The sequence below is a fragment of the Schistocerca piceifrons genome, chromosome 2 (genome assembly GCF_021461385.2).
Source record: "Schistocerca piceifrons isolate TAMUIC-IGC-003096 chromosome 2, iqSchPice1.1, whole genome shotgun sequence".
Taxonomy (NCBI): Eukaryota; Metazoa; Arthropoda; class Insecta; order Orthoptera; family Acrididae; genus Schistocerca; species Schistocerca piceifrons.
This window is the reverse complement of record NC_060139.1, coordinates 745,982,484-746,270,841: the sequence shown is the minus strand read 5'-3', so window position 1 is coordinate 746,270,841 and position 288,358 is coordinate 745,982,484. Positions and strand designations below refer to the sequence as shown.

General features: G+C 42.6%; 2 pseudogenes; both read left to right on the top strand.

The window, feature by feature from the left end:
• Positions 1–263,859: 263,859 nt before the first annotated feature.
• Positions 263,860–263,977, top strand: LOC124778324 (annotated as a pseudogene).
• An 8,844-nt stretch (positions 263,978–272,821) lies between these two features.
• LOC124778323 lies at positions 272,822–272,939 on the top strand (annotated as a pseudogene).
• The last annotated feature ends 15,419 nt before the right edge of the window (positions 272,940–288,358 follow it).

Genomic DNA, 288,358 nt, shown 5'->3' with positions numbered 1-288,358 from the left:
AGTGTCCCCCTTGATGCTGTCAGTGAGGAGTAGGCTATGCGTCAGCACCATGTTTCACTCACTCCCTTCTCTGATCACCGTCATCGTCAGCATAATAATTTTCAACAAGTCTCCAAGTCTCTAGGAACAATGATACGAGCGTTCTTCCAGTCGTGAAATTCCTCGACGGCAGAAATCTGCTCTTTGGTCATGGAACCATTCAAGAATCGCTATGTGAACGTCCTCAACGTTGGAAAAATCTCATCTCCGTCCATCTCACTCCCCCCTCCCCATGTTCTTTTAGCCTGCCTAAAAGATGGCAGCTACATAGTGCAAGATGTGGACCTTATGACAGTTCACCTAGCACATCTGTATGGCCATGATCAAATTGTTGGCATCACTTCACTACACGCAGTACAACTGTGTCTGCGGGAAACCAGGAACATGTACTCTCTGGACAATGCGCTGCTCTTGTAGTGCAATGGTCGTGGCATGGAACAACAGGTGCAACTTACTTTCTGAAGTCCGTATGTAAGTCTTTCATAGAGGTCTTACGAATATTAGACGTTAGGAGTTGCCTACCGAGGAACACTAACAGTCATACGTCCTCGCCACTATGAAAGGAAGCGACAAAAATTGACATAAAATATCGTCGACCATGTACTACGTGGTTATAATTAAAGTGCACCTACTCATGGAATTCCGGTATAGGCTATAATTATACACTGATGCGCCAAAGAAAGTGGTGTAGTCATGCGTATTCAAATACAGAGATATGTAAACAAGCAGAAAACGGTGCTGCAGTTGGCAACGCCTATATAAGACAACCAGTGTCTGGCGCAGTTGTTGGATCGGTTACTATTGTTACAAAGGCGCGTTATCAATACTTAAGTGAGTTTGAACGTGGTGTTTTTGTCGGCGCACGAGCGATTGGACACAGCATCTCCGAGGTAGCGATGAAGTGGCGGTTTTGCCGCACGACCATTTCACGAGTGTACCGTGAATATCAGGAATTCGGTAAAACATCAAATCTCCTACATCGCTAAGGCCGGAAAAAGATCCTGCAAGGACGGGACCAACGACGACTGAAAAGAATGGTTCAACGTGACGGAAGTGTAACCCTTCCGCAGATTGCTGCAGATTTCAGTGCTGGGCCAACAAGTGTCAGCGTGCGAACCATTCAAGGAAACATCGTCGAGCAGAAGGCCCACGTGTACCCTTGGCGACTGCACGACAAAGTTTTATGCTCGCCTGGGCCGGCAACACCGACATTGGACTGTTGATGACTGGAAACATGTTGCCTGGTCGGACGAGTCTCGTTTCAAATTGTATCGAGCGGATGGACGTGTACGAGTATGGAGATAACCTCATGAATCCATGGACCCTGCATGTGAGCAGGGGACTGTTCAAGCTGGTGGAGGCTCTGTAATGGTGCGGGGCGTGTGCAGTTAGAGTTATGTGGGACCTCTGATACGTCTAGAAACGATTCTGACAAGTGACACGAACGTAAGCATCTTGTCTGATCACCTGCATTTATTCATGTCTATAGTGCACTCCGACGGACTTGGGCAATTCCTGCAGGACAATGCGACACCCCACACGTCCAGAATTGCTACAAACTGGTTTCAGGAACACCGTTCTTAGTTTAAACACTTCCATTGGCCACCAAACTCCGCACCAGCCATGAACATTGAGCATATCTGGGATGTCTTGTAACGTGCTGTTCACAAGAGGTCTTCACCCCCTCGTACTGTTGCGGATGTATGGATAGCCCTGCAGGATTCATGTTATCAGTTCCTCTTCAGTACTACTTCAGACATTTGTCGCGTCCATGCCACATCGTGATGCGGCACTTCAGCGTCCTCGCGCTGGCCCTACACGATATTAGGCAGATGTACCAGTTCTTTTTGTCTTTTCAGTTTAGTATGGCAGCGAAACTTGGTATATATGCTGATCTGTTAATGCTGACCCGATTGACGTTGGAAAAAATTCCAGTTTTGGACACTAGGTGCAAATCTGTATCCTATTTGTATGACGGTATGTATGACACCCACGTTGGCATTTGACAAGTTGTAACGTGAGTGAACAGTATGGCTATCGAGAAGCGACAGTGCGCTGTTAGCGAACTGTTTTGTTGAACGGCAGCAATTACAGTGATAGACAGAGAGTATCGCCGATTGAAAGGTATGAGGAAATGATCAATGTCTTTAAGTGGTTTAAAGTTGATGATGATGGAATTCGGAAACACAGATGAGCTTGGTGTGGCAATGGAAGAGAAAGGCGTCCTATTCCGGTGGAAGTTATTGACGAGGTTGCTGTTGATGTAACTCATCAGCTCGTGAACCGTGTAATGCCAGTGTTCGTGCGGTGTCACGAGATTTGTCCATCCCTTGGTCTGCTATACGGAAAGTCTCGCGGTCTATTTTGCACTGGTACCGGTACAAGATCCAGACGGGAAAACAATAATCCGTAGCAACGATCTGAAATTGGTCTTCGATTTCTGGCACCGATCGATGACATGTGGTCGGGCTAAATTTTGTGAAGTGATAAGGCACATGTTACACAACAGGGTGCAGTGAATACACAGAACCGTCGAATTACGGGTACTGTTAATCTGTGTGTCGTACTCGAAGAGCCACTGCACTCGTCGTATGTGACAGAGTGGTGCGGATTCATAAGTACCTTTATTCTAGGTCCATTATCTTTGAAGAGAATACGCCCAGAGGATCTGTCAGCTGTACCGTGACGTATGCTCTCTATGGAGGGCTCCTTTACAGCATGTGGTTCCTGCTTTGGAAGAACGCAAGTGTGTGGAAAACACAGTTTTGATGGAAGATGGGCCAACACCTCATGTCGCTCACCCATTATAAGAGCTGCTTAATACAATCACCTATGAACGCATTATCTCCAGAGATTTTCCAGATACATGGTCTACAAGATCACCTGATCTGAATCCTTGTGATTTTGGGCTGTTGGATGTCTAAAAGAAAGTGTTGGACACCTTCAGTCTCTGCCTAATCTGACAGCTATCATACAGAAATACACTGCTGCGATTCCAACAAAACTGCTGCAAGTAATTGTTGATCACATCGTTTTACGGATACAGCGCCTCCTGTGCACATACTGAACGGATTGTATAAAAAGAGGTTAATAACACAATCAACGTCATGCCTTCCTCACTTGTTTGACCTTTTCTGCTCATGCCCCGTTCCTAATCCATCACACATGGTAAAAAAATTTTATGCGCCTTTTTCGCATTCACAGCGCCAGATTTGCATCTGGTGGCCAAAAGTGGAACTAATTTTTTCCAGCGTAAATCAGTTCCGCAGTATGCATCAGCATATCTACCAAGTACCACCCACAGTGGACCTCCTTGATTAGTTGCACATTAATTTTAACTACCCTGTACACATTCAGCTTTACTGTATGGTTAAATGATGATGGCGTCCTCTTGGGTAAAGTATTCCGGAGGTAAAATAGTCCCCCATTCGGATCTCCGGGCGGGGACTACTCAAGAAGACGTCGTTGTCAGGAGAAAGAAAACTGGCGTTCTACGGATCGGAGCGTGGAATGTCAGATCCCTTAATCGGGCAGGTAGGTTAGAAAATTTAAAAAGGGAAATGGATAGGTTAAAGTTAGATATAGTGGAAATTAGTGAAATTCGTGGCAGGAGGAACAAGACTTTTGGTCAGGTGAATACAGGGTTATAAATACAAAATCAACTAGGGGTAATGCAGGCGTAGGTTTAATAATGAATAAAAAAATAGGAGTGCGGGTAAGCTACTGCCAACAGCATAGTGAACGCATTAATGTGGCCAAGATAGACACGAAGCCAATGCCTGCTACAGTAGTACAAGTTTATATGCCAACTAGCTCTGCAGATGATGAAGAAATTGATGAAATGTATGATGACATAAAAGAAATTATTCAGGTAGTGAAGGGAGACGAAAATTTAATAGTCATGGGTGACTGGAATTCGAGAGTAGGAAAAGGGAGAGAAGGAAACATAGTGGGTGAATATGGATTGGGGGAGAGAAATGAAAGAGGAAGCCGTCTGGTAGAATTTTGCACAGAGCATTACTTAATCATAGCCAACACTTGGTTCAAGAATCATAAAAGGAGGTTGTATACATGGAAGAATCCTGGAGATACTAGAAGGTATCAGATAGGTTATATAATGGTACAACAGAGATTTAGGAACCAGGTTTTAAATTGTAAGACATTTCCAGGGGCAGACGTGGACTCTGACCACAATCTATTGGTTATGAACTGCAGACTAAAACTGAAGAAACTGCAAAAAGGTGGGAATTTAAGGAGATGGGACCTGTATAAACTGACTGAACCAGAGGTTGTACAGAGTGTCAGGGAGAGTATAAGGGAAAAATTGACAGGAATGGGGGAAAGAAATACAGTAGAAGAAGAATGGGTAGCTCTGAGAGATGAAGTAGTGAAGGCAGCAGAGGATCAAGTAGGTAAAAAGACGGGGGCTAGTAGAAAGCCTTGGGTAACAGAAGAATTATTGAATTTAATTGATGAAAGGAGAAAAGATAAGAACGCAGTAAATGAAGCAGGCAAAAGGGAATACAAACAAAAAATGAGATCGACAGGAAGTGCAAAATGGCTAAGCAGGGATGGCTAGAGGACAAATGTAGGGATGTAGAGGCTTATCTCACTAGGGGTAAGATAGATACTGACTACAGGAAAATTAAAGAGAACTTTGGAGAAAAGAGATCCACTTGTATGAATATCAAGAGCTCAGATGGAAACCCAGTCCTAAGCAAAGAAGGGACAATATTATGGAAATGGAAGAGGATGTAGATGAAGATGAAATGGGAGATACGATACTGCGTGAAGAGTTTGACAGAGCACTGAAAGACCTGAGTCGAAACAAGGCCCCCGGAGTAGACAACATTCCATTGGAACTACTGACGGCCTTGGGAGAGCCAGTCCTGACAAAACTCTACCATTTGGTGAGCAAGATGTATGAGACAGGCGAAATACCCTCAGATTTCAAGAAGAATATAATAATTCCAATCCCAAAGAAAGCAGGTGTTGACAGATGTGAAAACTACCGAACTATCTGTTTAATAAGTCACAGCTGCAAAATACTAACGTGAATTCTCTACAGACGAATGGAAAAACGTAGAAGCCGACCTCGGAGAAGTTTGGATTCCGCAGAAATGTTGGAACATGTGAGGCAATACTGACCCTACGACTTATCTTAGAAAATAGAGTAAGGAAAGGCAAACCTACATTTCTAGCATTTGTGGACTTAGAGAAAGCTTTTGACAATGTTGACTGGAATACTCTCTTTCAAATTCTAAAGGTGGCAGGGGTAAAATACAGGGAGCGAAAGGCTATTTACAATTTGTACAGAAACCAGGTGGCAGTTATAAGAGTCGAGGGACATGAAAGGGAAGCAGTGGTTGGGAAAGGAGTGAGACAGGGTTGTAGCCTCTCCCCGATGTTGTTCAATCTGTATATTGAGCAAGCAGTGAAGGAAACAAAAGAAAAATTAGGAGTAGGTATTAAAATTCATGGAGAAGAAATAAAAACTTTGAGGTTCGCCAATGACATTGTAATTCTGTCAGAGACAGCCAAGGACTTGGAAGAGCAGCTGAACGGTATGGACAGTGTCTTGAAAGGAGGATATAAGATGAACATCAACAAAAGCAAAACGAGGATAATGGAATGTAGTCGAATTAAGTCGGGTGATGCTGAGGGAATTAGATTAGGAAATGAGACACTTAAAGTAGTAAAGGAGTTTTGCTATTTGGGAGCAAAATAACTGATGATGGTCGAAGTAGTTTGTGGCACAACTTGACAAGAAGAAGGTACCGGTTGGTAGGACATGTTCTGAGGCATCAAGGGATCACAAATTTAGCATTGGAGGGCAGCGTGGAGGGTAAAAATCGTAGAGGGAGACCAAGAGATGAATACACTAAACAGATTCAGAAGGATGTAGGTTGCAGTAAGTACTGGGACATGAAGAAGCTTGCACAGGATAGAGTGGCATGGAGAGCTGCATCAAACCAGTCTCAGGACTGAAGAGAACAACAACAACAACAGCATTACATCGGTTTGCAGAGTACAATCGTAGATATAGGTGAAATTGTAGAAAAATCAATTATAAGAAAGCTTTAAGCAAAATGGGTGGCGCATTTTGTAACAGCACAGTGTCTTTGATACGTATACTCTATGGGTTATCATGTGCTGCCATTGACCTTACCTTCCACACATGTGTGCAAAACTTAAAGATGAAAGTAACCTTCTCGTGAGTTGTCACTGCCAAATACCATAGCTCGATGAAACTGACCACACATAGAGAGAAGTGATACAGTATAGTACAAAGGCAACTGAAAGAAATGCCCATGACACGAACAGGGAAGACACTTTTATTCAAAGACACTAATTACACTGAAGACACTGTCCCTGAATATTACAAAATGGGACAGGCGATTCTTTACAGGATGTGTGATCACCACGGGCGCCAGTGTATAGTTCCAGCATAGTCCCATGCTTGCCACAATGTTGGTGAGAAATTCTTGTGATCGGACGTTCGATTCCTTCACCAACGTGGTTGCCAACTGCTGGATGGTCATTACTGCAAATGGGGTGCTGCAGTACGTCTTCTCAACCAATCCTACAACGTTCTTGATGGATTTAAGTCGGTGGATTTGTAGGCCAGTCCATTCGCCGAATATCCTCTCGTTCCAACAGCTCCTCCCCACCAACACTGTTTGATGTGGTCGTGCATTATCATCCATAAAAATGGAGACAGGGCCAAATGGTCCCCTGAAAAGATGTAAATAGGAAAGGATCATAATGTTACAGTAATGTTGGTTGGCGAGTGTACGATATTCAATAATCTGGAGGTTAGTATGACCATGCAACATTATGCCTCCCACGCAACAATACCTGTACCACCAAAACGATCACTTCCCCCCTGTTCCTGGGTGCTTTGCATGTTCATACCCTTCCTCATATGAAAGAATCGCTATCTAGACTGAATCACCTCTCTGCAAGGAGAGGACACGATCCGACTCCTCACTAGTCCAGTTCCTGTCTCTTGGCACCATTGCGAATGGTGCAGCTGTTGAACGGTTGTCAACAAAATACAACAAACTGGACTTAGTGCAATGGCACCGCTCCTATGCAGTCGCTGTGTGCTTTTTTCAGCATGAGACTGCGTGCCTTTAAGCCCTGTTTAATGTGGTTACAATTACACTCTGTATTTGATGTGGGTCCCTTCTTGCCTATAGCACAATCTAGCTGTCATCTGCTGCTGTAATTGACAGTGATCGACCATCTTCTCTCCTTCTGGCAGCCGTGTGACTGGTTCGGTATGCTCACCATGGATGGGAAACAATTATATGAAATTACATGAGCAAGGCCACACTCCTGGGCTACACTCGTCATACTTCGTCGTCCTTTCAGTTTCCCAACGTGTGAAGGCATCCAAATGATTTGTCTGGGTCTTGTTGTAATGAAAACCAGTACCACAGTGCACCGTCATTGTTCGCTAATTGACACACCCTGTCTTTTCCCGTTCCTCCAACTGCCAGGTGTGGCGGGGACATCCCCATTCGGCGCTGTTGTCACGGTGACCGCACGGCATTTGACATCCAGCTGTCTATGGGCGACTGGGAGACGTCTGGCAACATGTTCCCGCACTTTCGTTCGTTTCCTACGAGTCGTCACTTTATTTATTTCGTCCGTAAGTTTTGCAGAGCAGTGCAGTATGTTTTTGTTCTTACGCATCCTTTCTGGAGGCTAGGGAATTTTCGGGTCGTCGTCGTGCCGAAACTGCTTGCAGCATGGAGCTAGCATTGGTTGTGGACTTACAAGTTGAGGTCGGGTGCGGTAACGTCTGGACACAGACTCACGGGAAATGGACACGTGACAGCTAAGAGTTTGGACTGTTATATTGTGGGGTATATTATTTGACAAACCAGTATAAAGGTTAACTGTAGATTAACTGGAGAATATTTTGCACTGAGGAGAAGTAAATGTACGGGTCTCGATGTCAAGTTACGCATTCATATGACTGCTGTAGTTTATGTCTTAGTAGTTGTTTCAAGTGGAACCAAGTATAAACCATCAGCAATGTTATATCTAAATAATTTTGGCACTTTTCACAAATTATAATCTGCTTACGATCCCTTTTTGAAAAAGTTAATGCCTGTGTACAATGGAAGTTTTGTTAATGTTTGTATTATTTAATCTGACAGCTCTTCTGAACTGAAGTTAACTGCAAATAGAAGTTACACAGTTTCTGCAACATGCGAACAACCTAGATTTCATCAAATATGTTGGAGAGTCGTTCCTCTGTCTGGATAATTTTGTTCTTCATTATCATCTCCTCATATGGTCTTTCCACTGCTAATTAACCCATTCATTCCTCACCAAAATCGATCTAATCACTCTTAATCCACCTGTCCATATGTCCTGCCGTCCATCTATCTTGCCTCTCCTGTTGAGTCTCTGCCGCTTTCTGCCCACATCTGTATCCTTCTGGTGTATACAGGGTGAAGAAAACATGCTGCACTTAGAGAACGGCATGCGATTCCTCATCCAGATTCGAGCCAAAGACTTGTCTAGCAAAATCATCTGGTGCATTTTGAAAACACGTGTATGAAAACAATACTCTTACATCGTGCAGTGTTTTACAGTACACAGAGGAACGTTTATCACCCCGCACTACCGTACCAGTCGTCATAGCTCACTGACTAGACCGCTGGGAAATCGAACTCACATCCACCCATGAACTACGGTTCCTTTTTTATCGTTTAGACGCCTGTACCCTAGTTCTCGTCGTTTATAGGCAGGACATCATATTGTCACATGACAATAGCCTATCACATGACAACGGGATCCATTAAACTGGATGCATGTGTCCATCAACCGGGCAGTGCACAACTATACCTGGTTCTGTCAAGTTCATGCAGGGCGGCTTCCTGATGGTGTGCGCAAATGAATAAGTCGATGTGCCTTTAGTGCTGGATGCATCTGATAAACAAGCTGCTGCTGCTGCTCGTGTGTATACTGCATGCCTCAAGAGCGTCACAGCGACAACGTTTTTCTTCACCTTGAGCAACGTCTTCGGAAAACCAGCAATTCGTCCAAAGTAATGGACAGACGTCATCAAAGGACTAGACTATCTCCACAAACAGAGGACGCGATTCTTTAAAACGCTCGCCATTCACATCGGCTAAGTACTCGTGAGATTGCAAGGCAGATCAACATACACTATGTGATCAAAAGTATCCGGACACCCCGAGAAGATACGTCTTTCATATTAGGTCCCTCCCGCCTACTGCCACGTACTCCATATCAGCGACCTCAGTAGACATTAGACATCGTAAGAGAGCAGAATGTGGAGCTCCGTGGAACTCACGGACTTCGAAAGTGACCAGGTGACTGTATGTCACATGTGTCACACGTCTGTACGCGAGATTTCCACACTCCTAAACGTACCTAGGTCCACTGTTTCCGATGTAAGTGGAAACGTGAAGGGACACGTACAGCACAAAGTGTACAGGCCGACCTCGTCTGTTGACTGACAGAGGCCGACAACAGTTGAAGAGCGTCGTAATGTGCAATAGGCAGATATCTATCCAAACCATCACACAGGAATTCCAAACTGCATCAGGATCCACTGCAAGTACGTGACAGTTTGGCAGGAGGTGAGAAACGTGGATTTCATTCCGAATGGATGCTCATAAGCAACACATCACGCCGGTAAAAGCCAAATGACGCCTCGCTTGGTGTAAGGAGCGTAAACATTGGACGACTGGACAGTGGACAAAAGTTGTGTGGCGTGACGAATCACGATTTATCCGATGGCGGGGTGTGGGTATGGCGAATGCCCGGTGAACGTCATCTGCCAGCGTGTGTAGTGCCAACAGTAAAATTCGGAGGTGGTGATGTCATGGTACGTCGGGTTTTTTTTTTTTCGGAGGGGGCGTGTACCTCTTATTGTTTTGCGTGGCACTATCACAACACAGACCTACATTGTTGATGTAAGCAACTGGGGGCCGTACTGCACAATAACCCTGGGTTCGGTGTGGGGCGGCGGTGGGGTGAGTGTGGTGGACTGCTGTGGCCTGTTGCGGGGTTGTGAACTCCTGAGGGCTACGGCGGGTACGAAGCCTCTCCGTCGTTTCTCTGTCACCAGTTCCATACAATACAGTCCCTCTACTTATTTATAATTAGATTCGTACTGAACCAACCTTAAGAAGTTGTTTCCCGTGAATATATGTGTTATGATTTGTGAATTATTAAAAAGGCATATAAAAAAACGTTGCTGCGTCATTCTACTTGTTCATTAGCCTCGGCACTGTTCAGCTTTCAGTTACTCTACGTCTACATCTAAATGACTACTCTGCAATTAATTGCATTCTAGAGGTTTCATAGAACGACTTTCAGGCTTTTGCTTGGCTGTCTCATTCTCGAATAGCACGTGGGAAAAAAATCTTCCTGTACAAGCTGTGAGTTCTCTCACGTTAATAGTTTCTCTGTATGTAGGTGGAAGTGCACAAAATATTTTCGCAATCACAGGAGAAAGCTGAGGATTGATTTCCGTAAGAAGACATCTCCGCGACGAAAATCGCTTATCATGTCCGTGACAACTTTCTTCTATTTCGCTACAATACAAAACGAGTTTCTCTTCTTCGAATTTTTTCGGTAACCTCCGTCAACCCTATCCGATAAGGATCCAATATCCTGGTGCAATACTCCAGATGAAGACGGTATGTGTAGTGTAGGGAGTCTCGTTAGATTTGTTGCATCATCTAAGTGTTCCGCTAATAAAACGCAGTATTTGGTGCGCCTTTCTCACAACATTTTGTATGTGATGATGCAAGTTTAATTGTTCATAATTGGAATCCCTAGGTATTTAGCTGAGCAGATATATAGAATTTGTATGATTTATTGTTTAACCGGAATTCAACGGATTTTTTAATAATTATTTGGGGGAGCCGACACTTTTCCCTTTTCATTGTTTGGGGCAATTGGAAATTTTCGCACGATGCAGATAACGTGTGTTAATCGTTTTATAACTTGTATTAACGTCCTGACGAGTTTATTAGATGAGAAACGACATCATCATCATCTGCAAAGTTTAGGAGAGCTGTTGTCATCTACATCATTAAACGGATAACACGGTGCACGTTTTAGATTGTCATGATTTACTCATTAAGAGGTACAACACAAATTTAACACAGTACGTCAATTATTAAAAGTTAGAAACTATGTATATGACTTGAGGTAACGTCATTCACGGAGCGCCAGTTACCCACACTACATTTATTCAGTATTTCAGAATGAGAACACATGACTTCCAGCAAACTTTAAACGTAACTTCAGACGTAAGCGTAGACTTCCGGAGCTTTTGTCACAGTCGATAAAATTCTTCTGGGCGTGTGGCCTTATTGTCAATGCGTAAAATTCTTCGACTGAGAGAGCAGAAATGCCCTACGGAAGGCCGTTTATACCAGTGGCCGAAATGACGAAGAATTTTACTCATTGACAACGCGGTCACATGAAGACAAAAATTTTATTGACTATGATTGCAATCCTTTTCTTATTTACATGCTTAACAGCAAATATTTTATAAATTAACTCCTTTGTGAAGTAATCAGATGTTTGAAGATGTTTTATACATAGGAGTTTGATTCTTTAAAGAGACGGTGTGGTGACTATACTGGTCGTCCCCGAAATCTAAATGAGAAGACATTTGTAGCAGAAAAGTCTATCTGTCCACATAAGATGTTCTGGCAGCTGCAGACGGATCCCCCAAAGCTTCCGAAACTGAGGGATGGAATCTGCTCGCTTATCAAGGTTGCACAAATTGTATTGACTTAAAAAGAACTATGTGGAGAAACCAGAATGAAAAATGCTCCTGTCGTTTCACAAAAAAGGTAAACATGTACTGGGCAGAATTAGGGATGTAAAAGAAGGGAACTGTCTTTTTTGAAGGGAACTATCTTTTCGACTGGTAGATTCAAAGACATTTAAAACAAAACATATCGACATATTCGCTCTTTTTTACAAGTTAACCCTACTTCCCTAGCGCAATGAGCTCTCTTGGACCTACTCACTGTTACACGCATGGTTGCGGAAGTGTGTTTCTAGGGAGTGGAATGTATCTACAGTAGGAAGTATCAGAGTTCGGGTGCATCTACAATAGGAAGTATCTCAGAGTGGGGGTGCGTGCATTGTAAGCTTTAACGACACCTAGTGTCGTACTGCACGACATGACAAATGTCATGATGGATGATTTTAAGGTATGTGTCATGTTATATGACACGACCTCTCGTATCATGTTACTTTACTTGCAACGATGCATTATATTGCATGACATGGGTACTGATACTAACAAGGAAATCATTGTGAATATATCATGATGTTTAGATATAATGTCCTTAAAGCTGTCAGGTAAGTTGAAAAGCTACTTCCCTTCTTTTACATCTTTAACTCTGCCCAGGACACATTTGCCTTTTTGCATCCTACAGTAGGAACACTTTCAATCTGTTTCCCAACTTTTACTGTGCCATACATTTGACATTGGATCGACATAACTTGGCAACGAACGTGGATTCGTATTGACTCGGGCGACGACTGATGTGTTACAGGTTTTTTTATTGTCTCTCGAATCATGTAGCTTATATTGTGGCAGCGGATAAAGCATGCACAGAAGAATAGGACGATCATTAATTACATGTATTTGTCTACCTTCTTACAAAATTTGAACCTATTCGAACAAGTTTGAAACATAGAAGTGGTGCACATGAAAAATTCTAAAAAACGTGTTTTTTGCGCGTAAAATCCGAATGAAGCTTGATTTTTGAAAGTGAGTTTTCAATTTTAATGCAAGAATGCAATTTTTATTTATTTGATTAACTCTAAACCTTTTCCGCGCATTCATTTCAATTAAGAACGAAGTTTACTTGGTACGAGTCGTACATTTAGCTCGACTTTAAATCATCGTATCTCGACAACGGATAAAGATTACTGGATAAAAAATTTCGTTTTGACTTTAACTATTTATCTGCCTTCGTGCAAAGTTTGAACCTATTCGTATAAGTTTAAAGTACAGAAGAGGCGCGCTTCATAAACCTGCCAGGAAAATATAAAATCCAAACGATGAAAGATTTTTTCAAACTGTTAAAACTCGATGTTGCGATAAACCGCTGGACCAAATTTGAAACATCAGTCTCGCTCCAGTCCGGAGTTATTTAAGGGTGATTGCTTTCTCAAGCAAAATCCGAACGAAGGTGACTGTTTTTGCATGTAAAATTCAAACGGTGCACATACAACTGGTGCCATTAGCTGAGTATTAGTTTCCGCCCAATTTACATCTTTTGCGAAAGGAATTAATGGGTTCAAACATTTTGCCTGGGCGCCAGCTCCGGTTCGTCGTTCAAACCTTAGTTAATAGCTACAGTAAGGCAGATGTTCGAATGGCTATATGAATGGGGGATTGTATGAGCTAAACCAAAAACTTTTTACCCCTTATTCCAAGCTCAAATAGGAACCGAGCACCAAGACCGCCCCCAGACCGCGATTCCACACATGGCCTTTTCAGACCGACAACTGCATTTTCATCTTAAAACTAAAAGCAGTCTTTCACCGCCTGGGCCGGCCGAAGTGGCCGAGCAGTTCTAGGCGCTACAGTCTGGAACCGCGCGACCGCTACGGTCGCAGCTTCGAATCCTGCCTCGGGCATGGATGTGTGTGACGTCCTTAGGTTAGTTAGGTTTAAGTAGTTCTAAGTTCTAGGGGACTGATGACCTCAGATGTTAAGTCCCATAGTGCTCAGAGCCATTTGAACCATTTCACCGCCTGAAGAAGTCACTTCCAACACACCCTCGTACATATGCTAAAGCTATATGGTAGCTAAACCTCAATTATTAGTGTAGTTCACTGAGAGTAGCAGAGCTTGCCCTGCAGAGAGAACATCAGAGCTGCGTAATGATCGTAGAAGACGGGCTGCTTCACTTCTGCGATAGCAGGTTGACCTTGCCCCATGTTACAAGCTATTACTCATTGTATTCCCCTCTGCCGCATGCCACTCAAATGAGCTGAGCCAGTGCTGCGAGCAGTTCATTGTCAGCCATAGTTGAGATCGGGGTTGGTTGGTTTGTGGTATTGAAGGGACCAGACTGCTACGGTCATTGGTCTTGAGATCGGGACTCTGTAGCTGTGGCGCGAAGGTAATACATAACGTGTAACCATCTTTCATATGTATCCTGCTTATCTTAAGTTGAATCCGGTTAAGAGAGTGGTTATTCCAGATTTATATTACGTATCAGGTTATGCAGGACTACGGAGCCAAACATGCTTTGGTATGGAATGATTCAGTACATAATTAACAAAATCCTGATTAGAAAATTATAAACAAGAGAAGCTAAAGAAATAATAAATCACAAAATACACTACTACTACTACTACTACCACTACTACGTGATCAGGCACAGTGGACCGCACGCAAGCTTCCTCCTCCACTGTATTTTGTCCATTTCTGCTATCCGCCGTCCGTTCACATCTATTGACACTTGGTTTAATTCTTCATGGAGTCCATCCCTCCAGCGCTTCTTGGGTCTCCCTGGCAGTCTCTTTCCCGTAGGTGTGAAATCCAGGAGCTTTCGAGGCCATCTGTGATCCTCCATCGGGGGCCACATGGCCGGCCCACTGCATTCGTTTGGCTTTGACAGTTCCTGCTATGTTGGGCAGCTGGTATAGTTCCACAAGCTCTTGGTTGTATCTGATCCTCCATTCCCCGGTATCTGCATCCAGAACCGGACCGAAGATCTTCCGAAGCACTTTTCTCTCAAAAACAAGAAGCTTATGGAAGTCCTGTTTCCAGATAGTCCATGTCTGACAGCCATATAGAACAACAGGCTGGATCAGAGTTTTGTACAGTCGAATCTTGAACTGTCTGGAGAGATATCTGGGCCGAAGCAGTTGTGCTAGGCTGTGGTAAGATAGGTTTCCTGCTTGTATTCTGGCATTGATCTCTGCTTCACATGACGAGTTCTCAGTGAAAAGTGCCCCTAGGTATTTGAATTCTTTCACTCTCTTGTAGGACTGGTCCCCAACCTGCAATAATTGTAGATGGTCAGCAGTCTGACAATGACCACGCGTCATAACGAGGTACTCTGTCTTGGCTTCGTTTGACACTAAGACACAATAAAGAATTATCCCAATGGGACGGAAACTGTTAGGTGTAATGCACATGTGCACATAATGTCATAAAAACTGGATCATTTATTGAAGTGAAAAAGCTTCACAAATTGAGTAAGTCAATACCGCGTTGGCCCATCTCTGGCCCTTATGCAAACAGTTACTCGGCTTGGCATTGATTGATGCAGTTGTTTTATGTCCTTCTGAGGGATACAGTGCCAAATTCTGTCCAGTTGGCGCATTAGATCGTCAAAATCCCGAGCTAGTTGCAGGGCCCTACTCATAATGCTACAAATGTTCTCGATTGGGGAGAGACCTTGATGGCCACGCTGGGATTAGGCAAGCAGTCCTAGGGGCTCAGTTCGAAGTGGTACACATCGCTGAAGGTAATTCTATTCCAGTGAATGAAATTCCAGGCTGAAGAAGTGTCTTGAGACGCTCTGGACGGCCATGAGATACCAACGTGACTGTCGCCCGCCATACGGCCCAACAACCAGAAATGATAGTCGGGGTACCATTTTTTTATAGCAGCACCTCTTTTGTTGTCATCCGCGGCACCCTTAAAGCACAATGGTGCGTCGGCGATATTCTCCGCTCCGTTTGTTGCTCTTCTTGGCAAGCCAACCTAGGCTAACGTTCCAGCAAGGTAATGATTGCCCGCACACTGCCACAGTGCTTGCCAAACCGTAACTTGGCCAGCAAGGTCACCGGATCTCTCCCTAATTCAGAACGTTTGGAGTATTATGGAAGGGGCCTCCAACCAGCTCGGTGGTGGTGGTGGTGTGTTGGGGCTTATGGGCGCTCAACATCGAGGTCGTCAGCGCCCTGACACACATTAAAAGGAACGAATGTGGACAGACCTAAGAAAACTAAAGCACACACTCAAAGAATGCAGGAAAAGAAGAAAAATGCTACATAAGAAAGTAAAACCTAAGGAAAGGGGAAACACAGCAACAAGAATGTCACAGGAAATTGTTATTGGCTGGCCACTTATAAAATATGGGCGAGCTTGTCACACAGTGAGCAAATTAAAATCCTCTCCCTAAAATCTTTGTAAAAACATTTGACAGGGCACAGAACTTAAAAACTTTAACTACATTCGTCCGAGTGTTGCCTAAAAGAGATGGCAGGTCCGCTGGCAAGTCAGCCGCGACCCGCTGGTCAGAAAATAAAACGCAATCCAATAAAACGTGGCGCACAGTGACCTGGACGCCGCAAGCACCACAAATTGGAGGGTCCTCTCGCCGGAGCAGGAAGCCGTGCGTCATAGGGCTGTGGCCTATTCGAAGCCGAGTGAGGAGAACCTCGTCCCGTCGATTGGGCTAAAAGGAAGTACACCACACACGCGTTGTGGGCTTGACTATACGGAGCTTATTGTCAGTCACTTCCAGCCACTCATCCTCCCACCGACGCATGACCCGTGAGCTCAACAGCGAGGTGAGTGCGTGCAAGGGGATAGCACACTGAGATACTTGTGGGGCGAGACACGCCTCCTTGGCTGCGAGATCTGCCCTTTCGTTCCCAGCAATGCCAACATGCCCTGGAACCCAGCAGAAAGCTACAACCTTCCCCAGTCGCTGTAGTCGGAGGAGGGCATCCTGGATAGTCTGGACAATTTTGTCTGCCGGATACAAACGTTGCAATGAGTGAAGGGCACTGAGTGAATTGGAACAGACAAGAAATTTAGGAGAGGAAGAATGTCTAACGTGCTCCAGTGCCCGCAATATCGCAAACAATTCTGCATCAAAGACAGTAAAAGTCTGAGGCAATCGGACCTTGAGGACACGATATGGAAAAACAACTGAGCAACCAACAGAATCCCCTTGTTTCGACCCATCCGTAAAAACAGTTACATAGTCGTGGTGCTCAGATAAGATGGCAGAAAATGCTGCATTAAAAACGGTGGCAGGAGTGCAATCTCTCTTGTACTGCAATAAATCTAAAATCACTCCGGGCCTCTTCAGTAACCAGGGTGGCAGGCGGTTAAAACCTTGGATTTGGGGTTGTACAGACTCCACACCGAGGGACTCTAGTACACGTTGCACACGGATCCCAAACGGCAACGTAGCCCGGGGACGGCGGGAAAAAAGGCGGTCCAGAGGTGGATGGGCAACAAGACGTTGAGCAGGCGAGCTGGGAGCTGCAAGAAACTTACAAGCCTGGCGCACCAGCAGGAGCTGCCGCCGGATGGTAAGTGGCGGTTCGCCAGCATCAGCACAGAGGCTGGGTACGGGACTGGTCCGATAAGCACCCGTGGCCAGTCGGATCCCAGCATGGTGAACAGCATCAAGGTTCCGCAAATAAGATGGCCTCGCTGACCCATATACTGTGCACCCATAGTCCAGCCGTGAACGCACTTGGCACGTGGCTTTCAAGTCACGTAGGTGTGGCAGCCATGACAACCTAGAGTCAAAAATTAGGCCCGGAAACCGCACTGTGTCTCTAAAATGTAGGACAGTATCCCCCATATGCAAGGCAGGCAAAGTAAAAAGATGAAAAAAGATGACGAGAACGATTAAAATGAACACAAACACACTTATCGGCAGAAAACCGAAAACCCGTCTTTGCAGCCCACTCCTCTAACCGCCGCACTGTTAGCTGCAACTGACGGCTCATGGTTGCAACACTGGTGGAGGAACAGAAAACAGCAAAGTCGTCCACAAATAAGGAGCACTGTACTGGACTCCTCACTATAGACGTTATACTGTTGATGGCTATGGCAAAGAGGGTAACGCTTAAAACACTGCCCTGGGGGACACCGTTCTCTTGCTCAAAGCGATCAGGCAGTGTGTTACCAACGCGGGTCCGAAAAAACCGCTGAGACAGGAAAGACCGAATGAAAATCGGGAGGCGGCCATGAAAGCCCCATTGATGCATTTGTGCAAGAATACAGGGTCTCCAAGTAGTATCATATGCCTTACTGATATAAAGAAGATACCGATACAATGATGCTGACGGAGAAAAGCCTGCTGAATAGCCGCCTCTAGGAGGGTCAGGTTGTCGACCGTGGACCGAAATTTTCGGAATCCACACTGAAAGCGGCTAAGGAGCTGTCTGGTCTCTAACAGCCAGACCAGACGCCGGTTAACCATCCGTTCCAGGGTCTTTCCGACACAGCTTGTCACGGCGATACTACGATAACTACCGGGACATGTGCGGTCCTTTCCTGGTTTGAGGAGAGGGATGAGGATTGCCTCCCTCCACGAGGTGGGGAACACTCCTGTCTGCCATATGAGATTAAAACATTTGAGGAGGATTTCCTTTGACGCCGCTTAAGCATGGAGTACCGGATGCGGTCGTAACCTGGTGCAGTGTCAGAAGTCTCAGTAAGTGCCGATTCAAGTTCCCACATGGAGAAAGGGGAATTGTATGCCTCAGAACCGTTCGACCGAAAGTCCAAGGTCGCTCTTTCGACAGTCGCACGGTAGCGACGAAACGCTGGATCCTGATTTGCAGTGGCAGTACTTTGTGCAGAATGCTCTGCCAGCGTCTGAGCAATGGCTCTGGGTGTCGTTTGGAGGCATCCCTGGTTCAGGACAGCAGCTATTGGTAAACGGCTATGTTTACCGGAAATCCTCCGGATGGCTTCCCATACTCTTGTGGAACAAGTGGAACGGTTGATGGAGTCCAGGAACTCCTGTCATGACTTTTTCTGGCTCTCTTGAATGACACGGCGTGCCCTAGCTCTCGCGATTCGAAAGGCGGTAAGACTGACCGCTGTTGGGCGGCATTTAAATCGGCGAAGAGCCGCACGCCTGTCCCGGATGGCTGAACGGCACTCTTCTGTCCACCAAGGCACAAGGCGCCGCTTAAGAGTGCCAGAAGACTGTGGTATGGACAGGTCAGCAGCATGATGGACCACAAGCGTGATGTGGTCCACCCATTCCTGTACGTTATTGTGGCGGTCAAAGACAGCCAACCGAGTGAACAGTGGCCAGTTAGCCCTGCCAATCATCCACGATGGTGGCCGCTGCTCCAGCAGTACACCATCCAGGAGATGGATGCGGATAGGGAAGTGATTGCTGGAATGAAGGTCGACACTGACCTCCCAGTGAACAGAGTCGGTGAGGGTTGGAGAGCAGAAAGATAGGTCAATGGCTGAGAATGATCCTGTAGCAGTAGAGAAATGAGTCGGAGTACCTGTGTTGAGGATGCACAACACTTGAGATGTTAGGAGGCTCTCCAAAATTCAACCTCGAGCGCAAAGAGAAGTGGAGCCCCACAGGACATGATGGGCATTGAAGTCTCCCAGGAGGAGAAATGGACGGGGGAGTTGGTCGATAAGATCTGTGAGAGCGTCTAAGGTCATTGCATCCAGAGGGGGTAAATAAAGGGAGCAAACAGTAAGCCTCCGAGGTGAATGAATTTCAACTGCAACTGCTTGCAGGTCAGTATCCAGGGGGAGAGCAGAGGAGTGGTGGTCATTATTGACAAACACACCGACTCCGCCTTTGGCCCTTTCTCCAGTCAGATCATCTTTGCGATATGACGTATAGCCCCTTAGTACAGGAGCATCAGATGGTTTTAAATGCGTTTCCTGTAAACACAAGCACAGGGGGAGTTGCCGTGCTAGGAGGTTCAGTTCCTCCACATGTGCCCGGAATCCATTCATGTTCCACTGTGTAATGGGAGCCATCTATCAGGGTGGGAGTACCTTCATTCTCACTTTCTGTCGGGGAGGAGAGCCCACAACAGGTGGAGGCTCAGTTTTGGGGCGAGATGATTGCCCCAGTCTGACATCAACCTCCATCGCCTCAGAAGAGGAGTCGAGAGAGACGTCAGAGAGAATAACATCCACATCAGGAGACCGTATAACTGCAGTCTCCTTTAGTGGGCGAATCTTCACCTTTGTCTTTGGCTTCGATGTTCTGGCCTGAGGTGGCATTGGGGCCAAAACTTCAGAAGCAGTAGGGGGTGTAGCAGCGCTGGGCAGTGCACAGGACTAGACCCGGGAAGGGGCAGGAAGTTCCATGATGTCAGCTACCACGGCCTGGTCAGAAGGCCGGGGGGGAGCAGCAGGCTTCACAGGAACGGCAGCACCACACGTACATTGACAAGCGCAGTTGCTAGTGCTGACAGTAGCAACCTCCGTTTGTGTAGCGGCATCGGTTTTCAAGACTGGTTGTTTGAGAACGGAAGAAAAGGAAGCAGCGAACGTGGGTGGCTGCATGGACTTGTAAATTTTCTTCGCCTCACTATACGGGATGCGTTTTGTAGTTTTTAGTTCCCGGATCTTCCGTTCCTCAAGGAAAACTCTGCATTCCCTACTCCACACAGGGTGATCCCGAGAGCAGTTGACACACTTGGGAGGAGAGGAGCAACTAACTCCCTCATGGGCGGCTTTACCACAATTCCCGCAAGTGGCTTCCCCTCTACAGCCGAGAGTAGTGTGTCCAAAGTGTTGGCATTTATAAAGCACCGCATGGGGTTGGGGTAATAAGTCCGTACACTGAGACGTAGGAAACCTGCCTTCACATGCTCTGGCAATTTGGTGCTGTTAAATGTAAGGATAAATGAGTCAGTCTTTATGAGAGCACCATCCACCCGTTTCATAATGTGTAGCACGTCGACAATTCCTTCCCGGGACCATTCAGCCTTCAGTTCGTCTTGGGGAATGTCAACGAGATCTCTGCAAGTCACAACACCCTTGCTGTAGTTCAAGGTGTTGTGAAATTCAGTCTCTATCGCAAACTCCCCAAGAAATTGTGCCTTCTGAAGGTTCTGGACTTGCTGGAAGCTAGATGTTTCAACCAACAAGATGCCATTTCGCAAGCGCTTTACAGATTTTAATGTGCCAGCAATACCTTCTAAGCCCTTCTGTATATAAAATGGCGAAACTTTTTCAAAACTCCCATCTTTTCTTTTAATTATGAAAAACACATTCTGCGAAGCAGCATGCGTTCTGTTACTACTACCTGAATCAGGAGGACTGGCTACACGAGCCCTCTTGCTGGATTGGGTGTTAGAACCCACCAGCGGTCCACCCTTTCCGCTGGCAGGAGAAGAATAAAAGTTCGAGGGTTCCATCTCGCTCCCACGAGCAGCTAGGGAACTAGAAGTCCACCTAGACAGAGCCCCGCGGGCCTAGGTAAGCCTTATACAACTGGGGCGCGGCAGGTGCCCCAGAGGTTGCCCGCTTGCGACTGTTCCACCCCAACAGCCCTGCATCTTATAGGCGCGCAGCACACCGAAAGATTGAGGGGTTTTTATAGAGGTTTAGTTTCCTCGCATTCCAGGCGGTCAAGCCAAGATTACCATTCCCCGCAGCACACAACGTTCCACCGCCACGCCATGCGGTGGTCGCTGAAGTATGTCCGGGGGTTACGGTGACAGGAGACTGGCGGCGCTGACCAGTCCCCAGCTCAGGACCCTGGGGTCGCCAAGCCCGTACTCAGCAAATGAATGCTGAGCCCCTGGGGGGAACCAGCTCGGGATTTTGACGATCTAAGGTGCCATTTGGATATAATTCGCCACGATATCCCTCAGAAAGACATACAATAACTGCATCAATCAAATTCAATCCGAATAAATGCTTGCATAAGGGGCTGCGCTATTGACTTGTTGAATTTGTGAAGTTCTTTCTCTTGAATAAGCCATTGAATTTTTTTCTGAAATTGTAGTTGTTTGGTTGTCTGTACATGTGCATCACATGTGCCTATTTCCGTTCCAGCTTTTCCATAAGTCATTTAGACAGTGATATCCAAGACAAGATCGTCTTAATGAAGCCTGCAGTTTCCTCTGAACGAGTAAATTTTGTCAGCAGCAAATCTCCTGGTGGAGTATATGTACAGGATGACAGAATTCCGAGGTACCTGATCAACTGCTTACACGAATTTCGCCAACCGACTCCTCAGATCTGCCTGACCACCTTTTTCTGGGCTAAGAATGTGAACCCCTAGGATGTAATAGAGCTAAAGGATTTTGGTGTGGTGCAACGTCATGTATACTGAACATAGACTTAGTAGTCCTTAAACAGCAAGCTAAAGTCTAACTAGCACATTAATCAGCAAGGAGTCCAAGGAAGATGCAACAGTCGTCACGTGTAGTGAAGGAACAGCGAAGTAACAGCGAGGGATTAAGCACATGAATCTGCCTCTGCTCCGCTGTATGGGCCTACGTAGACCGCCATGAAGACTACTGGTGTACACGACGTGGGGCCAGGGGATTTATCGCCACCTGGCGCGTCACTCTCGAATAACCGAGTGCAGTAGAGCGCCGCCTGTGGTGAGAATTACTAACGCTATCATATGCCTCACTATCTACGTTTACATCTACGAGATTACTCTGCCATTCACAATAAAGTGCCACCCTCAAGCTGTCTCCCTACCATTCCACTCTCCAAAGGCACGCGGGAAAAAGGAGCACTTAAATTTTTCTGTGCGAACCCTGATTTCTCTTATTTTATCGTGATGATCATTTCTACGTATGTAGGTGGCTGCCAACAGAATGTTTTCGCAATCTGAGGAGAAAACTGGTGATTGAAATTTCATGAGAAGATCCCGTCGCAACGAAAAACGCCTTTGTTCTAATGATTCCCACTCCAATTCACGTATCATGTCACTGGCACTATCTCCCCTATTTCGCGATAATACAAAGCGAGACGCCCTTCTTTGTACTTTTTCGATATCATCCGTCAGTCCCATCTGATGCGGATCCCACACCGCACAGCAATACTCCAGAATAGGGCGGACAATAGTGGTGGAAGCAGTCTCTTTATTAGACCTGTTGCACCTTCCAAGTGTTCTGCCAGTGAATCGCAGTCTTTGGTTGGCTCTACCCACAACGTTATCTATGTGGTCGTTCCAATTTACGTTATTTGTAATTGTAATTCCTAAGTATTTAGTTCAATTTACAACCTTCAGATTTGTGTGACTTATCGCGTAATCGAAATTTAGCTGATTTCTTTTAGTACTCATGTGAATAACTTCACACTTTACCTTATTCAGGGTCAACTGACACTTTTCGCACCATACAGATATCTAAAACATTTTGCAAGTGGTTTTGATCATCTGATAACTTTACAAGACGGTAAATGACAGCATCATCTGCAAACAATCTAAGACGGCTACTCAGATTGTCTCGTATGTCGTTAATATAGACCATGAACAATAGAGGGCCATAACACTTCCTTGGGGAACGCCGCATATTACTTCTGTTTTACTCGATGACTTTCCGTCTATTACTACGAACTGTGACCTTTCTGACAGGAGATCACGAATCCAGTCGCACAACTGAGGCGATACTCGGTAGGCACGCAGTTTGGTTAGAAGACGCTTGTGAGGAACGGTGTCGAAAGCCTTCTGGAAATCTAAAAATATGGAATCAATTTGACATCTCCTGTCGATAGCACTTATTACTTCATGAGTATAAATAACTAGTTGTGTTTCACAAGAACGATATTTTCTGAATACGTGCTGACTATGTGTCAATAAATCGTTTTCTTCAAGGTACTTCATAATGTTCGAATACAGTATATGTTCCAGAACCCTACTGCAAATCGACGTTAGTGATATAGATCTGTAATTCAGTGGATTACTCCTACTTCCTTTTTTGGGTATTGGTGTGACCTGAGCAATTTTCCACTCTTTAGGTTCGGATCTTTCTGTGAGCGAGCGGTTGTATATAATTGCTAAATATGGAGCTATTTTATCAGCATACTCTGCGAGGAGCCCGACTGGTATACAATCTGAACCGGAGGCGTTGCCTTTATTGATTCAAGCTGCTTTGTTACACCGAGTATATCTACTTCTATGTTTCTCATTTTGGCATTAAGCACATCATCACATCCATTTCACCCCCTAAGATGCCACTTGGGAACATGATCGGCCCAACTTGTGCCGGCTGCAACACGGGGGTGCCGCCCAAATGCCGTGAGTTGTGAAGGAGATGCGGAACTGAGGAGAAACAGGTGAGACTCAAAGCGTGTCGGTGGCGTGGCTACGAACAGTGAAGTGTCGAAGCTGTAGTCCAAGTGACTAGTGGACGGATCTCCAGAGTCAGCACAGGCTTCAACTGCTCAGTGTGTAAGGTGGTCGTGTCATTTTGATTTTTATGTGTCATCGATGTGCACGTCAGAGAGAGCAAATTACGTTACTGTTACACAATCTTTGGTCTTTTCGTGGCACAATCGTTGCGTCTGCGCAGTCTGATACATCCTTATCTGAAGATTGATGATGATGTTTGGTTCGTAGGGTGCTCAACTGTCCAGCCAAAAAGCCCCAGTTTTTACAGAGTCCAATTTATTTACCCAATCCAATCTAGCCACTGTCACGAATGATGATGAAACGATGAGGACAACACAAACGCTCAGTCCCCGGGCAGAGAAAATCCCCACCCCGGCTGGGAATCGAACCCTGGACCCCGTAGTTCAGAGGCAGCAACGCTCGCCACTAGACCGCGAGCTGCAGACCTTAGTTGAAGTGTGATAGGTGATGGACATATTCAGTAGTGCCGTGTTGACTTGTGATTGTACTTGTTAGATGAAGGATTTATTGTAAAGGACAGCGAGGATGAATATGATGTATCTACTGGAAAGGAAAGAGAATATAAATTCTGAGTAACGTTATTATTTCTGAAGAGAAGAAATATGAGAGAAGAGTAGCACTGCGCAGCTGAGAATCATTATTGTCAGCTGAGAGAAACACCACACCACTTCTGTGAGTCATGCATTAATATATTAATTGATTAAGCTGTTTGATTTGTATAGGAATTTGAGCGGACGATTTGGATGGGATTCGGCTAATGAAAAGGGGACATACAATTCAAGGTTTATTTCCCCAAAACAATTAATTAATTGTTATAAATTACACTGTGGCTTACAAATTACAGTGACACAAACAAATCAAGCTGCTTACAATATGAGGTAACGAAAATGTTATATGCCACAGGTCAACAGAGAAACTTATTTGTGTCGTTTGAATCACTGCCAAACAAAACTGTTTACAATTTGATACATTAACAAATAATAATTGTTCATTAAACTACATACTTTCACCTAATTAAGTTAAATTTTATAATATGAAGCACAAATGTACAATTTACAATTAAATTTTCAGTCGAAGTTACTTCTTCCTATACCTTCTTTAAAAGAGTGATGAAATTTCCAAAAGGTATCTCAATTAAAAGTGCCCTAAAATCCTTATAACAACACACGTACATGACTAGCTCAAATAATAAATATATGTACGGCAAAGCCCAAGATTTGCTTCCTTACAGAAAGTTTGCTGATTTCAACAGTGCAGACCACATTCAAACTCTAGCCAAAAGGGGCCGCTTGCCGGTCAAAACATGTTACGACTGCGGGAGCGGGCAAACTTACATAGGTAATAAAAGAACACAGGCCACCTAGCAATCTTACCAAAATCAGTTTACACGAAGGAGGAAGAGGGGGTGAGGGACATAATAAATACCATACGCAAGTGCACTTGCCAAACCTACTACTAAAAATACAGTATAAAAGGATCTCAATTAATGACAAAATCCGGGATAGGCCCGGCAATATTGCACCTGAGCGCTAGTAGCCAAAATAAGGTTGACAGATACCAAGGTCTGACATAATCTTAGGGCTAACTGGCACAACAAATAAATAAGAGGAAATGAACAAGCAAATGGCAATGCCAAGGCTAAAATCAATGCTAGCACCTTGGATATCGTCTTAGGCTTAATTGATACTACAAATAAATAAAAGTAAAAGAACAGGCAAATGACAATGCCCAGCAATTTAAATAGAAATAAGTAAGCACAAGGCTAAAAGCAATTGCTAGCAACTTAACAAGCACACATAAAAATATCAGACTGCTGCCACATCACAAAACGGAACAGGCGCGCGCGCAGTCCCCAGCAAGCCAGAAAACCAATGACACACACTCCAGCAACCGAGCCAGCCTGACCACAGTAATTTCAACTCAGAATCAGGGCGCGTGAGCACACCGGGTCCACCCAAAACACACACTGCCCAATAATTCCCACCAACAGATACGGCTGCCCCCCGGGCGGGAAAATGGGGGCGGCGACCGGGTACACACCAGCAGAAAACTCGACACCTAGACTCCGGCCAAAACAGAATCACGCAGAAAATATAAACAACAGCTGAAGTAAGGTGAAACGAACCCCACCATGCAGACCGGACAAAGCAAACACACAGAAAGCCTGCCCTGCAGTCCTTACAACTCCTGGGTGCGGAAACCCAAGCGATATTGTGGCACCCGTTTCAGAAGCGGAGAACCTCGAGCGATCGCGTGCGGGGATCCATCAGTTGTCCACTACAGCACATCACCAACACGCCACACTGACCAACGGCCAAATCAACGAGGCCCGCCGACAACGAGACCACACCTCCGTGCCGGGGAGGAAGGCAAAATACCACCAGCTCGGTGCGAATCCAACTGCCGAGCCGAGCGCGCGCGGTCCCCCGCGAAAAACGCTCCAGAGGGCAGCAGCCGCCTCAGCGCCTGCGCAGGCAGAACCAGACGGAAACAGAAATATAAGTCGCTATCGATAGTGCCGGATACGCAACGCGCCAGAGAAATGGCACAGAATTCTCTCTTAACGTTGTACCCTCTTTAAAACATTGTTCACTTTGTTAAGTAGGCCTATATTATGTGTGAAGATGACGCCAAGTATTACCCTGTCTTTTTGAATACATACTTCGTTCTAAAATCGTTGTCTTGGCTATCATTTTACAGGAATAGTGACTCTCCCCATCCCACTGTTTGTCACTGTGCATTACCACAAGCAACAGCTAGAATGTGTGTTTAGAAATAGAAATGTAGCTTAGCCGCTGCCTGCTTGCTGTTGTGCTTTCGAGACATCTGCAACAATGTTGTCAAGACGCGAGGTAAGTGGAAATTTTGATTATGGCCAGATAGCTGTTTTATTTCAGTTGCGTATTTAAAGACAAGTGCATTCGTATCATTATACTTCAGTTCCAATTGGGTTCTGTTTAGTCAAAGTTTAGCATACGAGTTTAAGCTGGATAACAGTTTGTGGAGACATAGTTTTTGGTGATGTGTAGATTCTATAGAGTGGTAGATAAAGTTGGGCTAAATTTCAGACAGATACAAATATAGTGAGGAGGTTACAAGTGTAGGACTGGTTATAGGAGTACTGGTAGGAGCAAAATAGGTTCTGCTGCTCAGAATGAGCCGGTGGTGGTAGAAGACGAGGCACCCGCGATCCTTGTCGAGGATTACAACGTCTGCGAGGTCCCAAAAGGTGCAGGCTGCGCTGCAGCAGGTTTTGATGGTGCCGCCTTTGGCGGCCGTCTGCGTCCACTTAACGAGAGGTGACGTCCCTTTCCATCAGAGACTATTGCGGACATCCACCTATGGTGTTAGCCGCATGTTCGAGCCGCGCAGTGATGCCCGTGTCGGATTGATACAGTGATGGTCCTCGCTCAGTCAGTTTTTTCGTCCCCTCAGTGCTTGCTCCTTTGGAGGGGGCTTACTCCGCCACTCACTTGGTGCGGTGCTGCTTCTTTCACCCCGTCTTTGAACCCCATTTTAGTACTTTCTTTTCTTTAATGATTCTCTGGTATACAGGTATAGCGGATATTCATGTTTCCTAGAAACCATATGTAATGGGCACTCAAATGAGAACGAGATGGATGGAAAACAAGTAAGAAAACCGTTTATTATTTCAAAAGTATTCGCCCCAACTGTTAATACATTTGAAACTTCCTGGCAGATTAAAACTGTGTGCCCGACCGAGACTCCAACTCGGGACCTTTCTTTCAGGAGTGCTAGTTCTGCAAGGTTCGCAGAAGAACTTCTGTAAAGTTTGGAAGGTAGGAGACGAGATACTGGCAGAAGTAAAACTGTGAGTACCGGGCGTGACTCGTGCTTCGGTAGCTCAGATGGTAGAGCACCTGCCCGCGAAAGGCATAGGTCCCTAGTTCGAGTCTCGGTCGGGCACACAGTTTTAATCTGCCAAGAAGTTTCATATCAGCGCACACTCCGCTGCAGAGTGAAAATCTCATTCTGTTAATACATTTGTCTCATAGTGAGACAAGACGTTCATTGATTTCATGGAAGGATGTTCGCAATTGCCTACAGAACCACGATTGTACTTAGACGTGCATGTCTTCGCCCGAAGCAAATGACGGCCACAAATCTCTTTCTCCAGAGCTCCAAAAATATAGAAATCTCAGAATGGGCTACTGATGAGGTCTAACTAAGATAGCGGACGCACACAGCAAAACTTCTAACTTATGTCGCCCCCTTTCGTCTCTGCTGGTTTCTCATCATTTTTTATTTAATCCCTACAGCTAGTTAGCCAGTTTATTGATTTATTGATATCAACACGAATACACAGTTAAGTGAAAGGTATATATTTCTGTAATTCACTTTTGTGACGAAAGTACAAAACATAAAAAACACACAGTCGGAAGCTTGCAACAAATATGCGATTCGTTTTTCATTGTTCCATTGCCGAACAACTCAAAACGTTAACAAACAACACGGGCAAAATACTCCCTGTAGACAGAGCCAGTTCGAGAACATTTTTTCCACACAAGCGGCATTTCATTTTGCGCCTCCATTCCCTCCGTCCCTCATACTTGTGCTCTTGGTAATACATTTAAAACCAAATCTGAATGTAGTGAGAATGGAAACTGATTGTTTTCGCTACTAATTATAATACACCCCGAGCCCAAATATTACACTAGGAGCGCCTCTGGCACCCCTCTCAGCTTGGCGCCTAAGCGACCACTTGTCTCTTAGGCCTCTAATCGGCCCTGTGTGTAGACCTCCGTTGCGTTCGGTCACTTGTCATAACGAGAGTTGCTCCATCTAGCAGCCGACAAAACTACACAAGCGTCACCGTATCTGGGAGCGGTGTGTCTCGTGGACCTGTTGCGCAGTATAGTACAATCCGAATCTCCCCGTAATTCCTCCGCACCCCTCCCATTGTAGTGTCCACCCATCCTTTCCATTCTCCTCCTCCTTCTCCTTCTCCTTCTCGTCCTCCTTTTCCTCTTTCCATTTCGCCCTCCTTCTTCCGTCTTCTTTTGCCCTTCATCTTTTTAACCCAACACGAAACCGCACCCCTAGAGAAATGGCGCCCAGCCATGCACCCCAGCTGCCACACCCTAGCCACTGGTTTATTGTTAAAAATATTTTAGTATGTTACTTCCCTGAACTTCAATTGTATCGTATTGTATGCCAGCGGAAAGCTGAATGGTACTTCCGCAGAACTGCCAAACTCTTTGTTGTGAGAAGTCAACTGTGTATCATCGTTGGTACCGGTGGTCCAAGCAAGATGCAAATGTCCATCGTTCTGAACCGGTATGACACCGAGAAACACATTCACGCCTAGCCGGCCGCATCAAGACGAAGAAAGATCAAGATTCGAACTTCTCGTCGACGATGATACTTGAAGAGACGGAATACAAATTCGGATTAGGGAAGTATGAGGAAGGAAACTGGCTGTACTTTTTCAAGAGAACCATTGAGCCGCTCGTCTCAAGCAGCTCACGAAATAACTATCTGGATATCCGGACGAGGGTCTGAAATGCCGTCCTCCTGAAAATAACTCTAGTGTCTTACCACTGGACCGTCTTGCGCGTTACAGCCGCATTATACGAGTAACCTTGGCAGCTCGTATAGGACCATTCAGACTGTCTACTGGAACCTGAGTTACAACCAAGGATTCCTTTCGCCATGGATTCTTCCCGTATCTCGTCGTGGCAGTACGCCTCCCATGATAACAGATGCGAATCCAGGGTTCGTTAATGGCGAGGACAGATTTTTTACTGTCTATCCATATCACAAATGTTCCCCCACTGTGTAAATATTACCTGACGTCAAACACACTTTTAACGCACCACTGATGCCTACGATTTTAATACTAATAAAAACCATTTTAATAATATCAACAATAAAATACATAAAATGTTATAATATTATAATAATTGTTTTGCGCTAGTACCACGTATTGAGTTGGTGCATAAGTTCGCGCTGTTTTTCCCAATACGATTTTATTTTATTAGTTTAGAATACACCACATTACACTTAATATAATACAATACAGTACACAATAACAAGAGCGATACACTACTCAACGAAGTAATCACCATCTTTGTCAACGACCGCCTACCAGTTTTCAGGTAAGAGTTATATGCCTCTGATCTAGAACTGTTGTAGTTTCGAGTTGAGGGAACCTCTAAGCTAGTTGCTAAGGAAAGCTTCATCATGACACATTTGTCGGTCAGTGTTGCTAGGCAGAGACCCAAAAGGATAAGCAGAAGGGGGCTAAGTCTGGTGAATATGGAGGGTGAGGAAGTGGTACCCAACCACGTTCAGCAACCACATCTGTGGTGATTCTGGCCGTATCCAGGTGTGCAGTCTCGTGGAGGAACAGCTCAGGGTTACCAGATATTCTGGTGTCATTAGCAACAGCGAGTCGTGTTAGTAGTACGCGCAGCAGCTTCCATTGTTTCATTTCTTGGTAACAATTCATGATGAAGAATCCCAGTTCGCGTCCACCAAACGCACATTAGTCTACGGTGTTTTGAGGGTGTGCATCATCATTCGCAAAGTGTGTTGCTGTTTTCGCTGAGTTGAACCATTTTTTTCCCTCTTCTTGAAGTTCACATACATCCACCACTTCTCGTCTCCTGCAACAACGTTCACACGGAATTTCTTATGCCTACGACAAGACAGACAGTAACGGGCCAAGGAAGACTAACTTACGGTTATTCGCTGATCTTTGTTGATGTCGCGTAACACATGTGGTAGATATGCAACCAATGTTTGCACCTTACGTAATGAATGCAAATGGCACACAATGATTTTATACCTCCATTCCATAATTTGTGCCAGTTCCCACATTATTTGTTGAGGATGTATTCGGTTTTCATAAAAAAGAGAGAAGATCTTCCTGAACGTGGTTCATCACAAATCGGATTTTCCTTCTCGGAAACTAGGAAACGATTTCTGTGTTGTCCTCTCAGTTAATTATTCCCTACCATAATTTATTCTCGTACTACTGCAGCATTAGATCTTCGATTAAGCAAGAGGAGTAAAACTGGCTCTAAGTGTTCATTTTTCTGTAATGTTCTGTACGGATTAGCCTTTAAAACGGCCAAAACGAGCTGTTAACAACATTCAAACTCCTGTTGGCAACAGTCAATCTCCAAATTGAAGAGGAACAATTGAATGACGAAAAACGAAGTCTTTTCAATACAGTGAGATTAACTCAATGAAGAGTGGCACCGCCTTATGCATCGAATCCATACATCGCTTTAGCATAACACCGAAGAAATACTGCAATTAATTTAAGAACTATAACAGAAAAAAATTCTCACAGCTTTGGAAACGTCATTATTTACGCACTACAACACCGAAGTATGCATTCACCATTGGCAGTATTTCATTTAGCACTTCGACTGTGAACACAGATCTGAACACCATTGATATGCGAGCTAATGTGTGATGGAATCGGCGGTTCCTGCCAGTTGGTTCCACCTACCGTCGGGAAGTCAGCCTTTCTGCAAATTATTTTTCTTCCCTTATTGAAGCTGCATTCCCTTACTGAACATCCTGTGGTTTGTCGCTCCTGCTTGTGGACATGCAAATCGTGTCGGATTTGTTGTTGATAGCAGTTACGGCCATTGGCGTCCGCAAGTAGAAGCAAGCCCCCACCACATGGAATCTAGATACAAGTTTTCTTCATAACAGAATTCTTATGCATTTCTAGCACACTGCTAAAATGCAGCTTTAATTCTGTTGAGTCCGACAGGGAGTACTGTGACTTTAGCAATCACTATACGGGGTATTCGTGAATATACGGGGTGTTCAGGAACGGTCTGAAAAGCTTTTGAGGGCTCTGCGGTGTTGGTTCTCCTGGGAAGTAATAGTTAAAGAAAAAAATTCGATATGCCGCACCGTTTCCGAGTTATTTAGCACTGAAGTTAGGCAGTCAGACTGTTGCGCCCGCAAATTCAAGCGCCACGCCAAATACAATTAGTGTCAGCTTTTCTCATAGCGTAGATGACACCGCGGGCTCGATCCTTACTACTGGCTAATGTCCAATTTTTGTATCGCTCGCTTGTTCGGTTCTAGGATACCAGACGAAGTACACATTTTGCGACATTGTCTCTGGAAGGCTGCTTGAATTTCCGCGCGAATGACCCGATTGGCTAACTGCAGTACTAAGTAACACGTAAACGGAACAACATACCGGCTTTTTCTTAACAATTTTTTCTCAGATCAACCTTCCCTGCAACACCCCTACAAGCTTATCAGACTGTCTCTGAACACCCTGTATATCTACTAGAAGAAGGTATAGATGGCAGCAGTATAGTCCCCCATCCGTTCTCCAGTTCAGTAAGGGCAACTACACCAGTTTACCGCTGTTTGTGGATGAAGAAGACCCCGTAATGGCTTTCTTACTGTGGGTACAGTTTGACACGGCAGAGCTACTGTAGTGCTCTCTGAAGAACACGGCCACGTTGTGCTGTGAGTATATACATTCATACCCATTCTAAATGCATCAGTGGAAAAAAAGATAATATCGATTTCCACGGTAGAAAAGGGGAGGGAAGTGTGTAATTTTAAGGTCGAAATGACGTTCTCTCTAGAGACTGGGACTTTATCGAACTCTACAGGATGTAACACAGCACCAAGAGCCAGGAACTCTGCAATCCAGTTGGCCTAACTGCACAATACTGTGACAAAACTGAAGAGACGATAATTGCCTTGGTTCAGTCCTAGGCTGTTAAAAACCCGATTCTACCGGCCAATTTGAGGGTAGCTTTGAGAGATTGCTATCTCCCAGTTTAACAGTAGTAGTAGTTATAGTAGTAGTAGTTTTATTCACCGGTAGATCGCTTTTTGCAGGGGTACAGGACATTTCAATGCATTTACAAGTTCAGACCAACTTAAAATAAGCTAATTCGTGCACACATACATTTACAGGCTTCTAGTTAGAGACAATCATTAGATTTACTCCTGGTATACAATACTTTTTTACAAATAACTTATTAAATAATGCAATGCCACACTGTCCACTTATATCTTACTATCAATCACTGCACACACTATACGCACATTGTTTCATAACACTTCACTCATTACACACAAACACACACAACTGGCTCTTGGTTACGACTTCCCCAGGCAGCCCAAAAACGTAGCTTTCAGAACGTATTTTATTCAGTTATAGTTGTGCCAGTCACCATCCTTCGATAAGCATCATAAAGTGTCATTTTTTGTTGTTGTCCATTTTCTTTCTTTGATATCCAACAGGAGTTCACAAATGTACTGAATTTTCATATTTCTAATCCCTAATTTGAGTGTCTGCCTAATATTATTGGAATATAATAAATTTTTGTGTGTGTTTTCTGTTTTTCATAACTCACTGATTACTCTGGATGTATTCATCAGATCATCTTGTTTCAGATTCTTGAATAAAATAGACAGCATCCATATTCATATTTAAATTCATCTCAAAAGATTGCATACACTACTGAAATATGCATACCGTTTAAGTATCAAAACTACTGAGAGGATAATTATCAATCGTTTGCGATCCAATTAGTTTTGTATACTTCCTGTCAAAATGAGTACTTGGGGAACAACACGTTTTCAAACTCACTGAATCAATGATATAAAAAAAAGCAGTTTTAGAACTTTGCCCCATGTTGCATGTATTTCTGCGGACGCCTACGATCACGGTCAGCACAAAATTTGCGCTTTTACAGTGTTACAGGTCAGACTGAAAACCTAGCCAGGTGAGCAGCTGCAAAGTATTCAGTGTTAAATTTGCAGTAGCTGGACAAAAATACGGAAACACTACAAACGCAACGCATTAAAATGTATAATACGCTGTAGGAACCCCATTGGCATTCGAAACAGCTTCCAGTCGTCTCGGAATGGATAAATACTGGACCTATATGGTTTTCAATGGAAGTTTATACCATTCTTCTTGTAAAATAGTGGCAAGTTCTAGGTAACAGTGATGGAGGTGGATAGCGATCACCGAGGCTCAATAATGGTAGTTAGGGGAGATGCGACGATTCTTCCTCGTACTTGCAAAACCAGTATTGGACGATATGAGCTATGTGAAAAAGAGACCCCTCGTCTTGGTACACAGCATCACCTTTGGGGAACAAATATTGCACCGTGGGATGGGGCAGAAAGCCAAAATGATCGCACAATTCTTGACAATAATGCGACCCTACAGAGTAGTCATGCGGCCCATGTAATAACACGATGTGGCTGCTCAAATCACCACAGAACCCCCGCCATTTTTCACTCTTGGGATGTAAACTCTGCCAGAAGCTGGAAATTGAAACAAGACTCATTCGATCAAATGACTTCCTTCGGCCCGTCCATAGGCCATGTTTTACGGTTTTGTACCACATTTTCTCGTTACTGTTATTGTTTGCAGTTTCATCTCGTCCTGCAATTCCCTGCTTATTGAGCTCCCTTCTTATCGTTTTGGTGCTCGCAGGGTTCGCGAGTGCGACATCCAATTCTGTAATGACTTTCGCACCTCTCGTGCTTTTATTTTTCGTCACAATCTTCTTCAGCTGTCGTTTCTCACTATCACTCAACACGCACTCCCATCCGCGTAGTAGCATAGCGGATAATGTTTTCTTGCGTTCCCTGCATGTGGCATAAATGTTCGATATGGTGTCATTTGAAACGTCGAACACTTTTCTCCCTTGCTAATGGAAATACCCACCATACGAGAACCAGCTATATGGTCACAGTCGAATTCACTTACTTCCGTCCTAATGCACTCAGATCTAAGCACAGAACACTTTTCTGACCACGTCTGACAGCTGAAACGTATTGAGGACATTAAACGGGTGATGTTCATTGTCATAACAATAGCGGTAACTGCAGGCTTGGATAGCATCTACATTCATATTGAACCATGCATTTCAGGCGGTGTTTTCATATTTTTGTTTAACCTGTGTAGCTTGTAATTTATAGAATTTCTTGCCATTCTCGACACTTAGTTTTCAAGATACTGTTTTCTCCGAAAGTTAGCTGTGAAATTAGGAAGCAGACTGAATGTGTGTGAAAACGTAAACTTCTCCACTGAAACGTGTCATTTTCGGTCATGACCCTAACCTCTTCCCCCTGCATCACAGATCCACGCCTGGATGATATAGAAAACGTGGTGCAACTTTGCTTGACCCAAGTCGCATTAACAGTTACATTCCTTAGTCAGTTGCCACAACAAGAGCAAGCACTGTTGTATCACATCTCTCAAGATGACATCTAACACATTTATGATCGTCTCTACGCCCGATTTCAGGACAGCACAGCAAACATAGCAAACTATACATGACAGTATAATTGTTGTCTAAGATTCTGTTCATGGGTGTATGACAGTTTGATTTCTTTTAAGTGTAGAACATGTTAAGAAGTGGATAAAACTTCAATGTTTTAAGATGTTAATTTTGATTTTCCACCCACCACTGTAGGAAGCAAAGGAATCCTGCTACCATGGAAACAGAATGAAGTGTGACACACGAAGCAAGAAGGTTCTAAGGCGCGGACTAGAACAACCAAAGAGAAGATTACTCGCCAGCAACCTACAAGTTTGAAAACAAACTTCTGAGAATGAACGTCTGGAACACAGTACTCACGGACTATGAGAAAACAGGAAAGGGAGAGAATGAAAGGGTTAGAACTGTGTCGTTGCTGAAGGATGCTGAACACATTTGGACTGATAACGTACTAAATGTGGATGTTACAAGAATTGCCTAGGAGAGGAGTATGTGTGAAACTGCGAACTAGAAGAAGGAAGGCATGTGTTAAGACATCAGAGAAAAGCTGCCGTGGTACTATAGCGTGCTACAAAACAAAACAAAAAAAAAAAGAAAAAAACCAAAAAAAAGGGGGGGGAGGGGAAGACAGAGGTTGGAACATATTTAGTTAGGGGCAGTCAAACGAAAAAGAGGACTGATGGAAAAAAATGTAAACTGTTTATTATTTCGCCCGCCATAACTGTTACTATTTATCCCATTGTGAAAAAAATTGGCCAGTGGCTTCACGAAAAAATGTCTGTTGTTACCTATGGAACCACAATTATACCCAGGCGTGCATCTCACAGTCAAACGGAAACCAGCGGCCACGAATGTCTTTCGGAAACATGTGGATCCGCTCATTTCCATATTTTTGGAGCCCGGAAGCAAGAAATTCGTGGCCGTCGATTTGCATCGGAGGAAGAGGTTCACGCTTGAGTATAATCATGATCCGTAGGCACCCGAAAGCATTTTTCCAAGAAGGCATAACCGTCTTGTCTCGTAGTCGGAAAATGTATTATCAGTTATGACGATTACCTTTTAAGTAATAGACCAAGCAGCCGAGGAGATTGAGCGCAAGAGCTACGCTGATACGAAGAGATTGTCAGAGGGGTTAGGAAATCGTCGCGGGTCACACCAGAACAATGAGAAGACTCTCGATAAAACATTAATTAATTAAAATATAACTAAAACTATAGAACATCTCCAATGCGTGTTGTTTTGATATTGCATGTGACTTGGTAGTCAAGGAAGGCAGGGTTCGGTTATGATTGTGGACAGAGCCGTTATCAGTTACTGTTGGTTGCCTTTACAGTTACACACAATTCATTTTAAACCAGTGTTTCCAGGCTCAACAATAAATAAAAAATACCACACGTTATCAATGAAGGAATAAACAACTGTGTAAATAATAGTGTTTTCAGTGAGTTACAATTTAGCAAATCACCATTAAATACAGATACAACAGATAATGTTTTAAAAGCAAGCCACTGTGATCTGGGCAGAAGGCCTTACAAGCCAGGAATGGCAATAAATTAAGAATTGTTTAAAACTCGCTTCAACTTACAAATTACAGGTACCGAAATATTAAAGGCAAGTCGCCACAAACACAGCAGACATCAGACGCCTGGAATGGCAGTAAATAAGGTTTTCAGGCTTACTGCGTAAATAAAAATACCAAATTATAATTTTAAGGCTTGCGACAACAATCACGGTTGAAGGCCTTACACGCCAAGAATGGCGAAAAATTAAGAATTGTTTAAGTACTCGCTGCAATTTACAACTTACAGGTATTGAAATATTAAGGTAAGTTGCCACAAAGGCATCAGATGGCAGTAAATAAGGTTTTCAGGCTTACTGCTAAAATACAAATACCAAATTAGAATTTTAAGGGAAATAACCACAATCACAGCTGAAGGCCTTACACGCCAGGAACGGCAATAATATAAAAAAAAATTGAAACCTGGTGTAAAACAGCAAATACAATAGCAAAAGTTAATAAAAAAAAAAGCAATTGATCCAGACGGTGCTCCAGGAATCAAACTCTGAGAAGGTCCACAACCAAAACTTTCGCGAGCGGTGTAATAAGCAGCCAAGAGTTGCACTCACTTCACAAGACGGTAACCGAGATTAGTGGCAGTCTATCGAATGACTAATGATAATCTTGCTGAAGCTACCTGACGTCCGATAAACCAAATGCAACGATGGAACATTACGCCAAAGCCGGGACCGGCGGTCTGAACTACGTTCAGAATACTGTGTTTAGAGCGCCCAGAACGAGAAAGGAATCACTACCACCAGAGTAGAAGAATCACCAACCGGCCTACTGTCAAAACTACACGCCTTACCGGACAGCAGCGGAAAGGGGAGGAAATGTACGCTGCTGTTACATACACTGACCCCCCATGGAAGGTAACTGGAGCGTTAGCGACCTCTAGGCATGAAAAATTACCGCTGGTTGAACTTAACAAATTGTAACAAGTAAATAGTAATAAGAAGTCGAGGAAAGCTAATCAGATCCGACTTCCTGAAGCACTCGACGACACTACGTGCAGCAACACGAACCCAAGTCACTGGAGAATGGCGAGATATCACAGTGGTGGAGGTTTCTCTCCTTGGATTGAAATGCACTCATCTTAAATCTTGCTGGATCCGGTTTACGGCGAGGTCGCATACCCTCGCGACCACAGCCCCTCCACCTGGCAGTCCATGCGTGCCGCCAGCGGTCCCAGCGTGACAGCGCACTGTGCGGACCTGGCTTCTCCTCAGTCCCCAACCGAACTCGCACACGCACACGACCCAGAAAAACAACGACGTCGCCCAAAGATAGGGCAACAGTTACTACATATCGATAACCACCGCTGCTGCCACTGGCGGACAACAACGCTTGCGAAACCGAGTGGTGCCAGTCAACACGAGAAGAAGACAAACAACCACAACCTGCCAACTAAACAATACGTCTGGCCTCCAACAGAGGGCGGAAACCTACAAGCAGCACCAACGCGAGCCGCAGCACGGCTGACTGCATATGATTTTTATTGTCTTCAAGTAATTTTAGGTTCATAGTGTGGAACAGATTACCTCGAAGAGTTCCCGCTAGTCTGTGAATCAAAGTAGCGTGGCACATCTCGATGAATGAGAACCGCGCAGTGTCGAGCTGCTGTGCGGCGGGCCCGGGAGCGGCGCGGCTGCGTCTAATTTTCCGCTGCCCGCAGTGGGTGGCGGCGCGCAGAGGCCGTAGCCAGCAAGCTGCGTCGGTCCAGCAACTCGCAGTTTGCCGCAAACGAGAAACCGCAGATAACATCCCTGCCTAAATTAGTAGTTAATTAAAATCTGTCGTTAAGTAAACAGGGGTCAGAAAATGTAAATTAGAAATGAAATGGAGTCGCGGCCGGCCACGCACTGTGGCAGGCTTTTAATTTCGCGACGCTTGCGGAGGCCATTCTGCCCGCGCAAGGACAAGGGCGGCCGCGCACCGCCGCGGGCTGCTGCTGTACGCCAGCGGTCCGTCCCCAGCCTCGGGGTAATTACCCCCTTGGAGGTAAAATGAATCTTTATTAGGGGTAAAAACAAGAAGTGGTAGATTAAGATTTACTAGCGACTCTGAGGCGAAAAGAATGGGCACGATCTTTTCTTTCTGACTTAAAAATACTTCTTTTAGCAAAAATTCTAGATTTTTGTCGTTATTAACAACTGCACTACTGGCCATTAAAATTGCTACACCAGGAATAAATGCACATGATAAACGGGTATTCATTGGACAAATATATTATACTAGAACTGACATGTGATTACATTTTCACGCAATTTGGGTGCATACCTCCTGAGAAATCAGTACCCAGAACAACCACCTCTGGCCGTAATAACGGCCTTGATACGCCAGGGCATTGAGTCAAACAGAGCTTGGATGGCGTGTACAGGTACAGCTGCCTATGCAGCTTCAACACGATACCACAGTTCATCAGGAGTAGTGACTGGCGTATTGTGACGAGCCAGTTGCTCGGCCACCATTGACCAGACGTTTTCAGTTGGTGAGAGATCCGGAGAATGTGTTGGCCTGGGCAGCAGTCGAACATTTTCTGTATCCAGAAAGGCCCGTACAGGACCTGCAACATGCGGTCGTGCATTATCCAGCTGAAATGTAGGGTTTCGCAGGGATCGAATGAAGGGTAGAGCCACGGCTCGTAACACATCTGAAATGTAACGTCCACTGTTCAAAGTGCCGTCAGTGTGAACAAGAGGTGACCGAGACGTGTAACCAATGGCACCCCATACCATCACGCCGGGTGAAACGCCAATATGGCGATAACGAATACACGCTTCCAATGTGCGTTCACCGCGATGCGTCCATCATGATGCTGTAAACAGAACCTGGATTCATCCGAAAAAATGACATTTTGCCATTCGTGCACCCAGGTTCGCAGGCGCTCCTGTCTGTGATGCAGCGTCAAGAGTAACCGCAGCCATGGTCTCCGAGCTGATAGTCCATGCTGCTGCAAACGTCGTCGAACTGTTCGTGCAGATGGTTGTTGTCTTGCAAACGTGCCCATCTGTTGACTCAGGGATCGAGACGTGGCTGCACGATCCGTTACAGCCATGCGGGTAATCTCGACTGCTAGTGATACGAGGCCGTTGGGATCCAGCACTTCGTTCCGTATTACCCTCCTGAACCCACCGATTCCATATTCTGCTAACAGTCATTGGATCTCGACCAACACGAGCAGCAATGTCGCGATACGATAAACCGCAATCGCCATATTCTACAATCCGACCTTTATCAAAGTCGGAAACGTGATGGTACGCATTTCCCCTCCTTACACGAGGCATCACAACAACGTTTCACCAGGCAACGCCGGTCAACTGCTGTTTGTATATGAGAAATCTGTTGGAAACGTTCCTCATGTCAGCACGTTGTAGGTGTCACCACCGGCGCCAACCTTGTGTGAATGCTCTGAAAAGCTAATCATTTGTATATCACAGCATCTTCTTCCTGTCGGTTAAATTTCGCGTCCGTCTGTAGGACGTCATACTCGTGGTGTAGCAATTTTAATGGTCAGTAGTGTATAAGAAGTTTCTTAATGATAGGAGGCGAAATGATGATTACTATCAATTATTTTTCTTCGAAGATGCAATAAAAGCTCGTAAAATAACTCTAAAATGGAGTGCAAATGTGGGCCGTCCCCAAAAAGTCACAAAAAAATATTTTAAATTGTTTTAAACGGTGGACAGTCTACCAGAGCAATGAAGATCAAATCAAAAATAGTTTACAGAAAACACAATCGTAATGGCTCTTTCAGTCCTGGCGCAAACTAAGTGTGTTCACATGTGGCACGTAACACATTTAACCCACACTTCTCCGCGAGGGTCTTGAGAGAACTTTCCCTCGCAAAATATGCATCGCTCGAGTCTGGTGTTGACCCATGGTTGGCATCCAGGTCATGATCGCTGTCCGCTAGGGACGGTCGTCGGAGTGTTACGAAGAATCGGATCGTTTCGGGATTTGAATTTTCCTCTTGGGAAGGCTTTCACTCTTCCCATTACTGCCCTTTAGCCGACGTGGAACGCTGGAAAACTCAACGACCTCTTAGTGACAGAACTTTCGTCAAGTGACTTTGTCAGCTGATCCTCGCATGGCGTCCCATTCATCAGGCTCACACTTGCTAATCTGGGTTCCACAGTGGTGGTTCTCTTCTTAATATTGGGTGTAGGAGAGATGTCGAACGGAGAAACGTCATTTTGTGGTGTTTAAACGGGCTCCTGTATTTACACCAACCCCAAGGAAGGTGGCTACTGTCACATGTAGCCTAAGATCATGGCTGACTGAAGACGTGTCTCGGGAGTAACTTAGGAGTCAGATTTCCTGATATCACTGTGAAATTGCTTCAAACAACAAGGACATGAAAAGGAAGCGATTTCAAGCACCTGCCGAAGGCTGGTAGTCCGCACAGTAACGGACACCACATCCAAACTACTTGGAACAAAGGCTCCACTAGCTTCTGTTCTCAACAATCGGCACTTTTCACAGGCGTGGACGCCAGTCTGCAGCCTACACCGTATCCCTTGCAGAGAGGTACCCATATTTACACCTGTGCTCGATTTTACACTTCCTTTGCTAAGTGGTCTTTAAAAATTGATCTCTCTTAACTACCATTTCGTAGGAATCCAGTACACTGCTAGCCACCAAAAATGCAACACCACGAAGGCAATATCATACAAACATTGAACTGCAAGAAGCGCGCTGCCTCGTTGCATATGCGAATGACTAGCATTTCCGCGCAGTTACTCGACGTATGTACCAACAACGGCATCAACATTTTGTATGTAAGTTGGTTTCTTGATGATATTACCGACTTTCAGGGATTATACAGAAGGAAGGGTAAATGTATCTATTTAAGCTAAGGTACCCCGATCGGCAAAAACAATTATCGAAATTTAGAAGCAAAAATCGTTCTGGTTCAAAATGGTTCAAATGGCTCTGAGCACTATGCGACTTAACTTCTGAGGTCACCAGTCGCTTAGAACTTCGAACTAATTAAACCTAACTAACCTAAGGTCATCACACACATCCATGCCCGAGGCAGGATTTGAACCTGCGACCGTAGCGGTCGCTCGGCTCCAGACTGTACCGCCTAGAACCGCACGGCCACTTCGGCCGGCAATCGTTCTGGTAATTCTGTCCGTGAGATATGTATCGGTACTGTTTAGGGGAGGCAACTTTCAGAGATGGTAGTATGGACCAAACCAAGAAAAAAAGGTCCCGTAAACAAGGATTCTAAGATGCATACCTTAAGAGCCATGGGCACTTGTTCAGCAGAAAAGATGTGCTTCACAGAATCGAAGACGAACACGTGCAAAGCTCTTCAGGTAACAATTTTAGAGCCCATGTAAACTGGACTTTTTTTCCTTGTTGTGGTCCACGCTACCACCTCTGGAAGCTGCCTGCCCTGCAGTCTTAGCAAGAACAGTATCGGTACATGTATTCCACGGTCAGAGCTATCAGATACATTTTCGTTTGTAACATTCGATTGTGCCGTTTCCGGGGCAGGCTATCTTACCTCAAATTTAATTATTTACTCCTGTCCATCATCCCTGGAAGTTTATAACAGACATGGAATCACCTTGTATAAGAAAATATTACAGAGTGGGTATAACATTGATGAAGTCTCATTTAAATATTGTTTTTCTGTGAGGTAATGTTAGGCATCGTGTTAGGAGAAGAAACGTTTAGAAGCAAGTGCGGGAAGTCTACAACGGCAAGATCGTGGACATTGAGACCGCGGTTCCTCAATAAGTGATATTGCTGATAGAAGTGATAGGCATTCCGCTGGTGCTACACGAGTCTGGAATCTATGAGCTGGGGAGTGCCATACTCAACCCCGTGCAGAGTATCAACAGCCTCGCGCCAAGAGCGCATGATAGGACGGGCATTTTGGTCACTCATGTCACGTCACGTACATCGGTCCAAGAAACGGGCTTCTTTGCAGTGTGACCTGTATCCTTAAGTACTTTGCTGCAACGTCTGATCCACCATGGACTGGCCAAAGTTTTCCCCTGACCCTGTAGCAGAATGGCGCGCTGACAGGGGTGCCACCAAGGAAAATACTGGCACAGGAGTGGTGCCACTCGTGTTTTCAGACCCGCACCGGTTATGTATACGGCATCACGGCGGGCGTAACAGTCCGTGGAGCCTCGGAGGACAAAAAATGTTGCCAGAATCCATTTCTCATCGTGACGCGGGCTAAGCTAGGGTGTGGTGATATGGAATGCCACTGAGTACACGTCATGATCGCCTTTAGTTCGCGAAGGCGATAATTTAAACGGTAGCTGTTAGATTTCTGACATGAGGAGACCGTGACGTGCACTGGCTTCGCAGTCCCAGTGACGTCATCTTTCATCAAGATAATGCAAGACCGCATGGTACAGAGCGTATTCGACTGTTGCTCCGCACAGCACGTTCTCCACATCTCCTACCAGCTGAAAACATTTGGGCATGTGTCGCCAAGAAACTGACGCGACACCATTTGCCAGCCACTACGATTGACGAATTCTGGCACGGATTATAAGCAGCATGGCACGACGTACACATTTATCCAAGCTCAATTGCACTCAGTGCCCAGCCGGGTGAAAGCCATTGCTACTGCAAGCGGCAGCAACTCTGTGTGCTGAATTTCGCACCCTTTATATCCCCAAATAACCTAGATATCTGATCATGTATTCTTCATACTATAATATAGACCCAAAACTAGTAAAATTTACTTACCTGCTGGCCTTCTTACGGGTGCATCTTTAATGGTCAGCAGTGTACTTATTTATTTATTTATTGTATGGTTCTTAAGCATCATACTACATGTAATACACTTGTAATTTACAGACAGACATCTACATTTTTAATATAATCAATTGCTTCGTTTGGTGAGGTCAGGAAACCGTCGAAAGTGTCACGATATGCACTGTTGGGACATTCTGTAACAATATGGTGAACGACCTGCCTGGCTTCTCACAAACATTTTGGAGATGGAGCATTACTCAATCTACGATGGAAGTCCGTGCTTCTGGCATGATTGGTGCGTATCCTGTGTTTCCATGTCCTGCGCTATTGGCCAAAGATAGCGGGTTTGTTTCTTATTCTGGTAATGCGGAGGGCAAGACTGTGTACACTCTCGTTACCATTAGGCTGTTAAGTTGTAGTGACGTGCTATTTTCATCGATGATTTTCTTGATCAAATAATACACTTATTTTCTATTACTTCTTCATCTTGGTTGTATTTTGCTTGAAATTCAGCAAAGAATATCCTCTGTTCATATTCCATTCATTCTCCCGTCTGCTTACCGTATCTGTCTACGTCCTTTTCATTATTGTCATATTTACGTCTTCCCTATATTGTTCCCTAATCACTTTGTTCGTTTCCCTCTGCCTCCTAGGAATCACGAACATGCACCACCCCAGTGATCACTGAACAGCTCTTAGATTTTGAGTAATATCCATTACAGTCCACATTTCAGTACTATTAGTTAAAGTTGTTATTATGCATGGACTGTAAATTTTCAGTTTCACGCTTATTTTCGTATCTCTTGCCGTAAATCCAGTCGTACTTTTCATCAAATGTCATCGCTAGTAAATTATTTTAGCAACTGTTTTCCTGATTTATTAAAAATCGGCAAATGCTAGGATGTAAGACCATTTTGAATGATGGAAGGAATATTTTCAAAGAGTGAAATTCCAACCAAAGTCAAATTTAAGTTGAATGTCTTCGACTTGGATTCCGTGAAGAAAATACATTATAAACAGATTTTGATAAAAACAGAATTCTCATTCCTTTGGCGAATGTTCGATGGGTAGTGATCGTTGCTACCACTTTAATTTACCACTACTTATAGATGTGAAAGTAGACAGTCGGTTATGGTGGCAATAAAATGAAAAGCGAGGATCTTAAGGAGACTCCAGCCTGATGTAGCTGAGTTATTGGACACCAAGCCTAATATACGTATAAAAGCCTGCTAGAAATAGGCAGTGGAAACTGGGGTGTAAGTCCATGTGAATGAATTTTAGAGGAGAGAAATTTCATAAACTGAGATATAATGATTCAAACACCACTGTCCTCTTGTTGAAAGCTTGCTTTATTTTGATTAGAACATGCCTAAGAGAGTAACTGTTCAAACTAATACTTGACTGGCCGCTCATACCGAAGTTGGACTGACCAGCACGACCGGTTCGAGAATATTTTTCGCAATGAACGACATATAATTTGGCGCCCACCCGACCCCCTGCCACCTTTACAAGTAAGTTGTCATTCTCTGGGCTCTTGTTATAACTTAAATAATAAATCAAAATCTATTTATCATTGATTGGGTTGTCATTTCTTTTAAAATAAGTGCTTTATAGACTTTCCTCTGTAACAGAAATAGCCTCCGAATGTGAGGGCGACAAATGGAAAACATCTTTTAACAGGTAGAAGGGTACAGCAATTTGTATCGCGTAACGTAGGGAAGCAGTACTCCATTTCTTAATGATGAAGTCCGCCCCCGGTAGCTGAGTGGTCAGCGCGACGGACTGTCAATCCTAAGGGCTCGGGTTCGATTTCCGGCTGGATCGGAGATTTTCTCCGCTCAGAGACTGGGTGTTGTGAGATCCTACTCATCATCATTTCATCCCCATCGACGCGCAAGTCGCCGAAGTGGCGTCAAATCGAAAGACTTGCACCAGGCGAGCGGTCTGCCCGACGGGAGGCCCTCGTCACACGCCATTATTATTATTTATCTTAATGATGAAGTACTTGGATGAGATCTGCACACAGTTAGATGGGAACTTGACAGAAAAATTTACATTTGCTGTCGGTCGACTACCGCGTGGTCTTCAGGGTCTGTCGCGGTGTTTCCTTTTTGCGTGTCAAATACATTTCACTAACTAGGACCACATTTCACAGTGACGGCTGGTAGCCACACATTCGCAATGATGCCGCAAACGTCTCGGTTGTGGTGCCATATTTACTGAAACGTTTTTGCATCTACGAGTGTTATACTTTTACACATGTTAGCTTCCGCTATTAATTACTCATATTTTTCACTCTACATAGGCTGGTGTACAAAACTTGAGGATCCAGCAGTTGTCGCCGGCCGAAGTGGCCGTGCAGTTAAAGGCGCTGCAGTCTGGAACCGCAAGACCGCTACGGTCGCAGGTTCGAATCCTGCCTCGGGCATGGATATTTGTGATGTCCTTAGGTTAGTTAGGTTTAACTAGTTCTAAGTTCTAGGGGACTAATGACCTCAGCAGTTGAGTCCCATAGTGCTCAGAGCCATTTGAACCATTTTTTTTTTCCAGCAGTTGTCAACAGCGCTGGTGGAAGAATGGAAGCCTTACCACAAGGACTCTTTGTCAACCACGTGACCAGCATTGGGACACGTTGCAGAGCATGCACTGCCGTCCGTGTTGCTCACCCACACTTTTAAGAGTCATGTACCTCCTTTTGTAATGCAGGGGTCCATCGCGGATCGCGTTGGCTTTGGTGTAATTATTGTCTTTGAATAGATGTGTCATTTCTGTTCATCTCACCTCACACTTGTTTCAGTTAGCGTCTGTACCACATTGTAGCAGTTCTTTCTGGGTGTTGGCCAAGTTTCATCGAGCTATGTTACTTGTCAGTGACGCAGTATGTCAAAGTTACTTTCTTCCTCAAGTTTGAAACGCGTATGTACTCGGTAGCAGCGATGGCGGGGCATGACAGAATCTCTGACCAGAGAGTTGTTTATCGTTGCTAGTCTGCGCTCGACCGCGCGAGAGTTCAGTGCAGTTCAGTTCAGTTGCGAGAAAGTTGTTGTACGTAGCGAGTCGCGAGAGCATGTAGTTCGTTCGTGCTAGTAGCGCGCGAGAGACAGTCGCAGTTGTGTGTGAGGAGTCGGCGGGCGTAGACATGGGGCTCAGGTCAAGGTTCAGGACGAGGTGTATTTTTAAATAAGGTAATGAAGCAGCATTGCGCTCATCTGATAATGTAATGTATCTTAACAGTAATTAATTTGTTCAAGAATCGCCCCAATAATAATTTTGTTCTGAAAGCAATTTTTTAAGAAAATAATCATTACAATTGAAACAATACTTCCTATGCTTCTCCTGCCAGAATCAAGTTATCAGATTTGCACAGGGCGTAAGTTCAGTGCAGATGACCTTATAAAATTTATCAGGTTGATCATAATGTTAATTTTGTGGGGACTTAATATTTTTGCACATTGTTATTATCATTGAGTTTTACTACTGTGGGAAGCTAACATATGGGTCTATTTGCAATTGTTATTCAATTCTTTTCATTCTCATATTTTTGTGGGAAGGTTACACTTGGTTCTATTCCCATTAACATTTTGATTATTGTCTTTTCAAAATTCTCTGGCGAAATTACACTATTGTCATTTTACTAAATTCTCCGGGGAAGTTACACTTGGCGACATCCGGTCCAGGATCGTATTTCTTCGAGAATCTCCTGAGAAGTAGTCAGATAATTGCTCTTATTTACTTAATGTAATTAGCATTTGGCGCAACGCTTTTACTAATTTTATGACTTTCTTTCCTCAGATCATCGGCATTTCGTTGCTCTGTTATATTTGTGTTTGTTGCTTTTTGCATTGTGCTTATTTCATGTGTGAATAATTGTGACTATAGTAAAAATGCCGCGAAAGACTGTGAATAGTGTATCGCGAGGTATTATGAATGAAATTACCGACTTAAACAACGTGACCCATAGTAATTGTGACACGCAGTGTAATGATGACAATCCTGCGTTCACTGACAATCAATGCATTCCAGCCACTAATGATGATTTTTATCTTACTGATGAACAAACGAACTCAGTTGTCTCCTCTATTAATTTGACGACAATTGATGTCGCGGGGGGCTCTATTGTAATGAGCGCTGCCCAGCTTATCACACCCGGTTTGGAAAATTCAAATAACGTACAGACAAATTTCTCTAATGAAAATGGACAGTGTACTGAAAGTACGACGGATCCATTTAATTCCGAAATAGTGACCGACAGTGTACATTCGACTGGCAAACCTTTTTGTAAATCTCAGAATAACCAAATGGTTACAGAAAGCGAGACAATTCCAGATCCACCATTAAACAGCACGGAGAATAGAGCCGGTAATTTTGGCTTGGATCAAGTTATGGGATTTTTACGACAAATGGATGAAAAACAGAATGAAAAACAAGACAGTCTTAAAGAAGATCTCAAACAACTTAGTGAACAGAACAAACAGTTAAATGAAAAATTAGACAACAATTCCAGGCAGCTTAGTGAACAAATTAGAGCCGTTGCCGTGCAGTGCCATGACACTAAGGAACAGTTACGCGAGGAAATTGAGGCTTGTTCAAAGAAAAGTAGCGAAGAAATTAGATCTGTTGCGCAAGAATTAAGGGATATGCAAACAGCTGTAACAGAAACACTTAGAGAGGAAATTATCAGAGTCGCTAAACAATGCTCTGAAAAAGCTACACAATTACGCGACGAGTTTAAAGCAATGACAGCAGAACTTTCGCGGACAATGGATGCAAAGATAGACGCGAAATTCGACCAACAGAACACTCAGATTGACGAACATTTTAGTCTTCACATACAAAACAGTGATACGCGTTTCCGCAAATTTATTCAGGATCAAAATAAAGTAAAACGTCAAGTCATGGAAAAAATCACAGCTCAGAGACAAGAAGACAAACGTAAAATGTTTGCGAAGGCAAAGACATACGTAGACAACAATATTGCTACAGTGTCCAATGAAATTAATACCATCAAACAGTCGAACGCGGAATTACGTGATGAAATTTCCGATCTTAAATCGAAAACAGACACATACACAACAGATTTTCAAACAGTGACCGACAGACTCGAACAATTAGAACTAACACAGGATTCCGATGACATCAAAGCTGACGTTAAAAAATTGAACGAGACCACACGTAAATTACAAAAACAGATTAATGCTTCTGACAGTAAAAACGATGATCAGGCAAAAATACTGACTGAAAAATATGATGAACTGGCCAGTCGTATTGATGTTATTGAAAGTAATAATGAGAGCAAATCAGACGATACTGCACCGATTTCATTTAATCAATCACCAGAATTTCAAAATTTACAGCAGACAATTAATGAGATAGATTCATCTAATAAAACATTGTGTAGAAAATTGTCAAGTTTACAGCAAGAAGTAACAGAGATGAAAAATATTTCGGTTAATAACACATCACAGCAGACGCCACTTTTCGAACATGTGTCAGACTCACGCAGCGCATATAATTTGAGTAATCTACAGAGAGTACGGGACTTAGATTCCGAACAGACACAGACAAATAGATTCTCTTACAGTCATGAACCTGCTCCAACATACAGAGACGATGATTTTGATTACAAACATTTTCTATCAGTGACAAAATTTAAAGTGTTTAAAAATGACAGAACACAGATTCATCCGCTAGATTGGATACAACAATTTAGCTTTGCTTTTCCACTGACTTGGCCCGTAACGCACAAACTTGAATTTATTTGCAGTTTTTTGGAAGGCGAACCGGCAACTCGTATGAGACCGATCGCAAGGCAATGCTACTCGGTAGAAGAATTTCAGAATGCTTTTCTGTCAGCATACTGGTCGAAGACGACACAGTGCGGAATTAAAGATCAGCTAATTAGTTTACCGAATTATGAGAACACAAATTTTTCCACTGTCACGCAATTTTTTGAGCACATGGTCCAACAAAATCAGTATTTAAGTGAACCTTATAGTGATCTGCACTTATACAATTATGCATTTCTAAATTACCACGGTCATTAAGAGTGTCACTTCTAACGGGTCAGCAGAAGGAAAACATTTCAGTATTCAGAGATCTGTTGCAGCTTTTAGAAGTGCAGCAAACAGATTATTCCTTCGTAAACAAAAACTTTTCGTATAATAACCAGGGTCAACAAACATGCAGCAATTATGATCAGACACGTAATTTCAATAGGAAAGGTAACAGACGCTTTAGGAACGACAACCACCAGAACTTTAATAGCAGACAAAATTTTGATTATGAATATCGCCAAAATTTTCAGCAACAGGAACCACATTTTAGTAACAATAGAGGTTTTTCACAACAACAGCAACAAAACCAGCTGGTTAGCATACCTAACCAACAATGTAATACACAAGGTCAACCTAACTTTAATGTTTCGCCGCGTGAACATATAGTCCCAACTGCAACAAATAGTAACGCACGCCGGCAAGGAAACAATTACGTGCAGAAAACACAATACTTCAATTCCTATCGCAATGCATCGTATAGGAATGACTATCACGACAGACGTAAAAACGATGAGCACAATTATCAGCGTACATATAATAACAGTTGGTCTTACGAACAGCAAAATCATCCGCAAGAACATATTCTCATGAATGAACCCGACAGTAGGTATCATCCAGAGCGTAATACGTCTGGAAGAAGTAATAGAACAGTTCAAATAGTAGAAATGCCACAACATCCTCCTGAAAATAGTAACACGTCAGATAGAATCTGACTAGATACTGTACAGGCCGCATCTTCCAGTAACACAAGCACTACCTTTGACACGCAAAATGCTGTTCACGAAAATGTTATTACTTTTGACGACATCAGAGACACTCTTTTACAGGAAAGACCAGTTGTTCAGAAAACCATTTCACATCCTGTCATCGAAATTAAAATTGGTTCATCGAAATTTTCAGCAGTAATCGATTCTTGATCACCTATGTCAGTTATAAATGAAGAAACTTTCAACGAATGTAACAAAGAGAATACATATCCTACATTACCTTTAGGCGAAACGAAAGTAAAAGGAGCAGTATCGAGTAAAGGAGTAGACGTTAAATTACAGACGCATTTATCATTTTGTATTGCAGGTCATACTTTTCACTCAAATTTTTGGATTGTTCCTTTATTGACAACAGACGTTATTCTAGGTACAAATTTTCTGGTACAACACGATGCAGTTATTGATTTTCAAAATTCCTATTTAATGCTAAAGGATGAAAATGTACAATTGGCTTTAGAATTTCAGCACTCTTTATCTGCGGAAGAACAAACAATTAATCGTACAGAGGTCATTTCTGCATCACGTAACATAGACCATAATTCCACATTGTTCACGGATACGTACGTACATAACTATAACACTCCAGACGAAGCTAACTACGATGTAATGCAGATGATTTCTGACAAAGTTAAACAAAGCAGTGCAAATACAGACGACGAACGCAAGCACCTATATAAAATTCTTTTACAGCAAGCTCCAGTTTTTGACAACATTCCTGGTACTATGTCCGGTTTTATGTAGGAATTTCAAGTCAAACAGCACGACACATTTAAAGCCAAATTATCCCATTCCGTATATTCATAGAGAACAGGTTAAGAAAGAATTGCAAGATATGCTCGACCAAGGAATTATTGAACCGGCAGTTAGTCCGTACATAAACCCGCTGCATATTGTTAAGAAAAAAGACGGCTCACTTCGCCTCGTACTTGATTCACGTCACATTAATGACATTATTATTAATGAAATAGATCGACCACAGACACTAGAGGAACTTCTACAAAAATTTCATGGTACTGCTATTTATTCTACATTAGATTTGAAATCGGAATTTTGGCAAATTCAACTTCATCCGAATTGCAGAAAATATACAGCTTTTCTCTGTTTTGGCGACTGTTATCAATTTTGTACATTACCATTCGGCTTAACTATTTCTTCTGCAGCTTTTATTCGCGGTTTGAACATAATACTTCCGACAGAACCTAAGGACAATTACGACGTACGTAGACGACATTCTTATCGCAGAAGCTAACTGGACTGAACACAATCTGATTCTAGAACAACTGTTGCAAACTTTTCGTGCACGAGGACTCACAGTTAATCTCAGTAAATCGCATTTTGGTAAAACTTCTATAAAATTTCTTGGACATGTAATTTCAGCAGAAGGCATTGCGCCTGATCCGGAAAAACTTCAAGCTCTACATGACATTACTGTTCCTACGACGAAGAAACAGCTACGCAGTTTTTTGGGCTTAATTAACTTTTTTCGTAAATTTATTCATCACTCTGCTTTAGACACACCTAGATTATGCCAATTAACAGGTAAAAACAGTATTTGGTCCTGGGATAAGCAAGCACACTCTGAATTTGTGAACCTGAAAGAAGCCTTGTTGAATGCTCCACTTTTATCGCACCCAGATCTTAACAGAAATTTTTCCATTGCCACCGACAGTTCCAACACAGCTTTAGGCGTACATATTTTTCAGGAAATTGAAGAAGATGGTTGTACAGTAATTAAAAACATCGCATTTGCAAGTCGCATCCTGTCACCTGCTAAACGAAATTATTCTGTTACAGAACTGGAAACGTTATGTGTTGTTTGGGCTTTTACGAGATTTCGACATTTTCTTTATGGAAGACACACTACCGTTTACACAGACCACAGAGCGATACAGTTTTTACTTTCCGCAAAATTTACACACGACAGATTAAGCAGATGGAAACTTTATTTACAAGAATTTAATTTTACAATTGTTCACATTCCCGACACACAAAATGTTATAGCAGACGCACTATCTCGTTCTCTCAGGAACAATCAGCAAGACATCGCAACCAACTTCTGCAAAGCAAATTTCAGCGTCATGTACATTCAGCAAGTTGCATTTGAAAATTTTATGTCGTCGTCATTACAGGACATAGCACAAGAGCAGAATAAAGACAATGTGTGGAAAGAAATTAAACACCTTTGGCAAGATAAGAATAATGTTACGATTAGAAACCATTACACTGTACGCAATGACACTCTATTTCGCCGCTCTCATCCTGACAGCAACAATTGGTTATTATGCATTTCTGACGAACTGGTTAACAAATTAATCTGGTACACTCATTTAAGTTACGCACATTACGGAGCCAGAAAATGTTTTCTTATACTGAGACAGAACTGTTATTTTACCAACATGGAGAAACGTATACGACGAGTTTTAGCGCCATGTAAAATTTGCCAGAAAGCTAACTCAGACACCACTTCACATATTCCTCCATTATATCCCATTGTACCTGTTAAATTAAGACATATGGTCGCAGTAGATATTTTTGGTCCGATTCCCAGAACTAATAGAGGTTTTTGCTACATCTTTGTCGCTGTTGAACTCACTTCAAAATTTGTTACCTTTACTCCGTTACGCAAAGCTACTGCTAAAACCGTTTCGAAGGCATTTGTAAAGCATTTTCTATTTCATGTAGGGCATGTGATGAAAGTAATTTCTGACAATGGATCACAATTTCGTTCTGCTATATGGACACGCATGTTACGAGCTAGAAACATTTCTCCAATCTATATATCCAAGTACCATGCTTCTTCGAACCCTTGTGAACGATTAATGAAAGAAATTGGTAAACTGTGTAGAATATGCTGCCACAAAAAACATATTGATTGGGACACACACATATTCTCATTCCAAGATGTAATTAATTCCATTCCAAATGAATCCACTATGCTATCTCCGTATGTTATACTGAAAAACGTTGAACCACCAAACAAAATTACAGAATTAATAAGTTTTCCTACATCTCGCCGATTACGACACCACGAAATAATTGACATTGGGCTGAACAACATCAAACGCGCCGCAGAGCGCCGGAGAAGATAGCAAAAACAGGTTTGTACACGCCGAGACTTTCACATTGGACAGAAGATATTAGTACGTACACACTATTTATCCAGCAGAATAAAAGGTAAGTGCAGTAAATTTGAACTTCTATACGCAGGTCCATATCGGATTCGCAGCATTCCTCACCCCAATGTTGTACACGTCGAAACTCTAAGAACCAAAAAAAGTAAAGGCAACCACCATGTGTCTAACATTAAACCCTTTGTTGAGTGAAGACACTTTATGATTTAACATGCTATGATGCCATTTACACATTTTATGACTATTTCTGCAATTATATTCACATGACTACCTATTGATGATTATCGTATTTTTTCTTGGCAAGTGCCCGGCAAGGTAAGGTTAGCAGGTCGCTCTTCTTGTCGTTACACATCAGACCGTGCGTATTTTTTCAGATAAACTTACGTATCTTAGGAATAATTATGCAATTTTGCCTAGTGACATATTAATTTTATTAAATTCTCTCTCCATTAAAGTCTTTAATTCTCGCCTCTATTAACTACACAACATACAAGGTGAACACAAAGAAGGTTATAATTCTTGTCATCATTTTTTTTATGTATGTACGATTGTTTCATGTTTGTTGGTATGCACTTTGAAATGGTTAAGATGTAGCAAACACCAGTTGACTTTGACATTTTTTGCCCTATGATATCTCAACATCGTGACTGTTTTACATTTTTTTTTTTTTTTTTTTTTTTTTTTGCTGCTGCATTGTGATATTCTGTGTACATTTTTGCCTTTGAACACTGTCTATGCTTTTGACATATTGCGTTTTCTGTCATGTTATGCTGTATGCTTAATGATGCTACCATAAACCAGTCATTATTTAGTGAGTATATGATGTAAACGCAAGACATTAATCTTTGTTCATCATTTTCAGAAAGAAATAACGTGTAAAGGAAATAAATTAAACAGAAATGGGAATTTAACCTACGGAATAGACGAAAGAAGATACAAAAACCTTATGGGGAAGAGTAAATGGATCAGAATTAACAAGCATTAACAAGAATATACTATACATCGTAGAATAGCAGTCTTAACTAATTTTTTCTTTCAGAATATGAAGCGATTGATGCAGTCTGTCAGACAGAAGTGCGCATCTTAGTTTTAGTGATAGAATACGCTAGAGATAAGGAATAGTTATGTAATGAGTAATGAAGTGAATTTTTTGCAGATGGTAATGAATGCTGATGAATAATGATGAAGAATATGCCACTATGAATAATGAAGTTTTTCTTTACAGGCGATGATAATAATGGAGTTATGATAATATGGATAATGAAGTGATGGATAACGAAGTTTTTTCTTTACAGATGAGGATGATGTTGGAGTTTATGTATTTATGCTATGTAGTTATTTAAGTATGTGTTGTAGTTTGTTTTGACAGTATGTTTTATATCGTATGGTATGATGACTGAAGGTTTTGGAAAGGACAGCTAGAGAACAAATATTTTAATACTCATTTCACTACCTGTTAATTCGAAGTTCACTACTTTTCAGCATAAAATGCGTTTCTTCTTTCAGCTTAATAATCGATTTTTCTTATATATTTTTGCAGGAGAAATTATTTATGAAATTTATGTGCTATAAGCAGTTGTTCATTAAATCTATGTCATTTATGAATGTGATTACATATACTCTACTTGTTTCATAACGTTGCTACAGCTGACTCATGACAAATGACGTTACACATTTTCATTTACAGGAACAACCCAGAAGCCTTTTTTTTTCTTTTTCTTGCTTTCCCCTATAATTACCCAAAGCAATGTATTGCTAACAAAAAAAAATGTATTACTAGTCCTAAATAATTCTACCCGTTTAAGAGAGTTCTGAATAATACTGATCAGCTCTGAATAGTATGTCAATTGAATACATAAATACTATGTGCATAATTTCAGTGAATAATACCTTTATTCTACTGTTCTCTGTAAAATGTTCTCTGTAAAGCGAATGACTTCTGATGATTTGTAATTAAGCAACGAATTTCAATGATATCTGTAAAACGAATGACTTCTGATGATTTGTAATTAAGCAACGAATTTCAATGTTATCTGTAAAACGAATGACTTCTGATGATTTGTAATTAAGCAACGAATTTCAATGTTATCTGTAAAACGAATGACTTCTGATGATTTGTAATTAAGCAACGAATTTCAATGTTATCTGTAAAACGAATGACTTCTGATGATTTGTAATTAAGCAACGAATTTCAATGTTATCTGTAAAACGAATGACTTCTGATGATTTGTAATTAAGCAACGAATTTCAATGTTATCTGTAAAACGAATGATTTCTATGATTTATAATTAGGCAATGAGTGCCAATGTTGTCAGTAAAACGCCAAGCAAAGAACATTATTCTGTAATACTACATACATGGTACAGAAATGTTCAATGACTGGGCAATGAATGCCGCAAACTACTAATGTAATTTTCAGTGAAGATTAGTATGTGACTTAATGTCCTTCACCTTCTGGCCTAACTACCCTGAATTACTGCAATATCCATTTGTCCTGTATATCCTCATGATCATGGAGCACTATATTTGGTTTGTGCACTAATTCCATGTTGGTGTGCCTTGTAAGAGCGTGGTGTTGACACGACATGCTGTCCACCACCCGTGAGCGATGGAGACGTTATTATGGTCCCTCTGTTTGGTGTACCTGATGTACTGCCAAAATGATAACATGGAATATTACTACGACATTTCAGTGTCTTGGCTACGCTGATAAACACTTCTGGGAAAAGAACTTGAGATTGTTTCACTTGGTCTTGTACTTCTGTGAAAAGATATGGACTTTCAGTGTAGCTGCGTGCAACCTAAGTGCTACAACCATGACGCAATCCTTCCTATTCCTTTCCTAATTCTTGTAAAATGAAAGAGTCATATACAGTGCGTGTGCATTTCCTTTCATTTGTTAATAAGATCAGTTGTCCTGAAATTACTAAAGACTTCTATAGTGCATGTGGACTTTATTACACTCCTTGATTTGTTTGTTTGTTGTAGAAAAATACTAGAGAGTATTACAGTATGTGTGCACTTTTGCCATTTGTTAATATGTTTTGTACTTAACTTCAGTGAGTGTACACTTTATGCCATTTGTACTCATTACGTATACATTTGTGATTTCCTGATATGTTCACTACTTCAGTGCGTGTGCACTTTTATCATTTGTCAATATGATTTGTACTCATTAGGTTTATTTGTTGTAAAAATATTAGAGAGTTTTACAGTGCGTGTGCACTTTATGCCATTTGTATCCATTACGTATACATTTTGATTTGCTGATATGTTCTGAACTGCAGTGCATGTGCACTTATGTCACTTGTCAACATGATTTTTTTGTTGTGAAGATGCTAAAGAGTTTTTCAGTGTGTGCACTTATGTCATATGTTCTGTACTCATTGTCATTGTCTGAAATGTTCTGTACTTGGTGCATGTGCACCACATTTAATTCATGTTCTACATCTGAATATTCTGTGAATCGTAAAAGTTAATTAGTTACAAAAAATTTGTTGCTCATGGCAAGTCCAAATGACTCACCATCGCTGCCAAATTTTTGCCCTTCCAGTGGAGGGTTATGAAACGCGTATGTACTCGGTAGCAGCGATGGCGAGGCATGACAGAATCTCTGGCCAGAGTGTTGTTTATCGTTGCTAGTCTGCGCTCGACCGCGCGAGAGTTCAGTGCAGTTCAGTTCAGTTGCGAGAAAGTTGTTGTACGTAGCGAGTCGCGAGAGCATGTAGTTCGTTCGTGCTAGTAGCGCGCGAGAGACAGTCGCAGTTGTGTGTGAGGAGTCGGCGGGCGTAGACATGGGGCTCTGGTCAAGGTTCAGGACGAGGTGTATTTTTAAATAAGGTAATGAAGCAGCATTGCGCTCATCTGATAATGTAATGTATCTTAACAGTAATTAATTTGTTCAAGAATCGCCCCAATAATAATTTTGTTCTGAAAGAATTTTTTTAAGAAAATAATCATTACAATTGAAACAATACTTCCTATGCTTTTCCTGCCAGAATCAATTTATCAGATTTGCACAGGGCGTAAGTTCAGTGCAGATGACCTTATAAAATTTATCAGGTTGATCATAATGTTAATTTTGTGGGGACTTAATATTTTTGCACATTGTTATTATCATTGAGTTTTACTACTGTGGGAAGCTAACATATGGGTCTATTTGCAATTGTTATTCAATTCTTCTCATTTTCATATTTTTGTGGGAAGGTTACACTTGGTTCTATTCCCATTAACATTTTGATTATTGTCTTTTCAAAATTCTCTGGCGAAATTACACTATTGTCATTTTACTAAATTCTCCGGGGAAGTTACAAGTTTAGTACACCATTATAGGTAGAGTAAAAAATAATTAGTAACGGAAGATGACAAGGGTAAGTAGAAGATAACACTCTTAGAAGCAAAACCGTTCCAGTAAACACGGTGCCACAAACGAGCCGTTTGCGGCATCATTGTGACTGCGTGGCTACCAGCCGCCACTGTGAAACACTACCTTAGTCAGTATAAAGGTATTTGAAATGAAAAACGGAAATCCGGCGATCAGTCCCTGAAGACCACGCGATAGTCGACTGACAGCAAATGTAAATTTTTCTGTCAAGTCCCCACCTAAGTGGGCGCAAATTTCACCCAAGGACTTCCTGAACAAGAAATGCAATACTGCTTTCCCACTTTACTTGATACAATTTACTGTACCCTTGTGCCTGTTAAAACATGTGTTCTACCTGTCTCCCTCTCATTCGGAGACATATTTATGTTACAGAGAAAATCCTATGTAGCACTTATTTTAAAATAAATAACAACCCACTCAGTGACAACTAGATTTTGATTTATTTTTAAATTTCATAAGCAGGAGCCCAAGGAAAGTCAATACATTTGTCAGCGTGCCCAGGCATTCTGGCAGACGCCAAATCGTATGTGGTTAGTTGGGAAAAACATTCTCGAATTAGCCCTTCCGGTTAGTAAAATTTTCACACTAATATTGGTACTGTTAATAAGGAACTGTTAATGAGTCACTATGTATGAGGTATAGGTAATTTTCGACGTCATCATGTGCCGTTGTGCTCCGACATCGCAGTGGAAACAAACACCTTTGGTCCGTCAAGCGTTCGGTCCGTAATCGGGCGTCATACGTTCATCTGTTGTTGTCGGATCGAGTTTCTCCTTCCGCTGTTGGTACTTACCTTGTAGTCTATGTGTGTTTCCACTCCGATGTCATCTGATGACTGGCAGACAATGGATCGGATCGATATAATTACGGATCCCATGTAGACGTGAGAGGTGGCATGAGCCCCCTCTCATATTTCTATCTTACGATTTTCCTCTCTAATTGCATGCAGTGAAAAGTCGCTATTCCTTCACACGCGGACTTCCCACGCAGCGTCTCTCGTCACCCGGGTGGTCCGGTGACAGGCGGGCTCCGCTGATCTGGAAAGGGTGTGAGGAAGTCGAGTGAATGCTTTGCAGACGCCGACATTGTCAAAAGACACGCCCGGAGGGGTCTGAAGTAGCGGCTGGGCTAGAGGTTCCGTTACTTCGCAGAATCTTAGCGAAAACACTTTCTGGCAGGCTACCAGCGAGGCGTGGGAATGACTTGTGTACCCAGGCAGTTATGGCGGGAAAATTCCCGCGCTTTCTGCAAAATAGTAACTGTGATTGGCTTGCTCAGGGCATAGCTCCGTGACGTAGCAAAATCAGCGCAGAAATTGGCGCCAAGAATCTCCATTGGTGGAATGGTAGTGCTCCGGCAATGGAGTGGAATTTTCCGCCGGTTTTCGAGTTGCTGATTGGAACGTTTAACCACGGCCACTGTCGTGGGGGTGGGAATGTTGTGTGTTCGGCCTGTATGGGTGCTCTAGGTAGTCGGCTCTCGCCTTTCGGTCGAGGACGTCGAAGCAACCAGCCATCGCCTCCGGTACGCCAGATCGTGTTCTGGCAGTTAAGAAGACAGTTTGGTAATGCATGTCTGCAGCACCAGCAGATAGGGATTTTCCTAGGTGATAATCAGAGCTCATCAGAGCGTGCCTGTTCTCCTTTTTCTAACTTTGTTCTTTCTTGAGTAGGAGAAATTAATGTTGGGTTAGCTGTGTGTCTCTCTTAAGATTTGAGTGGCAAGGAATTGGCTCCACATACCACTTCATCATAAACCTCACAATCTAGTTTAGGGACAACTTCACCTTCACAGCGTTTGTTTGAGTATCCAATTTGAGCCAGTTTGATGTATTATAAATGTTTCATGCGTTTTTGTTTATTATTTTGTGTTTAGTGTTAATAAATCATATTGTTATTTTGGACAGAACTTTCATTCTGTTAATCAGTAGAGCAACCCATCATTTCTCACTACGTTAATGAAACCTTCCTTTATTTAACTTATTTATCAAATTAAATTATTGCAGGTGCCAAACTCTTTTCTACTCCACTTGCAGGGTTGATTACAGTCAGTTTGCGTATATTTTTTAATCCATGTGCAACAGCAAAAGTCGGAGTTAGAATAGTGGGGGCTTAGAGCATCATTTACATATGTAGATTCTAGAAGAATTTAGTGTTAAATACACTGTTTGCCCCGGCACCTCGCAGATGTAGCCTAAAGCGTCTTTTAGAATATGTAATGAAATTTAACACCTGCAGCCGTCGTTTTGATATTATACTGCTAACAGTTTCCGTGACTCAAGACACCACCTTCAGGCCTTTAATTGATGCCAATTGTACACACAATTCCATCGACCAACACAATACATTGCTTCCGTAGAATGCTGTAAAACATACACAACATAGTTTTTGATGTTGCTGAACTAGTCATACAATATTTTTTAAATGAAGAGACCGCAATTTAACTTTTGTATTGTTTATTTAAAGGCAACCCAGGTTTCGGCCTTTTATGCAATTTTCAAGCATTTGATTTTGTGTCTATAACATACACTGATAAGCCAAAGAAATTGGTACACCTGCCTAATATCGTGTAGGGCCCCCGCGAGCTCGCAAATTGATACCATGAATCCTGCAGGGCTGTCCGTAAATCCACAACAGTACTAGGGGGTGGAAATCTCACCTGAACAGCACGTTGCAATACATCCCAAGTATGCTCAGTAATGTTCATGTCTGGAGAGTTTGGTGGCCAGGGGAAGTGATGAAACTCAAAAGAGTGTTCCTGGAGTCACTCTGTAGCAATTCTGGACGTGTGGGGTGTCGTATTATCCTGCTGGAATTGCCAAAGTCAGTCGGAATGCATAATGGACATGAACGATTGCAGGTGATCAGACAAAATGCTTGCTTGCGTAAGTGTCACCTGCCAGAATCGTATCTAAACGTGTCAGGGGTCTCATATCACTCCAACTGCACACGCCCCACGCCATTGTAGAACCTCCACCAGTTTGAACAGTCCACTGCTGACATGCAGGGTCCATGGATTCATGAGGTTGTCTCCATACCTGTACACGTCCATCGGCTCGATACAATTTGAAACGAGGGTCGTCCGACCAGGCAATATGTTTGCAGTCGTCAACACTCCATTGTCGGTGTTGACAGCCCCAGGCTAGGCGTAAAGCTTTTTGTCGTGCAGTCATCAATGGTACACGAAGGCCTTCGGCTCCGAAAGCCCATATCGATGATGTTTCATTGAATGGTTCGCACCCTGACACTTGTTGATGGCCGAGCATTGAAATCTGCAGCAATTTGTGGAAGGGTTGCACTTCAGTCACGATGTTGTTGGTCGTTGGTCCCGTTCTTGCAGGATCTGTTTCCGGCCACAGCGATGTCGGAGGTTTGATGTTTTAGCGGATTCCTGATATTCACGGTACACTCGTGAAAAATCTGGACTACTTCATCGATACCTCGGAGATGCTGTGTCCCATCGCTCGTGCGCCAACTCTGACACCACGTTCAACCTCACATTAATCTTGATAACCTGTAGTGTAGCAGCAGTAACCGATCTAACAACTGCGCCAGACAATTGTTGTCTTATATAGGCGTTGCCGATCACAGCGCCGTATTCTGCTTGTTTACGTATCTCTGTATTTGCATACGCTGCCTATACCAGTTTCTTTGGCGCTTCAGTGTATATTGCCTTTATGAGCTTGTGTTAAGTGTCCTATATTGAAGCGTCCTATATTGAAGCGTCCTATATTGAAGATATAAACTCAAATACCTAAAAATGGCATAAAAGGCCGAAACATGAATAGTACTTAAGTAAACAATAAAACAGTCAAATGGCGGTGTGTTTCTTTTAAAAAAATTCTCAACATAGCTTTTACGGTGTTGTAAGGAGCCAGATCATAGTTGTTGGCCATTGATGGTATCGTGTTTACGATTGGAGTTCACCCCTTCAGCGTCAGTTAACGTATGAAGATCGTGTATTGAGTCACGGAAACTGGCTCCAATATAATACATCAAAACGACGGTTGTAGAGGTTTCATTTCATTACTTAAGTGAATGGCTGAAGTCATACAAAAACTTAAAATGAGATCCAGATCCAGTGCCGTGTCCCGCACTCTCCTCTACTCTCAAAACGGGAGCCTTTCATCTTTAATTCAGGAAAAAATCGGAAGTCGCGAGGAGCCGTGCTTGGGAGTAAGGAAGTTGCTGAACAACTGGAATTTAATTTGTCGCCAGTAAGAACTGGATTCGTTCTACTGGTTGATACGGAGTGCAGTTGTAGTAGAACTGCTTCGTTTGCACCATTCAGAGGTCTGGTCTGTTGCGCCGATGTGCTTCACGGATATGCCTCTGAACGCCGTCATAGAACTCGTTTTACACGATTGCTCTATCGACCTCGTATTCGCGAAGATGTTGGGTCAAATCCTCGTCTGGCAAACCAAATTTTAGTTTTCCCTGGACGCCCTGCCACATGAGAAAGGGGTTCCCAGACAGTGGTATGCATATCACTGGCGGTACGCAAGTATGTTTCAGGTGTTACACGTACAAGTAAACAAAACACTTACTAACACGACTAAAATTACTGCCTTACTTTCCTTTATTTTTAAAGTAAAATAATAGTGAGAAAACTTGCTACAGTGAAGCATTGGTTCCCAAGGATATGCCCGGGAATCTTCGTACTGATTTGACAGACACTGTAAACGTTGTAAACTTCATCACGGCATGGGCTCTAAACTCACGGTTATTAACGCTGTTTTGTGAAGATATGGGAGGTAAAATTAGAAGTTTGTTTCTTCTTACTGAAGCAAGATTAATTTCTTTCGGCAAGATTTTAAACCGAATATTTGAATTGAGGTCCGAGGTGTTCATGTGTCTCAGTGACAAAAACAATGACATGAAGTTTTGACTGATGATCACTTTTTATCTAGATTGGTATATTTACCTGATATTTTTGACAGGCTTCACATTTTGAGTCTAGGCGTAAAAGGACAAGGCACAACAGCATTCCCATCAGGTAACAATATACAATCTTTCGACAGAAAGTTGATTCTTTTTAGTTCACAGGTGATGAACTTTTTCGCATTCACTATTCTTGCATCATTTTTGGAAGACCATGAACTAGCTCCCATGGAAAATTTGCTTCTAGACATCATCACACATTTAGAGGTCCTTCATAAAAGTTCTGAAAAGTACTTTCCCCAAGGTTATACTAAATATGACTGTATAAGAAGTAATCAAGAAAGAAACTTTCATTGACATGATTTCTTTCTGGATTGGGAGAAAAGCCGAATACCCTTCTCTTTTCAAACAAGCGATCCTATTTTTGGCACCATTTTTTAGTATTTACAGTTGTGAAAGTGGATTTTTTAGTTGTTGTGCATCAAAAATATATACAGAAACAGATTTCGTATTGAAGATTTGAGAATTAACTTAAGCTCAATCCAGACGGACTTTGAAGCTCTGATTAAAGATAAACAGCAAGATACTTTCAACTGAAATATGTAGATGTTCTGTCATCAAACTCTAAATTTGAAAACAGAGCAAGTACTGATTCCGAAGCATGATTCACCGGCTATGTTTGATTCTAATTTTTTCACTCTGATTTACTGTACTCCATGTTCAATTTATGAAAGGGGGCTGTCCTAATTGACATGACGATTTTCAAGAAGTTTTGGCCATAAATCTGATGAAGCCACGAATTGGATAAATGTGCTCAACCATTGTAGTATCGATATAATTACATTCTTTGTAAGCCTATGTTTGAGACTAGAGATATTAGTCAGAGTAAGTCGCAGAGTGACTGCGTATGTGTATGTATGGCAATGTACTTAGCTTAAAAAGAATGAGAGCTGACCTGCTGCGTAGCAGAGGCAGCATTACTTAAAAAGGGATTGTGTAATAGTATGTTTTGAGGAAATACGTTGAGTAAATGAGATTATATTAATGCAAGAATGATAAAAGCGAACCTTTAAGGTAATCCATTTTTTATGCTTGTAACAGTGTAGTTTCTTATTGTTAGAATTTTACGTATGGTTGAAGTTTGCTCTAGAAATTTTATAACGCAGCATATGGTCTTGTCATTGTTGAAACAAGTGTCAATGAAGGCAGTTGTACACAGGAGAGTTATTAAGAAATATTTTGCTAACTCGTCTCGGTCCCAGCCGCTGTGGCCGAGCGGTTCTAGGCGCTTCAGACTGGAACCGCGCGACCGTTACGGTCGCAGGTTCGAATCCTGCCTCGGGTATGGATGTGTGTGATGTCCTTAGGTTAGTTGGGTTTAAGTAGTTCTAAGTTCTAGGGGACTGATGACCTCAGATGTTAAGTCCCACAGTGTTCAGAGCCATTTGAACCATTTTTTCGTCTAGGTGTGAGACCTTTAGGAAACGTGTAATGTTGTCATGGCTTACTGAAGCATAGTTAAACATGGAGTCTTTGTTCTCATTTATCAGTCCTTAAGATCAGCTCCCCATTTCCATTTTTACTTTCATGACTGCTTGCGCACTCGCATTGCACACCGCGAGTTGTGTGCTGACAAGCATTTTATGAAAATTGGTAAGATACCGTCTTGCACTGCACATCCCAAATACGGCAAATGAAATATTACTAGTAGCAAACAGTTGCACAGCAGAAGAGCAATCCGTGCGCCCAGAAAGGCCAACAAATTCAATTACCCTCAAAGTTCGCGTCCACTTTGGGACACAGTGATTGTCAGCAGTGACTTATTTGAAATTTTTGCGCCTCTGAGCACACCATAATATATGCACCCTTCCAAAAATATGTTTTTAATAATAACCATGTAGTTTTTAAATCACAATCAATGTGCTCTAAGTTGAGAATAAAAAAATCACATAAAAACCTGAAATGTTTAGAAGTAATATGATGGAGTAAGCATAACTCACCACTAAGCAATGTATGCGTCTAGCTTTGATAGCGACAAACTCGTTAATCGTATCTGCGTAGATGAGACTGTCATCAGTCAGCACGTCAGCTTCGATGTGAAGACTTGACAAGGCGTTCAATCTCCCCTCAACCATGGTAGAACGCAGGTATAATTTCAGCCTTGTAAGAGCCGAAAACAAGCGTTCTGCTGAACAGTTTGTGGGTGCCGTACATGTAAACTTTCTAAGAGCAATGTCTATATTCGGAAACATGGAGTGTAACCGGTCCTTTAGTAGAAATTTACTCGTTTCGACTGGTACAGCACCAGTCTCATAAGATTTCAAAAGTACTGTGAAATGTACACACTCACTTGGGAAGGAAAATTTTAAATCAGTTTCCTATAAAGCTTGGAGTTTTGCTGCGCACTGGGAAATAACGTCTGGTGAACAATTCTGAAGTTTACTGAAAACTATGAAGGAGTCCAACAGTGTTCTTATCTTTCCTTCCTCCTCACGAATTCAGCGTACAAGATGTCGAGTACTGCGAAAAATGTTTCGACTGTAAATTTCTCCCTACCAGTCAGAAGAACTTCTGCTGTATCTGCGTCATCATCAACATGAAGTTTTGCGTTTCCTTGGTCTTCTACAGGTGCATTCGTAGTCAGCGTTAGCGATAAGCTCCTTGGATTTGTTTTCATAATAGTCGAACATGCCACGAATAGAGCAAATAAGCCTTACAACAGATTTATATAATTCATACACTATTTCCGTATCAATATTTGCACTTTGCAGTTTCACATTTACACGATTAAATATCTGGATTATGTACTTTCAGATTATCATCAAAATTACTGTTTCTAGCCTACTGAATTGATTCAGTTAAGCTGAAGCCTCATTTCGCGCAAATGGTTTCTCATAGATGTTACTGATAACATGTGTGACGGAATTGATAACGCTCTCCCAATTTTCATATAGACCTCTCAAGCTGATCAACATGTTTGTGATAAAATTTAACTCATTTGCTTCCAGGTTTCATGAAAGAAAGATATTGATCCCAGCGTTGCGGAGAACCAGACAAAATTAAATATTTTACGCTAAACTGAAAAGTGAACATGCTTCCTGACAACAGTCTGCAGCACTAGTGGCGACTAAATTCGAAGTATGTGCCGCAGAAGGCACATAATGCGCTTTCGGATTTCATCCTTTACTGCGTGCCTGCAAACCAGTGTAGGCTCTTGACAAGTTGCTTGTATTGTCATGTGACTGGCCTCTGCAGTCAGCAACATCGATGGAATTTGTAGACAGGACTTTTACGTAGTGCATCCTCAGCTACGTTTTCGGAGTTGGGTCCCTGGTTTGGTAAAAACAGAAGGAAACGTTCAACAGGCTCGCCGTTCTCATTTACATGTCTTAATACGAAAGATAACTGATTAATATGTGAAATATCCGTAGTAGAATCTACTATTATAGCAGCTCTATCGTTTCATCACAGATTGTTCAAGATAGATAACTTTTGTGTCCCTGCAACGTATTTCCATGGTGTTCAGTGTGCTACGCGAGAAAAGGTATCGAACTCGGCTATAAGTTCAAGAGACATCACAAACTGATCGTTATGTAATGAATAGAAATTTTCAACGTGTCCACAACATTTTAGCTTCTTCACTATTGCAAAGACCTATTCCAACACATTTCGCCACTACAAGTTTTCCGTCCCAGCATATGAGTCGAAATAGTTTCCTACCGTTCCAATTGATTTCTCCTTGTTAAAAGCATAACTCAATTTCACGTTCAAATGAATTTTCATGATGAGATAAAATGTTAGAAATAATTCTACAATCTGAAAACCAAGCGTAGCAACCGCGGTCTTACTTCCGAGCAATTTACATGGAGCGCAAAAAATGGCACCGGTGCTACAGTAGTATTCTAAGTAATCACGCAAAGTTTATTTACCATTTAAAATTCACGCTAAAATAAATTTTTGTTCAGATATCTGATTTTACCGCCTATTGAGTTTCGTGAATTAGAAAAAATCACCGTTATAATAATGATTACTGCCACGGTGCAAAAGAATGTCGATTGTCTAATTCCTTAATAAACTATTCCGCAGCATCACCCCATCGAGGTTATTTCTTTATGTAATATCTGATTCGACACTTAGGTTTTTGTGAGACTCGAATTCAGGAACAATTTCTTTTTCTTCATTTTTAAGTGTTCTTTCGTTCACAGTTACTTCTTTCACAGCAGCTGTAGCGCTAGACCTACCGTCAGTACTACTTGGACTTTGAGTCGAACCAGCAACTTTTTTGTGAAAAATTTGTCTCTTTCGCCTAGCGTTTTTAGAACATTAACTACTCGCTTTTCCTTCACTAATTTCCGAATTCCGCCCCACTTAATTTTGCACGTTGGTTTTTGTCACTCATTCGTTTTAAAGGCACTTAAACGAAATTGTCAATCAACACCAAAACAAAAGAAAATAAGTTTGCAATTAAAAAGTATCCTGTTCAAAGCTTTTTCCTTTAAACACGACATTGATCAACTGACTAGCTTTGATTACATGACGCAAGTCTGCTATTATATAAAATCGTGAAGACAATAACGACAATGCAGAATGATTTAATTTCATTTAAGCCTCTTCCTGTGCTCTCACAGAACATAACATACAAGCCGATTGCATTCTCGGAATAATAACGTTTCAAATCTAGTATTATGGATTGTTGCCATGATGGCTTACTTTAAAATATTATTGAACAATTTCATAAACACGATTCCAGACGGAAAGTGAGTGTTCAAATTTCTATTCAGTCACCAATTAAACTTCTAATATTTCAAACCCTGTACTGCCGATTGTCGTTTTTGCAGCTTGTTTAAACTACCAAGTTGTTTCGCAATTTTTTTGTTATCTGTAAGATCAGTTATTTTAAAACGTAGAATGTTAAAATAAATACAGTGCAAAAAAATTCGCCCTCTAAAGCATTCGTCCCTAGGCCCGTTCTTAATGGGACTGTATGTAAATCCTTTTCTGATCGCCAGAGCGTATTTGTGAAAATAATATCGTATCAGTTCAGAGGCTTAATTCCAGTAGATTTCAATAAAGTGCTATATTGTGAATTTTCAAGCAGTTTTAACAGAAAGTCAAATGCGTTAAATTTTATGTTCATTTGCTGTGTAATTACAGTAACAGTTCTGATACAGTGATTGTTTTCAGACTAAAGATAAAGATTAGCAATATTCAGGACCAACATTTGTATCTGAATCATTTTGTGTTGCTGTCATATGGCATACGTAAATTTCATTGAAAACATATTGCTTTCTCGCAGACGAACTATTTGATGTACCGGCTAGTGTGGATTTCGCATCGTGTAGCGTGAACTCCACTTACTTCCGCTCAAAATTTAACTTTCACATAGTTCTGTTGCCCTGCACCGAAAGTTACATATTTCTATGTCAAAATAAGTTTTACACATTTTTAAGATACCAACTTGACACTTACGAACACGAGCATTAAAACATTATATAAGAAACTTTCATTTATTACTCTCTTGCACAATTGGTGTACATTATTTGTGATGTAAAAAATGGTTCAAATGGCTCTGAGCACTATGGGACCTAACATCTGAGGTCATCAGTCCCCTAGAACTTAGAACTACTTAAACCTAACTAACCTAAGGACATCACACACATCGATGCCCGAGGCAGGATTTGAACCTGCGACCGTAGCGGTCGCGCGGTTCGAGACTGAAGCGCCTAGAACCGCTCGTGCACACCGGCCGGCTGTGATGTAAAAGTTTAATAAATATTTTAAATGTCATTCCTCTTTTACTGGCTGAACATTTGCGCAAACCGTCTTAATTTAATTTCATATTATTTGCTACAAATAAGTACCACATGTGAACATCAACAGCTCTGTAAAATATTGCTACCACGAAACATTATTACTTGTGTAAGTCACATTTCTATCATACATAGTAGTGGAGACTGTGGTCGTGTGTGTGTGTGTGTGTGTGTGTGTGTGTGTGTGTGAGAGAGAGAGAGAGAGAGAGAGAGAGAGAGAGAGAGAGAGAGATGCGTTTGCGTGTGTGCATATATGTACGTTGTCTAATTTTGACAAATGCCTTGTTGATCGAAAGCCAATTGTGTGACTGACTTTTTGTTATGCCTTTCCGAGACTCGGCATGTCAACTATATGGTGAGTAGCAACTATCCTTTTCATTACATTGACACACACTAGCTGATCGATAAATCTCAATAATCGCTTATCTTTTGTCAGCACTGATAAAGTTGGCAAAATTATTCCCCCCCGTACCGTTCCTCGCCCCTGTGGCAATCGTCGCTCAACCTTCCCCTTCGCCTTCCACCCACACTCCCCTAACCCCACCCGATGGTTCGTTAGAAAGTGAACAAGCTATGGTGGTACGCACAAATTACCAAAAATGTCAAGTAGCGCACAGTGACGAAGTCTGGGAACCCCAGGCGTAAGGCATTCCCCGCGCGGTTCCTATCATAAGTGCACGGCTGATTTCCCTCCCCCTCTTTGAGCAATCCGAGATTGTGCTCCGTTTTTAAGGATCCCCCCATCGACATAACGTTATATCCCAGTCTTCCTTCCTACCTCTTCTAGCAGGAAATCTGTCAGGTAATTTCACTCTTCGCTTCATAATACAAGTATCTCGTATGCTTCAGATGAGATGAACAAGATGTTTCTCCGATGAGGCAGATTGACACGAAGTGTGAATATTTTTGCCAATGACGAGAACGTAGAAACATCTGGTATCATTGCTGCGTTTCGTCAATAGCAAACAATTAGTCTACCGTAACAATAAATGTGCCAGTCTGTATTTCACTTACGAAACTGGAGGTCGAAATTTTGTTGGAGTACGCTTACACTTCACAAAAAAAAAAGCGTTCGACATGACAGAACCCACGATATCCTGATTCCCTAATGACAAGCAGTCTTAATATACAAAACTCTGTTCAAAATGCTATTACATGGTCTGTTTACAGCTTATGTCAAACTAAATATTTCGCCCAGAGGTGCACGAAGCTACTATCATGATTCATGACATACTTGTTAATTGTCTTGTGTCGTTACGCATAGCGCAAAATTTATTGCATGTAGTTTACTGCTGCAGAAATTGAGTTTCGCATTTTACCTGCAGTAAGAGAACTGCGTGTTAGCTTATCTTTGTATAAGTAATGTTTTAAATACACCGACATCGTATTTTTCGCTATCAGATTTTCAGAAATCGTACAAAAAATGACGAGTTTTTCTTGGATTTTTAATGCATTTGCGGTGAAAATAAGTATCACTTCACGTAAACTATAACCGAAAAACGATTAAATACGATACACGACCTTCAGAATTATAGAATCACAATTTTGAGTCTGTTCGATGAGTTCAACATCAGCCAGTCACTGTAGAGATAACTTCCAATAACCATTAACAACTCAGACTCTAATAACTGATACTGTATCGCAAAATGTATGTTTGGCCATCTCTTCTCCCACAGATCTTGGCTTTGCACGTTTAACGGTAACGAAAACAACTCTCGATGTCGCCCCCATTGATTAGATTAATAAGACACTGCAGCTATGTTAAATACATCAGGTGCATGTAGCAATGACTCTCGCCGTTGTATTTATGCATTACATAAAAATATTCCTTCATCTTACGATAAGAAATCTGAAGAAACTTCTACGATAACATACATTATCTTCACCTCCATATCTTCACCCCCGTATCTTTATCTTCATATCTTCCCTTTCAGGAAATAGGCCTGGCATGACGCCTGTTCTGTCTTCATAAGTCAGCCTTTACATGTGAAGGCACAAAATGAAACTGGCCTGGAAAATATTTACAATGAGACTGACACGGGCCTGACCCTTGTTCATGAACATCACAGAGGATGCTGGAAATGTCACCGTTGACGCTGATGCAGCCTTGTGGTCGATTTATCAAACTGTGAGACACGTGTAGCAGCTCTGCCTAAGGAAAACAGCAATAGCGTTTTCAGTGTATTGCTGTAGCTTTCACAGAGTGTGAGGATTATTTCAGTACACCTGCCTCGCAGGTAAAAATCGCAGGAAGAGAAATCAGGCTATAGAGATATCCAGGAGATTGCACAGCTTCTGTTGCTTCTCCTCTCCTCACCGAACGCACTCGTTACAGGCTTGTCGAGCCGGTGTGCACTGTTGCTCTGTCTACATCTACATCTACATCTACATCTATACTCCGCGAGCCACCTTACGGTGTGTGGCGGAGGGTACTTATTGTACCACTATCTGATCCCCCCTTCCCTGTTCCATTCACGAATTGTGCGTGGGAAGAACGACTGCTTGTAAGTCTCCGTATTTGCTCTAATTTCTCGGATCTTTTCGTTGTGATCATTACGCGAGATATATGTGGGCGGTAGTAATATGTTGCCCATCTCTTCCCGGAATGTGCTCTCTCGTAATTTCGATAATAAACCTCTCCGTATTGCGTAACGCCTTTCTTGAAGTGTCCGCCACTGGAGCTTGTTCAGCATCTCCGTAACGCTCTCGCGCTGACTAAATGTCCCCATGACGAATCGCGCTGCTTTTCGCTGGATCATGTCTATCTCTTCTATTAATCCAACCTGGTAAGGGTCCCATACTGATGAGCAATACTCAAGAATCGGACGAACAAGCGTTTTGTAAGCTACTTCTTTCGTCGATGAGTCACATTTTCTTAGAATTCTTCCTATGAATCTCAACCTGGCGCCTGCTTTTCCCACTATTTGTTTTATGTGATCATTCCACTTCAGATCGCTCCGGATAGTAACTCCTAAGTATTTTACGGTCGTTACCGCTTCCAATGATTTACCACCTATGGCATAATCGTACTGGAATGGATTTCTGCCCCTATGTATGCGCATTATATTACATTTATCTACGTTTAGGGAAAGCTGCCAGCTGTCGCACCATGCATTAATCCTCTGCAGGTCCTCCTGGAGTACGTACGAGTCTTCTGATGTTGCTACTTTCTTGTAGACAACCGTGTCATCTGCAAATAGCCTCACGGAGCTACCGATGTTGTCAACTAAGTCATTTATGTATATTGTAAACAATAAAGGTCCTATCACGCTTCCCTGCGGTACTCCCGAAATTACCTCTACATCTGCAGATTTTGAACCGTTAAGAATGACATGTTGTGTTCTTTCTTCTAGGAAATCCTGAATCCAATCACAAACCTGGTCCGATATTCCGTAAGCTCGTATTTTTTTCACTAAACGTAAGTGCGGAACCGTATCAAATGCCTCCCTGAAGTCCAGGAATACGGCATCAATCTGCTCGCCAGTGTCTACGGCACTGTGAATTTCTTGGGCAAATAGGGCGAGCTGAGTTTCACATGATCTCTGTTTGCGGAATCCATGTTGGTTATGATGAAGGAGATTTGTATTATCTAAGAACGTCATAATACGAGAACACAAAACATGTTCCATTATTCTACAACAGATTGACGTAAGCGAAATAGGCCTATAATTATTCGCATCTGATTTATGACCCTTCTTGAAAATGGGAACGACCTACGCTTTCTTCCAGTCGCTAGGTACTTTACGTCCTTCCAGCGATCTACGATAAATTGCTGATAGAAAGGGGGCAAGTTCTTTAGCATAATCACTGTAGAATCTTAAGGGTATCTCGTCTGGTCCGGATGCTTTTCCGCTTGCTGGAAACAGCCGTGCGTCCTTCAGTTGATCCACATATGGTTGGTTGGTTGGTTTTTGGGGGAGGAGACCAGACAGCGAGGTCATCGGTCTCATCAGATTAGGGGCGGATGGGGAAGGAAGTCGGCCGTGCTCTTTGAAAGGAACCATCCCGGCATTTGCCTGGAGCGATTTAGGGAAATCACGGAAAACCTAAATCAGGATGGCCGGACGCGGGATTGAACCGTCGTCCTCCCGAATGCGAGTCCAGTGTGGATCCACATACGAATCAATCAGTTTATGGCCATATCGGTTAGCATTAACAGTTTGGTGAAACAGTCCTGTTACGACGCGGACACCGGACGCTAAACACCAAACTTCAGATCTTGCAACGGCTCTTCAGTTTACTGTGAGCATTTTCTGATCCATAATGGCGCACGTTTGAGCCAGGACTCAACTGAAGAAATGAAAACTGAGAATTTAGAAGTGTTTATTCCACTCCACTCAGAAACTGCCGGCAGAAATTAACATGCGAAAGTTCGTCTAGACGCTTTAACTCATGCACAACAGTAAATTTATGCAGGTACAACTCCGTTTTGGTAACGTTTCGACACAACGATCTCTGATTTCCTACTTGTAAGATGAAGAGCGTTGAGATTTCGTCGGACTTTTGTTCCAGGCTTTCCTTCATGCTCTAACTCTTCCGAACGGTTTTCATTCGCTACAGAGCCAGTTTCGCGCCATTTTGTCACTAAGTTTCGCATTGCAGACATTGCTGGAGGTTTCGTCAAAACACTTCAAGCCTTAAACTCTTGCGCAGTTAACGCCCACTTTACAACACTCGACAACGAATATGAGGTTTCATCGTGAGCATTCATCGTGGATGCACCGTGTTGCATTCAGTTAGTCACTGAACATACCTGCTCTGTATACTCCTCTCTTTTGCTCAAACGCAGTGACACAGCAAAGTACTGGCTGCAGAGCATGCTGGAAATACGTATGTGCAAGCATGATTCAACAACCGACTGGTGCATCCGAAACACGGTTTCCGGGATTTTCGGTTGCAGTCAGTTCAGCGTCAGTCTTGTAAATATTTTGTAAATTGAAGGTGGACGGGGGACAAAAGAAAAAAACGAAAAGGAAGGAACTGATGATACCAGCGGCATCGGGGCTTTTATGCGGAATCAGCTTTCGATGAGTGAAAATGTGTGCCACATTTGGACTCGATCCTGGAATCTTCTGATTACTAGGCACTGCACCATCCGGACACACTGTTTATCGCATATGGGTGACCATCTCCCAGCAAGCTCAGAAAGAACAGATACCACGCATTCATATAATTATAAATATTTCCTCGGCCAATTTTATTTTGCCTAGCTTCTTCATATCTTCCTACACTTATTTTCCCAAGTGATACATGTTTCACACTTTTAGTGTTAATCGCAATACTGATAACCTCTATATTTGTCTATTACGTAATTTACTAGTTCAACTTTTAACTCTTTTCTAGTATCTTCATTTATTATTATGTATACTCGCCGGCTGGATTAAAACTACACTGATGGGAAAAAATTCCGACAGCAAGGAGTAGACGTCTGAGATAAACGAAAGTTGGTAGGCATGTTACTATTGTAAATGACGTCTATTCAAATTTCGGTCCAGTCGCATAAAAGCGGCGTTAATAGCGCCACTGTAAGGATGCAAATCAGATTTGCTTTAAATACACGCTCTAAAGGCCTTAAACGTTAGTTACCTTTGACATAGGACGTAGTGAGTTGATGTTAGTGAAGAATGCCTGAAAGACGCGTAAGGCACCATTATAAGCAACTTACAGAGTTTGAACGAGACTGTGTAATAGGGCTATAAGGAGCTGGATGTTCCTTTCACGATACTGCAGATACACTTGGCATAAATGAAAACACTTTATGAGACTGCTGGAAGCGGGGGTCACGGGAAGGTACGGTCGCAAGAAGACCGGGTTCGGACGGCCACCTAGCACTACCGAGAGGGAACACAATCGTGTTTGGTGTATGGTTGTGGCGTATCATTCTGTGCATGCAGCAGCAGTTGGCACCACCGTGACACAGCGAACTATTATAATTTGGCTATTTCAAGGACAGTTCAGAGCATGACGCCCTGTGGCGTGCGTTTCAGTGACTCCAAACCACCACCATTTGCGACTTTAGCGGTGTCAACCGACAGCTCATTAGAGGACGGAGTGGAGCGCTGTTGTGTGTTCTCATGAAAGTCGGTTCTGCTTCGGAGGCAGTAATGGCCGCGTGATGTCTAAGAGGAGGCCAGGTGAGCGCCTGCAACCAGCCTGTCTGCAGCCTGGCTGCACTGGACCCACATCTGGAGTCGTCGTCGTCTGGGGTGCGATTTCGTATGACAGCAGGAGCACCCTCGTGGTTACACTATGCACCCTGACTGAGTTTGAACGTCAGTCTAGTGATTCGACCTGTTGTGCTGCCATTCACGAGCAGCATTCCAGGGAGCCTTTCCAACGGGATAACACTCGTCCATATGCCACTGTCGTAACCCAAAATGCTCGATCACCAGATGTGTCTCCAGTCGAGTATACATGGACCATCATCGGACGACAACTCTAGCCTCATCCACAAACAGCATTAACCGTCACTGTATTGACCGATTAAGTGTAACAGACATGGCATCCATCCCGAAGACAGTGACATGATGCATTCACGTCTGCATGTTTGCAGTCAACATTCTGACGGTTATACGGATTATTAATGTACCAGCGTGGCTTGTCTCGCACTTACATCAACCTGTGAACTTGTAACGTTAACCACTGTATGTAACCTAAGTAAATATATTCTCAAAATTTCATTGCTCTTCATTAATTATTTCTTAGTGCTAGGATTTTTATTTCTTCCACTGGATATTGATGTATTATACTATTTATTTGTCCAACTTATAAATCTGTTCTAATATCTTTATTTATTTATTAGAATTTGATCGACTCAGGACTACGTGAGCAGCTGATTTTGAGCTCAAATTTCTTTACTTTTTTGTGGCTTCACTATACTTATCCAGTCTTGCTCTCTGTTGTTCTCTTTTTTCTTCTGACCATGTCTTTCACCTCTTCTTTTAGTTTTCTTCTGGAAACTCTTGACTCTTTAAGCCTTTTCCCTGAATTCATGTCTGTCTTCTATGTTTTTGTTTGTTATTCCTAACCCTGTACATGTTTCTTAATTTCTGTAATCAATGAAATTAGGGTTTTTGTTTTCGTAGCAAAGAAGTTGAATATTTTTTGTCAGTATCTTGCTATCCATTCTGTTTGAGAGACCATAAAATGCAGACCTCCGCTTTCTCATTGTACCTACTACACTCATGCTCATAAATTAAGGATAATTGCAGAATGTGGTGCCACACAACGTGGCACTACACAAACCTGGAGCTAATAGCATAGGCACGTAGGGAACGCACACGACACAGTATTGGTGATGTGCGCATGTACCCCGAGACCAATATGGGATATGATCACCATGCACATGTACACAGGCCGCACAACGGGTTGGCATACTCTGGATCAGATGATCGAGCAGCTGCTGGGGTATAGCCTCCCATTCTTGCACAAATGCCTGTCGGAGCTCCTGACGTGCGTAGGGGTTTGAAGACGTGCAGCGATACGTCGACCGAGAGCATCCCAGACGTGCTTGATGGGGTTTACGTCTGGAGAACAGGCAGCCCACTCCATTCGCCTGATATCGTCTGTTTCAAGGTGGGGCCGTGCATTATCGTCCATCAAGAGGAAGGTGGGACCCACTGCACCCCTGAAAAGGCGGACATACTGGTGCAAAATGACGTCCCGATACACCTGATCTGTTACAGTTCCTCTGTCAAAGACATGCAGGGGGGTACGTGCACCAATTATAATCCCACCCCACACTATCAAACCATGAACTCCATACAGGTCCCTTTCAAGGACGGTAAGGAGTTGGTATCTGGTTCCTGGTTCACGCCAGACGAAAACCCGGCGAGAATCACTGATCAGACTATACCTGGACTCGTCCGTGAACATAACCTGGAACCACTGTTCCAGTGACCATGTACTGTGTTCTTTAGACCAGGCTTTAGGGGCTCTTCTGTGAACAGGGGTCAGTGGAATGCACCTTGCAGATCTCTGGGCGAATGAACCATGTCTGTTCAGTCGTCTGTAGACTGTGTGTCTGGAGACGACTGTTCCAGTGGCTGCGGTAAGGTCCCGAGCAAAGCTACCTGCAGTGCTCCATGGCCGTCTGCGGGCACTGATGGTGAGATATCGGTCTTCTTGTGGTGTTGTACACTGTGGACGTCCCGTTCTGTATCGCCTGGACACGTTTCCTGTCCACTGGAATCGTTGCCATAATCTTAAGATCACACTTTGTGGCACACAGAGGGCCCGTGCTACGACCTGCTGTGTTTGACCAACCTCCAGTCGCCCTAGTAATCTACCCCTCATATCATCATCAATATGTGTTCTTTGAGCCATTTTCAACACACAGTCACCGTTAACACGTCTGAAAACATCTGCACACTTACTCACTGCACCGTACTCTGACATGCACCAACACATCTCTGTGTATGTGGACTGCTGCCAGCGCCAACTTGCGGCGATCGCAGGTCAAATGCACCGCATAGTCATACCCCGAGATGATTTAAGCCCGCAAACCACCCACCAGAGCGTTGTTTCACCATGTATCAGCACTATCCTTAATTTATGAGCATGACTGTAAATTCTCATTCTCAGTTTAGTCATGCAGCCCCTTATTGCTTCTCAACTTCCGAATTCCATTTTCATATTTTGATCCTAGTTTTTTCGAATTGTTCCTCTTTCTTTCTTCTCTAATTTATTTAACTGTTTGCCTGCATTTAAGGCGAGGCATTCTAAGGCATAAAGCTACCAGGTTTGTAATGTCTTAATTTTGTATTAATAGATATGAATATTTTGGTGTGTGTGATCTTTCTTAAGTGGTATGCCATTTCCATTTTTTCTGGTTGTATTTGTGTTGGCTGGTTTATTTCTCCTAACATTTAAATTCTGAAACTTTATTTATCAATGTACAAGGGTGATTTAAATTAAAACCTTAAAAGTTCCATGTTGTTGTTGTTGTGGTCTTCAGTCCTGAGACTGGTTTGATGCAGCTCTCCATGCTACTCTATCCTGTGCAAGCTTCTTCATCTCCCAGTACCTACTGCAACCTACATCCTTCTGAATCTGCTTAGTGTATTCATCTCTTGGTCTCCCTCTACGATTTTTACCCTCCACCCTGCCCTCCAATGCTAAATTTGTGATCCCTTGATGCCTCAGAACATGTCCTACCAACCGATCCCTTCTTCTAGTCAAGTTGTGCCACAAACTTCTCATCTCCCCAATCCTATTCAACACCTCCTCATTAGTTACGTGATCTACCCACCTTATCTTCAGCATTCTTCTGTAGCACCACATTTCGAAAGCTTCTATTCTCTTCTTGTCCAAACTAGTTATCGTCCATGTTTCACTTCCATACGTGGCTACACTCCATACAAATACTTTCAGAAACGACTTCCTGACACTTAAATCTATACTCGATGTTAACAAATTTCTCTTCTTCAGAAACGATTTCCTTGCCATTGCCAGTCTACATTTTATATCCTCTCTACTTCGACCATCATCAGTTATTTTACTCCCTAAATAGCAAAACTCCTTTACTACTTTAAGTGTCTCATTTCCTAATCTAATCCCCTCAGCATCACCCGATTTAATTTGATTACATTCCATTATCCTCGTTTTGCTTTTGTTGATGTTCATCTTATATCCTCCTTTCAAGACACTGTCCATTCCGTTCAACTGCTCTTCCAAGTCCTTTGCTGTCTCTGACAGAATTACAATGTCATCGGCGAACCTCAAAGTTTTTACTTCTTCTCCATGAATTTTAATACCTACTCCGAATTTTTCTTTTGTTTCCTTTACTGCTTGCTCAATATACAGATTGAATAACATCGGGGAGAGGCTACAACCCTGTCTCACTCCTTTCCCAACCACTGCTTCCCTTTCATGCCCCTCGACTCTTATAACGGCCATCTGGTTTCTGTACAAATTGTAAATAGCCTTTCGCTCCCTGTATTTTACCCCTGCCACCTTCAGAATTTGAAAGAGAGCATTCCAGTTAACGTTGTCAAAAGCTTTCTCTAAGTCTACAAATGCTAGAAACGTAGGTTTGCCTTTTCTTAATCTTTCTTCTAAGATAAGTCGTAAGGTTAGTATTGCCTCACGTGTTCCAACATTTCTACGGAATCCAAACTGATCTTCCCCGAGATCCGCTTCTACCAGTTTTTCCATTCGCCTATAAAGAATTCGCGTTAGTATTTTGCAGCTGTGACTTATTAAACTGATAGTTCGGTAATTTTCACATCTGTCAACACCTGATTTCTTTGGTATTGGAATTATTATATTCTTCTTGAAGTCTGTGGGTATTTCGCCTGTCTCATACATCTTGCTCACCAGATGGTAGAGTTTTGTCATGACTGGCTCTCCCAAGGCCATCAGTAGTTCTAATGGAATGTTGTCTACTCCCGGGGCCTTGTTTCGGCTCAGGTCTTTCAGTGCTCTGTCAAACTCTTCACGCAGTATCTTATCTCCCATTTCATCTTCATCTACATCCTCTTCCATTTCCATAATATTGTCCTCAAGTACATCGCCCTTGTATAAACACTCTATATACTCCTTCCACCTTTCTGCCTTCCCTTCTTTGCTTAGAACTGGGTTGCCATCTGAACTCTTGATATTCATACAAGTGGTTCTCTTCTCTCCAAAGGTCTCTTTAATTTTCCTGTAGGCAGTATCTATCTTACCCCTAGTGAGACAAGCCTCTACATCCTTACATTTGTCCTCTAGCCATCCCTGCTTAGCCATTTTGCACTTTCTGTTGATCTCATTTTTGAGATGTTTGTATTCCCTTTTGCCTGCTTCATTTACTGCATTTTTATATTTTCTCCTTTCATCAATTAAATTCAATATTTCTTCTGGTACCCAAGGATTTCTATTAGCCCTCGTCTTTTTACCTACTTGATCCTCTGCTGCCTTCACTACTTCATCCCTCAGAGCTACCCATTCTTCTTCTTCTGTATTTCTTTCCCCCATTCCTGTGAATTGTTCCCTTATGCTCTCCCTGAAACTCTCTACAACCTCTGGTTCTTTCAGTTTATCCAGGTCCCATCTCCTTAAATTCCCACCTTTTTGCAGTTTCTTCAGTTTCAATCTGCAGTTCATAACCAATAGATTGTGGTCAGAATCCACATCTGCCCCTGGAAATGTCTTACAATTTAAAACCTGGTTCCTAAATCTCTGTCTTACCATTATATAATCTATCTGATACCTATTAGTATCTCCAGGATTCTTCCAGGTATACAACCTTCTTTTATGATTCTTGAACCAAGTGTTAGCTATGACTAAGTTATGCTCTGTGCAAAATTCTACAAGGCAGCTTCCTCTTTCATTTCTTCCCCCCAATCCATATTCACCTACTATGTTTCCTTCTCTCCCTTTTCCTACTGACGAATTCCAGTCACCCATGACTATTAAATTTTCGTCTCCCTTCACTACCTGAATAATTTCTTTTATCTCGTCATACGTTTCATCAATTTCCTCATCATCTGCAGAGCTAGTTGGCATATAAACTTGTACTACTGTAGTAGGCATGGGCTTTGTGTCTATTTTGGCCACAATAATGCGTTCACTATGCTGTTTGTAGTAGCTAACCCGCATTCCTATTTTTTTATTCATTATTAAACCTACTCCTGCATTACCCCTATTTGATTTTGTATTTATAACTCTGTAATCACCTGACCAAAAGTCTTGTTCCTCCTGCCACCGAACTTCACTAATTCCCACTATATCTAACTTTAACCTATCCATTTCCCTTTTTAAATTTTCTAACCGACCTGTCCGATTAAGGGATCTGACATTCCACGCTCCGATCCGTAGAATGCCAGTTTTATTTCTCCTGATAACGACGTCCTCTTGAGTAGTCCCCGCCCGGAGATCCGAATGGGGGACTATAAAATTTCGAAAAGTAGAGTAACAGAGTTGATCGATGGCAATAGTCCTGTTCAGGTTCAGAGCAGGTTGCAGAGTGATGCTACAACGCAGAGAAGGCAACAACGTCCATAACAAGATGGCCGCCATGCTGTCAACACGCACTGCGATTGAGCAGCGATCTGGGTTGCGTTTTTTGGTAGTGAAGGTGTCAAACCAAACTAAATTCGGTGCAACTTCTGTGGAGGATGCTCCGCGACTGGGGTAGGCTCACTGCACAGTGATGGACGAAAACATTGTGTTAGTGGAGGAGCTTGTAAAGGAGAACAGATATGCAACTCTGAAAGAAATAGACACAAGCTTGAAGATTAGTATTGTTTCAGTGCAAAATATTGTTCGTAATGTACTGCACTTAATGGAAGTGTCTGCGAGACAGGTATCACATCAGTTGACTGCCGGATTAAAAGATCGTCACGTTAATGCCTGTGAGGAACTTTTGCATCATTTCCACGTTGACGGCGACGCATTGCTGGAAAAAATTGTTTCAGGTGATGGCACTTGGGTCCCCTATCACCAACCAGAAACGAAAAGGTCAAGCAAGGAATGGCGCCACAGCTCATCACCGAAACTAAAAAAATTCCACATTCAATAGTCTGCTGGAAAAATCATGCTCATTCTCTTCTGGGACGCACCTGAAGTAATTTTGGAGCATTACATGGATAGGGGAGTGACAGTAGTCAGTACTTCTTAATCAGACATGCTGACAGTTCAACTTCACACTGCAATCAGGAGTGAACAACAAGGACTTCTGACTTCAGGAGTATTGCTACAGCAAGTCAATGCCCAACCGTATACAACCCACAAGACAGTTGACCCCACTCAAGAAAATAAATTCGAATGTCTGGTACATACTCCCTATTCACCAGACCTCCCTCCAAGTGACTCCAAGTGCACTCAAAGAAACAAACGGAGGTAGGCACTTCAGAAGGGACGAAGAAGTGAAAACCGCGTTGCAGGAATGGCTAACGACACAACCAAAAGAATTCTTTTATCGTGGTATCCATGCACTTCTGAAGTGGTAGAATACATGCACTGTATCAGGGAGACTTCGTCGAAAAACAGCATGCAAGTTTTTTTTCACTGTTAGAATTAGAAATATTGTTGTACTTTTAAGATTTTTGTTTGAATAACCCTTGTATTTTGGTGCCATTTTAACATTGGTGATATTTTTTTCAAACCAAATTTGCAATCTATTTTTTATGCTTCATTTGTATTTAACTTAGTCCACCCTTTCACATCTCTTAGGAAAGTCATTTCAGACGCTTAACCTTATTTCTATGTCATTTGATAGGGGCCCAGGTCTAACTTTCACTATGAAGTTTAACAGTCGTTTCTTCTTTAACCTTCTTTTTGAAAGCTCTTTTTAGTGTGATATAAATACTGGAATTTTCCAAGGATTTTTTACTTACATCTTGCTCTTCTATATAACGTATTTCATTTCAGGACAATTAAAACTTTTTTCTTCGCCTATTATCTTACCATGATGACGTGCAAAGGGTAAAATTAAGAAAATACACAGCCCCATCATGTGGGACAACTAGAAGGCGCACTCTCACAATCAGAAAAGCACATTGCCTTAGCATCTGTTTCTTCTGAACTATTATTTGCCCTCTGTTTAGAGAGTGAAGATATTTTTCCCTCACTAAATTAGAGACAGCCACTGTGAGGGGGTAGGGTGCCCTCCTGCCGCCACGACGAATCCAACAGTTGGCAGGTCAAGTGAAAGATCTTGTACTGGTAGAGGGCATGACAGTTAAGCACAAAAGATCCACATTCGATCATGGTCAGATATTTACATATCCGATGAGTATCCAATGTCCTTCAGACGCTGGGCTTTTCGCAAGCCGCGGTGTCAAGCAAGATTATATCATTAAGTACTTCCACTGTTACTGCCCTGGTCGACCTCCGTGGGCGATAGCGTGTTACAACAGAGGGCGCCATAGTCCCACTCTCTCAAACATCATTAAATCCTCAACGAAGTTAAGCACCCGACTAAAATTCATAACCAACGAAAGAGAAGTAATAGTTAACGCTGAAACATATAAAATGCGCATTGTAGTTTTTTTTAATTAAACGTATTACTTCTAATAATCTTTTTTAAGTTTGCTTTGGTGTTTGCCAATGCACACTGTAAGCCATGTTTCAACTCCACTCGGTTCCTCCCTCTTTCTTTTTAATCGCTGCAATAGTAGGAAATCTCCTTTCATTCTTTCTGGTTGTGGCGAACAGTATCAGTAATCTTACGGATTTCTTCCATAGTAATATATACTCGCCATGAATCTCCCACCAAACCAAGGCTTAACTTCGACACGAACGCACCGTAACGGCGCTCTACACAGAGGATTTTTTTTTTATTATTATTTGTAACCCGCTGAAGCCAAGTCTACACCGAACATTTGAAACAATACACGCGTATTAAATAATAACGTAACTATAATTTGCTGCTGCGCCGGTACCAGTGACCGCTACAATCCGTGACCAATGTTATGTGATGGGTAGTGGCGTGGTCCGAGGCACTGTGGTTTAGCTTAAATGTTGTGGTTTTATTGTTTTGACTGTAGGAGATTATGTTTAAAAATCTGCATCTCATAACAATATTTCATAAAAAATTATTTCTGATTGCAAGTTACATCACAAGTTTTCAAAAATTGAAAGTTGCGTCTTTGTGGCTGGGGTGGTGGGTGGAAGGTTGTATGCTTGAAGAGGTGCGTTCCGGCACCTAAATTTTTAGAAATTGAGCCCTGCGCCGAACCGTTAGCAGTACTGTCAGTGTGTTGTCTTCACAGATTCCAAGAATTTTTACTTTGGTATCTGAAAAAATATTCAGTGAATCATTGAAAATGGTCTTTGAACTTAAAAGTATGTAGAATGCATTTCGCAATGAAGAAAAATGTTTCTAATATAATATATTACTGATAACAAGCAGCAATTACACGGCTGGATAGGCAGCAAAAGGAATTAACGCATGAGTGAAAATGGCTTCAAGTGCTTTTAGCATGCTTCATAGCTTTTTCACAACTAAGCTTCTCAGGCATCTGAATCGGGGTGTTTATGATTAGTGTATGTTACAGTTCTGGTTAATAGCACTTCTGATGCGCCATTCGCGCGATTGCGTTTAACTGTATTAGCTGCAGTGTTATTATAGAATCAAATAAGAATGACTTTTGACCTCTGCTTATTTATTTAACTTTTATAACAAGCAGTTTAACGCCGACGGTAATGTCGACTCGCTCAAGTTCATTGATGTAAGAAAATATCTGGCCAGCGTCTCCTAAACATAGCTTTGTTCTTTTTTTCTAATTCAGAGATGACTTTCACGTAACAATTCTTGCAAGAGCTGTTACTTAACTGCTGCTCCCCCGTAGCTAAATAATTTCTGTGGTCTTCGTTCAATGATAGGGACTATTAAAATAAACTGATATTCCTTCGGTACTGGTGTCCCGTCATAGCGCAAGTATCCGAACGACAAGAGAACGTTATTTGCTATCTTCTCAGAAAACAACAAAAAAAAACAGTAACGCAACTTTAATAATTCTCTTCAGTGCAACGATTATGATGTCTAGCTTACAGAACAAGCCGACCTTCATTCATTTTCGACTGTTATCTTAAAAATAGGATTAGGCCGTACCAGTATTTGCAGTTCAGGAAGGTAAAATGGTCAAAATCTCACGATAAAAATCACTAAAGTGTAATTATATTTATTCCAAATCCTAGTTTACTTATTTTTATGACAGAACAGAACTGACTACTAGTGTTAGTATTTATGCCTATGCAGCAAAATCGCTGTAAAGCAAGCAATACAAAGAATACAAAATGCTTTCTTCACTAGCTGTCATTACGTTTGAAACTTCCGAAACAAACAAAAATGAAAAAAATATAAGCTTTTCCACTTCTTGCGTTCACTGTATCTAAACTAAATCACACACTGGATTGAGAAAATACCTTTCTTGTCAAATACAACTAGCTCTTTATTCGCACGAAGTAAAGAGTATTTTCGATGGGGAATCTCAGATTGATTCCATATATCTAGATTTTCAGAAGACTTTTGACGCCATTTCTCAGAACAGACTTCTAATCTAATTGCGTGCCTGTGCAGTGTCGCTTCAGTTGCGGGGATGGATTCGTGATTTCCTGTCACAGGACGGACGTAGTAATCGATGCAAAATCATCAAGGAAGTGTTGTAGACAGTCTGCTGCCCCTAATCTATACAAATGATTTAGGAGACGATCTGAGCAGCCCTCTTAAATTGTCTGCAGATGATGCCGTCATTTACCGTATAATAAGGTCATCAGAAGCCCAAAACCAACTGTAAAATGATTTAGAAATCATTTGTGTGGCTGAAGACAGAACAAGAAGAAACTGCATGATGCGAAAAGTGACAATCGTCTCTGAATAAGAAAAGGCGTGACGTTATCCACGTGAATAGAAAAGAAATCTTGATTCGATTACACGACAAATCACACAAATTTAGAGGCCGTTCAAATCATCTAAAGGCCTTCTTTGGTTTCACGATTACGACCAACTTAAACTGGAACACTCACATAGCTAATCTTGTGGGGAAGGCACAGCAAAGCCAGTGTTTTATCGGCAGAACGCTTAGAAGATGCAACTGACATATCAGAGATACTGCCTACACTGCGCTTGTCCGTCTTCTATTCGAGTATTGCTGCGCGATATGGGAGTCTTACCACACAGGACTGCCGTAGGATGTCGTAAAACCTCGTTTTGTATTATCGTGAAATAGGGGAAAGAGTGTCAGGGATATGATTAAGCGAGTTGGGGGTGGCAACAATCAAAACAAAGGTGTTCTTCGTTGCGGCGAGATCCTTTCACGAAACTTCAATCACAAATTTTCTCCGCTGAATGTGAGAAGATTTTATTGTTGCCAACCTACATAGAGAAATCAGAGCTCATACAGAAAGATTTAAGTGTTCATTTTTTCAATGCGCTGTTAGAGAGTGGAACGGTAGAGAAAGAGTCTGAAGGTGGTTCGGGGAAACCCCTGCCAGGCACTTAAGTGTAAATTACAGATGTAAATGTAGATATCCATAAATAATCGGATTACTTCAAATTCTGTGTCAAGGAAGGAAGCAATATCTTTTTAGATGCATTTTCTGCCTCTCAAGCCAACTTTAAAACTTGTCAAACGACGGGAATCTGTCATCCGCGTCAAAACGACTGTTTCGTACGTCTGAACATGAACTCTCGATAGACTAAGAACTACCTAGTACGCCTACAGTACTGACAAAGGTTAAAAGTCGTCCATGTTCCACCCTTAATCGTAAGTGGCGACGTGTATCTTTGCGTATTCATTCAGTTAATACCACTGATTTCATCTCTGTGCTGAATTTCGTCCGCCACAGCGGTTAACTACATGGCTCACAGATGGCTTTGTCCACCAACCGCAAACAGGGCTTCAACCGCAAATGCCACGGACGCTACAGCCAGTATGCTGCGGTTACCAAAATAGATATATTTGTTCTGCGAACATACAAATATTTTTAAGTACAGATATAAATTTTCAGTAACGCATCATCCATTCCCTAGGTCAGTAGTTTTTCATCGCACAAATATCCTTAGAATTACCGCCACAGTACGTTGGGCATTCATTGACCACAATGAAGGTAAGAATCGTAACAGACCCTAAACAATCGTCATACAGTGAGAAAGACTTTTAATACGGAAACCATAAAAACTGAAGGCTATTTGGCAAAGAAATTCGTGATGCTAATGGATTTTTCTAGTGGTGCAAGAAAAAAAGCGAGGCATAGAAAAAACTGGTGTGGGAGGCGTAGTTACGACTGTAATTAAAATGAAACTAATGTGGGCGAGTCATGTACTCCGGCGAATGTGTGGTCTATGGACCAAGGTGTTGCTTTGGTGGCTTCCAAGAAGTAGGAAAAGATCAAGAGGACGACATAAAGGAAGTAAACATTAGAAAACAAGCAGAAGCAATATGCATAGCATCACTCTGGACCACAAAGCACGGATATCAAAAGGCTGATAATGATGATCTAATAAATATTATCATTATCATTAGTATCATTATTATCATTATTAAAAGTCATTCCATTCCCAAACTTTGTGGCACTGGTACAGAAACCGTGGTAATGTTATAGACGCGTAGATGCAATAAAGATGGATTTATTGGTTCTTCATTTGCGACGTCTGTACTGAAAGGCATTTTCAGACAATCTAGGAAAATTATACAACCCAGCTCAAATATAATGGCCAGCCATATACAAAGATTCTTAAACAACGAAAAATTCTTCAGCGCTACAACATAAAAGTTAGAGGTCCTGAATTGCGTCTGGTGGGTGGGGGAGAATGCTAACTAAGGAGTGTCCTAGCTCCCATAGTATGAAACATACAGTAAAATTCAATACTTACCAAAGTATGGGTAAAAAAAAGCATCTCATGAAATGAAGAGTCAAAAGCATAAAATTACACCCAGGAAATAATGGAACAAGTACATGTATGACGCTAAAATACGGAACTATGCCGATGGTCGCAATCTGTATGTATATGAGATTACCAATGGCCATAAAAGAGAAAAAGACAAAAGCCTACCTTTTGAAGGTTTACAGTAATGTGGTAACACACCACAAGCCAATAATGGTAACAAAAGAACTCTCGTATGGTAAGATCAAATGTGACTTTTTTAAAAACACAGATTCTGTCAACAGTATAAAAAATCATACAGAAAAGAAAAAGAAATACTGCTAAAATATACAAACAATGACTTTATCCGACAGGAAGAACCAAACTGTCTGCACGCCGAAAGAGCTAAGACACACACATTATTTGACTTACCCTATGGAGACGACGCCCCTTAAACACAAAATAGGGCCTGGTTACATCTGTCATATATGCACAACCTTACGTGTTAGCACAGCTGTGACTAGACGAACACTAACGCCTTCGGTCTCGTAGTACCGGGAAGTTCGCCAGGTGGTGTGTAAATAATCGGGAAGAGCGCACAGTGTCTGAACTAATCTGAATTCATAAACTCATTTGTAGATGCGTACCATAGCATACAAAAACAACTGATTTTTCGCTTAAAAGCCTCTGATATTTGAAGTGAATATGCTTCGAAATTTCGAATTCCTCAAGCAAATTTAATTTTCGCACTCTGTTTTCTATAAGCAAATTAAGATTTCTCAAACAAGGGGACTGAAGGCATGTTCAGCGAAGGGGAGATGTTTTTTTTAATTTACCCTTTTTTCGTTAGCAAATATTTGCTGCATCTAACAGTACATGAAACCACCGTCAGTCCGATATATTCGGCCGGACCTTCTGTTCTGGGCACCTAATTTTATAGAACCCCGATTTCAAAATAAGTGATTAGTGGGTTGCTCATTATGTGAGAGAGCAATTTGAATCGAACTACCCCAAGAAAAACCACACTGAACATTAGTCTGTTTAAATAACTTCGCTACATTATAAGAAAATGGGCCTAAGAACGAAATCGCAGCTGGTGTAACGTCACATAACTCAGGAGTAGGGAAGGAGTGGCTCAGGTTTGCAAGGCATTTTTGCATTCGAAATGTAACCGGTGTACCAATGATGGGCTGCGTCCATTTTTCTGCGCTGCATAACACAGATCGTTCAATTCTTTCCTAATAGCATTGCCAGAAAGGGGGAGATCACAATTCTTACAACAGTTGCTCGAAAATAACAAAGCTTGTAGTGCCTCGGATGGTTGGAGGTGGAATGTTTAGCAAACACACTGCTGTGAGGTTTCCTCCCGCCACCGGTTCGAGTCCTCCCTCGGGCATGTGTGTGTGTGTGTGTGTGTGTGTGTGTGTGTGTATGTGTGTGTGTGTGTGTTGTTCTTAGCATAAGTTAGTGTAATTTTAAGTAGTGTGTAAGTCTAGGGACCGATGACCTCAGCAGTTTGATCACTTAGGATTTCACACACATTTGAACGTTTGAGTTCATGGCTTCGTGTGTAAAAGTTAGTTTTGGATGTAGGCGATTAAACTCGTCAGTGAGGAGGTTTATATCGCCTTCATTACCCTTCAAGATAATGATAATATCATCAATCTATCATTTATATAGGATGACTAGCTTGCTAATAGGGGACTCCCGTTTGAAAAACTCAGATTCTACCTGATTCACACAGACGTTGACCAGGAAGACGGAAAGGCAACTCCCCATCGCCATACCATCCTCTTGTTTGTAAATAGCGTTATTAAATAAAAAGTAATTGTAGGAGATGAGCACCTCTAAGAGAGTAATGATTTAATTTCTTCCATTAGGAACGATCCTTTCTCAGACAAGAACCTTAGAATACTGTCTATAGTTCCCTTTACGGGGACATTCGTATCCAGATTTTGATATCGGGAGTCATGAGATGACAACCTTCTGGAAAAACCTGATCGTGCAAACACGCAGCCAACTCCCTACGATTATGTACAAAGTACTTCACTTTACTCGGCCCGATCAGGTCATGAAGCCCCAACGGTAACGCCCGGCAGCCGTGTCTTCCTCAGCCCACAGGCGTCACTGGATGCAGATCTGGAGGGGCATGTGGTCAGCAGACCGCTCTCCCGGCCATATGTCAGTTTACGAGACCGGTGCCGCTACTTCTCAATCAAGTCCTCAGTTGCCTCACAAGGGCTGAGTGCACCCCGTTTGCCAACAGCGCTCGACAGACCCATCCAAGTGCTAGCCCAGCCCGACAGCGCTTAACTTCGGTAATCTGACGGGAGCCGGTGTTAGCACAGCTGCAAGGCCGTCGGCTACGTATAGAGTAATCTACTTCAAAAGTTACGTCATCCTTTAAAGTTTGAAGAAGAAATCTGGAATCATAATAAGCTCAATTACAGACCCCACTGACAATTTATCTTGCTGGGTTAATTTCTTTATGAGTTTTTATCTGTACGCGTAACGCAGGGGTTCTAGTGGTTATTACTTTCGGACCATACAACTGCTGTGGAGGAATGATATACAGGTCACTATCACGGTGATTTATTATTAATTAGTTCCTGTATAAATCGTAATGTTGACTCGCTAGGAATGGTTAGGTGTAAGAAGGGGCTTGAAGGTCCTAATCCTGATAGATAAAATAAATGCGTAAGTAAATAAAATAATAAATATTACATATTATAGTTTTCTGTTGTGGGAAACCGCTGCTGAAGTGATTCATATTTGACAAATAAACTGCTTCCAGCTCTATATGAACCTTTATATATAGTAAACAGATTGGTTTCGTGATATCAGATCACATCTTCACGTGTACGTCTCAACAAAATACAATACGTGCAATCGACATTGTGACTCCAAAACGAACAGTAATTCTAATAATATAAGCCATATGCGGAGCAGCATGAAATACTCACACCTCATTAAACCATTAAGACCATAAGATGGGACGCAGGTGGACTCAAACTTTGCAGAACAAAATACGGTTACCGCAACAAGCACTGTGTCACGAATCAGATTCACCAGTAGAAAAAACTGTCATGTTAAAAACGCTTTAACCGACAATGAAAAGACAAAGAAATTGAGAAAAAAATCCCACCCAGTAGCGTTGATAGGTGTGAGGTAACGGGCGAGTTGAGGCGCCCTGGAAATATTGTAAGTTCGGAGTTGGCGTGGCCGCACGGGCCGATCGGCAAGCCAGGGCCCGGCAGCAAACACGTGGTGCCGAACGTTAGCCGGACGAGAGGGGTAGCCCCAGCGCAGGGTCCAGACCGAGCACATGGCTGGGAATTCCTTGGTGACGCCGTGTCGATGAAAGAGACTTGTATGCCGAGAGTGCCAAAGATGGTGGATTTTGTGAAACCATCATGGCAGACATTTCACAGTTCGTATAGAAATTAATAGCAGCCAGATGAATCATGATACCTCAAAAAGAAACGTGTACATTATCTTTATCTGCACGACGATTCTGATGGTGTAGTCAGATTTTCAATATATTTATTATTTTAAAATTTAGTGTCTGACTGTAAATTATGTAAGTAACACACAGCAACGAATTTCCAAACTTAAACGGTTCATCCGATTTCGTCGATCGACGTGTCTTTAGAAAGCTATTAGTGTGAACCTAAATTGGTATGAATTACAGGCATGTAACTTGATAGTACATGAGTTATTGGAGATCAAAGTGGCCGATTACTACTAATCGCGTCAGGCCACAAGTTTATTTATTTATTTATTTATTTATTTATTTATCTCTTTTTCCGGTGATCCATGTTGTGACACTATCACAGGATATGGAATGTGTCAATTTTACAGTCTTTTGGCCAGAAGTACTCCACAGTGACACGAAAAAACGGTAGCAGCATGCTTATAAATATATTTATTCGTCTATGTCTTTGTTTATATCCGATATATACTATTGATGAAGAAATTGGTTAAATATTTAATGTGTTAGGCTACTGGCCTACCTTTTGTTCTATTCCTTTGATATATGTTTGTTTAATTTGTTTATGTATCTAATAATGTGTGTTAGAGCGTGTTTATGGTCTAGCAGTATGAATATTTATTTAATTTCAAGTTATTAAAATGTAAATCCAATATTCCTTATGTGTTTCATTATGTTTGTGGGGTGCGTTGGCTTGAAGAAATGGCGCGAGCGCTCTAGCCAATCTCAGCGCTCGTGAATGGGGAGACTGGATGGAAGCGAGGGAAGAGTTCTGGACAGGACAGGAGAGGACACGAAGAGTGTGGGAGAGTACGGCGCGATAGACGCACAGTCGCGAGAGAGACTTGGAGAGTGTGGAGCGGTTTGCGCGTGGTCACGGGTGATAGAAATACTTCGGAGTGCCGACTTGTGAACCTGTCATGTTAAAACCGCTTTAACCTACCCTGAAAAGACAAAGAAATTCAGAAAAAAAATCACAGCTAGAAGCTTTCATAGACAGATGGTTTAAAAACTCATATCACATTTGGAAGTGGTGGACTGCATCCCTCCAACGACCTCGCCGTCCAGGGCCACACTGCTAATCTAGATATTCGCGTGTCTCACAGCGAACGGCACTAGTGCCGTCACACGCAGAAACGGGCAAGCTACAAACATTTCAACACGTATTCAAATACCATCAGAATGACTGAGGCTCCCATTGCGCAGTACTACAGTAAAAATTATCAAATATTTTATCATTAAAAAAAGGTAGAACAAAATAGACCAGACACAAGAGCATATACCAAAAACTGAGGATGACCGAGGATGAGTAAGCAGATAGTCAAAAAAACATAACATTACATCCTTGAAAGGCAAGTCCTCCACAATCTCTTCAAAAATATTTAAGGTCTGCCCCTTATCTCTTACGTGTGGGACTTTTAAATTTTAGCTACAGCTGTTACAGATTGGCCAAAATGCCGTAAGTGGTTACTTAAGGCAGACTTCTTTTGTGTTTCCTAAACCTTGATGGTGTTTCGTGATGGCCTGCTTGTTGGCCGCAACAAGATTCTGTTGTGAGAAGGTTGAGTCCCCTTCTTCCCCATTTTTGGGCTTCATGTTTTAGCGACGTATGAGTGCTTCATATTGAGTGGCATATGGATATATTATTGGGAATGGTGTTCGCTTTTGGATCATAATGTCGACTGTATTCTTCTTATAACTTGTTCAGATGTCCACCAGAGGATATGATCTGATATCACCAAACCAGTCGGGCTCCTGTTAAGGTTCGTATACAACTGGAAGCGATTTGTCAAATATAATAAGTATTAGTGGAACGAAATAGTAACACGATAGATTTTTTAAATGATTTGAAGTCGTGACTGGTCCATTATCGAACCGTATTTATTTTATTGTTTTACCCGTTAGAAACTTACATTCTGCAACTCTCACACCCCTGCTCTCCCCATCTCCCCCCCCCCCCCCCCCCCATGCCCTTCTCCCTCATTAGGTAATGTAATTACGCTCAGGTTGAGAAGCAGTGCCGTAGAATACCGTAATGCATAAACTGGATTTAGCTCGGCAGACCACTTGCCAGTTCAGTGCTCGACAACCCGAAAGCAGTCGTGTCGTCACGAATCACAAACTCTTACGTCAATTACATAGCTCTTTGGTTGCAAATCAATATTTGGCGATCTATACTGTATGAAACACGTTATTAAATCATTCCGTTATACTGTGAATCAACGAGTCTGCATTCACTTCAGAAATTAAGCACTAGTTCTAAATACATTTTAAAGCGTAAATACATTTTAAAGTGTATGGCGAACTTACAAAGCAATATCTGATGTTAAAGTACTGGGTGAGTAGGTAGTGGTATGACTAAACAGTTTCAGGATCAAACCCACGATCTGGGACCTATCGAGGTGGCTCATTGGTTAGCACAGTGGACTCGGATTTGGGAGCATGACAGTTCAAATCCTTGTCTGGTCATTAAGCTTAAGGATGGTTCCTTTAAAGAAAAGGAAATGGCCGATTTCCATCCTCATCCGCCCCTAATCCGAGTTTGTGCTCCGTAAACAACGATCTCGTTGTTGACAGGAGGTTAAACATTAATCTTCCTTCCTTCCAGTATCTGAGGTGGAGAAGGGGGCATGGGGGGACGATGAATACTAAAACAATTCTGAGATCGCTCTGAGTGCACTAGGTAGCGTCTGCGCAGAATACCGTGGTCGGTAGACAGCAGGGCATGTGCGGGGAGAACGGTAGTGATGTTGGCTGAGGGCAGGCGCTGTAGGGGGAATGCCGGCTGCAGGACGGGAACAGCCGTTCTGAACTGAAGCCTACACTCACAATTTTCGTAAATGTTAAGCAGCGCCCCTTCACGCCCACACTTGCATGGTGATCATTCAAGAAGATCTACTCTCACCTCTGCTTTGATTAGTATCTGAAAAGAATTCTACCGAAAATCCCACTAACATGTTGTTCAGACATTTGCGAGAGAATTCTGAAACAGTGGTTTATTAAGTTTATTTAGTAAGGAACTGAGGAAAAATAAGCTGAGTATAAGGTCAGTATCTCATCAAAAAGCACATCCTCGGTACGAATTAAACGTGTAATGCCTTCAGTTACGTTGTTCCAAAACCCATAGCATTTCTCATTTCACCAGCTATCGTTGACCCTTAAAAATGACATTCTTTCATCGAAAAAGTCTGTAGTGAGTAGAAAATCACGGTAGACAATGAAGTTTTCCAGAATAACTATGTGGCAAACTGGTTTCCTGTTTCTGTGCTATCTTTTGCCAAAATCTCATTTCGATATCTCAAACCTTTAATGAAATATGAGGGGTGTTGTGGATATTTCATTCTGGCTTGATCGTTGGCGCGGTGCGATCGCAAATTACTGTGCTATGTCAGATCAGTTTTCTCGAGATTGATGACAGAGACCACCACCCAATTCTAAAGAAAAATTCAATATCTTACTTAAATTTCATATGCAGTAATATATTATGTAATATGCATCAGACGTAAAATTGCAGTGATCCGTATTTTTCATTGCAAACTTTTTCGAATTTTGCGCAGTGTTTTGTATGTTGTATGTTAATCGGGGACCTAGAAACGACAGATAGGCTCCGTCCCCGCTGCAACCGCAGTGGTCCACAACCCGACGACGACTACTGCAGTCCACTTCACGCCTCCGCCGCCCCACACCGAACCTAGGGTTATTGTGCGGTTCGGCCCCGGTGCCCCCCCCCCCTCCCACACCCCCCCTCCCCCGTGGAACGTCTCACACCAGACGAGTGTAACCCCTATGTTTGCATGGTAGAGTAATGGTGGTGTACTCGTATGTGGAGAACTTGTTTGCGCAGCAATCGCCGACATAGAGTAGCTGAGGCGGAATAAGGGGAACTAGCGCGCATTCGCCGAGGCAGATGGAAAGCCGCCTGGAAACCATCCACAGACTGGCCAGCTCGCCGGACCTCGACACAAGTCCGCCAGGCGGATTCATGTCGGGGACCAGGCGCTGCTTCCTGCTCCGGAAAGCTGTGCGTTACACCGCTCGGCTGACCGGGCGGGCTTGCGCAGTGTCTTACATCCACGTAAATATCACAATAACTACGAACATCAACGAAGTGATGAGCACATCATAATGAAACTAACATATAAGGCTGCAGGCAGAGCAAAACCGAAATTTTTTGCAGAATGGTTTCCGTAAAATCATTTGAGAAAGATTGCGGGGCGTGCTCCTCGATTCTGTCATCGCCGACCGGTCGAAAGGCGGAAACAGTGTCCGTCTCCCCTTCCGGACAAAGGAATGAACTCGCCCAGCGCTTCGGACAAAAATGGATGACTGCGCACCGGCCACCGTACCCTGTGCGTACTTGACTAGAGTGGCCCTTACGAAATAAACACCTCAAGGTCACACTCGCTCCTTGCAGCCCGCCGGCACTAAGCGCCCTCCTTCACTCACGTATCCGAGGGCTAGAAAAATACAAGGTGATCTTCGTGAAAATATTAATTATTGTAGCTCACAGACCTTCGATTTTAGTCTTCTCCGCCAACTTCTTTTTGATCAGAAAGTGAAATAATGGTCGAAAATTTACAATGGAATACAGAGATATTATAGCAGCGTGAACGAAGTTTTGTCTACAGTGGACTTACTGCGTGCTGAGGACAATAGTTTTGTAGTATCCTTCGACGTAACTTGGGTTTCACAAAATCACACACAAAGATGTACTTTGTTCGTCTTCAGGAGAGTATCTGCTTCAAAGTACCTACGATTACTTTTGCATAGCGTATATCGGCGATGTAGGCGATGGGTGCGGTGCTAAAAGGTCAGTAACAGCTGCAGATAAAAAATTTTCAGGAGGTAAGGAATATTCTCCGTGCTAAACTGATAGAAAAAAAATCACACCAAGAAGGAGCTGTGGGCCATAAACGAAAGTTGGTAAACATGTTTCTACACCGGGAGGATTATTTCTATTCAAATTTTTCTCCAGTTGCATTAGAGTGGCTCTACTAGTGCCACTATGAGAATGCAAAACAGATTTGCTTTAAATACACGCTGTAACGGTCTCAGCATTAGTTACCTTTGAGACTGGTCGTGATGAGTTGATGTCAGTCATGGATGCCTTTAAAGCAACGAAGACGCCATTACCAACATCTCGCAGAGTTTGAAGTACCTCCTGTCATACTGAAGAAGGACCTGATAGTCCACGATTGCTGGCAGCGGTGGTCACGAGAATGTATGGTTGTAAGAAGACCTGGCTCCAGATGGCCATATGTCAGTACCGAGAGGGAAGACCATCGTGTTTGGCGTATGGCTCTGGGACGTCATACTGCATCTGCAGCAGCAATCTGAGCGGCAGTTGGCACCACAGTGTCACAGCGAACTGTTACAAATCGGTTACTTCAAGGACAGCTCCGAGCCACACACCCTGTAGCCTGCATTCCACTAAATCCAAACCACCACTACAGACGAACTCAGTGGTGTCAAGGGAGAGCTCAATGGAGGGCAGAGAGGAGGTCTGTTGTGTTTTATGATGAAATCTGGTTCTGCATCTATGCGAGTAATGGGCGTGTGTTGGTTAGAAGGTGGTCAGTTCAGGACCTGCAACCAAACTGTCTACATGCTAGACACACTGGACCTACACGTAGTGTTACGATCTCGAGTGCGATTTCGTATGACAGTAGGAGCACTCTCGTAGTTATCCCACACATCCTGACTGCTAATCTGTGTATCGATCTGGTGATTCGACCTGTCGGACTGCTGTTCATGAACAACATTCCATGGGATTTTTTCAACAGTATAACGCTCGCCCACATACCGCTTTTGTAACTCAACATGCTCTACAGAGTGTCTATATGTTGCTTTGGCGTGTTCGATCAACACATCTGTCTCCGATCAAGCATATGTGGGCCATCAACAAACGACAGCTTCTTCGTCATTCACAAACAGCGTTAATCGTCCTTGTATTGACCAACCAAGTGCAACAGACATGGAACTGCATGCCACAAATTGCCATCTGGCTCCCGTACAATACAACGCATGCACGTTTGCATGTTTGCATTCAACATTTTGGCCGTCAGTGTATTTAACGTGAGCCGTCTGAACTAAAATCCTGGCGGCTGCATAAAAGTTCTTGCGCGCTGCCGCGCACTAGTCTCTCGTGAATAAAATAATTTTCTTAACGCCTTCTTCGGTGGAAGTTTCTACAAATTTCAACACAACGCAAATCCATCAGCGACGACGTTTTTCGTTATAGGGGGTAGAAGTTTCGCACCTCTTGTGGTATTTCATTTTTTATCTCGAAATACTTCAACATTTTCAGGATAAAATATGTGTCCCGTGCATCTATAAACTTTGATTGTGTGCGTATACTATTTTTAGTCCAAATATGTCAATGGCTCTATTCTTTCCACAAACTGAAGTAAAGAAAAAAAAATTTCTTCAAAATTTCATGTAACGTAGTTTTTTTCGTAGCAGATGGCAAGAATGTACTTTTGGTAATTACTCTATCATATTCTAGACTAAAAATAGAGAATCTAACATTTTTTTCGGAATTTTTAATAACATTATAAATAATCACTAATTAGCAATACTGTCCTACAGTGAGATTACCTTAGAGTGTCTATATTCGTGATGGCAGCTATTGTCAATATCCATTACGTGTTCTGAATGCATTAAGCCGATACTGAATTAATTCCTCTCTTGTCTGGTAGAGCAGCATGTAAGTTACATGTGTGAAGAGTTTCATTTTGTAAAGAGTGGAAGGATGGGGGAGGGAACGCTGACAACTTATGCCCCTCGTCAGGCAGTACAGAACACCGGGACAGGGACGTGTTTATCGGGTTAATACCAGTGTGGAGATATGTTCTCTGTGGTAACAAACACCGAGCCAAAGCAGTTGAAAAGCGCTGGCAACTTCCCTGTGTCCTGTACAGGTAAAATTAAAATCAATAACAGTTTCTCTTTATTTCTTAAGTGGTGCCGGCAAGTTAGTTTGCAAAACCGCCGTCAGGGATGCCACCGACAGAAGTTGCAACCGCTGACCTGTTACTTATCAAGTGGCCCCCCACGGTGGCCTAGTTTGATGCCTTATGGTATTTCCTTATGGGTCGTATCAAGAATAGCTTTAATGTTCTGCCTTAGCATAGAACAGCGAAGACTTGGCCACTACAACGCAAGGCGTTTGATACAGTTCCCCACAATCATTTAATGAACAAAGTAACAGCATATGGACTATCAGACCAATTGTATGATTGGATTGAAGAGTTCCTAGACAACAGAACTCAGCATGTCATTCTCATTGGAGAGAAGTTGAGAGGTGCCATGAGCCCCCTCTCATATTTCTATCTTACGATTCTCTTCTCTAATTGCATGCAGTGGAAAGTTGCTATTCCTTCACACGCGGACTTCCCACGCAGCGTCTCTCGTCACCCGGTTGGTCCGGTGACAGGCAGGCTCCGCTGATTTTGAAAGGGTAAGCTGACGGGTGTGAGGGAGTCGAGTGAATGCTTTCCAGACGCCGACATTGTCAAAAGACACGCCCGGAGGGGCCTGAAGTAGCGGCTGGGCTAGAGGTTCCGTTACTTCGCAGAAACTTAGCGAAAAACACTTTCTGGCAGGCTACCAGCGAGGCGTGGGAATGACTTGTGTACCCAGGCAGTTGTGGCGGGAAAATTCCCGCGCTTTCTGCAAAATAGTGACTGTGATTGGCTTGCTCAGGGCATAGCTCCGTGACGTAGCAAAATCAGCGCAGAAATTGGCGCCAAGAATCTCCATTGGTGGAATGGTAGTGCTCCAGCAATAGAGTGGAATTTTCCGCCGGTTTTCGAGTTGCTGATTGGAACGTTTAACCACGGCCACTGTCGTGGGGGCGGGAATGTTCTGTGTTCGGCCTGTACGGGTACTCAGGGGAGTCGGCCCTCGCCTGTCGGTCGGAGTAGGTTACAAGACTGAGCTCTCGCTGCTCTGGACAGCCTGCTTTCTGTTGGCTGTCTAATATACTTTTATTTAATTGTAACTGTTTGACGAAGTTGCTGAAGTTTCGACTTCAACGTAACTTTCCGAGTACAGTTGGCAATTGAGCGTTCTGCGTACAAGCGGCCTAAGTTGTCTGTCTTGAGCAGTTTTGGCTAAAGTTGACTGTATCAGAGTTACAGTGTGACTTCGCTTGTTAAAATCAATCACTGTACCATCAGTGATTGTGTGGCGAGCCTTCTTTGTCTCCCTCAGAGGCGCATTTGTATTGCTAGGAAGTCTTTAGTCTGGAACAACCAAACCAGGATAATTCGTTTCGGGCTATACTCGCGACATTGTCATCACCACGACAGGACGTCGAAGCAACCAGCCATCGCCTCCGGTACGCCAGATCGTGTTCTGGCAGTTAAGAAGACAGTTTGATAATGTATGTCCGCAGCACCGGCAAATAGGGATTTTCCTAGGTGATAATCAGAGCTCAGCAAAGCGCGCCTGTTCGTCTTTTTCTAACTTTGTTCTGTCTTGGGTAGCAGCAATTAATGTTGGGTTAGTTGTGTGTCTCTCTTAAGATTTGAGTGGCAAGGAATTGGCTCCACATACCACTTCGTCCTCAACCTCACAATCTAGTTTAGGGACAACTTCACCTTCACAGCGTTTGTTTGAGTATCCAATTTGAGCCAATTTGATGTATTATAAATGTTTCATGTGTTTTTATTTATTATTTTGTGTTTAGTCTTAATAAATCATATTGTTATTTTGGACAGAACTTTCATTCTGTTAATCGGTAGAGCAACCCTATCATTTCTCACTATGTTAATGGAACGTTCCTTTATTTAACTTATTTATCAAATTAAATTATTGCAGGTGCCAAACTCTTTTCTACTCCACTTGCAGGGTTGATTACAGTCAGTTCGCGTATATTTTTTAATCCATGTGCAACAGCAAAAGTCGGAGTTAGAATAGGGGGGGGGGGGTGGGGCTTAGAGCATCATTTACATATGTAGATTCTAGAAGAATTTAGTGTCAAATACACTGCTAGCCCCAGCACCTCGAATAAAATGGCGACCCTTAGCCTCGGATCTTTCCTGTGAATCACTGATTAACAAACAGTATTCTTAGTAGGAACATTCAAATTTTTTTTCTCTACTATTTTTATGATTAGTACCCCAGTTCTTTTTCTTGTAGTTCCGCGATTAGTTTTTATTAGCGGCGCATGTTTACAGTTTTTGTTTTCAGGGCATATATTTTTTTGGTTGTTCATTTTTTTTGTGTTTCTTTGATATGGTGTCCGTACCTCATCACACTTTGCTGGTTTGTGTGCAGTTTCTGTACCACAACAAATCGTGCTTGTAGTTACAGCGTTGGAACGGCGTTGTTGAAATTTTATGTCTATGTGAAAAAAATATTGGGAGTAGATGATTTTTATTGTGAATTTTAGATAAAATTGTTTTTTCATGAATGATCACGAGAAGTAAGGCACGACTATTATCGAGCGAAACTAAAACAAAAGAGGATAGCATAATGGATAAGAGGCAGGTTACTGACGAGGATAGGTTCGGAGATGAGATGGGCACATTTTTAGCAGCACAGGACGACAGGGTCATTGATTAGGAAGGTGATTTGGACGCGATCTTAGAGCAACGTCGCGACCGTGATTATGATAGTGAAGTGGAGGATGGAACAGAGACAGGCACACAGGTCGAGACGGTAGCAGAAGTTTATAGTCAAACGAACGAGTGCAGACAGAGGCCAGCTCGGTCACGTCAGAGCTCTAGCGCCCAGGTGTCCAGAGTTACAGCGCCCATGTTTGAAGAGGATCAAAAAGATGACGTAAACCTAATACTGAGCTTCCTACGATCAATGAAAGAAGAAGCTGATGAACAACGTAAGAAGGAGAAGGAAGAAGATGAGAAACAACGTAAGAAGCAGAAAGAAGAAGCTGACGAACAGCGTAAGAAGGAGAAGGAAGAAGATGAGAAACAGCGTAAGAAGAAGAAGGAAGAAGCTGACGAACAGCGTAAGAAGGAGAAGAAGAAGCTGACGAACAGCGTAAGAAGGACACTCAGGCAATAATTTCGCATATAGGAGAAATTCGAGGGGAATTACTAACAATAAAGAAAGAATGTGGAGAAGTAAAACAAATGTCAATGGCTGCACAAAAAGTAGCAGGCCTGGCCAAAACGGCAGCAATAGGGGCAATGAAAGTCGCGGAAACAACTTCTAAACTCGCAGGGCGCTTGCGACGTACAATACAATCCCACTCAAAATCCTTAGCGTTCTTAAAAACTCAAGGTAATATCGCGGTTGCGAACAACACGAAACGAATGGAAGAAGTAGAGAGTCGGATAGCAAAACTAGAGCAAAACGGGCACACGAGCACTGCGCGTTCAGATACCAATGATGGAGTACACAGAACTGTGTCTCCGAGGAAAAGCCCACCGTGCTCTAGCCCAATGACCGAGTGCGGAACTAACAATGCACACGCAGAAACAGCGAGTAATAGCTCTAATAATTGTATCCCACTTAGGAGAGTGAATTCTGCGTGCCACTTCCACTGTGATACAGAGGTAGCACATCACAGTTATCAGCAAGATAGATCAGGACACTCAGCAGACGTGCAAGTATCGGAAACGAGTGACAACACCAGTGCGAGGATCAGACAAGATTTTGATCACAATCACTTCCTGTCGATACTAAAATTCCAGAAGTTCAAAGAAAATGGAGGGTCGATGCATCCGAAGAGCTGGGTGATGCAGTTTACAAATTCATTACCGACATCATGGCCAACCCAGGCAAAATTAGAATTCATGTGTGGATACATCGAAGGCCAAGCCGCGGAAAAGATGCGAGGTGTGGCAGCGACGTGTCGGACTTATCAGGAATTTGTTGGTGCATTCCTGCGGACCTACTGGTCAAAGGAAACGCAAGACAGGATTAAAGAGGAAATAATATTTTGTCCTGAACTGGAAGTGTCCGGGCATAGGAGCGCAACCAAATTTCTTGATGATTTACTCAAGAAGAATCAATTTTTGGATAGTCCATATGGCAACGGAGAAATCATTAAATTTTGCTTTTCCAAATTGCCAGTTAGGTACCAACAGACACTTGTCGGGAAGTGTGGATCTGACATAGAAGCATTCAAGAGTCTATTTCGCGAACTCGAAGTTGTCTTTGATAAACAAGACGCAAAGGACAGGAAGAAGAGGCAAAGTAACAAATACCACGGGCCAGGAAGGGAAGACGACAACAGATCGCATAATCGCACTGGTCAGTTAGGAAACCAGGGTTACAGAAGCCAAGGTTACACTATTCAAGGTTATGGAAACCAAAGACACGGAAACCAGAACGTCAGGCAGCAGGGTCAATCTAGACAAGGAATCTGGGATAGGAGGAATAACGAACGGCAAAGCGACCGTAATTGGAGAGAGCGAAACCAAGGACAACAGTGGAGCCAGGAGATTGAAACTAGACCCGCAAATCCTAATGCACGTCAGAGGAGGGGGAGCTTAACAAGGGATTGACGCCAGACTAGTGCGAATACAGGCCGCCGGAATTTCGCACATAATCTCGGACCTGGCCAACTACTGATGATAAATTACGAAGATTTATCAGAAATCCTGCTCGAAGAACATAAAACAACTCCTCGACAGGATCGGCAGCCTCTTATCACAGTATCAATAGCTGAAAAGAGTATGAATGCGATAATAGATAGTGGAAGCTACATAACAGCAATATCTGAGGCAGCATACAAGAGGTGCTCTCAGGAGGTGGACTGGCCTGTCCTATCGGTTAAGAAAACCAAAATAAAAGGGGCATTAGCGGGTAAATGTACGGAGGTCACCCAACAAACAAGACTGGAATTCTACTGCCAAGGACACAAAATAGAGTCTAACTTCTGGATCGTGCCAAATCTGGCGATCGACATGATAATAGGAACGGACTTCCTAAATGAGCATGAAGCGATAGTTGATCTAGGACGAGGTGAAGTTCGACGACCAGCTGATCCCAGCTCAACTACCGTCTAACTGTGTTCGGATAAACTATGCGTGTCAGAAAGACAGAAAGGAAGAACAGGTCGACGTTGCGGGCAGGGGAGAGAACACGGATGAGAATGAAGTCGTAGTAATGGGAGAAATAACGGAGAAAATAGGAGAAAAAGTGGAAGCAGTAAAGAATATAAGGTGCGACCACCGCAAAGAACTTCATAAATTACTAGTAGAACATGCGGAAGTTTTCATTCCCAAGACAGGATCAATAAAGAACTTCCAATATGAATTCCGTGTACGTCCGCACAACCAGTTTCGTGTGCCACCCTACCCAATCCCCTTGGCATATCGACAGAAACTAGCAGCTGAAATTACGCGAATGCTGAGTGAAGGAATAATAGAACCTACGGCTTCAGCCTATAATAACCCGTTAAGAGTAGTCGAGAAGGCAGATGGTAGTATTCGTTTAGTCTTGGACTCGCGACAGATTAATACCATAATAGAACCCGAAACAGACAAACCGGAGCGATTAGAGGAGCTCTTACAAAACTTCCATGGAATATCAATCTTCTCATCAGTTGATCTAAAATCGAGTTTCTGGCAGATCGAGCTCCATCCAAATTGCAGACAGTATACAGCCTTTTTAGCATTTGGAAGATGTTACCGGTTTCGTCGTCTGCCATTTGGTTTAAACATTTCGTCTGCCGCATTCATTCGGGGGCTGGACAGCATACTAAGCGATAATTTGAAACGTCATGTCACCAGCTATGTGGACGATTTGCTGATCGCGGAGAAATCTTGGGGAGAGCACAATGCGGTCCTCGGTGAACTCCTTGCGACATTCAAGGAATACAGAGCGACTATCAATATCGAAAAATCGAATTTTGGGACGTCCTCTGTCAAATTTCTAGGACATATCATCACGGGTGAGGGCATTGCCCCAAATCCCGAAAAGATCGAAGCGATTGAAAAGTTTCCCATTCCTACGACAAAGAAGCAGTTAAGGGGGTTCTTGGGGATCATAAATTTTTATAACCACTTTATACATGGCAAAACTCAGAGCAGTCCTAGGTTGCATCAACTTACAGGAAAGAAGATTCCTTGGGAATGGGATGAGGCGGCCGAATCCGAATGGAAAGCATTAAAATTCTCATTATTACAAGCACCCATCCTCTCACACCCTAATTTAGCAGAAGAGCTTTGCATAGTCACGCACAGTTCATACTCAGGTCTGGGTGTCATGGTGTTCCAAGACTATGTACATGAAGGAAACAGGGTGTGGAAGACAATTGCTTTTGGTAGCAGAGTACTAGCCAAGAGTGAGAGGAATTACTCAGTAACCGAGTTAGAGGCGCTGGCTATTGTATGGGCGTTTGAAAAATTCAGATACCTTCTGTTTGGTCGCAAGACGAGGGTCTGCACTGACCACAAGGCACTCGAGTTCCTGATGACTGCAAAGCTTAATCACAGGCGGCTCATTAAGTGGGCATCATATCTGCAGCAATACAATTTTTCGATAGAATATATCCCCGGTAGTCAGAACATTATTGCAGACGCCTTATCACGGTCACCGATCGGATTTGAGCACAACATTGAAGAAGATCTGGAGGAAAATCACTACTGCCTTTTTTATATGCAGAAATTGGCCTTTGAAAATTTTATTACCTGTAGTATGCAGGACATCAAGAAGGAGCAAGACAAGGACCCTGCCCTAGTGTTATTGAAACAGAAATGGATAGACAGGAGACACGCCACCGTCAGGCAGTTCTACCTCTTGCGGAAAGGCATAAATTTCCACCGAAATTATGACAATGACACTGAATGGGGGGTATGCATCCCTGAACACCTAATAAACAAGATTATATGGCATACTCACCTCAGTTATGGACACTTCGGACCACGCAAGTGCAATCTCAAGCTAAGGACCATGTATTACTTTCGAAACATGGAGCGTCGAATTCGGAGGGTACTGTCGGTGTGTAAAGACTGCCAAAAGGCTAAGCACACCACTGTGAGCATGCAGGCACCATTATACCCAATCGTACCGACCGGATTAAGACAATTAGCAGCAACAGATTTGATGGGACCTTTGCCAAGAACAAGAAGAGGATATACTTACGTATTAGTGTCTGTTGAACTAACGTCCAAATACGTTACCTTTACGGCACTGAAGAGGGCGACAGGACGAACTGTATCACGAGCCCTAATCCGGGATTTCCTACCACAGGTTGGTCATGTGAGTAGAATTATTTCTGATAACGGGCCACAGTTTAAGTCAAAAACATGGAAGGAGACGTTGCGTCGATGTAAAATTGATCCCATTTTTATATCTTCACACCATCCGAGCTCGAATGCTGCAGAACGGGTTATTAAGGAACTCGGAAACTTGTGCCGGTTGTACTGTAACAAACAGCACACGACATGGGACGTTTTCCTTAAAGACTTCCAGGAGGTGATCAATGAGGCACCCCATGGGATAACAAAATTGGCACCCACTACAGTACTGAAAAACCGGATTCCTAAGGACTTGATAACCGAGGTCGTAAACTTCCCACCAAGGGCGCAAACGCAGCACCAAGCCATAGTGGATTTGGCTCTCAAGAGGATACGGGCTGCAGCAGAGGTCAGGAAGAGACGTGCCGACAGGGGAGCTCGTCTACGACACTTCCAAATTGGACAAAAGGTGCTCGTGAAGTCTTTCCGACTTTCGAACAAACAAAAAATGAAATGCCAAAAATTCTATTCTGTTTACAACGGCCCGTACCGTATAAGGAGAGCAGCTCACCACAATGCTAATGAATTGGAGACGCTGAAAGGAAAGAAGTCCATAGGACTCCACCACATCTCTCACATAAAGGAGTTCGTGGAATAGTAGTAGTGTAAGTGGTGTACATAGTAGAATGGGCAAATACATGAACCTTGCTACAGTAGTAGTGTAAGTGATGTGCATTGTAGAATAGGCAAATATATGAACCTTTCTTCGGGGAACAATAATCGTTGCATTAATAGATTAAGATTTCTAAAGTATTAACACGCTGCATTGTCTTGCATAAGAATTTACTGCTGCTATCCTCTTTTTGTTTATGTTCACGACTTCCAATGTCGATGGAGTAGGAGACACTACCTTTTCATGAGCAATGTTTTTGTCCTTTCCTGTCTGGTGTCCATGTTGAGGGATAATGATGAGTGAGGAGATGTCGCACAAACGGGCGCATGCAAGAACGTGCTTTTAGAAGCGTTCTGAGAAGTCGTGATACGCTCTATAGCGGCCACAACCAGTTCGTGAGACGTTAATACCAATGCTTGCAGGCACGCAACAGTGCACTGCAAGATTGTGGTATATTGCGTGATTTCGAGGATGAATATGGGCAGTATAGTTTTTACAGTGATGCGCCAGCATCGTTGTCTTGCAAGTCGGGGTGAACCTGTGGGCGTTTGACTCCAATGGTGCCCTAGGGCCTAGACGGTAGAAATGCGGGCATAAAGCCTACCATGCCAATGTGCTGGTTGGGGATTTTGCGTGCTGCTTGTGACTGTCACAGATGAGTAACCAAGGAATTATACTTGAAAATTTGTGACATACTGTGTAGCTGGTGTGTGGTGGGCGACGGAATCCTCAACAGGAACCAGTCCTGGCTTGGTCATATTACATTGCCTCTGGAAAGGTGTGCTTTGATCGCGAATACTGCATAACATAGAAAAAGAAGTTGCAACTATAAATTTATTGTCTTGTATAGCCATGGCTAACCCAGTCTCTGGAGTTTCAGTGAGGCATAGTGAGAACTCGGAGGCCATGTCGTACGGCGCGCACATCACTGTCGTCAATAGCAGCGAGCAGCGAGACATCTCAGCGTAACAGGAATTATGTAAGAGTGTTGTATAAGGTAAAAAGAAAATAGAGAGAGTACCATATACTAGGATAAACTGAACTTTAGGATTTTACAATAACTAGATCCTTAATATTGTGGCGGTTTTCTACCACAAGTCTTTGGCACGCGCCTGTTGGGCTGCTATTTTTCAGGTCACCAAACCACAGACCCGAGATGGAGGGATGACGGGCGAGCGAAAGTAGAATAGTTGCATGTTCTTTATAGCACAGTAAAACTTGGACCTGCATAACAACATAATTTAATTAAAAGACATAGAATGTAGATCGTTGGCAAATGGTAGTTAATTCTTGAGCATGTCTACTGTCGATCTATATAATTAATAGTAATATTAGTGTGGGCCCGCACATTTAGTTGTTCATCCAATACATAGCATCAGTTGTCACACACCACATACAATAGTGAGATCGGTCTCTACACAAATATCAAGATAAATCATTTCCATGTCTAGATTAGATACACCAAGATTTTGTTATAATGATAACCATAGATTAATAACTATAAAAGTAAAATAAGAGTGTCTGAAATGACAGACCATCAATGTGTCGTTATGTAAATTTATTATAACATAGAAGGTCATGGGAAAAAGTTAGGCATAAGATTTTTGTCAGAATTGTGCAGATGATGGGTATCGTGACAATGCAGAGGCCAGCCGGAGCAAAAACAAGAGGTCATCGGCTACCTGCAAGAAGGAGAGCGTCAGCGTGCCACCTGACGTGAAGGGCGCGAGAGCATCCAGTCCTACAAGCTGACAGTCACCAGGCCGTATACCTGAGGGATTAGGCGGCAGACAGCCCTCGCCGGGCAACAAGCGAAAGTGAGGCGGGCCATTGACTCTGACACGCGACCCACACGCGACAGCCAGATAGCTCTCCGGACGCGGCAGCCGTTAGGAGGGATTCCTTGCGGCAGACCACGTTGTCGTGAGTACACGAAGAAGATCACATATAGTGTCATAACCGGGGTCTCATGTGACTCAAGGACAGAAAGGGACGCTATATACTCACCTGTTTGGGTTTATACAACTCACTAGCGTTGGCCGATCTGCATACACAAAGCAGTATCGTGCCACAAACTCGAACAAATGAATTGTCTCATTTCTAACTTCTCCTCTCTATTAGGGAGCAGTTGTAGCATTCGTCGCTACTAGTTCGATCCCGTATGGATGACCTCACACACTTGTGGAGTCACTCCACGTGCCATCATCCCTCGTTGAACTGCAATATTGGGAAACGTAAAGTACTGTCCAGCGAGAGAAGAGACATAGACTAGTGATGTATCCCAACAAGTAGACCTCAGAGACAATTAATCGACGTGAGGAGAGCCTATCGCTGTGTCTTCCTACTGTACTGCTATGATCATATCCGTGGGTCTTGCTGCAATCTCAACAGAGTACTGCAGATGCTCCAGCATGCCCTATTGCTGTTGCAACAACGTAGCAACAATACCGGTTGTTTAGCCCTATGTGATGTCAGTACTGTGGAATTTGTGAAGTGCTTCGAATATTTCTAACAATGTGATTTAGTGCCTCATTCTCAGCGCAGTCATGAACATTGTGCAATGTGCTCGCACAACTTGATGCCCCATGAACCTTGTTTTTTTTCTTAAATTTCTTTCTCGAGTGTTGTTTTTGTAATGTATGTTATACCTTATATGTGTTTGTGTTTTACACTGTAATTCTTATGTAAGTGATAAAGTAGGGTGCACAAATTACAAATCACGGTATTGTTCTCCACACCATGTTGTTTTTTTTGTATTTTGTATTTATTGTTGTGTGTATGCACACAGTGTGCCTGAAGTCCCCATAAACTGAAGCAGATACCACCACTGTCATTGTGAATGGACCATCAGTTCAGGGAACATTTTGTAAAGGTTATTATTGCTGCAGGGAGACATAATGAATCGGAGGTTGTAATTAGATTCTGAAAGCTCACAAAGAGATTGTTAACTTAAATAGTATCGTGTGTGAGTGAGTTCAGGTTAGTTTAATGATACAAATCGTTGTAACATCTTGGACATTTAATTGTGGAGCACTCCAACTCTGATTGTAAAGAATAAACTGCTCCATATTTGGCTCACATGCCCGGGCCATATTTAGAGCGTGAATGTCTGTGTGAATCGGTGTTTGGAAGGGGCTCCCTGGGTATGGATGTGTGATGTGAGTGTTAGAGTTCCATATTAAGAAGGTGAAGTTGGCTACATCATAAATAATCCTCCCTCTATGAGCTGCATTTTTCAGTTGCAGTGATTTTCTTTATAGAGCGCGGCATGTGGAGTCAGTTTGAAAGATTGTTCTTGGGCGATTGACCCACTACCTTGCTCCTAAGTGAGCCGACCGCTCACCAATTACAATCTAAAATGGCGTAGGGGCAATGAGAGGTGGCATGAGCCCCCTCTCATATTTCTATCTTACGATTCTCTTCTCTAATTGCATGTGATGGAAAGTTGCTATTCCTTCACACGCGGACTTCCCACGCAGCGTCTCTCGTCACCCGGGTGGTCCGGTGACAGGCGGGCTCCGCTGATTTTGAAAGGGTAAGCCGACAGGTGTGAGGGAGTCGAGTGAATGCTTTGCAGACGCCGACATTGTCAAAAGACACGCCCGGAGGGGCCTGAAGTAGCGGCTGGGCTAGAGGTTCCGTTACTTCGCAGAAATTTAGCGAAAAACACTTTCTGGCGGGCTACCAGCGAGGCGTGGGAATGACTTGTGTACCCAGGCAGTTGTGGCAGGAAAATTCCCGCGCTTTCTGCAAAATAGTAACTGTGATTGGCTTGCTCAGGGCATAGCTCCGTGACGTAGCAAAATCAGCGCAGAAATTGGCGCCAAGAATCTCCATTGGTGGAATGGTAGTGCTCCGGCAACAGAGTGGAATTTTCCGCCGGTTTTCGAGTTGCTGATTGGAACGTTTAACCACGGCCACTGTCGTGGGGGCGGGAATGTTCTGCGTTCGGCCTGTACGGGTACTCAGGGGAGTCGGCTCTCACCTGTCGGTCAGAGTAGGTTACAAGACTGAGCTCTCGCTGCTCTGGACAGCCTGCTTTCTGTTGGCTGTCTAATATACTTTTATTTTATTGTAACTGTTTGATGAAGTTGCTGAAGTTTCGACTTCAACGTAACTTTCCGAGTACAGTTGTCAATTGAGCGTTCTGTGTACAAACGGCCTAAGTTGTCTGTCTTGAGCAGTTTTGGCTAAAGTTGACCGTATCGGAGTTACAGTGTGACTTCGCTTGTTAAAATCAATCACTGTACCATTAGTGATTGTGTGGCGAGCCTTCTTCGTCTCCCTCAGAGGCGCATTTGTATTGCTAGGAAGTCTTTAGTCTGGAACAACCAAACCAGGATAATTCGTTTCGGGCTATACTCGCGACATTGTCATCACCACGACAGGACGTCGAAGCAACCAGCCATCGCCTCCGGTACGCCAGATCGTGTTCTGGCATTTAAAAAGACAGTTTGGTAATGTATGTCCGCAGCACCGGCAGATAGGGATTTTCTTAGGTGATAATCAGAGCTCAGCAGAGCGCGCCTGTTCGTCTTTTTCTAACTTTGTTCTGTCTTGGGTAGCAGCAATTAATGTTGGGTTAGTTGTGTGTCTCTCTTAAGATTTGAGTGGCAAGGAATTGGCTCCACATACCACTTCGTCATAAACCTCACAATCTAGTTTAGGCACAACTTCACCTTCACAGCGTTTGTTTGAGTATCCAATTTGAGCCAATTTGATGTATTATAAATGTTTCATGTGTTTTTATTTATTATTTTGTGTTTAGTCTTAATAAATCATATTGTTATTTTGGACAGAACTTTCATTCTGTTAATTGGTAGAGCAACCATATCATTTCTCACTATGTTAATGAAACGTTCCTTTATTTAACTTATTTATCAAATTAAATTATTGCAGGTGCCAAACTCTCTTCTACTCCACTTGCAGGGTTGATTACAGTCAGTTCGCGTATAATTTTTAATCCATGTGCAACAGCAAAAGTCGCAGTTAGAATAGGGGGGGCTTAGAGCATCATTTACATATGTAGATTCTAGAAGAATTTAGTGTTAAATACACTGCCAGCCCCGGTACCTCGCAAAGTCTTCCGAAGTAAGAGTGATTTCAGGTGTGCTGCAGGGGAGTGTCGTAGAACCGTTGCTGTTCACAATATACTTAAATGACCTTGTGGATAACATCGGAAGTTCACTGAGGCTTTTTGCGGATGATGCTGTAGTGTATCGAGAGACTGTAACAATGGTCAATTGTACTGAAATGCAGGAGGATCTGCAACGAATTGACGCATGTGCAGGGAATGGCTATTGAATCTCAATGTAGACAAGTGTAATGTGCTGCGAATACATAGAAAGAAAGATCCTTTATCATTTAGCTACAATATAGCAGGTCAGCAACTGCAAGCAGTTAATTTCATAAATTATCTGGGAGTAGGCATTAGGAGTGATTCAAAATGGAATGACCATATAAAATTAATCGTCGGTAAATCAGATGCGAGACTGAGATGCTTTGGAAGAAGCCTAAGGAAATGCAATCCGTAAACAAAGGAAGTAGGTTACGGTACACTTGTTCGCCCACTGCTTGAATACTGCTCACCGTTGTGGGATCCATACCAGATAGGGTTGATAGAAGAGATAGAGAAGATCCGACGGAGAGCAGCGCGCTTCGTTACAGGATCATTTAGTAATCGCGAAAGCGTTACGAAGATGATAGATAAACTCCAGTGGAAGACTCTGGAAGAGAGACGCTCAGCAGCTCGGTACGGGCTTTTGTTGAAGTTTCGAGAACATACCTTCACTCAGGAGTCAAGCAGTATATTGCTCCCTCCTACATATATCTCGCAAAGAGACCATAAGAATAAAATCAGAGAGATTAGAGCTCACACAGAGGCATACCGACAATCCTTCTTTCCACGAACAATACGAGACTGGAACAGAAGGGAGAACCGATAGAGATACTCATGGTACCCTCCGTCACACACCGTCAGGTGGCTTGCGGAGCATGGATGTAGATGTAGATATAGATACAGCAGTTCTTAATGTCACTCGTTACACGCTGCGTTACGTACGTGCAAACTTGGCCGACCGATGAGATGTGTGCCCTGTGGCACGGAGGGGACACACAGAATACTCATAAAAATTGTAAGAAAGAAACTTTGGAAGGTTTTCTTTCGCATCCTGTATCATTTTTTACGTTATTATTGTCCACTTATCTATTCAGATTGTTACGAAAATTTCATGGACTGTATAATTACCCTGTACTAACGTACATACAATAGTGCCTGTTTTCCTATCACTTTGACTTACGATTTGCGCTATCACTTTTTCATACATTTGAAAATTCCAGTGTATTCAGAATTACCGCTTAATTTCTTTCTTTCCAATACATCGAAAGTATTAATAGAACCTCTGTATCAGTGCAACACTGGAAAATGGAACTAGAACTCGAAACCTAGGTCATGTGAGATAAAATTTCATGAAACTTGTACTGAAGATTTGTTTCAGTACAACAAAAGTTATCTTTATTTTTCGACTAGCAACGCGTACGCAGACCAACTTTTGTCTTCTTCATTTCCATCGAGAAACCTATGTCATCTTGGAGAGCTAGTGCTTACCTCTGTCTGGAGAAGAGGAATATCGGAAGTGCGCGTCACCTAATGACAGAAGGTCTTTCATCTTTTCTGAAAGCGTCCCTCATTTGAGCGCGGGTCGATAGCCGCTATTTTTCGCCCCTTCCTGCGGCGCGGCGTGCAGCCTGCAGCCGCTCTAAGCCGGGGGCCGCGCCGCGAGCCCGGGATTTGCATACGGCCTTGTTTTTCTGCACCTGGCGCGCTCCGTCTTTGTGCCGGCGATCCTACTCCGAGGCGCACAAAATCCGCCTTCCGCCCTTCACCTGAGCCACTCTTTCCTCGGCAACGTACGATCTCACGTTTGACGCACTCACGTTGCTGCTGTCGTTGTTTCGTTTTAATTTTATTCACTGTATGCTGGTAATAGTAATGCCATTTGCAGATATGAGGATCACTCCAAAGTAAATGCACGATATATTTTTTTAAACGTCCAATTTATTTTCCATATCTTTGACATTTTTACAGTTCGCTGATACATTCTTGAGGGACAAAATGTTTTTCCACACAATCTCCATCCCTTTCAACCGCTTATGCCAGCGCACAATTAAGGCCTCTAAATGCGGTAAAATCAGGACTAGCGCGTTGGGGCCACTGTTAAGAGGACTTCACAAGGGACTCAGCGTCTTGAAACGAATCTGTACCTTCGTGATATCAGTTCAGTTGTTGCAGATGACGATACAGCTATGTCAAATAAATTGTTCGATACCATTCATATTCTAACGATGTTTTTTGGGGATTAGCCGAGCGGTCGAAAGCTGGTCCCGGCGGAGGTTCGAGTCCTCCCTCGGGCATGGGTGTATGTTTGTCCTTAGGATAATTTAGGGTAAGTAGTGTGTAAGTTTAGGGACTCATGACCTTGGCAGTTAAGTCCCGTAAGATTTCACACACATTTGAACACTGTTTTTATGTTTTTTGGTAATTGCAAACCTCTTTATGGATCTATTATGAAATTTGGCGCTTATCATCGAAATTTCATTTATCGTATTATATTTTTCCATTATATTTTGAAAATCCGTTTCTTTTTATTTCCACCCTATCCTGAAAAAGTTAATAATCCTTCGAAACCAGTTTTGCTATCTCTGTCAGTTATCGGCATATAAACTTATTTCTGGTAATGCGCAAATTATCAAAAGTCCATTAAGCAAGAGCAGACATCGCCTGCAGGGAAAGCGACTGTTGAAACTAAGTATTTGAAATCGGCCACAAGTCGCACTTGGTGTTTTTTATTTACCGTTTTTGCTCTTCAAATGAACAATAGTATCATCAGAATATACAGTTTAAAGTTGGCTGAGAGCACTAAAGATTATACTGGCTGCACTACAACACGTAAACGTGCTTTTAAAGCACGTTTCAAGTACAGTAGTGAATGATGACATTGACAGCGCCAATTTTAAACTATATATTCTGATGGTACTCTTGAAGAGCGAAATCGGAAAATAAAAAACACAAAGAACGATTTGTCGCTGTTTTCAAAACCTTAAAAATCTGTTATAAAGTTGTATTTGACATTAGCTAAACATTTATGCTTAACAGAATGTATTAATGATTCGAATAATATTTTCTCTACATAGGTTATCGCTGTCAGGCTGCATTGACATCTATGAAACGCTTTCTACTTTCGAAATGTAACATCTTTATTAACTTGGTAATTTATGGAAACTTGGCTGGAAGAGAGTCTGTGTAAAGGGTTTGTGGAGAACGGACGTGAGGAGTCAAGTAAGTGAGTTGTCTCCATTGTAACTACTAAAATGTATTTACTGAAAATTCTACGATGTTTGAGACTTAAGTTAAAGAATTTTTCCGATTTTGATCAGAGTGAGATACATGAAATGTGAAATTTATAGTGTTTCATTCAAGAATATTACTATTTTATCTAGTGTCATTATTTTGAAAGTGCATAAGGCCTCATTACTGACGTAGTTGTTTCATGATGCAGTACAACGAAGCACAGCTACCAAGGAGGATATTTTATTCTGAGACTGGCCAAGTATGTGGCCTCGAACATCGCCCTTTTTATACAGGACAACGACTTGAGCCATTATCTACGACTACAAGCACTCGAATATGAGTATTTTTTTTTATCTTCTGTATACTGCGACAAGATAGGTGCTGCCTATCTGCAAACTTTGTACCCAAATTGAATGGCAGACATTTCTACGTCTGTTTCTTCAGACAGACGTATAAAAAAACTAATTTTGTGTTTGATTGTCTACGTGATTATTAGACTGTGGGGACAGTGTTGTTTAGAATCTTTAAATCTCTTTCCGCAAAGGGATTGATTCAGTTTACCAAAGAGGCAGTAATCACATGGTGCCAGTTCTCGGTTGTACGCTGGGTGTTTCAGTTATGTACTCTTTTTCATCTCGGTAGTGAATTTCTCTCTAACGTTGTCCGGGCGTCATCATGGAACCAGTTTAAAGTGTTGCCACGTATGCGAATGGTTCTGTGTGACATGATATCGGCAAGCGATAGTCCAAAAATGTTCAAACGTGCGTGAAATATTAAGGTCATCAGTCCCTAAGCTTACACACTACTTAACCTAAATTATCCTAAGAACAAACACACACACCCATGCCCGAGGGAGGACTCGAACCTCCGCCGGGACCAGCGATAGTCCTTCTGATCAAGAAACACGTAGCCATCACTTTTCCTGCTGAAGTCGTAGTTTTGATTTTCTTCTTCGGCGAGTTTACGTGACACCATTCCATCGAGTGCCCTTTCGTCTCCGCTTCAGAATGATGCAACCTGGTTTCATCTCATAAATCTTGCAAGGATGTCATCTCCATAATTCTCATACCGCTCCAAAAGTTCGCTGGCGCACTGTCTCCAGTGTCTCTTTGCGGGCCACCTTCATCAGTCCAGAAATCCATCTCGCGCAAACCTCTTTCAAAACAAACTGGTTCAATTCTGCGCGCGTACACACACACATACACACACACACACACACACACACAGACACACACGCGCGAACACACACACACACACACACACACACACACACACACACACACACACAAACGAGCTTGCTTCTCCTATCCCCCTCGGATCGACAGTTCGTTCACCGTTATGCGTTTGTCAGCGAAAATCAGATAGTAGGGAGGTTGCTGTCATCGCTGGCCACCAAAGATGTCCTCCTGGGTCAACCGCAGCCGTCTCGATCCTATAATACGTCAATGTCGTCATCTGAGTGGTCAGTCTAAAATTAGTCGCTCAATGTGATTTATCGTGCCGGATATGTTTGGGCGCTGCCTTGTTTGGGAACTCCGACTGCGTAGCTGGTAGAGCCAGTCAGACTTGCCGTGACACTGGGGTTCGGCGACCCAGTGCTGTATGTGCTCTTCACATTGAACTCCGCATGCTGGACTTGGTCAGTATGGAAATGAGTGGTCGTGTTGCGAGGAAATCTTCGAAAGAAAAGACGGATTCCAGTCATTAGGGGAAGATTTATTTCTACAAAAGCCTACACCTAAGGGGCTCACCAAAGGCAAACTCGCTAAATCAACAGCGGGCTGCGGCAGTTAAATAGGTAAATTGAGAGGCATCGCGCCCCCAAAGACAGAAACTGCAGGGTGATTTTTTCCACCGTGTTCAAACTCTAGAGACTGATCGGTGAGAGGATACGGAACCAAATCACACATTGTTACAGAGATTGGAGTCTAACATGCGCTGTACCATGCAGCCACAGTTGCAGTACGCGTTGAACATGGTTTCCATGTGGCTCAAAGCATACATGTACGCGCCGTAGCATATTCTGTCTCACACACTAACGTCGGCCAGGCTGCATCCGAACAGAGCCAAAGGCAGCATGAATACGCTGCTCCTGCCTCTCCACATCTGAAGTGGGCTCTGCATACATGATACTTCTGGCATTGTCTTATAACCAGAAACGGCACGAGTTGAGATCTGGTGAACGAGCAGGCCATGCAACTGGATCCCCCTTGTCCGGTCCATCGACCAGGGAAGACACTACTGAGATATGTCCGGACGTTAACGGCGAAATGTGCTGGAGCACTATCATGTAGCAGCCAAATAACCCTTCGAATCATCAATGGCACTTCTTCCAGTAGGGTAGTCAAAGTGACCCGTAAGAAACGCCGATAGTTCCGGCCTGTTAGACGACATGGAAGGAAGACTGGTCCCAAAACACGGTCACCAATTATCCGGCCCATACATTTCCGGCTGCAACGATGCCGATGATACGCTGTCACCATACCGTGTGGTTTCTGCATACTGTTCTAGAGATTACTGTTATGAAAGCTGACGATACCACTCCGCGTAAAGGTATAAGATGGATGGCACAAATCCTGGAATCGTTGTTGCCTGGTGAAGAAACCAGTGATAAAACTGCTCCCGATGTGGAAAGGCTGTTGCTAGTAAGCCTTGCACACGCATTAAGTGATAAGGATAGTAACAATTGTCATGGAGAATGTTCCACAGAGTCGTCTGGCTTATCATTTACTGGCGGGCCAACTGTCTGGCACTGAAACGGCGGTCGCTTTCCACACTGTTAATCACATTTTCTTCCAAGTCTGGAATTCTAACATTTCGAGTAGTTCCCTCATGATTTCCTGCTTATTGAAACTATCCTGTCTCAGACAAAAGGCGAAACACTGTTGCAAACATTGAATGCAATGGTTGTTGTCGGCAGGGATAGATCTCCTGATACAAACTTTCCGCCCGCCACCTGTTGCCATTTGCCTTTCCGTGAGTAAACACCATGTTGGCAAGCTCTCGATTCGAATAAGGAACAATTGTGTACAACACTGTATCACATCCACACCAAGATCAGTCAGCAAGAGAAATGAATCGGACACAGCTTTACCAGTTACCATGGCAGGAGACGGCGCTGGAGCATGACATATGAGGGACAGTACAACCCTCTCGGTGCAAACCATGCATACTGTAAATGTGGCTGCATGGTACAGCGCACATTAAATAGCAGCTCTTTAACCAAGTTGTTGTTGTGGCTTTCAGTTCAAAGACTGGTTTGATGCAGCTCTCCATGTGCTACTCTATCCTGTTCAAGCCTCTTCATCTTCCATTTACAACTGCAACCTACGTAGTTCTGAATTTGCTTAATGTATTCATCCCTTGGTCTCCCTCTACGATGTTTACTCCCCACGCTTACCTCCAGTACTAAATTGGTGATCTCTTGAAGCATCAGAATGTGTGCTACCAACAAATTCCTACTTTTAGTCAGGTTGTACCACAAATTTCTCACCAATTTTATTCAGTACCTCCTCATTATTTAGGTGATCTACCCATCTAATCTTCAGTATTCTTCTGTAGCACCACATTTCAAAAGCATCTACCCTCTTCTTGTCTAAACTGTTTATCGTCCATCTTTCTCTTCCTTACATGGCTACACTCCATACAAATACTTTCAGAAAGGACTTCCTGACACGTAAATCTATACTCGATGTTAAAAAGTTTCTCTTCTTCAGAAACGCTTCTCTTGCTATTGCCAGTCTACATTTTATACCCTCCCTACTTCGACCATCTTCAGTTATTTTGATCCCCAAACAGCAAAACTAATTTACTACTTTTAGTGTCTCGTTCCCTAATCTAAATTACCTCAGCATCACCTGTTTTCATTCCACTAAATTCCATTGTCCTCGTTTTGCTTATGTTGATGTTCATCTTCTATTCTCCTCTCAAGACACCGTCCATTTCGTTCAACTAACCTTTGCTGTCTCTGGCAGAATTACAGTGTCATCGGCAAACCTCTTAAGCTTTTATTTCTACTCTCTAGACTGTAATGCGTACTCCAAATCTTTCATTTATTTCCTTTGCTGTTTGCTCAGTACAAAGATTGAAGAACATTGGGGATAGGCTACAACCCCGTCTTACTCCGTTCTAAACCACGGCTTCCCTTTCCTGCCCCGCGACTCTTATAACTGCCACCTGGTTTCTGTACAAATTGTTAATAGCCTTTCACTCCCTGTATTTTACCTCAGCACCCTTAAGAATTTGAAAGAGAGTATTCCAGTCAACACTGTCAACGGCTTTCTGTAAGTCTAAAAATGCTATAAACCTATCTTCTATGAGAAGTCATAGGGTCAATATTGCCTACATGTCCCCGGAATTTATTTTATTTTTATTTATTTATTTATTGTTCCGTGGGACCACATTTAGGAGAAGTCTCCATGGTCATGGAACGAGTCAATACATGAAATTATAACACGATTGTAGAAACAGATGAAATGAAATAAAAGAAACATATTCAGGCGACAAGTCGTTAGTTTAAATAAAGAAAATCAAGAATGTAGCACTGGAATTTGCTTAATTTTTTAGCTCTTCCAGGAGCTCCTCGACAGAATAGGAGTGAGCCATGAGGAAACTCTTCAGTTTAGACTTAAAAGTGTTCGGGCTACTGCTAAGATTTTTGAGTTCTTGTGGTAGCTTATTGAAAATGGATGCAGCAGAATACTGCACTCCTTTCTGCACAAGAGTCAAGGAAGTGCATTCCACATGCAGATTTGATTTCTGCCTAGTATTAACTGAGTGAAAGCTGCTAACTCTTGGGAATAAGCTAAAATGGCTAACAACAAAGGACATTAAAGAAAATACATACTGTGAGGGCAATGTCAAAATTCCCAGACTATTGAATAGGGGTCGAGGAGAGGTTTTCGAACTTACACCATACATAGCTCGAACAGCCCGTTTTTGAGCCAAAAATACCCTTTTTGAATCTGAAGAATTACCCCAAAAAATAATACCATATGACATAAGCGTATGAAAATATGCGAAGTATACTACTTTTCGTGTTGAAATGTCACTTATTTCAGATACTGTTCTAATGGTAAATAAAGCGGCATTTAGTTTCTGAACAATATCCTGAACATGGGCTTTCCACAACAGCTTACTATCTATCTGTACGCCTAGGAACTTGAACTGTTCTGTCTCGCTTATAACATGCCCATTCTGTCTGATTAAAATGTCAGTTCTTGTTGAATTGTGAGTTAGAAACTGTAAAACCTGATTCTTACTATGATTTAGCATCAAATTATTTTCCACAAGCCACGAACTTATATCATGAACTACATTATTTGATAATGTTTCGATATTACACACAAGATCCTTCACTAACAAGGTGGTGTCATCAGCAAACAGAAATATTTTTGAATCACCTGTAATACTAGAAGGCATATCATTTATATAAATAAGAAACAGCAGTGGCCCCAGCACCGACCCTTGGGGAACGCCCCATTTAACAGTGCCCCATTGGGACTGAACATCATTACCACACTCAATATTGCGGAGGATTACCTTCTGCTTTCTGTTCTTAAAGTAGGAGGCGAACCAATTGTAAGCTACTCCCCTTACTCCTTAATGTTCCAACTTCTGCAGTAATATTTTGTGGTCAACACAGTCAAAAGCCTTCGTTAAATCAAAGAAAACACCTAACGTTCGCAACCTTTTATTTAATCCGTCCAAAACCTCACAGAGAAAAGAGACTATAGCATTTTCAGTTGTTAAGCCATTTCTAAAACTAAACTGTACATTTGACAGCAAATTATGTGAATTTAAATGCTGCAGTAACCTTGTATATACAACCCTCTCGATAACTTTAGCAAACACCGATGGCATAGAAATAGGTCTATGATTGTCAACATTATCCCTGCCTCCCTTTTTATAAAGTGGCTTCACTACCGAGTACTTTAATCGGTCAGGAAACCGACCACTCCTAAAGGAAAAGTTACAGATATGGCTAAGTACTGAGCTAACATACGTGGAACAATACTTCAGTATTCTGCTAGATACCCCGTCATATCCATGAGAGTTCTTGGTCTTTAGTGATTTAATTATTAACTCAATCTCCCTCTTGTCAGTATCATGGAGGAGCATTTCAGGTAACAGTCTTGGAACACTTTTTTCTAAGAGCGCTATATGATTCCCTGTTGGGACTAGGTTTCTGTTTAGTTCACCTGCTATATTCAGAAAGTGATTATTAAGTACTGTACATATATGCGACTTATCAGTAACACGGACATCCCCACTACGCACAGATTCTATATTCTCGACCTGTCTCTGCAGACCAGCCACTTCCTTTACGACTGACTATATGGTTTTAATTTTATCCTGAGACTTAGCTATTCTATCTGCATACCACATACTTTTTGCCTTCCTAATAACTTTTTTAAGCACCTTACAATACTGTTTGTAATGGGCTGCTGCATTTAGATTGTGACTGTTTCTAACGTTTTGATATAATTGCCACTTTGTTCTACAAGATATTCTTATCCCTTTAGTCAGCCACCCAGGCTGCCTGTTTGTGCTAGTACCCTGTTTTGAACGTTCTAACGGAAAGCAACTTTCAAAGAGCACGAGAAAAGTCTTGAGGAAAGCGTTATATTTATCGTCTACTGTATCAGCACTATAAACATCTTGCCACTCTTGTTCCTTGATAGGGTTTACAAAAGTCTGTACAGCAACTGGATCAGCTTTCCTAAAAAGTTGGTAACTATATTTAACATGTGTTGCAGCACAAAAATCTTTTAGACTTAAAATTTGTGCATCATGGTCTGAAAGGCCATTCACCTTTTTGCTAACAGAATGCCCTTCTAATAATGACGAATGAACAAAAATTTGTCTATGGTTGTTCTACTGTTCCCTTGCACTCTCGTTGGAAAGAATACGGTTTGCATAAGATTATATGAATTAAGGAGGTCTACCAGCATCCTTTTCCTTGCACAATCACTTATACAATTAATATTGAAGTCACCACATATAACTAACTTTCTGTATTTCCTGTAAAGTGAACCAAGAACCTCCTCTAGCTTTAGCAAAAATGTTGTGAAATCGGAGTCTGGGGATCTATAAATAACAACAGTAAGAAGTTTAGCTCCACTAAATTTAACCACACCTGCACAACATTCAAACACCTTTTCAGTGCAGTACTTTGAAACATCAATTGACTCAAATGGGATACCGTTTTTCACATACATGGCTACTCCCCCACACCGCAAAGAGCTCCTAGAAAAGCTGCCAACCAACCTGTATCCTGGTAAAGGAAGCCTCTGAATTATCTCCTTATTTAAGAAGTGTTCAGATATACCAATAATTTCAGAGTCAACATCTATAAGCAGTTCACTAACTTTATCTCTAATACCTTGTATATTTTGATGAAATATACTAATTCCCTCATTAATCGGATACCCAAGCTTTGTGCAAACTGATTTTCCCCAAGGTTGGTTTTTACCAGTTTTTGCATTCTTCTGTAAAGGATTTTTGTGTTAGTATTTTGCAAGCGTGACTTATTAGACTGATAGTTCGGTAATTTTCACACCTGTCAGCACCTGCATTCTTTGCAATTGGTATTATTATATTCTTCTTGAAGTCTGAAGGTATTTTGCCTGTCTCATACATCTTGCTCACCGGATGGAAGAGTTTTGTCGTGGCTGCCTCTCCCAAGTTTCAGTGTTGTCTACTCCGAGGGCACTGTTTTGACTAAAGTATTTCAGTGCTTTGCCAGATTCTTCACAAAGTATCATATCTCTCTTCTCATCTTCATCTACGTCCTCTTCCATTTCCCAAATGCTGGCCTCAAATACATCTTCCTTGTATAGACGCTGTATATACTCCTTCCACCTTTCTACTTTCCCTTCTTTGCTTAGGACTGGTTTTCCATCTGAGCCTTGACATTCGTACAAGTGGTTCTCCTTTCCTGAAAGCAGCATCTATCTTACCCCTAGCGATATACGCTTCTACATCCTTACATTTGTCCTCTAGGCATTCCTGCTTAGCCATTTTGCACTTCTTGTCGATCTCATTTTCTAGGCGTTTGTATTCCCATTCCCCTGCTTCATTCATTGCATTTTTGTATTTTGTCCTTTCATCGATTAAATTCAATATCTGTTGTGCCACCCATGGATTTCTACGAGCCCTCATCTTTTTATTTACATGAGCCTCTGCTGCCTTCACTATATCATCGCTTAGAGCTCCCCACTCTTCTTCTGCTGTATTCATTTTCCGTGTTCTTGTCAATTGTTCCCTAATGCTCCTTCCGAAACTCTCTACAAGCTCTGGATCTTTCAGTGTATCCAGCCCCCATCTCCTTAAATTCCTGCCTTTTTGCAGTTTCTTCAATTTTAATCTGCAGCTGATAACCAATAAATTGTGGTCAGAGTCCAGGTCTACCTCTGCAAATGTATTACAATTTAAAACCTGCTTCCGAAATCACTGTCTTACCATTATATAATCAATCTGAAACCTTCTGGTGTCTCCAGGTCGCTTCCACGTACGCAGCCTTCGTTCATGATTTTAAACCAAGTGTTAGGTATGATTGAATTATGCTCTGTGCAGAATTCCACCAGGCGGTTTTGTCTTTCACTTCTTTCGCCCAGTCCATATTCACCTCACACTTTTCCTTCTCTTCTTTTTCCTACTGTCGAACTCCAGTCTCCCATGGCTATTAAATTTACGTCTCCCTTAACTATTTGAATAATTTCTTTTAATTTATCATATATTTCCTCAATCTCTTCATCAGCTGTGGAGCTATCTGGCATATACTACTGTGGTGGGTGTGGACTTCGTGTCTATCTTGGCTACAATAATGCGTTCACTATGCTGTTCGTAGTAGCTTAATCCGCGCACCAATTTTTTATTCATTATTAAACCTACTCCTACATTACCCCTATCCGATTTTGTATTTGTAATACTGTATTCACCTGATCAGAAGTCTTGTTCCTCCTGCCACCGAATTTAACTAATACCCAGTATATCTAACTTTAACCTGTTCAGAGTCGCTAGTGTGGCGTTCCCACTTTCAATAGGAAGGGAACCGCCATTTGCAGGGTAACAGTGTGTAAACATGGTTCGTTCGTATGATGCTTTCAATTTCAATAACAAGAGTGGCAGCAAAAACAAGGATGGCAAGAATGTTACAGTCCACAGGTTAGTCATTCCTGGTTATTTCTTCCTTTCTAATACTACTTTTGCATAATTTTTTTTCTGGAAACTAATAATTCTGCTTTACACAACTGATATGATATAAATACTTGTGTTGTTTAGGTTCCCTCTTTCTGGTTATTCACTCAACCAGATGTAGATAGTTGCGACTCACAGGGAGATCTTTAGATCCACAGCAAATCATTTATTGTGCTTTGATCATTTTGAAGACAGTAGCTGCCTTGAAAATTATGTGAATAGAAGACAACTAAAGGACGATGCTATACCCACACTATTTGACTTTCTGCCTCATTATAATAAGGTACAGTACCAAAGAAGTCGTGTAATATTTGTGGAAATACGTACTGCATTGTGGAAATATTGTAATAATTATAAACAACTGTGTGCTTGTACCCTTCCCAGGTTTGTAAGGAAAGGGAACCACGAAAGCCAAGAAATGAAGCCGAGGCTGTACAGAACGTGTGTTAAAATGAAATTCGGGTTTCTATTTACTCTGAAGACCACAATTATTCATTTCTGTCAACTCCAACGAAATTTAAGGAAAAGTACCATCTAATTGTGGAAAGGAAGATGGATGACATTGTGCATTACAAGACTAAGTTAAGGGCAGTGAGTGACAAGTGCAAAAGATAGACACAGAAGATATGTCATTTGCCAAACATTTTAGGAGAACAGAAAGTGAAAACTTAGTTAACGATAAAATAATCTCTCTAATTAACGCCACTCATATTGGCACGTCGTTGGAAATATTAGATCGTAGCAAACACAGAGCACAACAGTATTCTGGAAAGTTAAAATCTTTTGCTCAACAGTAAACTTTTATTCTCCAGCTGCCTACAGGTATGTTCGCAGTATATTTAATTTATCATTGCCACATGAAAGTACATTACGTATATCGTACAATTCTATTGAAGGTTTGCCGGGATTTACGGCAGAAAGCTTCGAAATTTAAAAGTAAGAGCTGTGTAATCATCCCATGATGTATTTTGTGCATTAATGTTTGATGAATGTCAATGAAGAAGTGTACGGAGTGGGATCGGAAACAATTTGTGTGCTTTTTTAATTTTTGGGAGTGCTCCTAATACATAAGGAACAGAGAGAGTTGAATGTAAAGAGACTTTGATTATTATGGCAGTAGGAGTCAATGACCATTGGGAGACCACTATAGTGTACTTCTTGACCGGGTGTTGCTGCCTATGAGAAGAAAACCATTGCTGAAATGGCCATTTCAATGTTATATGATGTAAATATGTGGCTGTATTAGGTGTCACTTGCGACGGCCTTCCAACATATATTGCAATGGCCAATGAGTTGAAATGCTTCATTCTATAAAAGAAAAGGAGAGGCTTCGTCTTGCAAAGAAAATCAAATTATTACATCTTAATTTTGGTCAGCAGGAGACGAAAGTAAAGTTAGCTGTTCAAGTTCTAAGTGCCTCATTTAGTAGTGCCCTACAGTTCTTACGCTGTGACCTGAAATTACAAGAATTTCAGGGGGCTGAAGAAACTGCAGACTGTTGTCTTATTTTTGACCAAATGTTTTATCTCTGTAACTCCAGAAATCAGTTAGCTCAGAGATTCAGATCTCCTTTACAAGATATCAATAAAGGCATATGGGGATATTTTCTTGAGAGAGTAGCATATTATTTAACATCCCTCAAGGATCCAAATGGGAAGCTTCTGTGCACAGGCAACAAAAAGACAGCAATATTTGTGATTCTAGCATATTGTAAAACTGTTAAAGGATTGTACAATGAAGTAATAAAAACAAAAAAGATGAAGTATTTGCTCATGTACAAGTTTAGGCAGGATCACCTAGAAATGTATTTTTCTTTAGTTAGATCTAGATTGGGTTGTAATAACAATCCATCTTGTCTCCAGTATTGAGCAGCGTACAAAAATCTTCTTCTTTCAGGTTGAATTAAACATAAATCAAGTGATAATGGTCACGTTCAAGATAACACTCCTGCCTTGGACTGGGGAAAACAAATCTGTTTCACATCATCCAGTAGAGTTTTCTAATAACAGAAGATACGACAACACAGAAGGAAATGTGGATGCTCTGTCTGATCATGATTATGTCATTTTGCCCCACAACCTAACTGAATATACTAACAATATGGTTGTTATATTGCAGGATTTGTTGTCAAACTTACGACGAAAAAGTTAAATAGCAACACTTACATGCATGATTTGTTTAGTATAGAACCTGTTCAATACTCAGATTTGTTCAGAAGAAAAGATAATGGTGGCGTGATCATGCCATCAACATGTGTTGTTACTGTGTGTAGAGAGACAGCGAAGCTAAAACAGGTGTGAGTTCTGTAATCTTCCAAAAGGTAGAGAGGTAAATGACGTAGTATTAAATGTTGTGTCAGTAGTGATGCAGCGAGATTTATTACCAGAACTGAACGAGAATTTATTTGAAAATGTTTTCTCTCATAATCATGTTTATATTAATGAAAAAACTACAGTAAAGCAGTACATTAAAATTCGTCGTCACCACATTGCAAATACATGCAATGCCAATTTGCACAGGAAAGTAATTAGACAGACATTGACAAAATCTATTTTATTTCATAATTAGTGATGTACATAATACGTAAGATGTCAAAAAAATGGCTCTGAGCACTATGGGACTTAACGTCTGTGGTCATCAGTCCCCTAGAACTTAGAACTACTTAAACCTAACTAACCTAAAGACATCACACACATCCATGCCCGAGGCAGGATTCGAACCTGCGACCGTAGCAGTCGCGCAGTTCCATACTGCAGCGCCTAGAACTTAACTTTGAAAACATCAGTTTTCTTGTAACTTTCCAGCTCCTCCTTTTTTACTTTGTGTGTAATAATAGCAATGAACAAACTAGTAATTACCTTTCTTTCTTTTTTTTTTAAATATGTACAAAAGCAGACCAGTTGTGTTAACTACGCAGATCAATGTCTTGAGTTTGGTTGTGCCCCTCCTACACTAAAATCTAGGTTGTGGTGACTGACTGATCTGTAATGTAGTCTGAGGTCTAAATTGGTTTGGAAGGTAATGAATGCTAAATAAAGGTTGTGGTCAATTGATATATAGTGTAGCCTGATGTCTGTCAGTGCCATATATCCAAAGCACTTTTTGCTGTAAAAAATGTTAGAACTGCAAGATACATAGAGAAAAGCTGTATTGCATTGTAGACAAAAATTGTGACTAGTATTTTAGTGCATATCATGTACATACTTTGTACTTGTGCTCCAAAAGTTAAAGGGTGTGTGTGTGTAGGCGGAGGAGAGGTCGCGCGGGAGACACGTAACTCTCATCCAAATTAAAATACGAACTGGAGCTCACTGAATAATTAGGTAGATAATGAACATTTAGATAAATAAGAAAATATAAAATTATGATGCAGAGATACCTTGAAACCTTACGGGATTTAGACACTTTACTTACGAGGGTGAGTCAAATGAAAATCTTAAATATTTTTTTAAATATTATTTATTGTGCAGAAGTGGTACAAAGCTGTATCACTTTTCAACATAATCTCCCCCACGTTCAATGCAAGTCCTCCAGCGCTTACAAAGTGTATAAATTCCTTTAGAAAAAAATTCCTTTGGTAGTATGCGCAACCACTCATGCACTGCGTGGCGTTCCTCTTCATCAGAACGGAACTTCTTTCTTCCCATTGCGTCTTTGAGTGGTCCAAACATATGGAAATCACTTGGGGCAAGGTCTGGTGAGTATGGTGGATGAGGAAGACACTCAAAATGCAGACCTGTGATTGTTGCAACTGTTGTACGGGCAGTGTGGGGCCTTGCATTGTCATGTTGCAAAAGGACAGCTGCTGATAGCAATCCACGTCGCTTTGATTTGATTCCAGGCCGCAGATGATTTTTTACGAGATCTGTGTATGATGCACTGGTGACAGTGATCCTTCTAGGCATGTAATGCTCCAAAATGACGCCTTTTTCGTCCCAAAAGAGAGTCAGCATAACCTTCCCTGCTAATGGTTCTGTTCGAAACTTCTTTGGTTTTGCTGATGAGGAATGGCGCCATTCCTTGCTCGCTCTCTTCGTTTCCGGTTGGTGGAAGTCACCCCAGGTTTCGTCCCCAGGATCGATTCTTGCAAGGAAACCATCACCTTCTCGTTCAAAGGACCGAAGAAGTTCTTCACAAGCATCAACACGTCATTCTCTCATTTCAGGAGTCAGCTGCCGTGGCACCCATCTTGCAGACACTTTGTGAAACTGGAGCACATCGTGCACAATGTGATGTGCTGACCCATGACTAATCTGTAAACATGCTGCAATGTCATTCAGTGGCACTCTGCGGTTTTCCTTCACTACGGCTTCAACTGCTGCAATGATCTGCGGAGTCACAACTCGTTGTGCCTGATCTGGATGAGAAGCGTCTTCCACTGAAGTTTCACCATTTGCTAACTTCCTACTCCATTCGTAGACTTGCTGCTGTGACAAACATGTATCACCGTACTGAACCTTCATTCGTCGATGAATTTCATTGGGTTTCACACCTTCACTACGTAAAAACCGAATATCAGAACGCTGTTCTTCCCTGGAGCAAGCCGCAAGTGGGGCGACCATCTTTATACGGATACTGCAACTGTATGTGTGCATCTGCACTATCCTGCCACCTACAGACCATTATGCACTCTGTTTGTAACACGCTTACCCCAACTTACAGGATAACGGCGCGAAATTTCGATTTGTTATTACAAATTAAAGGTTTTCATTTACTCACCCTCGTATATTGTCTGGTGGTGTTTGCTTGTACTGCATGTAAAATACGAGACACAATCCCTTTGTAACTAGCGCGAGAATGAAATGCCTGGCTAAAGTTATAATGGAGCTCACAGCTAGTCGAAGGAAAAATACGACATATTGTGGAAAGGGAGGTAGACAAAATTGTACCATATAAAAATAAGCGCAAAAATTCGATAAACGCCACGAAAAATTAAATAGAAACTGAAAGTGGAAAAACGTAGTAAATAGTAAAATAATCTCTCTATGTAATACTTAAAGTTTAATGCAACTACTGTATGTGATCAGAAGTAGCCGGACACCATGATAAACATTTTTTTTTTTCATATTAGGTGTATTGTGCCGCCATCTACTGCCATTTACTCCATATCAGAGACCTCAGTAGTCATTAGACATAATGAGAGAGCAGCAAAATGGAGCGCTCCGCAGAACACGGACTTCGAACGTGGTCAGGTGATTGGGTGTCACTCGTGTCATACGTCTGTGCGCAAGGTTTCCAACCTCCTAAACATCCCTAGGTCCACTGTTTCCGATGTTATAGTGAAATGGAAACGTGAAGGGACACGTACAGCGCAAATGCGTACAGGCCGACGTCGTCTATTGACTGACAGAGACCGCCGACAGTTGAAGATGGTCCTAATGTGTAATATAGGCAGACATCTATCCAAACCATCACACAGAAATTCCAAACTGCAAGTACTGTGGATTTCATGGTCGAGCGGCTGCTCATAAGCCACACATCACGCCAGGACGATTGAACAGTAGAAAACCGTTGTGTGGAGTGACGAATCATGGTACACATGTGGCGATCCGATGGTAGCGTTTGGGTATGGCGAATGCCCGATGAACGTCATCTGCCAGCGTGTGTAGCGCCAACAGTAAAATTTGGAGGCGGTAGTATTATGGTGTGGTAGTGTTTTTAATGGAGGGGGCTTGCACCCCTTGTTGTTTTGCGTGGCACTATCACAGCACAGGCCTACATTGATGTTTTAAGCATTTTCTTGCTTCCCACTGCTGAAGAGCAATTCGGGGAAGTCGATTGCATTTTTCAACACGAACAAACACGGCCTTTGGCGGAGTGGCCCCACGACAATAACATCTCTGTAATGGACTGGCCTACACAGAGTCCTAGCCTGAATCCTACAGAACACCTCTGGGATGTTTTGGAATGCCGACTTCGTGCCAGGCCTCACCGACCTACATCGATACCTCTCTTCGGTGCAGCATTTCGTGAAGACTGGGCTCTGGGCTGCCATTCCCCAAGAAACACTCCAGCACCTGATTGAACGTATGCTTACGAGGGTGAGCCAACACCATACTGAATTCCAACATTACCGATGGAGGGCGCCACGAACTTGTAAGTCATTTGAGCCAGGTGTCCGGATACTTTTGATCACATAATGTATATTGAACCCAAATTTCCGCGTTTTCGCTCCAAAGTGTCAAAAAGGGATCATACACTCTTGAATAAGTATCTGTAACTTCGCGTCTTTTGACGTAAATGGAATACGGAAAATCTAAAGAAAATTTCTTTTCGAAAGAAGTGTTCTTAAAAAAAAAACTTGTATGGCCGATTCTTACGTACTGTTCATCAGTCTTGGAACCTTTCGAGCTTGGATTGATATAAAGAAATAGAGAAGATCCTATGAAAAGCGGCGGATTTCGTCACAGGTTCGTTTAGTCGACGGTAGAGCTTTACGGAAATGCTAAACAAACACCAGTGGGAGACGCTATAAGAGAGAGGCGTGCTGCACCACGGAGAGGTTTACCAATTTGTTGTCTCCTCCTACACATATCTCGCGAAATTACTGTGAATGAGAAAGATTCGAGTACTTACGAAGGCTTACCAACAATCGTTTGTCACACAAACTATTCGTGATTGGAGCAGGAAAGAGCGGAAGTGACAGTTGTATGTGAAGTACCTTCTGCACTGTGGCTTCCGGTGTAAAGATATAGACGTATATCTGTCCATATGCGACACGTGCCGTACACTTGTGGATCATCATGAGTTTCTGAAAACAATACCCATCATCCAACGCACTTTCAGTAACTAGATTATGATGTGTTAATAAGCGTGATGTTTGTTGAGTGTGAATTGTTGCATCGTACTGGGATGTTACTGAAATGCAGACCCTGGATCAATTTTAATTACTGCCAATGTTTCAGTAGATGCTAGAAACAGTGAAAGTAATTTTACTCGCCGAATTCTCATTGTTATGATTTATGCACACGCAATATATCACTTACACAGCTCAATTCTAAACTTAAAAAACATCAGCATTAAGAAACCAACACAGGTACATGATGTATACGCGAAAAACATAAGCATAAGCAGAACTAACGCGGAGTTGATATTACATACAGTAGAAATATTGTGCTTACAGTACACACAACTGTTCTGTAGCATTTGGGCATTATGTGATTAAATGACTACTACATGTTATTATTTCCTACTTTTCATTGCTCTGATTTTTTGCTGAAGAACACCACTGAAACATCTGAAAAATTTTCGGAGTCACTTTCGAGCTTTTCATTTAGTATTTTGTCGTCAGGTTTTCCGTGGTTTCTCTAAATTAGTTTAGTCAAATGCCGGGACGGGTTCTCCCACAATGCCAACGTCTACTACCTGTTCAGCCTTGTTAACGTAGACCTTTAACTATGTAAATGTCCGTATATATGAATTATGAGTCTGTTCTTAATGTATAATACGATTACACGCACAACGTCCCCAAGGAAGAATGAAGCTAGTACTGCCACGACCAACAATAATACCAAACTTTCTGGCACATCAGTCGCAGAAAGACTACGTTAAGTTCCGAGCAGCCACAGCTAAATTGTTTTGGGTGGGACTTCCTTGGCGAGAGAAAACCAGCCATTTGCATGATTCTGCGAATTTTTGCCGTGGCTTTGCATTTGGTATTCCGATAAGTCGGCGTGGTTCCAAAATGCTCTGCTTCATTTTCTCAGATGCTGGGCCCGTGCTGTGTGGGCTCTGGAAGCCGGCCAGACAGCTGCTTTTCTCCTGGGAAAGAGTCTGCTGCCGGAATGTTCCTTACATCTGCTTATTACTTCCCCCCGAGAAACAGCTGGCGCCGGACCGGCAAAGTGGTCTGTCGTACTGCTCACTCCAGAAAACGGCGCTCCATGTGGCAACAACGCGGGCCGTAGCTATGTGCGAACTGGTAAACTACACAAGCATTTTATATTTTTATGTTTATGTTCACATACGTGAACCTGCGACAACGAATATCACAGTAAATAATTCACTATAACGGGCATGGACACTCTACGAGTGCAGTCACAGAAATTGGACAAACAGAGGTTCAGGAAAGATAACGGCTAAGAAATATTGGGTAACAGAACAGACACTTCAACTGATAAGGGAAAGAAGGCGGTATAAAAGTGTTCAGGGAAAGAAAGAACCCCAGCAATATAACTCACTCAGGAATGGAAAAATAGAAGTGCAGGGAAAACCAAGCCGAAACGGCTGCAGGGACAGTGTAGAGAAATCGAAAAAGAAATTGCCATCGGAGGACTGATTCAGTATACAGAAAATCAAGACAACATTGGGTGGAATTAAAATTACGGACGTCAATATTAAGATTGCAGTAAGAATTTCACCTTTAAAAGCAGAGGAGACACAGAGAGAGAGATAGCAGGTAGTTGGAAAGTGTACATTGAAGATCCCAACGACAGGGTGGAACTGTCTGATGACGTCAGTTGGTATGAAAGACATAGAAGGTGCACTATTAGATTTTAACACAGCTTTGAAAGACTTGTGATAGAACGAGGCAGAAGAGATACATAACATCACTTCGCAACCAAAGTACTATTAATGTTGGTGTGTACTCCCTATTTAACTGGAGACATACCATTCGACTTTTGGAAAAGTATCATCTACACAGTCCCGAAGACAACGAGGGCAGATTAGGGCGATAACTATCGCACAATCAGCTTTGCAGCTCATTAATCCAAGTTGCTAAGAAGAATAAAATACAGAAGAATGGAAAAGAAAACTAAGGATCTCTTAGATGACGATTAGTGTGGCTTTCGGAAGCGCAAAGGTCCTCCTAGAGTAACAGTTCTGACGCTGACTTGAGAAAAGTCAAAACACGCTCGTAGGACTTGTCGACCCCGGAAAAGCATTAGACGATGGAAAATGGTGCAAGACGTTCGAAATTCTGAAAAATATAGGAATAGTTACAGGGAAAGATGGTAATATACAATATGTATAGGAACCAGAGGAAACAATAAATATGATAGACCGAGAACGAAGTTTTCGGATTAAAAAGGTTGTAAGAGAGGGACGCAGACTTCCGCCTCTACTGTTCAAAGTGTAAATCGAAGAAGCAAACAAGGAAATGATGGTTCAACAGTTCGATTAAAATTCAGAGCGAAAATATCAGTGGTAAGATTCGGTTATGACATTAGTAGCGTCAGTGAAAGTTAAGAAGAATTATAAGAGATGCTGAGTGGAATGAATGAACAGTCTAATGGGTACAGAATATGGATTAAGAGTAAACCGAAGAAAGACAAAAGTAATGAGGATTAGCAGAAATGAGTTTAGCAATGCCGTTAGCATCAAAACTGGTGGCCACGATATAGATAAAGCTAAGGAATTCTGCTATCTTGTAAGCAAAATAACACATGACGGACAGAGCAAAAAGGACTACCATGGGCATAGAAGGCATTCCTTGGCAAAAGAAGTCTGCTAGTAGTAGGCATTTGAGGAAAAAAATTCGAGAAAGTACGTTTGGAGCACAGCATTGTATGGTAGTGAATCATAGACTCTTGGAAACCCAGGAACGACTCAAAGTATTTGAGATGTTGTGATACAGAAAGACGTCAAAAATTAAGTATATTGTTAAGATAGGGAATAATGAGGTTCTTCGTTAAAATCGATGAGGAAAGGAACACACGGGGAACCCTGACACGAAAAAGATACAGGGTGACAGGACATGTGTTAAGACATGAAGGAATAGTTTGTACAAGACTAGAGGAAGCTGCAGAGGACAAAAAATTGTAGGGTAGGACAGAATTGGAATATATCCAACAAATAATTGAGAACGTAGGGCGCAAGTGGTACTCTGAGATAAAGAGATAGTCACAAGAGAGGAATTTGTTGCGGGTCACATCAGACGTGTCAGAAGACTGATAACTCAAAAACAAAACACGAAAGATATTTAAACGGAAGGCACGGCGACGTGAGAACTGCTCCTTTCCGAGAGCCAAACATAACGTTTTCTTTTCCATTCCCTGTATCATCACATTTAATTTCGTGTCCCTCAGTGAAGTAGAGATCTAGAGCTCTTTTTTCGTATTATTGCTGCGTCCTGGGCCGACTGTCTGCGGAGTGTGAGTGCAACGCGCATGATACCAATCACATGAGCATAGACTTTGCCCTTTACGATCAAACATTTACTGCTTTGTCTAGGTAAGTATGGAAATCAGTTACCTAGTAGTGAGATGACTGTTAGCAATAAATGACGTTACGATGTACGAACGCGTACACAATTCTTTAGCCGCTGGGTCAAGTTAAAGACTGCAATCCCCAAGGTAATAAATACTGTAAGAAAAAAAAAGAATTATCCGAATAGGACGGAAAGTTTGAGATGTGAGGTACATATAGAGGCAAACAAATGATTACTACATAAGAAAAATTAGATTATTTACTCAGGAGAAAGAGCTTAACGAATTGAGCAATTCAATGACACGTTGGTCCACCTCTGGCCCGTATGGAAGCAGTTATGCAGCTTGAGAGTGATTGATAGAGTTGTTGGATGTCCTCCTGAGAGATATCGTACCAAATTCACTCATCACTGAAGACAGTTATTCTCCAGTCAACGATATTCCATGCCGAAGACTTGTCTCGAGACGGCCCGCCATATGGCCTGACAACCAGGAGTGATGGCCCAGAGTGCCATTTCATTTCATAGTAGGTCCCCTTTCGCTGTCATCCGCAGCGGCCTTACAGCACAGTGGTACATCTACGATATACTACGCCCCGTTTTGTTGCCCTTCATGGTAGGCGATCCTGGGCTTACATTTTAGCATGATTAAGTCTGCCCACACACGGTGAGAATTTCTACTGCTTTTCTTTGTGCTTGTCAAACCGTATCTTGGGCAGCGAGGTCACCGGATCTCTCCTGAATTGAGAACGTTTGTGGACTGTGGACAGGGTCCTCCAACCTGCTCAGGATTTTGCAAATCTAACGAGCCGATTGGACAGAATTTGGCACGATATTCCTCAGGAGAACATCCAATAACTCTATCAAGTAATGCCAAACCAAGTAACTGATTGCATAAGGGCCAGAGGCTGACAAACGTGTTATTGATTTGCTCAGTTTGTAAAGCTGCTTCTGAAACCTATTAGTCAAGGGAAGGCAGGATTCGGTTACGACTGTGGACGGGCCGTAATCAGTTACTATTGGTTGCCTTTTACAGTTACACACATTTATTTTATAAACAGTAATTCCAGACACAACAATAAATAAAAAATACCACATGTTATTAATGAAGGAATAAACAACCGTGTTTTCAGTGCGTTACAATTTAGTAAATCAGTATAAAATACAGATACATACAACGTTTAAAAAAACAAGCCACTGTGATCATGGCTGAAGGTCTTACACGGCAAGAATGGCAATTAATTAAGAATGTTTAAGAACTCGTTGCAATCACAACTTACAGGTATTGAAATATTAAAAGATAAGTGGCCACAAACATAGCAGAAGGTATCAGACGCCAGAAATGGCAATAAATAAGATTTTAAGACTTACTGCTAAAATACAAATATCGAATTATTTTTTTCAAAGCAAATGACCACTATCAGAGCAGAAGGCCTTACACACGAGGAACGGTAATTATATAAAAAATATAGAAACCTGGTGTAAACCAGCAAATACAAGCGAAGGTTAATTAAAAGAAACAAACAAATGACCACCAAACGGGTGAAATAAGATGATGGTGCCAGCAGTAGCACAACCCTTACACTGCTAGATTTATTCCAGAAGGCGACCAGGACTATTAACTAAACATACATAACCTTTAATGTAGGCATTACAAGGTATGGTAATAAATAATACAATAATAAAACACAAGGACCAGTCACAGACGGTGCTCCAGGAATCGAGCGATGAGATACGCAGCCAAAGAGCTGCATTCACTTCGCAAGATGGTAACTCAGACTAGTGGCAGTCTAACGAATGACTAATGATAATCTTGCTGAAGCTACCTGACATCCAATAAACCAAATGTAAGAATGGAACAATATGCCGAAGCCGGAACTGGCGGACTGCACTACGCCCCCAGAATACTGTGCTTAGAGCGCCCAGAGCGAGAAAGGAATCACTACCACCAGAGTAGAAGAATAACCAACGGCCTACAATCAAGAAAGCTGTCAAAACTACACGCCTCACCGTACAGCAGCGACAAGGTAACTGGGGCATTAGCGGCCACCGGGCAGGAGAAAAACCACTGGTTGAACTTAACAAACTGTAACAAGCTGAACGCAGTAAATAGTAATAAGAAGTCGAGGAAAACTAAGCAGATCCGCTTTCCCCAAGCACTCCACTCACTACTCTTTGCCTCGGCGACACTACGAGCAGCAACACGAACCCACGTAACTGGAGAATCGAGAGATGTCACAATGGTGGGGGTTTCTCTACTTGAATTGAAATTTACTCATCTTAAAGCCTGCAGGATCTGGTTTAAGACGAGGTCGTGCACCCTCGTGACCACAGCCCTTCCATCCGGCAGACCACGCGCGCCGCCAGCAGTCCCGGCGTGTTCCCGCACTGCGCGGACGTGGCTCCTGAGTCCCCAACCGAACTGCCACACTCACACGACACGGAAAAACAACGTCGACCCAAAGATAGGGCAACAGTTACTACACATCGATAACCGCCGCTGCTGCCACTAGCGGACAGGCAACGCTTGCGAAACGAGTGGCGCCAGTCAAGACGAGAAGAAGACAAACAACCGCAACCGTGCCAACTAAAGGATACAGTCTGGCATCCAACAGAGGGCGGAAACCTATAAACAGCACCAATGGGAGTCGCAGCATAGCTCAGTTTCTTTTGAACAAAACCATTCAATTTGTCTGAAATTTTAATCATTTACTTCTCTCTACATGTATATCGCATCTACCAATCTTTGTCTCATTCGGATAATTCGTTCGTGGCGCGCCTTTTTTTTTGCTTTCGTTGGAGGGTATGTATGTGCATGTTGGGGGCGAGGGAAGGGGTGGTGGGGGGGGGGGGGGGAAGGAATTACATAAGAAAAGAAACTAAACTGATCTCCACCCGAAAAGGCATGAAGGTCCCAGCGGTACCGACCGTACTCCGTCTCATCCTCAGCCCACAGACGGCAACGGATGCGGGTATGGAGGGGCATGTGGTCAGCACACCGCTCTCCCGGTCGTACGTCGGTTTCCAAGACCGGAACCGCTACTTCTCTATCACGTTGCTCCTCAGTTTGCTTCGCAAAAGGGCTAGAGCACCCCACTTGCCAACAGCACCTATCGAAGTGCTAGCCTAGCGCGACAGCGCTTAACAGCGGTGATCTGACGGGAACCTGTGTTACCACTGCGGCAAGGCCGTTGGCTTTAAGAAAAGAAAAGCCGGTCGGGGAAGATCAGTTTCACCTGTTGTGTAGCCATGTTTCAGTCGATACGTCCTCTAAGTCAAGAAAATGTTGTGCACTGCATTGTACTCTATAGACACGATGAACTAAAAAATACAATGTAGCAAAGACATCAAGCATTTCAGGCTGTATGTCTATAAGACCCTTTTCGCTCCTTATTCGCTCAGGGAATGTATTCTGCAATTTGTCACCATTTTGAAAAATCATTCTGTACTACGTTCCACGTCTTTCACAATGACGGTTGTATCATCTTCAATGAGAACAATTTTCATGTTATTCGTCATGTTTATAACAAGTATTCTGAAATGACTTGATATTGCTATGCAAGTTGTGACCAGAATTTACATAAATAACAAAGACATTCATATATTCCGAAAATCTTCGTAGACAGCAATGATAAAAATCCGCATTGCTACTCTGCACAACGTTCTATGGTACCCCATTTTCCGTGTTGAAAGTTGATTGTTACTTTTGCAACGTTCAATGTTGAATCTGCTACTTTCACTATTCAGTATTTTCGAGTATTGGTTACCGCAGGTTTACTTCAAAGTTACAGATCTGTGCCTACATTATCGACTGCATGTGTCGAGCTTGTATTTTTTGCGTTCGGCTGAGCCAACCTATGAGGTAACGGCCAGCCTCGCTGGGAATGTTTGGTTTAATTAAGTACTTTGGGTCCTGGCATTCTTGAGGTATTGGCATCTGGCTGACAGTCGCTGTTTGCTGTACGGTGTCATGATAAGACGTAGTTTGGCTCCGTGGAAGCTGAGCACACTTTCAGTACGATTTTGATAGTCATTCATAGCGAACTCGTGATTCAAACATACCTGTTTGCTTCATTCGCATGAAGCTGATGCATGCTCATAAAGGCAATCATTGCTCCCGAACTGTGCCGCTGCTGTATAAGCAGTACACAACGCTGTGAAGTGTGTTCATATCACTCGGCATTTAGCGTTTTCTTAAACGCAATGAAGGGGCCATGTTTTTGAAGTGGTGTGTTACATGCCCACTAGAAGCCGCTTCGTCATTCTCCAGGCTCTGCCATCTTTGGTACTGAGGATAGTGCTTTTCCCAGCCCACGTGCAGTTCTCGTCTACCAATGCCCGGATGTCTCGACGAAGCCGATTGAGGAGGCACTTGATTGCTAGATGACGAATCAGCTGTCAGCAGTGAAAAACCCAGATCTTCTGCTTTATGGCCTATAGGATGGGAGGTGGCAACTGTCGCAAGAAATCTTGGAGAATTTGGGAGACACTGCTGGCACTGCTTGCAGCATCTAACAGGTGAGGTTGTCCAGCACTGTGTTGGCACCAACGACAGTTGGGCTTGGCACAGTCTCAAGTACGTAAAGCATCTCGACCTGGAAATGCTCCCAGTTAATGCCCCAGAGAGAGCAGCAGCTGCTAGGCGGCGCAGTGTTGCCTATGTCCGGGTCAAACAGCACTGATAGATGGTGGGCCGACAGCATGCAGTGCATCGAAGTGTAAGTGAACTGACTAAATCCCTTGATGATGGCGATATCCAGGACATCACGCAGACCTCGACTTGGGCAGATAGTGGCGTTGTACAGCCCCAGGACAATCGCATCATGCTACCGAGAAACCTGCAGAGGGCTATTGATGGTGACCCATAAATTCCACTTAGTATGCTTCACGTTAAATCAAAAGAATAAAGAACTTCCCCCACATCGAGAGGAGAGTGCTAGGTGTACCTCCTCGAGGTTACCTCTGCGTGGGTGACAGGCGGCGACAAACACGATGAGCCTGGTTGAAGTGTAGACAGCAACTCTTGTCACCACGAGTGTGGTCAGGTCCAGCAGGCAACGTCTTGATACACGCGATCACAGTGCCGTCGCCCATGTTGGCTACTCAGTGCAGTACCTGTAGTAGTTCACTGCGTGTATGGTGACTCCTGCTTTGATGTGAGTTTCACAGTTGAGGCAGATGTCGAAGGCCTCATCATGAAGCGATTGATAGAACTCATCAACCTGGGTGCAGAGACAGGTGGCATCCATGCACAAACTGTGAGACCATGGGTGAGGGTTGATGATGTACTGGAGCTATGTCCTGGATGGACGGTGTGACTGCGTAGACCAAGACCCCTGAAGTTGCCGGATGAGCTCTCTGAGGGACTTAGGAGAGATAAGTGCTTGGCAATATCGCTGTTACAGGTAGGTACCATATCACACGGGGTGGGAGTGGCACTGGAGGCCACTGCCACAGCCACTGACAACACAGTACTCTCTGGCTGCTTTTATACTGGTAGTTCGGCCTTTCGTAACATTTAGTGGTGGATTTCGCATTACGAAGGGGTGTCTGGATACTTTGAAATTGGGCGTCTATGATTCTGCTGTGTGCATACGTCTATCATTCTGCTGTGTGCATACACTAACTCTGAGCCTGAGATATTATTACGGCGAGTAGTAGCGAGCGAGTTGTTGTCGAGGGGAGTAGGGGGTGATCGGACGCAGGGTGTGGTGGAGACAAGCCGTGAAACGTGAGAGGTCACAGCCTGCCGTGATTGTGCTAGTAGCGCCGGAGGAGACTCTGCTATTAATTGAGAATTTTTTTGGTAATTTGCCTTTTTGCTGCACGTAATTGTTGGTTGCTTGCGCACTGGAGGGATTTTGTCAGTGTATGGATACACTCAGAGTAATATTCGTATCTTTGTTGTGGCCAGAAACGTGTCTATTGAGTATAGACATTGTGGAATGATTAAAAGTCTTTGTAAAATTTGTCAGCATTTAAATCATCAATATTTTATGAATATAGTAAATTAAAAGTTTTTATTTTTTCTTTCATTTTTCTTTACATCGCTTAAGTTTAGTTAGCCAAACCCCTCCTGATCATTCAGTTTCTATGTATACAAGTATGGCAGTAATTTTTGCATTCTGCATGGATCGCAGTTTTGCTTTCTGAAATATTTTAGCATGTTGCTCCGCCAAGACGAGGTAAGTTGTCTGTTGCGTACAGGAGCATTGCATAACAGTTGTTAGGAAACGTTAGAGGATATTTTAAAACTCGCAGTCAGATGGCTGAAAATTGATTTCTTTATAATTCGTGGTATAAGTAAAAATTTTTTTTTTCAAATTTCTGTTTTTATTTGTCCTGAATCAGAATAGTAGTAATGTCAGAGATCCTGTGTGATATATTTCCTTCCGTCTTTTAAAATAATTACGAACACGTTTCAACTTTTGAATCAAAATATATTTCCGTTATTTATAATCTTGATACAATGTGTTATGATCTCCATAATCGAGCAATGGTTGAATGAGAACACCGTTGCTGACGGTCGTTTGTCCATCAAATTTCTTCGCCGCAGATATTGTCTTTACGAGATCTAACAACCAAGCAGACATTCCACTCTTACACAATTCCAGATTCACTACGAATCACAGACTTTACTATGAAGTCGTAAAACCTCCAAGACAGAGCTGGGAATACTGATTTCTCTATTATTATCACAGGTTTTTTCTATTTCGTTTTCTGAATACAAGAGGACAATTTGAAAACTAGCTTTCATTTGAGCACTGCGCGAAACAGATGATACGTTGCAACAGTTACCGTACGCCAGTATGTAGCTCGAATTAGTAGGCATCCTGCATTGGAGATGAAAGATAGTCAGTTTTACAGTTGTCAATACCTTTCACCCACACTGAGGCAGATTCCGATTCATTTATTTTTCGATGATTCCTGGTCCTGAGAACCAAAGGCATAGTCGACATGTAAAACGATGAACCCTTATCTCTGTTGTAAAGTTCACAAATCTGAAATGTCCGATAAGCGACGACATCACGTGGGTTGAAATTATCTAGCCCTTTTACTTTATCGACTTTTGGTCCACGTACAAGAGCAACGGTGACCCAGCCGTTACCGTATTCATTTGTATCCTTGTTAGCTAGAGTGAAGTTCAAAACTCCACCGCAAAACACCGATGGCCCATGCAATATGACTTGGGCGCCTACGTAATTATTGGCAGTAATAGAAATGTTGTCTATTGCTTTAAAAATTGTAAGACGCGAACGCCTTATGCCTTATGCCATACGCCTCATGCAGCGCAATTTTGGAATACCCACTGCAAATTGCATTTACGAAATGCGCTAAGTTTTCTTTCATGTGGGCGAAAAATAAATCTCGCAGACAGTTGTCATGAAATTTATGCAGTCTTTGGAAGAATTGTTGACGTGACGATACTGTTAGGCGATGGTAACCCATGTTTCGGTTCTGATGAAGTGAAGTGCACTGCCAGGAAGGGAGCAGACGCGTCCTTGTGTTCACTGAAGCACAAGTTGCACGTCGTATAGATGATAATGATGAATTTGCAACTCTGAGTGCCTCTCTGACAACTGCGGACGCGCAGTCAGCGGTGAACTTGTGGAAAATGAAAAGCTTGGAGAAAACTGACGCTTCACAATAATGTACAGTTAATTTTTCCGGAATATTTAGGTATTGTGTTGTATGATTTGTGCTGTGTAACCCCAATGTTTGCGTGGTAGAGTAATTATGGTGTACGCGTACGTGGAGAAAATGTTTGAGCAGCAATCGCCGACACAGTGTAACTCAGGTGGAATAAGGGAAACCAGCCTGCATTCGCCGAGGCAAATTGAAAACCTCCTTAAAAACCATCCACTGACTGGCCGGCAGACCGGATCTCGACACTAATCCGCCGGGCGGATTTTTGCCGGGGACCCGCACGCCTTCCCGCCCCGAAATGCATTTAGGTAGTAATCATCGTGTTTGGATGCCACATGCTTGTTGCTCATTCGGAGCACATATTTCTTTCTGATGACCGCGAGATACACGCGTAAGGAAATTAGCTCCCAAGCCTCTGTTACGGGTAGCACAAGAAGCTCATTGTTTAACTGATCAGGTAGAGAAAAAACTGCAGTCAGTGTAATGGATTAAACATCACTTCACAATGGAAACCTATGAAAACCAGCTATATGTGTTCCTAGAAAAGGGTGATATCTGTTTGGACTTAAATGGTTCTGTTAATGAATCGAGATGTAGTGATCATTTCAACAATTTAGAATGAAACAAGTGAAAAAATACGAAAATGGGCGTATGCCTTCATACGGGCCTTAATTTTGTAGTAAATTATGTTGTCATCCTGGGAACAACTGCTAGATACAGCTAAACCATTTCTCCGTGACATCCCTTCTCGCAGGAGAGCTAATCCAGAAGGATATGCAGGAGAGCTTGTGTGGAGTTTCAGTATCAGCAGAAGTCGTGGCAAAACTGAGACCTTGAGGGTGGGTCGTGGAGCGTACTTGAGAATCTCAATCGGGCAGGGTACTGTCCATCGATGACTAGATCGCCGGCCTACAAAACAATTTTAGTCTGTCAGTATGTCTCACGGTGAGAAGGAGCTGTAGGCTGTAATATTAATACGTTTATTTATATATGTTAGCATTTTCTTAACAATCAAATTGGGGTTGTCGGGTCGTATGGCGGAAGACAATCAAGTTGGTATGGTACCGGGGCGTCTCCAGACAAGTCTTCGCTGGTCATCGCAGTTCGAAGCGGGACTCATCACTGAAGACAATTCTACTCCAGTCAGTGAGATTCCAGACCGTATGTGCCCGGCACCACTGATACACATTCATGCACAGGGCGCAAGGGGCGCCGCGAGCTCAGCTCCCTTTCTATTAATGGTCCTTGTGTTCACTGAAGCACAAGTTGCACGTCGGATAGATGACAATGATGAATTTGCAACTCTGAGTGCCTCTCTGACAACTGTTCGGTCCTCTCTAGATCGGCCGCTTCGTTCTTGACGTTGTGTTCGATCATGGTTCACCCGACATCGTCGAATAGTACATCACTCGTTTCCAGATATCGAGTGATTCGCCGATTATTTCAACCGGCTTCTTTGAGCCCAAGGACACGTTCTCCCTCGAACGCTGATATCTGCGTATATTGTTCACACGCCTGTCTGCGAGGCATAGTTACTAAGCAACTGACTACACGAAATGAAATCCGCAAAGACTTTATGCCCTGATACCGTCATTGAGACGTAACAGTCTAATTGAACCCATTTAAACACGTAAATTTTAACCATAAACAGTAATTTCTGACATAGAGGTGCATGCAAATATGTACTTGTGAAAAAGTTACGAAGAAAATAATTACGGGATCTTGATTACACTAATATGTAGAAGTCCGTTATCGGGTAGGGACATTTTATATGGTATAAATCTTCTGTAATTAGTAAGTATAACAAGTGTATTGCTAACATTTGATATCTAAGCGTTTATACATGCTTCAATTAATGTATACACTAGAATTCACTCATGTGTTTAATATGTAAGAGTCAAGGTAATTATTGAAATGTGTCATTTGTTTTAGTATGAGAGTTTCAATTGTAATTTAATCAAAACATCATTTTAAACAATGCCGAGCATTGTTCGGGATTGTTAGGAAAGTATAAATAGTTACAGCCGTGTTGGCAGGAGAGTTCAGTCTGGTTTTGGCGTGATTTCCCTAAATCGTTTCACGCAAATGCCGGGATGGTTGCTTTGAAAGGGCACGGCCGATTTCCTTCCCCATCCTTCCCTAACCCGAGCTTGCGCTCCGTCTCTAATGACCTCGTTGTCGACGAGACGTTAAACAACACTAACCTAACCTAACCTCTGGTTTTGGTTTTTGAGCAGTAAGCATGTAGCTGTATTGTAAGTATGTTACCAATTGCTTCCGTTATGTAAATATGTTTTGATTTTAAAATTGCAATAAATAACTTCTAGAAATTAAATACAGGATTAAATATTCATTTAACTTTATAGTTAATATTTACAGTAACTGAAAGATACCAGGACTACGGCTGCGACAGATCGTCTGCAACGATGAGTATACGATATTAAATTAAACTTATTCTTAGATACGTTTAACATACCCCCTGTTTACTACCCTTGCGGTGAAACTGCGCTGCTGCGTCACACCTTCATCCATCGTCGACACCTTTACGAATATCAGTTTGTGACCAGTTTGCAAGATTCCTTCTGGTGTGCCGCTTTCTTTCTTTTTTGTCCTAGAGTGCAGTTACGAATTTCGTAAATGCTACCTCCGACTCCGACAAAACACCTGAGCAATGTCTGACTTCGGCTTCGGTCCCGCAAAGGTCACTTTCGTTGCAATCCTACCCTGAATTTTTTGTTTTCGTTCCGGTAATGGTGGTTTAGACACAATTTCTGCATGATTTTCCAGAAACAAATCTTGCAGATTAGCGATATATTGGGATCTAATGGTAACCAGTCGCTCTTTTTGAATTTTTAATACAGTTTATTTTGTTTAGCATTAACTAGTTTCCAAGCCATAGCAGGTTCATCATTAGATGGAGGCGTTTTTGGAACATTATCTGGACCTTGTGCAGCTACACTATTGATCGTGGCGTTGGTGGAATTGACGGAAAGTTAGTTACCGGTAACAAAAATTATATGAAACGGGACGTTTGTTATGTGTGGGTACTTACATGGCGTCGTCTCATGGTACCCATGGCAGATCCATTCTGATAATGTACAATTTGCTGACTATGTACACATATTCGTAGTGTGTAGCTGCAGTTAGTTTCACACTTATTGACAGTAAGTAAACAATGAACGTAAGAACAAAGAAATTTGAATATGATAAACATTGCTCTTCGCCACATCGCAGTCTTTGACTTGAGACGCATTACATTAGGTACAATAAAGTTTACAACCACAGATAATGCATATAAATGAACCTTGGAACCTGCTGCTTTGTTCTTACATTGGCAATATATATCTAATAGGTTCAAAAAGTTACACAAAGGATAACAAACAAGGTGAAATATTTAATACATAATTACAGAAGAATGAGTCACTAGCATATGTGACACAGCAATGTCACGTAACTCACACTTTTTTAAACTGTGGCTTGATAAAAAAATTTAAAAAAAAACGGTCAGATGTTTAATGAAATGATTGGTCCAAAAGTAAGAAAGGTAACATATTAGAGAATAATTTAACTCGTCTTTGACTGAGGCAAATGAGATGCCGACTGTAAAGTTAAATATTAACTTAGAATGATAGCATTTTAAAACGTACTGGAGTGTATTTATCTGGTGGATTATGTAGACCGCGCAGTGTGCTATACATGATTTTGAGAATCATTGAAATGCGCGTCAGATGATTTGTTACTTTTAGACAAATAATTTCATTTGACCGTTTTCTCTTAGTTTTCTTTTTTTTTTGGGTTTGTTTTCAAGTTTTGTCACTCGGTCACTAGCAGTTAAATTTTACTTCAGTGCAACTTTTTATGTGCAAAATGGCGAGACCATGAAGAAATGAACTTTTTGACGCTTCATTTACATAATTAGCAGCAGCTGTTCGCAAAATATCTGAAATTTCCTTCCAATCACTAATTAAGTTTTTCTTAATTACTCTTATTACTTTCAAGTAATTATATATATTTCTTATAAAACTAGACTTCACTCTCCACAGTTTGATATTCCATTTATCAATTTCCAACTCTTCGTTTAGCTACGAAAATTCGCACAAAAATTTCTCCGCAAATCACTAATTTCGTCATTACCAAATCATTATATCCTTTTTAACTACACATCGCGCTGTTCAATTTGATATCATATTTGTCCATTTCTCACTTTTTATTTGGCTAGAAAAGTTCAGGAAAATCCACAACGTAATTTTTAGGGAGTATTATTATGCTCCGCTAAAAAAAAAAAAAATGGTTCAAATGGCTCTGAGCACTATGGGACTTAACATCGGTGGTCATCAGTCCCCTAGAACTTAGAACTACTTAAACCTAACTAACCTAAGGACATCACACACATCCATGCCCGAGGCAGGATTCGAACCTGCGACCGTAGCGGTCACGCAGTTCCAGACTGAAGCGCCCAGAACCGCACGGCCACACCGGCCGGCAGCTCCGCTAAAACATTTGACCAAAAGTTAGTCGGAATAAATTATTATCAAAAAAGACTGACTGATTGTATATTGTACGTAAATAAAATGGCAATTTAGGGCAGTGTTGCAGTTCACCGTTCACAATGAATATACCGAAATGTGGCAGAGTTCAGAGTGTTCTCTTCAGGAAGATAGCACTTACTCTGGTTCCAACTGTATGTGGCTTTGCTAAGCAGTTCTTCATTAATAACCTAGCTGGTTACATTACGTTGGGAACACTGGCAGTAAAAAAAGAAAGAAGGATCGTGAAACGGAGGACGACGCCCTGGTGACAGTTTCCGGAGTTGCGCCTTTTCTTGCCGTGTGGAGTCGCGGACTAAGTAGCGGCGAACGATGAAGCCGCAGACGTCAGAGCCAGCTCGCGCCGGACAGTAATCTGCGCAAAACAGCAGTTGGCGAACTGCTAACAAGCCAAGTTGGTGCGCGCCTTGTCAGGCACTGAAGACTGCTGACGAAGCTGAAGGCGAGACGGCGGGACAGCTCACGTCTCCATCCCTAAGCGCGGCGCGGCGTTCACCAGCACTCCTCTCCAGAGACCTAAAGTAAAGTCGCCCCATCTCCAATATCAAACTTTGTGACACTTTTCATATATGCACAGATATATACTGAGGTGACAAGTCTTGGGATACCTGCTAACATCGTGTCGGACCTCATTTTGCCCGGTGTAGTGCAGCAACTGGACGTGGCAGGGACTCAACAAGTCGCTGGGGCAGTGCATGATTATTTGCAGAAATGTTGAGTCATTCTGCCTCTATAGCAGCACATAACTGCGGAAGTTTTGTCGGTGTAGGACTTGGTGCACGAACTGACCCCTCGATTATGTTCCACAAATGTTCGATGGGATTCATGTGGGGCCAAATTATTCGCTCGAATTGTCCAGAATGCCCTTCAAACCAATCGCAAACAGTTGAGGCCTGGTGACATGTTTGGGAACATGAAGTTCATGATTGGCTGAAAATGGTCTCCAAGTAGTGAAAAATAAGCATTTCCGATCAATGGTTGGGACCAGAAGACCAACTCCATTCCATGTAAACACAGCCCACACCATTATGGAGCCACCACCAACTTGCACAGTGCCTTGTTGACAACCTAGGTCCATCGCTTCGTTGGATTTGTGCCACACTAGAAGCCTACCATCAGCTCTTACCAACTGAAATCGGGACTCATCTGACCATGCCACGGTTTTCGTCGCTTAGGGTCCAACCGATATGGTCACGACCCCAGGAGAGGCGCTGCAAGTGATGTCGTGCTGTTAGCAGAGGGACTCGCGTCGGTCGTCTGCTGCCATAGCCCATCAACGCCAAATTTCACTGAACTGTCCTAACGGATACATTCGTTGTACAAATTGATTTCTGTGGTTATTTCACACAGCGATGTTTGAGTGTTAGCAGTGAAAACTCTACGCAAACGCCGCTGCTCTCGGTCGTTAACTGAAGGCCGTTGGCCACCGAGTTGTCAGTGGTGACAGGTAATGCCCGAAATTTTGTATTCTCGGAACTCTCTTGATATTGTGGATCTCGGAATACTGAATTCACTAACAATTTCCGAAATGAATTGTCCCACGCGTGTAGTTCCAAATACCATTCGGCGTTCACGGTCTTAATTCCCGTCGTAAGGTCAAAATCACATCGGAAACCTTTTCATATGAATCACCTGAGTACAAATGAGAGCTCCACCAATGCACTGCCCCTTTAAACCTTGTTTTGATGACACTACCGCCATCTTTGTATGTGCATACCGCTATCCTATGACTTTTGTCACCTCACTGTACACTGCAGATCCCACATGGTACCAACAATGATAAATATAGACAGCACGAACTTGGGGAGTGTTCGCACTGCCGGCCGATCAGAAACGCGTCGAGATATCACACCCACTGTCTATCAAAGCCGTGTTTCGGGCCTGTTGGTCTCGGGGGAAAGCGCATGCCAGCGATGTAATCCTGGTTCAATCACAGATTCTTTCAGTCTGCCTTAGCCTACCTAGCCCTATCTGCCTCCGTAGCTAACAACGGGATCAAAAATGGCTCAAATGGCTCTGAGCACTATGGGACTTAACTCCTAAGGTCATCAGTCCCCTAGAACTAGAACTAATTAAACCTAACTAACCTAAGGACAAAACACACACATCCATGCCCGAGGCAGGATTCGAACCTGCGACCGTAGCGGTCGCGCGGTTCCAGACTGGAGCGCCTAGAAACGCTTGGCCACCCCCGCCGGCAACAACGGGATCATCAGACCTGTTAATCATGGATTTTGATGAGTCTTAGGTAAGTTAGAGGGACCTGTCCCGAGTACCAGGCCAGCAGATTTCCATGCGATGGCAGGTTTATTCTCAGGAAGTAACAAATGCTACCAACAGCGGATGTCAAATTGATTCCCTATTTTTAAATTTCCAGAATGCATTTGAGACTGTTCCTCGCAAGAGACTTGTAATAAAATTGCGTGCCTATGGAGGATCGCCACAGCTGTGCGACTGGATTCCGGAATTCCTGTCAGAAAGGTCACGAATCGTAGCAAATGATGGAAAGTTATGGAGTAAAACAGAAGTAATATCCGGCGTTCCCCAAGGAAGTGTTATAGGCTCGGTGTTGATCCTGACCTACACAAACGACATTAGAGACAGTCAGAGAAGCCCCCTTAGAATGTTTGTAGATGATGCTGTCATTTTACGGACGAACAAAACAACTGCAATATCATTTAGACAAGATATCTGTATGGTGCGAAAAGTGACAATGGCCTCTAAATAATGAAAAATGTGAAGTCATCTACTTTAGTAATTAAAAAAACCTGGTAAATTTCGGTTACACCATAAATAAGACAAATATAAACTGTAAATTTAACTTAATACTTAGACATTATAATTACAAATAACATAAACTGGAACGATCACGTATTTGTTGGGTGGAAAGCAAACCGAAGACTGCGATTTATTAGTAGAACACGTACAACATGCTGCAGGTCTACCAAATATATTGCTTACACCACGCTTGTCCGCGCTCTTCTGGAGCACTGCGGTGTGGGATCCGCATCAGAGGAGATTGACGGAGGACACAGCAAAGATTATCACAAAATAAGGGAGAGAGTGTCACGGACATGATACGTGAATTGGGATGGCACTCATTACAACTCTCGTGAAATTTCAGTTACTAACTTCCTCTTCTGGTTGCGAAAATGTTCTGTTGGTGCCAGGGGCGGATCCAGGATCTCGGTCAGGGGGGGACAAATTTTTTGGTACCTGCCTTCCAAAAAATTAATTCCAAATAAAATCATTAATACTCCATACGCGCGCACACACACACACACACACACACACACACACACACATATATATATATATATATATATATATATATATATATTCTGTTTTTAGTTTATTGTGTATCGAGTGTATCGATATGTGTTAAGTGTGTTTAATGAAAAAAATTACTGCATTACCTAAAACATATTCTTCAAAGACGGCAAGTGCACTTGAAAAATTCTGTGTTTGTGTGCTAATATAAAATAACCTATAAAAATGCTAATGTTCGTTTGTTTCCATTCTTAAATCTTCGTAATTAGTTCACCAATTGCTTTCATTTGACAGAATGTTATAATAGGGTTATAATAGGGTATTTGACTGTGTTCAGGAAATCGTCTTATATTGTTAATTACGTCATTTTATGCTCGTAGTAAGCTGTTTTTCTCATGAATGTAAATACTAACAATAAGAAATTTTTCTTTCTTCATGTAAAAAAAAAGAAAATAAAAATGAAAAAGTATAAATAAAATGAAATTTAATATTAAATATGTATATTCACAATACTGCTCTTAAATATTAAATTCTAATCTCCTTTTACGCCCACTTTTTGAAAATCTTGTAATTACTTTTTCTACGTCTACAGGAATCTGGTAATGAATTTGCATAATTGCAAGAGCAAGGAGGCGGTTTTCATTCATCGGTGTTCTTAAATAAGCAGATTCTTTCATCTACTCCGGCAGTTTCCTTGGCTATTTGCAAACACCAGTTTGTTTCTTCAAGATTTGACTTCCGAAATAAGCATACTGTTTAGAGCAAAGCCACAACTCTAAGTTCTAACACTGTTATGAAATTCATGCTTTTTTTCAGATTGCGACAGAAGCATACGCTTAGTACCTCAGAATAAATTATATTGATGAGGAAAACGCATCTTCCTCAGTCTTTGGCAGAGTTGCCCCCAGCACTTTGGAGAAAGAGAAATGAATCTGAGTTTTCTAGATTTCAGTATCTGTTTGAATCTGCTGACTGTAACATTTATATTCATACCGTATGAGAGAATGGATTGTAAATGAATCCACAGACGTTATTTTCGTGTACATTATTACATTTGGATAATTATTGTTTGTTCACATTCCGCATCAAAAGTGAGAAGAAAGGCAAAATGGGGGAGAAGCGTTCATCCAAATCCAAAACGTGCAATTGCAGAATAAAAGGGACTGTCGTAAGGTTCTCACTGTTTGCAACTAATGAGAATATTTTCAAGTATTCCTTCGGTGTTCATCGCTTAATTATGAACACCATCTCTTTGCAAATTGCCACTAGAAACAAAATCTTACATACGCACTGCGGGGAAAGTGCTAAAAAAGGGACACAGATCGCTCATCATGCCTTAGCGAATATTATCATTTTATTCGTAAGTATAGTTGTTTCTTCTGTAGTTTATTCGCTAAATGGAAGAGGTTTCAAGGTCTCTTTTTGAATTGTTACATCAAACTGCGTGCCATTGTTTACATCTTCGACTTCAAGTAAAACATACTAGATAGGCCGACGTAATCAGCCCCTAAAGCAGTCGGAAAAAAAAAGATCGGCCACGCACCAGGGGGGGGGGGGGCAATTGCCCCCATTGCCCCCCCCCCCCTTGGATCCGCCCCTGGTTGGCGCCCATCTACATTAGGAGAAATGATCGTCGTGATAAAATAAGAGATATCAGAGCTTCCACAGAAAGATTTAAGTGCCCGTTTCGCTCCGCGAGTGGACATGCAGAGAAACAGCTTGAAGGTGTCTGTTAGTCACTTAATTGTGAATTGCAGAGTAATCATCGTTATAAAATACTAACACGAAATCTTTACAGAAGAAAGGAAAAACAGGTAGAAGCCGACCTCGCGGAAGAAACGTAGGAACACGACTCACCTTAGAAGATAGGTTAAGGAAAGACAAACCTACATTTATAGCATCTGTAGACTTAGAGAAAGCTTTTGACAATGTTGACTGGAATACTCTCTTTGAAATTCTGAAGGTAGCAGGGATAAAATACAGGAAGCGAAAGTCTATTTGCAGCTTGTGCAGAAACCAGATGGCGGTTATAAGAGTCGAGGGGTATGAAAGAGGAGCAGTGGTTGAGAGGGAGTGAGACAGGGTTGTAGCCTATCCCCGATGTTATTCAAACAGTACACTGAACAAACAGTAAAGGAAACCGAAGAAAAATTTGGAATTAAAGTTCAGGGAGAAGAAATAAAAACTTTAAGATTGGCGAATGACGTTGTAATTCTGGCACAGCAGCAAAAGACTTGGAAGAGCAGTTGAATGGAGTGCACAGTGTCTAGAAAGGAGGATGTAAGACGAACATCAACAAAAGCAAAACGAGGATAATGGAATGTGGTCGAATTAAATCAGGTGACGCTGAGGCAATTAGATTAGGAAATGAGACACTTAAAGTAGTAGATTAGTTATGCTATCTGGGCAGCAAAATATCTGATTACGGCCGAAGCAGAGAGGATATAAAATGTAGATCGGCGTTGGCAAGAAAAGCATTTATGAAGAAGAGAAACTTCTTAAAATCGAATTTAGATTTAAATGTTACGACGCCTTTTCTGAAGGCACTTGTCTGTAGTGTAGACATGTATGGAAGTGAAACATTGACGATAAATAGTTTAGACAAGAAGAGAATATAGGCTTTCGAATTGTGGTGCTACAGAAGGATGTTGAAGATTGGATGGGTCGATCACGTAACTAATGAGGAGGTAGTGAATGGACCTGGGGAGACAAGAAGATTGTGGCACAACTTGACAAAAAGAAGGGATTGGTTGATGACACATTCTGAGACATCAAACAATCATCAATTTAGGTTTATAAACACAACTTATAACAGAGACTTAAGTCGTCAATAATGTATTTTCCTTCACTACTTACAACAGTCTGCCAACGCTGGGGCAACTTTTCCGTTGCAAGCAACGTGGTACTGACGCGAAGAACTCGTCGAGCCATGTCCAGAAAGGAAGTTCCTCGAAGGCTGTCCCATACAGAGCGGAGAAGGTGAAAATCTGAGGGCGCAAGAGCGGACGAATAAGGTGGGTGCGGAATGACTTCGAAACCCAACTCCTGTATAGTGTTTTTTTGTCAGTCGAGCAGAATGCAGGCGGGCTTTAAGTGGAGAAACATCACATTACACAGTCTTCCTGACCGTTGTTCTTTAATGGATAGTAACAGATGTCAGCAGTGATGGTTACACTTCGACGAAGCAATTCGTAGCACACCACACCGACGCTGTTCCACTAGATGCATAACATGGTTCGTGGACGAGCACAGGTCTTTGTATGGAGAACTGTTGCTCTATTTGGGCTCAACCATTCCGTTCTTTTCCTGTTAGCATAAAGATGCCATTCCTCGTCAGCAGTAGCGATACAGAATACGAATGGTCGGTCTTCTTCAACAGCCAATTGAGCAGTGATACACATGTAACCACACGCTGATTTTTGCGATTTTGTCTTAGAGCACGCAGTATCCATACATTCGATTTCTGAACCTTCCCAACTGCGTGTAAATGTCGCACGATGGGGGAATGATCACAGTTCATCACATTTGCCAGTTCTCGAGTACGATGACATGGATCATTTTGGACTAATGGGTTCAAACGATCTTCATCAAACTTGGAAGTTCTTCCTAAATGTGGAAACTCACTAATATCAAAACTATCCTTCTTAACACGAGAAAACAATTTTCTTGCCTTTCTGTCCAATGTCATTATCTCCGCTGCAACTGAACCAGATGAATGTATTGGAAATGTTCCTATTTCTCCACTTGGCACTCCATTTCAAGCGCCCACGGCTCCACTCTCTATCAGCAACTGACAAAACGGCAATATGTAAATTCAGATAGCAACAGTGGAATACTAACAACTAATGACAATTGATAAATAAACCCGCAGCAATGGGAATAGCAAAATGGGAAACAAAAACGCTGCGAAATTACGTACTAACCTAATAACACTATTGTGGTGTTCAGACTGGTGGCCAGGCCGCGACGTGTTGGCGAAAACTTCAGTAGCTCTCGAGAGCATTGTCTAGGTAACAGGGGCGATTCTAGAAGTCGGTCAAGGGCGGCGGGGGGGAGGGGGGGCTAATGGCGGGGGAGAGGGAGTTGGGGGGAATGGAATATCGCTTAACAAAAGGAGACTGGGGTCCTCCACCGGTAAACTGTTAAAATTTGGTGTTGCTTAAAGTAGTTTTTGGTAACTGTTTTGGAGTGCACGGTAAAAACGTGTGTACTGAATGTGTGTGCCCGGGAACATAAAACGATTTGACCCAGAAGCCCGGTGATTTCGAAGTTTTTGTCGGGGGTCAGCAATTTAAGTGTTGGTAGGCATACCCGGTATATTTAGCTTTCTTGATTATTGTAAGTGGTACTCGTACTTTAATATACACCCAATGTATATTAATAAATGATAAGATGCCCATTTTAGGTTAAATGATATTTATTGGTTTAGATAGTAAGCTATTTGCCGCTCTTATTGTTTTGTTAAAATGTGATTGAAATACATTGCAACCTATATTGCTACATAATTATAAAAAAATGATTGAATCTGTTGAAGTAATATATTCGCTGATTTCTGAAATCATTTTATCCAGTGTAATATGATACCCCAAGGGGGGGGGGGGGGTATAGCCCCCATAGCCCCCCCCCCCCTCTCCCACCGCCCCTGCTAGGTAACATATTGTGTAAGTGATTAACACTGCAAGAGCAAGATCACTGGTTGATGTAAACGCGATATAAGTCATTGTAAATGTGAAACGCTGGTAAATTTATAAGTGGTGTAACACCCCGAATGTTGGATGCAAGCATTCAGACAGTCATGCACTTTGTTGTACAGGTCCTGGATGTTAGTTTATGGGATTGATTTCCATGCATATTGCGCTTGGTCGGTCAATACAGGGACGTTTAATGCTGTTTGTGGATGACGCTGGTGTTTTCGTCCGATGATGTCCCATGACCACCGCTGCCAGGAACCATGTGCAGTGGCGATATTCCTGTCAAGTCTCTCTGCAGTACTGCAGAAGGAACATCCAGTTTCTCGTAACCCTATTACACAACCTCGTTCAAACTAAGTGAGGTGTTGATAATGGCGTCTTTGCCACCTTCAAGGCATTCTTGACTGACATCAACTCACCACGTCCAAACTCAAAGGTAACAAACGCTCACTACCGTTGCAGCGTTTATTTAAAGCAAACCTGGTTTGCATCCTCATAGTGGCGCTATTAGCACCACCCTTGTGCGACAGGCCCGAAATTTGAACAGACTTCGTAATTCAGGTGTAGAAAAATGCCTGCCAACTTCCGTTTATGTCACACAACTCCCTTTTCCGTCAGTGTGTTAGTGTTGTTCACATTTCATGAAGCAGCATGTGTACCGTTGAGATAATGATCAAATGGTTCAAATAGCTCTAAGCACTATGGGACTTAACATCTGAGGTCATCAGTCCCCTAGACTTAGAACTACTTAAACCTAATTAACCTAAGGACATCACACACATCCATGCTCGAGGCAGGATTCTAACCTGCGACCGTAGCAGCAGCGCGGTTCCCGACTGAAGCGCCTAGAACCGCTCGGGCACAGACAATGATCAATCCTTCCTGCAAACGTGATGAGCGCCCGTACGTGCACTCACTCACATGCACACCGCACACACACAAAACGTATGCAAACACACACGTTTATGTTGTTTAGGAGTTCAAAACTATGTGGAGCGCATGTGCGACAGGGCGTGTGGTAAACATCCTCGCCAGACGGCAACGTGTTGCAAAGCCAGACAGTAGTAGGCAAACGTCAGCCGTTGTCTGTGACATGTTTCGCACTGTTCTTGCCATCGTGGACATGGAAGTAATTATAAATGAAATTACACTACATCTGCCTATTTCGATCCAGAGACTTGGCGAATGCCACAATGGTGACGCAATATCTAGATTATGGTATGAAGTGGCAAAGGAGTGTAGTTCACATGGTAAGCATGAATATACGTTATCTTTCTTTGTAATCAGGAACTGATATGCATATGTAGGATCGTAAGTTGGTGACTATTATGAATTTCGAAACTCCACTGCCTAGTAAAAAAAGTGAAGTACCCAGAAGGAGAGGAAGAAACGAATTGAAACTTCACGAGTTGAAACGGTACGTGATGTTGCGTCAGTGATTACAAAATCGAGTCAAATGTAGAAAGAACGTGACAGTATTAGCCCTCTTATCAATGTGGCGTTCCACTTCGTCTGGTCTGAATGTACGCACTAATTCAATTGGGAAGGATGAAGTAGAGCAATCGTATTCTCTCCTGTGAAAAGCTGGCGCACAGCTGTTGTAACTAATACTTGATATTACGTGAACTAGAACTGGGACAGTATTGACATCAGAACTGGAACCACACACATTCTATCGGGGAGAGATCTGGAGAACTTGTTGGCCATGAGAGACACAAGAGAACCTTAGCGCCACGTTTACCGTTCATAGAAACACACGTCATGTGCGGACGAGCTTGTTATGTTGGAATGTGTCACCATGTTACTGTCCCTTGATGGGTAATGCATGAGGACGCAGGATGCTCATAACGTACCGCTGTGCCGCAAAGTTCCCTAAATCTCTACCAGCCGCGGCCTGAAGTCATACCTAATGGCTCCTACAACATGAAACCAGTAGTAACACCGCTGTGCCTCAAACATTGGAAGTATGGAGACTCTGCGTAATTCGCCTCCATTCTCGTCAATGAAGGTCGTTCTGTGTAGCGCACAACTGTGATTCATCGCTGGAAACAAAACGATGCCAATCATCTGAAACCCATGCTTCCCAGCCACAGAATCTCTCCAAATGCAGTCACCTGTGTTGTGATATTAATGTCACCCCAAGCATGGGATGGAATTACCTAGTTCGGCTGTGACAGTCTCCGACCAAAGGTGTGGAATTACGCAGAAATTACATGGAGTTCATTACTTATTCCCAGATGGCAGGCGTTGATGTACAGGGGCTATGATGTGCTTGATGCACAATACGGCTATCGTCCCGTATGGTGGTCGACCAAAACCTCGACGACGAGTATGTCTGCCCTCACATTACCTTGCATACAAACATCAGGCCACTGTCACATTCTAATGATCCGCAAATCCGGAAACTATACAATTCGACCCGCCGGCCAAATGAAGGCCCATAACGAAGTTTTTTTAAACTGTCTTTAGACTCTTGTCAGGTACTGATAACGCTGTCTCAGATGAGTACTCAGCGTCTTTCACAGCAATCACTTAACATCTGACGCTGTAAATGTCCCTTCTACACACTACCAGGCGTGTTAACAACCCTAAACACTGACAACACTAATGCGCTAGCAGCGCTTATATTTTCTTCGTGTCGAGGGCGCTGCCGTCGGGTTGTCGTCCTGGAGAGGGTCGGTCCGCGTGCGATTGGCTGACGTCTTATTCACAGCCCTCTCTGTTCTAACGTTCCCGACCGGCGTGCCGGCGCTTGACTTTACGCCGGAACAGTATCTTCATACGATCTCTTTTGCTTGCAAGTGACGATCTCTGACATCTCTTCCTCGAATACTGACCAGGGACTTATGGGACATCCTCTATGTCAAAAATCTCCCGCGCGAATTTTCAGGTGTGGTATATCGCGAGACTGCCTGTGAAAGGGAGTTTCCGTCCCGTGGGAGAGTAAAAGAGACAAGTCACAAACCGAAAGTGTTGTTTTGTGATAAAATTGTGTAAAAAGACGATTACATTTTACGCTAACGCTAAGAACCGGTGTCGCGAGCGTGGATACTCCGTGCTGCTACAAGTTACGGAATGAACAGAGATAATAAACTACCTTTGATTGAAATGTCAGAGGAGACGCACGTGTTGTAGAAACGTGGAACAGGAATCGTGTATTGTTAACGACAGACATGTTGTAATTTCAGTTACTGAGATTTTGATGTTAAAACACATATAGAAAGAAGAGCAACTTACGTTTGTTAAAGGTAGATTTAAATTGTGAACAACTAAGAAAATATGGCGAAGTTTATTGAAATGAATAAAAGGTACGTTGGAGTTTCATTTCAGTGATCACTAAGAACAAAGTTCATGTACTGGTACGACTCGTGTAAACTAAACAGAAAGGTGTTTGCTGGAAACTTGGGCAGAACGCGAGACTTACACGGCCAGACTGATCTTTGAAAGTAAATTTCTAAGAATAATAATAATAACTGTTCTGCATTTAATTCCTTGACTTCCGAAATCCAATGCACATCTGATCTCTGTTACTGCACACGAATAGACGCGGTGAGGTTTACATAATGATTGGTAGCATTCTTTTTAATTCTAGCTAAATCTTCAGACAGGTCAATCAAACAACAACGAATAGGAGCGACTTACAACAACCTGTGCAATATAATAAACAGGTACATTTTCTTTGCTGACATTATACTTGAAATTTGATATTACCTAATTGTACATTCCATAGTCTGGTGAGGCAGAAGATTTAAAAACACACACAGGTGAAAACGAGAGTGTGATTATAGTGAAACGTGCACGAAAATGTCGAAAATAGGACAACTTAAACTGTCCAAAATAACTAAATGCAGTTCCATCGCGGCACACAAGTGTAGAAAGACCACACAGAATCGTCACAGACAATGCTACAAAAAGCATACGCTTCTCCAACAAACAGCTTCTATTTATCCGTAGGAACGGATTCTATATACTAGTTGACAGTAATAGGCCACTAAGGAATCAGAAGTTATACTTGGATCATTCTGGTGTCTGGCAGAGAAGATTGAGATCAGTTTTGCACATGGAGTTCCAGTATTGTTGTCAGAACTGATCGCGGACCCTTGGTTCTGAACTGAGTAAAACGTTTGAACTAGACACTTCGAAGGTCCTGTGACAAGCTACGCTGTAACTTCCTAGACTTGTGCCATAGGACTGGGGGCTGTAGGGACCGCCTAAATGGGCCAAATGTCCATTACACGTCAGAGACTGTCACCCAGATAGCTGACTTGGTGTGTAATGCACACAAGGGCACTTTACATAAGCTGACGCTCCATTCAGTCCAGATAATAATAGATGTAGGAGCAGTGAAGGTACCATTATTACGCTCCAAAGAAATGTCTCCCACTGGCGAGAGTATTAAAATCCTAATGGGTAATTGACAAAGCATTCGTTACAAAGTGCAGGAGTTTGTAGCGCTCCTAAGGAGCAGTGGAACTCACATAATTCTAGGTGCAGGAAGCTGGATAAAACCCAAAATTGACAGATGTGAGTTTTTTGGGGAAAATTTAAGTGTATATCGAAAGGATAGACTAATGTTCTGCTCCTAGGTGTACTGCTAAGTTTTTGTTTCTATTCTAGTTCATTCCATTTTTGTAAATAAAATGGAAACAACAACACGGAAGAGCACTTGAAAGCACGCCATTAATCTCTCACGTCGAGAATACCTGAGAGAAGGGATAGGATAATGGAATATGGAGGTGTGGTTTTGTCACAGTAGATAACAAACTCAAGTCTACTAGGGCAGAAATTGAAGCTGCATGCAAGATTGTCTGGGCAGAACTCAGTATCAAGGGTGACCATAACTTATAATTTGATGCTTCTCTCTCCCGCCGGAGGTTCAAGTCCTCCCTCGGGCGTGGGTGCGTGTGTTGTTCTTAACATAAGTTAGTTCAAGTAGCGTGTAGAGTCTAGGGACCGACGACCTAAGCAGTTTGGTCCCTAAGGGGTTCACACACATCTGATCATTTTTGATGCTTCTCTCAGCCGCCATATTTAACCAAAAACTTTGGACAAAACCTTAGTTCCCTGGTACTTAAGCATAACATTGCTAAATGTCTTCTCTGAAAGATACCTAGAAGAGATAGTTCGTAACTCCACTCATGATGAAAATATATTGGATCTAATGACAACAAACAGACCTTACCACTTTGAGGATGTTTTCACTGAAACTGGTATGAGGCAAGATGTTGCAACAATGATTACCAAAGAACAAATTAAGTAAAGTGTTAGTAGTTATACCACCGAGCAACTTGAAACACTTAGCTCCGGACAGGAGCACGTAAAAGAACTATAGCTTTAGCATACAAGAAAGCTGGCCATGCGCTGGATAGATATGCACCCAGTAGAGCAAGCAGTTGATGATGGGAGGGACCCTTCGTGGTATATAGTCACTGTAAAGAAACTTCTAGGGAAATACAGACTAACTGCATAATAGGAGTAAAACAAAGCATAGGACAGACAGAGATGCTGAATGAAACGCGTTTGGCTGTCAGTAGGGCAATATATGAAGTTTTCGACTATAGATAGATCTCTCACCGAAGAAATTCTGGTCATATCTAGAAGCTGATAGTGGCGCCAAAGTTAGTATCCAGACGGTCATGGACGAGACAGAAATTGAAAATGAGAGTAGCAACTGTTCCTCCATAAAAGAAAATCCAGGAATGCTGCCCCAGTTTAATTCTAGTGCCATTGAAAAGATGAGTAAAGAAGAAAGTGATGTTATTAACGTTAAGAAACAGCTGAGCTCGTTAAAACTGAACAAAACTCCACGGTCTGACAGAAGTCCTCTCAGATTCTGTGCTGAATTATCTCTTCTTTCGAACATTGTTTACCACAGACACCTCAGACAAAAAAAAAAACAAGCTCAGTGGTTGCAAGCTACAAGAAGGGCAGTGGAAGTGGTTCAAAAACCACCGTCCAATATGTTTGACATTCATCTGTTGTAGAATCTCAGCAAACGTTCTAAGCTCAAATTTAACGCAGTATCTAAGACAGAATAATCACCTTCCTGCCAACCAGCATCGATTACGTAAATATCAATCATGTGAAACCTAAATCCCCTTTTTTCGCATAATGTCCTGAAAACAATGGATTAAGCGAGTCAGATAACTGCAGTATTTCTTGACTCCGAAAAGCTTTTGATTTATTACCACAAGTACTATCACTATTGAAAGCACGATCGTGTGATTTATCAAGCGCAAATAGTGGTTGGACAGGTGTTTTCTTAGTAGGATAGACGCAGCATCCTATCTTCAATGGAGCCTCGACGACAGATGTAGAAGCAACGTCAGGTGTACCTCAGGGAAGCATGTTGGGAACCCAGCTGTTGATGCTGTAGAATACAGGGTGTTTCAAACTGGCGTTTTAAAAATTTAGGGAGAGTTTTCTTACACCAATACATAATAAAATGTCCAGTAAACAAGGGCTCTGGAATGCATACCTTAAATTCGATTAGATTAGATTTACTTTCATTCCAATTGATCCGTGGTGAGGAGGTCCTCCAGGCTGTAGAACATGTCAGAAAAACAATAATACATGACACATATTTACAACTCAAACAAATAAGCTAATGTACCATTCCATAGGTCCCAAGTGGAATGATCATCATTTTTTTAATGAACACTATATTTTACAAACACTAATGCACTGAATTTAAAATAAAAAAGTTTTTTATATTTATAAAGTAATAAACATGTAATAGAACTACTATAATATTTATTTACAATGGACACATTATTGCACTGAAATGGTTTTCTAAATTTTTTTCTAAAATTTTTGAGAATGCTGGCAAAAGTTAAATTGGGCTGAAATTTGATGCTATTTCTTTATCTCCATTCTCTAACAGTGGCTTACCTTCAGCATATTTCAACCATTCGGGAAATATTCCACTGATAAACGACTGGTTACACAGATAGCTTAATATGTAACTTAACTCAGAATCACATTCTTTAATTAACTTTGTTGATATTTCGTCATACCCATTAGATGTTTTTGATTTTAAAGGACATTATTTCTGCTGGGGTAGTGAGGGTCAAATTCATATTATGAAAGTTACTTGGAATGTCAGGTCTGAAGTATTCCATAGCAGCATCTACAGAACCTGACAACCCCATCTTTTCAGTAACAGCTATCAAATGTTTGTTAAAAAGTTCTGCAACACTATATACATCTGTCACCAATGTATCATTTACTCTTAACGCTATTTGTCCCTCTTCATGTCTGGTTCTATCGGTCTCCTCCTTCACTATATCCCATATTGTCGTTATTTTGTTATCTCATATGACTATCTTTTCCTTGTAATATATTTACTTTGATGTCTGTATTACAGTCTTTAATATTTTGCAGTATTTCTTGTAATGTGCTGTAGCATCAACATCAGAACTGTTTCGGATTGACAGATACAGTTTTCTTTTTGTGTTACAAGATACCCCTATTCCTTGAGTAATCCATGGCTTCTTTATAGACTTTGCTCTAACCTTGCTTAGTTTAGGGGGAAAACAGTGTTCAGAAAAGGTAAGAACTTTATTAGCAAAAGTGTTATATTTTTCATTCATGCCATGAGGACTATAAACAGTGAATCTCTCTGAGGAGTGTCCTAAAATAATCAATTTTTGGCTTATTGATTACCCTCTTGAGCTTAGATTTAACAGATTTTATATCCTGTTTCGTATTAAGATTTAACAGAAGGAACTGCATGCCATGGTCTGAAAGGCCATTGACTATTGGTTTTGTAGTATAATTTTGTTCATTAGACTTTTCTGTAAAGTTATTATCGATGGCTGTTTGTGAGCTATTGGCTACCCTAGTGGGAAACTTTACAGTGGGAATTAAGTTGAATGATAGTATTACTAACTCAAATAATTTGTTATTCGGAGAGCCTTTGAGGAAATCTACATTGAAATCACCAGCAATCACTATCTCTTTGTTTTTGGTTGTTAAATAGGCCAGTACAGCTTCAAGGTAGTTTATGAACAGATTGAAGTTATCTGCAGGTGCTCAATACACACTTAATATTATGAAGAATTTTTTGTGAAATTCTTCTTCTGTTACACTTGCTTCCATATGCTGCTCTAGGCAAAATATATGAATGTCTATGTTCTTAAATTTATGACAGTTCCTGATGAATGTGGCAACTCCTTTCTCCATTTCTGCTCTGTAAAAGTGAGATGCTAACCTAATCCTGTAACACTTAAAAGTTCTATACCAGTGGTCACATGATGTTTAGAGAGGCAGATTATGTCAGCTGGGTTTGAAGACTCTAATTCATCTATGCAGATAATTAATTCATTAATTTCATTTCCCAGTCCTCGAATATTTTGATGCAATAAAGATAGCTGACATTTCACACTGACTGAGTTAAAATTGGGTAGAGTTGAAATATCTGCTGACTGTTGAAAATTCTTGACCAGTAGTTGTTTATGCTGATTTAATCAGCTAGAATTATGTTTTTTGTTTTCTGTCTCAATCTGAAGATTTGTCTCTGTTCTAACCTCTTTTAAAATTTGGTTTCATTCTGTACACCCTGCCTAAAAAAGGGTCTTTTCTGAACCCTATAACCACTGGTATTTCATCACTCATGACAGTGCCTCCCCCCCCTTTAACTTTCCTACTTTTCCCAGCCAGTGTACCCTTCCCTTTCCTGTTGAGGTGAAGGCCATGCCCAGTATAAACCCACCTTAAGAGCTACGAGCACTTGTTAGGTAGAAGAGATGTGCTTCAGTGTAGCGAAGATGAACATGTGCTCATAGCTTTCTAGGTATGAACTTTAGAGCCCATGTTTACTGGACATTGTATCTTCTTTTGGTGGAAGGAACCCGTTCCCAAAAGTTTAAAACATCATTCCAAAACACACTGTATTAACGAGCTTGCAGACAATATTGGTAGTAACGTTAGACTTTAGCAGATGACACAGTTATGCTTAACGAGATGTCGCCTAAAACAGCTGCATAAATATTCAGTAAGATCCTTTTAAGATTTCAAAGCGGTGCAACGATTGGCAACATGGTTTAAAAGTTCAGGAAAATTAAATTTTAAAGACTTAGTGTTCTATGACTACATTGTCACCGAGTCACAGCAGAACTGAAATGGCAAAAGCATGAAGATAGAAGAAAACTAGCCTAGACTTAATAAGAATCAAGAACCACCATTAGGAGATGAATCTAGGAATATACTGGCTGCTTTAAAATGCGACTACTCTCAGAGGTCCAGTGTGGGCTTTTATTATTGTATGACAGCGAAACTTGATAGGTATTTTAATGCGTTAACGCAGAACCGGTTTTTGCCGGAAAAAAATTAGTTCTAATTTTGGCCATCAGGTGCAAATCTGGCACTATGAGTGCAAGATAGGCGTATAGAAATGTTTCCATAGGTAATGGGTTAGGAACGGGACGTGGGCAGAAAAGGTCAAACAAGTGAAAAAGGCATGGTATTGATTTTATTCTTATACAATTTGTTCAATGTTAGCACCAGGGATGTCGCGTTGTTAAACGCTGTCCGTTTTGGAGGTAGCATATGTGCACCAGACTCGGTTCTCCCTCTCTTTTCCATTCATCTTAATGCACACTATCTACGGTCTTCAAATGATAAATGAATGCTAGTTTGATCACCTTGACAGGTTGTACACAAACCGTGTGGTTTACTGCCGAGTTGTAAAACAAATGTTTCTCTTTGTATGCCCACCTAGGCGTGCCAAATTGTTCTTTCATGCGAATGTCCAGAAGAACTTGAAAAAAAAAAATAATGCATACACTGTCAAAGGAAAATGATTAAAAAATTTCAAGTATGAAGTATTTCTGTGCAAATTGAAAACGTATCTTACCGGAATTCATTGTTGTAAGTAAGGCACTATATGATGATTGCATGTTGTAATAAATTTTTTGCTCCTACCAAATCACTCTAAAAATCGCAAGGATCTCATTGGATCCTGAAGACACTGGTCTGCCTGTTCAAACTGTCTGCGTTACAAAATCGAGATATTCATACAGAGCCACAGAATGGCAAATTTGATTATGTTACAGTTTTTATGATCCTCATTGCTAACTAGCGAAAATAACACCGCTGAATCTGATATTAAGAGTTTTAAACCCCCTAGGGATAAACTTGCTAGTGGGTGACCAACTAGAAAACATCGGAGCCCGTCTTGTGTAAAACCATGTGAAAATTCGTTATTCCTTCTTTCTAATAGCCAAGATGTTACAACGAAGTAGATAAGCTTTTGCTGTCGTTTCATGTTCCTTGTAAGTAGAACGGAGAACATCATAACACCGGACCTTAAGTCTGCAGCGCGTTGTGCTTTCCCTGTTACTGCGCATTTACTTCCCACTTCAGTATGTTGGCGACAGTGACAATGAATTAATTTGTAACTGACAGTTGAGACGATAGAGCGCGCACCGATCGAGCCTCCGCTGGTTGCCATGATCTGCTGCTACTAGTAGCAGTTGCTGTGAGGAAGACTGCGAGACTGGGTCGCTAACAAGGTAAGAAATGCCGCACGGTTTACGCTGAGCCTTCTTAGCTACTGGTCTATTAACGATGGCTGGCGCTAACTAACAGTAAATTTAGTGGGTCAGATAAGATATGAGTTGACACGTGTCGTTTTTTGAAACGCATGCAACAACGCGCTTCCGAGCCAACGTCTGACTATTTGCGAAATCATTAAGAACTCGACTTTCTCCAGTCTCAAAAAAATTCTGCGTAAGTTGATGTATATCTTTGGTGGAGTCGTATTTATTTATATTAGTTGCTTCAGGATGAACTGACACGAAGTCTGCACCGTAGAATAGAACAGAACGTGTTTGTTGCTTATATATTAAATCCAAAATCTTAATTAAAATGTTATGTTCGTAAGAAACTTCTTATTTTCGTTAAATATTTTGCGTCGTTATAATGCACTGCGCATGATTATTAGCCTTCACGGACGTTTACGCATATCAACTAGGTGCATTCGTAAATAAAAATGAGAAAGTTGTAGAGTTAAGCCAGGGTTTGCCGTATGGTACCATAACTCCCTTCTGCGACCTTTTTGTAGCAGCTTATGTGTAATTAAATACAGAAAATAAGCAAAAAATTTAACAGCTGAAATTGTTATTTCAGTATATGGAATAAATTTTATTGGGAACATGATTTTTTTTACTGAATGACAGTTTATTTTCTGCACACATCTTCATAACTATTTTACACATTCTTTGATGTAGAATTGTAATTCCAGGCGTCCAGAAATCAATTAATTACTTACACATGGCTTGCAGCTCTTGCGGTTGACTTGCCTCCACTTTGCTAAGCATGCGAACAATTGCCAGTGTGTCGCGCGACGCAATAATGACCAGATGTTGACGGCTAGCAACCGCGCAACGTACTGGGGGCGTGCCTTGAAGATTTTTAAATTTCATTAGTTATCAGACTAATATAAATGCAACTTAAAAATCAGATTTAACTGTCACGGTGAGCGCTACGCTTAAACGAGTAGTTTCGGATAGAAATATACGCAACGGTGTTGCAGAATAATTTTTTTATCATGAAGAGCACAAAATATCCGACGTATCGCCAGAAAAATGTACTTCGCTGTTCGTACATATTATATGGTGTTTAGTTCAGCGGTGAACTTCTTTAAACTACTCTTCGTTACTTTGAGCCTTCTATAGTTAACAAAATTCCATCTATTGGGTTGGTGCACAAGTTCGTAGCGTTTCTCGATGAGTTTAATAAACACAATAGATACACGTAACAGAGTTTAGTCACCAATAATATATCCTCCACTATTTATAACATCCTGCCTACGCTGAGGTAACTTTTCGATTCCGCGAATAGAAATCACATGGTTTTGAGGCGAAGAACTCGTCGAGATATGTTTGGAGCGCATTTTCATCCGGAAAGGAAAGTTCCTTGAAGGTCGTTTGACGGGGAGCGGAAAAGGTGGAAGTGTGAGGGCGCAAGATCAGGTGAATAAGGTGGGTGTGGAATGACTTCCCAACCCAACTCCGATATAGTGTTATTTCAATCTGACAGAATGCAGGAGAGCTTTATTGTGGAGTAGCATCACTTCACGCAGTCTTTCCGGTCGTTTTTCTTTAATTACGTCAGCAAGACGTTTCAGTTGTTGACAATAAATGTCACCAGTGATGGTTGCACCTCGGGGAAGCAATTCGTCGTACACCACACCGCCGCCGTTCCACCAGATGCATAATATTCCCGTCACCACTAACGATTCATGACGGAAATGACCGATGTTGTTGACGAGCCAGTTGATGCCGAGCAAGCAAGGATGCACATAATGGCCACCCGCCGAGTTTTGTGATTTTGTCTTAGAGCATGTGTACACATACACCATTTTCCTGAACCCGGTCCATTGCATGAAAATGTTGCACGATGGTGGGTGGAATTATCACACTTAACCACATTTGCCAGTTCTCGAGTACACTGACGAGGATCATTGTGGATTAATGCGTTTAAACGATCTTCATCAAACCCCGAAGGCCTTCCTGAACATGGAGAATCACTAATGTCAAAACGATCCTCCTTAAAAAGAGAAAAACATGTTCTTGATGAGTTGTTCCGTGGCATTATCCCCATACGTTGCGCAGATGTTTCTGGGTGTCTCCACAGCTCTCATCCCTCTATTGAATTCAAGCATAAGAAATATCGGAAATGTTCAGATTTCTCCATCTGGTACTCCGTTTTCTAGACTCCAGAGCTCCACTCGCTGTCTCCAACTGACAATCGGCCAAGACGCCGCCTAGTGGGAATTAAGCGACATGTAAGAACAGGCTGAAAGCAAGGGGAAACTACATCAGCGAAAGTGAACTACAAACAAAAATTGACAGTCGATAAATAAACCCATAGCAACCGGAATACCAACATGTAAAACAAAAACTTAACCGCTAACCTAATGTTTACAACTCTTCTTACGAGATCCATTCGCCCCTCAGTAAACTATTTTATTTGCAAACAGCGCAGATCTGCATACAGTGTGTGGCGGGGAGTATTTCGTGCACTATCATTTTCCACCATTTCTTTTCCATTCGCAAATAGTGCGCCGATGAACCTTCGTGCGAGCTCAAATTTTTATTTTACTCGTGGTTACTTCGTGAAATGCATAGGGAAGCAAATAAACCTACCTTAATTTATCGTGAATAGTATGTTCACGTGCTTAATGAAGAAACGCACATCTCCTTTTTGAATCTCATCTGACTCTTCGGTCAATCGTAACCTGACTTACTACCGATTGTCCTAGACCAGCGGTTTCCAGCCATTCTAAAACCATTACCCCCGACGGCATTCCGATATTTGCCAGTGCCCCCGCCCACTTCCCATCTCCAACATTAGCACCTAACTAAACGAAAGAGTGAGAAAGAAGTTTCTTTGAACACTCTCATTTTTAAAATGACGGAAAACAAATGATGTTTAGTTTTTGTTGGTGTTTTAGTCAGTACTACTCATATTTGCCAAACTTTTTGTTATAGAATTATGAAGTAATTCTTATTGCATACCGAGTGCTACTTACAGCTCATCCTCAGAGAAGAAAGCAAACTCAGGGCGTATAAGACCCGGGACAACCGGGAGATCGGGTAAAACCCGGGAAATTTTTAGCATTCCGGGAATTTTTCATTGTTTTAGTTTTCAGTTAAATTTTTGTAATTTTGACTGGTAAGAACTGATACTCTAACAAAGGATATTACTGTATCCCGCTACTGCAAAATAATACTTCAACAACAAAACATAAACGAGAGGAAAAAACGGAAATAAATTAAATTGCAAAGGAAATGCGCCATATACAACAACGAGACACAGTGCTCATTCAAGCGTCTGCCAACAGCAAAGTGTGTCAAAGGCTTTAGGAATACTATGCAATGCTTCGTAACAACAAATTGCCTCCTATGAGCGTGAAGACACAACTGTTTACGGTGGATTCGTTGTAACAGTTACGAGCGGGCTCAGGCGCATGCGCAGTTGAGTCCCGTTTGAGTAGCAGATTCTCCCGCTTCTGGCTACAAGTATGTGCCTGTTGGCTGTGTAAGCAGTCCCAGCAAGCAGCTAGATGCTACCGGGAAAAGGAGGCGCCAAATTCATATTCTTGAGGAAGAAAAACTTGTTTCACAAAGCGCCTAGCATCCAGCGCACGTTTGTCTATCGGTTATTCATATGATTTTGAAACGCCTCCATGTTGGTTTCTGAACATTTTTGAACACATTTTAAGTTGATTTCTGAATGAATCATCAGTTGATTTTTGAATGCGTGCATAGTGTACGTGATATCTCTGTCAGAAGAATCCTCGTCGCATCTAGAAATAAACTTTCCGCAGACAAAAGGGGACGGGGCTATTCGAGCTGAGCGGAGTAAAGCCGAACGGATGAATGCCAATCGCTGTCTGATTATGTGGTTGATTGGTTTGCGAATGATCAGCGTTGTTATAATTACTAGCGAAATCCACAGATTCAGACTACCAGAATGGAAATAACAACAGGTGAGAAATATTACGTATTATCTTATCGGTGTACCCAAGAAAATGAAATTTCGGCAGAAAATTTGTGGCCAGATCGCTACACTAGTAAGGTCTAGTTGTGCAGTCCCCGGCTAGCAGCCGCTAAGTCCTATTCTAGAAGTAACGCGGAAAACGTTTTGCACGAACACGTAAATAACGCCTAACCGGAAAATAATCGCGGATAACTAAACCTGTGATTCTGGCAGGGTTAGTGAAGTTAATCGGCGAACAAATTTTGACAATGGCAGGAATAGCTATAGAATTGGTGATGACAAGATTTTTTGTTAGAACGAGGAAGAAACGGGGACATCACAGAAATTATGAAAGAATAATAAGACGATTCCAAATTTATATAAAAATTTCGTAATATTACTTTTCGATCTCATGCTTGAGAAACTGGCGCGTATGAATGAAATGTGAAACTATTTCCTAACATAAAGCTTTATGCTTGTAGTAGGCCTAATAGGCATTTGTTATTATATTTGTTGCTTCGTGAATTATATTCTGTCGTGTTATAAAAATGGCCACTTGTGCCAAAACAGCCTCGTTTATTTGGTGTGTGTTACAAAATTGCTGCAATATTAGAAACGCCTATTTTGTTTTATCTAGCAGACAGTGACAAAATAGACGTAATTACATCGAGAAACCACACTAGTCTTGGGTATTATTTAACAACTTTTTCAGTACCGTATTAGATAACGACATTTCGATTTTTCATATAGCAAAACGTCTGACAAACTTTGATGAGGTAATAGATTCTTTCGCGTAAAGGAAAGCACCAAGTAAAGCTGATGCAAGATCAGGGAGAAAAAAATGCTAGGAGCTAAGGCTGAAGAAATGTGTACTTTCTTGCTTGTCTCTTGTCTTTGCTGGTTTTATGTATCCTATATTCAATTTTATGCCACACAAAACAGCAAGTTATTAGCTAATAGGGAGTAAAGAGTGCAAAATTTCTGAAGATTTCTTGTTCTCCCGATTACAAATAATCCCATCCGCTATTAATTGCTAGTGTGTGTGTGTGTGTGTTTTTTTTTTAAGAAAAAAGAGAAAAGGGGGGCAGGCTGTCAAACCGGCCGACTGGGAGCAGGAGAGGCACCACAGGACAATTCCATTTCCACTGTCCTGAATATAGTTTGATTGCATCCATTACAAAATATACACGTTTGAATTCCACAGAGCGAAATACAGTGACCTGCGGTACAAGACTGCTCTATGAAGAGGCGTGGCACTGAACTTTGGCACACTTAAGACCAAATAATACGTCTTACATTTCCTTGAACACATATGTTTTATGTTTCAGACTTTTCAGAAAGATGTGCAGTACAAGATGAACATATTTTTGAAAACTCGTTTTTTTTTTAGTATTGACTCGGTTCGCAAATGTAGATCCGGGGCTGATGCGCAGAGCAGTCTGAGTTATAGTGGGTAGTCTCCACGTGACCCGTGTTTACATTTAGTGATTTTGCTGTTTCCCCTTCGTTTACTCTCACGTCAAATAAAAACAAAACGGATATCTGTGTCCGGGAGTTTTCAAGTGAATTAAAATACATTCATATAATTACGGAAGGCTAAAATATGTCATTAGTTTCAGATTTTATTTTATTTCCGTCTTTCTGACAGTCAAGTATTAATCGCCTTGCGGAACAGTGAAGGTATTTTTGTCTGTTTGCTAAAGGAATTTGACTTTTATTAACCTTTTCCGCAGAGGCAGTCAATGTATTTGAAAGGAAATGTTTAATTTCACAGTACTGGCTAGTTTCAACTGTTCGCTGCATTTCAAGTGCACGTTTTCATCTTCTAGCACGTATGGCATTATGCCATAATAAAGAATCAAACATGATATAATACAGTACTGGTGCGCCAAGAAAATTTACATCCCGAAAACCATACTGAAAAGCTTAATATCAGATCGAGGTCTACTTCATTGGAAATCTGGACATACGAATGTGCACTTTAAATATGCACTTTAAATGTGCACATTTTAGTATGGTTCACGAAATTCCGGTGCTCTTTGAGTATCCTCTGGTGTCTTGTTTCTTTTATGACATAATGTATGATCTTTCAATGTTTTGCACGTACGTACATACGGGCTTCCTACATCATGATAGCTGCGCCAGCGCGGTGTCGCCTATCTGCGCTCTCTGGCAACTGCTGAAACAAACTTATTTCTAACAGATCGCGGGAAAATATTGCGAATGGTGGTTTGAAAAGCGTTACTTTCAAAGTAAAAATCCTTTTACGTAAATTGAATTGTGTGCTAGAATGTACCATGAATTTATTAAATCACAGAGCGTTTGAATCTCATCTAAATATCAACTCTTTGTTGACGAGCCATTTAGAAGAATTTCGAACCCTGAAGATCAGACATTTATGTCATTATTAAAAATTTTACTGGCACATTTGTGTGATATATCTTAAAGTATAACACGCGCAAAAAAGAGCAACATTATATGCGAAAGCTTAGAGCTTCTCTTGCAACTTATTAACCTTAGAGACCAATATTATATGTGAAAGATTTTCTTTTCTTGTAGCAACAATATGTATATTAATTTAAACTATTAACTTTCGCTGTTTGTGTGTTCGTGCTACTTAACAGTGATGTTGCTGTTGGCTGACTACATCACGTGTCCTATGTTCTGAATATCCGCTGTCATCGGCTGGCGATATCACGTGACATGAGCTATGACTGGCTGACAAAAGCGCATCGCAATCTCAGTTTCAGTGATTCGGAAAGTAACATGCGGTGTTACGTGGAATTCCAATGTATACTTTCGTAATACGGAAATACGCAGCGTACATGTTGCTGCACATCAAAGATATTTCCAAAACGTGTCTTTTTCCCTGAGTTTCGTTTTCTAAAGTGCTGGGAAATTCTACGCCCGTGTATAAAACCATAATCATTCAAAGGATTGATAAAGGAAAATATACTGCTACTTAACACGGAAAAAGCGTGTTTTCACCGGGAGAAAGTGTATTATTAACCGGAAAATCCGGGAAAAATTCGGTAATTTTTTTTCCTTGTCCACCTATACACCCTTAACTATCCACATTGAGGGTGGCAGTGGATACCACTAGAGTGGCAGTAGCATCACATGGATATTTCCGTTCTGTGTGTGTCCTCGGCCGCGGAGGCAGGTTCATTATATTTAACAGGGAAGCTAAAAACAGCTTAGGTCTGACCCGCCACTGCCCGCACCGAAACTGAGTTTATTGTGCAGTATCACTCGCCGTATATCTATCTAGTAAAGCCAACCAGTGCCCTTAAATAGTGCAAGGAGTCCCTCTACCATTTTTTTGTTAGACACAATTTCTTCAGTTCTAGTTGTCCCGAAGATTCTGTATCTTTTACTCTCCAGTGCCACTCATTCGAAGATTAGGTGTGATGCATTTTCATCACCCTCATCAGAGATCCTACATTTAGTGTCCTCTTCCGTTGTACCCATCATGTGTAGGTGTTTTTTGAAATTCCCATGGCCGGTCATCAGTCCAGTCATGAGTTCGATCTCTTTCCTGTCCAATCCCAGGATTACAGCGCTTCTTTTAAAACATGGCTTGGGCATCGTTACTTTACCATGTCTTTGTTTATGGACCTTGGTCCAATATCCTACGTGCTGTTTCCTAAGCCAGTTCCGTAGTTCCAATGTGATCATAGCCTTCATGATTGTCAGGACAGGTTCCGGTCCAATCTGTCGGCTTGTTCATTGCCACAGATTCCTGAGTAGCCAAGGACCCACACTAGGTTTACCCTATTGCTTCTCTCTAGCTCCACCAGAGCCCTGTGGCAATCTGCAACAAACTTAGATCTTGTTGCAGGAGCTGCCAATGATTTCAGGGCTGTCTGAATAGATGTAGATGCTACGGTCATTGTAGCACCTACGCATATTCTCCTCCACACATGCCCTGATTGCAGTAATTTCAGCTTGGAATACAGAGGCCAGTTTTCCTAGAGAGATGATACTCTCCAGTCTTGGCCGAACCCTGTACACCCCTGCCTCAACGTCTTGGTCTGTTTTCGACCCATCGGTAAACCAAACGATGTCCCCCATACGGTATCGAACTGTTTTTTCCCACTGCTCCCTACTTCCAATTATTATGTTGTAAGGCTTGTCGAAGCAGTTGGAAGTTATTATATAGTCGGCAGGCATTTCCCCAGCCATTCCTATATTTACATCACTCGCTATGTTAGTGTGTGATTCTAGATATCCGAATGAGACCCATTTTTTGCCAGTTTTATGTCTGTGTGCCCCAGCTGCTGCCTCCATCTTGACCCAAAGGTGTAGTGGAGGCATGTCTAGCATGGCTTCCATTCCAGCGGTTGGTGTGCTGCTAATTCCGCCCAGTATGGCTAAGCAGGCCAATCTCTGCACCTTAGCAGCAACCCGTTGTTCTAACTTCTTCCACCACACTACGGCCCCGTGGGAAATTCTAGGTCTAACCACTGTGGTGTATATCCAGTGCATAGCCATGAGGCTTAGGCCCCAGTTTTTGCCACAAGCCCTCCTAGTACTCACTAGAGTACATTTTGCCTAGGAGCAGATGCTCTTAATGTGAGGGGTCCACATTAGCTTCTTGTCTAAGGTTACCCCTAGATATTTCACTATCTCCTTCACAGGTAGAGTTTCATCGAAGAGCTTTAGATTCCAACTTGCGTGTTGAATATGTCTCTTTGTAAATGGCACTGCAACAGTCTTCTTAGGATTAACTCTCATATTCTGTTTAATGCACCATTTTTGCACAATATCCAATCCGCCTTGTGCCATATTCCTGACTGTGTCAGTGAATTTGCCAAGTATTACTATGACAAGGTCATCTGCGTATCATTTGCAGAAGCACTGTCGAGATCTTAGTTCCTCAATGAGCTCGTTCACCACTAGATTCCGCAATAGAGGAGACAAAACTCCTCCTTGTAGGCAGACTGAAGTGGTCTTAATTACCATATTTTTATTCACCATGGTAGCCTCTACCTTCCTTCCTCTAAGCATGGCCCTGGTCCATCTACATATAGTGATCCCCAGGTCATGTACCCCTGCTGCCCTTACTGTGGAATCGAAAGTCCTGTTACTGAAGGCCCCCTCGATATCCAGGAAGATGCAGAGGGCTGTTTGTTGGAAGTGAAGTGCTTTTTCCACCTTCCCAACGAGTTGGTGGAGAGCTGTCTCACATGATTTACCTGGTTGATATGCGTGTTGGTGCGGGTGTCGAGGGACCCTACTTAGCCTCCTCTCCTCAACATATACATTAACCAGTTTTTCCAATGTTTTGAGAATGAAGGAGGACAGTCTGATTGGTTTCATATCCTTGGCCTTGGTGTGATCAGTTCTCCCTGGCTTTGGAGTGAAGACAACCTTCACTGCCCTCGAAGCATTGTGAATGATTCCTACTGCTAGGCTAACCCTGAATAGCCGGCATAGGACTCTTATGAGCTTTCCTCCTGCCTGTTGCAGGAGATCTGGAAAAATTCCATCTGGGCCAGGTGACATGAACGGTTGGAATGTTCCCACCGCCCACTGTGTTTTGTTGAAGTTCACACACTCCTTGGGCGAGTCCCAGTCCTCTCTTCGAGTGCTTTAGAACCGATGACTCTCTGGGGTCACATACCGGTCTGTGTTGTCCACCAGAGCATACTGAGGAAAGTAAGTGTTGAGGAGCAATTCCAGCGTCTCTTGTGCTGTCTTTGTATATTCCCCATCCTCCTTCCTCAACGTACCTCCTGGACTGATTGGTACTCTAGTGAGAATCTTGTGAAGTCTGGCTAGTGCAGCCGTGCCCTCCACTTCCTCACTTGCTTGTCTTATTGCAAGATTGTAATTGATAAAGGCCTCACGATATTTAGCCCATTGTCCTTTACGTATCGCAATATTAAACAGTCTCCGTACCTATTTTCTTTGCATTTCCAGTTTGTTATTCCACCAAGGAACATTCCTATTTGTGCACTTCCATGTGATTGTGCAGTTGTCCTGATACGAGGTCACTATGGCAGAGGTAACAGCCTCTGCTACTTCCTCAAATTCTACTGGATTCCTTATCGAGGTTTTAATTTCCGATAAGCCTAAGTCAAGGCCCCTCCTATATGGCTCCCAGTCTGTTTTCCTGGGATTCCTATAGGTCATGGTCTATCTGATTCCCATTTCAACATTGAATATGACGTACATGTGGTCCGATGAGGATGGCTCCAACACCACATGCCATTGTTTGACATAGCTACCCATCGTCATGGAACCAAAGGTTATATCAATTACTTCTTCCGTTCTGCTATTCCTGAATGTAGGTTCATTGCCACTATTCATGCTCTAAGTTGTTAGCTAAAAGAAATTCAAGAAGGCTCTCACCTCTACTGCTGGTGTCCTTGCTGCCCCACACTAGGTTGTGGGCATTGGCGTCGCATCCCACCTGCAGTTGGTCACCTTGCCCATGGCAAGTCTCTACTAGTCTCCTCACCTCCAAGGGAGGAGGAGAGCTGTCTTCGCAAGGAAGGTATGCTGGGACCAAAATAATTTCCCTTGTGATACCTTCCTCACATTGCTGCATTTTAATGGTCACTAAGTCCCTAGAGAAGAAATCATCGTTGGCATGAAATAAATGCCATTTCTTACATAGATGCATGTTCTGAAGTTTCTTAGATTCCTAGCCTCCAGTGCCACCGAGGCTCGATACACCCTCTTTGTATAAACAGGGTTCTTGTATCAGGGCCACTTCCACTTCCTGTCTACCCAGGCAGCGGCTCAGGGCAGCAGAGGCCCCTTTACTGTGCTGTAGATTAATCTGCAGCACCTCCGGGCTCCGTCTTGCTGCTACCTTTGAGGTTTTTGAGAACCCTGACGGTGACCTGCGAGAACCCTAAAAACAGTTTCAGGTCCTGCTGGTTAATCACTCTCCAGACTTTTGGGTTCTGGGCCCCTATTTTCCCGAACAGGGTCTCGGGAGAGACTTCCTTAAGGATCTTAGGTACCCATAACATATATTTGCGGTCTTAAGAAGCTCCGCTGACGTCATAACCAGCAGCTTCGCATCTTCCCACAGGGGTATCATGGGCACCTTGTCCTTGAGCCATTCTACCGTGTGCACCCCCTAGTAGACAAAAATGAGTACACCACGATCTAGATAGACCCTGCTGAAGTTGGGTCCTCGGCCAGCGTCCCCCCAGTCTTTTCAAAGATGGCCATCTGTACCAGTTCCTCCTGCTGCGAGGTGATGGCCACCAGTGGATAACCTTTCTGAATAACTGCCATCCTAAAAACCAAGACTGCAGTACTGTAGGTCTGTTTCCCTACTTCTTGCCTCGGTTTTTTCTGGACTCGCTTATCCAGGGAGGAGGGAGTCTTTGATTCCTCCCTTATCCGCTTACTACCTGTCTTTGACGTTGTGGGAGTCTGTGTGTCCCCTTCAACCTGAGGGTTTCTATTGGGGGTCTTAAGTTCTAGTCCCTTTAATTCTCTCCACTTGTCTTTAGGAAGCCATTCTTTCCCTTCCTTTTTCCTCTGTTCCCTGAGCGGCTTCCTCCTGTGCGCCCCAGACAAGCCTTTTATCTTAATCTGGTCTAGCTTCTCGGTTACAGTTTCCACTTCTGGCTCAGGTCTAGACCCAGATTCAGTTGTGGGAATGCCTTCCAACGGTTCTGTCCCCGATGTTTGGGTACCTTAGGTCTCAATTTGCCCCTCTGTTTTTCTTTATTTTTTTTATAATCGTGTCCATATTGGTCCCACGAGATTTGGGGATCTAGAATACCCCGCGCGGTGTAAGGCTAATTACTCAGGGAGGTCGCCCGATATCCCTGAGGTTCCGTTTGCGACACATCTTCCCATGTGCCACTCACTCCTCGGCACGGATTGCGTCACACCTTGGGTTGAGTGAGGGAATAGGGTAGGACTAGGAGTGGATAGGGAAGATGGGACGTTGTGGGACACTCTTAGTCTGATCCTTCGGCTGAGGTCTTTCCGGCAGTAGGTCCTCTATCTTCGGCATACCCCTCAGCTTCCCGCAGATACGCAAGCGTCTCCACCCGCACGGACAGTGCTCCGTCAAGGTGGTATCCCCCGGATAGATTCTTTTGACGTTACTTTAAACAGTTATGAACTTTGAAGCCATCCTGCATCGCAACACTGAATAGAAAAACAATAAAATATATTTCAAACTTGAAGGTATGCTCCCAGTTGAGTTTTGCAGTAGGTAATATAAATTATAGGTCAGTATGTACTATTACAAAAATAGGTATGTACAGCTGTTTCAAACTGCACCCTGTTACGGGGTTTCTTGAAACGCTTCTATTTCTGACGTTAGATCACATTGTAAAAAGTCAAGTAAAAGGAGTAAAACTGTAGAATTATTTTTAAAAACCTACAAAAATCATTTAGCTGTAAAATTATTAATTACTGTACTAGAAAACTTGAGGAATCTAAGAATGTGGCGATTGGAATCTAAGAATTTGGCGATTGGAATCTAAGAACGTGGCGATCTCTGAAGCTTCTTTGTTTGAGCTCTCATCGCGCTTTATAAGTACAACATTAAAATCAGTCACATTTAGAATGTGAAATTCTGGAAAATTATATTTTCTGACATTTTTTCCTCTGTGATCTTGAAGCTCAGTTCTTGGTCATTGCTGTATTGCAACCATTAGTGCAACAGTAATCTTCATCATAGCTGGCCTCAGTTTTGAGTGACACGAAGACGCCCGGAAGGTGTTCGCGGGTCGCGCGGCGCCTTTGCCAGCTGTTGCCGCTGCGTCTGCCTGTTGTCGCTAAGCATAGTTCTCGGACACTTCGCACGCGCCGCTACACTGTGCGACTGTGTGTACTGGTGTTTTCTTTCGAAATCAAACATTGGAAAATAGAGGATGGAATGTAACCATATTATTAAATGATTATGGCTTTAGCTGGCACAGGCTGCAGTCACGTGTGTTAGTTGCGTGTATGTGTATGTGTGTGTTAATTTTTGGCAAAGGTCTTGTTGGCCGAAAGCTTATTTGTGACAGTATGTCTGTTGTGCCTATCTGCGACTCAGCTTCTCCGCTATATGATATTTTCTTTCGAGTTTTTTGTGACGAGTTTAATCGCTTCAAATATTGTTACTGGACGTAATTATTGCATCTGCGCCAAAGTCGAGGCTTTCCATGCCTAAATGTCACTGGGCCTGGTCCTCAGAAACACCGTGCTCTGTCTTCTGTACTGTGCGACTCTAGTGTTCGAGTGTTTTGTTTTGAGTTTCCTATCGAGTTAGGGAAGGCCTTGGAAAGAAGTCCCGTTTGGCACTTCAGACTGGCGTGTTAAGGGCATCTGCTCAGAGAGCTGTGCACAAACTGAAATTGAAACCTTACAAAATAGCGATACTGCATCAACTGAGGAACTCAGATACTGTTGCTTGACGTCGTTATTGCAACTGGGAGTAATAGTCTGTGCACGATGGGGAAGTTGATCCTGAGATTATTATTTTTTTCTGATGAAGCATTTGTAAGGGTACGTAAATTCTCAGAACAATTGACGTCGAAACTACGAAAATACCCATTAATTACACCAACAACTTTCGCATGATGTGAAAACAGGAGTGTGGCGTGCAATTAGTGCAAGACGAATAAGTGGACCAATCTCTTCCCACGAAATAATGCTTTCTGAAGGTATGTGAAGTACCAGGTGATCAAAAAGTCAGTATAAATTTGAAACCTGAATAAATCATGGAATAATGTGGATAGAGAGGTACAAATTGACACACATGCTTGGAATGACATGGGGTTTTATTATAACAAAAAAAAAATACAAAAGTTCAAAAAAATGTCCGACAGATGGCGCTTCATCTGATTAGAATAACAATGATTAATATAACAAAGTAAGACAAAGCAAAGATGATGTTCTTTACAGGAAATGCCCAATATGTACACCATCATTCCAAAACAATGGCTGTAGTCGAGGAATAATGTTGTGAACAGCACTGTAAAGCATGTCCGGAGTTATGGTGAGGCACTGGCGTCGGATGTTGTCTTTCAGCATCCCTAGAGATGTCGGTCGATCACGATACACTTGCGACTTCAGGTAACCCCAAAGCCAATAATCGCACGGACTGAGGTCTGGGGACCTGGGAGGCCAAGCATGACGAAAGTGGCGGCTGAGCACACGATCATCACCAAACGCAAAAGAACTTTCACGCGTCTAGCAATACGTTTTTTTAGTTCTAATAAAACCCCATGTCATTCCAAGCATGTGTGCCAATTTTTACCTCTATCTACATTATTCCGTGGTTTATTAAGTTTTCAAATTTATACCGACTTTTTGATCACCCGGTATGTGGACAATATACTGATTCTTTTTTTCTAGAACTAATACCTAAGGAAAAACTGTACGATTATTTCATGTAGGGCAATGCAAGGCCACACACATCGCCAATGCTTCTATGACAGCAATACGAAGTGTTTTTGATAATAAAATAGTTGCCTGACCTCGTGCTCCAGATCTAAATCCGTATGATTTTTATTTTTGGGTAACGTGAAAAGACAAGGTGTATGCAACCAATCCCCAAACTCTCGAAGAGTTTGAAGACAGGATTGGGGTAGTCATTTCCCAGATTTCGGTAGCCGAAATTCGTGGAGAGTTTGCTAATGTGTTCAGGAGATGTCAGGCTGCTCTTACCACAGAGGGACATAATTCTGAGCACCAACTGTAAATAAAGGTAAGCTTAAGTTAGTTAGATGGCAACGTTGCTTATGCTTCACTCATGGGAAACCCACGCACAGCCAACTACCAGCAAATTAGTGTCAAGAGTGTCGGGCGCAGCGGCGGACGGTTGCCGTGCCGTGCGTCCCGCGGACCCCTCCCGCGCGTCTTTCGTTAGACACCCTGTATTAATAGTTCCAAATAACTGACTTTAGACATGGAATTATAAAAACAAAAAGAAATTTTAGGAAGCCTGGTGAGATAACAAAGAATTATTAATGTGACATCATTAGTAACAAGATTAGCTGTGCTTATGTTTTCTTGAAATTACTACATTGCCTCTCGTAAGTTTTGGGACAAACATTGTGCACAGTAGATCTGCGTATAATGGAATTGATGATGGTTAATACTGAAATAAAGATGTGCGTCTCCAAGTTGTAATTATGGGCAATGAAAAGTGCAATCACGTATGTTTACTTGTTTGCAACGGAACAAGACCCATTTCTTACTGCATGATATGACACTCTGCAATTCAAAAGTTTTGGGCCAAATGTTGCCAACAGTGTCAGTGTGCATATCTCTGTTATTCGTTTCTTCCTGCCATATCAGTCATTATCTGTCGAGAGCTCAAAAGAAACACAAGTGTGTTTGTATACAGTGGTACGTAGAGGTAAAAACAGCACTTTTGAACAGAGGCAGTTAGTAATATCCCACCACGAAAAGGGAAGATCATGCCGAGAAAAAGCAACGTTGCTAAATATGAAGAAAAGTACTGTAGGGAACATCGCCCGTCGATATAAATATGAAGACAGGATAGAAAATCTGCCACAGACAGGCCGTCCAATGATATTTGTGAGGAGAGAACAGAGGGCAATAGTACAAAAGGTCAAGAAAGATCCACGAATCACAGCTACACGAATTGCCATTGAGGCTGAGAAGAGTTTGGGAAGGTCAGTCCTAGCACAATCAGACGAGTACTGTAAAGAAAAAATTACTATGGGCGAACTGCAAGAAGGAAGCCTTACCATCAATCCTACCAATAGGAAGAAGAGGCTGCTATTTGCAAGGGAACACATAAGCAAGAACATGGAGTGGTGGAATCAAGTAATTTTTTGGATGAATCAAAATGTAACATACGAGTCCCGGATGGACGAATAACGGTCTGGCGCACCCCAACAAAGAGCTGGAAGGAAACAATACGCAAGCTATGGTGACATATGGCAGAGCGGCCATGTTATGGTTTGGGGTTGTATGTCGGCTCAGGGAGTGGGTGAGCTGGCCATCAGCGGATAAAAATGTATACCTGTAGAGTCCAAGGAACAGTTTGAAGAAGAGCGCAGAAAATATGGCGATTGGAGACTGTTTCGGATGTTATCAGGACAACGTACCCAAACACACCGCCTGTATTGCCAGGTTGAGGCTCCTGTACAACTGTCAAAAAGTTGTCAATCCCCCTCCACAAAGTCCTTACATGAACCCCATAGGGAATTTATGGGATGCGTTAGAAAGAAATATTTGAAAAGTCCCCATACAATTCAAACAAGACGTCAGGAGACGACTACAAGAAGAATGGGAAAATTTAAGTATTTCGTACTTACAGAAGCTTGTACAAAGTATGCCAAAACGGCTGACCCAAGTGTTACAACGTCGCGGTAGAAGTACAAAGTACTGATTCCTCATTATTTTCTAGCTTTTGGTTTATTGCTAAACTTTGTCCCAAAACTTTTGCGAAGGCAAATCTATGTTATTTTCACATAAATATGAAGTTACTTGTATTTTGTGAGTCATTAAATGAAGTAAAATTTTCAATTCATTCATCTGTGAATATCGTTATGTCTGTTGGAAATGCAAACATAATACGTTTAATTGTTTATCTGTCATTTCTCAAAGTAAATAACAAAACTATTCTGTTTGTCCCAAAACTTACGAAAGGCACTGTAGGTATTTCATAAGTTGGCTTCTAGAAAAGAAGTTTGCAGAGGTCAATTTTCAGGTCTAAAATTGTCAGCAACGTAAACAATATCTAGTAACTTCATTTATTTAATTGAATTTCGTACTGAACCTACTGCTCATAGTGTGGTTGTTCAGAATCACACACAAAACAAAAAGTTATATTTTTAGGTTAGAGGATCTAAGGAAACCACAGAAAGGGTGTCCGTCTAAAAGGATTCAGGTAAAACACAGTAAGGTAGTTGTAGAAACGATCGGTATTGTTGCTGTAAATTGTCGCAGCTGTTTTGGGAAAGAACCAGAGCTCCAAGCCCTAATAGAAAGCACTGAAGCTCAAACAGCTATAGGTACAGAAAGCTGGTTAACGCCTGAAATAAGCTCAGTAGAAAAAATTTCTAACGATCAAACAGTTTTCAGAAAGGATAGATTAAATACAATTGGTGGTCGAGTATTTATTACTGTCAGGAGTAGTTTGTCATGTAGAGAAATGGAAGTAAAATTGAAGTAGATAGTTCCTGCGAAATAGTATGGGCAGAGGTTATTCTTGACAATCGGACTAAACTATTAAATGGATCGTTTTATCGACCCCCGAGTGAGAAGATATAGTTGCTGAACAGTTCAAAGAAAACTTGAGTCTCATTTCATATAGGTACCCCACTCATACAAATATAGTCAGTGGCGACTTCAATCTACCCTCGATATGCTGGAAAAATTATACGTTTAAAGCCGGCGGCAGGCATAAAACGTCATCCAAAAGTGTACTGAATGCTTTCTCAGAAAATTATTTTGAACAATTAGTTCCTGAGCGTACTCGAAGCGTAAATCGTTGCATGGTTGCGAAAGCATACTTGACCTCTTAGCAACAAATAATCCGGGACAAAAAGGGAGTTGATGTTGTGGTCTTCAGTCCTGAGTCTGGTTTGATGCTGCAGCTCTCCGTGCTACTCTACCCTGTGCAAGCTTCTTCATCTCCCAGTACTTACTGCAACATACATCCTTCTGAATCTGCTTAGTGTATTCATCTCTTGGGCTCCCTCTACGATTTTTACCCTCAACGCTGCCCTCCAATGCCAAATTTGTGACCCCTTGATGCCTCAGAACATGTCCTACCAAGCGGTCCCTCCTTTTTGTCAAGTTGTGCCACAAACTCCTCCCCAATTCTATTCAATACCTCCTCATTAGTTATGTGATCTACCCATCTAATCTTCAGCTTTCTTCTGTAGCACCACATTTCGAAAGCTTCTATTCTCTTCTTGTCCAAACTATTTATCGTCCATGTTTCACTTCCATACATGGCTACACTCCATACAAATACTTTCAGAAACGACTTCCTGACACTTTAAACTATACTCGATGTTAATCAATTTCTCTTCTTCAGAAACGCTTTCCTTGCCATTGCCAGTCTACATTTTAAAACTCCTTTACTACTTTAAGTGTCTCATTTCCTAATATAGTTCCCTCAGTATCACCCGACTACATTCCATTATCCTCGTTTTCCTTTTGTTGATGTTCATCTTATATTCTCCTCCTTTCAAGACACTGTCCATTCCGTTCAACTCCTCTTCCAAGTCCTTTGCTGTCTCTGACAGAATTACAATGTCATCGGCGAACCTCAAAGTTTTTATTTCTTCTCCATGGATTTTAATACCTACTCCAAATTTTTCTTTTGTTTCCTTTATTGCTTGCTCAATATACAGATTGAATAACATCGGGGAGAGGCTACAAGCCTGTCTCACCCCCTTCCCAACCACTGCTTCCCTTTCATGTCCCTCGACTCTTATAACTACCATCTGGTTTCTGTACAAATTGTAAATAGCCTTTCGCTCCCTGTATTTTACCCCTCCCACCTTTAGAATTTGAAAGAGAGTATTGCAGTCAACATTGTCAAAAGCTTTCTCTAAGTCTACAAATGCTAGAAACGTAGGTTTGCCTTTCCTTGATCTTTCTTCGAAGATAAGTCGTAAGGTCAGTATTGCCTCACGTGTTCCAATATTTCTACGGAATCCAAATTGATCTTCCCCGAGGTCGGCAACTACCAGTTTTTCCATTCGTCTGTAAAGAATTCGTGTTAGTATTTTGCAGCTGTGACTTATTAAGCTGATAGTTCGGTAATTTTCACATCTGTTAACATCTGCTTTCTTTGGAATTGGAATTATTATATTCTTCTTGAAGTCTGAGGGTATTTCGCCCGTCTCATACACCTTGCTCACCAGATGGTAGAGTTTTGTCAGAACTGGCTCTCCCAAGGCCGTCAGTAGTTCTAATGGAATGTTGTCTACTCCCGGTGCCTTGTTTCAACGCAAGACTTTTAGCTCTGTCAAACTCTACACGCAGTATCGTATCTCCCATTTCAACTTCATCTACATCCTCTTCCATTTCCATAATATTGTTCTCAAGTACATCGCCCTTGTATAGACCCTCTATGTACTCCTTCCACCTTTCTGCTTTCTCTTCTTTGCTTAGAACTGGGTTTCCATCTGAGCTCTTGATATTCATACAAGTGGTTCTCTTTTCTCCAAAGGTCCCTTTAATTTTCCTTAGGCAGTATATATCTTACCCCTAGTGAGATAAGCCTCTACATCCTTACGTTTGTCCTCTAGCCATCCCTGCTTAGCCATTTTGCACTTCCAGTCAATCTCATCTTTGAGACGTTTGTATTCCTGTTTGCCTGCTTCAATTGCTGCATTTTTATATTTTCTCCTTTCATCAGTTGAATTCAATATTTCTGCTGTTACCCAAGGATTTCTGCTAGCCCTCGTCTTTTTACCTAGTGGATCCTCTGCTGCCTTCACTACTTCATCCCTCAGAGCTACCCATTCGTCTTCTACTGTGTTACTTTCCCCCATTCCTGTCAATTGTTCCCTTATGCTGTCCCTGAAACTCTGTACAACCTCTGGTTTAGTCAGTTTATCCAGGTTCCATCTCCTTAAATTCCCACCTTTTTGCAGTTTCTTCAGTTTTAATCTGCAGTTCATAACCAATAGATTGTGGTCAGAGTTCACATCTGCCCCTGGAAATGTCTTACAGTTTAAAACCTGTTCCTAAATCTCTGTCTTTATATAATCTATCTGATACCTTCTAGTATCTCCAGGATTCTTCCATGTATACAGCCTTCTTTTACGATCCTTGAACCAAGTGTTAGCTATGATTAAGTTATGGTCTGTGCAAATTTCTACCAGACAGCTTCCTCTTTCATTCCTTCCCCCAATCAATATTCACCTACTATGTTTCCTTCTCTCCCTTTTCCTACTCTCGAATTCTAGTCACCCATGACTATTAAATTTACGTCTCCCTTCACTACCTGAATAATTTCTTTTATCTCATCATACATTTCAGCAATTTCTTCATCATCTGCAGAGTTAGTTGGCATATAAACTTGTACTTCTGTAGTAGGCGTGGGCTTCGTGTCTATCTTGGCCACAATAATGCGTTCACTATGCTGTTTGTAGTAGCTTACCCGCACTCCAATTTTTCTATTCAGTATTATACCTACTCCTGCATTACCCCTATTTGATTTTGTATTTATAACCCTGTATTCACCTGACCAAAAGTCTTGTTCCTCCTATCACCGAACTTCACTGATTCCCGCTATATCTAGCTTTAACCTATCCATTTCCCTTTTTAAATTTTCTAACCTACCTGTCCGACTAAGGGATCTGACATTCGACGCTCCGATCCGTCGAACGCCAGTTTTCTTTCTCCTGATAACGACGTCCCCTTGAGTAGTTCCCGCCCGGAGATCCGAGTAGGGGACTATTTTACCTCCGGAATATTTTACCCAAGAGGACGCCATCATCATTTAACCATACAGTAAAGCAGCATGCCCTCGGGAAAATTTACGGCTGTAGTTTTCCCTTGCTTTCAACCGTTCGCAGTACCAGCACAGCAAGGCCGTTTTGGTCATTGTTACAAGGCCAGATCAGTCAATCATCCAGAATGTTGCCCCTGCAACTACTGAAAAGTCTGCTACCCCTCTTCAGGAACCACACGTTTGTCTGGCCTCTCAACAGATACCCCTCAGTTGTGGTTGCACCTACGGTAGGGCTATCTGTTTCGCTGAGGCACGCAAGGTCCATGGTTCATTGGGGGGGGGGGGGGGGATATCACAAGGCAGTTGCTGCTAGGCTGAATACCGTAACATTCACAACCATCAAAAAGAAAAGCTAAGTACATCTATTTAAAAAAGCTGATAAAAATGCTCTTAACGCCTTTTTAAGAGACAGTCATGCTCTTAACGCCTTTTTAAGAGACAGTCTCCACTCCTTCCGATCTGATCACGTAAGCGTAGAAAAGATGTGGAATGATTTCAAAGAGATAGTATCGACGGCAATTGAGAGATATGCACCATATAAATTAATAAGTGATGATACTGGTCCCACATGGTACACAAAACATGTCAGAACACTGTTGCAGAATCAACGAAAAAAAGCATGCCAAATTTAAAAGAACGTAAAATCCCGAAGATTGTCAAAGTTTTGCAGAAGTTCGAAATATATCGCGTGCTTCAATGCGAGATACTTTTAATAATTTCCACAACGAAACTCTGCCTCGGAATCTGGCAGAAAACCCAAAGAGATTTTGGTCACATACAAAGCACAGCAGTGGCAAGACGCAACCAATACTTTCACTGCGCGAAAACAACGGTGAAGTCACTGATGACAGTGCCATCAAAGCAGTTATTAAACACGGTTTTCCGAAACTCCTTCACGAAAGGAGAAGAAGTAAATATTTCCGAATTCCAATCAAGAACAACTGCGTAGAAACATAGAAGTAGATATCCTCGGTGTAGCAAAGCAGCTTAAATCACTTAATAAAATGCAAGGCTTCCTGTCCAGGTGGTATACAACTCAGGTTCCTTTCAGGGTATGCAGATGCGATAGCTCCATATTTAGCAATTACATACGACCGCTCGGTCACAGAAAGTTCCTTGCCTAATGACTGGAAAGTTGCTCATGTCACACCAATACCCAAAAAGGGAAACAGCAGTAATCCACTGAATTACAAGCCCATATCACTAACGTCGATATGCAGTAAGGTTTTGGAACATATACTGTATTCGAACTTAGCCGAGCGGTCTAAGGCGTTGCAGTCATGGACGATGCGACTGGTCCCGGCGGAAGTTCGAGTCCTCCCTCGGGCATGGGTGTGTGTGTTTGCCCTTAGGATGATTTAGGTTAAATAGTGTGTAAGCTTAGGGACTGATGACCTGAGCAGTTAAGGTCCCATAAGATTTCACACTCATTTTTTTTTTTTTTTTGTATTCGAACATTATGAAGTATCTGGAAGAAAACGACTTACTAACACATAGTCAGCACGGATTCAGAAAATATCGTTCTTGCGGAACACAACTAGCTCTTTATACTCTTGCAGTAATGAGTCCTATCGACAGAGGAAGTCAAATTGACTCCATATTTTTAGATTTTCAGAAGTCTTTCGACACCGTTCCTCACAAGCGTCTTCTAAAGCAAACTGTATGTCTATGGAATATCGCCTCGGTTGTGCGACTGGATTCGTGATTTCCTGTCAGAAAGGTCATAGTTCGTAGTAATAGACGGAAAGTCATCGAGTAAAACAAAAGTAATATCCGGCATTCCCCAAGGAAGTGTTATAGGGCCTCTATTGTTACTTATCTATATTAACGTCGTAGGAGAGGACCTCTATTGTTTCTGATCTATATTAACGATATAGGAGTAGCCCTTTAGATTATTTCCAGATGAAGCTGTCATTTACCGTCTTGTAAAGTCATCAGATGACCAAAACGAATTGCAAAATGATTTAGATAAGATATCTGTGTGATGCGAAAAGTGGCAATTGACTCTGAATAAAGAAAAGTGTGAAGTTATTCGCATGAGTACTAAAAGAAATTCGCTAAATTTAGATTACCCGATAAGTCACACAAATCTGAAGGCTGTAAATTCAACTAAATACTTGGGGATTACAGTTACAAATAACCTAAATTGGAACGATCACGTAGATAATGTTACGGGTAAAGCAAACCAAAGACTGCGATTCATTGGCAGAACACTTAGAAGGTGCAACAGATCTACTAAAGACACTGCTTACACTAAAGTTGTCCGCCCTGTTCTGGAGTATTGCTGTGCGGTGTGGGATCCGTATCAGGTGTGACTGACGGATGATACTGAAAAAGTTCAAAGAATGGTGGCTCCTTTTGTATTATCGTGAAATAGAGGAGATAGTGCCACAGACATGGTACGTGAATTAGAGTGACAATCGTTAAAACAAAGGCGTTTTTCGTTGCGACAGGATCTTCTCATGAATTTTCAATCACCAGTTTTCAACTCCGATTGCGAAAACATGTTGACACCCACCTACATAGGGAGGAATGATCATCACGATAAAATAAGAGAAATCAGGGCTCGCACGGTAAAACTTAAGTATTCGTTTTTCACGCGCGCCGTTCGAGAGTGGAACGGTAGAGAGACAGCTTGAAGATGGTTCATTGAACCCTCTGCCATGCACTTAATTGTGACTAGCAGAGTGATCACGTAGATGTAGATGTATATTACGCACACCTTGATGCTATCGTTAAAAACAAGATAACTGCGAATCATTTCAAGTCGCCCTTTTTCAAGTAATCACATTTTACAGAAATGATTTTTAAATCGTATACAGAAGAAGAAAAACCCTTTCATACAATTTGATCTTGTTACAAAATCTTAAGTCGATTTTTAATTATCTGTACACTTGAACATACGTAACGTCATTGGTTATGTAAGTACATATATAAGCTCCAGGGAGTTTACGCCCCGTGCGGAATTTTCAAGCGCCACCCCCCTCCCCCTCCTTGCATTTTGAAATATTGTCAACCTTTTCAGAATGTCGTTCACTTAATGACGTCTCATTTTCACGTATCAGACTTGCACATACGACGTCTTGAAAACCAGAGCCAGGTAATGGGCTACCAGTCAGTGAAACCGAAGTGAAATGTTTATAGTATAACACAAGCTGCGTTGTAACACCAATATTCAGAGTTAAGTTATGTCTTTTTCTCTTTCCCTGAGCACAAGAAAGGGTGGTGTGCGAAACCTGTAGCGAACAAAAAACAGCTGAGTACTAAGAGAGCCGGCTGGTCCCGGCGGAGGTTCGAGTCCTCCTTCGGGCATGGGTGTGTGTGTTTGTCCTTAGGATAATTTATGTTAAGTAGTGTGTAAGCTTAGGGACTGATGACCTTAGCAGTTGAGCCCCATAAGATTTCACACACATTTGAACATTTTTTTGAACTATGAGAGCGTGCTGAAGAGTAATGCCTCCGAATTTTTTGTGTGAGTATTCTTGAAGCTTTTTAAATAAAGAAAATGTTATTAATATTCTACCTCTTTATTCTTCGTGTCTACATATTTGTAGACCTCTGCCGCTAGAGGGCTCCAAAGTGCAGCTTGTAAAATGGCGGTGTGTAACATAACAATGTCGGTGCGTGAGAAAAAGTGTGCTGTAATCGAGTTTCGAATTCGGACAATTCCTCCACACATTAAGCACTCTCCCCTTGGCTTCTTCGTCAACGATCATCTTCGATACATTCCCGATTTTGTAAATAGCCTTTCGCTCCCCGTATTTTACCCCTGCCACCTTCAGAATTTGAAAGAGAGTATTCCTCAACATTGTAAAAAGCTTTCTCTAAGTCTACAAATGCTATAAATGTAGGTTTGTCTTTCCTTAATATATCTTGTATGAGAAGTAGCAGAGTCAGTATTGCCACGCGTGTTCCTACATTACTCCGGAATCCAAACTCATCTTCTCCAGAGGTCGGCTTCTACCAGTTTTTCCATTCTTCTGTAAAGGATTCGTTGTTAGTATTTTGCAGCCTTAAACGATTTCCAGTTAAGGCAGTCGATTTTATGAATGATTTGTATTTCCAATTTATTTTCACCCTTCATTTACACAAACTTTCATTATCCTGTTTAGTTCGTCGTTTTTGGAACTATTTTAAAATTTAAGATTTTTGCAGCTCACAAAAGCCTGTCGCCCTTGGCCGTTATACGATTCCCACCACAGTCCCATTTCCCCCCCCCCCCCCCCCCTCCCTCCCTGCCCCCTAGAGCTGGCCCTGCTTATGTGCAACTTTCACACCAAATATGCCAAGCACATCCAGTGATTTCCTTTTTACAAAGTGAAAGGAGAAAAATTTACGTTTCCAAAAAAGTTAGCTTTGTCATCTTTTGATCCTATCCTACACCCAAATAATTTCCGATTTGGCCCCTCTTATATCATGGGCGCACTTGTATCTCTATTATCTTCCACATGCACGCATACATTTTAGACTTGAACACGTCAACAGTCATTAGCAGATACAGGACTTGTTTAAAGTTTTGGGCTTCAGAATGATCATTTGACCGAAAATCCCTTGAAACTAAGTAGCACCCATTACGTTGGATTGCAGCGGAAGTCCGTGTCGCATCTACAAATCCGTTGTTGCTCACTCTTACGACAATACTGAATAAAATATTTTATCCAGCACGACTAGGACGTTCACGTCCAAGGTTACCTGTATCATACGGGCAACACGAAGGAGATAGAAGCTCTTCCAGACGAGTTCTGGTTACAAAGTATGCATCGCGCAACTCGCCGATTTAAAGCGCAACTTCAGCAGCTTAACGATGGAAATGAGCGTTTGACGTCATTGGCCGGGAGGCCCTTTGCGGGGCAGGTCCGGCCGCCTTGGTGCAGGTCTTATTACATTCGACGCCACATTGGGCGACCTGCGCGCCGGGAGGAGACGAAATAATGAGGAGGAAGACAGCACAATATCCAGTCCGTGAGCAGAGAAAATCCCTGACCCAGCCGGGAATCGAACCCGGGCCCGTAGAACGGCAATTCGTACGCTGGCCACTCAGCTAGCGGGGCGGACAGCTTAACGAAAAACGGCTGCTAGAAGGGTTAGTCACCTTTCCTAAGCTGAGCGATTTTAGTTGAGCAGAAAAGAAGCACAATTTTATGTTCTGCAGAACTTTTATTGATTCAATAACGGTTGCTAGCTTCTGAACCCATCATCACTTGACAACCTACTATTCCGCAACCTCAGAAAAGGTAACTTGTTGTAGCCAGCTTTGTAATTAGATAATATTAATCAATTAGCTGAGTCAGCCTCATCCAGAGCTTTTTCTGCTAACTAAAGATCCGACTGCAGTTTTTAAAGAACCCATAAAGACTATTCTAAAATCAACCAAGATCATTATACCTAAAGGAAACAGTCGAATTCTCGTGAAAAGTATAGCCTATAGAGCTAGTATGGCTTACTTAAGATACGACAGGATGACGTTCCAATGTCCAATTTCATTTTCAGTGTCCAATTTCATTTTCAGACTTTGATGAAATAATACTATCTGGAGTACTATAATCTTCCAGAATATTCGTATCAGCAGGATAGTTGATTCTTCACTACTGCTGTTTTCAAAAATACTTAGTTCTTCGCAGAATCATCTTCTTAAAACCACTTAATGATAACACTTTCAAAATCAATTGCAGTTGCACGTACCGATTCACTTTTTCTTGATGAAGCCATAAGAAAATACTCGAACAACGGCTGATTCAAAACTATCTATGTCATGATGACATTAGGGCAAACTAACCTAACGGTGACAATAGCAGCCCAGAACAACAATACTGTGCAATAGTAACGCATGTGATTGCAAAAAGGTATAGCAACATATCTAACAATTAAAAGTAATTTATTTTTGGTTTTATACTACTACTACATTTACTACTACTGCTGCTGCTGCTAATACCAATACTGCCTCCAATCCTGTTACTGTTGAATTAATAACTGCTCCTCATCAAAAGTTGGAAGTCAGTATGGAATAGGGAACATGTACGACCGTAAGGGGGCTTCTGAAGGGCATCAGACGCTTTAGTGGTGTTTCGGCAAACATTTTGAATTACGCAAAAAAAACCTGAAAACAGTTTACTCAGATTTAATAAGAGGGACGCGAAAGGGTAAGCGGAAGAATATTGGAGAGGAGTTTGAAATCAAATCAAGATTTAAAGGAAAATTTGAAAGGTAAGACCTTCAATGGCCTCCGAGGCGCTGTACCAGTGACTCAGAAACGAATTCAATATGCAGCAAAAAATAAAAATAAAAATTTCTTTGATCATTTGCCTAATAACATGAAATTTCTGACGCGTAGCGAAGTAGTTTTTAAAGCTAACCTATAGTCATTTCTCCTGGACAACTCCTTTTATTCCATGGACGAATTACTATTTATAATACGGTAGCCGGGAAAAAAACTAGTTTTTAAGGTCATTTGCACGAGTAAGTAAAACAAACAAAGGGTTCATTAACGTTAAGACTAATCATGTACACATATTCTGTAACCTTCACTCGTTCTGCATCATTTGCGTAGAAGAACCGTTCAAATAATCTATGGAACATGAATCTAACTTACAGGTTTCGTTATAATGACGTTATGCGCGTCTGTATCGTCCCCAGCCTGTCATAAACTCATAATGAAACGCCAGCTTGGAAGGGAAAGCTGTTTTGTCGGTATGTAATAAGAGGCGCTTCATCAGAATGTAGTGTGTCCCGGACCGAAGAAGTTGCTGCGTGTGGAAAAGGAAGCACGTGTCGCATCGGCGTGCCGGACTTCCGCGACAATAATTTCCGGTTGATTGGAAATCGTGTCGTGGGCCCTCCCTCTGCTGTGGACGTGTATTGAGGCTACAAGCTCCGTTGCCGTCTGCGCTCATCTCTTCCTTCTCCCCTTCCTTATCCTTAGCTTTGGCGACTACCCTACATTACTGTACGTACAGTGTCAGCGAAATAAGACTGGCCCGGGCAATGTTTTCTGGTGTCCGAACCCTTTTCGGATAGTCACCATTTTTACTCTCAACAGAGCCCGTTTCACGCCACTTTGAAAATAAGTTTTGCACTGCAGACTTTGCTAGAGGCTGTGCCAAAACACTTCCAGTGTTAAATCCTCGCGCGAACAGTCCCGCATAGGTTTTCCACGAATCGTGCTTCGCATAACACTCGACACGCACTGTTTTACTGCGAGCACCATGTCGTGTTGCGCTCAACTGGTCACTAAACACGTCTGCTCCCCTCACTCACTCAAACGTGATCACACAGCGAAGTACTCGTGACAGAGCATGCGAGAGATGTGCATGTGCAGACATGTGACAGCAGCCAATTGCTGCATCGAAATCACGATTTCGAGCGTTTTCTGTGATGGGCAGCTCTGCCGTGCATTGACAAGGCTCAATTCTGAGCCATTCTTGTATTTTCCGGGCCGGTTTTAAACAAAAATACTTCCGAAGACAGTGATATTTTAAGAAGTTATTAATTTTAATTCACATTATGAATTCTGCTGTGCGGTAAGTAAAGTTGACCACTTACCTCAGGGGCAGAGGGGTATAGCACGCTCACTGGGGGACTAGAGAACGTGAGAAGGTTAATGTTTTGTTGTTTGTCTTCCAGTACTGACAACTCACGGACGTGCGTTATTCGTATAGATGCTATGGTATATTAAAATTATTTCAGTTAAACAGTCTAATTATAAGGTAATTCTTTGGGTCGCTGTTTTCCTACGGACAATGTTCCAAAAAATTCTTATTTCTGTGGCATAAATTTTTACACAGCAGTAAGATAAATTCGTGACTGCACATTACAAAGAGTGGTCATCTTCAAATGTGGTGCTTATTTGTAGCAAGGAGCACTGTTGTAATCCAACACAATGAGTAGAAGAAAATGACATTCAAAACATTTAGCAGACATTTGAAATCGTGTCACATATTGCACAATGAATATAAATCTAAGTATAGTTAATTAATTATTCATCCGCTCACAAAGACATCATAACGACACTTCGTCAGGCAATTACAATCACTTCGTTTACATGCAGCACATACCGAAAGACGAATACCGAAATTCGTAAACTGTTTTTCGCTGTTGTGTTTAAATAATAAGGTCTGAAGCGGATTTGCTAGCTCAGTTAAATATGCGTCTGGAAAACAGATGATCCAGTTTCTGATTCAATGAACACAATTGTTCTTTCTTTTTACTTAAAAATTACAGGTAGGCAGTTTCATGCTCAGTTTAATATTACTGCTTCTCTTTCACTGAACAATAAATCCGTACTAACCGAATATTCTGAAAACAAAACTTAACTTGAGAACCCACGCACGTTTCAAAACCGGTTGCGTTACATGCAAGCGAAAATCGATCGCGGAATTGCAAAACCAGCAAGTAGAAGCGGATTTCCAGAATCGATTCTGAAGTGTTTATATAACCATCCAGAAGTGGTATTGGGAAATCGGTTTACGAAATCCGGTTTTGGGAGCCCCCTGTAAACTGAGTGAATGTCACAACTTGGGGTAGCTGATAGTGGCAGCAATATGAAATGCAGAACAGTCGTCGCGAAGTATTACGAATTGTCGACTTTTAACGATCAGTATTTGAGAGCTAAAAATGGCTCTGAGCGCTATGGGACTTAACATCTGATGTCATCTGACCCCTAGAACTTAGAACTACTTAAACCTAACTAACCTAAGGACATCACACACATCCATGCCCGAGGCAGGATTCGAACCTGCGACCGTAGCGGTCGTGCGGTTCCTAACTGAAGCGCCTAGAACCGCTCGGCCATTCCGGCCGGCACTTGGGAGCTGATCGCCGGCTTAGTTCTTAATGTCTATCCTAATTCCAACTGTTGATATTACTCGACAAAGTCAGTTGTCAGTTGTTCCAGTCGCAGCAAGGACTAGTTCGATCATGTGACTAGGTAAAGCTCCACTGAGAGACAAAACATCACAACAACGAAAAATAATTAATGTAGAGTAATGAAATTTCGGGAATACATTAATCTAGGTAACATATTTAAGTGATTTATATTGCAAGATCACTGGGTAATGTAAGCTCGAGACAAGCCATTCCAATGTGAAAGTTTGGTACATTAATAACCGACGTAACCGCCAGAAGGTTGAATGCAAGCATGCAAACGTACATGCATTGTGTTGTACAGGCTTAAGATGTCAAGTTGTAAGACGGAGTTGGGACGGTAAACGCTGTTTGTGATTGACGCTGAAATTGCCGTCCGATGATGTCCCACACGTGCTCGGTCGGAGACAGATCTGGCAGGCCAAGACAACTTGTCGGCAGTGTGTAGAGCATTTTTGATTACAATAGTAGTCTATAGGCGAGCGTTATCCTGTTGGAAAACAACCCCTGGAATCCTGTTTATGAACGGCGGCACAACAGAAAGTGGCTCTAAGCACTATGAGACTTAACATCTGAGGTCTTCTGTCCCCTAGACTTAAAGCTACTTAAACCTAACCAACCTACGGGCATCACACACATCCATGCCCGAAGCAGGATTCGCACCTGCGACCGTAGCAGCAGCGCGTTTCCGGACTGAAGCGCCTAGAACTGCTCGGTCACAGCGGCCGGCTGACACAACAGACCTAGTCACTAGACTGACATAAAATTTTGCAGTCAGGGTGCGTGGGATAGTTACGAGTGTGCTCCTGCTGTCATGCAGAATCGTATCCCATACCTCCTGGTGGACCATAACTCAAGGTGGAGGTCTAGTGTATGTAGCACGCAGTAGGTTGGATGCAGGTCCTCAGCTGACCTCCTCCTAACCAACACACTGCGATCACAGGCACCAATATAGAACCAGCTTTCACCAGAAAACACAACAGACCTCCATCCTGCCCTCCAGTGATCTCCCGCTTGACAGCCCTGAAGTCGCAAATGGTGGTGGTTTGGGGTCAGTGGAATGCACGCTCCAGGCCGTTTAGCTAGGAGCTGTTCTTCTTGAAGTAACCGCTTTGTAACAGTTCGTAGTGTCACTGTGGTGCCAGCTGCTGCTCAGATTGCTGCTGCAGATGCAGTACGATGCGCCAGAGTCATATGCATAACTCGATGGTCTTCCCTCTCGGTAGTGCCACATTGATGTCCGGAGCCAGGTCTTCTTGCGACCGTACATTCTCGTGCGCTGCTATGTACAGTGGCTACATTCCTGCCAAGTCCTGCAATATCGCAGAAGGAATATCCAGCTTCTCGTAGCCCTATTACAGGACCTCGTTCAAACTCAGTGAGATGTCGATAATGGGATTTTTTGTCGCCCTAAAGGCACTCTTGACTAAAATCAACTCATCTCGTCCAATCTGAAAGGTAACCAACGCGAGGTGGCGTAGTGGTTAGACACTGGACTCACATTCGGGAGGACGACGGTTCAATCCCGCGTCCGGCCATCCTGATTTAGGTTTTCCGTGATTTCCCTAAATCAGTCCAGGCAAATGCCGGGATGGTTCCTCTGAAAGGGCACGGCCGAATTCCTTCCCCATCCTTCCCTAATCCGATGAGACCGATGACCACGCAGTCTGGTCTCCTTCCCCAAACCAACCAACCAATTACAGTGTGTACGTAAAGCAAACCTGATTTGCATCCACATAATGGCGCTACTGGCGCCTCTTTTGTGCGACTAGCGCGAAATCTGTCATGGATATCATCTTTCAGATGTACGATCACGCCTACCAACTTTCGTTTACGTATGTCGCACAACTCCTGCTTGGTGTTATGATTTTTTCCGCCCGTGTATACGTCACTTCACCTAGCGCGCGTGGTTAGCTCGCAGTGCAAGCAACTGTTAGCGGAAAATTTATTTTCGAATATGCGCAAGAGCTTGCTGTTGGCGTTCTTGAAGATGGTACAATTAATTACGAATGTCAGAAATGAAAATAAATCTTTTTATTTAATGTGGCTGAAAGAGACATTCGTGTGTTCAATAAAATGTTGGCTCTGAGCACTATGGGACTTAACATCTATGGTCATCAGTCCCCTAGAACTTAGAACTACTTAAACCTAACCTAAGGACATCACACAACACCCAGCCATCACGAGGCAGAGAAAGTCCCTGACCCCGCCGGGATTCGAACCCGGGAACCCGGGCGTGGGAAGCGAGAACGCTACCGCACGACCACGAGATGCGGGCTCAATAAAATGTAGTTGATCAAGAGACGGCAATGAAGAAGTGAGAGTGCTACTCATACAGCTTTCGTATTTCCACTTTCAGCTAATTTCAAGCCCAGGGGCATACCTACTATGGGAATAGCAGTGATAAATATCGCAGCAGGGACAAGGATTCCATCAAAATTGTAGTACGCTCATAAGACTCTTCCTAGAAGACTTATAACTGCAGTTTTTAGAAGCATTCGTGTTACCCTCTGCAGCTCTGCAGGACTGCGGGTGACAAACTTCCCCAGGCACAGTAAACACTCCGTAGATGACGAAGACCAGAACGATGTTATATTGCGCCGTGCTAACTACGTGCACCAGAGTAAACCGTGAGGAAAACTGAAGAACTTGCGGTGTCATCTTTTAACAAACAAAAAAATCGTAATGGGTCGGAACAGCATCGAAATTTGTTGTACAACGGAACACGTCCTACATTACAGTTTTAGATCTCTGATGCATAAAAGATTGCAGTGCATCATGTATAAAATAACTTTGAACTTAAGCTTTAAACGTTTCAGTTAGTACGTGCAAAAAAGACAGTGTTGACGATCAGAGAATTCTGCATTAAAATTTGAGACATGATAACACTTCTTTTAACATTAAATTTCCACTGGTGGCGCTCCTAGTGGCTGAGGTTGGGGTTACGTACCTGCTTTTGGTCCAGTTTCTAATTGGCTGCCATAGCACGATTCCTCGCTGTCTCTGGAAGATTCCTGTCAACTGATCCCGTCTTTCAGGCAATTTGTATAATCAATTTTTTTTACCACCTCTACTTACTACCTCGGATCTCATCTCCAGCATTCTTCTGTAGCCGCACATTTCAATTCTTCTTTTCTCTTTTTGTGTAAACTGTTTATTGACCGCGTTTTCACTTATGTACAAGGCCACACTCCGGGCAGATACCTTCATGAAATACTTACTAACACTTTTGCTGCTTGTTCAGTGTAGAGATTGAATAACATCGGGGATAGGTTACGACCCTGCCTCAATCCTCACTTACGCCCCCCCCACCATATCCTGAGACTTTTACAATTGCAGTCTGGTTTCTGTAGAAGCTATAAACGCTGACGGAGAAAAACTGCAACACCAAAAAATAATTCATGTACACTAATGAAATTTAGGGAATACATTTGCGCATATGTAACGTCGAGATAAGCTATTGCAATTGTGAAATGATGGCGCATTAACACCCGATGTAATCGCCAGAATGTTGAATGAAAGCGTGCAAACATGCATCCATTGTGTTGTACAGGTGCCGTATGTCAGTTCGTGGGATGGAGGGAGTTCCGTGCCTGTTGCATTTGCTAGGTCAACGCTGTAGAGCGCGTTGGATTACAACAGCGGTATGTGGGCGAGTATTATCATGTTAGAAAACACCCCCGGAATGCTGTTAACGAATAGCAGCACAACAGGTCGAATCACGAGATTGACGTACAAATTTGCAGTCAGGGTGGGTGTGATAAATACGAGTGTGCTCCTTCTGTCATGCGAAATCGCACCCCAAACCATAACTCCAGTTGTAGATCCAGCGTGTCTATTACGCAGAGTGATTGGTTACAAGCCCTCAGCTGGCCTCCTCCTAACCAACACACGGCCATCATTGGCACGGAGGTAACAAATATTCATTAGAAAACACAACAGACCTCCAACCTGCGCTCCAATGAGCTCTCGCTTGACACCACTGGAGCCAGAAGTGACGGTGAATGGAATGCACGCCACAGGGCCTCTGGCTCGGAGCTGTCCTTGAAGTTACCGATTTGTATCAGTTCGTTGTGTCACTGTGGTGCAAACTGCTGCTTAAGTTTCTAGTGCAGATGCAATGCGATACGACAGAGTCATGTGCCGAATACGATAGTCTTCCCTCTCGGCCGCATCAACGTCTTGCCCCCAAGGGCTCACAAGAGTCGCGCGGCCGTGACAGGGAGAAGAAGCGTCGAGCGAGGTGCAACACAGTCGAGGCTGAAAACCACATTGTCCAGGGCTGAGGGCTTTCTAGCAGAGCCCGTGTGCGGCGACATGATGCCGTCGTAAACTATGTCGCGCGCAGGCTGGCTCAGCAGGTGTTCGACGTCTCCGCCGAGCCCCACCTCCGCACACGACAGGGAGACCGCAAGCCCGGCATCGTGGCGGCGAAGGACGGCGTTGCGCATGTCGTTGATGCGCAGATCGTCGGCTACCACCCCGACACCGACTGGTGTCGCTGGCAGAAGGCGGCCATGTACGAAGTCCTGTGTCCGCCCGGTTATGGTTCAAATGGCTCTGAGCACTATGGGACTTAACATCTGAGGTCATCAGTCACCTAGAACTTAGAACTACTTAAACCTAACTAACCTAAGGACATCATACCCATCCATGCCCGAGGCAGGATTCGAACCTGCGACCGTAGCGGTGTAGTGGGACGAAATTGAAGCGTCACCCATCCACCAGTGTCAGCCCAGTTTGCAGGTGAATATAAGTTTAATTTAGTTTTGTTTATGTATTTTTGTAATATTTGTAATGGTTGTAAAGTGTCTAAAGTTTTTGTATTTTTTTTTATGTTTCATGTACGGAGAGGGCGGCGCAACGAACGGAGACAGCATCTTCGTTGCCGGGACCGGAGAGAAAATTGCTGGCCACTATACGTCGCGGGTCGACAGCCAAAGAGCAACAGAAGATCCTGAAACCGAGTTGTTGCGTCGTGCTTCTAAAAATCAAATAAATGAATAATTTGTAATGTTTTGTACAACAATGACGTCGTAGAGAGTTTAATCTTATTGATAATGTTAGTTTTGTCTCGTCAAGGCTCAGGTTCACGTCTGTATGTAGGAAGATAATAAACTAGTGGATGCTACTAAAGTTGAAATACGTGTTCCGAGGATTTATTTATGAAGAATTATGTGAATGAATTAATAATATATTTGACAAGATTATTGAATTTTGACAGCGTTCATCGCGACTTTGAATCTCAAAAAGTTTATTCAATGTGGTTCTAATATCGATTAAATCAGATAACGTGTATCAATATAATTTCTGAGGAGAAACAAACGACATCTAAAATTGAAAAAGTTTACGCAAACCAATTGGCCCGAGTGACGTAATTCTGAGCATACGACTCTAATGGTGTTTTACAGTTTCGTTCAAGAACCATTCTGAGACAATTTAAAAAGAATATAAATAATTTTGAAGTGGGTTGTAACTGACGTAGGTGACGAAGTCTACACACGGTCATATGTCGAAAGAAAATCATTTATAAGAAACTTACGTCGTTACACTACACCGTGGCGACCGTGACAGGACTTGTGTGCATCTAAGGCACACGGGTACGAGACAGTTAAAACATCAAGAGTCCTTCGGAAGTCAACGCGAGTCTTCGTGGAGCCTTCACCAGCCAGCGGCGACTTCGCGGGTGTGGGCAACTGACGGAGCGCAGCCAAGCAGTACGGTCACGCAGTTATTCCACGAGAAGGCGCATCTGTTGGGCAGCAGCTGAACGCTGCAAACCCCGACAACCTTTTCCTCCCTAAACTAACAGGCCCAGTACGTCAGCTGGGGGGCGTTCCTCCGGCTGGTATTAGAGGTGTTGCTGAGGGCTTCGCCTGTCTATGGTGCGGCCGGGCGTGGTTGCAGCCAGTGACGTCTCCGGTGTTCGACTCAGCGTCCTGCCGGTTGCGGAAGCGGGGTCGCAGCATCTCAGCGGCTGCATCGACGGCTGTTACATCTGCATCCCATAGCAGCACACTGATCACCGAGAACTACAAACTACAATATTAGTGTCCGGTGAGTTTGTTTCAAGTTGGAAGTGGAGTGTTGTACATAGGGAGTGTGCTTTTACAGGGTTGTTGATTACAAGTCTGCGTGTGTAACTAGTTAATATCTTACAATAATGTCGGGAAGTGAAATGTCAGACGAAGAGCAGTCTATGTCCGATAGGAGAATGAGATCTTTTTTTAGGGCGATCGCTAAATTAAAACAATCTAATGGGGATTTTCTAGCTGAATTAAAACAGTCTAACGAAGAATCTGCTGCTAGATTAAAAGAGGAACTAAAACAGGAATTAAAACAGTCTAACGAAGAATGTATGGCTAGATTAAAACATTCTAACGAAGAATCTATTACTAGATTAAAACAGTCTAACGACGAATCTACGGCTGGATTAAAAGAGGAACTTAAAGGGGAGCTAACAAAATCGACAGACAGGTTACAGGAACATCTTAATGAAACCCGTCGAGAATTAAGTGATAAAATAGAGGCTTCTAAAGTTGAAATGCAGGAAAAACTAGTAGGACTTAGTAATAAGATTGCTGGTAATTGTAAAAGGTTAGAAGAACATATCCAGGAATCACGTGAGGAAAAAGCTCGCATGCGAAATGATATTACTGACTTAACCGAGAAACTAGATAATGTCAATATCTTAGTTGTAAATGAAATACAGAAAAATAACGATATGTTACGAGATGAATTTTCTATGCAAACAGAAACTGTTCGTAGAAAATTATTAGAATCTATTAAAGAGGTTTCTACCAAACCTGTAGAGATTTCTTCAATAGATAATGTGGAATTAGAGATATTAACTCATCGAGTAGAAAAAGATCATACCGAATAGAAAACATTAAATTTTTAATTACTGAAATATGCAGTAACCTTGAGACTGCCAAAGATAATAACATTGACGAAGGTACAGAGCGTTCACATCGTGAACACAGTGAAGAATCGATATTAGCTAATCGCGTATCCAATACAGAAATGCGAATACAGGAAATTGCTAAACAATTATCGGAATTAGATAATAATGAAAACATTTCAAATAGTAGAAGTAATAACGTAATCAGAGACAGCAGTCGCATCGAGTTTGCTAGCCCGGACGACAACAATACGAATAAAGAAATCACGGCAAGCCAATCCGATGCAACTCCGTCTCTGCAATCTAAACAAAATCCAACTATGTCTCTCGCAGAATGTTTGGACTCTGTCTCTGCAATCTAAACAAAATCCAACTATGTCTCTCGCAGAATGTTTGGATGATATAACGACAAATTCAAATGTAGCAAGTCGATTTCCTGTATTCAGACCAGGAGGCGAACTTCACCCTATAATCTTTATAGAAGCTTTTGAAACTTCATTATCTCCTAAATGGAGTAATGAAAAACGGATTCAATTTGTAATAGGACATTTAGAAGCAGAAGCTGCAGAATGGGCAGTACTGCATAGAACTGAATTTAGGGACTGGGATGATTTCGTTAAGCAGTTTAAACAAAATTATTGGTCAAGATGAAAACAACAACACTTAAGTTTAGAGTTGTTAGACCCTCCTCCATATTCTAAACGGTGGGGAGGTTATAGGAATTATTTTGAATGGCATTTAAACCGTGCTAAATTAATTGAAGAACCAATTATTGAAAGTCATTTAATACGAGTCCTAATTAGTAGGTTACCGTATTATGTAAAGGAAAGAATGATAGAAAGGGAGTGGTCACAACCTTGCGAATTATTAGGGTATTTAGAACAGTTAGATATACTTAATAGAGAACGGGAAGACGAGAAATTTAGATTTGGTAGAAATGACAATCCTCGAAATAATAATAATTCAGAACCATGAAAATTTAACAACAACAATCATAGCCGGTTTTGTTATATAAAACGGCAGTCTAAAGATAAAGAGAGCCAACAAAAGCTTGGTAATAACTCTAGAATGCGGAAATTACGCAATAACGATAATGAGATAAATCATCCTCAAGTAATTAATGAAGGTCAAGTTGTAGGTGACGTTATCATAGAAAGTTCGGAAAACCAGTAAAGTCCTTTAGTACGGGTCAACTAAAGGGAACTGTTAGTCGAGATTATACAAGACCCAATTGCAATTTACCATTAAGCTGCCAAATGGAAGGTGATTGGCAACATGATTTACTTCAGGAAGACAATCAGATAAGGGAGAATATAACTTATAAACCCGTTATTAAAGGTTATATTAAAGATACCGAAGTAAATATTATAATCGATTCGGGTAGCGAAGTAAGTATTTTATCTAAAGAATTATTTCAGCTTAAAAGAAAATATTGGAATTTCCCAACCTTACCTGTAACTGGAGTGAAAATTATAGGAATTACTGGTAAAAGAAGTCAAAATATTACTGAGGAAGTTTATTTAACTTTTGAAATTGCTAAACAATTAATTGCTCACTCTGTACTTGTCGTAGCCGACTTAAATGTGGCCATAATTTTAGGTATAGATTGGCTGTGTAAATACACTCCTGGAAATTGAAATAAGAACACCGTGAATTCATTGTCCCAGGAAGGGGAAACTTTATTGACACATTCCTGGGGTCAGATACATCACATGATCACACTGACAGAACCACAGGCACATAGACACAGGCAACAGAGCATGCACAATGTCGGCACTAGTACAGTTTATATCCACCTTTCGCAGCAATGCAGGCTGCTATTCTCCCATGGAGACGATCGTAGAGATGCTGGATGTAGTCCTGTGGAACGGCTTGCCATGCCATTTCCACCTGGCGCCTCAGTTGGACCAGCGTTCGTGCTGGACGTGCAGACCGCGTGAGACGACGCTTCATCCAGTCCCAAACATGCTCAATGGGGGACAGATCCGGAGATCTTGCTGGCCAGGGTAGTTGACTTACACCTTCTAGAGCACGTTGGGTGGCACGGGATACATGCGGACGTGCATTGTCCTGTTGGAACAGCAAGTTCCCTTGCCGGTCTAGGAATGGTAGAACGATGGGTTCGATGACGGTTTGGATGTACCGTGCACTATTCAGTGTCCCCTCGACGATCACCAGTGGTGTACGGCCAGTGTAGGAGATCGCTCCCCACACCATGATGCCGGGTGTTGGCCCTGTGTGCCTCGGTCGTATGCAGTCCTGATTGTGGCGCTCACCTGCACGGCGCCAAACACGCATACGACCATCATTGGCACCAAGGCAGAAGCGACTCTCATCGCTGAAGACGACACGTCTCCATTCGTCCCTCCATTCACGCCTGTCGCGACACCACTGGAGGCGGGCTGCACGATGTTGGGGCGTGAGCGGAAGACGGCCTAACGGTGTGCGGGACCGTAGCCCAGCTTCATGGAGACGGTTGCGAATGGTCCTCGCCGATACCCCAGGAGCAACAGTGTCCCTAATTTGCTGGGAAGTGGCGGTGCGGTCCCCTACGGCACTGCGTAGGATCCTACGGTCTTGGCGTGCATCCGTGCGTCGCTGCGGTCCGGTCCCAGGTCGACGGGCACGTGCACCTTCCGCCGACCACTGGCGACAACATCGATGTACTGTGGAGACCTCACGCCCCACGTGTTGAGCAATTCGGCGGTACGTCCACCCGGCCTCCCGCATGCCCACTATACGCCCTCGCTCAAAGTCCGTCAACTGCACATACGGTTCACGTCCACGCTGTCGCGGCATGCTACCAGTGTTAAAGACTGCGATGGAGCTCCGTATGCCACGGCAAACTGGCTGACACTGACGGCGGCGGTGCACAAATGCTGCGCAGCTAGCGCCATTCGACGGCCAACACCGCGGTTCCTGGTGTGTCCGCTGTGCCGTGCGTGTGATCATTGCTTGTACAGCCCTCTCGCAGTGTCCGGAGCAAGTATGGTGGGTCTGACACACCGGTGTCAATGTGTTCTTTTTTCCATTTCCAGGAGTGTATATTTTTAAAGACTCTTCCTTAACCATCCATAAGGAGGCATGTGCTTTTAAATTGAGGTTTTCTGATAATCGAGTACCTGAAAATTTCTACGAATCCTTACAGATTAAGTACACACAGACCATGAACCTATTAATAGATTATAGTGATCTTGAATATGAAGTATACCGATGTGAGGCTGGTAATAGTATCAAAACCAAAGTGAAAGAAAAATGTTATTCTACGAATTGTCTATCCGAACAAGAAAAGGAAGAGTTGGAATCTTCGTTGTTAGAATTTAGAGCCGTCTTCTCAGATGAACCGGGGAAAATTAAAGATTACGTTTGTAAACTTAAGATTAAAGATCAAAAACCATTCTTTAAGAAACCTTATCCTATTCCAGTACAATTCAAAGAACCGGTTAGTAGAGAAATAAGTAAGATGCTAGAACAAAACATTATCGAACGATCATGTAACGCTTTTAACAGTCCTTTGTGGGTAGTTAAGAAAGCTACTGGTGGGGTACTACTGGTTCTGGATGCCCGTGAATTAAATAAAATTATAGAGATGGAAAGAGACAGACCTATCCCTATGGAGGACGTACTTCTTAAGCTTGCTGGTTCTCGTTATATGAGTACAATGGATTTAACTGCTGGCTACATCAAGTAATATTACACCCGGATTCACGGCAATATACGGCTTTTCTTTTTGAAGGCAGATCATATCAGTTCCAAGTTTTACCCTTTGGTCTTAATATATCAGTGTCAACTTTCATTAGGGCGTTAGATTCTGCTTTGGGTCAGCAATTGTTACAAAAGATTATTTTATATGTAGATGATATTTTGGTAGCCACTAAAACGTGGGAAGAACACGTAACGATATTACGGGAATTGTTTGACCGTTTAATTGACAGAGGAATTACGTTAAAATTATCTAAGTCTTACTTCGGAAAGGAGGAAGTGAGATTTTTGGGGCATATAGTGGACAGTAAAGGTATTAGGCCAGACCCCAGCACGCATTGAAGCTGTTGCTCGATGCCCGAGTCCTAGAAATCGGAAACAACTGAAATCATTCTTAGGAATGGTAGGATTTCTGAGAAGGTTTCTTCCAGGGCAGGATATTGTTAATCGTAAATTACTGGATTTATTAAAAGAGAAGTCAGTATGGCTCTGGGGAAAAGAGGAAGAGGAAGTTTTTAATAAGATAAAAGGAGCGTTAACAGAAGCCAAGATGTTATACCATCCAGATTTCAATCAGGAATTTTGTATGTGTACGGATGCCTCTGATTATGGTGTGTCTTGCGTAATATTCCAAGGTGATCTGACCAATGAAAAGGGATTATATCGGCCTATTGGATTCGCTAGTAGAACTTTAAATAAACATGAAAGAAATTATTTTGTAACCGAGAAGGAAGCTCTCGCAGTGGTATGGGGTTTTCAACGATTTAGAGGATTATTAATGGGAAGAAAAACAATTGTATATACTGATCATCAGGCTTTAATCTTTTTGAACAATTGTCGGTTACTTCACCGTAGACTATTACGTTGGGTATTATGCTTGCAAGAATTTAAGTACGAAATTAGGTATATAAAAGGATCTCAGAATGTAGTTTCGGATGCTTTGTCGAGACTTCCAGTAGGAATGGAGAACATTAACATTGCAGAAGAACCAGGAACAAATTACCATATTTATTTCCTTTTAACTCAGGAGAACGAACGTAAGGTTAAACGGATAGTAACTGCTATTAGATGCAATCAAAGAAATGATGATCAATATAGGGACCTTATACAAAACCTTAATAATGGGGACGAAACAGTTAACACCCGGGGTGTGTGGTTATACACTCCTGGAAATTGAAATAAGAACACCGTGAATTCATTGTCCCAGGAAGGGGAAATTTTATTGACACATTCCTGGGGTCAGATACATCACATGATCACACTGACAGAACCACAGGCACAGATACACAGGCAACAGAGCATGCACAATGTCGGCACTAGTACAGTGTATATCCACCTTTCGCAGCAATGCAGGCTGCTATTCTCCCATGGAGACGATCGTAGAGATGCTGGATGTAGTCCTGTGGAACGGCTTGCCATGCCATTTCCACCTGGCGCCTCAGTTGGACCAGCGTTCGTGCTGGACGTGCAGACCGCGTGAGACGACGCTTCATCCAGTCTCAAACATGCTCAATGGGGGACAGATCCGGAGATCTTGCTTGCCAGGGTAGTTGACTTACACCTTCTAGAGCACGTTGGGTGGCACGGGATACATGCGGACGTGCATTGTCCTGTTGGAACAGCAAGTTCCCTTGCCGGTCTAGGAATGGTAGAACGATGGGTTCGATGACGGTTTGGATGTACCGTGCACAATTCAGTGTCCACTCGACGATCACCAGTGGTGTACGGCCAGTGTAGGAGATCGCTCCCCACACCATGATGCCGGGTGTTGGCCCTGTGTGCCTCGGTCGTATGCAGTCCTGATTGTGGCGCTCACCTGCACGGCGCCAAACACGCATACGACCATCATTGGCACCAAGACAGAAGCGACTCTCATCGCTGAAGACGACACGTCTCCATTCGTCCCTCCATTCACGCCTGTCGCGACACCACTGGAGGCGGGCTGCACGATGTTGGGGCGTGAGCGGAAGACGGCCTAACCGTGTGCGGGACCGTAGCCCAGCTTCATGGAGACGGTTGCGAATGGTCCTCGCCGATACCCCAGGAGCAACAGTATCCCTAATTTGCTGGGAAGTGGCGGTGCGGTCCCCTACGGCACTGCGTAGGATCCTACGGTCTTGGCGTGCATCCGTGCGTCGCTGCGGTCCGGTCCCAGGTCGACGGGCACGTGCACCTTCCGCCGACCACTGGCGACAACATCGATGTACTGTGGAGACCTCACGCGCCACGTGTTGAGCAATTCGGCGGTACGTCCACCCGGCCTCCCGCATGCCCACTATACGCCCTCGCTCAAAGTCCGTCAACTGCACATACGGTTCATGTCCACGCGGTCGCGGCATGCTACCAGTGTTAAAGACTGCGATGGAGCTCCGTATGCCACGGCAAACTGGCTGACACTGACGGCGGCGGTGCACAAATGCTGCGCAGCTAGCGCCATTCGACGGCCAACACCGCGGTTCCCGGTGTGTCCGTTGTGCCGTGCGTGTGATCATTGCTTGTACAGCCCTCTCGCAGTGTCCGGAGCAAGTATGGTGGGTCTGACACACCGGTGTCAATGTGTTCTTTTTTCCATTTCCAGGAGTGTATTTCAACGACTTGTTGTATTGGAAACCACAGAGGGAACACCAGAGATGGAAAATCTGCATTCCGAAAACTGTTGTGTACGAGTTAATTACTTATATTCATGAAGGTTTCCGGCATTTTGGAATTCATAAATGTATTGAACATCTAATGAAGTATTATTATTTCAAAAATATGTCCCGTATTGTGAGAAGTATTATTAGGGCTTGTGAAACCTGTCAAAAGGTTAAAGTTAATAACAAATCTAAGCGTTATAAATTATATGCTGTAATTCCTCGAGATCTGTCGGATCTACCGTCATTAGATTTTTTCGGCCCTCTGCCTCGTAGTTCAGGAGGATTTACTTATGTCTTTGTTGTAATGGAATGTTGGTCCAAACATGTGAAGCTATATACTTTGAAACGAGCGAATACAGCAAGCGTTATACGCTGCCTCACCCGAAATTACTTTGTTAACTGAGGCATTCCTAAACGACTTATGTCTGACAACGGTAGTGCCTTTATTAGCCAAAAGTTTCAAGATATGATCAAACAATATGGAATCAAACATGTCTTAATTTCGAAATGTCACCCTCAAAGTAATTTAGTAGAAAGAGTCATGAAAGAATTAGGACGATTATGTAGAACTTATTGTGCACATAAACATACTCGGTGGGCCAAACTAATGCCTGAATTCGAAAAGATATTAAATGAGTTGCCTCACCTAACGACGGGATTATCACCTATAGAAATTTTAGGCAAACGAATTATAGGTGAGCCTTTACTAGCTGCTCTACCTTGGCCACCAGTAAATGAGATCCAACAATGCATCCCAGACGAAAAAGTTTGCGAACAGGTTGTTAAAAATGCTGAACGGAGAATTAAAAGTTGTAATCAACATGCTATAGAACCCTCATTTCAGGTAGGAGATCTTGTGTTAGTACGATCTCATCCTAAAAGTTCGAAGATCAATAAGGAATGTAGAAAATTCTTCTTTATCTTTGAAGGTCCATATGTTTTACATAAGATTGTACATCCCAAAGCGTTACTTCTTATGGAACCTTCATCAGGTTTAATTAAAGGATTATATAGTGTTGATGAAATGAAACCCTTCATTCCTAGATAAGTTAATATTTAGTATATGTTACATACGGAAGAGCGTTCATAGTTTATTCATGTGAAGTTTTTCGTGATAGTTACGTGTTATTTTAAAGAAATGACAGGAAGCTTAAACAAGTGTTCTACAATAATCTACCGGTACTTCAAAAAGAGGAAGGTAACTAAAAGGGAATTTATATGGAAGAAATTTTGTTATTAGGTCAGAAGGAATTTTGTATATTTTCATATTTACTCGGATAGTAGGAACCAAAGGGGATGGTTAATAATTTTAGGGACCATGGGCGTCCAGAGCTATATGGCTCACGAGAACATAGCAGAGTGCCTTTAATAGAGATTTGTAATAGTGTTAATATAGAACACACCAAACTGGGCTCTCTCGCTTGTTTCTCCTAAATAAATTGCCATTACCCAACAGAGTGTCCGAAGGTAAAGAAAGCCGTGCCGAGATTCTAAAGAAAGTTTTGCTAGATTTCTTCTTGACCTCAGGCATAAATAAAGCATTAGGGAAAAGAATGGCCTAAAGTAAATAGTACTATTAGTTATTGTGAGAAACTTATTAGTGATATACATTTTTGGAAAGAATAACTCTAGTAAATGAATAAAACTGAAACTAATCTATCACAATTTGAACGCTCTGTCCTAATGTAACAACGTTAAAGAACGTACTAAATTAGTATTTACTAGCAACTATTAAATGAAAAGGAGTAATCTCCATATATTCGGTTATGAATTACCATAATTGCACAATTAAGAGTAAATGACAAATAGTCACAATAATATCGTAGTAAAAGGATTAAATCTATCTAAGAACAGGGATTCTAGAGTACGTAAAATGTGAGGAAAATGTATTGACAGTTAAATATTGTATATAGAAAAAGTTCTTTTTTCTGTTAAAACCTGACAAACTGAGCTTGTGGGTGGGGTATGTAGTGGGACGAAATTGAAGCGTCACCCATCCACCAGTGTCAGCCCAGTTTGCATGTGAATATAAGTTTCATTTAGTTTTGTTTATGTATTTTTGTAATATTTGTAATGGTTGTGAAGTGTCTAAAGTTTTTGTATTTTTTTTTATGTTTCATGTACGGAGAGGGCGGTGCAACGAACGGAGACAGCATCTTCGTTGCCGGGACCGGAGAGAAAATTGCTGGCCACTATACGTCGCGGGTCGACAGCCAAAGAGCAACAGAAGATCCTGAAACCGAGTTGTTGCGTCGTGCTTCTAAAAATCAAATAAATGAATAATTTGTAATGTTTTGTACAACAATGACGTCGTAGAGAGTTTAATCTTATTGATAATGTTAGTTTTGTCTCGTCAAGGCTCAGGTTCACGTCTGTATGTAGGAAGATAATAAACTAGTGGATGCTACTAAAGTTGAAATACGTGTTCCGAGGATTTATTTATGAAGAATTATGTGAATGAATTAATAATATATTTGACAAGATTATTGAATTTTGACAGCGTTCATCGCGACTTTGAATCTCAAAAAGTTTATTCAATGTGGTTCTAATATCGATTAAATCAGATAACGTGTATCAATATAATTTCTGAGGAGAAACAAACGACATCTAAAATTGAAAAAGTTTACGCAAACCAATTGGCTCGAGTGACGTAATTCTGTGCATACGACTCTAATGATGTTTTACAGTTTCGTTCAAGAGCCATTCTGAGACAATTTAAAAAGAATATAAATAATTTTGAAGTGGGTTGTAACTGATGTAGGTGACGAAGTCTACACACGGTCATATGTCGAAAGAAAATCATTTATAAGAAACTTACGTCGTTACACTACAGCGGTCACGCGCTTCCAGACTGAAGCGCCTAGAACCGCACGGACACAACGGTCGGCCCGCCCGGTTAGCCGAGCGATCTAACTCACGGCTTTCCGGAGTGGGAAGGAGCGCCTGGTCCCCGGTACGAATCCGCCCGGCGGACTTGTGTCGAGGTCCGGTGAGCCGGCCTCTCTGTGGATGGTTTTTAGGCGGTTTTCCATCTGCCTCGGCAAATGCGGGCTGGTTCCCCTTATTCCGACTCAGCTACACTACGTCGGGGATTGCTGCGCAAACAAGTTCTCCACGTACGCGTACACCACCATTACTCTACCACGCAAACATAGGAGTTACACGCGTCTGGTGTGAGACGTTCCCTGGGAGGCTCCACCTAGTACCGAACCGCACAATATGCCTGGGTTCGGTGTGTGGCGGCGGAGGGGAGAAGTGGACTGCGGTAGTCGTCGTGGTGTTGTGGACCACTGCGGCTGCGGCGGGGACGGAGCCTCTCCGTCGTTTCTAGGTCCCCGGTTAATATACAATACGACGTCCCGTCGGTGAGGCGTGCGGTCGGCACTTTCCGGCCAGCAGCGAACAACGTGGAATTTTCGACCGTGACGCTGAACTGAGGGGAACATGGGCACCTTCATCTGCCCGCCAGTTCCTCTATCTTGGCTTCCGCGCTAGGGAGTTAAGCGTCATCGCAACGGGGGTGCTGTGTGAACTCATGGGTGTGTGACCTATTCGAAATAATGAAAGCCATTAGGTCGATGTACAGGGAGGGCGTGGGTTAGGGAGCCGGTTTTTTTAGTGTTTAGTCTGCCTTGACTCCTGGGGCTTCAAACAGCCAGAAGCAATACCGTCCTTGTTCTTTCTAGTGCCACATGGCCGTCCAGAGCCCGATCTTCTTGCGACCGTACATTCTCGTGCTCTGCTAGCTGTCATGTACAATGGCTACATTCCTGCCAGGTCTTTCTGCAGTATCGCAGAAGGAACACCCAGCTTCTCGTAGCTCTATGACACGATTTCACTCAAACTCAGTGAGATGCTGAAAAAGGCGTCTTTGTCGTCTTAAAGGCACTGTTGACTAACAACAGCTCACCCTCGTCCAGTCTCAAAAGTAACTAACGCTCACGACTGTCACAGAGTATATTTGAAGAAAACCCGATTTGCATCCTAATAGGATTTGGGAGAAGAGAAGTTTGTGGCACAACTTCACTAGAAGAACGGATCGATTGGTAGGGCATGTTCTGAGGCATCAAGGGATCACCAATTTAGTATTGGAGGGCAGCGTGGAGGGTAAAAATCGTAGAGGGAGACCAAGAAATGAATACACTAAACAGATTCAGAAGGATGTAGGTTGCAGTAGGTACTGGGAGATGAAGAAGCTTGCACAGGATTGAGTAGCATGGAGAGCTGCATCAAACCAGTCTCAGGACTGAAGACCACAACAACAACAGTGGCGCTACCAGCGACTGGCACGGAATTTGAACGGACATCATCTTTCTACATCTACATCTACATAGATCTCTGCAAATCACATTTAAGTGCCTGGCAGAGGGTTCATGGAACCACCTTCACAATTCTCTATTATTCCAATCTCGTATAGCGTGCGGAAAGAATGAACACCTATTTCTTTTCGTACGAGCTCTGATTTCCCTTATTTTATCGTGGTGATCGTTCGTCCCTATGTAGGTCGGTGTCAACAAAATACAAAATTGGAATTTCGTAAGAAGACTCCGTCGCAACGAAAAACGCCTTTCTTTTAACGATGTCCTGTATCATTTCTGTTACACTCTCTCCCGTATTTCCATATAATACAAAACGCGCTGCCTTTCTTTGAACGTTTTCGATGTACTCCGTCAATCCTATCTGGTAAGGATCCCACACCGCGCAGCAGTATTCTAAAAGAGGACGGACAAGCGTAGTGTAGGCAGTCTCCTTAGCTGGTCTGTTACATTTCCTAAGTGTCCTGCCAATAAAACGCAGTCTTTAGTTAGCTTTCCCCACAACATTTTCTATGCATTCCTCCCAATTTAAGTTGTTCGTAGTTGTAATACCTAGCTATTTAGTAGAATTTACGGCTTTTAGATTAGACTGATTTATCGTGTGACCGAAATTTAACGAGTTCCTTTTAGCACTCATGTGGATGGCCTTACACTTTTCGTTATTTAGGGTCAACTGCTACTTTTCGCACCATTCAAATATCGTTTCTAAATTTTTTGCAGTTTGTTTTGATCTTCTGACGAATATTAGTGGATAAACGACAGCGTCATCTGCAAACAACCGAAGATGGCTGCTCAGATTGTCTCCCAAATCGTTTATATAGGTAAGGAACAGCAAAGGGCCTATAACACTACCTTGTGGAACGCCCGAAATCACTTCTGTTTTACTCGCTTTCCGTCAGTTACTACGAACTGTGACCTCTCTGACAGGAAATCACAAATCCAGTCACATAACTGAGACGATATTCCATAAGCACGCAATTTCACTACGATCCGCTTGTGTGGTACAGTGTCAAAAGCCTTCCGGAAATCCAGAAATACAGAATCGATCGCTTGTCAATAGCACTCAACATTTCATATGAATAAAGAACTAGTTGTGTTTCAAGGAACGTTTTCTAAACCCATGTTGACTGTGTGTCGATAGTCCGTTTTCTTCGAGGTAATTCATAATGTTCGAATACAAATATATGTTCCGAAATCCTACTGCATATCGACGTTAACGATATGGGCCTGTAATTTAGTGGATTACTCCTACTACCTTTCTTGACTATTGGTGTGGCCTATGCAGCTTTCCAGTCTTTGGGTACGGATCTTTCGTCGAGCGAACGGTTGTATATGATTGTTAAGTATGAAGCTAATGCATGAGCGTACTCCGAAAGGAACCTAATTGGTCTACAGTCTGGACCAGAAGACTTGCTTTTATTGAGTGATTTAAGTTGCTTCACTATTTCGAGGATATTTACTTCTACGTTACTCATGTTGACAGCTGTTTTCGATTCGAATTCTAGAATATTTACTTCGTCTTCATCTTTCAGATGTAGGAACATGCTTAGCAGCTTTCGAGTATGTCGCACAACTCGTTCTTGGTGTTGAGATTTTTTTTCGTCAGCGTATATTTTTCGCGGCCTGTGTTTTATCCCTGTTACTTTCAGAATTTCAAAGATTGTATCAAGTCGACATTGTCAAAAGCTCTGACTTCACATATGCCATTAACTTCGGTTTCCTTTTATTTAACCTGTCATGTAAGATAAGCACACAAAAACATTAAAAATTAATGATGGCTATCCTATGTACGAAAGGCAATATTTTGTATTTATTTATTCGTATGTAGAACTAAATGTATATGATGTGGCTTAATATTATTTATCAGTATATAAGGATTTGTATTGTATTCCACTTTTCTTTTAAAAAGTGATGTACAAAAACTGTGAGCTTTCTGTGGCGTTCTATACACGACTGTTAATGTTCCGCCGTTGGTGAATTTCAGACGGACAGGCAATGGTCGACCATATGTTCAGCCCGGACTCTGGCCTCAGCAGCAATTCCGATGAACCACGGCCTACCGCATCCAACCACAGGAGGTAAGCAAACGGACGCCGGACCTGCTCCTAACTAATGCACACGCTGTCCGTGCCAAGGGCTGCGTGCGCACTGTAGCTTCCTTCTATCTGAGCATTTCTTGTGATGGACCACTACCGTTAATCAGGTCCAGCCTTCTAACATGGTTGTCCCGACATGTTTGCAAATCTAGCTGCTAAACCCAATGTTTCCAGACATAATGGCTCCTTTTACCGACCTCCCAACTCAGCAGAATTAGTGGCAGAACAACTGAGAGAAAATCTGGAATACATTTCACATAAATTTTCTCAGCATGTTATAGTCTTAGGTGGAGATTTCAATTTACCAGATATAGACTGGGGCACTCAGAAGTTTAGGACGGGTGGTGGGGACAGAGCATCGAGTGAAATTATACTGAGTGCACTATCCGAAAATTAAACAGAGAACCGACTCGTGGAGATAACATCTTGGACCTACTGATAACTAACAGACCCGAACTTTTCGACTCTGTAAGCGCAGAACAGGGAATCAGTGATCGTAAGGCCGTTGCAGCATCCCTGAATATGGAAGTAAATAGGAATATAGAAAAAGGGAGGAAGGTTTATCTGTTTAGCAAGAGTAATAGAAAGCAGATTTCTGACTACCTAACAGATCAAAACGAAAATTTCTGTTCCGATACTGACAATGTTGAGTGTTTATGGAAAAAGTTCAAAGCAATCGTAAAATGCGTTTTAGACAGGTATGTGCCTAGTAAACTTGTGAGGGACGGGAAAAACCCACCGTGGTTCAACACAAAGTTAGGAAACTACTGCGAAAGCAAAGAGAGCTTCACTGCAACTTTAAACGAAGCCAAAACCTCTCAGACAAACAGAAGCTAAACGATGTCAAAGTTAGCGCAAGAAGGGCTATGCGTGAAGCGTTCAGTGAATTCGAAAGTAAAATTCTATGTACCGACTTGACAGAAAATCCTAGGAAGTTCTGGTCTTACGTTAAATCAGTAAGTGGCTCGAAACAGCACATCCAGACACTCCGGTATGATGATGGCATTGAAACAGAGGATGACACGCGTAAAGCTGAAATACTAAACACCTTTTTCCAAAGCTGTTTCACAGAGGAAGACCGCACTGCAGTTCCTTCTCTAAATCCTCGCACAAACGAAAAAATGGCTGACATCGAAATAAGTGTCCAAGGAATAGAAAAGCAACTGGAATCACTCAACAGAGGAAAGTCCACTGGACCTGACGGGATACCAATTCGATTCTACACAGAGTACGCGAAAGAACTTGCCCCCCTTCTAACAGCCGTGTACCGCAAGTCTCTAGAGGAACAGAAGGTTCCAAATGATTGGAAAAGAGCACAGGTAGTCCCAGTCTTCAAGAAGGGTCGTCGAGCAGATGCGCAAAACTATAGACCTATATCTCTGACGTCGATCTGTTGTAGAATTTTAGAACATGTTTTTCGCTCGCGTATCATGTCGTTTCTGGAAACCCAGAATCTACTCTGTAGGAATCAACATGGATTCCGGAAACAGCGATCGTGTGAGACCCAACTCGCCATATTTGTTCATGAGACCCAGAAAATATTAGATACAGGCTCCCAGGTAGACGCCATTTTCCTTGACTTCCGGACGGCGTTCGATACAGTTCCGCACTGTCGCCTGATAAACAAAGTAAGAGCCTACGGAATATCAGACCAACTGTGTGGCTGGATTGAAGAGTTTTTAGCAAACAGAACACAGCATGTTGTTCTCAATGGAGAGACGTCTACAGAAGTTAAAGTAACCTCTGGCGTGCCACAGGGGAGGGTTATGGGACCATTGCCTTTTCCCGGGTTCGATTCCCGGCGGGGTCAGGGATTTTCTCTGCCTCGTGATGACTGGATGTTGTGTGATGTCCTTAGGTTAGTTAGGTTTAAGTAGTTCTAAGTTCTAGGGGACTGATGACCATAGATGTTAAGTCTCATAGTGCTCAGAGCCATTTTGAACCATTGCTTTTCACAATATATATATATATATATATATATATATATATATATATATATATATATATATATATATATAAATGACCTAGTAGATAGTGTCGGAAGTTCCATGCGGCTTTTCGCGGATGAGGTTGTAGTATACAGAGAAGTTGCAGCATTAGAAAATTGTAGCGAAATGCAGGAAGATCTGCAGCGGATAGGCACTTGGTGCAGGGAGTGGCAACTTACCCTTAACATAGACAAATGTAATGTATTGCGAATACATAGAAAGAAGGATCCTTTATTGTATGATTATATGATAGCGGAACAAACACTGGTAGCAGTTACTTCTGTAAAATATCTGGGAGTATGCGTGCGGAACGATTTGAAGTGGAATGATCATATAAAATTAATTGTTGGTAAGGCGGGTACCAGGTTGAGATTCATTGGGAGAGTCCTTAGAAAATGTAGTCCATCAACAAAGGAGGTGGCTTACAAAACACTCATTCGACCTATACTTGAGTACTGCTCATCAGTGTGGGATCCGTACCAGATCGGGTTGACGGAGGACATGAGAAGATCCAAAGAAGAGCAGCGCGTTTCGTCACAGGGTTATTTGGTAACCGTGATAGCGTTACGGAGATGTTTAACAAACTCAAGTGGCAGACACTGCAAGAGAGGCGCTCTGCATCGCGGTGTAGCTTGCTCGCCAGGTTTCGAGAGGGTGCGTTTCTGGATGAGGTATCGAATATATTGCTTCCCCCTACTTATACCTCCCGAGGAGATCACGAATGTAAAATTAGAGAGATTAGAGCGCGCACGGAGGCTTTCAGACAGTCGTTCTTCCCGCGAACCATACGCGACTGGAACAGGAAAGGGAGGTAATGCCAGTGGCACGTAAAGTGCCCTCCGCCACACACCGTTGGGTGGCTTGCGGAGTATAAATGTAGATATCTTATGTTCTGGTGACCTCACCGCTCTTAGAGTTGAAGTGTGGTGCATGATCCTTAATTGCAGAGTTTAATAGAGTCGAAGATAAAATTGTTCCTCGTGTGCAGTCAAATGCCGTTCAAATTGTGTCCGCCGGTCATACATCGAACCCCTGTAACGATCTTGTAGTACTTTATTTCACGTTCCATTGACATGTTCGCAGAAGGCACGTCACTACTGCACAGAGTATTCGACAAGTACTTTTCGCACAGTTTTACTTGGCCCCTCTGCCATCGCTAGAAGTCGACTGACTTTGTGCTGCTCCCATACCTTTACTCCCGGTCCAACCTTAGCGACGAAACAGTATTGTGCGCCTTAACAATAAGTAACCGTTGTGAATATAGTGTTGATCTGTGTGCAGTACTGTGCAAAGTGATTATTTACAGAAGTGAGCGATAAGGCTGTATCTGGGCCTTCTAGTAACTGACATCAGATTTTGTGTCACTTCTGCTACGCATTAATCCATTATATACTCCTTTTTTTCTTATATAAGCTATAGGTTGGCTGCTCTTGGAGAAAGAGGCGAAGCTTGTCTGAGCAGCCAACGTGCTACGAGCCTATCAAGCTTCCGCTCCCAGTGTCCTCCACTCAGCGAGTGGCACTACCGAAAGGGAAGACTATCGTCTTCGGAACGACTCTGTTGCATCGTACCGTATTTGCACCAGCAATTTAAGTAGCAGTACTTTGGCATTCAGGATTTTATTTATTTATTGCATTCTGAGAAACCTGCCCTAGTGTGTATCTCAAGCAGATCGTACAATAATTCATAACACTGAAAATTCTCTGCATAATAGATTTTTTCTTACTTTAGTAACTCTGGTACTCCAGTTGTAAAAGTAATAATATATACTAACAATAAAACTGTAAAACCGCCATGTCTGTCTGTGTAATTGTCAATGTCAATGAAATTCTCCAACAGCAGTGTAAATTAAGACGTTATTTTATTTTATTTTGAAGGCCACCATGGTAGCCTTCAAAATAAAATACAATAACACCTGAAGTTACAAGGCTGTTGGAGAATTTCATTGACATTGACAATTACTTAACCAGCCGATGTCGCCTGTCCGTGATGGACCAACAGAGATCGAATGTTTGATGCCTCCAAAACTGCTAGAGAAATGACCATGAGATTTTCACACGTAATTCGAGCATAGCTTGGGCCAACATAAAGTCTTTATCTCATCAAAATCGAAACACGGAAAAAATGTCGTAATTTAAATCGTGTGCTCAAATTCGTGCTGCGGGTGTTTAATCGATGTAGTACACCAAACTACCAATAGATCGTGCCTTTACTTTTGTAGTGCACCAAACAACTAATAAAACATGTGGATAAAAATCCTAGGTCAAGATCCCTTAAATTCCTTCATTGATTATTGGTGTCAGCTCACTGACAAACCATCTTCAGATCTAAAATACAGAAAACAGCATAACAGAGGTGGATGCTGATAACATCGGCGTTGAGCGCACATTAGCTCCACACACACACACACACACACACACACACACACACACACACACACACAACAGAGGTAAACAACAGCAAAATACATTTGATAATTAAAATTCTATTCTATGATACATAACAATAATATGCAGTGCTTGATTCACAGTATATCAGCCACCAGGCATTACAGGTCGTCATAATCTGTTCAACTGAATAGCTCTTGATGTCATATACACAGTGAAAGACTTTATGGATCGAGAAAAAAATAAAGACACATGAAAGCTACATTTGGTAAGTGGTGTAAAGCTATAAACGTACCTAAAATAGGTGGTCATGGTTTTACATATTTTAGAACGTATATTTTTTAATTGTTTAAATGACAGCGACCGCGATTCACCTTCACGTCAATAGTTTATGACGATGTGTAATGCCTTGTGGATGATAACATACCGAATTAAGTAATAATTTTTATTGGCATGTGTCATTGAATGGAAGCGTAAATATCAAATGTATTTTGCTATTGTTAGCCTCTTTTATACAATGTTTTGCATTTCAGATCGGAAGAAGGCACGTTAGTGATCTGAAAGTGGTACTCAATAAAGGAATTTTAGCGATCTATTTTTTTCTACACGTTTTAACATAACGGGTCGCCTGTCTCCCGCTTTGACAATATCAAATAACAAAAGAACCAATAGAAGGCGCCGTTAGTTTTTTTTTTTCAGCGACAGAAGTGTTTGTTGAAGTTTACGACAGTGGCACAATAAAATGTGACAATCTTGTCTTTATGAATATAAACAAGCATAGAATTTACTTGGCTAGTGTATACGGATTTACTGATTTCGGTTTATGTATTAGAAACTTAATGGCATTGCTTTGATTTTTTTCAATGTGTTGTACGGTATTTATACTTTACACTGAAGAGCCAAAGAAACTGGTACACCTGCCTAATATCGTGTAGGGTCCCCGCGAGCCCGCAGAAGTTTCGCAGCACGACGTGACATGGACTCGACTAATGTCTCAAGTAGCGCTGGAAGGAATTGACACCATGAATCCTGCAGGGCTAACTATAAATCCGTAAGAGTACGAGGGGTGGAGATTACTTCTGAACAGCACGTTGCACGCTGCTCAATAATGTTCATGTCTGGGGAATCTCGTGGCCAGCGGAAGTGTTTAAACTCAGAAGAGTGTTCCTGGAGCCACTCTGTAGCAATTCTGGATGCGTGAGGTGTCGCATTGTCCTGCTGCAGTTGCCCAAGTTCGCCAGAATGCACAGTGGACAGGAATGGATGCAGGTGATCAGACAGGATGCTTATGATCAGGGGTCCCGTCACCAGCTTGAACAGTCCCCTACTGACATGCAGGTTCCATGGATTTATGAGGTTGTCCCCATATCCGCACACGTCCATCCACTTGATACATTTTGAAACGAGGCTCGTCCGACCGGGCAACATGTTTCCAGTCATCAACAGTCCAATGCTGGTGTTGACAGGCCCAGGCGAGGCGTAAAGCTTTGTGTCGTGCAGTCATCAAGGGTACACGAGTGAGCCTCCGGCTCCGAAAGCCCATATCGATGATGTTTCGTTGAGAGGTTCGTACGCTGACACTTGTTGGTGGGCCAAAATTGAAATCTGCAGCCATTTGCGGAAGGGTTGCACTTCTGTCACATTGAACGAGTCTCTTCAGTCGTTGTTGGACCCGTTCTTGCAGGATCTTTTTCCGGTCACAGCGATGTCGGAGATTTGGTGTTTTACCGGATTCCTGATATTCACTGTGCACTCGTGAAATGGTCGTATAGGACTTTCATCACTTCCCCACAATTCATCACTATCTCGGAGATACTGTGGCCCATCGCTCGGACGCTGGCTATAACATCACATTCAAACTCACTTAACTCTTGATAACCTCTCATTGTAGCAGCAGTAACCGATCTAACAACTGCGCCAGACACTTGTCGCCTATAGGCGTTGCCGACCGCAGCACCTCTTCTGCCTGTTTATATATCTCTGTATTTGAATATGCATACCTATACCAGTTTCTTTGGCACTTCAGTGTAATAAGGTTGCTATGTGATTTGTATGCCTGGTCATTACAGTTTGATTTCGTTTTGTTTATGAATTAAATGGCTAGAAAATGGTCGTGTCTTTTTGAATACAACAGAACGGCGCTGAGGACTATGCGGTGACTAAAGTCCAAGGGAGATCATGAGGCGAGACTTTAATTCGCTCTTTGCAAACTCCATCTGAAAGTGAGGCGCTCTAGATCGATAGCATTATCTCGTTCCTGAGTACCCTTGATTCATAGAGGCTTAAAGTTAAATCTCACCAAACTAACATCATAGAAGCGGAAATTTAGGAAGGACGTGGCGGAGGTGTGCGAGTTTTTGAAGTCTTGTTTTTTATTTATATCTGTGTGTTGAGCAGGTTTCTGCAGTCGTTTCTGGGGTGCAAGATGTTAGTCATTCAACAAAGTTTGTTGTACACGTCTGGCAGTTACTGACTCTGTAAAAAAACAGCAACAAGTTGAGAAAAATAATCGTTTGTGGCCCATCATTTGTGCAAAAGGAACCGTTTCAAGCCTCAGATAATTTTCTACCATTCACAAAATCTAACCAAATTAGGAATCACTGTACTTGAGCGGTTCAGCTTCTTAGCGATTTGACAATTAGTGTGTCCCATTTCCTTGTAAGCTCAATTTTTTATTTTTCATCACATGATAACTGTTTTTCACGTGGCATTGCCACAGTCGTGTGCTGTACACAATACGCACTCTCACCAGTGGTGTCTCTTTCCTATGTGCACTAAAGGCACATAATATACACACTAACATCACACAGAGCCGATTGCCTTCAAACTGAGTTCCATCGTCTGCCACCTGAATCGTTGATGTCTTGCTGTATGATGTACTACTGACAACGAATTAAATACCATTTGACTACCTTTGTCAATATACTAGATCCCATACTATTGCATATATGCTATTCCCAACTATTCCAGCTGACAATGTTAATTTTTCTACATATACCCGTGGCTTTATACTGATTGCCACTACTGTATGTATCTAGCATTAAACATTTAATGTTGTTGTTATAATTAATCGTATAGTTATTGAGTGACTCTGCCAAACACTGAGTCCTCACAGGTCTGTGGAGATGAACTTTGCGTCATATTACTAGTTTCTAGTATACTAAACTATATTACTATTACAATTACAATTATGTATACTGCCATAAAAAAAACACTTCACTGATCACTAATGTTATTACGTCTTTGCGGCCTAATATTCATGCATTTGTTCATAGAGATCACTGTCAGCTGTGTATCACATGACGACACTCATTCCCTCACCATCAGCACTACTGACTTCTATTCACACATTCAGACCTCCCCATCATTGCCAACTTCCCTCTGTAAATGATGTATGCAGTAAAAGATGACTAATCGTAGTGTGCAATACTAGATTTGTTTTCCTCATTAGACAGAAAAGGAGTCATTTAAGCTCTCTTTGAAGCACCAGACAGTGATATCGATTTCTCTGTCACAGATTATGTTAGTCTCTCTCATCACTGACAAAGCCACCACAGTAAGCGACTCTCACCATTGGTACTTGTCTGACCTCTTTCCACTTGCATCAGCTAGTAGTTGATAACATTTCCCCAAATCCTCAGAATCCTCAAATATCAATTTTATGCATTCCATTAGCTTTAAGATGATAATCTCAGGAAGTTTAGAGTGTTGTGTTGCAGTAACAGCAGTATGGGTCTGTGAGAGAGTTCAGTGAATGTCATTGGGTGTTATCTGAGCAACAGATCCATCAACAAGAGTGTCTCAACCTGTCTACAATGTGTAAAGCTCCTATAGTTATGTGATTGTGAAGTGGAAATGGGGAGGAAGAATCTTAGCCAAACCAAGACCAGGCAGACTTCTTGTATTGCAGGACAGGGATCGTCGAGTGTTGCAGAGTTGGTTGTAATCAGCTGATGGCATCACTGTCGAGTTCCAAAGTACTACCAACAGTTCAGAAGCATAATAATACCGGGTAGGGAGTTAAAAAGAATGGGCTGCAGTGGTCGAACATAACAGAATGAGATTTTCACTCTGCAGCGGAGTGTGCGCTGATATGAAACTTCCTGGCAGATTAAAACTGTGTGCCGGACCGAGACTCGAACTCGGGACCTAAGCCATGTCTCCGCAATATCCTTTCTTTCAGGAGTGCTAGTTTTGCAGGGTTCGCAGGAGAGCTTCTGTAAGTTTGGAAGGTAGGAGACGGGGCACTGACAGAAGTAAAGCTGTGAGGACGGGGCGCGAGTCGTGCTTCGGTGGCCCGCGAAAGGCAAAGGTCCCGAGTTCGCGTCTCGGTCCGGCACACAGTTTTAATCTGCCACGAAGTTTCAGCTCCTCATAAGTCAAACACTTCTATAGTTAAGCTAAGTGACAATTGAGGGATGTAAAGAGCAACACCACTGGACAGTGGACGACTGGAAACGAGTGATTTGGAGTGATGAATCATGCTGTATCATATGCAGTTTGACGGAAGGGTTTGGGTTTGGCAAATTGTTGTAGAATGTTACTTGCCTTCATGTGTAGTGCCAACAGCGTATACAAAAGAGGAGATTTCCGAGTTTTGACCAGTAGACAATGGAACACATTTCAGATGAACTATTTTCGACTTCACTCTGAAGCCCTACATCCTACAACCTTCTCTGGTTTCAGCTCCTGAGGAAAAATGGGCTGCCATGCTCAACGGCTCCTGAAATTATCTCTGGCAAAATTCAAGCCGCTATAAAGGTAAATCACAGAGGCACCCCATATTTTATGTCCGTTAATAGGTGTCCAGATGCTTTCGATCAAATAGTGCACACTGTGTTCTCACATTAATGTGCCTACTACCCACGTTCGACGTCAGCATGCAATAACACCTCACTGAGAGTGGGTAACAATACTTGCAGTGGAAGGCTTATTAGGCATGTCCAGGGGAAACAGAAAACAGTGCAGTCAATTGTCATAAAGTGGAAACAGAGAGATTTATCTGGCACCCACAAGGGCGTGATCATTGGCTTTCACGCCAAGGGTGGAAAGCATGCCCGAAACGCTTAAGCTTGTGAACTGTTCACCTGCCGCCGTGGTTAAAGTATACTGTGCATCTCAAAGTGTTGTTATCCAAAACTGGTGCCAAGGCAACTGTGGTGCACCACAGCCCGTAGATGACAGGGATGAGCGAAGATTGTAGAGATGTGTACGGGTGGGTAGACGTACCACTGTTGAGCAAATGAGAGGGCAGATGAACCAAGGGGCTAACAACAGTGTCTTTTCAGTGCCCATACAACGAGTGTTGTTGTGTATGGGCTCCGCAGCAGGCACCCTTGCTGACTGCTGTTCATCGGCCACGAAGGCTGGAATTTACATGCCAACTCCGCAACTGGACGTCCACTGGGTGGTGATAGGTGGCCTTTTCAGATGAATCACTTTTTATGCTCCATCAGACGTGATAAGTCTGAAAGCAGACACTCTGCAACGATCATTGGAAGGGTCCACGCCGGAGAAGGGAAGGTTATGGTCTGTATTGTGTTTTCGTGATATTCCCTGGGTGATGTATCATTATAGGTCGCACTGTAGCGACGTCTTTGCGAGTTTATTAAAGAAAGCACCGGATTCCATGTTTTGTCCAGGCTCAAACCGGTATTCTTTGCCAAACGAATTTCCATTTCATCTTTCATGACCGACTCCCAAATACATGAACAGAATTGAGCATATCTGGAATGCCTTGCAACGTGCGGTTCAGCAGAGATTTATTTATTTATTTACACATCAGGTCCCGTAGGACCAAATTGAGGAGCAAGTCTGCAAGGTCATGCAACGAATCAGTACATGAAATAACAATGTAAAAGTAATAACAGATAAAAAAAAGAACTCAATAAAAGCCAAGCCGTAAGTTTAAGTCAACGCAGTCAACAATAGAACAAGAGTCAGCTTAACTTTCCAAGGAACTCCTCGACAGAATGGGAGTGACCCATGAGTTTCGATTTGAAAGCGCGTGGATTACTGCTAAGACTTTTGAATTCTTGTGGTAGCTTATTGAAAACTGATGCAGCAGTATACTGCACGCCTTTCTGCACAAGAGTTAAGAAGTCCGATCCAAATGCAGGTTTGATTTCTGCCGAGTATTAACTGAGTGAAAACTGCTTATTCTTGCGGATAAGCTGATATTGTTAAGAAGAAATGACAGTAGAGAATATATATATTGAGAAGCCAATGTCAAAGCTTCCAGACTAGTGAACAGGGGTCGACAAGAGGTTCGCGAACTTACACCACTTAATGACCGAACCGCCCATTTCTGAGCCAAAAATATCCTTTTAGAATGGGAAGAGTTAAACCAAAATATTGTACCATACGACGTATGCGAATGAAAATAAGCAAAGTGGACTAATTTTCGAGTCGAACGATCACTTACTTCAGATACCGTTGGAAAAGTAAAAATCGCAGCATTAAGTCTTTGAACAAGATCCTGAATGTGGGCTTTCCACAACGGTTTACTATGTATCTGAACACCAAGAAATTTAAACTGTTCAGTTTCACCAATCATACGCCCATTCTGTGAAATTAAAGCGTCAGGTCTTGTTAAATTGTGTGTAAGAAACTGTAAAAACTGACTCTTATTGTGATTTAGCGCTAGTCTGTTTTCTACAGGCCATGAACTTATCTCATGAACCGCTCTATTTGAAATCGAGCCAATGTTATACACAACATCCTTTACTACCGAGCTAGTGTCATCAGCGAACTGAAATATTTTAGAGTTACCCATAATACTAGTGTGTATATCATCTATATAAATAAGGAACAGGAGCGGCCCCAACACTGATCCCTAAGGCACCCGCATTTGACTCTACCCCACTCAGACCACACTTCACAGCCATTCTCAAAATTGTGAATAATGACCTTTTGCTGTCTGTTACTAAAGTAAAAGGTGAACCAATTGTGAGCTACTCCCCATATTCCATTATGGTCCAACTTCCGGAACAATTCTTTGTGATCAACACAATCAAACGCCTTAGTTAAATCAAAAATATGCCTAGCGTTCGAAACCTTTTGTTTAACCCATCCAGTGCCTCACAGAGAAAAGGGAATATAGCATTTTTAGTTGTTAAACGACTTCCTAAGCCGAACAGTACATTTTTTGATGAATTATCCTTACATACATAGCCTTTTCCAGAACTTTAGCAAACACTGATGGCGTAGAAATAGGTCTAAAATTGTATACATTATCCCTGTCTCCCTTTTTAAAAACCGGCTTTACTACTGAATACTGTAATCGTTCAGGAAATTGATCATTCCTAAAGGTTCAAATGGCTCTGAGCACTATGGGACTTAACTACTGTGGTTATCAGTCCCCTAGAACTTAGAACTACTTAAACCTAACTAACCTAAGGACATCACACACATCCATGCCCGAGGCATGATTCGAACCTGCGACCGTAGCGGTCACGCGGTTCCAGACTGTAGCGCCTATAACCGCACGGCCATTCCGGCCGGCCATTCCTAAAGGAAAAATTAAATATATGGTTAAATACAGGGCTAACATGGGCAGCACAGAATTTTAATATTCTGCTAGGCGCTCCATCATATCCATGAGAGTCCATAGTCTTCTGTGATTTAATTATTGACTCAATCCTCCCCATGTCTTTATCACAGAGGAGTATTTCAGACATCAATCTTGGAAAGACATTTGCCAAGAGGGTTATATGATTACCTGTAGAGACTAAATTTTTATTTGGTTCACCAGCAATACTCAGAAAATGATTGTTAAATACTGTACATGTATCTGATTTATCAGTAACAGAAATATTTTGACTATGAACTGATTTTATATTCTGAAACCAGACACTTCCTTCACAACTGACCATATGGTTTTAATTTTATCCTGTGAATTAGCTATTCTATTTGTGTACCACATACTTCTTGCCTTCCTAATAACATTTTTAAGCACCTTACAGTACTGTTTGTAATGGGATACTGTAGCGTGATTGTGACTACTTCTTACGTTTTGGTATGATTCCCACTTTGTTCTACATGATATCCTTACCCCACTAGTCAGCCTCCCAGGCTGCATTTTATTGCTAGTACCCAGTTTAGAACGTTCTAATGGAAAGCAGCTCTCAAAGAGCATGAGAAATGTGTTAAGGAGAGCATTATATTTGTCATCTATGTTATCAGCACTATAAACATTCTGCCACTCTTGTTCCTGACGAGGTTTAAAAAACTGTCTATTGCCATTGGATTAACATTCCCACATAGTTTGTAATTACATGTGACATTTGTTTGAGTACAAAATCCTTTTAGTGTTAAGATTCATGCATCATAGTCTGAAAGGCCATTCACCCTTTTACTAACAGAATGCGCACCTCGTAATGAAGAATGGATAAAAATATTGCCTATGGCCGTGCTACTGTTCTCCTGCAACCTAATTGGAAAAAAACACAGTCTGCATCAGATCATATTAATTTAGGAGATCTACCAACATCCTTTTTCTTGCGCCATCATATTCAAAATTAATATTGAAGTCACCACATATAACTAACTTCCGGCACTTCCTATGAAGTGAATCAAGAACCCTCTCTTGCTTGAGCAGTAATGCTCAGAAGTCAGAGTTGGGGACCTATAAACAACAAAAATTAGTACTTTAGTTTCGCTAAATTCAACTGCCCCTGCACAATATTCAAATATCTGTTCAGTGCAGTGTCGTGATATGTCTGTGGACTGAAATGGAACACTATTTTTCACGTACATAGCCATTCCCCCACTCCACAAGCAACTCCTTGAAAAACAGCCAGCTAATCTGTATCCTGGTAAAGGATGCCTCTGAATTGTCGAGTAATTTAAGTGGTGATCAGGTATAGCAATACCATCAGAGTCAACATCTATAAGCAGTTCACTAACTTTATCTCTAATACCTTTTATATCTCTATATCTCCACCTCATCGTACTCTTACGGATTTATGGACAGCCGTGCAGGATTCATGGTGTCAGTCGCCTCCAGCACTACTTCAGACATTAGTCGAGGCCACGTCACGTTGTGTTGCGGCACTCCTGCGTGCTCGCGGGGGTCCTTCACGATATTAGGCATATGTACTAGTTCTTTGGCTCTTCAGTGTATGATACTGCAGTGCTGCAATATTGTATTTATCCTCCGCATGTCCGTGGGAGCATTGGATCTTACCTCTGAGCTACACAGGCACTGTTATATCGTATTGATCCGCCATCTCTAGGCATCCGACTTTCAATTGAAATGTATCCCCTGTACGGGAATGTACAGGGTGATCATTATTGAATTATATGAAAAAAGAAACGTAAATTAGTTACAAACTGCGGCGTGCACACATTTTATTCAACAAGTAAACGTCACTACAAATATTCGGATATGGATTATGACATGTTCGTTATGCGTGCCATCATTGGCGATGATGTGGCGCAGACGAATAGCGAAAGACTGCATTACCCGCTGAAGTGTCGGAACATCGATGCTGTCGATGGCCCCCTGAAGGCTGTTTTCAGCCCGGTAATGGTTTGGGGTTATTGCTGTACACCTTGTGTTTAATATAGTCCCACAAAAAGGAGTCGCACGTGTATCAGATTCGGAGAATATGGCGGACAATCGAGGCTCTTGCCAGTGGTCTCTGGGTACTCCAAAGTGAGAATGCCGTCCACAAAATGCTCCTCCAGGACATTAGATACGCTGCTGCTTCGATGGGGTCGAGCTCCGTCTTGCATTAACCACATCTTGTCGAAATCAGGGTCACTTTGATTAATGGGGATGAAATCATCTTCCACAACCTTTACATGCCGTTCGGTAGTCACCGTGCTGTCAAGGAATGTCGCACCCATTATTCCGTGATTGGACATTGCACACTACATAGTCACCCGCTGAGGGTGAAGAGACTTCTCGATCGCGAAATGCAGATTCTCAGTTCCACAAATGCGCCAGTTGTGCTTATTGACGAACCCATCCAAATGAAAGTGTGCTTTGCTGCTAAGCCAAACCATACAGCGCATACTAAATTTCATCACGGCCAGTGGCTAACCGTGCAGTTTGAACGTCCTAACACAAACCATTCATAAGTTATGACGATTTTATCTCGTATACTTCTATAATTTTATTTCGTATAGTTCAATAATGGTCACACCGTACATAATAAATGTACGAGTGCAGGTTGTAGACACATGGTTGATGATATACGGACGTATGGAGTTTGGCCGTGAAGCATGCTACGACAGCCTAATGCTGTTAGCATGCTAACTGAGCATGCTCTATCAGAAAGCTGACTGTCCTCTACAGTAGTAAAAAAAAGCTGAATGAATTATTCGTTGATGAACTTGAAGGTGTGTAATTTGACGTCTTCCCAGACCGAATGCCGAGAACAATGTCGAACAAAAATCATGTATTTCGTAACGGCTGTAGTTGCCGCAATTCCCGGTGCAATGTACAGTACTTCAAAACAACACTGGCACTGAAATATCGTACCAAAACAACCACTTAACTGAAAAAAATACGTCTGGTAACCAGGACCTCACTCTCACTCAGGTATATTTAGAGCAGGCTAAGCGCCTTCCGAATAATCAAACTCTGTTTGCGTCCTTCACCTTCAGTGCAGTAGTTCTATTCCCATAGTCATCAGCATACTTAGAGGCCCATCCAAAGCTGGTCACGTTCCACCCGCTGTCAGCAATAACTTGTTCCACAAGCTGCATCTGGAGCAGTGCCTTCATTACGGAACAAACAGTAATTAATTACGTTTGTGCATTTGTCAAGAACCGCGATCCACGCATCGAACTAAGCCAGTATAATACACGACACTGGCAGAGAACACCAGCACGTACAACCGCGAGTCCACACAGGACGCAATACAACTCCACTGCATACTGTTAACCACTCGGTGGCTGAACCTCTAATCTCAGCAGGGGAGATGGTTCACTCTCCGGTCGCGCCACGCGAACTCCCAATCCTCTGCCCTCAGTGTATCCCTCCAAGGCGCTGGTCTCTCTAACTCCCTTAGCGCCACCGTGCTCGTCCTTTGAACTGGCCGCGCCAGAGTTCGTCTAGTAATCGGAGCTCCGAAACTAGCGTGAGACATCGAACAGACACTGGAGCAAAGACAACCGCACCGCGGCGCAATTTCAGTCACCTAGTTTGCCCTCCGCATGAGAAATTGTTTTGTTGGTGGCAACATACTTAGGGAGAAATAGTCATTGTAATAAAATAAGAGTTCGCACGGAAAGATTTAAGTGTTCCTTCTTCCCGCGCGCTTTTTGAGCGTGAACTGTAGAGAAATAGCTTGGAGGTTGTTCTACGAACTCTCTGCCAGACGCATAACTCTGAATTGCATAGCAGTCATGCAGATGAACATTTTGAACCGCTCGCGGCGTAATGAAAAGTCCATTACATCTCTGGCATGCAGCCGCGCAATTACTACCTCTTCAGTTGATAATTCAGCCGCGCTTCTTCCAATCACTCTGAGGATAGCCGGCCGATACGCGGCCGAAATATCAGTTGTAGTATCTGTGTGGCTGCATGCCCGAAATGTAATTGATTAGTCATGTAAATGTATTTTCGTTATGAAAAGTGGATCTTCTTTACGTAATTGGAGTAGCCTTTGGCAGAATTGCGTTCTGGCATGCTGATCTTGTGGCAGAAAGGCTTGGATTCGCTGTACACGATACAAGTACAGCAGCTGTTCACGCAGGAACGGCCAGACTAGAGGATGATGCTGATATTCTGCGTACATTAGCTCGAGGATCTTCTTCCACTCCTCACAGTGCTTGCTCCTCTGCAACAGTGGTAAGAACGTTGCGAGGTTTGCCACGATCCGCGGTTGTCGGAGCTAGGGAGCCAGAGTCTGCTATTCTCTGGAGACGGCTGAATAGTTGTACAGATGGTTCGCTGCGTTCTGCGTATTTTTTAGCGTAGAGCACACGGGGTCGACGATTCTTTCTGTTTGCCAGACCATAACAGAAGAGCATGTCTACCATTTCCCGTGTGGAATAATAGGCTTTCCTTATGCTGGTAAGTGCAAAGAAGAAGCTGGAGTCTAAGAAAGAAAACAACTTATCAAAACACTATCTGACACCATTAGAACTAATGTATGCGCCGGACTTGGCTAGAATTGTGAAAACGGTTTACGGTAAAAACACTAACAGATATTTGGTGCATGGACAAGAACGAAGGAAGGCTTTCTCATTTGTTTACGTCATTCAGTAGATCGTTCGTAATGGTAAACGGCTTCCAGTAGAAGAAATGTATATCACTGTAACTGAGATGAACGAGTGCTCGTAGCTCATAAGGTATTCATTTTGGAGCCCATGTTCACTGTACATTTTTGTCATCTCAAAATATGGATTATTTTTCAATTTTTAACATTCTGTATATGCTAATGGTCCTCTACGTAAAACAGTCCGGAGAATCCCCGTATTTTCGAGTCCTCCCTCGAGAATGGGTGTGTGTGTGTGATGTTTTTAGCATAAGTTAGTTTAAGTAGAGTGTATGTCTATACACCGATGACCTAAGCAGTTTGTTCCCGTAGGAATACAAACACATTTGAACATTTTTTATCCCCGTTTTCCGGTCTCAGGAAAGGTGGTAAAAGCGAAGCAAACTAGCAATATGTTTTACACGATACTGTTTAACAAAACGGAACGTTTTTTGTATCTTCATGCTATTATTTTGAGAGTTTTAATTATAAAATGCTATGTGTGCGTACGTATTGTAATATCATTCTGCCGAAGAGCGGTAATATGCGTGCTGCCAGCCCTCCCTCCGAGGATGGGGGGAGGGGCAACGGACGAAATGTTCAGTAAAGTTCAAAGTAACAGGATGCCACTCGGTTTGGATCGTTCAGCGGCGAGACAGACCGCACAGGGGACTTGCAGCGATCGCTTCTGCCTCAGCTGTCACACTGTACTGTAAAAGCGGCCGAAAACATATTGTTGGCAGTGTGCCGAGTAGCGCGATTGTCATGGTAGTTGGTCGATTTGGCAACGTTGCGTAGTAAGTGATATCTTTATTCTGCCCAGGCGCGCTTATTATCATTTGAGGGAAACCCGTTCCCATATCTTCAAATGTTTCTGAAATATGAATGCTGTTATGACTTCTCACGATATACAGGGTGTTACAAAAAGGTGCGGCCAAACTTTCAGGAAACATTACTCACACACAAAGAAAGAAAATATGTTATGTGGACATGTGTCCGGAAACGCTTACTTTCCATGTTAGAGCTCATTTTATTACTTCTCTTCAAATCACATTAATCATGGAATGGAAACACACAGCAACAGAACGTACCAGCGTGACTTCAAACACTTTGTTACAGGAAATGTTCAAAATGTCCTCCGTTAGCGAGGATACATGCAGCTACCCTCCGTCGCATGGAATCCCTGATGCGCTGATGCAGCCCTGGAGAATGGCGTATTGTATCACAGCCGTCCACAATACGAGCACGAAGAGTCTCTACATTTGGTACCGAGGTTGCGTAGACAAGAGCTTTCAAATGCCCCCATAAATGAAAGTCAAGAGGGTTGAGGTCAGGAGAGCGTGGAGACCATGGAATTGGTCCGCCTCTACCAATCCATCGGTCACCGAATCTGTTGTTGACAAGCGTACGAACACTTCGACTGAAATGTGCAGGAGCTCCATCGTGCATGAACCACATGTTGTGTCGTACTTGTAAAGGCACATGTTCTAGCAGCACAGGTAGAGTATCCCGTATGACATCATGATAACGTGCTCCATTGAGCGTATGTGGACGAAACTAAAATGAGCTCTAACATGGAAATTAAGCGTTTCCGGACACATGTCCACATAACATCTTTTCTTTATTTGTGTGTGAGGAATGTTTCCTGAAAGTTTGGCCGTACTTTTTTGTAACACCCTGTATTCTGCATGGCGTGTCGTTTCGCCAATACATACGCAATCCATTTACTCAGTATTGCAATGAGTCATAGCGTCTTTCCATGAACTATTTAGAAATGGCACATTTCGTACTCAGGAATGCATCAAAAGTGCCCCATCTACATCTACATGATAATTGAGCAATTTACAGTTCAGTGCTTGGCAGAGTGTCCATCGAACCACTTTCTAGCTACTTCTCTACGGTTCCACTCTCGAACAGCACGCAGGAAAAACAGACACTTAAATCTTTCCGTGCGAGCTCCGATTTCTCTTAGTTTATTATGATCATTTATCCCTAAGTAGCCGGCCGCTGGTGGTCGAGCGGTTCTAGGCGCTTCAGTCTGGAACCGCGCGACCGCTACGGTCGCAGGTTCGAATCCTGCCTCGGGCATGGATGTGTGTGATGTCCTTAGGTTATTTAGGTTTAAGTAGTTCTAAGTTCTAGGGGACTGATGACCTCAGATGTTATGTCCCATAGTGCTCAGAGCCATTTGAACCGTTTCCCTATGTAGGTAGACGTCAACAGAATGTTTTCATACTTTGAGAAAAAAATTTGTGACTGAAATTCCATGAGAAGGTCCTGCTGCTGTGAATAAAGCCTTTTTTTTTAATGACTGTCTCCTCATTTCCTGTAACATATCTGTGGCACCCTCTCCACTATTTCGCGATTACATAAAACGAGCTGCTCTTCTTTGAACACTTTTAGTGTCCTCCGTCGATCCTATCTGGCGTGAATCTCAAACTGCATAACAGTAATCCAGAAGAGAGTGGACAAGCGTACTGTAAGCAGTCTCATTAGTAGATCTGTTGCACTTTCTTAAATGCTCTGCCAATAAATCGTAGTCTTTGATTTCCCCCACAACATTACCTGTGTCATCGTTCCAGTTTAAATTATTCGTAACTGTAATTCTTCAGTATTTAGTTGAGTTTTCAGTCGAATAAAAAGTAGCAAGCGTTAGCAAGATACACGGCAGATTCTCTGAGTTACACAATGTAACACAGTGCGCGTAAATATGCGGAGATCTGTTAGCGTTCGATTAGGTCTTACGCTACTGGTGAAAATTTACTGGAACCAATAATTGCCTTATAATACCAAGCAGTTACCATCCGAGTGACCCAAAGTGGGATGACCACATAAAACAATTTATAGGAAAAGCAGACGCTATGATGTGATTCGTTGGAAGTGTCTTAAGGAAATGTAATTTACCCACGGAATAAGTGGCTTACAAAGCGCCTGTTCGACCGATTCATGACTACTACGCGTTAGTCAGGTTCCTTCGCAGGTTGGATTAAGAGAGAAGATTGAGAAGGAGCGAGGAAGAGCCACGTGTTTCGTCACAGGGCCGTTTAGTCGGGCGACAGTGATATGGAGATGCTCAACAAACGGTACAAGACAGGAGAGGCTTATTGTTGAAATTCCGAGAGCGTACGTTTGAAGAAGATTCAAGCAACGTACTATTTCCTCCCACATATGTCTCATGAAACGACCGCGGTGTGAAAATCAGAGCTCGTTCGGTGCTTTATCGCCAGCCGTTCTTGCCACGCACCATTTGCGAATGGAATTGAGATAGGGGATAAGGGGTAAAATAGTACCAGAACTACCCTCGCCCGCATACCGTAAAATAACTTGCGGAGAACAGATGCCTATCTACAATTAAACAGGAGACATCATTATAATGACAGTACGATTTAAAGTAGTTAGCATTTGATAGATAGTGTATACCTACACACACATACACACAACGCATACCGAAAATTAACTGTCACAATTTGATTTCAACTTTTAAAACAACTTCCATGGTAATTTATACATAGTCAAATTCTTCGTAAACATGAGGATTAACATATGAGAAGGAAGTGCTTGATGCATGCTGACCGGCGTCGTAATCACAGTTGGATTCCCTTCTCTATCGAAATCAGCCAAAACAGATGTGATTAATATACTTACATGGATATGGTGTCCGTTCTTTCGAACATGTCCGAAAGAACAGACACCATTGATGACCTGCAGCCGTCTAGAACGAAATTAGAATTATATATTAATACCTTCAGTTGCTGACGAGCGTTGATATATATCAACGGGGACAGATGAAAATGTGTGCCCCGACCGGGACTCGAAGCCGGGATCTCCTTCTTACATGGCAGACGCTCTATCCATCTGAGCCACCGAGGGCACAGAAGATAGTGCGACTGCAGGGACTATCTCTCGCACGCCTCCCGCGCACTACATTTGTAGTGTGTAGACACATAAGGTGAGAATGTGGGTCTCGCGGGAGGCGTGCGGCTGAAGGTATTAATATATAATTCTAATTTCGATGTGATTAATGTGCTGGTGCTTTCCAAGTCGCAATACGACGATGGTGCGAGGTGGAGTCTGTTATACACTATCCACTCACAGTAACATGAGCATCTGTCAAAAATCCTGAATTACCTCGTTTTGCAGTGCTGACTGTGCGAAACTTTCAGAAAGCGAGTGATTGGGGTTCTGAAAGGTACCAGTGACGTTATCAGCTGCACTTGCTTTCTTGGTTTATGATCCATGGTGTGTACAGTTCTATCGAGGTAGTCCCACAGATTTTCGATCGGTTTTAAATCTGGGGAGTTTCGTGGCCAGGGGAGTACCGCAAACTCATACTGGTGCTCTCTGAACTACGCACATACACTGCAAGCTGTGTGACGTGTTGCATTGTTCTGCTGGCAGATGTCATAGTGCCTAGGAAAAACAAACTGCATGTAGGGATGGACATGGTCCCCAAAGATAGATGCATACTTGTGTCGATCCATTGTGCCCTCCAGAATGACGTGATCATCCAGATATGCCACGAAAAAATTCCCCAGACCATAACGCTCCCTCCTCCGGCCTGGACCCTTCCGACGATTTTTGCAGGTGATTGCTGGGCGTTTCAAGCTGATGGAGGGTAAAACGTGATTCAACTACACTCCTGGAAATGGAAAAAAGAACACATTGACACCGGTGTGTCAGACCCACCATACTTGCTCCGGACACTGCAAGAGGGCTGTAGCGTGGACGTGAACCGTATGTGCAGTTGACGGACTTTGAGCGAGGGCGTATAGTGGGCATGCGGGAGGCCGGGTGGACGTACCGCCGAATTGCTCAACACGTGGGGCGTGAGGTCTCCACAGTACATCGATGTTGTCGCCAGTGGTCGGCGGAAGGTGCACGTGCCCGTCGACCTGGGACCGGACCGCAGCGACGCACGGATGCACGCCAAGACCGTAGGATCCTACGCAGTGCCGTAGGGGACCGCACCGCCACTTCCCAGCAAATTAGGGACACTGTTGCTCCTGGGGTATCGGCGAGGACCATTCGCAACCGTCTCCATGAAGCTGGGCTACGGTCCCGCACACCGTTAGGCCGTCTTCCGCTCACGCCCCAACATCGTGCAGCCCGCCTCCAGTGGTGTCGCGACAGGCGTGAATGGAGGGACGAATGAAGACGTGTCGTCTTCAGAGATGAGAGTCGCTTCTGCCTTGGTGCCAATGATGGTCGTATGCGTGTTTGGCGCCGTGCAGGTGAGCGCCACAATCAGGACTGCATACGACCGAGGCACACAAGGCCAACACCCGGCATCATGGTGTGGGGAGCGATCTCCTACACTGGCCGTACACCACTGGTGATCGTCGAGAGGACACTGAATAGTGCACGGTACATCCAAACCGTCATCGAACCCATCGTTCTACCATTCCTAGACCGGCAAGGGAACTTGCTATTCCAACAGGACAATGCACGTCCGCATGTATCCCGTGCCACCCAACGTGCTCTAGAAGGTGTAAGTCAACTACCCTGGCCAGCAAGATCTCCGGATCTGTCCCCCATTGAGCATGTTTGGGACTGGATGAAGCGTCGTCTCACGCGGTCTGCACGTCCAGCACGAACGCTGGTCCAACTGAGGCGCCAGGTGGAAATGGCATGGCAAGCCGTTCCACAGGACTACATCCAGCATCTCTACGATCGTCTCCATGGGAGAATAGCAGCCTGCATTGCTGCGAAAGGTGGATATACACTGTACTAGTGCCGACATTGTGCATGCTCTGTTGCCTGTGTCTATGTGCCTGTGGTTCTCTCAGTGTGATCATGTGATGTATCTGACCCCAGGAATGTGTCAATAAAGTTTCCCCTTCCTGGGACAATGAATTCACGGTGTTCTTATTTCAATTTCCAGGAGTGTAAAAAGGCCGTCTGTCACCACTCAGTGGTGTCCCAGTGCTGTAGCGGCGTGAAAATTGCAGCTTTCGTCGCCGATGAACAGCCCTGAACCAGGCGCCTGCTGCGGAGTCTCATACACACCAACATTTGCTGAACGGTCGTCGAGGAGATAACTGTTGGTAGTCCATTGGTTTACCTGGGTGGTCAGTTGCTCAACAGCCGCACGTCAGCTAGCCCATACACATGTCCGCAACCGTCGTACACCTCTGTCATCTGTTGTCCTTGGCGTACAACAGTTACCTCGGTGTCGGTTTTGGGTAGTGCCATTTTGCTATACATAGTATGCTTTAACCAGGGTCTCATGCAAACAGTTTACAAACTTATCCGTTTCGGAAATGCTTGCATCCTTGGCCCAAAAGCCAATGATCAATCCCGTTTGAACATCAGATAAATCACTCTGTTTCCACATTAGGACAACGACTGCACTGGTTTCCTTCGTAAACGCTTTATTCACCCTCCTCTACTAGTAATGCTATCTCATCTGTGAGTGGTTATTGCACGTTGACATAGATGCTGGTCACATTAATGTGACTGACTCGTGTATGAAAGTGTCGTCGGTGGCAGACGTGATTCGAATGGCTCTGAGCACTATGGGACTTAACATCTGAGGTCATCAGTCCCCTGGAACTTAGAACTAGTTAAACCTAACTAACCTGAGGACATCACACACATCCATGCCAGAGGCAGGATTCAAACCTGTGTCCATAGACAGACGTGGTTGAATTTCAACCAGCCAATGATTCTCACTAACTGTCTCTCATTACATATCCCTGCTAAGCTGCATTCCAGAGCCCACTTTTCAGCATAGCAATTAGCTTTGGATAGATGCAGGTGGGTTTGTTTGTTATCAGACGCCCTTGTGCAGATGTTTGGTTTGCCTCGCCATGTTCCAATCGGTTTTGGCTACTTCTCTATCTACTGCAATGAGATCATCCACTGGGATGCATCGCTCTTCTGTACTGTTTGTCTTTGTGCTCTTAGCCACCTTGTCAGCTTTCCCCTCTCCCCAATATCAGCATGGTCCTTGATCCATGCAGATGATACCTCTGTACCAGTGTTGTGCATCTCTGATACAGCAGTAGCTATTTGGCATGGCAAATAACTCTCTTTGTCCTTGCCAGTTGATGTTAGTGTTTGTACGGCGGAGACTGGGTCCGTAAGTATTACGATATGAGTAGCTACTATGGTCGTCCTATATCTTAATGCCCTTTCAATGGTAAGAGTTAAGCGTCTCTTTCGTTAGGCGAAGTAGTTAACTTTTTTTGTTTTGTATGTACGTGGAAACACTCGACGGAGTCCTTGTTTACACATGCACGACACCTGGCCGTTGCTCGAGAAGGCTCTCTAAATTAATATCATTGATTACTGGCTTCTCAGTATATTCCAAATTAATGGGTACGTCTAGTGTCAGGCTGATACTTTCGTACTCTTGTTCAAAGTAGGGCAAGAGTCGCGCTTTTACAATAATGTCTTGGTACGTACTTAACACTGAAAATGCCTCCGCAAGTGGCATTGGTTTATGGATCCAGTAACGGTCGCTGTAGCAACGCACTGTAGGGTCGCAAATTTTGTTTGTCAGCATATCTCCCAAGCCTTGTAGGTGTTCAAGAATAAATTTTCTGCTGAGATATTGTCTACGTACTGGTAAGAGCATTTCCATTACTTTGACTAATAGTGCATTCGTCGGGGAGGACCAAAGAGCTGCTTTGCATATCGCAGTGCTGTGTATTGATACCTATCAAGTGTCTGTAGCAGCTGTCTGGAGGTCATGCTATACAAGACATAGGTGTTATCTAGGTGAAGTAGCAGCAGCACTTGATACGTACACTACATGATCAAAAGTATCCGCACAACTCCAAACATATACGTTTCTCATTTTGGGTGCATTGTGCTGCCACCTACTGCCAGGTACTCCATATCAGCGACCTCAGTAGTCATTAGACATCGTGAGAGAGCAGAATGGGCCGCTCCGCGGAACTCACGGACTTCGGACGTGGTCAGCTGATTGGGTGTCACTTGTGTCACACGTCTGTAAGGGAAATTTACGCACTACTAAACATCCGTAGGTCCACTGTCTCCGATGTGACAGTCAAGTGGAAACGTGAAGGGACACGTACAGCACAAAAGCGTACATGCCGACCTCGTATGTTGATTGACAGAGACCACTGACAGTTGAAGAGGGTCGTAATGTGTAATAGGCAGACATCTAACCAGAACATCACACAGGAATTCCAAACTGCATCCGGATTCACTGCAAGTACTATGACAGTTAGGCGGGAGGTGGGAAAACGTGGATTTCATGGTCGAGCGGCTGCTCATAGGCCACACATCACACCAGTAAATGCCAAACGACGCCTTGCTTGGTGTAAGGAGCGTAAACATTGGACGATTGAACAGTGGAAAAACGTTGTGTGGAGTGACGAATCACGGTATACAATGTGGCGATCCGATGGCAGAGTGTGGGTATGCCGAATGCCCGGTGAGCGTCACCTGCCAGCGTGTGTAGTGCCAACAGTAAAATTCGGAGGCTGTTGCGCTATGGTGTGGTCGTGTTTCTCATGGTGGGGGCTTGCATCCCTTGTTGTGTTGCGTGGCACTATCACAGCACAGGCCTACATTGATGTTTTAAGCACCTTCAAAAATGGTTCAAATGCCTCTTAGCACTATGGGACTGAACATCTGTGGTCATCAGTCCCCTAGGACTGAGCGCCTAGAACCGCGAGACCACCGCGACCGGCTTAAGCACCTTCTTGCTTCCCACTGTTGAAGAGCAATTCGGAAATGACGATTGCATCTTTCAACAGGATCGAGCTCCTGTTCATAATGCACGGCCTGTGGCGGAGTGGTTACTCGACAATAGCATTCCTGTAACGGGCTGGCCTGCGCGGAGTCCTGACCCGAATCCTATAAAACACCTTTGGGATGGTTTGGAACGCCGACTTCGTGCCAGGCCCCACCGACCGACATTGATGCCCCTCCTCAGTGCAGCAGTTCGTAAACAATGGGCTGCCGTTCCCCAAGAAACCTTCCAGCACCTGACTGAATGCAAGCCGGCGAGAGTGGAAGCTGTCATCAAGGCTAAGGGTGGGCCAACACCATATTGAATTCCAGCATTACCGATGGAGGGCGCCACAAACTTGTAACTCATTATAAGCCAGGTGTCCAGATCCTTTTGATCACATAATGTACGTAGAACTATTACGGGATCCACACCCTTGTATTTCATGTCGTGACATGAAGTATGCATGGTGATTCAAGAAGAAAGAACAGCTTTCAATTGTTTATTAGACACGAACCCCGGTCACAAAACTGCCAACAGCCGGGAGAGCGATGTTCTGACGACATGGCCCTCCGTATCCGCATCCGATGTCACATAAGGGCTGAGGATGACTCGGCGGGCGGTCGGTACCGTTGGGCCTTCAGGGCCTGTTCGGGCTTTGTTTGTTGTTTGTTTTTTATTACAGACAAACTAGGAAAGATGAAACACATTCTGCATGTCACTGGATGGATGTCAGTGTAAAGTTTTGTGTTCGCACAGACTATTTAATACACTCAACATGAGCACCATGCGTTTCTCGAAAAACTTGGAAATAGAAGTCCATTTCATTTGTTGAATTAACAGCTTCAATAATTCAATTTCTCAATTCTTCAAGAGCAAACATTTTTTGATGTTGCTGGGCAGCAGTCATACAATATTTTTTAAAGGAACACACCACCATTTTACTGTTTATTTAAGATCAACCCAGGGTTCGGCCTTTATTCCATTTTCAATTTTTATTTTATGTCTTTAACATATATTGCAGGACACTTAACATGTTGTCAGGCTCAAAGTTGGCCATAAATTTTGCATCTGACATTTCGTGTGGAGCCATTGTTTTCTTCAATTTATGGCCAACTTTGAGCTTGAAAACATGTTAAGTGTCCTGCAATATATGTTAAAGACGTAAAATCAAATATCTGAAAATATCATAGGTGGGACAAAGATTTTTGTACCCACAGAAAAAAATCGCAAGGCGTGAGGCCTGGTGATTCGAAGGCCAAAAGCGATGAACAAGACGTTGTTGTCCATCTCTTCCAGTCTGACTTCGTGGTTTGGCGTCAAGATTATGCCACACCTCAAAGTGAATGTGACGCCAAGCGCCGTCATGCGTAAAAATGAAATCATTGAAATCTTCGTGAAATTGAGGAAACAATCCATTCTGCAGCATCTCCGGGTATGGAATTCCTGTCACGGTGTCCTCCGCAAAAAAGAAACGTCCATAAACTTTGTGAATAGAAACGCCACAAAACACACTCAGTTTCGGTGAGTCTCTTATCATTTTCGGCGACGACGACAGGATTTTGTGATTCCCAGATGGTTACATTATGGCCGTTTATTTTACCCGATAGGTTAAACGTCGATTCGTCCGAAAACGTGAGCCGTTCGGAAAAGGTGTTCTATGCCAAATCCTGGAGAACTGAAATGCAAAATTCGTAACTTCTGTTATGGTCGCGGAGACACAATTGTTGCAGTAACTACAACTTGAAAAGCTTCGGATGCAATCATCGTTTCGGAACGCGCCATACCTTTTTTGTCCATCTTGTGAATTTCCGAGAGCTCCGTATGAACGCATTTCGGATGCGATCGACATTTTCATCAGACGTACACTATGTGATCAAAAGTATCTGGACACCTGCCTGAAAGTGACTTACAAGTTCGTGGCGCCCTCCATCAGTAATGCTGGAAGTCAATATGGTGTTGGCCCACCCTTAGCCTTGATGACAGCTTCCACTCTCGCAGGCTTACGTTCAATCTTGTCCTGGAAGATTTTTTGGGGAATGGCAGCCTATTCTTTACGAAGTGCTGCACTGAAGAGAGGTATCAATGTCGGTCGGTGAGGCCTGGCACGAAGTCGGCGTTCCAAAACATCCCAAAGGTGTTTTATAGGGTTCGGGTCAGGACTCCGTGCAGCCCAGTCCATTACAGGGATGTTATTGTCGTGTAACCACTCCGCCACAGGCCATGTATTATGAAATATGCATACGCCATCCCTGAATTGCTCTTCAACAGTGGGAAGGAAGAAGGTGTTTAAAGCATCAATGTAGGCCTATGCTGTGATAGTGCCACGCAAAACAACAAGGGGTGCAAGCCCCCTCCACAAAAAACACGACCACACCATAACACCACTGCCTCCGAATTTTACTGTTGCCACTACACACGCTGGCAGATGACGTTCATCGAGCATTCGCCACACCCACACCCTGCAATCGGATCGCCACACTGTGTAACGTGATTCGTCACTCCACACAACGTTTTCCCACTGTTCAATCGTCCAGTGTTTACGCTCCTTACACTAAGCGAGGCGTCGTTTGGCATTTACTGGTGTGATGTGTGGCTTATGAGCAGCCGCTTGACTATGAAATCCAAGTTTTCTCACCTCCAGCCTAACTGTCATAGTACTTGCAGTGAATCCTGATGCAGTTTGGAATTCCTGTGTGACCGTCTGGATAGATGTCTTCTGATTACACATTACGACCCTCTTCAACTGCCGGCGGTCTCTGTCAGTCAACATACGAGGTCGGCCTGTACGCCATTGTGCTGTACGTGTCCCTTCACGTTTCCACTTGACTATCACATCGGAAACGTGGACCTAGGGATGGTTAGGAGTGTGGAAATCTCGCGTACAGATTGTGACACAAGTGACACCCAATCAGCTGACCACGTTCGAAGTCCGTGAGATCCACAGAGGGCCCCATTCTGCTCTCTCACGATGTCTAATGACTGCTGAGGTCGCTGATATAGAGTACGTGGCAGTAGGTGGCAACACAATGCAACTAATACGAAAAACGTATGTTTTGGTGGTGTCCAGATACTTTTGATCACATAGTGTACGCCGCCGACCTGTTCTCTTCCCTTCGCATTTGCAACCAACTTCCAAAAATTTTGCAACCCAGTCATAAATCTGCTTATGCAGAGGCGTCTCCTTGCTGAATCAGCGGCGGAACGCACGTTTCACTTGATCTGTGGATTGACTTCGCGCAAACTCCAATACACAAAATTATTTCTCTTGTGGTGTAGTCGGCCTGTGCTGCAAACAAACAACAGCGCAGCAGTGTCAAAACTTTAAACCACACTTTTTCTATCTGTTATAGTTTGTCTGTAATGAACCATGAAAACCCGTTCTTTCTTCTTAAAACATTTGGTATTCAGAGCATTTTCACACTTCCCAGGCGCTATCGGCTCCCATTTCGTTGTTCGATCAGACACACAAAGCATTCTCAATTCCCAGAACACAGTGAGCCGCCGCAGTTAATTGTTTGGTGTAACGTTTATTCTCACTTGCCTTACGATGTCCGATGAAAGTAGTTGAAAGGGGACATACGAGAGAGAGACTATATACTCGTATATACAATACGGAATTTTTAGAAATTTTACATGAGTAAGTTGGAGGTAGAGACTTTAAACTTCGTGCTTCTTTAGGCCTGCCATCACTTAAATTGCCGAACCGTACAAAGACTTCGAAAACCCCGGGCATTTCGGTCGAATCGGATTATTTTCCCGGATACATAGTCCATCGGTGACAAGTTGGGCGATGGCGGTAAATGCGATCCTCACTGTCGGCGGCTTCGTATTGCTCATAATAAATAAGTGTGAAAAATATATGTGTAGGAGGGCGTCTAAGCGTGCTTTCCACAGGTTTTTGTTATATAAAACGGACGGAACTACCTACGCGTCAGTCTTCATGTAGTGAATTTTAACTAAGATTTATTAAAATCTGTTTATTTCCAATCAGTAGAATTTTTCCATAATAAAAAATTGTGAGGGTTTATCCAAGACAGTTATATAAAACACCCCTTGGACGGCCCCCTGACGCCCTCATAACCAGGACAAATCCGGGGAAACTCTGGACGTATGGAAGTGCTCGGCTTGTAACGAGTGAAAACACATGGTATCCAGCGAAGCAGTCTCGTGATTTCAAAACTATATATCTCGAAAACTAGGAACGATAGTCGAGTGCAACAAAAGGCATGTTTATTGTGAAAACTGTAAGCATTTTATGCAGAAGTTCCGAAATTGTTCGGAAAGCTGTTAACTGATGGCGCTCAGCGTAGAGTACCATCATCATCATCTACATCTACATCCATACTCCGCAAGCCACCTGACGGTGTGTGGCGGAGGGTACCTTGAGTACCTCTATCGGTTCTATCGTCTATTCCAGTCTCGTATTGTTCGTGGAAAGAAGGATTGTCGGTATGCCTCTGTATGGGCTCTAATCTCTCTGATTTTATCCTCATGGTCTCTTCGCGAGATATACGTAGGAGGGAGCAATATACTGCTTGACTCTCCGGTGAAGGTATGTTCTCGAAATTTTAACAAAAGCCCGTACCGAGCTACTGAGCGTCTCTCCTGCAGAGTCTTCCACTGGAGTTTATCTATCATCTCCGTAACGCTTTCGCGATTACTAAATGATCCTGTAACGAAGAGCGCTGCTCTCCGTTGGTTTAGGCTTCCTTACCTGTTCCGGTTTCAAGTAAATTGCAGCTGGTCTTTCCATCTCTATTTAGAGCGCCCAACTTTTCCTTTTCCCTTTAGGTGTATATTTTTATGTTATTTTTTGTAATCCTTTGAATGTGACTCCCAGTTCATCCTTATTCCACTATTTTTTGTCCGTTCTGTGAGTCTGTAACCAGCTAGGGGTCTTAGATGCTGCCTCAATCCTCCTCCGTTGACTAGTGGTTAGAGTCCAAGTCTCTAACCCATGCATTAGAACTGGTACTGCCACCACATTATAAATTTTTAGTACTGTCGCTTTTCTAACTTTTTTGAGGAGAGTGCGATTTATAGTACCTACCAACCGCTGGAGTTTTTGCACTTTGTATTCTTGGTCATTGTGTGTGACATTTGAGACCTCACATCGCAGATATTTAAAAGAATTTATTTGTTCTAGCGGCTTATCGTCAGTTGTTATTTTTTATGAAGCTCCTTACCATAGAATGCCATTATATTAGTTTTACCTGTGGATATTGCTGTGTTATAATCATTTGCCACCTTGTGCAAGGACCAAATTCGTCTCTCTAATTTATCTTCTGAGTCCACTAAAATTATTGATGATCGGCAAACAGGAATATATTTACAACTTTATTATTAAGCTTATAATTGTGCACTACTTTATTCTGCCATGTCTTTATGACGTCGTCTACGTATACATTAAATAATCTGGGTGATAAAGGACACCCTTGTCTCACTTCTTGACAGATGTTTCTCGAAAACGAACTTCCTTTCTGTACATTTATATTGTTATGTGCTTAGAATGGGGGACTAATTTATTCCGCCATGTCTTTATGACCTCGTCTATGTATACAGGGTGTAAATTTTAAGCTGACAAACCATTATACATCGAAAACCTTAACTTCACATGAAAAAATGTGTAAAATCCAAAGTTGATTATTTTCGAGGGGGGACATCTGCTGGTGCTAAAACTGTCTCGCCACCCAAGTCCCCAGGGGGTGGGGGCGGAAGGCAACATAAAAATTTCAAATGGGGACCCCCATTTTTTATTGCAGGATCAAATTCTACATAAAAAACTGCGTACATTTTGTCTTAAACATTTGTTTTGGTTCTTGGTAGTTGGCTTTGTAATTCAAGAAAATCTATGTACTTATTTTTGTGTGGAAAATGGTTACGGATGATTAAAAAATACGTACTTACTTCGTAAATTTTGATTCCCTAAAACTAAAACTCTCCCTCTCTTCCCATAGGGTGGGGTTTGAGAGAGAGGATTTAAAGTTTTACAAATTATGACCGAAATATTAATTTTTTCCGCAGATTCCGATAAGTTTTGTTTGTTTCGTGGTCATGAGACCACACAACTTTTGATCATCAAACAAATCTTCTGAGTAGCTAACTCACTAACCAAACAGCCTACTAAGTAAATAAGTATTTTTTACTTATCCATAACCATTTTCCACTACTCAGAAGGAGAAGTAAAAGGAATTAATGGAGTAGGAATGATTATGACAAACGAATTGGCTAAATGTGTGGAATATGTAGACTATGCAAATGACCGGGTTATTGGTGTAAGGCTGAAAGGAGCACAAAAAGATTTACTGATTGTCCAGGTGTATATGCCAACTTCAGAACATGATGACCAAATTGTAGAGGAAACGTACAATGTAACAGAGAGAATAATGGACTAAAATAAAAAATGCTGCAAAATAGTAATGGGAGACTGGAACGCCATTGTGGGAGAAGGGAAGGAGGGAAACATAGTAGGCAGTCATGGTCTTGGAAAGAGAAATGACAGAGGTGAATGGTTAATTGACTTCTGCAGGGAAAGGCAGCTGATAGTGGCAAACACATGGTTCAAGAACCATAAGAGGAGGCTCTACACTTGGATATCACCAGGGGATAAATATAGAAACCAAATCGATTTTATACTGGTAGAAGAAAGATACAGGAATGGAATCAAGAAGGTGCACACATTACCAGGTGCAGATATTAATAGTGACCACAACTTACTTATGGCAGAAATAGAAATAAGAATGAAAAAACTGAAAAAGGCGACAATGGTGAAGAAATGGGATCTAGAGATACGAGACAAAGAAGCACCTGATAATGGCAACGAGTACTGGAATATGCTGAAAGAAGGAATCATTAAAGCAGGACAGCAAAATATAGGATATGTAAAAGGGAAAAGGTCAAAAAAACCATGGGTCACACAAGAAATGATTTCCAAGATGGAGGAGAGAAGAAAATTGAAAAACAAGAACACTGAAGATGCAAGAAAGATGTACCGAAGGTTAAATAACGAACTGCGAAGAGAAACAGAGCAGGCTAGGAAAAAATGGCTAAAAGAGGAATGTGATGAAATTGAAGAACTGGACAGGAAGGGAAGATACGACTTACTATAAAACAGAGTAAAGACTATGACATGGGAACAAAACAGAGCAGGAAGTGCTACTATGGAAATTTTGAGTAAAGACGAAGAGGTAGTGTATAAAGATCGTGACGATGTCCTCCAGAGATGGGAAGAATATATAAAAGAGCTATATGACACAAATAGCAAACCAGAAACTCTGGAACTTGAATCACACAACAGTTTAAGTGATGAAGAGAAAGGACCGACCATCATAATGGAAGAAGTAAAGTCTGCCATTGCCGCAATGAAAAATGGCAAAGCAGTAGGTACAGATACAATACCGGGAGAAATACTAAAATGCTTGAACCACAATGGAATAAGAGAAATATTGAGGTTATGTAATAAAATATATGACAGTGGTGAATGGCCTGAGGACTTTTTGACAACAGTAATGATTCCATTACCGAAAAAACAAGGAACCAAGAAATGCAGCGAGCACAGGACAATCAGCCTCATTTCACATGCAGCCAAAGTTATGTTAAGAATAATTAATAAAAGACTTGAAAAAGTAATAGAGGAGAATCTCGGCGAGGAGCAGTTTGGCTTTAGACGGAATACGGGCACCAGAGATGCAATAGGGCTCCTACGAATCTTGGGAGAAAGATTTATTGAAAAAGGAAGAGACCTATATATGTGCTTCATCGATTTAGAAAAGGCATTTGACAATGTGGTTTAGGACAAGCTGGCGACTATTATGAGGGAAAAGAGAGTGGACTGGAAAACCAGAAGACTTATAAACTCATTGTACCTTAATCAAAAAGTTTCAGTTAAAGTGAGAGGAGAAAGTACAAACTGGATCAGACTAGGGAAAGGAGTAAGACAAGGATGCTGTTTATCACCTACTCTTTTCAAGCTGTACTTGGAAAATATGATTGACCAATGCTCATTAGATGACAAAGGAGTAGAAATTGGAGGAAGAAGAGTAGGGTGCTTGAGATTTGCTGTTGACATGGTCCTTCTAGCCACAGGGGAAAAAGAATTACAGGATTTGGTGGACACCATTGCAACTAACGGAAAAAAATATTGAATGAAAATTAACACAAATAAAACAAAAGTATTGGCAATAGTAGGAAATAAGGAAATAAAAATTGTGCCGAATGGAGAAACAGTAGAACAGGTGCAAAATTTTAAGTATCTTGGAAGCAGGATGGACACCGACTGGAAGTGCACCACAGAAATTAAAACAAGGATAGCAATGGCAAAAGAGGCGTTTTATAAGAAACGGAGAATCTTCTGCAGCGGTATGGACAGAGAACTCAGAAAGAGACTCATAAAATGTCTTGTATGGAGTGTTCTTCTATGTGGCGCTGAAACATGGACTATGAGGAAAAAAGACAGAGAAAGGCTGGAAGCTTTTGAGATTTGGACATGGCGGAAGATGGAAAGAATAAGTTGGATGGACAGAGTAAAAAATGAAGAGGTACTGAGAAGAGTGGGAGAGAAAAGGCAGTTACTAGATGTAATAAAGAGAAGAAAAAGAAATTGGATTGGGCATATATTAAGAAAGAATGACGGACTGATAAAAACAGTTTTAGAAGGTTATGTAGAAGGGAAAAGGAAGCGAGGAAGGAAGAGATTCCAGATACTGGATGACACGATGGACGGTACAACATACAGCAGCCTTAAGAAGTAAGCAATGGATCGCAGAAAATGGAGAGGCAAAGGACCTGCTAATATAGCAGATAACTGATGATGATGAACCATTTTCCACGCAAAAATGAGAACATGGATTTTCTTGAATTACAGCGCCAACTACCAAGAATCAAAATAAATGTTTAAGACAAAATGTTCGTTGTATTTATGTAGAATCTGATTCTGCAATAAAATATGGGGGTTGCCTCCCGCCCCACCCCCCGGGCGTTGGGGTGGCAGGCTAATTTTAGCACCAGCAGATGTCCTCCTCGAAAATAATCAACTTTGGATCCTACACTTTTTTTCGTGTGAAGCTTATTTTTCGAGTTATTGTGGTTTGTCAACTTAAAATTTACACCTTTTATATTAAATAATCTGGGTGATAAGGACACCATTGTCCCACTCCTTGACAGATGTTTCTCGGAAACGAAATTCCTTTCTTTGCTTTTATCTTGTTATACATACTTTGAATTACACATATTAGATGCTGGAATATACCATTCTGTTCTAAAATTTCCCATTATTTAACTCTGTTAACTTTATCAAAAGCTTTCTTGCTTGGCAAGCTGGAAAAACATTGTCTAAACAAGATCTTCTCATTCGAAGTCAATTCTGTTCTTCAGTGAAAAACCGTTTCCAAAAGTACCTTTAGTCTATTTCTTATTAGTTTCGCGTAATATCTTCAAGACTAAATCCTCGATAATTCTAACATTTTCTGCGATCACATTTTTAAATAATGGGATAACAACTGCTGTTTGCCACTCCTCGGGTGTTGCCGTGTTTCCAACAACTATTTACAAAATTCAACAGTTTGATGAGTAATGATTCCAAAGCATATTTCAATAATTCCACATAGACGTTGTCTTCCCCTGGCAATTTTCTGTTTTTAGATGCTCTTAAGAAAACCTTTAGTACTTCCATTGTTATAAAATCAACAAGCTCGTCACTAACTCACTAACTGCAGGTTTCACGTTCTCCTCATAGATTCTGGAAATAAGCCAACCACTCATTTTCTGAAATGGGATTAAATTGAACCATGTCTCTTTCATCTTTATTAAGTTGTTTCAGCATCCTACAGGCTTTAGTTTGTTTCCCATGTACAGCAGGCTCCATTTCACTCAAAAAACGTTCACAGCTTTGTTATATTTTTCTTGTCTCTCTTTTGACCACTGCTGTGTGTTGCTTATGCTCGATCTGGTCTTCTGGTTTCTTTCATTGTAGATATTTCAGGCAGACCCGTTTCTTACATTTTGTGGTGTCTGCTAGTTCATGGTTCCTCATTGGAAGTGTCCTTCTGTTTTTATATTTTATCATTTTCCCTGAAGCTTCACCAGCAGTATCTACGCGAACATTGACACTCGGCCTCTGCAAGCAGTCTTTGCAATCACATCACAGTCTTGAAATTTCCTGGCAGATTGAAATTGTGTGTGTGAGACCGAGACTCGAACTCGGGACCTTTGCATTTCACAGGCAACTGGTTTACCAACTGAGCTACCCAAGCACGACTTACGACCCCCCTCACAACTTTTCTTCCGCCAGTACCTCGTTTCCTATCTTCCAAATTTCACAGACGCTTTCCTGCGAAACATGCAGAACTAGCACTCCTGGAAGAAAGGATACTGCAGAGACGTGGCTTTAGCACAGCCTCGATGATGTTTCCAGAATGAAATTTCCACTCTGTAGCGGAGTGTGCGCTGATACGAAACTTTCTGGCAGATTCAAACTGTGTGCCGCACACAGAAAAATCCGCCAGGCAGTGGCGAAGGCATGTCTTCGCAATATCCTTTCTTCCAGGAGTGCTAGTTCTGCAAGTTTCGCAGGAGAGATTTTGTGAAGTTTGGAAGGCAGGAGACGAGGTAGTGGCGGAAGTGAAGCTGTGAGGAGAGGCCGTGAGTTGTGCTTGGGGTGTTCAGTTGGTCAGCGGCACGGTAGCTCAGCTGGCTGCTCTCTGTAATAAAAAAACTGAGTGAGAGGATCAACAACGAACTTCAGCGGATGTTACGTGACGCCCGCTATGAGAAAATACAAAGAATAATAACGAATAAAATGCAAAAAAAGTTGGTAGAGCACTAGCCCGCGAAAGGTACCAAGTTCGAGTCTCGGTGAGATACACTGTTTTAATCTGCCAGGAAGATTCATATCAGCGCAGACTCCGCTGCAGAGTGAAAATTTCACTCTGAAGACATCCCCCAGGCTGCGACAAACCCATGTCTCCGCAATATTCTTTATCCAGGAATGTTAGTTTTGCAAGTTTCTCAGGAGAGCTGTTGTGAAGTTTGGAAGGTAGGATGTATCAGACATTGCTTCATGGAGGATAACTGCCTTTAGCATACAATTGGTTATAATTCTACAGTTTTTAAGTTCTATACAAGATTTTACAAAAATTCTTAAAATTTTTCACACACCCACTTGGCCTGATGTATGTTGGTATCTATATTTTGCATATATATGGACTACAAACCATAAACGGCCTTCTATGTACTGAACATATTTTTGCTTTCATTGGGATTTGATTGAGGATGGTCTTGTTCCGGGGGGCTTCCAAATCTCAGAGGCGCCTGACATTTGGAGGCCCACCAGGACGACATTTAGAGACCCCCTACCAGGGGCCCAGAGGCCCGGGCGGGCCTCCCCCTCCCCACATAGGCCGTCGATGGGGCACACTCGCTGCAGTCAGACCCGCTGACTTCCCTTGCAGGTATACTGAAGGTCTAAACGCGGATACCATCGTTAAATGGAGTTGGCAGTTAGTGGATCTTTGTTGAACTTCGTTCTGAAGTGTCGTTTTGTACTGCTACGACACACTAGTGTGAATCCATTTTAAGCACAACATACACTTTCTTGGTGCCTGTCGCCATATTGCCCAACTGCTCACGTCTGCGCTCTCGTAGCAAAAAACTGAAGCGTGAGTTTCTGTGTTTTTCTATATGAGTATTCAGTTTTGTGACAATATGTCAGGTAAAGTAGGTACAGTGAGATTATGAAATCGCTTCAATCATTTAGCAGCTTAAACGGACAAAACCGCACTGCTAGACACAGAAACGCGTCCACTTACCAGGCGAGCTTCCGAGCTGTCGCCGATGTCAGGCTGTCGTTTTATTGTCGTGGATCCACCACGATGCATTTCTGGCGTATAGTTATCTCGATAATTTTGCTTGAATGCACTTGTTCTATTTTGACCTTATCATTTTTTTTTCTCCACCGTGTATACTTAGATGCTAAACATATTACACGTTCATCTCACTCTTGCAAGGAGATTGCAGTGTAGACGCTAAGAACCTCTACACTTAGCGTCTCATGTCCAAAAGCAACCAATCGTCGATAGATGGTGTAGACGACTTATTTAACTTTTGTTTTCTTTTTCCATAGGAAACAAGAAATTAAGGTACTGGAAGACGTCGAAGAAATGGATACAATCTTGGTCGAGGAAACCATTGTCGATTCAGACGCTGTGGATCGTTTCTTCGCCGACACGGTAGACAACTATATGGCGGAGGAAGAGATCGTCCTGTCAGAAGATGCGGAGAGCGGCGCAGAATTTGCGCTCACCGACCGGAGTAACAACTGTTTCGAAGAGTTTATGGAGTTAGGCGAGGGCAGCGAGGCCGGCACCGGACTGCGAAACGCGGCGGACGGCGCACACGACCCTCTCAGCAAGCTGCTGGCGGAGTCTGGGCTCCAGTACTACTCGCCGCCAGCGGCCGGGCCCTCAACCGAGGAGGAACTGCGCATGATGGCTCTGCTGGAGAGCACGGAGCCGGAGAGCGCGGAAGAGACCAGCCACTTCGTGCGCCGCAGTCTGCGCAAGCGCAGCGTGCGCCTCGAAGACCTGGTGGACGAAGACTCGGACGACGAATCTCCCCCGCGGCGCAAGGGCGGCAGGAACAAGGCGCGTCGCTCCCGCAAGAACTCGCGACGCCCCCGCAGCCAGCCGCGAGACGAGTGGCCCGGGCCGTCTCACCACCACCAACAGCAGCAGCAGTTGCCAGTGCTGCAAGGCCCTCAACAGCACCAGCAGCAATTCCTCCACCAGCAAACCCAGTTCCCTCAGGAGCAGCAGTCGGAAGAGCCTCAGCAACAACAGTTGTTTCAACAGCAGGTGCCTCAACAACACCAGTTCGCTCAGCAGCAGCTGTCGCAGGCGTCCCAGCAGTTCCCTCAGCAGCAGCAACCGCAGGTTGCTCAGCAACACCAGCAATTAGCTCAGCAGACCACACAGCAGCAGCCGCAGCACCAGTTTAGTCAGCTGCCACAGCCACAGGTGCCTCAACAGCAACACCAGATCCACCAGGAGCAACAGCAGCAGACGGCACCTCCGCACCAGCTGCAGTCTACACTGCCGGCAACGGCCGTAATGGACCGGAATGAGATGCTCCTCAGCAGCTGGAACAACTTCATGTTCAATTACATCAGCAGACTGCCCAAGGATAAACTTCGATATCTCGATTCCCGTCTTAATGACAGGCTTCTGGGCAGACTTCCTCCAATTCAGAGGTAAGCTATACAGTTTCTTTAGATAAATTCTAATGTCTGATTCACTCGTCAGCTTTGAGCAACGATTTTATACGTAGGCAAGGAGGTTACATAGAGGCAATGTGTGAAAGCAGGCCGCGCGGGATTAGCCGAGAGGTCTTAGGCGCTTCAGTCATGGACTGTGCGGCTGGTCCCGGCGGAGGTTCGAGTCCTCCCTCGGGCGTGGGTGTGTGTGTTTGTCCTTAGAATAATTTAGGTTAAGTAGTGTGTAAGTTTAGGGACTGATGACCTTAGCAGTAAAGTCCCATAAGATTTCACACACATTTGAACATTTGTGAAAGCAGTGGGTGATTCTCGTGAACAAAGGAATGTTGCTTGTGATAAAATTATAATCTCAATTCACAATGCTATTTACTTAGCTACGTATTATATCGAAACGCATTGAAAATAACGGAAATAAATAAGAAAAAAACCACAGAGAAATATATGTGTGTGAAATAAATTAATATCCTCATTCATGCGAGTAAGAAAAGCACAGAGAACTTATACATCCCATACAGTTAAGCGCCTGGCGAAGTCGTAATACTATTAAACAGCGTTAATTTATAATAATAATTGTTATATCTAACGGTACGACTGCCGCAAATTGGAGATTTTTGGCGGGAAGAAACTATAATGTAACGCAAGAACGGGAAAATCAAATAAATAATAACGTATAAGAAACACTGGCATTAAATATGGAGAAACCGACACAAATCATAGAAGAAAAGCCAATGTACAAGGGAATCGATCAGACCTGTTAATCAGGGATTTCGATGAGTCTTAGATACGTTGTAGAGAGACCTGTTCTGAATTCTTGGCTAGCTGATTATCAGCGACGGCCCCTAGTTTTCGACAAAATCAATTTCGAATTTTTATACGTACCTCCTACGCCCGTAGTGTCAGTAATGTTCCTACCAAGCGAACGCAGTGCAGCGCCTAATGTTCCAAACCGAGCGAGGTGGCGCAGTGGTTAGACACTGGACTCGCATTCGGGAGGACGACGGTTCAATCCCGCGTCCGGCCATCCTGATTTAGGTTTTCCGTGATTTTCCTAAATCACTCCAGGCAAATGCCGGGATGGTTCCTCTGAAAGGGCACGGCCGACTTCCTTCCCTAAACCGATGAGACCGATGACCACGCTGTCTGGTCTCCTTCCCCAAACAACCAACCAACTAATGTTCCAAGCTACCATATTGGCGCAGCATGGGTGCCAATATTGGCCATATACTTCTTTTCGCACAAAAAATCATTAAATAGTGTATGTCGTGCAAAGGTACTCAAAAATAACAATTTTCGTCGTAGTTATTTCATTAGTAAATTATTCATTATACCAAAGTTTTTGCAAATGTCTATTCCGTTTGCTACAGAATAGATTACGGAATCGCTACCGCTTGCATAGCTAGAACAGAATTCCGGATGATACTTGTCGTAGAAGCAATCGAAACAAACGTAGAGCACTACGCACATTTTACATCATCTACTGCCGTGCAAGCACAGATTTTTCAGATCCGATACCGGCAAAGACAGTTTGTTTAAATTCAGGAATATCTTTCTTTGATCAATTTCGATACGAACAACTCGCATTTGAGCATTCCTGCGAAAGCGTGTGTACTATAATTGATGCAGAGTTTTAAAATCTATTTTTATAGAATCTTCACGCGAAGCAAGTCGGAAGAACTGTGAATTTTTTCATGAACATTTTAACCTGCCTGTAAAAAGAAAAGTAATACTGTTGGCAAAGTGAAGTACATTTGGGTGGACATAATTTTTATAGTGTAGCTGTGTGCTTTTCTTTCAGCACAGAGATTTGTTCGTAAAGTTTCTGATCAGTGTGCCCTTCCCACGAATCAGTAATCTGAAGAAATTATTCTTGTACCACCTGTGGAAGAATGACAGATTTTAAAAAATCTTCGTAAAGCACTTCTGTGAAATTCGGCGATTTCGCGCAGGTCACAGTTGCGTTTTTTAATTTACGAGTCACCTCGTCAACTCATTTTTGAACAGTCCGGTAAAATTTCCTGGATACTTCTCGCATTTGTAAGAAAACGCGAGGAAACATCTTTCCTGACGCAATATTAATCTATATACGTAGAAGAGTGACCGTTTGTTTGTTTGTCATACAGATCTACAGTCTTATTCTGATCTTGATGAAATTTTGAACACTACCTTCAAGACAAGAGGAAGATCACTGTCTGCGTAATATTTCGTAATCTGACTTGAAACATATATCTGTGTAATACTCGTATATAAAGGGGAAAGGTTGTTACGAAAAATCTCTAAATGTTCTTGGCTGATTCACTTCAGATTTCTATACGATCACCTAATGAACATTTGGGCGAACATAGACTATATATTTTAATATACGCAATATACACTGAAAAGACAAACAAACTGGTACACCTGGCTAATATCTTTAGGGCCCGCGTGAGCACTCAGAAGCGCCGCAGTACGACGCGGCATGGACTCGACTAACGTTTGAAGTAATGCTGGTCTGTCCATAAATCTGTAAAAGTACGAGGGGGTGGGGATCTTTTCTGAACAGTACGTTGCAAGGCATCCCGGATATGCTCAATAATATTCATGTCTGGGGAGTTTGCTGGCCAGCTGAAGTGTTTAAACTCAGAAGAGTGTTCCTGGAGCCATTCTGCAGCAGGTCTGGATATGTGAGCGATGTCGCATTGTCCTGGTGGAATTGTAAGAAATGCGGAATGGACATGAATGGATGCAGGTGATCAGACAGGATGCTTACGTATGTGTCACCTGTCAGAGTCGTATCTAGATGTATCAGGGGTCCCATATCACTCCAACTGCACACGCCCCACACCATTACAGAGTCTCCACCAGCTTGAACAGTCCCCTGCTGACATGTAGGATCCATGGTTTCATGAGGGTGTCGCCATACTCGTACACGTGCATCCGCTCGATACAATTTGAAACGAGACTTGTCCGACCAGGCAACATTTTTCCAGTCATCAGCAGTCCAGTGTCGATGTTGATGGGTCCAGGCGAGGCGTAAAGGTTTGTGTCGTGCAGTCGTCATGGGTACACAAGTGGCCTTCGGCTCTGAAAGCCGACATCGATGATGTTTCTTTGAATGGTTCGAACGTTGACACTTGTTGACGGCCCAGCCTTGAAATCTGCAGCAATTTGCGGAAGGGGTGCACTCTGTCACGTTGAACGATTCTCTTTGGCCTAGCTTTTAAATTTGCAGCAGTTTGCGGAAGGGTTCCACTTCTGTGACGTTGAACGATTCTCTTCAGTCGTCGTTGGTCCCGTTCTTGCAGCATCTTTTTCCGGCCGCAACGATGTCGGAGATTTGATGTTATACCGGTTTACTGATACTCACATTACATTTGTGAAATGGTCGTACGGGAAAATCCCCACTTAATCGCTGTCTCGGAGATGCTGGGTCCCACCGCTCGAGCGCCGACTGTAACACCAAGTTCAAACTCACTTAAATCTTAAGCTGCCATTATAGCAACAGTAATCGATCCAACAACTGCGCCAGACATTTATTCTCATATACAGGCCTTGCTGAGCTCAGCGCCCTATTCTGCATATTTACGTACCTCTGTATCTGAATGCGCATTCCTACATCAGTTTCTTGGCGCTTCAGTGTATAACTGATACTCCTCGATGGGCGCACCTTCATTGCGGATGCACATTTACGTTCGACCTACAGCAGGAATTTAAAAATCAGCGACATTGGAGGACATAGGCGGCGAATGCGGAGAGGTTGCGCTAAGGTAGAAGTGTTTGTCAACTGGGAAGCGTACCGAGATAGTCCCGCGCGGTGGTTAACGCAACTGCATATTAAACAGGAGATCGCAGGCTCGAGTCCCGGTCAGTAACACAATATTATTGTCGCTGCTGATTCCGCATAAACTTCCAACGTAGCTGGTATCAGTAGTTCCTTTCCTTCCACCCCTCTCTCCGTCCTAACAGGCCTTGGCCGGCCCAAGGGACCGACCGGCCGCCGTGTTATCCTCAGCCCATAATGTCACTGGATGCGGATATGGAGGGGCATGTGGTCAGCACACCGCTCGCCCGGCCGTATGTCAGTTTACGAGACCGGAGCCGCTACTTTTCAGTTAAGTAGCTCTTCAGTTTGCCTCACGAGGGCTGAGTGCACCCCGCTAGCCAACAGCGCTCGGCGGACCGGATGGTCAGCCATTCAAGTGCCAGCCCAGCCCGACAGTCTTAACTTCGGTGATCTGACGGGAACCGGTGTTACCACTGCGGCAAGGCCGTTGGCTTTCACCCCTCTGCACTTTCAATTAACGTGAAGTGACGCATATATCAATATCATGACATATTCTAACTTTGTTAGACGAAGTTGCCTGGTGCAGAGTTTTACCTCTCCATTACGGAACCAAAGAGAGATATGTGTCTGTGTGATTTGCAGTTTCGAAGTTGTAAAAATAAGTAATCAGTGATTTTGGAGGACTTGTGACAAGTGGTTGTAATTTCTCTAGACCTAAGTACAATGCTACAGGGGCTTCGCTGCTGCACATTAAATCAGTTTCTTGCCCTTCTCATGCATTCACCAAAGAATTAATTTATTTCCAACACGGCTGCCGAAAATTGTGTGTTACCATGTACAGTCGGGGACAGAACTCGGGAGACCTCTCGATTTATAGGTATGCTGAACTGCACAGCTTTACTCTCTATTAAGACAACATAAACTGCAAGAAGGCCAGGTGCTATCAACATTCATGTTTCCAACATTAAGTCGAAGTCTACTCGAGCATCATCAGACTGTTGTAGACAGTGTGGCAGGCTATATTGCTGCTGATTTATTTATCTCTGGTGTTTGTCTGCTGTGGTCAGTGAACCAACGAGAAAACGCTATTCAGCATGCACTTTATTAATGCAAATGAATTGCATCTTATTCTGTTAATTTTACAAAAAGGGCACTATTTAATTAAAAAATTCACATTGTCACGAATCAGCAGGATAATACGCACCTCCGGCTTCAAAACAGTCTGTCTCTACTGTCACGCCACAGCCATAGTGAAGTAGTGTTCAGGATGTCCACAAAAGTACGCAAATATAACAGTAAGGTTAGACACATAATTAAATCTAGTTACCAAATCATTCAGCACCACAGTTAAGACAATACAGTTGCAGAAAGAACAGGCGTTACAAGTGTGCAGTTCTGGAGGTTATTCATCTTTAGATGTGGAGGGCACAGAATAAAGGTAGCGACAAAATTTATGGGGGAGAAATTGTCATAAGATTTATTCACTAATTGCCGATCTACTTGCTAATGACTTTTTCACAGAACAGGGAAAAATCTTGCCTCCAAAGATATTAGAACCGAAAACTAACGCAGTCTCCCGCTTGAAGGGTGAACGTGTTACTACTAAGCTCACTTACAACTGTAGAATACATCATTCTCTTGTCGTCCCAATGATTATTAAGACGTTGAATTCGCAGAGTAAATGGCGAAGTAAGCTACATTTCTTGTTGAAACCAGCTTCCTGAAGTTAAATCTGCTAAGTTTATGTCATCCCTTAAATGCGAATAATACAGAATATTTAGTCTCAGTAACAAGATAATATCGAGTGAATGTACCAGGATAGTTCTGAACCAAAGTAAGTAAGTAAATCGACGATCACATAGTTGTCAAATGTTTCATATAAATTTTCTAATTCTCTATTAGACAGGCGACAGGCAGGATGTGTTTTCTCAGGACAGGCAGGATGTGTTCCTTGAGCTGGCTACCGCCGGCTGCCACTGTAATCACTGAGAGCAAAAATATATTGTATACACTAATGAGTTGTTTGCATTTTTGTAACTTCTTCTATAACTGGATCTAAATCGTAGTTACGAATAGTATCCAGAAACACCGACTGCAACTCGATCATCATAAATAAAGAGCATGGGAAATTATTTCGGCGGTTCTCCTCTTCTGTTGTTGTCGTAGATGTTTTCGTTTTTCTGCTTCTAGCAAACTGGAAATTAAAAAACTCATTCACTGGGAGCGATTCGCTTTTTTGGCATTCCTAGATGTTACTAACATTATGTGTAAATAAAATTTATTTTAATATACTGTACTTGAAAACAGTTTCCCTTATTAAAGGCTGCGTTGGCACCACTTCTAATACATAATACCACAAATGAAAAGATAACATAACAATGCTTGTGGATGTTCATGTTTGATAATCATATTTCATATGCTGCAATTAACATATAGTTTCAAATCACGAAAGCGTACTATGCAGGCGGATTTTTTTCCAGTGATCTAAAAACAGAACTCGAAAGCTGCGAAGATAATTAAATAAGTGAATCATTGCAGTGCAAGTTCGATTACAGATCCTGACAACATGAAAGGTGAAGCAGCTGTAATGATAATGCGAAAAAAGAAACAAAACTTGCCGACAGTAATGTGCTGAATATGTAATTCTCGACGAATATTATCGCACATTCTATAAAAACTATTGACATGAAATATATCATCTAATTACAAAGATTACAGTATAACTGCTGGTGATACTTTGTCAACATAAGCGAAAAGCGCCTGATGAATGCGCTTCTCAATTTTCGGACAGCTTAAGACAGAGAGGAACGAAAGTAACAAGAAGAGGTTACCCTAGGTGAGCGTGGCACGGAATTCCTATGCAGCATGTCGTAAGTGGCGCATTTGCTTGGCAGTTTATTTCCGGATAATCCATACTGACGAACCCTCTAGGCTATCATAAGACTCACATGTGTATTATCGAAGTGTAATTGTTAAAATGGACTGCTATTCTTAATATTACTTCAATTTTGGATGGATCTGACTCAGTGAAGAATGTTAATTGAAATTTCATTTCATCTTGGAGACCACTGGATAGGCTTAATAATCCCTTAAAATAGTCGCTGTGCACATCAACGTGTCTCCTAATACAATTGCTCATCTGCTTTTGCTTACCTAAAAACTTCAGCGTCACATAAATATAGTAAAACCAGAAGCACACCTCACTTTTTGCGTCACTGTGGAATGACTTGAAACCGTTGAACATTGGAAAGACAACGAATATAGATGAAATGAGGTTGATTAAATAAAGTAAAGATTTCAAGATGAAACCTAAATCAGTATTCCCATTTTGAAATCGCCTGTACCCACCATCTGAATAATTCAAATACTTGTGATTGAAGAACGTTTCGAGTCGTTTTCAACACTTTGGTATCTCAAGGTCGCAGTGAGGAGTATACATCACCCGATACTGGCGTCTTCCAGCATCCAGCCCCGGTACGACGCAGTCACCAACTAGCAGCCTAAATGCGACTTATTTTAAATATTGTCAGCGTTCTTTAGCTTCAACTCATATATTTCATGCGTGTTTGTTTATTGATCAGACAGAGTTCCGCGCATTATTAACTGCGTAGTGCAAAAAACCGCTGTTTGCAGTGCACGAAGCATTTGCTTTTGTGTTTCAAGAGCCACTTGTACAAGTGATAGCTGTTCTTGCAGCAGCAGCAGCGCATTAGAGGACTGTGAGTTGACACAGCTTCACATAAACAGCAACTTGCTTTACATTTCGTTAATTTTCTTTAGCTTCAACTCCTAGATTTCTTGCTATTTTTGTATTTATGACGCATTCTTTAGTATGGAGAGGAACTATGGTTGTTGTGTTCAGATGCGTGCCGAGTTGATGACTCATCGCTCACAGCTCCACGTGGCGTTAGCTTCGGTCATGCAGCTTGAGGCTGTTAGCAATGACCATCACATGGGCCGATTGGTCCACTGCTGTGATCGACCTGGGTACTGCATGCACAGAGGTTGATTCCTCATCCGTGGTCGAGTGGGAGGTCGTTCCAAGATGTGGCCAGTAGCGAAAGACTTTCTGAGAGGCCGATGGGAGGGCCTCCCCGATTCATATCTGTGGCTGAAAAAAGTCCCTGAGCCAGATAAAGTCGCTCGCATTGTTCCAGAGGAATCCTCAGGGGCTGCAAAGTCTGGGCATTCACAGAGTGTGGGATTACTGGAGCTCCAGCATTAGGTGCGTAATGGGCCCCCTTAGGTTCAAATGGTTCAAATGGCTCTCAGCACTATGGGACTTAACTTGAGGTCATCAGTCCCCTAGAACTTAGAACTAGTTAAACCTAACTAACCTAAGGACATCACACACATCCATGCCCGAGGCAGGATTCGAACCTGCAACCGTAGCAGTCGCGCGGTTCCAAACTGCAGCGCCTAGAACCGCTCGGCCACTCCGGCCGGCCGCCCCCTTAGGGATATGCCTGCAAAGGAGGAGAGGGAATCCAATGTGCTCTCTGTGTGAATATCGGTAGGAGTCATTCCAGATGTGAAACGGGTGCTTCCGGATGCCATTAAGAGCACAATGAGCAGCCAGCTGCAGCTGGTGGGTCATGTTGGAACTAATGATATATGTCGCTTTTGATCGGAAGAAATTTTTTCTGGTTTCGAGCGGCTATCTGAAGTAGAGAAGGCTGCCAGTCTTGCTAACGAGATGATGGCGGAGCTCGCCATCTTTAGTATCATCGACAGAACCGACTATGGTCCTTGGTAGGGAGCTAAGTTTTTTTTATATATATAAAAAGGTGAGAGGGGCTCGAGAACGTGCAAAAGGGGCTTTCAGCTCCAAAGGGTTTGGGAAGAATACAGGAAGACGGTAGACTAGGAACAATCAGTACTGTAAGAAGCAGAGCTCCAAGTGCTAATTGAAAACACTGAATTTCAACTAGTTCTAAGCATGGAGAGCTGGCTAAAACCGGAAATAAGTCAAGCCGAAATTTTTGCGTAAGATCTAATTATCTTCAGAAACGATAGATCAAACACAGTTGGTAGTGGAGTGTTTAGTGCTGTCAGAAGTAATTTACCTTGTAGTGAATTTGAAGTAGACAGTTCCTGTGAGTATGTGTAGCGGTTATACTTAACAGACGGAGTAAATTAATTTGCTTTTAAAACACAGTAAATTAATAATTAGTTCCTTTTACCGACCCCCCTCCCCCTCCCAACTCAGATGATACAGTTGCTGAACAGTTCAAAGAAAACTTGAGTATCATTTCAAACAGATACCCACTCATACAATTGTAGTCGGAGGTGACAAGTCGGTTAGGCATAAAATGTCGACCGAAATCGTCCTGTATGCCTTCTTAGAGAATTGTTTTGAACAACTAGTTCAGGATCTCACTCGAAGTGTTAGTGGTTGTGAAAATATACTTGACCTGTTAGCAACAAATAATCCTGACCAAATAAGGAACATGACCGAATTTTTTTATTTTATTTATTTATTTATTTTGAAAATTTGTGGTAAGACCCTATGGGACCAAACTGCTGAGGTCATCGGTCCCTAAGCTTACATAGTACTTAATCTAACTTGAATTAACTTAAACTAAGGAACAATACACACACCCAAGCCCGAGGGAGGACTCGAACCTACGACGGGGAACATGACCGATTCAGGGATTAGTGACCACAAAGTTGTGACCGACCACAATGTTGTTGTAGCTAGACTGAATACTATAACATACAAACCCACCAAAAATAACGCAGAATACATGTTTTAAAAAAGCAGATAAAAATTCGGTTGATATCTTCCTAAGAGACAGCCGCCACTCCGTCCAGTCTGACTATGTAAGAGCCGCGCGGGATTAGCCGAGCGGTCTCAGGCGCTGCAGTCATGGACTGTGCGGCTGGTCCCGGTGGAGGTTCGAGTCCTCGGGCATGGGTGTGTGTTTGTCCTTAGGATAATTTAGGTTAAGTAGTGTGTAAGCTTAGGGACTGATGACCTTAACAGTTAAGTCCCATAAGATTTCACCCACATTTGAACATTTTTTTGACTATTTAAGAGGAGACAGTTTCCACTCCTTCCAATACGACTATGTAAGATGTGCTTTAAATACAAAGAAATAATATCGACGGCAGTTGATATATACCAAATAAATTAATAAGAGATGGTACTGATCCTCCAAGGTACACAAAGAACATTATTGCAGAAGCAACGAAGAAAGCATGCCAAATTAAAAAAAAAATACATAAATTGGCGATGTTTTAGAGGAGATCGAAATTTGCTGCGAACTTCATTGCGAGATGCTTTTAATAGTTTCCACAACGGAACGCTGTCCCGAAATCTGGCAGAAAACGCGAAGAGATTCCGCTCATATGTAAAGTACACCAGTGGCAAGACGTAATCAATACCTTCACAGCGCGATAACAATGGCGATGTTATTGATGACAGCACCACTAAAGCAGAGTTACTAAACACAGTTTTCCGAAAGTCTTTCATTAAAGAAGATGAAGTAAACGTTCCAGAATTCGAATCAATAACAACTGCCAACATGAGTAATTTAGAAGTAATTTGATGTAGCGAAGCAGCTTAAAAAAGACGTAAGAAATTAATAATTCCGATCCCGATTGTATACCAGCGAGGTTCCTTTTAGAGTATACTGGTACAATAGCTCTATGCTTAGCAATCATATGCAACTGTTCGCTCGTAGAAAGATCCGTACCCAGAGACCGGAAAGTTGGGGCTGCACAAGTTACACCAATACCCAATAATGGAAATGGGAGTAATTCGATGAATTACAGGTCCATATCACTAACATCGATTTGCAGTGGGGTTTTGGAACCTATACTCTGCTCGAACATTATGAATCACTTCGAAGGAAACAATATATCGACAGATAGCCAACACGGACTCCGAAAATACCTCTCTTGTGAAACACAACTAGGCCTTTTTTCTCATGGAGTCATGAGCGATATCGACAGCGGACGTCAAATTGATTCCATATTTTTAGGTTTCCAGAAGGTTTTTGACCCCGTTCCTAACATGCGACTCCTAACTAAACTGCTTGCCTGTGAAGTGTTGTCTCAGTTGTGTGACTGGATTCGTGATTTCCTGTCAGAAGGTCACAGTTCATAATAATTAACGGAAAGTCGTCGAGTAAAACAGAAGTAGTATCTGGCGTTCCCCGAGAGTGTGTTATAATGAGCAGTCCTCTTAGATTATTTGCAGATTCTGCTGTCATAGACAGTCATGTTACGTCATCTGATAATCAGAACGAATTGCAAAATGATTTAGACTATATATCTGTGGGGTGCAAAAATTGACAATTGATTCTAAATCATGAAAACTGTGAAATCATCCATACGATCACTAAAAAGAACCTGTTAAATTTCAGTAAGACGATAAAACACACAGATTTAAAGGCTGTAAACTCAACTAAATAGTTAGGGATTGCAATTACGAATAAGTTATATTGGAACGATCACATAATAATGTTATTGCGAGGAAATAAAACCAAAGACTGCGATTTATTGGCAGAAAACTTGGGAAATGTAATAGGTTTACTAAAGAGACTGGTTACATTATGCTTGTCCGCCCTCTTTTGGAGTATTGCTGCGACGTGTGAGATCCACTATGGATTGAATTGACGGAGGACATCGAAGAAGTACAAAGAAGGGCAGCTCGTTTTGTATTATCGCGAAATAGGGAAGAAAGTGCCACGGATATGGTACAGGAATTGAGATGGCAGTCATTAAAAAAAAGGCGTTTTCCGCTGCTGCAGGACCTTCTCATTAAATTTCAGTCACTATGTTTCTCCTCAGAGTGAGAAAATATTTTTTTGGCACCTACCTAAATGGGGAGGAGTGATCATCATAATAAAATTTTTAAAAATCCGAGATCTCACGGAAGCTTTAAGTGTTCGCTCTGTTCCAGAGTGGAACGGTAGAGAAGTAACTTAAAGGTGGTTCAGTGAACCATATGCCAGGTACTTAAGTGTGAATTGCAGAGCAAGCATGTAGATACAGATCTAGATGTAGATTTCATAGAAAAGCTCATCATGTATTTAGTTTCACGAGGAGAGTCAAAAAGATAGAATAAAAACGTCCACAGATCACAGAAAATGAAAAATGTAAGTTCCCTCAGAATAAGTAGGGGTTATTGCTTGATTTGGGGTAGGGGTCCAAACAGTGAGGTCATCGGTCCATCGGATGAGGGATGGGGAAGGAAATCAGCCGTGCTCTTTCGAAGGAACTATCCCCGCATTTGCCTGAAGCGAATTTTGGTTTAATAAGACGAATTACATCATAGTAGTTCTGAGGCATGCAGTGTCTGGTGATTAATTTGGATAGTATGTTAGTTCCTCAAGACGGACATTTTGGATCCGTAGGTATTGGCCGAGCTATGTTTCTGGTGCGGAATTACTGCAAGAACTCCATTTTCCATGTGTGGGCCTGGAATTCCATCAGCAGATTGCTGAAACTACGGCTTACAAGGAGGAACTGCAATAGGTTGCTCTCTGATACAGTCGAAAATTCCCTTGGTGAATGGAGGGCGAAAATAAATGGGCACCTATTTTGTCTCGGGTGCCAACACTTGACAGTTTCCGAGAAAATGATAAAGTTTTGATGCTACTGCACCACACGTGGTGTTGTATCAGGTGGGTTGGTAGCGTAATGACTGATCCCACAGGTTCGAATTGTTGCGCTCTGTATTCAAATCCAATGTGATGTTATTTATTTCGTTTTGTTGTCGAGGAAGTCTGTGACATCAATGACAGATACAGTGGAATAATTTATAAAATAAATGAACATTTTATAAATTACAACAATTAGATTTAATCATCACTTGCATAAACGTATGCAATTAACAGTAATTGAAAATGTAAAACATAAATTGTAGAACATCAAGTTTTGCTTTGATTTTTAGTTTTATACTGCTGAAGAACCAGTGTCTGCCAATGACCTTGCCGCAGTGGTAACACCGGTTCCCGTCAGATCACCGAAGCTAAGCGCTGTCGGGCTGGGCTAGCACTTGTATGGGTGGCCATCCGGTCTGCCGAGCGCTGTTGGCAAGCGGGGTGCACTCAGCTCTTGTGAGGCAAACTGAGGAGCTACTTGATTGAGAAGTAGCGGCTCCGGTCTCGGAAACTGACATACGGCCGGGAGAGCGGTGTGCTGACCACATGCCCCTCCATTTTCGCATCCAGTACCGCCTATGAGCTGAGGATGACATATGCGTCACTGGATGCGGATATGGAGGGGCATGTGGTCAGCACACCGCTCGCCCGGCCGTATGTCAGTTTACGAGACCGGAGCCGCTACTTTTCAGTTAAGCAGCTCTTCAGTTTGCCTCACGAGGGCTGAGTGCACCCCGCTAGCCAACAGCGCTCGGCGGACCGGATGGTCAGCCATTCAAGTGCCAGCCCAGCCCGACAGTCTTAACTTCGGTGATCTGACGGGAACCGGTGTTACCACTGCGGCAAGGCCGTTGGCTTTCACCCCTCTGCACTTTCAATTAACGTGAAGTGACGCATATATCAATATCATGACGTATTCTAACTTTGTTAGACGAAGTTGCCTGGTGCAGAGTTTTACCTCTCCATTACGGAACCAAAGAGAGATATGTGTCTGTGTGATTTGCAGTTTCGAAGTTGTAAAAATAAGTAATCAGTGATTTTGGAGGACTTGTGACAAGTGGTTGTAATTTCTCTAGACCTAAGTACAATGCTACAGGGGCTTCGCTGCTGCACATTAAATCAGTTTCTTGCCCTTCTCATGCATTCACCAAAGAATTAATTTATTTCCAACACGGCTGCCGAAAATTGTGTGTTACCATGTACAGTCGGGGACAGAACTCGGGAGACCTCTCGATTTATAGGTATGCTGAACTGCACAGCTTTACTCTCTATTAAGACAACATAAACTGCAAGAAGGCCAGGTGCTATCAACATTCATGTTTCCAACATTAAGTCGAAGTCTACTCGAGCATCATCAGACTGTTGTAGACAGTGTGGCAGGCTATATTGCTGCTGATTTATTTATCTCTGGTGTTTGTCTGCTGTGGTCAGTGAACCAACGAGAAAACGCTATTCAGCATGCACTTTATTAATGCAAATGAATTGCATCTTATTCTGTTAATTTTATAAAAAGGGCACTATTTAATTAAAAAATTCACATTGTCACGAATCAGCAGGATAATACGCACCTCCGGCTTCAAAACAGTCTGTCTCTACTGTCACGCCACAGCCATAGTGAAGTAGTGTTCAGGATGTCCACAAAAGTACGTAAATATAACAGTAAGGTTAGACACATAATTAAATCTAGTTACCAAATCATTCAGCACCACAGTTAAGACAATACAGTTGCAGAAAGAACAGGCGTTACAAGTGTGCAGTTCTGGAGGTTATTCATCTTTAGATGTGGAGGGCACAGAATAAAGGTAGCGACAAAATTTATGGGGGAGAAATTGTCTTAAGATTTATTCACTGATTGCCGATCTACTTGCTAGTGACTTTTTCACAGAACAGGGAAAAATCTTGCCTCCAAAGATATTAGAACCGAAAACTAACGCAGTCTCCCGCTTGAAGGGTGAACGTGTTACTACTAAGCTCACTTACAACTGTAGAATACATCATTCTCTTGTCGTCCCAATGATTATTAAGACGTTGAATTCGCAGAGTAAATGGCGAAGTAAGCTACATTTCTTGTTGAAACCAGCTTCCTGAAGTTAAATCTGCTAAGTTTACGTCATCCCTTAAATGCGAATAATACAGAATATTTAGTCTCAGTAACAAGATAATATCGAGTGAATGTACCAGGATAGTTCTGAACCAAAGTAAGTAAGTAAATCGACGATCACATAGTTGTCAAATGTTTCATATAAATTTTCTAATTCTCTATTAGACAGGCGACAGGCAGGATGTGTTTTCTCAGGACAGGCAGGATGTGTTCCTTGAGCTGGCTACCGCCGGCTGCCACTGTAATCACTGAGAGCAAAAATATATTGTATACACTAATGAGTTGTTTGCATTTTTGTAACTTCTTCTATAACTGGATCTAAATCGTAGTTACGAATAGTATCCAGAAACACCGACTGCAACTCGATCATCATAAATAAAGAGCATGGGAAATTATTTCGGCGGTTCTCCTCTTCTGTTGTTGTCGTAGATGTTTTCGTTTTTCTGCTTCTAGCAAACTGGAAATTAAAAAACTCATTCACTGGGAGCGATTCGCTTTTTTGGCATTCCTAGATGTTACTAACATTATGTGTAAATAAAATTTATTTTAATATACTGTACTTGAAAACAGTTTCCCTTATTAAAGGCTGCGTTGGCACCACTTCTAATACATAATACCACAAATGAAAAGATAACATAACAATGCTTGTGGATGTTCATGTTTGATAATCATATTTCATATGCTGCAATTAACATATAGTTTCAAATCACGAAAGCGTACTATGCAGGCGGATTTTTTTCCAGTGATCTAAAAACAGAACTCGAAAGCTGCGAAGATAATTAAATAAGTGAATCATTGCAGTGCAAGTTCGATTACAGATCCTGACAACATGAAAGGTGAAGCAGCTGTAATGATAATGCGAAAAAAGAAACAAAACTTGCCGACAGTAATGTGCTGAATATGTAATTCTCGACGAATATTATCGCACATTCTATAAAAACTATTGACATGAAATATATCATCTAATTACAAAGATTACAGTATAACTGCTGGTGATACTTTGTCAACATAAGCGAAAAGCGCCTGATGAATGCGCTTCTCAATTTTCGGACAGCTTAAGACAGAGAGGAACGAAAGTAACAAGAAGAGGTTACCCTAGGTGAGCGTGGCACGGAATTCCTATGCAGCATGTCGTAAGTGGCGCATTTGCTTGGCAGTTTATTTCCGGATAATCCATACTGACGAACCCTCTAGGCTATCATAAGACTCACATGTGTATTATCGAAGTGTAATTGTTAAAACGGACTGCTATTCTTAATATTACTTCAATTTTGGATGGATCTGACTCAGTGAAGAATGTTAATTGAAATTTCATTTCATCTTGGAGACCACTGGATAGGCTTAATAATCCCTTAAAATAGTCGCTGTGCACATCAACGTGTCTCCTAATACAATTGCTCATCTGCTTTTGCTTACCTAAAAACTTCAGCGTCACATAAATATAGTAAAACCAGAAGCACACCTCACTTTTTGCGTCACTGTGGAATGACTTGAAACCGTTGAACATTGGAAAGACAACGAATATAGATGAAATGAGGTTGATTAAATAAAGTAAAGATTTCAAGATGAAACCTAAATCAGTATTCCCATTTTGAAATCGCCTGTACCCACCATCTGAATAATTCAAATACTTGTGATTGAAGAACGTTTCGAGTCGTTTTCAACACTTTGGTATCTCAAGGTCGCAGTGAGGAGTATACATCACCCGATACTGGCGTCTTCCAGCATCCAGCCCCGGTACGACGCAGTCACCAACTAGCAGCCTAAATGCGACTTATTTTAAATATTGTCAGCGTTCTTTAGCTTCAACTCATATATTTCATGCGTGTTTGTTTATTGATCAGACAGAGTTCCGCGCATTATTAACTGCGTAGTGCAAAAAACCGCTGTTTGCAGTGCACGAAGCATTTGCTTTTGTGTTTCAAGAGCCACTTGTACAAGTGATAGCTGTTCTTGCAGCAGCGCATTAGAGGACTGTGAGTTGACACAGCTTCACATAAACAGCAACTTGCTTTACATTTCGTTAATTTTCTTTAGCTTCAACTCCTAGATTTCTTGCTATTTTTGTATTTATGACGCATTCTTTAGTATGGAGAGGAACTATGGTTGTTGTGTTCAGATGCGTGCCGAGTTGATGACTCATCGCTCACAGCTCCACGTGGCGTTAGCTTCGGTCATGCAGCTTGAGGCTGTTAGCAATGACCATCACATGGGCCGATTGGTCCACTGCTGTGATCGACCTGGGTACTGCATGCACAGAGGTTGATTCCTCATCCGTGGTCGAGTGGGAGGTCCTTCCAAGATGTGGCCAGTAGCGAAAGACTTTCTGAGAGGCCGATGGGAGGGCCTCCCCGATTCATATCTGTGGCTGAAAAAAGTCCCTGAGCCAGATAAAGTCGCTCGCCTTGTTCCAGAGGAATCCTCAGGGGCTGCGAAGTCTGGGCATTCACAGAGTGTGGGATTACTGGAGCTCCAGCATTAGGTGCGTAATGGGCCCCCTTAGGTTCAAATGGTTCAAATGGCTCTCAGCACTATGGGACTTAACTTGAGGTCATCAGTCCCCTAGAACTTAGAACTAGTTAAACCTAACTAACCTAAGGACATCACACACATCCATGCCCGAGGCAGGATTCGAACCTGCAACCGTAGCAGTCGCGCGGTTCCAAACTGCAGCGCCTAGAACCGCTCGGCCACTCCGGCCGGCCGCCCCCTTAGGGATATGCCTGCAAAGGAGGAGAGGGAATCCAATGTGCTCTCTGTGTGAATATCGGTAGGAGTCATTCCAGATGTGAAACGGGTGCTTCCGGATGCCATTAAGAGCACAATGAGCAGCCAGCTGCAGCTGGTGGGTCATGTTGGAACTAATGATATATGTCGCTTTTGATCGGAAGAAATTTGTTCTGGTTTCGAGCGGCTATCTGAAGTAGAGAAGGCTGCCAGTCTTGCTAACGAGATGATGGCGGAGCTCGCCATCTTTAGTATCATCGACAGAACCGACTATGGTCCTTGGTAGGGAGCTAAGTTTTTTTTATATATATAAAAAGGTGAGAGGGGCTCGAGAACGTGCAAAAGGGGCTTTCAGCTCCAAAGGGTTTGGGAAGAATACAGGAAGACGGTAGACTAGGAACAATCAGTACTGTAAGAAGCAGAGCTCCAAGTGCTAATTGAAAACACTGAATTTCAACTAGTTCTAAGCATGGAGAGCTGGCTAAAACCGGAAATAAGTCAAGCCGAAATTTTTGCGTAAGACCTAATTATCTTCAGAAACGATAGATCAAACACAGTTGGTAGTGGAGTGTTTAGTGCTGTCAGAAGTAATTTACCTTGTAGTGAATTTGAAGTAGACAGTTCCTGTGAGTATGTGTAGCGGTTATACTTAACAGACGGAGTAAATTAATTTGCTTTTAAAACACAGTAAATTAATAATTAGTTCCTTTTACCGACCCCCCTCCCCCTCCCAACTCAGATGATACAGTTGCTGAACAGTTCAAAGAAAACTTGAGTATCATTTCAAACAGGTACCCACTCATACAATTGTAGTCGGAGGTGACAAGTCGGTTAGGCATAAAATGTCGACCGAAATCGTCCTGTATGCCTTCTTAGAGAATTGTTTTGAACAACTAGTTCAGGATCTCACTCGAAGTGTTAGTGGTTGTGAAAATATACTTGACCTGTTAGCAACAAATAATCCTGACCAAATAAGGAACATGACCGAATTTTTTTATTTTATTTATTTATTTATTTTGAAAATTTGTGGTAAGACCCTATGGGACCAAACTGCTGAGGTCATCGGTCCCTAAGCTTACATAGTACTTAATCTAACTTGAATTAACTTAAACTAAGGAACAATACACACACCCAAGCCCGAGGGAGGACTCGAACCTACGACGGGGAACATGACCGATTCAGGGATTAGTGACCACAAGGTTGTGACCGACCACAATGTTGTTGTAGCTAGACTGAATGCTATAACATAGAAACCCACGAAAAATAACGCAGAATACATGTTTTAAAAAAGCAGATAAAAATTCGGTTGATATCTTCCTAAGAGACAGCCGCCACTCCGTCCAGTCTGACTATGTAAGAGCCGCGCGGGATTAGCCGAGCGGTCTCAGGCGCTGCAGTCATGGACTGTGCGGCTGGTCCCGGTGGAGGTTCGAGTCCTCGGGCATGGGTGTGTGTTTGTCCTTAGGATAATTTTGGTTAAGTAGTGTGTAAGCTTAGGGACTGATGACCTTAACAGTTAAGTCCCATAAGATTTCACCCACATTTGAACATTTTTTTGACTATTTAAGAGGAGACAGTTTCCACTCCTTCCAATATGACTATGTAAGATGTGCTTTAAATACAAAGAAATAATATCGACGGCAGTTGATATATACCAAATAAATTAATAAGAGATGGTACTGATCCTCCAAGGTACACAAAGAACACTATTGCAGAAGCAACGAAGAAAGCATGCCAAATTTAAAAAAAAAAAAAAATACATAAATTGGCGATGTTTTAGAGGAGATCGAAATTTGCTGCGAACTTCATTGCGAGATGCTTTTAATAGTTTCCACAACGGAACGCTGTCCCGAAATCTGGCAGAAAACGCGAAGAGATTCCGCTCATATGTAAAGTACACCAGTGGCAAGACGTAATCAATACCTTCACAGCGCGATAACAATGGCGATGTTATTGATGACAGCACCACTAAAGCAGAGTTACTAAACACAGTTTTCCGAAAGTCTTTCATTAAAGAAGATGAAGTAAACGTTCCAGAATTCGAATCAATAACAACTGCCAACATGAGTAATTTAGAAGTAATTTGATGTAGCGAAGCAGCTTAAAAAAGACGTAAGAAATTAATACTTCCGATCCCGATTGTATACCAGCGAGGTTCCTTTTAGAGTATACTGGTACAATAGCTCTATGCTTAGCAATCATATGCAACTGTTCGCTCGTAGAAAGATCCGTACCCAGAGACCGGAAAGTTGGGGCTGCACAAGTTACACCAATACCCAATAATGGAAATGGGAGTAATTCGATGAATTACAGGTCCATATCACTAACATCGATTTGCAGTGGGGTTTTGGAACCTATACTCTGCTCGAACATTATGAATCACTTCGAAGGAAACAATATATCGACAGATAGCCAACACGGACTCCGAAAATACCTCTCTTGTGAAACACAACTAGGAGTCATGAGCGATATCGACAGCGGACGTCAAATTGATTCCATATTTTTAGGTTTCCAGAAGGTTTTTGACCCCGTTCCTAACATGCGACTCCTAACTAAACTGCTTGCCTGTGAAGTGTTGTCTCAGTTGTGTGACTGGATTCGTGATTTCCTGTCAGAAAGGTCACAGTTCATAATAATTAACGGAAAGTCGTCGAGTAAAACAGAAGTAGTATCTGGCGTTCCCCGAGAGTGTGTTATAATGAGCAGTCCTCTTAGATTATTTGCAGATTCTGCTGTCATAGACCGTCATGTTACGTCATATGATAATCAGAACGAATTGCAAAATGATTTAGACTATATATCTGTGGGGTGCAAAAATTGACAATTGATTCTAAATCATGAAAACTGTGAAATCATCCATACGATCACTAAAAAGAACCTGTTAAATTTCAGTACGACGATAAAACACACAGATCTAAAGGCTGTAAACTCAACTAAATAGTTAGGGATTGCAATTACGAATAAGTTATATTGGAACGATCACATAATAATGTTATTGCGAGGAAATAAAACCAAAGACTGCGATTTATTGGCAGAAAACTTGGGAAATGTAATAGGTTTACTAAAGAGACTGGTTACACTATGCTTGTCCGCCCTCTTTTGGAGTATTGCTGCGACGTGTGAGATCCACTTTGGATTGAATTGACGGAGGACATCGAAGAAGTACAAAGAAGGGCAGCTCGTTTTGTATTATCGCGAAATAGGGAAGAAAGTGCCACGGATATGGTACAGGAATTGAGATGGCAGTCATTAAAAAAAAGGCGTTTTCCGCTGCTGCAGGACCTTCTCATTAAATTTCAGTCACTACGTTTCTCCTCAGAGTGTGAAAATATTTTTTTGGCACCTACCTAAATGGGGAGGAGTGATCATCATAATAAAATTTTTAAAAATCCGAGATCTCACGGAAGCTTTAAGTGTTCGCTCTGTTCCAGAGTGGAACGGTAGAGAAGTAACTTAAAGGTGGTTCAGTGAACCATATGCCAGGTACTTAAGTGTGAATTGCAGAGCAAGCATGTAGATACAGATCTAGATGTAGATTTCATAGAAAAGCTCATCATGTATTTAGTTTCACGAGGAGAGTCAAAAAGATAGAATAAAAACGTCCACAGATCACAGAAAATGAAAAATGTAAGTTCCCTCAGAATAAGTAGGGGTTATTGCTTGATTTGGGGTAGGGGTCCAAACAGTGAGGTCATCGGTCCATCGGATGAGGGATGGGGAAGGAAATCAGCCGTGCTCTTTCGAAGGAACTATCCCCGCATTTGCCTGAAGCGAATTTTGGTTTAATAAGACGAATTACATCATAGTAGTTCTAAGGCATGCAGTGTCTGGTGATTAATTTGGATAGTATGTTAGTTCCTCAAGACGGACATTTTGGATCCGTAGGTATTGGCCGAGCTATGTTTCTGGTGCGGAATTACTGCAAGAACTCCATTTTCCATGTGTGGGCCTGGAGTTCCATCAGCAGATTGCTGAAACTACAGCTTACAAGGAGGAACTGCAATAGGTCGCTCTCTGATACAGTCGAAAATTCCCTTGGTGAATGGAGGGCGAAAATAAATGGGCACCTATTTTGTCTCGGGTGCCAACACTTGATAGTTTCCGAGAAAATGATAAAGTTTTGATGCTACTGCACCACACGTGGTGTTGTATCAGGTGGGTTGGTAGCGTAATGACTGATCCCACAGGTTCGAATTGTTGCGCTCTGTATTCAAATCCAATGTGATGTTATTTATTTCGTTTTGTTGTCGAGGAAGTCTGTGACATCAATGACAGATACAGTGGAATAATTTATAAAATAAATGAACATTTTATAAATTACAACAATTAGATTTAATCATCACTTGCATAAACGTATGCAATTAACAGTAATTGAAAATGTAAAACATAAATTGTAGAACATCAAGTTTTGCTTTGATTTTTAGTTTTATACTGCTGAAGAACCAGTGTCTGCCAATGACCTTGCCGCAGTGGTAACACCGGTTCCCGTCAGATCACCGAAGCTAAGCGCTGTCGGGCTGGGCTAGCACTTGTATGGGTGGCCATCCGGTCTGCCGAGCGCTGTTGGCAAGCGGGGTGCACTCAGCTCTTGTGAGGCAAACTGTGGAGCTACTTGATTGAAAAGTAGCGGCTCCGGTCTCGGAAACTGACATACGGCCGGGAGAGCGGTGTGCTGACCACATGCCCCTCCATTTTCGCATCCAGTACTGCCTATGAGCTGAGGATGACACGGCGGCCGGTCAATACCGTTGGGCCGTCATGGCCAGTTCGGGCGGAGTTTATTTTAGTTTTTAGTGAACCAGTGTCTTCCCCGGGGCGATATCTGTTATAAAAACGTTCAAAGCACAAAAACTCTGAAGCACTACGAACAATGTGCGAAGGCACTTTTGCCAAAGCCACTTCCTTTAATATGATTATCATTACGAAAAGCAACTTCATTAACATTTTAGATACCTCGCGATCCGCCGCTAATTTCGCGGGGAACCTAGCATATCAAAGCAGTTTCTCTAAAGCTGAAGCCCGCAGTTGCATCCGGACCCAGGCATGTAACTTCATCGCTTCTACTTGTGATGCCCGTTTGCTTTGCAAGTATACGTCGTAGGGCTGCTCGAAAGACATACATTTTGGCATAATCACTTTTAATGAACACGACAAACAGACCATCCTACAATAAGGAATACCTTGCATACTCAAATGAGTCAATAATGTGCATTAACAGCACCATTTTTATGGTCCCGTGTCTCAGTCGGTTAAAACGGGACCCTTGTAGGATCACTTTGTTCAGCGTCCGTCTGTCTGTCCGACTGTTAAGATCATTTTTTCCAGGAACTGGTAGTGGTAATAAGTTGAAATTTATGTCGAATGTTATGGTCTACGATCCATTTTGGGATGTAAGTAATTTAAGTTTCTAAGCCAATGATATATACATTGACGGAAAAATAAACGCAACACAAAGAAGTAGTTGTGCGACATAAACGAAAGTTGATAGCCCTGTTTCTACATCTTAAAGATGATGTCTATTCCAAGATCACACCAGTCGCATAAGAGTACAGCTAGAAGTGCCACTATGAGGATGCAAATCATGATTGGACGTGGTGAGCAGATGTTAGTCAAGAGTACCTTTAAGGCAACAAGGAAGCCGTTATCAACACCCCACTGAGTTCGAACGAGGTCGTGTAGAAGGGCTACGAGGAGCTGGATGTTCCTTCTGCGATATTGCAGAAAGATTGGGCAGGAATTTTGCCAGTGTACAGGATTGCTGACAGTGGTGGTCACGAGAATGTACGGTCGCAAGAAGACCGGGATCTGGACGGCCACGCGAGAGGTAGCATCATGCAGCTTGGGCACCACAGTGACACTCCGAACTGTTACATTTCAGTTACTTCAAGGACAGCTCCGAGCCAGACTCCCTGCAGCATGCATTCCAATGACCCCAAACCCTTGCTATTTGGGGACTAATGACCTCAGAAGTTAAGTCCCATGGTGCACAGAGCCATTTAAGCCTTGCTGTTAGTGACCTCAGTGGTGTCAAGCGAGAGCTCATGGAGAGCAGGGTGGAGGTCCGTTGTGTTCACTGATGAAAACTGGTTCTTCATGGGTGCCAGTGATGGCTGTGTATTGGTTATGAGAAGGCCAGTTTAGGGCCTCTAACCAACTTGTCTGTTTGCTAGACACTGTACTAACACTTGGAGCTGTGGTAAGGTATAATAATTCGTATGGGAACAGGCGCAGTCTCATGCTTATCCAACGCACCCTGACTGGAAATATGTACGTCAGTCTGGTGATTCGACCTGTTGAGCTGCCATTCATGAACAGCATTTCAGGGGGTGTTTTCCAGTAGGATAACATTCGCCCAAATACCGCATGTTGTAACCCAGCTTGGTCTACAGGGTGTCGATGTATTACCTTGGGCAGCTCGATCTCCAGATCTGTCTCCAATCGAGCACATATGGGACATCATCGAATGACAACACCAACGTCATCCACGAACAGCATTAACTGTCCTTATATTCACCGAGAAAGTGCAACAGGCATGGACTCCTTCCCACAAACTAACATCCGGCGGCTGTACAACATCAGTGCATGAACATTTGCAAGTTCGCATTTAACTTTCTGCTATTACACCGGTTATTAATGTACCACCATTTCACATTTGCATTGTCTTACCTCGCGCTTACATTAACCTGTGGTTTTGCAATGACAGAGTTGCCTACAGAAATGTATTCCCGAAATTTCATTGGTATTGTGTGCCTTCCATCATCATTTCATCCTCATTCACTCGCAAGTCGCCGTAGTGGCGTTAAAGAACTTGTGGAGCAGTGGCCGAACCGTCCCGCGAGGGGTCTCCCGGCCACCAATGCCATACGCTCATTATTATTTCTCTACATTAATTATTTTTGGTGTTGTGATTTTTTTCCGTTGGTGTGTGTCACATCGTTTGATACTTGCAAACTCATTCATCAAAATCTATAGATGAATTATCTACATGTATGTTGGAAGTGGTGGTCTAGAGGTAATGTGCATGGCTGGAAAGCGAGAGGCTACAGGATTGGATCTCGGTGGGACCACGGATTATTCAGTCTTTGTTTTAACCAAATCTTTCCCTCACCACGTTGTGAGTAGTCGTCAGAAACAACGCGTGGTTCTGTTTACACGTAAAACTGTAGGGTCCCTTTCCCCAGTTGGAGAACTGGGGTAGTTTAGCGAAATGCAAGTCGCAGAAGTGGGCCCCAACAGAAAGACATGCACCAGACCATTGAGCCATAGGAAATAAATTTTCTTATCTAAGTACGTAATTATGTTTATACAGATCTCTCAGATCGGAAGTCCTCCTTCTACTTGTTCATTTACTTACGTAAGGTCGCAAAACTTCATCCAAAAGCTGACAAGATTTCTCTGTTTCAGTTGGCCAATAGCTATTTTTGTAAATCTCTCACCTCAAACCGATAACATCCTCTTACTAGAGTTCTGATTCATCCTGTTTGGTCCGCATTCATGAACTATAATGGAAATCTAAAGTTAAAATAATGTTGGTGTTTCCAAGTAATTTGTCAAACGTAAACTTTTAATTGGTGCTGATGTATTTGTTGGTGACACGACGCTGTCGAATTCTGCGTTTCCCCTTGAATCAGTTGCACCAGTTGTTTGAGGCTTAACTTAATGACGGCAGTGAGGCTGCTGCAGCGATTTCCCACTGCTACAACGTCCATGTAGTGAACTCAATGTCCATTGTTTCCAGCCTCTGTAAAACGATCGAATACCCACGAATCGATCATCTTATGTTTATTTCGACTCAATTCTCCGCTTGTCACTTGCTGTTCTGTAGTTGTGAGCTTGCGTCCTCGTACACAGCTGACAGCCCTGTACGGATTAACTCTTTCCAGAATACTGTAACTAACAGTTTTTGTTTGTGCCGAGGAGTCAGTGGCAAATTTAGTCCTAGAGTTCAACTAGACGTAAACCAGTCAGTGTAACGGGATCATAATGTGTACGTAACGGCCAAAAAATCTGGAAATCTGAGAAAAAATATCTATCGTCAGTTTTTTGAAAATGTAGCTGTTTCTGTACATTATTGACTCGTCGGGTGGACAGAGCTATCGCTCCTTAAATGATGGGCTGCTTATCGATGAAATCGGAATAAAAATAATTTCGCTGAAGTCTGTGCCGTTTCGTCTACCATAAGACTTGAAACTTTTACTGACAGGTGAAGAATTACATTCCCCCATTACAGAAGTGCCATAATCTCATCGCACAGGAAACAGAAGTCATAAGTAGTGACGATACAATAAAAAACCTGTAAACGTGATCAATTGCAGGCGGCAGATTTGGAGAAAATGCTTTGATATGCTTGGTTTACCATGAAATTATCGTCAGATCACGAGGTATTTAGCCAAGTTAACCAGGTTGCTTTTCCTAGCGATATTCACAGTAAAAAAATGTGACTGTGGCATGTACGCCTTCCCGCATGCTCGTGGTGACTGAATTTTTATGCTTTGAATTTTTGCATGACATGTATCGCCTTGGAAAATACACTGATCCTCTTGTAGTATACAAGTAAAATATCGCAGCGAAGATAAAGGTTGTGACGATAAAATATATTTTTAATATGATTTGAAATGCTTACTTCTTTTGTCACTAATCCAATTGTATTTGCCGGCCGGAGTGGCCGTGCGGTTATAGGCGCTACAGTCTGGAGCCGCGAGACCGCTACGGTCGCAGGTTCGAATCCTGCCTCGGGCATGGATGTGTGTGATGTCCTTAGGTTAGTTAGGTTTAAGTAGTTCTAAGTTCTAGGGGACTGATGCCCTCAGAAGTTGAGTCCCATAGTGCTCAGAGCCATTTGAACCATTTGAACCAATCGTTTTTGTTGATCTCGTAAAAAAAAAAAAATATTGATCTAATTGATGGCACATACTTCCGCAACAAAAAAGGGAAAAATCAGATGGGATTTGAACACCTGTGCTCTAAACAACTAGGCTACTGACTTGCTTGATTTAAGGCCACGCGCGAACTGGTGAAGTAGCATCAGAAGTCAGCCTGACATTTTATCGATAACTTTTGACTGAGACAAAATAAGCGCCCCTCGTTTTCTCCTTTCTTCCCAAGCAGAGTTTCGAATGTGTCAGAGAACGACTTACGGTGCTTTCCACTTGTAGGATATAGTTTCAAGAAACTGCCAATATAACTCTAGGTCTGCATATGGAACACGAGGTTCTTGCAGTATTTCCGCATCAGAAGCGTAGCTCGACCAATTCCTACGAATCCCAAATGTCTGTCTTGAAAAACAGCTATACTACAAAATTAATCACCATGTGTTCCGTCCCTCAGGTCCGCTCTGATGATATTAGGCTTAAGTATAATTAAACATATTTCATATAATCAAATATATTTCATAGAATTAAACATATTTCGTTCCCGTCATTTGCGGTCTTTTTCATTCTCTCTTTTGACTCTCTTCCAAAACTATCATTTCTGAGCTTTTCGAGGAAACTGTAGTATTCTATCTGGGGATGAGGTGATAGCATAGAATGGTGAACACTTCCCAGTGCGAACTCAAGTAACCTAAGTGTTGAAAACGAATATATATGACATTTTCAGAGAAGGAGTAAGCGGTCGTAAGCAGATAGCCAGATGTAAAATTATAAAAACATTTTAAAACTTTCAAATATTTTCTCTGTCCGCGCGGGATTAGCCCAGCGGTCTGGGGCGCTGCAGTCATGGACTGTGGGGCCGGTCCCGGCGGAGGTTCGAATCCTCCCTCGGGCGTGGGTGTGTGTGTTTGTCCTTAGGATGATTTAGGTTAAGTAGTGTGTAAGCTTAGGGACTGATGACCTAGGCAGTTAAGTCCCGTAAGATTTCACACACATTTGAACATTTTTTTATTTTCTCTGTTTTTTCGCAGTAACATTTAACAGTACCCTTTTTTAATTTTTAATTTTTATTTATTCATTTTTTTTTTTTGTGACCGGTTTCGGTAGCTTAAATGCCACCTTCAGATCTGACAACAGACTGATAAAAAGAAAAATTGCCTTAAGCAACAAAGTTATGTAAAAATTGCTTTTGGCTTCCTTTTTAAAAAATTTACGGGCGTTTAATATCCCACAAGTAATATTATAAATGCATAAGCAGTGTACAGCACTGTTGTATTTTCCATAACATTCTTTATTTTAATCTTAGGTAAATTGTGCTATGCACAGCCTAAAACGAACATATGGACAAATGAATCTACATGTACATCTACACAGATACTTCGCAAGCCACCGTAAGGTGCGTGGCGTAGGTTACCCTTTATTACTACAAGTCATTTCGTTTCATATTCCATTTGCAAATAGAGCGAGGGGAAAACGATTGTCTACATGCCTCCGTATGAGCCCTAATTTGTCGTATCTTATCTTCGTGTGGTCCTTACTCGCTATGTATGTGGCGGCAGTTACCGCTCTCATAGAGATCGTGTGGATAAGATTAGAATAATTACTGCACACAGAGGCATCAAACAGTCATTCTTCTCGCGCTCCATACGTGGATGGAAGGGGAATAAACCCTAATAATTGGTACAATGGGATGTACACTATGCCATGCACCTCACAGTGGTTTGCAGAGTATAGATGTAGTAGATGTAGATGTAAATGTACTATAATTGTTGTTCTAATCCAGTGTTAATCAGCCATCAGTATCTTGGGATCCGTGAAGGAAGTGAGCGAATTGGTTCAAATGGTTCTGAGCACTATGGCACTTAACTTCTGGGGTCATCAGTCCCAGAGAACTTAGAACTACTTAAACCAAATTAACCTAAGGACATCGCACACATCCATGCCCGAGTTGTGGTAAGTGTAGCAGTAGACTTAACATTTGATGTTGTTCCAGCTGATGTTGTGGTATGGTATTGAAATGCATCCAGCAGTAGTCGGCCTTCATTTTTACTTCATATACTTCATTTTTATTAAGCATTTCAGTTACATTGCACAGTCGCATTACTTTAACCACCTGTCAAAAACCTAAATCAGTACTATTTGCAGCATAGACTACTGCAAGATGTGCAAGAAGAGAGTCAGTGAGCTTCTGGAAGGTACCAAAACGGATATAGAACCATGCAACTCTTGTGCTGTGGCCAACTGGGCTAGGTTTCTCGGTTCAGGATGCACGGTGCGAACAGCCCGATGGAAGTCGTCTCACAGGTTCTCGATTGGGTCTTAATTCGGGGACTTCGGTGGCCAGCAAAGTAGTAAACTCATCCTGGTACTCTTTGAACCACGCGCATACTCTGTGAGTTGTGTGACATGTTGCAGTGTCCTGCTGGTAGATGCCATTGTGCCAAGGGAAAACAAACTGCATATAGGGATGGACATGGTCCCCAAGGATAGATACATACTTGTGTTGATCCATTGTGCCTTCCAGAAAGAGGAGATCACCCAGAGAATGTCACGAAAACATTCCCCAGATTAGAATTCTCCCTCCTGCGGCCTGGGCCCTCCCAACTACTGTTGTAGGATTTTTGCTTTCAGAATTTTCACGCCGTACACGCCAGTGGTCATCTGTCTGATGGAGCATCGAACGCAATTCATCTGGAAAGGCAACCTGTCGCCACCCTGTGGATGTCCAGTTGCGGTTTTGTCGTGCAAATTCCAGCCTTCGTCGCTGATGAACAGCAATCAGTATGGGTTCATGAAACAGGCATCTGCTGTGGAGGCCCAGAAGTACCAACGTTCGCTGAACGGTCGTTCAGGAGACACTGTTGGTAGCCCCATGGTTCATTTGGCTGATCCGTTTCTCAGTAGTTGCACATCCATTCTCTCATTCACATATCCACAGTTGTTGTTCGCCCCTGTTATCTGTGGCCCATGGTGCACCAAGTTGCCTCAGCGACGGTTTTTGATAGCGCCATTTTACCATCCACAATACACTTTAAATATAGCAGCACGTGAACAGTTTACAGACTTTGCCATTTCTGAAATGCTTCCACAATTGGTCCAAAATCCAATGATCATGCCCTTTTGGGCGTTAGATAAATCGCTCTGTTTCCACATTGCAATGACGACTGCACTGTGTTCTGCGTACCCCGCATGCTATGTACACCCTCCACTGCCAGTGCTGCCACTTGTCATTGTGTGGTTATTGCACGTAGACGTCGAACATTGGTGGCGGTCACATTAATGTCACAGGGCTGTGTAATTTCATAATGGTACATATGGATTTTCTACTGATGAAGTAATGCATGCGTAATGAGGATATGATTCGTTTATGAAGTAGGAATGTTGATTGTGGAGGTCACTCTTTCCTATTTTGCAATGTTTTTTTTTTCTGTAGCTACTGACTGTAGCAGCCGAGCCTTGGCCGAAGCGGTTCCATTGGGACGGGAAAAGGTGCAGGTGGGATGAGAGGGCCTGAAATGCCCGGGACCTGGTATATTGTGTGGCCGCTGTGTAGTCCAGTCCGCTCAGGTGGCTGACCGATAAGCGCCGTTTGAAGGGGTTAACGTTTCGACGAACCTGGGCCACCTGCCCAGGGAGTCAAGGGAGTCAAGGACGTCGGACCAGTTCTAACCATGGCCTTGCGGCTACTATTGTACTCTCACTGAGCAGGGGGCACATGGCTCGCTTTCAGGTTCCGCGTACCACGGCTCCCTGGCGTCTTTGCTAATACTTTTAAGCCGTCCATTCACAGGTTCAGTCGGCCAATCCCTCATGCTGAATGGGTCACTGACCTGTGTGAGTGTCTGTGGGCATTCTGTGATTGCGTGGCGAACCCTCCTGCGTCCAGTCTCATAGCAGTTTTCACCATGCGAAAACAGAAGGACAAAGGACAGAATGTGGGGTGGCAGGTAGAGTTCAGGGCTAGCAGGTAGGTGCACCTGTGGGGCCGACGAACCTGGACCCTGGATCTGACCGCTATAAAATCGTACACCACAAAAGCAAAAAATGTTTCAAATGGCTCTGAGCACTATGGGACTTAACATCTGAGGTCATCAGTCCCGTAGACTTAGAACTACTTAAACCTAACTAACCTAAGGACATCACACACATCCATGCCCGAGGCATGATTCGAACCTGCGACCGTAGCAGCAGCGCGGTTCCATACTGAAGCGCCTAGAACCGCTCGGCCACAACGGCTGCTTCACCACAAAGGCAAATGTGTCGGGGAAGACCAGCTTGACGAGGGTGGTTGGTCAACTGGTCGCCCTGTGAATGGGCAGCTTTACAGTTGAAACGACATCTGCAAGACTATATCATTCATCAGTAGCACATCACATGACTGCAGGCGACCACATGCAAGGTGGTTGAGGGTGATCGGACGTCTGGCTGTGAACAGCGAGCGACTTCGGCCTGCTCTGCATGATAAGATGGGTTCATAACTTGGGAAATGTGTAGCACTGCCGTCAAGTCAGTACTCGATACAGTGTTCTGCGATTCATCGGACCTCGCAACTCGCCACAGCAGTGGTATCTCAGCACTTGCCTTGCCCAGTAAAAACGATACCACTGGCTAAAGCCATAACAAAAAATCTGTACTATGGAGAGAAGTGTTACAGAAATATTCTCATTGGTCGAGGTTGAGACAGTCCTTCAGATTGGCACATCTTTAGTTTAGCAGAGCACAAGTTTTAGCGTAATTCCAGATTGGAGTTTGCTGATTGGATGTTCTAGATTGTATTGTGGAGTTCGGTTTTCAGCAGATGTATGATGACCTCCTGCAGTCCATCACCTACTGCAGTGCCAGCTCACCATTCAGTGCCACATATGAGATGTAAGTTCCCGACTTGAGTCTGTAACACAACTGTGGAAATAGGCGCGTGTGTAAGCTTCACCTAACTAGGGACTTAAATCAATCACACATCATGAGTTGATGCCCTGACCATGGGTTTGATGTTTGGTCTTCATGCATGTTTAACACCTTCACTTTTCAGAATCGACCCAGTCATCATGAGCAATGCGACACTGCATATGCTATTCAGTTAGACATATCTCAAATTTATTACTAGAAAAAATCATAAATTGCAACAATTAAACTGTATTTTAAAAAATGTGGATCTTTGATGTATTTAACTCGTCATGTAAATGTAAAGAAGTGCAGAAATGTGTACTGTTGCGCAATTTAACATCTAACGAGTATCAGTGGAATATCGTGTGTGGATATCCCTAGTTCCATAAGTTGCTTTTTTGACTGTATTTTCTTATTTGTGACATACTGGGTTTTATTTTTATTTATAACAAACCTGTGTGAAATGTGCCACATAATATCTACTAGAGTGTCAACATGCTGTGTGTGATACAGTCAAAATTGAACAGGAAATTTTTTTGAAGATCAGAAGATGAACGTTCAAAATGGTTCAAATGGCTCTGAGCACTATGCGACTTAACTTCTGAGGTCATCAGTCGCCTAGAACTTAGAACTAATTAAACCTAACTAACCTAAGGACATCACACACATCCATGCCCGAGGCAGGATTCGAACCTGCGACCGTAGTGGTGAAGATGAACGTCCTAAGTGGTGAGACCGGTAATCAGAATTAAATCGCACTGAATGCGATCTTGGCTATTACATTTTCTCTAAAACCAATTAATTTCAATTTATTAGCAGAATTTCTTCTATTCTCCCCCTCGGATCCGAAGCATAAGGAACTAGCTTCAGATTCCGATTGCGCTCGTTTTCAATTTGTGAGATAATCAGATTTATAATTTCACGTCCTGTGCTTTTTACGTACTTTGACAATAAATCATTATTTCAACAAACTCCACTTTCGTTTCAGTACATGAACGTACTCTTCCCTACACTCACAATTATTAATTTAATCCAACACCTACAAATGCGATTCATTTGTCAGAGCCACCTCACCTGTTCCGTTTCCTTGCCCATAACACTTTACCATACATCGCATTGTAGTGGGGATATGTGCATATCGAGAGGGTGATGTTCGATACAGATAACTGATATAATACATACACTCCTGGAAACTGAAATAAGAACACCGTGAATTCATTGTCCCAGGAAGGGGAAACTTTATTGACACATTCCTGGGGTCAGATACATCACATGATCACACTGACAGAACCACAGGCACATAGACACAGGCAACAGAGCATGTACAATGTCGGCACTAGTACAGTGTATATCCACCTTTCGCAGCAATGCAGGCTGCTATTCTCCCATGGAGACGATCGTAGAGATGCTGGATGTAGTCCTGTGGAACGGCTTGCCATGCCATTTCCACCTGGCGCCTCAGTTGGACCAGCGTTCGTGCTGGACGTGCAGACCGCGTGAGACGACGCTTCATCCAGTCCCAAACATGCTCAATGGGGGACAGATCCGGAGATCTTGCTGGCCAGGGTAGTTGACTTACACCTTCTAGAGCACGTTGGGTGGCACGGGATACATGCGGACGTGCATTGTCCTGTTGGAACAGCAAGTTCCCTTGCTGGTCTAGGAATGGTAGAACGATGGGTTCGATGACGGTTTGGATGTACCGTGCACTATTCAGTGTCCCCTCGACGATCACCAGTGGTGTACGGCCAGTGTAGGAGATCGCTCCCCACACCATGATGCCGGGTGTTGGCCCTGTGTGCCTCGGTCATATGCAGTCCTGATAGTGGCGCTCACCTGCACGGCGCCAAACACGCATACGACCATCATTGGCACCAAGGCAGAAGCGACTCTCATCGCTGAAGACGACACGTCTCAATTCGTCCCTCCATTCACGCCTGTCGCGACACCACTGGAGGCGGGCTGCACGATGTTGGGGCGTGAGCGGAAGACGGCCTAACGGTGTGCGGGACCGTAGCCCAGCTTCATGGAGACGGTTGCGAATGGTCCTCGCCGATACCCCAGGAGCAACAGTGTCCCTAATTTGCTGGGAAGTGGCGGTGCGGTCCCCTACGGCACTGCGTAGGATCCTACGGTCTTGGCGTGCATCCGTGCGTCGCTGCGGTCCGGTCCCAGGTCGACGGGCACGTGCACCTTCCGCCGACCACTGGCGACAACATCGATGTACTGTGGAGACCTCACGCCCCACGTGTTGAGCAATTCGGCGGTACGTCCACCCGGCCTCCTGCATGCCCACTATACGCCCTCGCTCCAAGTCCGTCAACTGCACATACGGTTCACGTCCACGCTGTCGCGGCATGCTACCAGTGTTAAAGACTGCGATGGAGCTCCGTATGCCACGGCAAACTGGCTGACACTGACGGCGGCGGTGCACAAATGCTTCGCAGCTAGCGCCATTCGACGGCCAACACCGCGGTTCCTGGTGTGTCCGCTGTGCCGTGCGTGTGATCATTGCTTGTACAGCCCTCTCGCAGTGTCCGGAGCAAGTATGGTGGGTCTGACACACCGGTGTCCATGTGTTCTTTTTTCCACTTCCAGGAGTGTACATATATTCCCATAAGACAAGTGGCGTTATGCAGTATGTGGAGTGTCAGTTCTCTACCGACTCGTGACCAACTGTTGGGCTCTTTATAGTCAGAAGAACAGACAAAAGGAAGTAAACTTAGTATCTCTAGCAGTGTGAAACAACAGATTTTCTGAGACCATCACAAAAAATGGAGGTCAGTAGTGTTAGCAGGCTATCGCAAAAATTGAAATTGTTAATATATTACTCTACTGTTACAACATGACGATACGTACGACATTCTGCATGTAACAAGACCAGACAGGATGTTATAAATTGGTAACATCAGTAAATGTTTAAAAAAAAATTGACTATAGTTTCGCTAGTTGGAAATATTGAACAAACACACATCATTTTATGAATGGAATTTTGTTGATTTTTTTCACGTTTTCTGTTACAGAGAACCTGGCTGGCTTGAAGAACTTCTTCGGGACTAAAATCTCCACTGACGTTTGAGAAATACATTTAAAGCTTTCAGTACTCGAGGCATAGAAACAAAATGTGGAGAATCGTAATAGAGAAATCTTATTTTTCGAAAATGTTTTTGTAAGGCGCAGATCAAACTAAAATTTCTTAAAATCTTTGCAGTTTTGTTTGAGATAACAATTTTTTTGAAATAAATTGCTTAATATTGTTTAAGTAAATTGATTAATATTGTTCAAGATAACTAATTTTTGCTGAAATAAACTGGCCACAAATTTTGTAGAAAATTTATCACTTCCTTTTATTCCCTTGCTAAGCTCAGTTGAGTTTACAACATTTTCTTTTTGGAAGGTAACTATTTTGCTCCTATATCTGTGTCAGAAGAGGTTCTTGAGGAGTGAGCATAGCAAACACAGTACGTACCCCTGTTTGTCCACACTTTCTACTGTGGCCAAAGCTTCAATATTATACTTATTTGCCGTATTGTTATGAATTTGTTAATTAGTAACAGATATGCTGCATAACTGCTGCTGCTACACACAGGAATCGAAATTTGTAAAATGAGAAAAAGTTACTTTTCACGGGTAAGAACACAAAGGTCTAACTATGGTTTATGTGGTGATTTATCGGATACACTGTGGAATGAGGGTATAAAATAGTTGGGCTAATTTATGTAATAATTGTATTGCTACCTGCATATATTCGTGAGATAAGTGCTAGATAAATTGGGTAGATAGAATTGTCCTACCACTCAATCAGTTGATTGTATTCGTATTTTGATGAATTTTTGTCTTCAGGTAACATTATAAATCTCATCCTGAGTCAGTACCTCCAGATTTTACATATGTCCAAACCCTTGTTCTTATTTTAAAGTTGTCACAATGGGAAACAGCAGCACTACTACCAATGACCTAAACGTACGCCACTAGAAAGTAAACGTAGAAGAATATCCTCCCTAAAAATATTTCAGAGTGTGATAAGTCGTTAGTTTGCTGCACGCCCTAGATCTAGTTCAAATGTTTTCAAAACAGTTTCAAATTGGTGCAATAGGAAGACATTTTTGAAATACCACTGCAGCATAATTTATTAAACCAGACACTTGGCAATACGACTGAGTGTAACAGAAAACCTAAAAAACAGCGGGGGGGGGGGGGGGGAGGGGGGGGAGGAGGCTATCCTTTCTTGTCCCATAGCGAACTTACACATGAGCTGAGTCACTTGTCACAAACAAGCGAAATGCCCTGTGATTTATATCTTCAAAGCTTTCATCCAAGTTCATTCTACATATCAACTGCAAATTGTTATGATATCTGTTAAACGCATGGAAAAAATCTATGGTATTACTGAATGGTCTTCTGTGGTATTGATGTAATGACAATCTAAACTGCTTACAGACGAACTGTTTAATCTATGACAGTAGAGGAGTAGGGGGGGGGGGATTTTTTTTTTTTTTTTTAATGCAAGACGCACTGTTTTTAAACTTCAGGCAAGTGCTACATGACTTTTCGGAATCAGTGTGTACTGACGATACGTTGTGCACATCTGAAAACTCACTCCTTTGATATTCTGACACCATGAATCCGCACATCCGCCAGTTGTTATCCGAAAACAACTTGCATTAACTGGTACTGCAAAATTTACGTTTGGCCCATGCCTTCTCCCCCCAAGTGCTTTGTGTTGCACATGTAAGGATCGAGCATCCATCAGGAGTAACTGCATTGGCTACGCGAATTACTCTCTGCATAAAATGGACGGAAGTTCAAAATGTTGGTGGAAAATTCAAAATAGACAAATTGCCTGATGTATAACAAGTGCCAGCTGGCATACAATCCGCATTGTTGCTATATTTCACTCTCCCCCTCCCCCTGTGATGTTATTCAACATGCAAGATTTCTCCCCTACCACTCTGGCTACGCGAATTACTCTTTGCATAAAATGGACGGAAGTTCAAAATGTTGGTGGAAAATTCAAAATAGACAAATTGCCTGATGTATAACATGACAGAAAGTTCAAAAATTGGCGGGAATTTCATAAAAGATTGCTCTCCCCTCCCACACACACGCACACATACACACTCTTGTGATCTGGCAGTTCAGAGTCCAGGGTAAAATAGCGGAAAATTCACGTAATCCAAAAGAGGCATTGTGCCGTGGGATGAAGTTCAAAAAAATTCAAGGTGGTAGACCTGAGGATCCAGATGCAGTCTGCATGACTGTCAGATTTTCGGGGTTTGTCAGCCCTATGACGTCACATTTCATGACGGTGGACCCGGGCATACAGGTGCAGCCTGCATAACAGTCTTCCCGTGTTTTCTCCAGCTCTGTGACATCAGAATCCAATGTTGTGGATCTGGGAACACTACTAGGTTGCTCGTGCTAGTTTATAACGGCAGGAAATTAAAACAAATCATAGGTTTTCTTGTGGTGTTATCATTCACTAGCCTGAAGTTCAAAAACAGTGCGTCTTGCATTTTTTGTAAAAAAGATTCCCCCGCCCCCCCTGCCCCTCTACTGTCATAGTTTAAACAGTTTACCCCCTCCCAGTTACTTTAACTTTGAAACCCAAAACTTGAGACACACTAAGTTTTAAGTCCGCCGGCCGATGTGGCCGAGCGGTTCTAGGCGCTTCAGTCTGGAGCCGCGCGATCGCTACGGTCGCAAGTTCGAATCCTGCCTCGGGCATGGATGTGTGTGATATCCTTAGGTTAGTTAGGTTTAAGTAGTTCTAAGTTCTAGGGGACTTATGACCTCAGATGTTAAGTCCCATAGTGCTCAGAGATATTTGAACCATTTTTTTTTAAGTCCACTTGTGCTGTGGTCATAGTTAATGCGTAAAGGACTGCCACCGCTGCTGGGACAGGGTATAACAATTGCCTCTTTATTTAAACAAAAATGCGGAAGAGTCTTTTGAGCGCACATTGCGAAGTTCACCGCCGCTGTGGTCCCATGCTACACCGCGTCCTACCGACTCACCTTTTACTGCTGCCGGAGAGGACAACTCATACCTCGCACGCTAAGGCCCCCTACTGCCATCAACAGCTGAAGTCCCCACACTGGCAGTTGAGTCACTCTGCAGAACTGTTCCTAAGTTCACTTGTCTATCTGACGTTAAGTAGCGATGATCATATTTCAACACCTCTAATGATATGTACAGGCCTCTCATCTTATAGAAAAGTTGCGTGCAATACA